The sequence below is a fragment of the Nelumbo lutea genome, chromosome 8 (assembly GCF_056320005.1).
Source record: "Nelumbo lutea isolate HS-2025 chromosome 8, American lotus-T2T, whole genome shotgun sequence".
In the NCBI taxonomy this organism is placed as follows: Eukaryota; Viridiplantae; Streptophyta; class Magnoliopsida; order Proteales; family Nelumbonaceae; genus Nelumbo; species Nelumbo lutea.
In genome coordinates, this window is record NC_142691.1 from 53,266,385 (window position 1) to 53,554,742 (window position 288,358).

General features: G+C 38.9%; 5 protein-coding genes, 1 long non-coding RNA gene and 1 pseudogene across 20 annotated transcripts; 2 read left to right on the forward strand and 5 right to left on the reverse strand.

The window, feature by feature from the left end:
• Positions 1-23,332: 23,332 nt before the first annotated feature.
• On the reverse strand, positions 23,333-139,651 carry GALAK (galacturonic acid kinase). Of its 13 annotated transcripts, none has more exons than XM_088958758.1 (16): positions 139,553-139,651; positions 139,274-139,404; positions 138,706-138,819; positions 136,338-136,409; positions 125,374-125,417; positions 103,714-103,864; positions 94,458-94,559; positions 85,592-85,657; positions 58,176-58,255; positions 37,069-37,168; positions 30,632-30,807; positions 29,414-29,454; positions 29,296-29,324; positions 28,302-28,371; positions 28,008-28,097; positions 23,333-23,885 (listed from the first exon to the last, which is right to left on the reverse strand). In XM_088958758.1, the coding sequence occupies exons 2-16, from the start codon at positions 139,304-139,306 to the stop codon at positions 23,641-23,643; spliced, it is 1,413 nt and encodes a 470-aa protein (XP_088814884.1). In that variant the 5' UTR covers positions 139,307-139,404; positions 139,553-139,651; the 3' UTR covers positions 23,333-23,640. The 13 variants fall into 13 exon arrangements, with proteins under 13 accessions (XP_088814884.1, XP_088814882.1, XP_088814895.1 ...); XM_088958756.1 differs by having other exon boundaries at positions 58,176-58,270; XM_088958769.1 differs by lacking the exon at positions 94,458-94,559 and adding an exon at positions 138,188-138,558 and having other exon boundaries at positions 139,553-139,641.
• Positions 139,652-146,955: 7,304 nt separating this feature from the next.
• On the reverse strand, positions 146,956-148,663 carry LOC148844207 (uncharacterized). The gene is made up of 2 exons (XM_088958877.1): positions 148,444-148,663; positions 146,956-147,626 (listed from the first exon to the last, which is right to left on the reverse strand). Exons 1-2 carry the CDS (start codon positions 148,612-148,614, stop codon positions 147,078-147,080), a joined length of 720 nt encoding a protein of 239 aa, XP_088815003.1. The 5' UTR covers positions 148,615-148,663; the 3' UTR covers positions 146,956-147,077.
• A 34,432-nt stretch (positions 148,664-183,095) lies between these two features.
• On the reverse strand, positions 183,096-185,255 carry LOC148844208 (uncharacterized). The gene is made up of 2 exons (XM_088959639.1): positions 185,058-185,255; positions 183,096-183,697 (listed from the first exon to the last, which is right to left on the reverse strand). The coding sequence occupies exons 1-2, from the start codon at positions 185,223-185,225 to the stop codon at positions 183,152-183,154; spliced, it is 714 nt and encodes a 237-aa protein (XP_088815765.1). The 5' UTR covers positions 185,226-185,255; the 3' UTR covers positions 183,096-183,151.
• Positions 185,256-246,835: 61,580 nt separating this feature from the next.
• Positions 246,836-256,786, reverse strand: LOC148844209 (uncharacterized). 2 transcript variants are annotated; one of them, XM_088957914.1, is made up of 3 exons: positions 256,488-256,786; positions 255,956-256,256; positions 246,836-247,658 (listed from the first exon to the last, which is right to left on the reverse strand). In XM_088957914.1, exons 2-3 carry the CDS (start codon positions 256,121-256,123, stop codon positions 247,113-247,115), a joined length of 714 nt encoding a protein of 237 aa, XP_088814040.1. In that variant the 5' UTR covers positions 256,124-256,256; positions 256,488-256,786; the 3' UTR covers positions 246,836-247,112. The 2 variants fall into 2 exon arrangements, with proteins under 2 accessions (XP_088814040.1, XP_088814039.1); XM_088957913.1 differs by lacking the exons at positions 255,956-256,256; positions 256,488-256,786 and adding an exon at positions 248,896-249,104.
• A 21,154-nt stretch (positions 256,787-277,940) lies between these two features.
• LOC148844210 (uncharacterized) lies at positions 277,941-278,604 on the forward strand. Its single transcript, XM_088956728.1, has one exon. It carries the CDS (start codon positions 277,981-277,983, stop codon positions 278,503-278,505), a length of 525 nt encoding a protein of 174 aa, XP_088812854.1. The 5' UTR covers positions 277,941-277,980; the 3' UTR covers positions 278,506-278,604.
• A 722-nt stretch (positions 278,605-279,326) lies between these two features.
• LOC148844211 (uncharacterized) lies at positions 279,327-281,045 on the reverse strand. 2 transcript variants are annotated; one of them, XR_016102876.1, is made up of 2 exons: positions 280,208-281,045; positions 279,327-279,596 (listed from the first exon to the last, which is right to left on the reverse strand). It is a non-coding gene; the product is annotated as an uncharacterized LOC148844211 (long non-coding RNA). The 2 variants fall into 2 exon arrangements; XR_016102877.1 differs by having other exon boundaries at positions 280,146-281,045.
• A 1,448-nt stretch (positions 281,046-282,493) lies between these two features.
• Positions 282,494-283,780, forward strand: LOC148844212 (putative receptor-like protein kinase At1g11050 pseudogene; annotated as a pseudogene).
• The last annotated feature ends 4,578 nt before the right edge of the window (positions 283,781-288,358 follow it).

The following is a 288,358-nucleotide window of genomic DNA, read 5'->3' on the forward strand; positions in this document are numbered from 1 at the left end:
CACTAGAGTTTGATTTACATAGGTCTCATACAAGATAAGATTAGATCAATAAGAGTCCTAGATAGAATACAACCAAGAGAGATCATGTTGATCCTAGTTTACAATAGATAGCTAACTCTTAGTATCCTTATCTATTCTAGTATCCAAGTTAGATCTGGAACTGATATGGTTATCTCCAATATACATTTAGCAGGACTTAAATCAGCTTAGTCATTCATTTAAAATTGTTAATCTTCATTTATAATGGTTTATAATGATTAAGGTTTTCCCATTTGAACCTAATTTGACTTAAAAAGACATGGAAAGTATTTGGAAAAGCTGAAAATTCGAAAAACCTGGAAATTTGCAATTAAATATTAGGGGATATCCCCATATAGCGAGTTGAGGACAGAGTAACAGGAGACATCCCTAAATCCTCTGAAGTCATCCCTTGGGCGACCTGGACAAGTAAATGTTTTTAGGCTATTTCTGAACCATTTCGATCACAGCTATTTCTTTCAAATTTGATTGGTTACCCAGACAAAGGATTAAAACATTCTTACATTCTCTCTTGGCTTTCCAAATGTGGTTTTATCTGGGCTTTTTCAAAATAAACTTGAAAAGCAATATTCTTTGTTTTTTTTTTGGAAAGTTCTTGGCCGTTGCATTCAAGAAAAAGGGTTTTATATTTGAAAAAGTTTATTTAAGGAAAACAAGAAAAATAAGACAATAAAAAGGAGCTTAGAAACATTCTTTGAAGTTTAAACGAGAAGGAAGAACCATGTAGAAAAAAGTTTTTGAGATCCATTGGTTAATCATTTTCCTTACTGAGATTTATTAGAAAAGAGTTTTCTTTTTACTAATCATCATTTGGTACATTCGTCCTTTTGGAAGAAAATTCATGAGAAAGTCTTCTCTTGAGCTTTAATTTGCAATTTTATTTGTAAAGTTTCCATTCTTTTCTCTATAAGCTCATGTGCTTTTTATTTGGTTATTCCTTGAAAAAGGTTTCAGACATTGAGAAAGTTTTTGAGCTTTATTCTAAGATTAATTTAGAAAGCTTTCATTTTGTTTATCTCCAAAGGCTTGCGCTTACATGGCCGATTTCCTTAAAAAATGTTTATGGTATTTGAGAAATCCATTGTGCTTTAACTTGAGTGATCTTTGAAAAAATTTCAAAGAAATTATTGGTTATGGTTTGAGAAAGCTTTCAACAGTATTATCATCTTTATTGTGTAAATCCTTTGAAAATTTTTTAAGCCTAATTTGGGTATTCCTTTAGAAACTTGTTGAACTTTTCATTGAAAACATTTGAAAAGTTTTCTGGAACTTAAGAAAAAGGGTTTTATGCTTTCACTTATGTTTTGCTTGTAAAACCCCAAGTATTGTTTGCAGGAAAGATTTCTGACTTGACATTTTCTTTGTACTCCAAGGTTAAAAAGTAAAAGAACAAGAACTGTTTTATACCTGCCATCTATTTGATCACTTTTTCTTATAAAAGGATTATATTAGTTTGAGAATATTGCATTGTTTTGTGACATTGGCACCATATGGTGTAGCTAGCACCGTATCAACCAGCTATGATGTGGCTAGCTTCTATTAAATCTAGTTGAGTGTGACTAGCTTTCATTAAATCTAGTAAAGTGTGGTACATGGGTTCAGACCAGGTTAGAGTGGTTAATGGCCAAGGTTTGCAAATTAAACATACTGGTTCTTCATCTCTGCTCTTTAATCAGCATGTGTTTACATTAAATGATATATGCCATGTTCTTGAAATCTATAAAAATTTATTATCAGTGAGCAAGTTTACAAAAGATAATAATATATTTTTTGATTTTCACCGAGACGGTTGCTTTGTGAAGGATTATACGGGGAACATCCTGCTTCAAGGAGTCAGTAGAGGAGGGTTATACTGCTTCCCATTAACGGCCACCATTTCACAAGGATCGACAACTACACCATTTGCTCTTGTGGGTGAACGAACATCTCTTCAGGGTTGGCACCAGTGTCTTGGTCATACAACACTTCGTATTGTTCAACAAGTTATTTCTCAGTTTGGTTTACCTCAATCCAGTCAAAATTCTAATTCATTAGTCTGTGAGTCATGTCAAATGGGCAAAAGTCGTAGATTGTCTTTACTGTCTTCTTCACATAAGTCTTAAAGTCCTTTAGAGTTAATTTTTTCTGATGTGTGGGGACCTTCCCCGATTAAGTCTAATAAAGGTTTCTCGTATTATGTGTTATTTCTTGATGATTTCTTGAAATTTTCTTGGGTCTATCCCTTAGCATGAAAATCTGATGTTTTTGATACTTTCTTGAAATTTAATAGACATGTTGAGTTGTTATTTAATGCCAAAATTTGTTCTTTTGAATCTGATTGGGGAGGAGAGTATCATAAGCTCTCTTCTTATCTTGACTCACAAGGGATTTCTCATCATTTGTCTTGTCCACACATGCATGAGCAGAGTTGTATGGTTGAAAGAAAAGCACTTGCAAGGTTCTTCTCCTTTTGGGCTGATGCAGCTGAGATGGATGTTTACTTGATCAATCAGCTTCCTTCTTCTACCTTGCAAGGCTCTTCTCCCTTTCAGAAGCTATTCCGCAGGGACCTGAATTATTCTATGTTAAGATGTTTCGATTGTGCCTGTTATCCCTTGTTACGACCATACAATGTGCACAAGTTCTAGTTCCGTTCCTTACAATGCATTTTTCTTGGCTATAGTCACTCTCATAAAGGGTACAAATGCTTACATATATCATCAGCGCGTGAGTTCATTGCATGACATGTGGTTTTTGATGAAAGATTGCTTCCCGACATTCCTAGCCCGCCTCCTGCTTCATCACATGTTGAGCCCAGTTTTTATCTAAATGTTCATTCAATTGTTCATGCTCCTCCTTCTACAATACAGACTCTGGAAGAAACCTCTCAGAGTTCGGTTGTACAATCCTATAACTCTTTGGCATTAGCTCCAGTACACTGATAGCCTCGTTTTTGTACTATGGAAGACTTGTTGACCAACACAGCGGTAGTGCCTCCCCCCACCCAGCAGCGCTCCATGACTACACGATCTATGGACGGTACTCTTCTTGTTTGTTCACATCTCATCACTCGATATCCCATACTCGCTGCATTACTCGGTTCTCTCTCCTTAGAGACTAAGCCTAGAACTTATATTGAAGCTACAAAATCTCCTTAGTGGAGCTCGACAATGCAGTTGGAATTCGATGCTCTGCTAACTAATGGCACATGGGATCTAGTTCCCTACCATCCATCCATGAATGTTGTGGGTACTAAGTGGATGTACAAGATTAAAAGAAAATCGGATGGTTCTTTGGAGTGATACAAAGCCAGGCTTGTCGCTCAAGGCTTTCACCAGGTTCCCAAATTGGATTTTTCTGATATTTTTAGTTCAGTAGTGAAGCCAATCATAGTCTGTACTTTTCTTTCTCTTGCAATTGCTCATCGGTGACCTATTTGGTAACTGGACATCAATAATGCCTTCCTTCATGGTCTCATCTCTAAGGACATTTATGTTCGCTAATCCAAGGGGTTAGAACATCTTGACTACCCAGATCATGTCTGCAAAATATGAAAGGCTCTCTGTGGACTTTGACAAGCCCCAAGTTCTTGGTATTCTCAATTGACTTCATCTCTTATTGATTTGAGTTTTCGAAACTCTATGGCTGATCCCTCATTATTTATCTACAAGAATAACTCCACCTTGTTATACATATTGGTCTATGTCAGTAACATCATCATTACTGGGAACTCCCCTTTTGCAATTACCTCTTTGCTTCATAAGCTCTCAACAGTTTTCCCTATGAAAGATCTTGGTCCTTTACACTATTTTCTTGGTATTGAAGCTTATTTTAATTCTGATGGTCTTCATCTGTCTTAGAAATGGTGCATCCTGGATTTATTACAATGCACCAAGTTAGATGGAGCTAAACCTTGCACCGCTCCTATGGCGGCCTCAGCAAGATTAAGTCGAACATCTGGTATATCTCTATCAGATCCATTTGAATATTGGAGTGTTTTTGGTGCCTTGCAATACGTCACTCTTGCTAGACCTGATATTTCCTTTTCGGTTAACAAGGTCTGTCAATTCCTATAATCGCCAACCAATGAACACTGGTCTACAATCAAACGTATCTTGTGTTATCTGAAGCAAGGTTTTTAAGCCCTAACCAAACAATGAACTAGTTAGTGTCCAGTTCCCGGGTCGAATGGTCCGACCGTTCGAACTGAATGGATGGCCCATTCTAACAAAAATAAAAAAAATAAAAAAAAAAAGAAAAACCGTTGAACAGTTTGAACATTTCAACCACTCGGTTCAGCAATTTGCTAACCAAATCAACGTTTTTGGGCAAAAATCCGGTTTTGGGGAAAAACGGAACTAGTCACCTGACCGATTCTCAGTTTTTCTAGTCCAACCATCTGGTCCGGTCTGGTTTTGAAAATCATGATCTGAAGGGTACACTCGATCATGGTTTGTACTTTTCTTCTTCCTCTACTTCTTTGCATTTGAATGCTTTCACAGATGTTGACTGGCTAGCTGTCCAGACAACCGTCGATCTATAGGAGGCTTTGCAAATTACTTAGGTTGTCACCTCATCAGTTGGAGCTCAAAAAAGCAGCACACTGTTGCTCGCTCCCAGTACTGAATCTGAATTCGGATCTCTTGCTAACACTGTAACCAAATTTTTATGGATCTAATCCCTTTTGGCTGATTTAGGTTTCCCTGTCTCAAGGTCAGCAGTATGGTTTGACAACCTAGGTGCCACATATCTTACTGCGCATCTAGTGTTTCATGCTCCCACCAAGCATGTTGAAGTTGACTTCCACTTCCTCTACAATCTCTACTTGATCGACAAACTATCTATTAGGTACATTTGTTTTGAAGATCAAGTTACTGATGTCTTCATGAAGCCTTGGCTACACCACGTTTTGGTCTCCTTCGGTCCAAGCTTCACGTAATGCCGTTCAGCTTGAGGGGGCATATTGAAGATAATTAACCATATCAATTCCAGATGTAACTTGGATACTAGGATAGATAAGGATACTAAGAGTTAGCTATCTATTGTAAAAGGATCAACATGATTTCTCTTGGTTGAATTCTATTAGGACTTTTACTGATCTAATCCTATCTTGTACGAGACCTATGTAAATCAAACTCTAGTAAATTTTATAAATACATAGAACTTCAGTGAATCAAATCACTGAAGTCGATCATTCCTTCTCATTCTTCTTGTTGTTATTTTCGACAATCTTGCTGTTCAAACTATGTAAATTGATTGTTTACATACAGGTATCCAAAATAATGCCATTTTGTCTTCGATTTACACAGCCTTCTTGCTTGATTTATTATTCTGATGAGCGTCGTGGTATGGAAAAATTTATTGTTTCTATGACCAAGTATGACTCTTGCTTTTTGTCCCAAAATATTTCCTCTCTAGCCAAAATTTTATTTAATTTTTTTTGAAGAGCAGTTTCTTTTTGGATTATCTCTCTCTTAACTCTTAAGTCTTACCCAAGTTTTGAGGGATACACTCATGTGTTTCCTTTAGCACTTTTTAATATTTTATTTTTCTTTTCTATGATATTTCCAAATGTATTTTTATTCCATTATTTCATTTGGGTCACTGTTAAATCCCTCTTCATTATGAATTGTTTTCCTTTTGTTCTCATGCATGGTGTCGTCCATGCATTTTGGACTATCTCCCTTAATCTTGGGTCCTCCGCCGACATGTTTTGGACCAAAATCCACTTTCTTATCAGTATCAATGCATAGAGGGGTGTGATTGGAGCTTAAAAAAGGGAGGACCTCTATGGATAGATATTTCACCATTGTTCATTACCTAACACTAGGTCTAACTTGTCCATATATAACAGAATGGTTTCTCCACGTAAATTTGGACCCCTTTGATTAATTCTAACTCCATGAGGTTGCAACTTTCAATCAAGTTATTAAACATTCTTGTTTGCGATGGTTGAACTCTCCTTCCACCTATTGTGAGGTTAGTTGCGATGTTTGTAATGCATTGCCATGTTTGACCTTGTTGGTTTTTGTTATTCATATACACACGTAATGCACCAGTCACAGCCTTTCTCATTATGCGTAATTAATGAATGGATTAATCTTTCAATTTCGTAAATAATATCCAAAAAGCAAGTACTTTCATTCCATATCAGCCATATACCCCGGCGTAGCCACTTGGGTTTACCAAAAACCACCGATCCATCCCAAGACTAGAAGTAATGGTTTGCTTTTGCACTGGACCCATGCCTTCTAGCAAGGTTTTTAAATCTGAACTGGATAATGAATCGGTCAGGGGTGTGGTTTTCAGGTCAAATGGTTTGATTGTTGAACCGAATGGATGGCCCATTTTAATAAAAAAAAATATTAAAAATAGAAAACTGTTAAACCATTAAACAGTTCAAACGGTTCAATCGCCTAAGTCAACGGTTTACTAACCAAATCAATAATTTTTGGCAAAATAACGGTTTTGGGTAAAATGGAACCGGATCACCTGACCGATTCCCATTTTTCCAATCCAACCGTCCGGTCCAGTCCGGTTTTGAAAACCATGCCTTCTAGAATCTGGTCGTTGATCTAGTCCTTGAGTCTATGGTCAACCAGAGGAGCTCTTGGTGCTATCCTGACATCAGCAACCTCCTTGTCTTGCTCTTCATTCTGTTTAGACCATTCATGGTCCATTTCTTTGCCTCTTCTCCATCCTCTTCGACATAATCATCATCATCTTCCCCCCCCCCCTTCTTCATGCTCTATTGCAGTATTATCTGTGAAGTATTGGTTGCACTGTTGGATAGTACCACCATCCAAATTGACACTAGTGATGCCAAGAAGTTCTTCCAATTAATGAGGAGAACTCATGACCACCTTGTGCATGAACATGGGGTATACCTATAACATTAATTAGGGGTTCAAGGGTTGTGTATCCTGACCTAATCATTTTTATTTGGGTCAAGGCTTTAGCCTTCCCAATTTCATCACTTCTTCTGTTAGTGGCTGCTGGTCTATTAGGTTTCCTCAACCCTTCCCTTGTTCCTAGATTCTTAGTATTTCTTGGTTTCCTTGTGGCAAATCTCTTCCCTAGGTTGGTCGGACAATTATACACTTTATGCCCTGTAAATACGCAGCCCACACATAAATCATGGATGTTCTCATACATGATATTGATGATGTTGTGGTATCTACCACCCATGGTAACTGGTATTTTAAGCATGGTTTTTAAAACCGACCTGGAGACCGAATTGGTTAGGGGTCCAATTACCAGGTTGAAAGGTCTGACCGTTTGAATCAAACGGCCGGCCCGTTATGACAAAAAAATAATAAAAAAAATAAAAAAAAAAAAAAAATGGTCAAAATCATTCAAACGGTTCAAACGATTAACCACTTGGGTCAGTGGTTTGCTGACCAAAATCAACAGTTTTTGGAGAAAATCTAGTTTTAGGGAAAAATGGAACTGGTCAGACTGGTTCCTAGTTTTCCCAGTCTGACCATCTGGCCTGTTCCGGTTTTGAAAAACATGATTTCAAGGACTAGGGGTCTGCTAAGTTCCTATACCTCTGTTGGGTGTGGGTCCAGCCCATATGAGGGCCCACCCCACCTTACTTGATCCCAAAAAGGAGGCATATAGTGGAAGCCTTTTGGCTTCCACCTTTTCTGATTTGTGCTTATGTTCTTAGTAACTAATGAAGTGAGAAGAGAGAGTAGAAAACAAAGAAGAAAGAACCACGGGTTTTTTGGGTTTTGAGTTTTGTGAAGAAGAGAAGGAAAAGCTGGTTCATATTCCATTCAAGACCAAGTCCGGAGGTGTCTTTCAAGCCCGTTCTTGATGAGATTAAGTGCTAGAGTTAAGAATCCCACTCCAGTTCAAATTTCTTGATTCTTCCTTCTTCTACTTCTCAAATCAGATTTACAACTTGGTGAGATCTAAACCTCTGTTTTTTATTGTATCCACCTTGCATTTGGTGATGTTAATGTTGTACTTGTGAGCCAAGGATTATTTTCTTGATGTTTGTAAGCCTCTAGTTGTAACTAGGGAAAACTACTGTACCCATTAATTTCCGAGTTAGTGGAAGACATTTATGGACCATAGGTCTCATGGTTTTTTCCTGATTTTGGGGTTTTCCATATAAAAAATTCTAGAGTGCTATTGTGTGGTGACTGTTATCTATTTTTTTTTTGTTACTTGGCTGAACTATTTATTTGTTATCATTGTTGTTGGCATACCCATTTCACACACACAAACTCAAGGTAAAAGTTCTTGCTGTGTTGGGATTGGTTTTACACTCATTTCTGCTACTGTAGTGTATCTTCCCCAACAATGGTATCAGAGCAGGGTTGGCTGAAATTAATTGTTTGTGTTGATACAAATGGAGGAACCCTCGGGTGTTATGATAAAATTGACTTCATCGAATTATGCCATTTGGAAACCTAGAATGGTGGACATTCTTTATTGCAAAGATTCGTTCATACCCATAAGAGGTGATGAAGCAAAGCCAAGTGACAAGTCAAGTGATGAATGGGGAATTATGCATAGGAAAACTGTAGGCCAAATCCGACAATGGATCGACCATAGTATTTTTCACCATGTTGCACAAGAAACTAGGGCTGATGTTTTATGAAAAAAACTAGAGTCTATGTATGAAAGGAAAATAGGTTTAAACAAGGCTGCCTTAATTAGAAAACTTGCATATTTAAGATATAAAGATGGGACTAATATGTCTGAACATATGAGTGATTTTTAAGCTTTGATAAATCAATTGACTACTATGAAACTTAATCTAGATGATGAAGTGTAGGCCTTGTTGTTACTTAGTTTCTTGCTTGACAGTTGGGAAACCTTGGTGGTTTCAGTCAGTAATTCAGCCCCTAACGACATAGTAACCATTGACATAGTCAAAGATAACTTGTTGAATGAAGGGCCTAGGAGGAAGGAACAAGGAACTTAGAATCTCAAGCTCTTGTGATAGAAAAGAAAGAAAGACAGGGAAGAAGTAGGAGTAGAGGTCCCCGTAACAAATATGATAAGTCCAGAGGAAGGTCTGGGTCCAAGAAAAATATTATTTGTCATTGTTGTAATAAACCAGGACATTACAAGAATGAATGCAGGATCTGGAAAAGAGAACAAGCCAAAGGAAAAGGTGAAGGCAAGAAAAAAGAAAAAGATACTACATCAGTTGCAGCTGAGGGTGATGTTATTATTGTTTGCGATGATAACTATGTCAACTTTGCATGCCTAGATAGTGATTGGGTCATAGATTCGGGTGCTTCTTTTCATGTTACTCCCCATGGTGATTTTTTCACAACTTACACTACATGTGATTTTGGACATGTTCGTATGGAGAATGCTAGTGCATCCAAAATTATTGGCATGGGATACATTTGTCTAGATAGCAATACCGGTTGTAAATTTATTTTGAAGAATGTTAGACATGTTCCTGATATCTGCCTAAATCTTATTTCCACTAGCAGGTTAGACGGTGAAGGTTATGCAAACACCTTCAGTGATGGAAAATGGAAGCTCAATCGGAGTCCACTCATTGTGGCAAAGGGAAAGAAGCACAATACCCTTTTTGTGATGCAAGCAAGGTTGAGCAAAGGAGAGGTGAATGCAGTTCATGATTCATCCATTGAGCTTTGGCACCGGAGGCTTCAACATTTGGTGAAAAAAGGGCTTCAGATACTTTCTAGAGAAAATCTTCTTTCTAATGTGAAAGGTATGCCTCTTGAAACATGTGTGCATTGCTTAGCTCGCAAACAGAGTAGAATTGCATTTCATAAATTTCCTCCATCTAGAAAGCTTCATGTTTTAGATTTAGTTCACACAAACATTTGTTACATGAAATATAGATCTCTTGGTGGTGCATTATATTTTGTGACATTTATTAATGGCCACTCCAGAAAAGTGTGGACATTTTCCTTGAAATCTAAGGATCAAGTGTTGGATGTTTTCAAGTAATTTCATGCCAAGGTTGAGAGAGAAACATGGAATAAGTTGAAGTGCATCCGAGTTGATAATGGTAGTGAGTATAGGGGTCCTTTTGAAGAATATTGTAGGATCCATGGTATCAGGCTTGAAACAAGTGTTCCCAAGAGTCCTCATCACAATGGAGTAGCAGAGAAAATGAATAGAACAATCACTGACAGAATAAGATGCATGCTCTCTCATACTAAATTACCTAAATCATTTTGGGGTGAGGCTATGAGAACTACAGTTGACTTCATCAACCTTTCTCCTTTAGATTTTTTGAAGGAAAATACTCCAGAGAGAGTTTGGACAAGAAAATCCATTTCATACAGTCATTTGAAAGTATTTGATTGCGGGGCAATTGTTCATATTCCTAGAGATTAAAGATCCAAGATTGATGACAAGGGTAAATAGTGCATCTTCTTAGGCTATGGGCATGAAGAGTTTGGGTATAGGTTATGGGATCCAATGGACAAGAAAGTGATCAGAAGTAGAGATGTTGTATTTCTTAAGGATCAAACAATTGAAGATATAGAGAAAGTTGAGAAACCAAAAGCCTCTGTTGATGTTCCAATCAACTTGGATCTGGTTTCCCCACCTACAATTGATGGTGATTATGGGGGAGTTGTACAAAATGAACAGGATGATGCAATTAGTGATAAAACTCTTACAAATGAAAATAAAGAGGAAGATAGAATGAATAAGTACCTCCAGTTCCTTTACCACAAGTTTAGTCTAGAAGATCAAATAGAGAGAAAAGACCTTTCACTAGGTATCCTCCACATGAGTATGTGATATTGACAGATGGGGGAGAGCTAGAGACTTATCAAGAGGCTATGTCACATGATAATAAAGATGAGTGGCTGAAAGCAATGCATGAGGAATTAAAATCCTTGCATGAGAATCACACCTAGGAGTTAGTGAAATTACCAAAGGGCAAAAGGGCATTCAAAAACAAATGGGTTTACAAACTGAAATCTGATGAGAGTGGCTCACAACTAAAATACAAGGCAAGGCTAGTTGTGAAGGGTTTCAGTCAGAAAAAGGGTGTCAACTTTGAAGAAATATTCTCTCTTGTGATGAAAATGTCTTTTATTTGTATTGTACTTGGACTAGTTGCAAGTCTAAGTTTGGAAGTTGAATAGCTTGATGTGAAGACTGTCTTCCTTCATGGTGATTTGGAAGAAGAAATTTATATGGAGCAACCAGAAGGATTTAAAGAAAAAGGAAAAGAACATTTGATGTGTAGGTTAAAGAAAAAGCTTGTATGGGTTGAAACAAGCACCAAGGCAGTGGTACAATAAATTTGATTCCTTCATGGTTGATCATGGGTACAACATGACCACTTCAGATCATTGTGTATTTTTAAAGAAATTTTCTGATGGTGATTTCATTATTCTCTTGCTTTATGTTGATGACATATTGATAGTTGGCCATGATTCTAGCAAGATTGATAGGTTAAAAACTGAGCTTAACAAGCCTTTTGCAATGAAGGACTTGGGACCAACTAAACAGATTCTTGGTATGAAGATCTCTCAAGATAGACAAAGTGAGAAGTTATGGTTATCTCAACAAAAATATGTTAAGAAGGTTCATGAGGAGTTCAATATGAGCAATGCAAAATCAGCGACTACTCCACTTGTAGGTCATTTCAAGCTCAACACTAAACAATGTCCTACAAGTGAGAAAGAGAAAGCAGAAATGAATAAAGTGCCTTGTGCTTCACAGTTGGTAGTTTAATATATGTTATGGTGTGCACAAGGCCAGATATTGCTCATGTTGTTATTATAGTTAGTCAATTTCTCTCTAACCTCGACAAAGAACATTAGACAACAATAAAATGGATATTCAGGTATTTCAAAGGTACTTCTTAGATATGTTTATGCTTCGGGAATGGTAAATTCATGTTGGATGGGTATACAGATATAGACATGGTTGGTGATGTTGACTCCCAAAAGTCCACTTCGGGATACTTAATGACTTTTGCAGGGAGAGCAATTTCATAGCAATCCAAACTTCAAAAGTGTGTTGCATTGTCTACCACAGAATCTTGTAAGGAGATCCTATGGTTGAAAAAGTTCTTACAAGAATTGGGGATGAAGCAAGAAAGATATGTTCTCTATTCTGATAGTTAGAGTACTATCCATCTCTCTAAAAATCCAACGTTCCACTCAAGATCCAAACACATTAATATAAGGTACCATTGGATTTGAGATGTATTGGATATGAAGTTGTTGAATATTGAGAAGATTCATACTGATGAGAATGATGCAAACGTGTTAACAAAGTCCTTGCCTAGAGATAAATTTGAATTTTACAAAGAAGTTGTGGGCTTGGTGAAGCCCCCCATATGAGTTAGAGGGGGATAATTGTTGGGTGTGGGTCTAGTCCATATGAAGGGCCCATCCCACCTTTTGGCTTCCACCTTTTCTAATTTCGGCTTATGTTTTTCCTAACTAACGAAGTGAGAAGAGAGAGTAGAAAACAGAGAAGAAAGAATTGGGAATTTTCTGGGTATTGAGTTTTGTGAAGAAGATAAGGAAAAGTTGGTTCCTATTGCATTCAAGACCAAGTTCGGATGTGTCTTTCAAGCCCGTTCTTGATGAGGTTAAGTGCTGGAGTTAAGAATCCCACTCCAGTTCAGATTTCTTGATTCTTCCTTCTTCTCCTTCTCAGTTCAAATTTGCAACAACTTGGTGAGATCTAAACCTTTGTTTTTTGTTGTATCCACCTTGCATTTTGTGATTTTAATGTTGTACTTATAAACCAATGATTATTTCCTTGGTGTTTGTAAACCTCTAGTTGCAACTAGAGAAGATTGTTGTACCCATTAAATTTTGAGTTAGTGGAAGACTTTTATGGACCATAGGTCCCGTGGTTTTTCTCTGATTTTGGGGTTTTCCACATAAAAAATTCTGGGGTGCTATTGTGTGGTGATTGTTATCTGTTTTTCTATTATTTGGCTTAACTGTTTATTTGTTATCATTGTTGCTGGCATACCCATTTCACACACACAAACTTAGGGGAAAAATTCTTGCTGTCCTGTGATTGGTTTTACACTAATTTCTGCTATTGTTGTGTATCTTCCCTAGCAGTTCTCTGTAATGCACACCCTTGGGAATAAGGTTCTATACCTCTTCTCCATATTAATTTTCATCTAATTTGACCACATGCCCAACTTGTCTAAGGACTGTTCGAAGGTGGGTCAAGGTCCAGAACTCAAGGGGTAAACCAGGAAGTTTGACCCAAATGTCAACTTCTTCCGCAGTCACGGTGAGAGAGTTAAACCCCATTAACCTGATAATGCCCATTGATGGTCCATGGTCCTTTTTTTGGACATATTTTTAGTCATTTTTGTCTTCAAAGGAGAAGAGAAAGAAAGCATTACCAATATTTTGTATGTCTACCTTTCATTTTTCGATGACTGGGTTATGAGATACATCTTTTATTGAAAATTTAAAAACATGGAATCATCAATAATAAAATATAAAATTATGGAATCAAAATCACCGATGGTAACTTATCATTAGCGTAAGGGGTTGAGAGTTAAGACAAATGGATTAACTATATGTGGTGGAATTACAATGCATATTAAAGGGTGACCATGGGTCAGTTCGGTTTGGTTCTAAAGAAAGACCTAGAACCTACCCTATTGGAGACAGTTCTAGGTTTTTAGAACTAGGACCTAACCTATCAAGTTTGGTTATGGGGCCAATTCTAGCCTTGGTGGTTCCAAGGCCTACCCTTGGAATCTATTCTTTCTTTACGCGCTCAAAAAAGGATACTATTCTTTAAAAACTTGATTTTCAATAATAATAATAATAATAATAATAATAATAATAATAATACATAGTTCAAAACTTATTTTACCTTTATTGATTCAACTAAGTAATTTAATCTAAAGATTATCATAATATATTAATATATAGGTTAAACTTATCATTATAATTTAAATTTTATAGATATTACCCTTTACATTCTTAATACCCACATTCAAATACTAAATTGAAGAAAAATGATCACATCAGTTAAGTGACTCAATGGTCAAGTGAGACTACAGTTTTTGTAACCATATAGTCATATTCACACCCTCAAAGTATTTTTGGGATTCATTTCTAGGAATGAAACATGAGAAGCTTGTTCACATGGGCAAAATCTTGTTACGTTTCTCATCTCAAACAAATTTCCCATTCAACTAAAACAATCCCAAACCCTAAACCTCTATTTTTATTTTTGTTTTATTCTTTTGCCTTTTACACCACTATTCCTTGGAGTTTGGAAGTTGGTAACCAGTGAGCAAGAGCACAATGAAATTGTCAATTCAATCTTTTCGTAGCGTTAGATCTCGTGGCAGTTACTGGATACCATTCAAATTGTTCTCTTCAGTTTAATCTAAGATGTTTCTCTATTTACATTTTTCCTTTTTTCCTTAAGGCTATGTTTGGGTTGAAGGAAAATGTAGGGAAAGGAAGGGAAAGGTCGGAAAACCTTTACAAACCCTATATTGGTTTCCCTGTCTTTCCCTTCTTTTCCTTACCTTTTCCTTCAAACCAAACATGGCCTAAAGGAATTTAGCATGACTAAAATATCCACGTGATAAGGCCAATATGAGGAGTATTGTATTGGTATTGTGAAAGGGATATGTAGTATGCTACAATTTGTCACATAAACAAAAACTTCAACCAATACACATGGATATGCACTTGCATTAGAAGATACAAACGAAAACTTCAGTTGTCTTATTTGATTTTCAATGGGGATTTTGTTGGTATGTAAATGGGTTTGTCCCACAAGAGATGTGGATTTGGGTCTTGCTACTGCTCCCATTGACTTTGGAGAAGAGTTTTTTTTTTAGATTGGAGAAGAGTATTTAGATTGTTGTGAAAAGAAAAAAAAAAAGTATTGTCCTACATATGTGTTTGGTTCCGTTTATGTTTATTGAATAAATGTTTGTACTTTATTTGCTGGTAAAACTGAGAAATGCAATAATTACAACTGTTTATGACAACTAGGCGCCACTAGGTGTCAATAGACCTAGAGTAGAACACAAAATTTTGGGATGAAGAATGGATACTCTGACCCTACCCCAATGGTCCTTTATATAGAAAGTGAGAGTTATAGAAATTACAAAGAAGCCCTTCTAGGGCAACACAATTTAGAGAATTTACAATGAGGCCCTTGTAGGGCTGAAATGAAGATAATAATAAATAAGAAAACAATATAATAAGGACTATAATAAAATGGTACATCAAGGAGTTGACGAGGTGCAAAGACAACTGCATGTGAGATGTCAGGACGAGCCTCGGTCAGATAGATGAACGATCTAACACGTTGCCGATAGAGGGAAGCATCAAGAAGCAGGGAGCCTTCTGATTTGGACAATTTGATAATTTGACATTCAACTCCAAGGAAGTATCAACCTGTTTATAATAACTAAGGTTGGCCAACTTAACATGATCAGAGGTATATTTGTGTTGGTAGACAAAATGACCTCGGGAGCTCCGTTGCACTTCAAGTCCCAAGAAATAATTAAGAGGGCTGAGATCCTTCATGTGGAAGGAACTATGGAGAAGATACTTGAGGTCCTGGGTTCCTTCTATATCATCTCCAGTCAGTAGTATGTCATCCACATATAGTAAGAGAATGGTAAGGCCTTGGGGTCTTTTCCGAACAAAGAGAGAGTAGTCTGATGCACTTTGGCTATATCCGGCTTGTACAACATCATCTCTAAATTTTTCAAACCAAGCTCGAGGGGCTTGTTTCAGCCCATAGAGGGACTTCTTTAGTCGACAAACGAAGGAGGGATCTCTGCAATACCCTGGAGGAGGTTTCATATATGCTATTTCCTTTAGAGGCCCATGTAAAAAGGCATTTTTCATATCTAGTTGAAAGATTAGCCAAGAGTGAGCAGCAGAGAGAGCTAAAAGAACATTGACTATAGTAATTTTGGCTACTGGAACAAAAGTCTCTTCATAGTCAATGCCATACTCCTGCTTATATCCTTGTGCTACAAGTCTGGCTTTATAATGGTCCAAAGACCCATTAGATTTTATCTTGATAGAATAGACCCATTTGCTCCCAATAATAGAGCCATCTAAAGGTGTTGGGACAAGGTCCTAGGTGTCATCCTCATGCAAAGCTTGAATCTCTGCATCCATGGCTTCTTGCCACTGAGGGTTGCTATTAGCTTGTTGGTAAGAGCGGGGAATATCTGTAAAGGTCAAAACAATAGAGAAGGAACTATGGTTTGAAGGAAACCCATAGCGGTCAGGTGGTTTGGAGATACGATCAGAATGACATAAAGGACCAGGAGGAATAATTGAGGAATCTAAAGTTGGAGCATCACTTACAGGGTTGTTTGTGATGGGAAAGGGATCCAGACTAGGAGGAAGAGGGTTGTAGGCGTAGAAGCTGGGCTATGAACTCACTTGTGAGAGAAGATGAGAAGTTCCCTCAGTAGTGGATGATGGAGAATCCTATTGTTCAAAATCATGCAAAATTGAAATAGAGGGTGCAGATAACTTCACAATTCTTGAAAAAAGGAGATATGTTCAAGAAAAATCACATTTCGAGAGATACGAATTCGATGTGCTGAGGGATCATAACAAATGAATCCCTTGTGGTTTGGGCTATACCCTACAAAAACACACATGACAGATTAAGCTGAAAGCTTTGAACATTCACGAGGAGGAAGATGAACAAAGCATAGGCACCCAAAGACATGAAGATGGGAAAGATCTAGGGGGGATCCAAACATCTTTTGATGAGGAGAAATGTTAGCAAGCACAGATGATGGGATGCAATTAATCAGATATACTACAGTGCTAGCGGCCTCAACCTAGAATGTGGGAGGTGCATGTGATTTTGTAGGAGAGACCTTAAAACACTGAGAATGTGACCATTCTTTTTCTTCGCCACACCATTCTCCTGAGTGTCTGGGAAACATTGTTGGATTTGTATGCCATGATGTTTCAGGTAAGACAAAAAAACTCTATCACTATATTTTCCCCTTGAGTCTGAGTGTAAGATTTGCACATTCACTTGGAAATGAACTCAAACAATGTTATGAAACATCCTAAAGGTTGGAAACACTTCTGGTTTATGTTTGAGAAAGTAGATCCAAGTGTACCTCGTACAATCATCAATAAATAACACAAAGTACTTGTATCCCATCCGAGAGACAACAAAAGAAGTCCAAACATCACTATGAATAATTTCAAAAGGTGAAGTGGCATGTTCATCTTGGTGAGTGAACGGTAAAATATGACTCTTGCTTAAACAATAAGAGACACAAGATGTATCAAAGGATTTCATACAAGGAATTTTAGTTTTAATAAAACCAGACTCAAAAATGTATTTAAGTTTATCAAAAATTGGGTGGACCAAGCATTTATGCCATAGATCCAAAACATAGTTTCTTTGACTCAAAATAGGACTCAATGTAGAAGAGCTCAAAAAAGTAGAGGATGATGTTGATGGAGATTTTTCAAACTCCAATGCAAACAAATAGCCATCCTACACCCCTTCCCTTTCACGTTCCCAGTGCACTGGTCTTGAATTAAACAACCATCAGAAGAAAAAGGTTAGAATATGACCTTCATCAACTAATTGACCAACTAAAATAAGGTTTGCAGTAAGATTAGGAATAAGGAAGGTTTTAGCAAGGGACAAGGAATTTGAGCGAAAAGTTTGATACACAAGCCATCACTCCCAATGATGTCAAGTTTCTCACCATTAGTAGTGACAATGTATCTATGGTTGGTTTCAGACAATCTGTTTGATGGTTCAGGATAGGCCCCAGTCATATGATTTGTAGCACCAAGATCAGTTATCCAAATGGGAGAAGAGCAATAATTGGAGAACTCACCAGATAGGCCGATAGCAGAAAAGGCAGATGAAATGGAAGAAGATACCAGTTGTTGTATCTCTTCTTTATTCATGCAAGCAGAGAATTCTCCCTTGGTAATGGGGGTATTGGACACTCGTCCCTTTGACACTTGATAAGCGCGTGGTTGATTCTTCTTCACGGGTACCTTGGGTGGACGAATTGGGCAATCTGGAATTATATGTCCATGTTGTTTGCAATATGTGTAGACATTCTTCTTTTTGCAGTGAGAGGCTATATGTCCATATCCTCTACATTCATAGCATTGAGTTTTAGAAGGGTCATTTCCACCAGATTTCTTATTTCCTCGTGTAAGAAAAACAGTATCCATCCTTGAATCAGGATGTTTCCCTTTTATGTTTGCAGCAATTAGGACTCTAGTTTCTTCTCTCAATAATTCTCCCATCACAGAGTAAGTCTGGAAAAGTTCCTCTACTTAAAATATTTGACCTGATTATTTCATACTCAGTTCTCAGCCTCATGAGATATTGGTCAACTTTCCTATTTTCAAAATGTTTCTACAAATACTTGACACATTCAATGGGATCAGAGGGTTCAGTATGAACAAGTTCATATTCAGCCCAAAGATCAATAAAGCTTGAATAGTATTCTTGAATCTTTTTGTCCCCTTGGCAATATGCAAAGATTTTAGATTCAATCTGGTATTCCTGTGACATATTGGATTGACGATACACCTTTTTCAAGTAGGCATACATCTCATAGGCAATCCTTAGTCTTCTTATTTGAACACTAATGTGGGGTGCAATGGAGCTCAAAATCCATGAGACTAACTTTCCGTTGTCAATCTTCTATTGTGTGTAGGCTTTACTATTAGCTCCTTCCTCATCAAGTTTACTTATAGTCTCATTCAAGTAACTTTCAAGTCCCTTTCCCTCAACATAGAAATCAAAATGGAACTTCCACATATTGTAGTTAGTCCCATCAAATTTTACAGGGAGAAAATCTACTTTGTCAACCATCAAGAAGAAAAAGGCAACCCAAAAAAGTAGTAGTACTAAAATTCGAAGTTTAGGACTATTAACCACTTCGCTTAATTCAATAGCAATTTTAGTCAATAGTTTAATCAAGGTTGCAGCAAGCAGTTCAAACAAACAACAACAAATTTGGTCTAGAAGAGAAATATAGTCAAATATCTTCAATACAGATTTGCCACCTTGTAGAGGAATCAAAATCCTCTAAGAAGTTTATCCAGAACAACTTCAACTAGTTGTGTTGACAGTCCAACCTGATGGTTCTAGGACTTTCGAACTAAGGGGAAGATTGAATGCCCTCAGTACTGAACACAACTCCTACCAAGTAACCCTTGGATAGCACAAAGAAAACTAGGGTTGCAAGAGAGATTTACCAACCTATCATGTGCAGTTCAAATCAGCCATCAATAGGATTCAGATAAGCAACTTGAAAGGGAGTGAAGAGGTTTGTTGAAACCCTTCAATCTGAAGCACCCGTACTCAAGAACTAAATGCTCGAAGTTTGGAGAAGGCCTGAGAATACACCAGTCCAAGGGAAAACTATTGCTGCCCTTGAGAGGAGACCACAAGAAGAAGAAAACTACTACCGCCCTTGAGAGAAGATCAGAACCCCTCCAAAGCTTAACCAATCTCAAAGAATAGACCATGCGACACAATCAATCAGGTTTCTTTGCAAATAGTGACGTTCCAAGAGAGATCTAGGAAGACCTCTCTTTGCAGAAATCTTAGAACAGAGATCAATGATTAGGGTTGATCAAAACAGCCCTATCTTCAGACAATGCACCCAGAAGCCAGCAGCCTTTGAGATATCAAAGAGATAACATAAAGCAAGAGCTGACTACAGAGTAGCCTGCTTTGATACCATGTCAATAGACCCAGAGTAGAACACAAAATTCTAGGATGAAGAATGGATACTTCGACCCTACTCCAAGGGTCCTTTATATAGAAAGTGAGAGTTATAGATATTACAAAGAGGCTCTTCTAGGGCAATACAATTTAGAGAATTTACAAGGAGGCCCTTACAAGGTTGAAGTGAAAATACTAATACATAAGAAAACAATACAATATGGACAACAAAAAAATGGTACATCAGGGAGTTTCTTCACACTAGGCGCCACTAGGCTCCACATCAGCGTAACAGTGAAAAAACGCATAGCCATTTGTGGAAGCCTTAAAATATAACTTCCACAACCGGTTGGCATACACATAAACCAAAATTCACTTTTTTCATTTTCGATGCATGCGAAAGAGCAAGAGAGAGAAAATGCTGAAGTAGCACCTATTTAGCACCCTCAATAAACGTTTACTTTATAAACGTAAATGGAACCAAACACCCTCTATGTCCAAGAAAAATGAACCCATATGTTCTATAGACCCAATGATAAATTACCACCTGCTCTTTGCACAAGTGGTGTTCTTCTCATGTGTGGTTTATAGTAATATTAATTTACTTTTTGTTATTTATCTTTTAATTTGTATAGCCCAAAATTTTAGAATTGTAGGTTTTTTTTTTCTTCTTTCCATCCTATTTTGACCCTTCGTCTCTTTCTCATCCTCTCTTCCTTCCGGCAAAACCTAATCTACTGGTTTTCTTTAGTATAAACTCAAGCAAAATGACTATATATAACACTAATTAAATTAATCCAATCCCATAAATTCCAAATAAAGTCAAAGATCCAAAATGATTAACGATTGAGATATTTTTACTTCTAATTGGGTTTCTAATCTTTGTCTGATTAGATTTGTAGGCTGTTGTATAATATTGTTTGGAACGTAATATGAAGATAGACAGCTGTCATACATTGATTCACCGCATGAAGAATGTAGATATCTATGTTGGGTAAGTTTTCATTGGATTCATTGGATTTCTGGGCTGTTGTATAGATTGATTCAACCAAAGCAACCATAACACTTAAAATAATGATATCTGCATTGTAAGTGTTCATTCTACTTTGAATACTAGCTCGTTTCAATAATATAAGTTAAATGGATTATTTGAATATAATTTTCCCCTCTTTTGGTCGTTGTTGTTTCTGACAAATAATTATTATATGAGTTTATTAAGACAAATAATTATTGTATTATTGTGTTAAGATTCCTCAATCTGTTACGTGACTAGGACAAACTTAATAGAGATAACCTATATAATCACAGATTCACAGCCATACTCACAAGGGGGGACACAAATATCAATATCTATATATTCTAAGTGTTCTGGTTGGTTTGGTTGAATTCATACAGAAGAAAACTAGTAGATTGGGTTTTGGCGGGGGGGGGGGGTGGGGAGGGGGAGGAAGAGAGGATGAGGAAGAAATGAAGAGTGAAAATACGATGGGAAGAAAAAAAAACGTACAATTTTGGGATTCTTGGACAATAAAAATTAAAAGATAAATAACAAAATTGTTGGCCTAACGATGGGCTCTGTTAAGTCAACAAGTAACAACACATGAGAAGACCACCACCTGTTCTTTTTACAGGTGGCGATCAATCATTGGGTCTATAGCAGAGTCATTAGCTGTAGGTCTATTACAGATCCGGGTTCAAGAAAAATGAATTATGGCCCCTATGGGGGCACAAGAAGTGTGATTTAATACAAAAAAAAAAAAAAAGGATTTTGTTTGAAATAGGAACATAATGGGATTTTAAACATGGGAACAGGCGTCTCACATTGGAGGATAAGTGGCAGCCAGACTTGTGGTAGCAGATCCTGATGGGATTGGGAGTGAGATAAGTTAGGGCTGGTATTATTTGTTAACCATGAGCCTGATGTGTCTGGTAAGCAAAAACTCCACTCATAAGCATCCAGCTACACATTGGATATATAAATTCATCACTTGATCAGCTATACATATTTTTCCCACACCTCTACCCACAGAGAACTAATGCCATGTATCGGGAACATCTCATGAATAACAAGGGAAATGTTTCCAATGCACAGCTGTAATATTCCATGGGTTGGGATGTGAGAACAACTCATGGGCAGCAGACGTGAGCCCTAAATTCATGGAGAAGTGTTCCTAATATGCGGCTGGATTCTCACACTTTCACAATATGTAAAGAGTTTTTGCTTGCAAGGAATCCCATCACATTAACCATCTGGACCCCCTTTGAATCTTTTAAAATAGTGCATGCTAGAAGGTGAAGTCACTAGCTGGTTGCAAGGTTTAAAGTATTGGAAACACAAAGTGTATTGGAAAGGTAATTTTAAGAAACGTATTGAGATACGCTTTGGAAAATGTATAGATATGGATGAAAAATCAAGATACGCTTGAATACATTAGAAAATCCAAAAAAAATCCTTAAAAATATGAACAATAATAAAAATGAGTTTTATGTGAGTATAACTAATTTATTTAAACATAAAAATTATTCTTTAATGATTTATATAAAGTATCGGTATATAATTAGTAACCATTGAAAAATAATAGAACTAAAATGCTGTATATATATACTAATATTTATTAGTTAATATTTTTTGAAATCATTTATTAGTTAATATTTATTATATATGGATTTAAATAATATTTATTATGTATACAAGTTAATATATACCTTAATTTTTAATAAATAAATATAACTTGTATTCATCTTATTATTATATAAATATTAATAATCAAATTTATAGCATTTGTTGGGAAACATCCACCAAGGCAAGAAAGATTACTTTAAGAATTAAAAAAACATGTCATTTTAATAAGTAATTAAGGTTGGCATAACAGTTAATTAATTATTGTTATAAGCAAATGACTTAGGTTCGAAACTTGTTACCTTTGGTTTGTGATTTTTAACAAGTTATTTCACTTAAATAACATTTAATGACATATTAAATGCTGTAATCAAAGGTAACTTAAATGAGCATTTAATTAAATTATATTAGCATTCAGTGACGTTTCAAACTTAAAGATTTAATTAAAATTGATATTGATGAAAGAGAGAGAAGAGATAATTTAAATTTAAAAAGAAGAGAGAAATTGATATGTATCAATGTGTTTCGAAAACAGTCCAACATAAAGCAGATATGGACGAAAAAATACAAAACCATGGAATTATACATGTTCCATGCATCGGAACTCTTCCAAAACGATATAGGCCGATACATTATGAAATTTAAAACCTTGGCTGGTTGTACTAGATGCCTGGGATCAAGTCCCGCCTTCACCCGGGATGGGGCGTCTTAGGGGTTTGGGGGAGGGTTATCTCTGATCGTGTAACCCATTGCCCGAAAATGTATGGTATGGACGACACACATTGTGATCATGATAAATAATGCCTACCCCAGCTTTGGAGGGAATGGCAGCATAAGTAGGGTCCAAATGGAGGCAAGGTTCAAACTTCAAAGTATTGATATAATATGTTCCATACAGGGCAATATTGTTTTGGTATCCAAGGGGACCGATCAACTGAAAAGCTATAATCACGTATTTCTTCCTACCATATTATTAGATCTTTTGTACTGCCAAATAGAATCTTCAGTGCGTTTTTTCTATGATGTAGAAATTTAATGCCTTCCAATTCTCCAATCTGTTTTTTTGACAAGTTTCAATTCTCCAATCATTGATTGGAAGAAAATAATAATATCCATTTTAGTATACAAGAAAACAGTTATGATAGCTTTTCTACAAGTACGAGTCTATGAGATAATTGAAATTATTTTCCGTTGTCAATAAAAAATACATGGATGGCCAGTGAGTATAAAGACATCTGATCAGACTACATCTCTTGGTTGAGCTGTTTCACAAATAAAACTTGGCTGATTGGTTGAAGCTTGAACTGCCTGACGACTGATCAAATAACATGGGCACAATCCCCGGCCTCACATATCAGCACGGCTGTGTCTTGGTTGAGCTGGCTAGCCAACACAGGTTGGAGCTTATGATACTCGTTCTTCACAAATGAAGCAGCTTCTATGGCTCTATCACCCTCTACAAATGCAAGACAACATCCTCTAAATCCAGCACCACTGAATCTTGCTCCAAGGATTCCAGGTGTTCTCAGAAGGATCTCATACAGTTGAATCAGTGGTTCACATCCTGTAAGCGCCATGGTATATACATACACATAAAATTAAAGAAACAAAATGGCAGGTAACCAGTTAAGAATATACCTATACAAATTTTTATGGAACAGAAGTCTTCATGCTAGTTAAAAGAGAGCAAAGAGAAAAAGAGGAAAGATAGAGAAGGTTCTGAATTTGCATAAAACATGACATTGGATACCTCATACATGAATCCAATGCACCAATTTTTGTCAAGTTACAAAGCGAAATTGTAATCTATAGATAATTTAAGTGTTGGGAAGAATGACACAGCCATTGAGGATTGGAAAATCATGTTTGGCATTAGTTGAAACCGTACTCTTTCTGTAAGCAATAGAACAGATAGGCCTACTCTTCATTGGAATGGTAGTTATCGTATTCTATTTGTGGCAGGCTAGACTAGTTCATTTGTTCTTTCTATCTTTGAAAGTCTTGTTTCTTGAGTTGTTTGAAGAAGTATGAATGTAAGCCTTTTATGTGAAGTTTGTCAAATGTCAAAGCATTGCAAAGGAAATTATCCAAAACCTATGAATGGAATTTCTGCTCCTTTCAGCTTGGTTCATTTTGATTTGTGGGGCCCTTCACCCATTGTTTCTATGGATAGTTATTGCTATTTTATTAGTTTTATTGATTATTACTCTTGATGCATGTGGGTCTATTTAATGAAAGGAATGAGGTTCCAAGAATTATTATAGTTTTGTTTTTTTTTCTTTTTTCCGTAAAATGGTGGAGACATACTTTGGGAAGAAAATTAAGCAGTTTCATTCAGATAATGTAATACTTTGAAGGCTCTCTAAATATCTTCTTTGAAGATAAAGGGATTTTACATCAGTCCTCTTGTACTTGTACTCCACAACAGAATGATGTTTCTGAGAGGAATAATCATCATGGATACAACATTGGCTTTAGTAATATTCCACTACAAGGGAATCTGTGCAATTTATAACAATTCTCCTTGTTTTTTTTGATAAGTATAACAATTAACAATTCTCCTTGTTGTGCCTTGACTTTTGCAGTACTTACATCCAATAGCATCTTTATCATTTTTTTTTCCGAACTACCATTCTTAGGATGCGCTTTATTAGATGTGAAGGTCATCTGGTCACTAGCATGCATCATTATAGATCTTCTACTTGCTTCACTATATGCCATAGAATAGGCCTCTTCAACAAAAGGAGTCTCCTTTCCACTCAGAGTTTGCATCTTGATATAAGAAAGTTAAAACATTATGTAAAACTTAGGATTGAGACCCACTAAAATTTCAAATCTATGATTTTTATCTATATGTGATCTATATTCTATACATTGCACTATCATGCTAATTTCTCTAAGAAAAAGTAAGGTAATGATCTTACTACATTTAATGGAGAAGTGTACAGAAAGACTCTACTCTCCTATCTAAAAGAAGATATGTCTTGCTTCAATTGATAAGTCTTTGTAATATTCTCATGTTGAGTATGAATGCCTAGCTCTTCCTCATATTTGGGATGCACTCTTAAGAAACAATTGAGGGATGATTGATAAGTAGCAGCATAGAGTTGGATATCCGGCCTATAACTGCATGGTTCTCTTGATCCCATTATCTTGGTATACTCCTCTTTCTATAAGCCTTTTTATTGCTCCAGTCAAATACCCTAGCTTCTGTTTTCCACCAAGTTGGTTCCAACAAGCCAAATGATGGTGTTAAGAAGGTTGGATCCTTCAATGTCACTTCCTCCAACCATGGACCCATGCTAGAGCACTTCAAGTGAGGAAAAGGTAGACTATGTAAAGCAACCGGTAGCAAATAAACTTCACAAACCAGCAAACACAATCCCAACAATGAACACATTAAATATTAAGACTGGTAGGTCATTACAAACATCATCTTGGCAATCCAGAGAACAGATACAGTAATTGGCAATCAAAAATACCAAGGCACATAACTGCAAAACATATACCAATGATCCAAGACATTTAAATATCAGCCAATCAAGTGAATCCACTTCTGCTAACAAGAAAAAAATCAGACATGTATTCAAGAACGAATGGTAGAGGTGCTCAACAAAAACCGAAAAACTGAACCAAACCAATCAGTTTGGTGTTTTTCAAAAACCGATGGTACCGGTTAGGTTTTGGTTAACCTAAAAGAATAACTGGCAGTTAACTGAGCCGACCAGTATATATATAATATCATATTTATAATTATCTATTTATAATATATAATATACTTATAATACATTATATATTATATATATTTGTAGTAATTATAATATAAAATACATATTTGCAATATATTATATATTATTTATAATATATGATATTATATATATTTATAGTATGTAAATTATATTTATCTATTTATTTATAATATATATTGTAAATATCGAAAACCAAGAAACCAAAGGAACCGAACTGATCAACTGGTTAACTGGTCGGTTCATGGTTTTTCAAAACTGGTGGTACTCATTTGGTTAACCAAACTGTGAGCACCCCTATCAAATGGTGCCAAATATAACCCTAATAAATATCAGAAAATATTTTTGACACACCAGAAAATTCTGAGACGAAATCTACCACAATCCAAATTATATTGCTCACCAGCCAATGCAAAAGTACATCCAAAAAACATCAGATTGAGGAAACTGATCTGTAAGTTAGAAAATGATTTTTCAGCATTTTTTTTTCACAAAAACAATCTTAAAAGAATAGCTCCTATGCTCTGATCATCGTGAGCCCTAAATGAGAAACTTTCCACATCCCTCCGCCTAGGTTAATCACGTCCATAGACTCCATACAGTTACTGACATCATCTGTAATTCTGTATGGACTATGATGTTAGTAATCTACCTTGTTCCCTATGTTTTGAAATGAACCCAGTTTGTATCTGTATCTGCTCTGATACAAAGTAGAAAAATAGGGTAGTTATGGTAGACAATAGAAGAGAGAAGAGAGATAGAAGAAAAGAGTAGAGGCCATTATAGGCCATTACCAATGTTGGTTCCAGCTATCTGGGGTCTTGGGAGGGGTGGATTGGATATAGTCCCAAACTTTGATGTTCTTTATGGACAAAGTGGCCACTCTCAGACTTAGACCTGCTCTCTCATGCTTGACATCCTGATGCCCACTGGAATCATCCACTTGATGAATTAATTTTAGGATATAGGACTTTCCTATTATAACAGATTGTTCAAAAGGATCTCCCATTCTTCCATCAAATATTCTGCTTTTTCCCAGATACTCAGGTTCAAATACCCATGGATTTGCTGTTTGCTTACTGGCTTCATATGATTCAGAAAACACTAGTTTTCTTGAAGCCTCTTGTTCATATCTCTCATCAAAAGGTGCTATTCGATAATGTCTGTCTAGCAGATCCCCCGCTAACCCAAGTGAGCATTCAAATATCTGTCCTACATTCATTCGTGAAGGTACTCCTAATGGGTTGAAAACCATATCAACAGGTGTTCCGTCTTGCAAATAAGGCATATCTTGTCTAGGCAAAATTTTTGAAATGATACCTTTATTCCCATGTCTTCCAGCTACTTTATCACCCACTCTGGTTTCACGTTTATGTGAAATATATACATGAATTGTTTCTGGATTATATAACTGAAACCCCCCTTTTTCTGGATCCATCTCACATCAATAACTCGACCCCTTCCACCTATAGGTAGTTTTAGACAAGTTTCTTTTGAAGTGGAAACTTGAATGCCAAGTATGGCTCGTAATAATCTATCTTCCGGGGCATTTTACCATTATACAAGTAATGTCCCCCACTTATTTATATGAGAGTAGCAATATGATGTAAAAGAGACAAGCCTTCCCTTCATTACATTGGTTACACATCACCACTGAGAAAAAGGATGCTATTTTAGGTATGTTGTGGCCACTCCATGCACTCATTCATTCTATTTTAGGATGCCCACTAATAATATTGGATTTTTATTGAATAAACTATAATCAAATAAGCAATCTTAATCAGGAAAAGAGAAAAAGTGACCCCTTCTATTTGATAGTTTGAAGAGAATAGACTTTTCTAGTACCCTTTTCACGTTTCAATAAAGTACAAAAGAGAAGGTAATTCTTCTCTTTAAGATGGGAAAGGAGAAATGAGGTAAAATAGTAACTCAGATATTACCACACTCATAGTTCTGAATGGAGCTTAAACCAGAAGCAGAGATGAGTTTTCCAAAATCGTCCAAATTACCAGAAGCCCATGCCTCAAGTCCTGAGATTTTTAAATCATTACAAATCAGTTCCATTACAAATCATTACAAATCAGTTCCATTACACATAAATGACTAGACAATAATTCATAAGCTAATTAAGATCTCAGAGAAACTTCATTAGATTTTTATAATGCACAGGTTTGTAGATAGGATTTATTCTAACCTCATAAACAATTAATAATAGGGTGCTGAAACTTTGGTACCTTTAGCCACCCGCATATTTTCTGAGAAATAATGCTCTGCTCTTCTAAGAAGATTAGATTCTAGTGTACACTGTAAAATGAAAAAGAAGAAAGTGGATAAGTAAAAATTAATTCTAAAGCTGCGTGAGGCTCATGATTGAAATCAATTTTATTGGCATTAAAAATTTTGTGTTAGAAAGCTGTTTATCAGACTCCCAATTGACATATAAATTGATATGCTTCATACTTCATCATATGAAGAAAGCTAACTCGATATAATAAACTGCTGTTGAAGCATTACAGTAAATTCTAGGGCCTACAGGTTTATATTAAGGAGGCTGTGATTAGTAATAGCACATAACCTTGTCCAACATAATCATGTGAAACACACTATGGTTGATTGATTGGCATTTCATAAAGGAGAAGTTGAGGGTTGGTCAAATATTCTATGTGGAAAACAATAAATATTTATAAACTACACCTCTCTTCTATTTCCTCACTTTTGGCTCTCCACTTTTTCTCTTCTCTTCTCCTCTCTTCCCCCTCTCTTCTATTTCCTGCTGTTTCTAGGTGGAAAACAATCACCCAATCTTTGTACTATATTAATAAAAGTACAATTGCTAGAATACACCTAGAAGGGGCTAAATAGAAAGTGAAAGTTGCAATAAATATTTATAAACTACATGATAAACATCAAAATAATACATCAATCTTTTCTCAGAAAACATTTTCATATATGTTATCATACTAGGGGATGGACATGGCTAGACAAGGTGTCAGATATGGACCACATTAAAATTGAAGTATCCAACATGGTAAACAATACATTGTACAATCATTTTGGGACTTGTTAAATAAGATAGAATGAAAGCAAAGCAAAGAAAAACATACTTAGAACATTGGACTGGACTTCAAATGTTATGAATCCACTTAAATCTAATGAAATTTCAACAAATTGTCTTGGATAAAAGAAGGCAAACTCTTTAAAAAACATTAGAATGATAAGTAGGAATACCTTGTGAGCTTCAAAAGCTGCTGGTTCAACTGTTTTGACAAAGACAATGTAAATAAATCAATATATGAAAACTATTCTAGTTCAAATATGTAAAAGAGTTTTAGATCAAAACATTGACCATAGCAAAGAAGGGGCTCCAGGTCTCCATTTCCAGAAGCACTGCAAACATGGAAGAAGAAGCAAATTAGAAATTGACATTAAACAAGTTCAGGTATTTTTTTTATTATTATGTATAATGATAGGTAGGCTTTTGAGAAGTTGAAACGAGTTTTTTCTAATCGACAGCCAATAAACTTGCCTTTTATGGACTGTTACCTGTTCAGATCATTTTTGGCTGTGTTTTCTGATTGGAAATTGATCTCTGTGGCGCTGGTTTGTCTCTTTAATGGGGCGATTACCTTTTTTCTCTCGTTTTATTATGAAGATATCACTTTTTTTGGCTTTTACTTGGTGTTATATTGCTGAAATGGTTATCAAGAAAAGAGATATTCTGCTTGTAAAATTTGATGGGACCAACGTGCTTTTCGGAAGTTCCACTTCCAGTTCTTTATTGAGGGATTGTCGCTATGTTGATGGAACAACTAACCAACCAGATGAATCAGATTTGAAGGGGCTGAAGCAATGGAAGAGTGATAAATGCCAAGGTTGTCTCTTGGCTTCTGGGTTCAATTGACAATGCCAAGGTTGTCTCTTGGCTTCTGGGTTCAATTGAAAATGCCAAGGTTGCCACTTGGCTTCTGGGTTCAATTGACAATGCCAAGGTTGTCTCTTTGGGGCTATGTTCTGGTGTGTCACTTCCATGGAACACTCTAGCATACCCTTGCCCATTTTTCACCACACCTGGGTTTAGCTGTAACATGTTGTTTTTGAGCAATGCCCTAGCATTAGCACAAAATGACAACCCATGTTATAAAAGAGTCCACAGATATAATCGCTAACACTTGTAAAAGGAATTGATCTGTTGCAAGTTGAAGGGGCTTAAAGGGATAGGGGTAGATGAAAAAGGATATGGGTCAAAGTAGTTAGAAATGATTTATGTGCCCATAATTTAACGATGGATGTCATTAAACAGAACAGAATAGATAAACAGAATTTATGTTGTCAACCCCATATAGTTGGTATAATGTTTGATGATGATGATGATGAGGATCTATTATCTCCTCAATAGAAAATAATAAATTAATGGATGGGAGTATCCAAGAAATTAGAGTAGGTAGATATCCAGAATTCTAATTGTTTTACAACATTTCTTCTAATCAGAAACCAGCATGAAACTAAATCAGACTGCCACTGAAAATATTGTTTACATGCACAATGACAAGGGAAAAAATCTTACTCTAAAAGAATCCTAGCGGCTTCTTGGCACTCTGCAACTCGCCGATTATATCCAGGGTTATTTGGCAAAGCATGTTTCAAACCTGAAAATGCCAATAATATTTTGTATGCTTTCTGCCCTTTGGATTCTGGACTTCCATGCAACTTTGGTGAGTGTATAAGCTTGTGTTCCTTAGTCTTTACATGCCAAACCATATTTTTCAACACAATTCTTCAGATTAGTATGGGAAAACACTAGAGAAAAGCTCAACAAATTTTATAACAATTCAAGAATTATATTACAGACTAAACCAACTTTGGAAAGACATATATGAAAAATTAGACCAAATCACATTAAATTGAAGTTCATGACAAAGTGACTAGTGAATCTTTTAATAAGATAGAAAGCATAAATGCATGACAAAACACAGCACAACACCAGACATGTGCATTCATTTAGATGTAGTGTGTTGCTATTAAGGGGTGTTAGACTGTAGGAAACAATGAAATAAAGGTTACACCAATAAAACCAATTTCTTCTAGGTCTTTATCCTCTAAGATTGTATTCTATGGCCAATTGTTTGGAAGAAACCTGACAGCAACTGATTTATTAGGAAAATGATGAAAAAACTGGATTAACTAGGATGATATTTGCACGAGGAATATATTATCAATTTGATATACTAGGATCTGAGTTTGGTCATTAATATTGGATTCAAATTTGATCTTATCTATCTCATATTGGGGTTTGATCAGATTAGGGTATGTTATTTCAGTAGAAGTCGAACTTGGTAGCCTAAACTCTACCAGTTGACCATAATATGGATTGGGGGTTCTAATTAGTGTACAATGACTAAACTGCCCCCACTTAAGTATGGGATAGGAAGTCTACATAAGTAATATTAGAACTGCCACATAAGCATATAACTTAAACAGAATGAAAAGACTAATCTACCCTTATTCGGCTAACTCTAACACTCCCCCTCAAGTTGGAGAATATATGTCATATAATCCCAACTTGTTACATATATAGTTCACTCTCCCTGAGCTCAAACCTTTGTAATCAAATCTGCCCACTGATCACCTGAGCCCACATGTTCTATGCTTATCTCTCCAATAAGGACTTTCTCCCTCAGAAAGTGGCAATCAATCTCTATGTGCTTTGTTCTCTCATGAAAAACATGATTATATGAGATGTGAATTGCAGCTTGATTATCACAGTACAATCTCATAGGTCTGTCCATTGAGAATCCAATTTCTTGTAGGAGGTTTCTCAGCCATACTAATTCACATATAGTGTGTGCCATGGCTCTGTATTCGGCTTAAGCACTACTCCTTCACAACAGTCTGCTTCTTACCCTTCCATGTCATCAGATTTCCTCCAAGAAATGTGCAGTAACATGTAGTAGATCTTCTATCTAACACTGAGCCTGCCCAATCTGCATCTGTATACCCAACTACCTCAAGTCTTCCTCCTAGTTTGTACAATAATCCACAGCTTGGAGCTCCCTTCAGGTACCTTACAATCCTAAGAACTGCATCCCAGTGAGGTATCTGGGGATTTTGCATAAATTGGCTCACCACACTGACAAAAAGGAGATGTTTGGTCTTGTGATAGTCAGATAGTTCAGCTTCCCCACTAACCGTCTATATATTCCAGGATCATCAAATATTTCACCTGTATCAATACTCAACTTAACATTTGGTTCCATGAGAGTTTCAGCCGGTTTCACACCTAACAGTCCTATTTTATCCAACAGATCAAGGACATATTTTCTTTGGCACAAGTTTACACCTTGTTTTGACCTGGCAACTTCTATAGCCAAGAAATACTTCAACTTCCCAAGGTCTTTTGTTTGAAAATGGTCTTGTAGAAAGGCCTTTAGTTTATCAATCCCCAATCTGCCACTACCAGTTATGACAATATCATCCACAAAGACTACTAATAAAATCTTTCCGGCTTTAGAATCATAGCTGAACACTGAGTGGTCAACCTGACATTGTTTCATTCCAAAATTCTTCACCACTTCACTAAACTTCCCAAACCAAGCACGAGGAGATTGTTTCAACCCATAAATTGCCTTTTTCAGTCTATACACCTTACCATCGTCCCCCTGAGCAACAAACCTAGGTGGTTGCTTCATATATACATCCTCCATACATCCTCCATTAGGTCACCATGGAGGAAGGTGTTTTTAATGTCAAGTTGAAACAAGGGCCAATCATACATAATTGCTAGGGAAATTAAGACATGGACTAAGCCCAATCTTTGCCACTAGAGAGAAGGTCTCCATATAGTCCACCCCATACAATTGAGAGTTACCTTTAGCAACAAGTTAGGCCTTCAAACGCTCCACACTGCCATCCGACAACTATTTAACAGTATACACCCATTTACAACCCACAACATGCTTACCTGGAGGAAGAGTAGTGAGCTCCCATGTGTGAGTATGTTGAAGAGCATAGAGTTCCTCCTCCATTGCTTGATGCCACCTAGGTGAAGTAAGAGCCTCCTGGACATCCTTAGGTATAGATATAGATGACAATAGAGAAACAAACTGGCGATGTGAAGCAAAAAGGTGAGAGATCGAAACAAAATTGGAAATGGGATATAGGGTACAACTACGTCTACCTTTCCGTAAAGCAATGGGAAGATCAAGCTCTGAAGGTTTTGGGATAGGAGCAACAACAGGATCCGCAGACAAGGTAGAAGCCGAAGGAGGTGTCGATGTTTGTTGATGAGTATACACGTACCGGATTGGTGGTCGTTTAGTAGGAATCTGCACTTGAGGTGAAGGTTCAGCCCCAACTAGAACAACCGGAACGGGGTCACAGACTGGAAGAGGGAGAGGAAGCAAAGGTGGAGATGGCTATACTTCAGGTCCCGAGAAGAACAAGATGGACTAAGAAAAAGTGACATCAAGACAGACATAGAACTTCCGAGTAATGGGATTGTAACACTTATACCCTTTCTGGGTCCGAGAGTAATCAAGAAAGATACACTTAATATAGCGTGCATCCAGCTTGTCTAAACCAGGACTTTGATTGTGAACAAAGCATACACAACCAAAGACCCAGGGTGTTAATGGAAAGGGAGGCAAGGTGGGGAACAAAATAGAAAAGGGAGACCGACCATGAAGGACGAAGGAGGGTATCTGATTAATAAGGAAACAAGCGGTAAGTACAACATCACTCCAAAATCATTTAGGAACACTCATATGATGAAGAATAGACTAAGCAGTTTTAAGAAGATGACGGTTCTTTCATTCAGCCACACCATTTTGTTGAGGGGTTGATGCACATGAAGTTTGCTGAATGATGCCATGCTATTCTAAATACTGTTGAAAGGAAGTAAGAAAGTATTCATGACCATTATCTGAACGAAGAACTTTGATTGGAACACCAAATATTTTGATTTAGTTCACTCAGTCATATGTTGAGTCCTTTTGATTTAGTTCACTCAGATGTGTGGGGTCCAATTAGAATTGAGTCTTATAATGGTTACAAATATTTTGTTATCTTTGTTGACGACTGTTCAAGAATGACATGGCTTTATTTAATGAAAGAAAGAAGTGAATTATTTTCCATTTTCCAAAAGTTTCATGCTGAAGTGCGTGCACAATTTGATGTTTCACTTAAAATTCTTCCTTCTGACAATGGCAGAGAGTATTTTCTTTCTTCATTCTAGCAATACTTGGAACAATGTGGTATTATTCATCAGACATCTTGTGCTCACACCCCTCAACAAAATGGGGTGGCTTAGAGGAAGAACTGACATCTACTTGAAACAACTCGGTCTCTCCTTCATCATATGAATGTTCCTAAACGTTTTTGGAGTGATGCAGTCCTGACTGCTTGTTTTCTCATTAATTGCATGCTCTCGTTTATTTTGAATGGTCGTTCTTTGTTCTCTATCTTATTTCTCACTTTGTTTCCATATCCTCTGACTCCCAGGATCTTTAGGTGTGTGTGTGCTTTGTTCAGAACCTTGGTCCTGGACTAGACAAGTTGGATGCTCGTTCCATTAAATGTATCTTCCTTGGCTACTCTAGGACCCAGAAAGGGTACTGATGCTACAACCCTGTTACTTGAAAATCCTTTGTGTGTCCTGATGTTACATTTTTTGAATCGGTGCCATACTTCTCTCCTTCTGATATCCCTTCTCTTCCTACAGAGGTTCCTCTTCCTCTTCCGGTTGATAATTCCATCCTGGTGGTTCCCATTATGCCTGAGTCTACACCTTCCCCAATGCAGGAGCATAGTGAAAGACCACTAATTCGTCAAGTGTATACTCATTAACAGAGGCCAGGACCTCCACCACCATCTACTCTGGTGGCTGATCTAGCTCTTTCCACAACTGAATTGCCTTCTGACCTTGACTTTCCTATTGCAGAGCAGAAAGGTATACGTAGTTGCACACCACATCCTATATCCAATTAGGTTTTTATATCTCACCTTTTTGCATCCCATCGTGAGTGTATTACCTTGTTATCCTTTGTATCCATACCTAAGGATGTTCAGGAGGCTCTTACTTCACCAGGCTGGCGAAAAGCTATGGAAGAAGAACTCCCTGCTCTTCATCCCAATCATACATGGGAACTCATCAATCTTCCCCCAAGTAAACATGTTGTTGGTTGTAAGTGGGTGTATGCTATTAAGTATTTACCAGATGGGAGAGTGGAACGGCTGAAATCCCGTTTAGTTGCAAAAGGATACTATCAACTTTATGGTGTAGACTATGTCGAAACCTTTTCTCTAGTTGCAAAGATTGGCTCAGTCCATGTGTTGATTTCCATAGCTGCACTGCATGATTAGCCTCTCTTTCAGCTTGATATTAAAAATGCCTTTCTCCATGATGATCTTCTAGAGGAAGTGTACATGGAGCAACCACCAGGGTTTGTGGCTCATGGGGAGGATGGTAAGGTGTGTAAGCGCAAGAAGGCAATCTATGGGCTCAAACAGTCTCCCCGTGCTTGGTTTGGAAAATTCAGTGAAGTGGTGAAGGAGTTTGGAATGAGGAAATGCCAAGTTGACCATTTAGTATTTAGCTGACTCTGTGGCTGGGAAGATCTAGCTGGTAGTGTATGTGGATGACATAGTCATAACTGACAGTGATAGAGTTGGGATTGATAGATTGAAGTCATTCCTACAAAATCACTTTTAGACAAAAGATCTTGGGAAGTTGAAGTATTTTCTTGGTATAGAAGTTACTAGATCAAAGGAAGGCATCAATCTTTGTCAGCGGAAATATGTTCTTGCCCTGTTGGAAGAAACAGGGCTGCTAGGTGCTAAACCAGCTGAAACTCCCATGGAGCTGAATGTGAAGTTGGGAAGTGACACAGGTGAATTGTTTGATAATCCTGGAAGGTATAGAAGGCTAGAGGGAAAACTGAACTATCTAACTATCACTAGGCCTGACATCTCTTTTGCCATCAGTATAGTAAGCCAGTTCATGCAGAATCCTCGGGCTTAGAATTGTGCGGTATTTGAAGGGGGCCCTAGGTCATGGGTTACTATACAAGCCAGGAGGTGATCTTGAAGTAGTTGGATACACTGACACAGACTGGGCTAGCTCTGTATCAGATAGGAGATCCACTACAGGTTATTGAACCTTTTTGGGAGGAAATCTAGTAACTTGGAAGAGCAAGAAGTAGGCTGTTGTAGCAAGGAGTAGTGCAGAAGAAAAATACAGGGCCATGGCACATATTATATGTGATCTAGTATGGTTGAAAAATCTATTACAGGAAATCAGGTTTTCAATAAGCAAACCCATGAATCTATACTGTGACAACCAGGCTGCAATTCACATCTCATCCAACCCAGTTTTTCATGAGATAAGTAAACACATAGAGGTAGATTGTCACTTTGTAAGGGAAAAGGTCATCAGTGGTGAGATAAGTATTGAGCATGTGAGAATAGTTGATCAATGGGCAGATCTGTTCACAGAAAGGTTGAGTTCAGGAAGAGTGAGCTATATATGTAACAAGCTGGGATTATATGATATATACTCTCTAGCTTGAGGGGGAGTGTTAGAGTTGACTAAAGAGGGGTATTTTGGTATTCTTCTTCTTCTTCTTCTTCTCTCTTCAACATCTCTAAACCTTACAACTAACATCAATTCTATTGGACAACATTTCAACAAGATAATAGTTTGAGAATAAAAAATAGTAGGGAAACCAAAGCCGAAAAGAAGAGAAATGAGGAATCATTCAAACAACTTAGGTCAAAGCAGTTGAGCAAGTATTCCATCACTAAGGGGTATTAAACTCTTCTAAGAACTCCATCAACAACCCAAACAGCAATGTTTCCAAAAACGTTAAGTTTCAGGACTCTACAACAAGAAAAGGGATCAAGAACCCTTCAAAACTGATCTGAAATCCAGTCATATTTATGATAAATGGATAACATAAAAATTCCAACTTATAAGTGGATATGCTAGTTACAGGTTCCTTGCCTTACCTTGCAGTTCATACAAGTTAGACAACCATAACTGGAAAGCAATATAGCTGACTGATCCAAAATACCATTTCTCAAACCCAAGTATTCATTTTCAATTACCCTGCAGCAAAAGGATAGGAAAATATAAAACTAAAAGACTGAATGTGTTAAATAGAAAGTTAAGAACACATGGGAAAATAAGAGAGCAATTCCATCTTCGCTAGGTTCTCAACCACATCTTAAAACACCTCATAGAAAGACATTGTAGCCAAAGAAGACCACATCTTATGACACCTCAGAAAGATATTGTGATAAATTTGGACCTAGGGCTTTGTGACCATCAATCAGTTTTTATCAGTAAAAGGCCATCCTCAAAACTTTCTTGAAATTGGTCAAAACGGGTATATACATGACAGGAACAGTGAAGAAGAGAGAAAAGTAATCTGTTTGGGTGTGTCTAAAGCCAAACAATGCCTTAAAATATAAATTGCATATTGCTGTGAGAAAGGAATGAGAAATCACTATTATGTCCTACAAAATCAAAGCAGAGGCTGCAGAATTATGATATAGCATATATACGATATGGTACAGAAGTGCACCCAGACCATATACAACAAAAAGTTCAACATAAATACAAATCAAGACTTAGGCTTTCTACTCTGCCCTTCAAATGGATGCCATGGTACAAGCATCAATTTTTCGTTCAGAAAACTGTGTCTAGTATGTAACATAGCTATAGTAAAAATGTTTGCCTTAAAGAAACCGGTCTTTGATGAAGTTGCAATCAACCTCTATATGCTTGGCATGCTTATAGAATATTTGCATAGAGGCAATTTTAATTGCACTCATACTGTTTGCAAATAGAGGGACAGGAGAAAAGATGTCAATGCATAAATCATGTAGTAAAGCCTGGAGCTACACAATCTCATTGTAGATAGATGAAGAGAGGATGAAGAAGAACAGCCTGTGAGAGAGAGAGAGAGAGAGAGAGAGAGAGAGAGCATGAACATACAAAACGAATCAAAACAATTAAAGAATGTTGACACTTGACAAGGCTGTCCAGGAGAAGAAACAAATTGGATACCACTAGGATAACATAGGATATATCTAACCTTGTTATTGTAAGATAGATGAGAAAGCCCACGGGCTATCAGTATAAAGTAGCATTTGTTAGACAGTGTGTGCCCTTAGGATCCAATATATTGTGTAAACTACTTTTGTTTTATGAATAAAAGTTAAGTTTCTAGTACAGTTGCATGTGTCATTGGGTAATTTACGTTATAGTCCTGTTTTTGATAAATGAAATATTAATGTGTTGAAGGTTCTCAATCACTTGCCGCCATTGTGAGAGATTTGGAATCTTTGGCATGAACTACCACAGTAGATCACTGCGCTTGTGAATTTCCCTTCAAGTTTAAGGTATGTTTTAGTTGTGTTTATGTCTGATTTTACATAGTCCAAATACCTTGTTCAATCCCATAGAGAAAAAAAAAATTGACTTGGCTGAAATAGATGGTAATAAGGCCTAGTTTTAATAAGAAATCAGCAAATCAGCAAAAGAAAGAAGAGAAAAAGGGAAAGAGAACAGAGAAGAAGAAAAGAAACAAAGAGAATGAGAGAAAAAGGAATTTATGGTCCTGTCATCCCAATTACTGCTATTTATATTAAAACAAATAAAAGGAGATAAAAAGACAAGAATACCCCTGCGACTATATGAAAGAAAGAAATAATAATAAATAACAGCAATAAATAGTACAAGCTTAATTAGCTGCATCTCCACACTCCCCCTCAAGTTGGGAATAGATATTTGTCATGCCCCACTTGCATGGATCTGTCTCCAGATTGACATTGATAATTGCTTTGGTAAGAAATCAACAAGCTGCATACCAGAGGCAACATAAGGAAGACAAAATTCTTGAGAGGCAACTCACTTTGATGAAACGTCGGTCCACATCAATATGTTTAGTTCTATCATGCTGTATTGGGTTATAAGCAATATTATCGGTAGGTTGGTTACCACAATATACTCAATGCCCAATTCTTTAAGTAGATATCTCAACCATAACACCTCAGCCACACTATTATCCATAGACATGTACTCTACTCAACATTGGAGTGGGAAGCAACATTTTGTTTCTTACTCCATGAAACAAGATTTCTTCCAACAAAGACATAATATCCTTAAGTGGATCTCCTGTCATCAAAACACCTGGGTCAATCTGCATTAGTGTACACTTCTCTCTTCATATGACCATTATTCTTGAAAAGCATACCTCGGTCTGGACGCCTCTTCAATAGGCAAAGATCCTTTCAATAGCAAGAAGATGAGTTGTCCTAGGAGAGTGTATATACTAACAACACTGACAACAGAAGAAATGTTAGGATGTGTTAGGCAAAGACAGAGAAGCTTCTTATTTAGCCGTTGATACACTGCTTTTTCTTCAAGGGACTCACCCCCTTTTGCATTTATCTTATGATTCAACTCAATAGGTGTGTCTGCAGGTTTAAGTTCCCAATTTTCCAGTTTCCTCAAATTGATCAAGGACATATTTCCTCTAGGGGATAAAAATACCTATAGAAATGATGGGCTGAATGGGCCTCAGTGTCTTATTTTCTTATTGGGTTTATTAGTTCCTTCTATTTATTAGCTAATGGGCCTTAGTTGTGGGCCTATCTTCTTTGTTTGTTTATTATTATTAGTACAGCCACTCTACCAGGGGCACCCTTGTAATTGTACATTAAATTAGAATAAGTTCTAAAAAAATATGGTTAAGGGACTAGAGAGAGAAATGATCAAGCTCTCTTTCTCTTCCCTTTTCTTCCTGATTCTTCATCTTTCTTTTGAACTTCTTCTCTAATTTTAGAATTGTTGCTGGTCTATATTTAATCTTGGAATTAGAGAAAGTCGCCACTTCCTGCTTTCTTTTTCTTAAGTCCATATATAGTGTCTATGGAGAATTAAGTTGCTGATTGGTGGGAGGTTGATGCCCCCTAGTTGGGGGAGTTTTCAGGAGAAGATTACACATTCAGATCGAGGCCCGAGACAAGTTCTTGGTGATTATTCCTGAAAACACTACCTGACCAGAGAAATCAGCTTAAGGGGTCTAGAGATAGTTTGAAGCTGGTGCTTGGGGCTTAAAGGAAGTTTGTTGACCAATTTGGAGATAAAATCAGTTAGAAAAGTTTTTGGAGTCTCTAGTAGGAGTAGCTATAACTTCTTTCTTCCTCTTGGGATGTCGGGTACTATGAAACCCTAGTTTGTGGCTATAAAAGAGTAGCTTTGACTTCAGGTTAGTGTTATTTGATTAGTAGTAACTTATTTTTATTTTTTCTTGTTTCCATTTAATCAATAGAGCAAACTGGAATTGAGAGAAAACAACTTACAGACTCTAGATTTATCTGGGGGTCTGTGGAGACTCTATTGGGGGTAGTGACTACTATGAAGTTAGATAGAACCAACTATTTGACATGGTTGCATTCAATAAAAATCTATGTTTATAGTAGAGGAAAATGGGGGTACATCACTAGGAGTAAGGCAAAACCTAATGAGGACGATCCTACCTATGAGAGGTGGATGCATGAAAATTACATAGTTGTAGGCTGGTTGGTTAATTCAATGGAACCTCATATCAGTTAATACTACTTGTGGGTGGATACTGCTAAGGAGGTATGGGATAGTGTCAAGGAGACCTACTCATAGAAGTTGAATGTTGCTAGGGCTTATAAATTAAGAAAATAATGTGAATAATCTAAGACAAGGGGAGAAGCCCTTAGCTGTGTACTTCTCAATGCTGAAGTATCTATAGAAGGAAATTGATTTGATGGAAATGGTTGAATAGAGGTGCACAAAAGATGTTGAAACTCATAGGAAATTGATGGAGAGGAATCAAGTCTTTGAGTGTCTTACAGGACTCAACCCTGAATATGATATAGTTAGGTAGAATGTTTGAGCAAAAGATGAAGTGATCCTTTCTTAGGCATTTTTATGGAGGTTATAAGGAATCACCCAAAAGAAATAAGAAGGAACCCATGACCAACACAAACTCCTAAGCCCAAAAAAAGAACATAGCTTTAATTTTAACCCTCAAAAAATAACCCCCACTTGCTTCTAAAGCATGGAACCCTCAACAGAAAGCGGAACAAAAGAACCCAACCAACAGAGAAAAACTTTAAAAATATGCATAAAACTAACAACACTCTAAGTTAGGATTTTTCAACAACCATCGGGTACTGAAGCTCTAATTCCTGAAACACTTTTCTAGTTTAGTCTTCCCATCTTAGAACCAATAAGCCCAATTTTCTGCTGACTTGGAGACTAGTTTCAACGACCTTTTCCATATCCACTTTTTTCTCAACTTTTTAAACTTATCAAACTCTACTCTTTCTTCCTCTTCAGCTTCATCAATTTCCTCTTATGAGCTATCCTCTTCCCCCAACAAACCCCTTCTTTTGCCTGGGACTTTTTAGTAAAATCTTCTGGCTTAACTCCTTTCTTAGGCTTGTGCTATGGTCAGTAATGAAGAAAGTAGAAGACAAGTTCAGATTGTGGAAGTACTAGTAGATCATTTTGCTAAGGATGGGATGAAACATGAGGTGATTACTGAGAAGGATGTTGTGTGTGAATATTGCATGAAGTCAGAGCACACGAAGGATACCTGTTGGAAGCTGCATCCAGATCTCCTACTTGCTAGGTATAAGAATACCAATAATGACAGAAAGAGTCAGAATGGGAAATGTGGTAGTACTAATGTAGCCACCTCCTTTGAGGGTGCAAAGGGGCCATAGAATGAGAAATCTATAGGGAACAGCTTACAGCCACCAGGGTTGAATATGCGGACTATGGTCATATTATTAGTCATTTAGAACCTACCTCTTCAGCTTCCAGTCCACTAGGCAATGGCTCCACTTTTGCTTATGCTCACTCAGGTATTCGTGTTACTACGAACCATGCTTCTACCTCAGGTAATCGTAGGGTCCCTTGGATAATAGATTCTAGTACTTTCGAGTTCTAAACATATAACCTGTGTTTCCACTTTATTCAATACTTACCAACCTTTATCTAGATGTGACAAAACATCCCTTGTTGATGGCTCTCTTTTCCCCATCTAAGGAGACATTTGAACGTCAGACTCCCTTACCTTGACCTCTATACTTCGTGTACCATAACTTAACACTAATATGCTTTCAGTTAATAATTTGACTAAATATTTAAACTGCAATGTAAACTTTTTTCCTTCTTACTGTGCTCTTTAGGACATGAAATCCTAGAAGGTGATTGGCAATGGCCATGAGGTGAATGAGATATATCTATTAAAATTTATTGAATAGAGCCAAGTGCAGCCTCAGAAATCAGCCTTTAGATTTACAGTGTCATAGTCAGTTAGTCGTATCATGTTATGTCACTATTGTTTCGGTCATCTTTCTTTCTCTTTATTGAAGCTTTTGTTTTAAGGGAATAAATTTATTGAGTCTACATTGTGAGTCTTTGTTTTCAAAGCTTTGTAGAAACTCTTATCCTGCAAGTAATAAAAGATCTACTTTTCCTTCTAACATTGCTCACTCTGATTTGTGGGGGCTTTACTATATACCTTGAATGGGTGGCAATATTTTATTTTGTTTATTAATGACTTCTCCCATTGTACATGGCTTTACCTTGTGCATTATCGTGCTAAAGTACCCAAACTTGTTTAACATTTTCATGAATTTTTGCTCACCCAGTTTGACACCCGCATTAAAATATTCCAGTTAGATAATGCTAAGGAACATTTTGAGAAGGATCTTACCTCTTATTTTGAGAAGTTTGGGGATGTTACTAAAGCTCTTATGCTCACACTCTAGAGAAAAATAGGGTAGCAAGATCTTACCTCTTCATTGTTTTTTTTTTTACAAACATTGATGTTTTTTTCCCATCCTCTTACGTATCTTTGGATGTACTTGCTATGTCCACATTCCTAGTTCCCAAAGACAAAAGTTTGAAACCAAAGTTAGGAAGTGCATTTTCCTTGGGTATGACTCCACATAGACGGGTTACTATTGCTTTGATCCCAGTAGTGACACCTTGTTTGTTTCTAAGGATGTAAATTTTGTAGTGTCAGCTCCTTTTTTTGGCCATTTTCTGAGTGGGAGCCCTCTATTGAGTTGTTTGCTACACCCCTTCCCTTGCCAGTTCCAATTGAATCTTGTGTTAGCCCTTCTTAAACTCTTTCAGTCTCTTTCTTTAAGTTGTCCTCATCTCTTGGCTCCCCCGTTCCTACTCCTCCACGTCTTCCTAGTCCTCTTGTGTTCCCTACACATTTTGTTCTTTAGAGGTGGTACCAATGTCAAAGGCAAAGGCATGCACAACTTGTTCCCCCCTCTCCATGTGAGGCTTTGACAGTCCCAGTCACTAAAGGGAGGATGGGTCCTATACCACCATCACCAGCACCTCCCTTTTCTGATCTTGACTTACCCATTGCAATGAGAAAAGGTAAGAGGAAATGTATCACTCATTGCATTTCCAAACACCTATCTCACAATCTGTTATCCCTTTCCTACTATTTCTTCCTAGCCTCTATTTCAACCTAACCTATTCCTAAGAATGTATTAGAAGCCTTGTCTAAGCCAGAATGGAGGAATGCTATGAGGATTGAGATAGAAGCACTTCGTAAGAACAATAGTTGGGATGTTGTAAACTTAACTATTGGAAAGGAGCCTGTTGGTAGTAAACAGGTTTACACTATAAAGTATCATGTTGATGGTTGGATTGAGAGGTATAAGACCTATCTTATTGCCAAGGGCTGTACTCAGGTGCATGGGATTGATTATATGAAGACCTTCTCTCTGGTGGCTAAGATAACATTTGTAAGAGTTTTGTTGTCTTTGGAAGTGAGCTATGACTAGCCCCTTTATCAGTTTGTTGTTAAGAATGCCTTCTTCAATGGTGATTTGACTAAAGAGGTGTATATGTCGCTTTCCCTAGAATGTATGGTAAGAAGAGGCAAAGGTATGTAAATTGAAGAGGTCCCTTTATGGACTTAAGCAGTGCCCACATGCTTGGTTTGATAGATTTTGGGCTGCTCTTATTCAATTTGGTTATACTCAAACTCAATTGGACCATACTTTGTTTGTGAAGAGAAAAGCTTCTTGGGTCACCTTTTTCATTGTTTATGTGGATGACATTGTTGTTACAGGCAATGATATATTTTCATTTCCTAGCAAAAGTTTGTTCTAGACTTTCTTACTAAGTATGGAAGCTTGGTGCCAAACCTACCTCCACCCCTATTGATAGGAATTATTTGCTCTCAACTATTGGTGGTGATCTTTCGGCTGACAAGGGAGTATTTTAGAGACATTTGGGAAAGCATCAATGCTTTGTATGACATGGCCTTGTAGAGAGGCTAGGCCAAATGGGCCCTAGTATCTATCCTTTTACTCTTTGTAATGTGTTATCTATTTGTTTTGTTAATGGGCCTGTCTTTGTGGGCCTGTTACTTCTTTTTGTAAGCTTCTTTAAATTCTTGCTTAGCTGGCCGCCCACTTAAGGGCATACTTGTAATTAACCTAGTTAATGAAGATTAGCAAAAGGATTAGAGAGGAGAGAGGAGATTATCAACTCCTCTTCTTCTTCCTCTTCTTTTTCTCCATCTTCCGTTGTACTGCTGTCTTCTACATTTCTTCTACTTTTCTCTCTATTTTTAACCAAGTTTATATCAGTTTTAGAGGACTGATTTACTTCTTGGTATCAGAGCAGGTTTCTCCTTTCTCTTTCTTTCCTTTTTTTCTCTAATACACCCTTCGATTAGGAGAGTGTATGGAGAGATAAGTCCCCTATAGTTCAGAGGATCTTTTGCCTAGTTGGTAGAGGGTTTGGAGAGTTGAAGTCTGGCTGAAAACTGCAAAGAAGTGATGCTGTATTTTTTCTGCTCAAAACCCTAGCCGATTAGAGAGTTTCGAAGTTATAGGTAAAGGAGAAGTTTTTGGTGTGGCACTTAGTGCTTGGGAGGTGTGTTTTGATTTCTATAAGGGTGCAGTTAAGTCCTGAAAGAAGTTGGAAAGTTCTGGTAGGTGCAGCTGCATCTTCTCTCTTTCTCTCCGACAACTGAGTGCAGTGAAACCCTAGCTATCAAGTACCTGGGCACCGTTTTGACTTCAAGTAAGTTTATAAAGCATAAAAAATTTGTTTTTTAATTTTTGTTTTATCAATGGAGCTATACGGAAGTGAGTTCAAGCAGATGCCGGTATCCGGGCTTGGCTCAGTAGATTCCGTTTTGATTGGTGTGACCACAATTAAGTTGGATGAAACCAATTACCTAGCTTGGGCATAGTCTATACGGATTTACATCTGTAGTAGAGGTAAATTAGGATATCTCATAGGAAGTAAAGTGAAACCCAAAGAGACAAACCCTGCATTTGAGAAATGGATGCAGAAGAATTATACAGTAATCGTATGGTTGATCAACTCTATGCAGACTCATATAAGTTAGCATTACCTTTGGATGTCTTCAGCCAAGGAGATTTGGGATAGTGTTACAGAGACCTATTCGTAGAAGTTTAATGTGGCAAGAGCCTATAAACTGAAAAGTGATGTGAAGAATCTAAGGCAGGGGAGAAATGTGTGCCAATTTACTATTCTGCTGAAATCTCTATGGTAAGAAATTGATGTCATGGAGATAGTTGTATGGGAGAGTACAAAGGATGCAGAGACCTTTAGGAAATTGGTCAAAAGAAATAGGGCGTTTGAGTTTCTTACGGGACTCAACCTTGAGCTTGACATTATTAGGTAGAATATTCTAGGCAAGGATGGGGTCACCCTGGCCCAGGCATATGCTATGGTAAGTAGTGAAGAGAGTAGGCGGTGTTAGATAGTATATGCCCTTAGCTCCAATTAGATGGATGTACATTTACATTTATTGTAAATGAATAAAAGTACATAATTGATTCATGTTATATTTGGTGTTTCTCTGTAATTACCCTTAAACTGGACACTTATGAGACTCGTGTTACTTTAGAAAGTTCTCAGTCGTTGGATAGACTTGGGGAAGTTTATCCTGTCAAGGCTGACACTAATGTGCCGCCAAGTAGGTTGGGGTAGCTTGTCTCAGCTGCCAGGGTTAGACCCTGTTATAATTCGGCCTGCCTTTGAGTTCTGTTAGTTTGATAACAGCCAAGAAGAAAGAGGAAGAAAGAAGGAAGAAAGAGAGAGAGAGAGGAGGAGAAAAGGAGAGAAGAAAAATCTGGTTCGAATTAGGGAAAAGTTTTTCTCCCATTCGGCCAGGCATGTTTTTATATTATTAATATAATGGAAAAGACACATGTGCCCTTATTTAAGTGAGGGACACTAGTTCTAATATAATATTACAGATCAGCAACCTCAACATAAGTATAAAGACAGAAATACCCCTACACTAACACTACCCCTCAAGCTGGTGAGTATATATCATATAATCCCACCTTGTTACATATGTAGTCCACTCTTCCCCGACTCAACCGTTTTGTAAATAAGTCTACCCACTGGTTTCCTGTATTAACGTATGCAGTGTCTATCACTCCATTCAGCACCTTCTCTCTCACAAAGTGACAGTCAACCTCTATGTGCTTGGTTCTTTCATGAAACACTGGATTAGAAGAAATATGAACTACAACCTGATTGTCACAATAGAGCTTCATTGGAGTATTAATGTTGTATCCTATCTCCTGTAGAAGGTTCCTTAGCCACACTAATTCACAAGCAGTATGTGCCATAACTCTTTGATGACATTGTGGTCATGGGTAATGACACCCAAGAGGTTTGTAAACTCAAAAGGTTTCTTAGCTCTGAATTTGAGATCAAGGACTTAGGAGATCTCAGGTACTTCTTGGGAATTGAAGTTGCTAGATCTAAGGATGGAATTTTCATTTCTCAGTGCAAGTATGTTCTTGACCTCTTTGCAGAGATTGGTAAGCTTGGTGCTAAACCGGTCTCCACCTATAGATCCCAATCATAAACTTTCTGCTACTGATGGTGAACCTTTGTCTGATAGGGGAGTGTTTCAGAGACTGCTTGGGAAGTTGTTATATCTCTGCATGACTTAACCAAATATTTCCTATGCAGTGAGTGTTGTTAATCAGTTTATGCATTCTCCTAGAGATACACATTTAGCTACGGCAGAAAGAGTTGTGTTACTTGAAAGGTACTCTAGGGAAAGTTATTTTATTTGCTAAGCATGAACACATGAAGCTAGAACTGGAAGCATACACTGGTGCTGATTGGGTTGGATGTGTTGATGATAGGAGGTCCACCTCAGGATATTGTGCTTTGGTGGCAAGGAACATTGTCTCATGGAGGAGTATGAAACAGTTTGTAGTTGCTAGATCCTTCGCTGAAGTTGAGTACAAGGCAATGGCACATGGTGTGTCAGAATTTCTGTGGCTGCAATCACTTTTAGAAGAATTGGGAGTTGACTATGAAAAGCCAATGATGCTCTACTGTGACAAATAGCCAGCTATCAACATTGCTCACAATCCTGTTCAACACGATAGAACTAAGCACATTGAGGTTGATAGACATTTTATACGGGAAAGAGTTGCTTCAGGGGAATTTTGCTTGCCATTTATTGCTTGAGAAGAGCAGTTGGCTGATGTGTTGACCAAGGAAGTTCCAAGAGGGAAGTTGACACACTATATAAGCAAGTTGGGGAGTGTAGAGAAACTAGGCCAAATGGGCCCTAATATCGATCCTTTTATTCTTTGTAATGTGTTATCTATTTGTTTTGTTAATGGGCTTGTCTTTGTGGGCCTGTTACTACTCTTTGTAAGCTTCTTAGTTCTTGCTTAGCTGGCTGCCCACTTAAGTGCATACTTGTATGTAACCTAGTTAATGAAGATTAACAAAATGATTAGAGAGAGAGGAGATTATCGAACTCTTCTTCTTCTTCCTCTTCTTTTATTCATCTTCTTCCATTGTACTGCTGTCTTCTACCTTCTACTTTTCTCTCTATTTTTAACCAAGTATGTATCAGTTTTGGAGGACTTATTTACATCTGTCCTTATATCTCATATGTGACGAGTGTAATCAATCATTTTATGCATGCCCTTAAAGACACGCTTAGGGTTGCTGCAGCAAGGGTTTTATGTTATCTGAAAGGAACACCTAGGAAGGGTATTCTCTTTATCAAACATGGACAAATGAAGTTAGAAGCTTATAAGATGTTGACAGGGCAGGTAGTATTGGTGACAAGAGATCCACATTAGGTTACTATGCTCTGGTTGTTGGGAATGTTGTTTCTTGGAGAAGTAAAAGTTAGTTTGTGGAAGTTAGATCCTTAGTTGAGGCATAGTACAAGGCCATGGTCCATAGGGTTTTAGAGTTGTTATGGCTCAAGTCTATTCTAGAGGAAATGAGTATTACTTATGACAAACCCCTTATGCTATATTGTGATAATCAAGCCGCCATTAGCATTGCTCATAACCCAATTCAACATAATAGAACGAAGCATATTGAGGTGGACAAACATTTCATACAAGAAAGAGTAGCTACAAGGGAAGTTTGCCTCCCTTTCATGGCTTTAGAGGTGCAGTTAGTAGATGTTATAAGTTCTAACTAAGGGTGTTCCTAAGGTATAGTTGCAACACTATGTAAACAAGCTGGGCATGATTGACATCTATGCTAAGCTTGATGAGAATAGAGATGATGAGCTAATTGGACCTTAGTTTCTTATTATTGGGTTTATTAGTTCTTTTTATTTATTAGTTAATTGGCCTTAGTTGTGTACCTAATTTCGTTGTTTCTTTATTATTATCACTTCAACCACCCTATCAAGGGCCCCTGTGTAATTGTACATTAAATTAGAATCAGTTTTAATAAAACATGGTTAAGGGACTGGAGAGAGACATGATCAAGCTCTCTTCCTCATTCTTCATCTTTCTCCTAATCTTCTTTCTTCTTCTTTCTCTTATTTCTTCTCTAATTTAAGAATTATTGCTCGTCTATATTTCATCTATACCATGTTTGGAACAAGCCACTTCAATTCCCAAGAAATACTGCAAATCACCTAGATCCTACACTTCAAACTCCTTGCTAAGAAACTACTTAAATTAATCTCATCAATATCACTGCTTGTCACCATAGTGTCATTAACATAAACGACTAGGAGAATCAAGGCAAAACCTGCTTTCTTGATAAAAAGAGTGATCAAATAGGGCTTGCACATAGCCAAATTTCTCCAAGGCAAGTCTAAATCTGTAAAACCATGTTCTTGGAGATTGCTTCACACCTCTTCTTGTTTTCTTTTTTGAAGATAAATAAAAAATAAACTTTATAAGTGAAACAAGAAAGGGAGGGTATAGAAGGGTGATAAGAAATCACCCAGTAAAAACAGACCTAGAATTCAACAGGCCTGTCTAACAAACAGCCCCTTAAACAGAAAAAAACAACCATATAAACAAAACAAAACACCTTAAAAAATAAACCCAAATCAAATTACAAATATCACAAAGGACCGTTCAACCAACCCTTAGAACAACTAAAACAAACATTAGATTGTATATCCAAGATCCTCCAAATCCTGCCAAAAAAATACATAAGAAAAACAACTTGAACCCAAACAACCAACTGATGAAATGCTCAACTCAAGTTTTATCATTTTCTCATCGTGTCCACTGTCTTATATAGAAATCTCTTCTCTCATCTGATCTAATTTCTTTAATTTTCTCCCTTTCTTTAATCCCACTCCAAATAGTCCTAGCTTCAACCTGGCAAAAACATTTGAAACTTGCCTCTTTTGATTGACTTTCTGTCTTCTAAATCTTCTTACTACATTTGGGTATTTATCCACCCTCGTAGAAACCTCCCTTGGAGCATCAATTCTTTCTAATTCAAATATTGCATTCTTCTCAAACAATTGATCAGCACTAAGGTCATCTCTAAACTTCCCCTCCTCTATGTCTCCTACTATCTTTAGACTTCCATTCTCCTTAGTTGTCCCTGAACAAGAATCAGTCACCCCCTTAATCTTCTCTTTTGTCTGGAATCTAGAATCTTCTTACACCTCCCTGAAAGCTTCCTTTGCAAAATCCTTCCCTCCAAGAAGAATAATCCCAACATTTTATTGATCCTCACCTCTATGTTCAGCACCCTTTCCATATCTGCATTTTTCTCAACTTTGTGAGTCTCATAAATGACTATGTCTTCCTCCCCTGTATCTGTTTCTCCACCCTCTTGCAAACCGCCATTAAGAAAAGCATTTTTAACATCCATATGAAACAATGGTCATGAGAAATTTGTAGTAAGGGGCAACAATATTCTAATGGTGTTCGTCTTGGCAACCAGTGCAAAGTCTGTGTGTACCCCTTAGCAACCAGTCGGGCTTTATACCTTTCAACTGAACCATCTGCATCATAAACCTACCACGTCTCCCATGGATCTTAAATCAGATGATAACAGAAAAAAGAGAAGGCTAGGGCAATATAATCTTCAAAGTTTTATAAATAATTGATCAACACTTGCAAGATTAATGACAGAGAAAAAACAGTACCTTAATTTCTAGAAAAAAGGAGAAAACATGGGCTGATTGAAACAATGCCTGTACTAGTTCAGAATACTCCTAATAGATGAACATTAGGTATCCTCTTAAAAACCTTGAATAATAATTATTACCAGAAGTTGTCATTCTTCATTTGAAGACAAAACAAGATGACCTGCTCTGATACGATGTCATTGTTAGGAGCAATTTGTAGAAGAGAGAAAAGTAATCTATTTAGGTATGTCTAAAGTATGACCATGCCTAGAAATATAACTTATATATTGATGTGAAAAGAGAATAATAAAGGACTATTCATTCCTCTTACAAAAGCAAAACGAAAGCTAAAGTGTATGCAAGATATGATACAACAGTGCTATCAATCCACAAATAACAAAATATACATCATAAATACATAATCAGACCTTAGGCTCTCTATGATGAAAGACCTTAGAACAGAGGAGTCAATTTTTTATCAATAAGCATAAATTTGTTAATCAATTATTAAGAATGATGTACAGTGAATATACAAGCAGATGTGCCAAACATATAGTCTAGCCATTTCTACTTCAAGGTACAACCCTTTCCCCTTGGAAAGTTTGCCTCCAAGACAGTTAGGTTCTATTTACTCCTTGTCTATCCAAAGAATCAGCCATAATATTATTTGATGAGTGCCCATTTAAATGTATCTATCTTGTGAGTTTTGTTATTTCTCTCATTGCTTGTCTATGGATCGAAGGGCCTATATTACTGTGCATGAGGCATCCCATCATAATCTTAGACCACATTCTAACTCAATATTCCTGAAATTTAGAGGTTTTCCTAGATTAAGTCCATGTATCACAGCCAACAATTCCACCTTTATGGAGTCTCTATAGCCAATTAGACCGAAGAATAATGATATTGCATTCCCATTACAATCTTTAAACACCAATCCTTGAATCTAGTGGATGTTTTTGAAAATAAAGGCTCCTGGGTTGCCCAAACAACACCTTTTGGTATTTAATCTGACGATGTTACCTTGTGGAGGTATCCATATACTATTGCTGACTGTTGCCTATATTGTGGCATTACTCTTTACTATTTAATAGGATGATCAAGGATTTTTTTTTCCACTAGAAGAGGTCTCTGACAAGGAGACCTACTTCTGTCCTTTTCTCTTCACTGTTATAGTAGTGCCGTTAGCCACTTAATAACAATGGTTGATAGGTTTACGCTGATTCATTGTTGGAGAGTTGGGAGGGATCAGGTCATCATTATTAACATTCGATTTGCAGATAATTTAAGCATTGTTGGTGTGGATAGAGAGGAAAAGGAAGCTAGGAACTTAAGCATTGTTGATGATCAAATGGTTTTGTTTGCCGAACTGAACCTGTTGAGAGAGCTGAGAAGAAGAAGAAGAGGAAGAAGAAGAGAGAAGAGTCTGATGTGTTCGATGGGCCCTGTTCACTAATATAAGAGCAATACAAAATTTACATGAAAGGACCAGGATGCCCCTGATTAGTGATGGAACACCCAGTCTAATAAAACACAAGACACAATTAGGCCGAGTTTCTAAGGCCCATTAACTAGAGACTCTAATGCCCAGCCCAGACAAGAGAATAACAACATATCAGCCAAACCAACACTCCCCCTCAAGCTAAGCATGGATGTCAATCATGTTTAGCTTGCCCAGTAAGTCCAAAAATTTCACTGTGGTTAGCCCTTTAGTTAAAACATCTGCAATTTGCATCTCTGAGGGAGTGTAAGGAATGCAGAGTTCTCCTTTGACTATTCTTTCTCTAACAAAATGGTGGTCTATCTCAATATGTTTTGTTCTATCATGTTGCATTGGGTTACTTGCAATGTTGATAGAAGCCTTGTTGTCGCAGTACAACTTGAGAGGACACTCAGTCTTCACTCCCAGTTTACCAAGAAGAATTTTAAGCCACAACAGTTCCACAACACCATGAGCCATAGCTCGATATTCTGCCTTTGCACTAGACCTTGCAACAACATTCTGTGTTTTACTTCTCCATGTAACTAGATTTCCCCCAAAAAAAAGTGCAGTAACTTGAAGTTGACTTTCTGTCACCCACAGAATCAACCTAATCTGTATCAGTATATCCTTCAACTTCAATTCTATTGTTTTTTCTGAACAGAATCCCTTTCCTAGGGCAAGACTTCAAATATCCAAGAATTCTTGCTACAACCTTCATGTGAGGAATTTTGGGATTGTGCATAAACTGGCTGACAACATGAACGGCATAAGCAATGTCGGGACGAGTGAGGGACAAGTAAATTAACTTCTCCACTAACTTCTGGTATCTCTCCTTATCAGGGTAGTCCTCTCCCACCGACTCCTGTAGACCATGATTCAGTTCTATTGGAGTATCTGCTGGCCTGCACCCCAACATGCCTGTTTCTTGTAGAAGGTCAAGGATGTATTTCCGTTAACATATATAGATGCCCTCTTTGGATCTAGCAACTTCAATCCCTAGGAAGTACTTCAGTTGACCCAGGTCTTCGATTTCAAATTCAGCAGCTAGGACCTCCTTCAGTCTGTTGATCTCCTCCTTATCATCCCCAGTAATTACCATATCATCTACATAGACGATAAGAGCAGTAAGTTTCCCATTCCTCTTCTTTATAAATAGAATATGATCTGCCCCGCTTTGAGTATAACCACCTTACTTCATGGCTCCACATAGTTTCTCAAACCAGGCACGAGGGGACTGTTTAAGGCCATATAGTGCCTTTCTCAATCTACACACTTTTCTGCCAAATTCATAACCTGGTGGAGGATCCATGAATACCTCCTCATGTAGATCACCATTTAAAAAAGCATTCTTCACATCCAGTTGATGAAGCTCCCACGAGAAGTTTGCAGCTAATGAGAGTAGGACTCTGATAGTGTTGAGTTTTGCTACGAGAGCAAATGTTTCTTTGTAGTCAACTCCTTCCTTTTGAGTAAACCCCTTTGCCACGAGTCTAGCCTTGTATCTTTCAATGGACCCATCCTCCCTATGCTTCACGGTGAACACCCACTTGCATCCAACAGTACCTTTCCCTTCTGGTAGATCTACTAGTTCCCAAGTCTCTGCTTTCATCAAGGCCTTCATTTCTTCATTCATGGCCTCTTTCCACCTTGGGTCAGACACAGCCTCAGAGTACCTAGTAGGAACATGCACAGAAGAGAGAGCAAACACAAAAGAACAATAACTAGGGGAAAAGTATGAGTAAGACACAAAATCCGCAATAGGGTATCTGATAGTACAAGAATGAGTAGATTTACGAAGTGCAATTGGAAGATCCAAGTCAGAGGAATTGATAGGATTACCTTGAGTTGCTGAGACAGGTTGATCCGAGTCCAATTGGTTGTTGTCATGAGTTGGAGGGCTCTTCTTCCTTCTATTGTAGGTAACTCTGATATCTTTCCGCTGCCTGTTGAAGCCTTTAGTAACATTTTCCACATCACTAGTAGTAGCTGGGCCAATGGGAGCCTCACTAGATTCACCTGGGATACCAAAACTAGGAGGATCAAGAGGAGAAGATGGAAGATCCGAGGCAGAGAGGGGCACAAAGAAATGGGGAATAGAAGAATCAACCGGAGGGTCCTCTTCCATCCTACTAGTCTCCCCCTGAAGAGGATCCAAGGAAGATTGAAAGTAGGATTGAGACTCAAACAACACCACATCTTTTGTGACATATCTTTTCTTGGTGACTAGATCATAACACTTGTATCCCTCTGAGTAGGAGAATAACCCAAGAAGATTCCCTTTGTAGCTCGAGGATCCAATTTTGTCTTCTTTAGATCCTTGACATGTATGAAACATACACACCCAAAGACCCTCGGTGGAAGAGAAAAAACAACGAGATGAGGGCAAAGAACCGAAAATGGAGTCTTCATTTCCAAGACCTTAGATGGCATTTGGTTTATCAGATATGATGCAGTGAGGATTGCCTGAGACCAATAGCCTTTTGGAAACTTGTGCTGAAATAATAAAGCTCGTGCAGTCTCCAATAAGTGTCTATTCTTGCGCTCAGCAACCCCATTCTGTTGGGGGGTACTAGCACAAGATGACTAGTGAATCATTCCCGCATCCTCCATAAACAAGTTTAAGGATCTTTCAAAATATTCAGCAGCATTATCTGACCTGAATTGCTTGATTTTCTTTCCGAATTGTGTTTCAATCATTTTGCAAAATGCCATGGTTACCCGCGGCACTTCATCTCGTGTCTTTAATAAGTAGATCCATGTGTATCGAGAATAGTGGTCAATAAAATTGATAAAGTATCAATAGCCATCCACAGAAACAATGGGAGAAGGACCCCAAACATCAGAATGCACTAAGTCAAAAGGTGCTTGAATTTCATTACTAGAAGTTGAGTACACAGTTCTACACTGTTTTGATAATTGATAGACTTCACAGACTAACTTTTGACTTGACACACCTTGAAACAATTCCAGAAACAACATTTCCAATGACAAGAATTGTAAATGACCTAATCTAGCATGCCACAGGTGCAACTTAGATAATGACTCCACATTAGATTGACCACTAGTAGTAGATGTTTGAAGGGTTGAACTGATGTCTGCATCTAGGTAGTAGAGGCCTCCTCGCTCATGACCGCTCCCAATCGTTCTCTTCATCAAACTGTCTTGAAAAACACAATGGGTAGGAATAGAGGTTATGCTACAATTCAAGTTCTTGGTAAGTTTTGAAACAGATAAAAGATTTGAAGAGAGATGGGGAACATGTAAGACAGATTTGAGGGAGATGTCCTTGCTTAGGTCATCCACTCCTTTCCCAGGTCTGGTAGAGAGGGAATCATCAACAACCTTCATCTTGTCTTGACCAGACATTAAGTGATAGGAAGAAAATAAGGAAGACATGTGAGTCATGTGGTCAGTTGCACCGGAATCAATAATGCAGGAGGCTGGATCAATGGAACTAGTTGCACTAAAGGCTAAAACAATACCTGATCTGGCAAGGGAGGTGGAAGCAAGAGAATTTGTCCTTGGACGGGCGAGTGCCTGGCTAAGTACCTCTACTTCATCAGCTGTGAAATCCATAGGCCCATGTCCTTGGGAACTGGTAGTCTGTCCCGTTGGGGTGCAGGCCAGTAGATACTCCAATAGAACCGAATCATGGTCTATTGGAGTCAGTGGGAGAGGACTACCCTGATAAGGAGAGATACTAGAAGTTAGTGGGGAAGTTAATTTACTTGTCCCTCACTCGTCCCGATATTGCTTATGTTGTTCATGTTGTCAGCCAGTTTATGCACAATCCTAAAATTCCTCACATGAAGGTTGTAGAAAGAATTCTCAGATATTTGAAGTCTTGCCTTGGGAAAGGGATTTTGTTCAGAAAAAACAATAGAATTGAAGTTGAAGGATATACTGATGCAGATTGGGCTGGTTCTGTGGGTGACAGAAAGTCGACTTCAGGTTACTGCACTTTTGTTGGGGGAAATCTAGTTACATGGAGATGTAAAAAACAGAATGTTGTTGCAAGGTCTAGTGCAGAGGTAGAATATCGAGCTATGGCTCATGGTGTTGCGGAACTATTGTGGCTTAAAATTCTTCTTGGTGAACTGGAGTGAAGACTGAGTGTCCTCTCAAGTTGTACTGCTCCACTCACTGTTGCCGCAAGTTGCCACTTACAGTTGAAGTGCCGAGCCAAAAAAAAACTCTGTTGTGTTTGGCCACTGTTGCTGTAACCATGACCTAGTTGTTGTGGCTTCTACCACACACCAATCACTGCTATCGCAGGTTAACCTTCACCCACGAACTGCTCTAGGACTGCTAAAATCAGTCATCTCTTCTAGATCTGTTTTACATAGATCTCACTTAGTCGAATGGCTACACCTTGCTCTATGTATCTCTTAGGGCATCAGCTACTGGGACTAAGTCCCCTTGGGCCCTACAACCAAGGGAAACCCTAGGTATAGGTTCTGCTGTGTTCTACGACCAGACCTAGGGTTTCTTTGCAGTACCAAGATAGAGAGAGAAGTGCGAGACAGCTGTTGTAACCAGGCGAGAGAGGTGTTCTACGACCAAACCTAGAGCTCTGATACCATGTTTGCCGAACTGAACCTGTTGAGAGAGCTGAGAAGAAGAAGAGGAAGAAGAAGAGAGAAGAGTCTGATGTGTTCCAATGGGCCCTGTTCATCAGCTGGCACTGTTCACTAATATAAGAGCAATACATAATTTACATGAAAGGACCAGGATGCCCCTGATTAGTGATGGAACACCCAGTCTAATAAAACACAAGATACAATTAGGCCCAATTACTTTTAAGCATTTAGAATCATAGATATGTCAGCCACCACAACACAATCAACACCACACCACTGCTGTCGTGGACATCAGCAGTCTACTACTCTTCTTTCAGCACACATGCGAGCAAGAAAACACAAAAAAAAAAAAATGACTGATATGTGTATCAGTTTCACCCAGCACCACAACAACTAACTTTTGAAGCACACAAAAAAAAATCAGCATCCACAGTCCATTTCTGAGCACACGACAGCAGTGTCCATACCTGTATACGTCCAGCCCTCTTCGTACACTGAATAGAGGGTCTAGTATACCACTTCAACGACCACCACAACACTGGCTAGAGGCATTCTCACCTCCAGGCCCTCAAAACGGCAACTCCTTTTCAGCCCTTTATCGAGTCTTCAATCGGGTCAGTTGTAGGACAATGAAACCTATTGTGAAGCTGGCGGCGAACCTAGGAAGAAGACAGCAGCAAGAAAAAAAACACGAGATCTTAACGCTCTGATACCATGTGAATAAACCCTAGTTGATTCTAGGTCAAAGTAGAGAAGAAGAAAGAAGAAAGAAAAGAGAAAGAAGAAGAAGGAGAGGAGAAGATTGTTCGGCCAGACTAGAAGAGAGGATGTTCAAAAGTCACTCTCCTAGCCGACCCACTTGACTTTTATTCATAAAACTTGAGTTACAAGAAAGACAATTTTGTCCCTCATAGAAGATGGGACACATAACTTAAACTCAGATACAATAGACATTTCACTTTCAATAAGATACACCAGAATGACCAAAATACCCCTGACTCGAGAATTCTAACAATGATGATGATGAGATTAAGCCCATTCCAGATAACTAGGCTTCCCTTTCCTAATTCTCTAAAACTTGATGTGCTCTTCATAAAAATGAGCCAATAAAAGTCTGAGTTCCACAACAGATTTGAGGAAGGGGTGCACATTCAACACAATTTTTAATATAACTGGTATTTCTTAATTTTTGGGAAAAAGCATCTAGGTTCAATCTCTAGGCAGTAAACATTGATCAGCTATTTCAATTCTCATACACTCCACCTACCCCAGAGATGTATGGTTTTCAACCTAAAGATAAAGCTCCAAGCTAGACTCATATAGAATAACAAAATAATGGAAATATGCATACTGTCCAACTGCAGGAAAATAATGAGAAAGGAGAAATAAAATATTGCCATAGAGGCTGATCTGCATTGCAATTCAACCTGGTCAAATAATCAAGCTTCATATCAAAATTTAGTTCTGCATATCCTAAATATGGTGTTAGTGACTAAGAATTTGAGCAGAGATATCCAAGCATCAGCAGCGCTATTGACTTAACAAGAATATATCTGCAGCTATGAAAATTCTATAAATTGCTTGAAGGATTACCGATCCAATTCAATATTTTCTGTTGGGGGTACAGTCAAATTATTTGCATTTTCTAGAGCCAAAAGGTAGGCAACCCCAACCTGTAGATAAAAAAACTAGAACGAATAAAATATAAGAAAAGATAAATATTATGCAAGAAAAGGAAATTCTTCTGAATGCTGAAAGCAAAATATTCTCAAACTACTTGTTAAGAAAGCAAACAAAGATACAGAATACAGTTGTTGACAATCAAAAAACAAATCATTGATTGCATCATAAAGATAATTAATTTTTTCAGCAGTATAATTTTTATAATCTAAAAGTATAGTGAAATATTGCTGAGATCATGTTTAAGCCAAAAGACGGCACCATATGTCCTCAGAATCACAAGGTGTGTTTCTAAGCTCCACTGTAGCCAATGTAGGGCATCCAAATGGGACTCAAGGTAGGTCTGGACCTGTTTAGGAAGGTGGAGAGTAGTTCTCTACAGATGATACGGTGATGGTGCTTCTATGCATCCAGAGGGAATGGCTTTAAATGAGGTGAACCATTGGAGGACATAGTTGCCAAGGTGTCACCTAGGTGCCCTTGCCTTGATGCCTCACCTAAATGCCTTGACATATAGGCTATAGCAACAAGGTGCCTGCCTAGGCGACAAAAATGACAAAGTATGCACCTTATTATGTGTATCAATACCTTCTACTATATACTGTCATCATCATCTACAATGTGTGCCATACATCTTACTAATATGTGTGTCAATACCTTCATGAATCCTGTTTCACCATTCTGTTCTCTTTCGTGCCATATGCATTGTTAAATTATTAGCGCTTAAATCATTTCTTACTACTTTGACCCATGTCCTTTTTGGTTTACCCCTACCCCTTCCAGCCCCTTCAACTTGCAATAGATTACTATAATGTATACAATATATTCTATTGTGTATGTGTGTTTATATCATTAATATATTGTTTTTAAATTTTTACTATTGAAATTTAAATGATCAAGGGGTTTTGACAGGGGAAAAAGAAAGGAAGAATAGAAGTACAAAGAGGTTTCTTTTTTTTTCTTTGTATTTACTTCTCTCTTACACTAAATAAAATATCAGCTCCACCCTTATCCTTTCTCTTTTTACTTTCTATTTAAATGTTATTATAACCTTATTTAGTTGCTAATTGACATGAAATTGCTTTATTAAATACTTATTATATCAGTATTGTTTTTGAAAAAATTGAAATTAAAATATTTAGAATACTTTTTTCTTTAGATATGATGATTTGTCATTTTTTAAGAGGAAATTTAATGTTCTTAATGAAGAGAATAGATATTCTTTCAATTAACATGCATTCTTAATAGTATAAAACTAGAGACCTATCCAAAATTTAGTTCTTTATTATATAAAATTCTTATCACCTAGTTGACTAGGCGACTGTTGCTCAAAATCGCCAAGATGCCTTGACAACTATTTGGTATATAGAGAATGAGAAAATAATTAACTTTCCTAGTGGTGAAGCATAGAAGTGAATGAGAAGGTTTCGGAAGGCAGGAAGGTCTCAAGGAGGGAGTGCTCAAGAAATGGGAGAATGGAATTGGATAAAGGCTCGAGGCAAGCCCAAACAAGAACATATTAGGGTCTTAAATTTATTATTATTCATCAAAAAATTGGATAAAGGCTAGGTTTAAATAGAAGAGGCATGCTCTCTAGGGAAGTCATTACCTATTGGTTAAGTGCTGCAGCAAAAGGTGCTAGTGTCTAAATACTAATTCTAGGCCTTCTTTTCTTAGGAGTAGATGCCCATTCTGAAGAGCCATTTAAGAGACTGGAGGCAAGGAAGAGGCAAACCATGAGCAGCATTTAGAACCTAAATCACAGTAGAAGATAAAGAAGGCAAAAGATGTTCATGGGATGATTGAAAACCTCATTTGATGGGACATGACGGAGATAAGGCGGCTTTTCTGCCATATATCAGAAACAAGAGGAAAGGAGAAGAGAGATAGTAGAGAAAAGAAGAGAGAAAACAGGAGAAGAAAATTTGGGGGGGGGAGTTAGGGCCGACTGCCCACTCTATTGACATTTATAGAGAGAATCTCAGTGGGTCTTCTGGTACCCCCATTCTTATATTATTAGGGCTACAGAAAAAAAAAAGACAAGTTTTCCCCTGAACTAATAACAAGACACATTACAAATACTCTACCTCAAGTTGGATCATAAATGTCATTCATCCCCAATTTGTTGCAGAATTCATATGGTGCAGGACATTTATGCCATTTGTAAAAATGTTTGCTAATAGCTCTTTAACGCTTACATATGGTGTACATGCTGCCCTCCCCCCCCCCCAAAAGAGGGCAGCCTAGTGAACGAGGCTCCCGCTAATGCAGGGTCTGAGAAGGGACAAATGTATGCAGCCTTACCCCTGTACATACAGAGGCTGTTTTCAAGATTTGAAACCTGGTCAGCCAGGTTGCAATGGAGCAATCCAACCATTGCATCAAGGCTCACCTTCGTATACACACCTCACTCCTTTCAAGTTTTTCCCCAATGAAATGCCTATCAACTTTAATATGTTATGTTTGGTCATGTAACAATGAATTAGGAGCAATGTTAATGGCAAACTTATTGCCACAACAAAGTGAAAAGGGCTATCAATAGCGAATCCCATCTCTCCCATAAGGTTCTTAATCCACTAAACTTTTCCTACACCATGAGCCATAGCTTAGTACTCCACCTCTGCACTTGATCTATCAAACAACCACTTGTTGTTTCTTACTTCTCCTAGTCACAAGTTACTACCCACAAATATGTAATAACCAGTAGTACATCTTCTATCGTTAAAAGATCCTGCCCAACCAGCAGCAATGTACAACTCCACTTCCATATAACAACAAAATATCCATCTTGGATGCTTTTCCAAATATCTATGTTTCTTCATCTACAAGATGGGATGTTTTTAGGGAATGAACATTCTCAAGGAACTCTTCAGCCTAAAAGCTTAAGCAATTAGATGAGGTCCCTGAATAGGTTTTATTCTCTAACACACCCCTAAAAAATGCCCATCAGGCTTGGAGTGTGGACAAGCACAGGCCCACCCATACCTTGTGCTGAAATTTAATTAAAAGATAATGGGGGTGACTAGGAGTGAACACTAGACCATTTGGTCACATAGGCTCGGATACCATCTCAAGGAACCCTTTAAACTAAAAGCTTCAACTATTAGGTAAGGTCCCTGAATAGGTTTTTATTATGGCTCAGTTTGGAGGGAGTACAAATACAAATATGTGAGTGCAAAACCTTGTATTTTGTATTATTTTGTATGTATTTGCACTGTACATATTTGTATTTGTACCCTTGCCAAACTAAGCCTATCTAACATGTAGAGAGACTGAGCCAAGTGGGCCCTAGAGCATCATTGTGCTACATTTTGTTTTTAATTGTTATGTCTGTTAAAGGGCTTTGTCTTTATGGGCCTGTTAACTTTTTTTGTTTTATTTTATGTATGACTATGAGCTAGCTGCGCCTTGAAGGGCAGATTTGTAATTGTTCTTATTAAGTTTAATAAATATTAGAGGAAAAGAGGAGAAAGGCATCAGACCATCTTCTTTCTTTGTTTTTTCTTGATCAATAACGGAATTTCATTAAGACTAATGCAGAACAGTTTAATAAATATTAGCAATTACAATTGAGCCCAAAACAAATGACTCCTTCCCTCCCCTTACTTTACTAGTACATCGGCAATCCCATTTGCAGATCATTTTTCCAAATTAAACTTCACTTCCATACTGTGTCAACCACTTAAACCTTTTCTTTTCATTATTAAAGATCCAAAACCCTTGACCTTCCTTCTGAAGCAAAGAAGTATGCCTTCCTTATGTTGCCTCTGATATGCAGTTTGCTGATTTCTAAATCTAAGCAGTTACCAACGTCAAGCTGGAGGCAGACCTATGCGAGTTGGGAATGACTAATATCTATTCCCAACTTGAGGGGGAGTGTAGGGATACTAATTATTAGGCTTGTGGTCACACTATTTAATGTTGTTTTATTATTGCTTACTGTTATTTATTATTGTTTCTTTCTTTCATATAGGCAGCAGGGGTATTCTTGTCTTTGTATCTCCTTTTATTTATTTTAACATAAATAACAATCAATGGGGAACCAGGGCCATAAGGTTCTGCACCCCTTTTTCTCTCATTCTCTCCATTTATCTTGTTTTACTCTCTTCTGTTCTCTTCTTCATCTTCTCTCTTTTCCCTTTTTCTCTTCTTTCTTTTTCTGATTTCTTATCAAAACCAGGTCAGATTACCATCTATTTCAGCCAAGTAGATTTAAGAAGCATGATCACATGAAGGTAGAGGTATACACTAATGCCATTTGGGCTGGTTCTATGGATAAAAGAAAATCTACCAGTAGGTGTTGAACAAGAGAAGAGAGGAGGAAGAGAGGAAGAGAAGAGAAGAGAGGAGAGGCGAGAGGACTGAATGCCTCAAAAGAATGCTTCAGGCGAGTGAAGCAGTTGTTATTTATACTATACTGGTCGTACAACATAAAGAATGGAATAAAATTACAAAAATACCCCTGCGGTACTAAACCAATGTACAACAACATCTGTCAACACTCCCCCTCAAGTTGGGGCATAGATATCAATCATGCCCAACTTGTTACAGAGATCATGATGTCTGGAATAGTTTAGCCCTTTTGAAAAGATGTCTGCCAGTTGGTCTTCAGAGCTGACATAGGGAGTACATACTTTGCCTGTGATGACTTTCTCTCTGATAAAATGTTTGTCAATGTTTTGGAGCAGCTACAGTAGTCCGAACCAGTGAAGAAGGAAGAAGAAAATGAGGAAGAAGACAAGAGAAAGAGAGAACAGGAGGGTTTAGTCGAACTGATTAATCTTCCATTCAGTCGACCCCCTTGTGTTTATTAGGTTCTAATTACACTTACAAAGACTAAACTGCCCTCACTTAAGTGTGGGGCAGAGTACTCTAATAAAACAGCCACATAAGCAAAGTACTTAACTAACATAAGATTACTAAATTACCCTTATTCGGCTCACTCTAACACTCCCCCTCAAGCTGGAGAATATATGTCATATAATCCCAGCTTGTTACATAGATGATTCACTTTCTCTGAGTTTAGAGCTTTTGTAAACAAATCTGCCAATTGATCATTCGAGCCCACATGTTCTGTGTTTATCTCTCCAGCAAGGACCTTCTCCCTCACAAAGTGGCAATCAACCTCTATGTGCTTTGTTCTCTCATGAAATACAGGATTGGATGAGATATGGAGTGCAGCTTGGTTGTCACAATACAGTCTCATAGGTTTATCCATGTGAAACCCAATTTCTTGTAGAAGATTCCTCAACCACACTAACTCACAGGTAGTATGTGCCATGGCCCTATACTCAGCTTCAGCACTACTTCTGGCCACAACCGTCTACTTTTTACTCTTCCACGTCACAAGATTCCCTCCAAGAAATGTGCAATAGCCCGTAGTAGATCTTCTATCATTCACTGAGCCTGCCCAGTCTGCATCTGTATACCCCACTACTTCAAGTTTTCCTCCTGGTTTATACAATAGTCCACGGCCTGGAGCTCCTTTCAGATACCTCACAATTCTAAGAATTGCATCCCAGTGAGGTATACGAGGGTCCTGCATGAATTGGCTCACCACACTGACTGCAAAGGATATGTCGGGTCTCGTGATAGTTAGATAGTTCAGCTTCCCCACTAGTCGTCTATACCTTCCAGGATCTTCAAATACTTCTCCTGTATCACTGCTCAACTTAACATTTGGTTCCATAGGGGTCTCAGCCGGTTTTGCACCTAACAGTCCTGTTTCTTCCAATAGATCAGGAACATATTTTCTTTGGCACAGATTTACACCTTGTTTTGACCTGGCAACCTCTATTCCCAAGAAATATTTCAATGTTCCAAGATCTTTTGTTTGGAAATGGTTTTGCAAAAATACCTTTAATTTGCCAATCCCCAATTTATCACTACCAGTAATGACAATATCATCCACATAGACCACTAATAGAATCTTCTCAGCTTCTGAGTCATAGCTGAACACTGAGTGATCTACCTGGCACTGCTTCATTCCAAAACTCTTCACCACTTCACTGAACTTCCCAAACCAAGCACGCGGCGATTGTTTCAACCCATAAATTGCCTTTTTCAATCTGCATACCTTACCATCCTCCCCCTGAGCAACAAACCCAGGTGGTTGCTCCATATATACCTCCTCCACAAGATCACCATGGAGAAAGGCATTCTTGATATCAAGCTGAAACAGAGGCCAATCATACATAACTGCCAGGGAAATTAGTACACGAACAGAACCAATCTTAACCACCGGAGAGAATGTCTCCATGTAGTCTACTCCATACAACTGGGAGTAACCTTTAGCAACAAGTCTGGCCTTCAGATGCTCTACACTACCATCTGGCAAGTATTTCACAGTATACACCCATTTACATCCCACAGCATGCTTACCAGGTGGGAGAGTAGTAAGTTCCCACGTTTGAGTATGTTGAAGAGCAGAAAGTTCCTCCTCCATTGCCTGCCGCCAATCAGGTGAACTGAGAGCTTCTTGGACATTGTTAGGTATGGAAATAGAGGATAAAAGGGAAACAAACTGGCGATGTGATGTAGAAAGACGAGATAATGAAATGAAATTGGAAATGGGATGGAGGGTAGAACTGCGTTTACCTTTCCGTAAGGCAATGGGTAGATCAAGGTTTGAGGGTTCAACAATAGGAGCCATGAGAGGATCCGCAGATGAGGTAGAAGCTGGAGGAGGGGCTGGTGCCGTTCGACATACACTTGCCGGATTGGTGGACGTTCGGTGGTGATCTGCATGGGATGAGGTGATGAGTCTACTCCAACAACAACATATGGAACTGGATCACTGACAGGGAGAGGAAGAGGAAGTGCGGGTGGAGACGAGGGTGCTTCAGGACTTGAGAAGAAGGGGACTGACTCAAAAAAGGTGACATCAGGACAGACATAGCACTTCCGGGTAATGGGATTATAACACTTGTACCCTTTCTGAGTCCGTGAGTAGCCAAGGAAGACACATTTAATTGAGCGTGCATCTAGCTTGTCTATTCCAGGGCTCAGATTGTGGACAAAGCACACACAACCAAAGACACGAGGAATTAATGGGAATGGAGATAAAGTGGGAAACAAGATAGAGAAGGGGGACCGACCATGAAGAATGAAGGAGGGCATCCGATTAATGAGAAAACATGCAGTGAGTACAGCATCACTCCAAAAACGTTTAGGAACATTCATGTGGTGAAGAATAGACCGAGCAGTTTCAAGAAGCTGACGGTTCTTCTGTTCAGCTACCCCATTTTGTTGAGGGGTGTATGCACATGATGTCTGATGAATAATGCCATGCTGTTCTAAATACTGTTGAAATGAAGTAAGAAAGTATTCACGACCATTATCTGAACGGAGAATTTTGATTGGAACACCAAATTGTGTGCGTATTTCAGAATGGAATTTTTGAAAAATAGAAAACAATTCACTTCTTTCTTTCATTAAGTAAATCCATGTCATTCTTGAACAATCATCAATAAAGGAGACAAAATACTTGTACCCATTATAAGACTCTATTTTGATTGGACCCCAAACATCTGAATGAACCAAAGAAAAAGGACTCAACATACGACTCTCAACTCTTGGACTGAAGGACACACGACGATGTTTCCCAAACTGACATGACTCACATTGCAAAACTGACAAATGACTCAATGACGGGACCAAAATCTTGAGAGCCTTGAGAGATGGATGTCCCAGTCGGCAATGCCCTTGTAGAGGAGTAAGCGAAGTCTGAAGAGCAATTGAAGATCCACCACCGTCAAGATAGTACAGTCCACCAGCTTCATGCCCCCCACCAATCTTCTTCCCCGTCTTGAGATCCTGAAAAACACAGGTGGAAGGAAAGAAGGTAATGGAACAATTAAGAGCTTTGGTTATTTTACTAACAGACATAAGATTGAATGGAAACTTAGGGCCATATAAAACAGATGATAAGGGCACAGGAGCCATGTCAATATTACCGACACCACATATGGGAGATGAGGACCCATTGGCAAGTGTAACAGTTTGTAATGTGGAGGTTTCAGAGAGAGAAGAGAACACACCTGGAGTCCCGGTCATATGATCTGAGGCTCCAGAGTCAATAATCCAGGGAGAGGTTTTAGATGACATGCAAGCAATACCTGATTGGGCAAGTGTGGCAGTGGTATGCTGTGAAGTAGTTTGAAGGAACCGTTCATACTCATCACGCGGTACGCTCACCATTTCCCTCCCAGAGGTAGATGTAGATGTGGGATGAGTTCGGTCTGCCGGTTTACTGTCACTGATATCAACCTCACCCGCTACAGCATGATTAGCCCATTTAGAGGGAGGGCCATGTAGATCATAACAGAAATTCACTGTGTGTCCCTCTCTACCACAATGAGTGCATTTCCTTGTAGAGTTATTCTTCCCTCTGCCACGACCTCCCCCTGAGTCACGACCACCCCGACTAATCATGGAACTGCCACGGCCTCCTCGGGGAGCATGACCTCCCCCTCTTGTACTATATCCAACCCCTCGAGCTGTCACAAGTGCTGATCTATCAGACTGTGTGGAGTTCTCTGTCTGTCCCAAAGAGATTCTACGAAGCCTTGAGAATACTTCCTCAAGTGTAGGAAGAGTAGAGCCCCCCAATATTTGGGCTCTAACTGGTTCATATTCCGACTTCAGCCCCACTAAAAATCTTGTAACATCTAGTTGCTCCCTTTGCTGTTGCTGAACTTTAATATCTGGAGTAAGGGGGTGATAGACATTGAGTTCATTCCTTATATTCTTCATGTTGGCATAGTACTCTTCTAGTGTTTTGGTTCCTGGTTGTAAATCAAAATACTCCTGATAAAGCTGATACACTCTTGTTGTGTTATCTTGTCCAGAATATAGCTTCTTAGCATGCTCCCATATATCCTTAGCCGTATCAAGAAACATGAAGTTGGCACTAATTTTAGGTTCCATACTATTCCGCAGCCAAGTCATGATTTGAGCATCTTCTTGCTCCCAATCATCAAACCCTGGAGAGTCCTCCGATGGCTTTTCATCTCTTACATGCTTTACTTTCTTCTTTGCCTTGAGAAACACTTCCACTGATTTGGCCCATGGAACATAGTTCTCCCCATTCAGCTTAATTGAGGTCATTTGTACCCCTAGGTAGTCAGAGGAAATTACCACATTAGGTTTCTGATCATTGTAGCCATCTCCTATTGCTGCCATTGTACTCTTTCACAGTTGCCTCTAACCTTACTTCTCAGCTACAAGCTGATTGATGTTGTTCACAGTTTGATACTTCAGCACCTATTGCAGCCCCTAAATACAACAGTGGGAGCACACACTTGTTCTTCTTTACACTACTGCTGACTTCACACACCTACGACCCACATAAGCATCACAAGCACCACAACACAACAGTAGGCCCTCTTACAACCACTTAATAAAAAAAAATTGCGCATCACAAGCACCACAACACAGTCAAACTGCTACACCCAGTTCAGATTTGTTTAACACACTTAAGAGGGCATTACACGACCACAAGGAGCTTGGCAAGGTCACTGCTTTCCACCTTACACCACTCGGCCACCTACAGCAGCCCTAACACCACTCAACAACTCACAGCAGCCCTACACCATTCGGCTACTGCACACACAGCCCTTTTTAGGGCAACAATGAACCTAGTTCTCTAGGTTCTAATCAGTACTAACTGATTCTTGAAGGGTTCCTACCCAGAAATACCAGCAACACAAGAGGACTAAATAACCAACCTTCCTTTGAGAGTATCAGCCAACCATTCACTGCTGAAATCACCTTCCTTGATGAAGAAAACTGTGCGCAGCAGAGAGCAACGAACTGTGATGCCTCAGACCTAGGGCGAACCAGCTCTCTCCATTAACCAACTAGAAACGAAGAGGAGGGTGTCACGAACACAGCTGAGATGCTTTGCAAGCGGAAGCAGGTCAGAAACCTTGCTTTGATACCATGTTTTGGAGCAGCTACAGTAGTCCGAACCAGTGAAGAAGGAAGAAGAAGATGAGGAAGAAGACAAGAGAAAGAGAGAACAGGAGGGTTTAGTCGAACTGATTAATCTTCCATTCAGTCGACCCCCTTGTGTTTATTAGGTTCTAATTACACTTACAAAGACTAAACTGCCCTCACTTAAGTGTGGGGCAGAGTACTCTAATAAAACAGCCACATAAGCAAAGTACTTAACTGACATAAGATTACTAAATTACCCTTATTCGGCTCACTCTAACAGTCAACTTCGATGTGCTTTGTTCTATCATGTAGCATTAGGTTAGCAGCAATACTTATAGCTGCTTTGTTATCACAGAATAGAGTTATGGGTTTGTCCACTGGGAAACCCAACTCACTCAACAGATTCTTTATCCACATACCTTCAGCTACTCCGTGGGCCATTGCATGGTATTCAGCTTCAGCACTGGATCTAACCACCACGGTTTGCTTTTTACTCCTCCAAGTAACGAGGTTCCCTCCTACAAAGGTGCAATAACCATTAGTACACTTTCTGTCACTTTGAGATCCAGCCCAATCCGCATCTATATAAACTTCAACTCTCAAATGCCCGTGCCTTTGAAATAACAAGCCAGCACCAGGAAACTTCTTAAGATATCGTAGTATCCTCTCTACTGCTTCAAGATGAGTGGACCTAGGTGCATGCATGAACTGACTAAGTACACCAACAGCATATGCAATGTCAGGACGGGTCATAGAGAGATATAACAATCTCCCTACAAGCCTCTGAAATTGTTTCACATCTTTAAGAGGTTCACCTTGGCTATCACTTAATTTATGGTTGGGGTCAATGCGAGAGTCAGCTGGCTTAACCCCCATCTTTCCAGTGTCCTGAAGCAAATCTAGGACATATTTCCTTTGGGAGATAAAGATACCCTTTTTTGGTCGAGCAACTTCAATTCCAAGGAAGTATTTGGCAGGTCCTAGATCCTTCACTTCAAACTGAGTGGCAAGAAAAACCTTCAACCTTTGAATTTCATCCTTCCAGTCACCAGTAACAATTATGTCATCACATATACTATTAAGGCAGCCATTTTACCGTCTCCCCTTTTCACAAACAGTGTGTGATCTGATTGACATTGCTTGCATCCCTTTTGCTGAACCGCAACATGGAATCTATTGAACCAAGCTCTTGGTGATTGCTTCAACCCATATAAAGACTTCTTTAACTTGCACACTTTCTGTTCATTGCCTTGAGCCAGAAAACCGGGGGGTTGAACCACATAAACTTCCTCTTCAAGGTCACCATTCAAGAAAGCATTCTTGATGTCAAGCTGATGTAGATCCCAATTCAGATTAGCAGCAAGAGAGAAAAGAACTCTAATAGAGTTCATCTTGGCAACAGGGGCAAAAGTTTCTGCATAATCAAGTCCATATACTTGAGTAAACCCCTTTGCCACTAAACGAGCTTTATACCTCTCCACGGTTCCATTAGCCCCATGTTTGACCGTGAACACCCATTTACATCCAACTGGATCCTTTCCCTTAGGAAGATCAACAAGTTCCCATGTGCCATTTTTATGAAGGGCATTTAATTTCTTCCTTCATGGCATTTGTCCATTCTGGTACTGAAAGAGCTTCTGCCACATTCTTGGGAAAAGGGACACTGTCAATGGAGGTAAGGAAGGCACAAAATGAGGGTGAAGTGTTCTCATAGGAAACAAAGTTGGAAATGGGATGTTTAGTTGTGCACAACCTAACACCTTTCCTGTGGGCAATAGGAAGGTCAAGATCATTAGCAACAGAGGAGTCAGGAACATCATTGGGAGTCAAGTTACCTGAGTGGGTATGATCTTCCCCCGAGGAGTTTGATGGCACTTGAGGTATAGCTTCTGGATTCTCCACAGCTCTTGAATTTGGTTGGCCTTTGCAATGACGAGAAAAGGCACAGAAAGATGGAGGATCGGGAAGAGAAGGAGGTTGAACCAATGGCGAAAGATTAGGAAGAGAAGGAAGCTGAACCAATTTCTCCTCATGCCTACACTCCCCCTGAGAAGAAACAGGAAAAAAAGGCTCATCTTCAAAGAAAGTAACATCCATGGAGACATGAATTTCTGAGAAATAAGACCAAAGCAACGATACCCCTTTTGAGTGAAAGAGTAACCAAGAAATATGCATGGGATAGCACGAGAATCCAATTTCCCACTGGTGGGAGACAGATTTTGGACAAAGCACCGACAACCAAATACACGATGAGGGATAGAAAGAAGAGGGACCTTAGGGAAGAGAAGCTGATGTGGGGCTTTGTACTCAAACCAACGAGAGGGCATTCGGTTAATGAGGTATGTAGAACAAAGGACAGCCTCAAATCAAAATCGTTTGGGGACATTCATATGAAGTAGTAAACCCCGAGCCACTTTAAGGAGGTGTCGGTTCTTCCGTTCAGCCACACCATTTTGTTGTGGTGTGCGGGCACAAGAGCTACGATGAAGTGAGCCATGTGAAGCAAAGAACTCCCTGAGATCACTATGAAAAAACTCTTTTGCATTGTCTGACTGAAAAATTTGTATCTCAGTATGAAATTGAGTGAAGACCATCCGCTGAAAGTCTTGGATAACTTTTGGTACTTCCTCCTGGGTTCGCATTGGATATACACAAGTATTTCTAGAATAATCATCAATGAAGGTAATGAAGTACTTGTAGCCACTCTCAAAAGGTAAAGTAATAGGGCCCCTGTTATAGACGCCTTCCTCGGGAAGACGTACCATTGCCGCCGGTAGCAACAGGCACTTGACCCACCGCCAGCAGCAGCAGTGATTCAGTGATGCTCATCCTACCCAGTTCGGCAACAACAACCTTATCTAGATTAGATTAGCTCATTTTGCTTGTTCTTATCTCTCATCTTATCTTGTTAGTAGCTTATCAGATTAGGATTAGTTTATCTTATCCTTAACAAGATAGAACTGGAAGTCTCCCTATTCAGCAAGGAGACTCCCTTTGATTAGGACTCTTGTAATCTCCTATTTAAGGAGACCCCATTATTGAATGAGATATTGAATATTCAGTTGAAGAAGTGAGTTAGGAGAGTTGGTGATCTCTTGAACAAATCACCAGAGGCGCCAAGATAGGTTCATCAAGAGCAGGAAGGAACAAGGGAAAATAGGAGGTTTTCCTCGTGGACTGACCCGTGATGAGATCCTATTCTCGGGCCCTCAACAACTTGGTATCAGAGCAAGGCGTCATGGGTGATCTGGAGCAGCTACCATCCAGGGTCCACGACCTTGAGCACCAACTCGTGGAGACCAGCTCCGAAGTCCGTGAGATCAAAGACGAAGTGAGAGCTGCGACGTCTGATGGAGCTATTCCTTTCTAGCAGGGAAGGGAACTCTGAAGGAGGGACAGCCGCCAATGGCCGCCGACCAGATCTGCCAGAGTCTTCTAGCTAGAAAAAGTCCGTTAGCCAAAGAACCGCAGTCGTCCCCAAGTACAGTAGGCTGGAATTCCCGTCATACAATGGCAACGGAGACCCCTTAGGCTGGCTGTATTGCTGCGAGCAATTTTTTCGGAACCAACGGACAAATGACCGGGATAAGGTAAGTCTAGCCACCTTTCACTTAACAGAGGAAGCACAACTTTGGTTTGATCGGTTAGAGCAAGAAGAACCCAGGCTCAGTTGGCCCTAGTTTAAGTCTGTAGAGAAGATGGGCCGAATGGCCCATAGACTGTCATTTCATGTTATGTTATGTTTCTCTCTGTTGTGGGCCTTATTCTGGGCCCATACTCTGTAATATTTTGTTTTTTTGTATTTTCCTGCTCACTCAAGGGCCTCTCTGTAATTTGTCAAAGATTAACTTATTAATAAGATGTTTAGAGTGTTAGAGAGTGGTTATGTTCGAACTTCTTACTCTCTAACACTCATTGCCACCAGCTCTCTCTTCTCTTCTTCTCCTGTTTGTTCATTTTCTGGTTTGCATCTAATCTCAAACAGTTCCATACATCAAGTGGGCTGTTTTTCAACTTGGTATCAGAGCGGGCCATTGCTTGGCGTGTCCCTCATGTGGTTCTAGTTCAGCCAATTACATGAGGAGGTTCTAGGGCTGAAAGTTTACAGTCATCCGCCTGGTTCTTGGAGGTCATTGGAGGGTGCCCAAGTTTCTATACACTTGGAGAAGGGTTCGGTGACCAGGAAGAATCAGAGAGCAAGTTGTTTGGCCTGATTTGAAATCAGAGAAAAGGACTTTCGAAGTTATCTTAGAGAACAAGTGTTCGGCCTGGTTTATAGTTCAAACCAGAGACTCTCTTGCTGTAAGTCTTTTCTCAGTTCTTTGCTGAGTTATTTATTGTTATTTGGGAGGACTGTTAAAGCATTCAAAACACCTCCATTCGGCGCACTGTTGCTGGACTGATTTCTGGGTTATTCTGGAAGTGTGGTTCGGCTGTTATTGGGCTTCCAAACTGCCAAAAAAAACTGATCTAAATTGAGTGGTACAAGCCTCTACTTTAGTTCAGCTGCTTCTTGGACTTAGACAAAGTGTTCTTGAAGTGATTTCTGCTTGTTAACAGTGAAGTGTTGACTGTTGCATACATAGTGTTTGTAAAAAGTCCTCTTAGGTACTGTGGACTGTTTTCTTTGTTCTCCTTGGGAAATTATTGTTGGGAACCAAGAATACATATTGTTTGGAGGCCTACTGATTGTTCCTTGAAGGCTGAATCAGAGTTTCTCCTCTTTGAAAGTGCTGCCACCGAACTTGGTTCTCACGGCTGTCAGTTCTGAACTGAGTTTGTGTGTTGTTGTGTTTGCTATTGTTTCAACTCAATCTGAGTTCTTTGAAATCAGATCACTTTTAAAGGCCTGTCGAAACCCTAATTGAAGTTGTTACATAATGGACTTCTCAGAAATTGAGAACAAGAGCACTGCTGAATATGGACATAATTTGGGAACTACAACTGATTCCTTGTTGGCTGTAACTACAGTTAAATTGGATGGAACCAATTATTTGGCCTGGTCACAATCCGTAAAAATTCATATTTGCAGTAGAGGAAAGTGGGGGTTTATCTCTGGGAGCAAGAAAGCTCCCCCAGAGGAGGATCCCTCTTATGAGAAATGGGTGCAGGAGAATTACACAGTGATTGGGTGGCTTGTGAACTCAATGCAGCCACAGATTAGCCAACATTACTTGTGGATGAACTCGGCTAAAGAAATCTGGGATAGTGTTGCAGAAACTTACTCCCAGAAGTTGAATGTTGCCAGAGCTTACAAACTGAAAAGTGATGTGAAGAATCTAAGACAGGGGGAGAAGTCACTTGCAGCATACTTCTCAGCCCTAAAATCTATATGGCAAGAGATTGATTTGATAGAGGCCATGACATGGGATACCCCTAAGGATGCTGAAACATATAGGAAATTGGTTGAAAGGAATAGGGTCTTTGAGTTCTTGACAGGGCTGAATTCTGAATATGACATTACAAAGCAAAACATCTTGTCCAAGGAAGATGTTTCATTGTCTCAAGCATATGCTTTGGTCAGCAGTGAAGAAAGCAGGAGGCAAGTGCAGGTTCAAGGGGTCAGTATCAATGATCATTTTGCAAATATGGGAATCAAACCCAAAGGGGTTACAGGAGCCCCCAGTGGCACAGGAAAGAAGGAGGTGGTGTGTGAATATTGCAAGAAGCCGAAACACACTAAGGACAAGTGCTGGAAATTGCATCCCAGTCTTGTCCCTATCCGATTCCAGAAGAAGAATGACAGTAGAAAGACAGGAAGTGCACATACAGCCACCAGTACAGATACAGAGTTTGAGTCTGCGAGTGCACAATTGGAAGCCATGAAAGCTGATTATGAGAAGTTTGGAAGGATGATCAGCCAGCTTGAAGGTGTAACTTCATCATCCAACCCTTCTGGAAGTCCAGCCACCTCTGCATTTGCTCACTCAGGTATAAGGGCTTCTGCTAACCATGCATTTACCTCAGGTAATCCCAAGACCCCTTGGATCATTGACTCAGGTGCTTCTGATCACATGACCAACCTTTCCACTTTGTTTGTGTCATATGATTTGCTTCCTGGTCGTGACAAAATCACCTTAGCTGATGGTTCTCTTGCCCCCATTTCTGGCAAGGGAACTGTCAAGCCTACAGGCTCTTTACTTTTATCTTCCACTCTTCATGTACCTAAGTTAAATACCAACTTGTTATCTGTAAGTAGCTTGACCAAGTCATTGAATTGTTGTGTAACCTTTTTCCCTTCTCACTGTGTGTTTCAGGACCTGAAGTCTCGGAAGGTGATTGGGAGTGGCCATGAAGCGAATGGAATATACTTGCTCGACACCCCTGGCCAATGCTTTGATCATCCCAAGAATGCTGCTTTTGGTTCTACTTCTTCAGAGTCAGTCAGTCAAATTATGTTGTCATTGTCGGTTGGGTCATTTACCTTTTTCTGCTTTAAGTCATTTGCTTCCCAAACTGTTTAAGGGAGTCAGTGTGTCCAGTCTCAATTGTGAGTCATGTCAGTTGTCAAAGCATTGTAGAAAAAATTACCCTGTGAGCAATAAAAGATCCTCTTTTCTTTTTCATATTGTACACTCTGATGTGTGGGGGCCTTACCACTTATCCTCTATGGGGGGCTACAAATACTTTATCCTGTTCATTGATGACTTTTCTAGATTCACTTGGATATACTTAATGAAATCCCGAGACGAAGTCCCGAGACTTGTGAGGCAATTTCATGAGCTTGTTTTGACTCAATTTGGTACCAGAATTAAGGTTTTCAGATCTGACAATGCAAAAGAGTATTTTGAGAAGAGCTTATCCTTGTATCTCTCTGACATGGGGGTTATTCACCAAAGCTCCTGTGTTAGAACCCCTGAACAAAATGGAGTTGCTGAGAGAAAAAATAGACATATTGTTGAAGTTGCAAGGAGCCTTTTATTTGCCTCACATGTTCCCACAAGATTTTGGGGTGATGCTGTACTTATTGCTACCTATCTCATAAACCGTATGCCATCTAGGGTTTTAGGGTTTAAATCCCCCTTCAGTCTTCTTCATCCCAATTCCTCTTCGTGTGTTTGGTTGTACCTGTTATGTTCACATTCCAAGTGTGCAGAGACACAAGTTTGAACCAAAAGCCCACAAATGCATCTTCCTCGGTTACTCCCCCACACAAAAGGGTTATTGTTGTTTTGATCCAAAGACTGGCACCAGACATGTCTCTATGGATGTTACCTTTGATGAACTTTCTCCTTTTTATGGTTCCTCTCAGGAAGGACATTGTCAACAGGGGGAGAGTCTGTCACAAGTTTTTGCTCTTCCCCTTCCTGTCCCAGTTCAGTGTCTTGACAAATCTGTATCCTCACAAAATGAATCAAAGGAGGATCAACCACTTCATTCCTCTTGTCCTAGTGCTCCTATTTCTTTACCTCCTCGTCCTACCCATAATCCCAAAGTGTATCAAAGGCAGAGATCCAGGAATGAGCAAGTGGTTTCCCTTACAACAGATGAGGCTCATACCCTCCCAATCACAGATGAGATAACAGGTATTGCTTCAGCTCCCTTGGAATCCCCCTTCCCAGATCTTGATGTCCCCATTGCTGTTAGGAAAGGAAAGCGGAAGTGTACTGCACACTGCATTTCCAAACACCTTTCTTATGACCTACTTTCCCCTTCATATTGTGCCTACCTCTCTTCAGTTGCTTCTAACCCCATTCCTAGGTCTGTATCAGAAGTTCTTGGGATTCCAAAATGGAGAGATGCCATGCAGGCTAAAATGGATGCTCTACATGAAAATGGTACTTGGGAGGTGGTGGATTTGCCTGAAGGGAAGGATCCAGTTGGATGCAAGTGGGTTTTTACCATTAAATACAGGGCAGATGGGACTATTGAGAGGTACAAGGCCAGACTTGTTGCAAAGGGCTATACACAGACATATGGGATTGACTATCTGGAGACTTTTGCCCCTGTTGCTAAGATGACATCTGTGAGGGTTCTTTTATCTCTGGCAGCTCACTTTGATTGGCCTCTCTATCAGTTAGATGTAAAGAATGCATTTCTGAATGGTGACTTACATGAGGAGGTCTACATGTGTCTTCCTCCAGGAATGTATGGGAAAGATATGCAAGGAAAGGTATGTAAACTGAATAAATCTCTTTATGGCCTCAAACAATCTCCTAGAGCCTGGTTTGAGAGATTTAGAGCTGCACTTGTTAAATTCGGCTATGTTCAGACACAGTCAGATCATACTCTTTTTGTGAAGAAAAGTGGGTCTCTAACAGTGTATCTCATTGTGTATGTTGATGACATTATAGTGACTGGTGATGATGCCTCTGGCATTCTGGGCCTTAAGTCTTTCCTCCGTACAGAATTTGAGATTAAGGATCTGGGGGAGTTGAGATATTTCCTTGGCATAGAAGTTGCCAGATCCAGGGATGGGATTCTTATTTCCCAGAGGAAATATGTCCTTGATTTGTTGTCTGAAACTGGAAAATTGGGTGCAAGACCAGCTGCAACTCCTATTGATATGAGTCACAAACTTTCAGCTTCGGATGGAACTTTGTTGGAAGACAAAGGGGTCTTTCAGAGACTTCTTGGGAAGCTTTTGTACCTGTGCATGACTAGGCCAGATATCGCGTATGCTGTCAGTTGCATTAGCCAGTTCATGCATGCTCCTAGAGATACCCATATGGTAGCAGCAGAACGGATTTTGTGCTATCTGAAAGGCTCTCCAGGAAAAGGAATTCTATTTGCCAAACATGGTCATCTGAAACTTGAAGCCTATACTGATGCTGATTGGGCTGGAAATATTGATGATAGAAGATCTACTTCAGGGTATTGCAGTCTGGTGGCTGGTAATGTTGTCTCTTGGAGGAGTAAGAAACAAACAGTTGTGGCTCGATTCTCCGCAGAAGCAGAATATAGAGCCATGGCACATGGAGTCTCGGAATTATTGTGGCTAAGGTCCTTAATGGAAGAACTTGGGGTAGATCATGACAAACCCATGATGTTGTACTGTGATAATCAGGCTGCCATCAACATTGCTCACAACCCGGTACAACATGATAGAACCAAACATATTGAGGTTGATAGACACTTTATTCGTGAAAGAGTCTCCTCCGGTGAAGTGTGTCTTCCATTCATTACTTCTGAAGGACAACTGGTAGATTTTCTCACCAAGGGCATTTCCAAGGCAAGGCTTCAACATGACACTGGCAAGCTGGGCATGATTAATATCTATGCTCAGCTTGAGGGGGAGTGTAGAGAAGATGGGCCGAATGGCCCATAGACTGTCATTTCATGTTATGTTATGTTTCTCTCTGTTGTGGGCCTTATTCTGGGCCCATACTCTGTAATATTCTGTTTTTTTGTATTTTCCTGCTCACTCAAGGGCCTCTCTGTAATTTGTCAAAGATTAACTTATTAATAAGATGTTTAGAGTGTTAGAGAGTGGTTATGTTCGAACTTCTTACTCTCTAACACTCATTGCCGCCAGCTCTCTCTTCTCTTCTTCTCCTGTTTGTTCATTTTTTGGTTTGCATCTAATCTCAAACAGTTCCATACATCAAGTGGGCTGTTTTTCAACTAAGTCCTATTGCCTTCTTAGGTTCGGACCCCCATTGACCAGCAACCCACTGGGTGAGCTGATTAACCTTAAACAGACCGGCACAGTGGTTGGCAGTTCCAAACCCTCCTCGCGAGGGCATCCTCCATGCGACCCGACCAGCAAGTGGATATGTTCACGGCAGGGCTATTAGAACCCCTGTGGGTGGATGTCAAGATGCTGAATCCCCCAAATTTGGTCACAGCCATGAACTTAGCCCGCGTGTTTGAGCGCAAACTGCAGCTCAGCCGCGAAATTTTTAATGTGGGTCGGCCACCAAACTCATGGGTACCCCCAAGATCAGCAGCAACGACCCCCTCTTCTGCTACCAGCTGAGAACTGAAATCTCCCACCACCACCGCCTCTAGACCAATGACAAGTACAAGTAGCAACATGGCCGCTCCACCCATTAAGCATCTAACCAGGGCAGAAATGGCAAAACAACGAGCAAGAGGTCAATGTTTCAACTGTGATGACCTCTACTCGGCAGGACATAGATGCAAGAGGCTTTTTTTCCTCCTCATCGATGAACAAGAGGAGGAGGAAGAAGAACCAGTCATATTCGAGCCAGAGATCTCTCTCTATGCGATCACCGGCATTAAAACTTCTCAGACCATGCAGTTACAGGCACAGATAGCAGGTCAACCGGTGCACATTCTCATCGATTCAGGGAGTACACACAACTTCATAAGTGAACATGCCGCCCTTCAGTTAAAACTGCCAATGGAGCTTCGACCGCGACTACAAGTAGCCGCGCAAATGTGAGAGAGTTCACAGTCCAGGAATTTGTAAGGACGTGCCGGTACAGGTCAATTCTGAACTGTTTCTTGCTGATTTATTTGTACTTTCATTGGATGGGTTCGATATTGTTCTAGGGGTCAAGTGGTTAATTACCCTAGTCCCGATTTTGTGGGACTTCAGCGCACTCACCATGACCTTCCACCTAAATGGAAAGCAAGTTTCATGGCACGGTTGAAGGGTTAAAGAAAGGACACTACAGGTCCATGCACTTCAGACAGAACCAGCAGCCATGAAAAAACTTCTCGCCGAGTTTTCAGATCTGTTCCAGGAACCCAAGAGCCTCCCCCCTCCCCGAGCTTGCGACCATCGTATTCCTTTGGTGGCAGGTTCAGCACCAGTCGTTGTCCGGCCTTATCGCTACCCTCACTTACAGAAGGACGAGATAGAGAAACAATGTACAGAGATGCTGAACCAAGGAATCATACGCAAAAGTCACTCCCCCTTCTCTTCACCGGTTCTGTTGGTGGCGAAGCAGGATGGAACGTGGAGGTTCTGTGTTGACTATAGAGAACTCAATGACCGGACGATCAAAGATAAGTTCCCTATTCCCGTTGTGGATGAACTGTTGGACCAGTTGCATGGTGCCCAGTATTTCTCTAAGTTGGACCTCAGGTCCAGATACTTCCAAGTTTGCATGGCTCCCGGTGACGTGAAGAAGACTGCTTTTCGCGCCCACCATGGCCACTTTGAATTTTTAGTCATGCCATTCGGACTCTCCAACGCCCCATCTACATTTCAGTCACTAATGAACGAGGTATTCCAGCCCCATCTATGCAAATTTGTTTTAGTTTTCTTTGATGATATCCTCGTTTACAACAATTCATGGGTAGAGCATGTCCACCATTAGAGGACAGTTTTCGAGCTCCTACGCCAACACAAATTATTCCTGAAATGGTCCAAGTGCTCCTTCGGGAGCGACAGGTTCTTTATCTCGGCCACGTCATCCATGGGTAGGGTGTGACAGTTGATAGTTCCAAGATTCAGGCTATAAAAGAATGGCCCAAACCTCAATCAGCCAAGGCCTTACGTGGGTTCCTCGGTTTAACGGGTTACTACCGCAAATTTGTACAGAACTATGGAGTGTTGGCAGCCCCGTTAACCATCCTGTTGAAGAAAAATTCCTTCCGGTGGGACGACGTAGCAGATGAAGCTTTCCTGACAATGAGAAATGCCCTGTCTTCCACCCCTGTCTTGCAATTACCTAATTTCGCCCTCGAATTTATAGTCAAGTGCGATGCTTCCGGAGTGGGTATCGGGGCCGTACTACAGCAGCAAGGGTACCAGATTGCTTTCTTAAGCCGCAGACTGGCCGACCGGCACCTAAATCTTCCAGCCTATGAGCGCGAACTAATTGGCCTAGCCCGAGCCGTCCAACACTAGAGGCCATATTTGTGGGGGCGGTCGTTCGTCGTCAAAACTGATCATTACAGCCTCAAATACCTGTTAGAGCAGCGTCTCACTACTTCCTATCAGCAGCATTGGGTTAGCAAACTGCTTGGGTTTGACTTCCGGGTGGAATATAAAGCAGGATCCTCAAATCGCATAGCTGATGCCTTGTCTAGGCGAGATGAAGACGCGATGGTTCTGTGTAGCATTTCCCAACCTCGGATCTCTCTGCTTGACGACATTAAGAAGGCAGCACCACAGTCCCCGGAATGGTCGCTCTTGCTACAGAAGATCTAGTCCGGCACTACCCACCCTAATTGGTCACTTCAAGACGGGTTGGTACTGTATAAGGGACGAGTCCATCTTCCACCAGACTGCCCGTTGATCCCCACCATCATCACCAGCATCCATAACTCTACCCACGAGGGCATTCAAAAAACACTACACCACGTCCGGGCTGATTTCCATTGGCGAGGTATGAAGACTTCTATTCGAGATTTTGTCCAGAATTGCTCCACATGCCAACAGCACAAATGGGAAAACCTGCACCCGGCAGGCCTCCTTCAGCCCCTTTTCGTCCCGACACAGATCTGGGCCGATATCTCCATGGACTTCATTGAGGGACTACCCAAGGTAGGTGGCAAATCAGTCCTCTTCGTGGTAGTCGACCGCTTCTCTAACTACCATCGTTGCCGGCAGCAACAGGCACCTGACCCACCGCCAGCAGCAGCAATGATTCAGTGATGCTCATCCTACCTGGTTCGGCAATAGCAGCCTTATCTAGATTAGATTAGCTCATTTTGCTTGTTCTTATCTTGTTGTTCTTATCTCTTATCTTATCTTGTTAGTAGCTTATCAGATTAGGATTAGCTTATCTTATCCTTAGCAAGATAGAACTGGAAGTCTCCCTATTCAGCAAGGAGACTCCCTTTGATTAGGACTCTTGTAATCTCCTATTTAAGGAGACCCCATTATTGAATGAGATATCGAATATTCAGTTGAAGAAGTGAGTTAGGAGAGTTGGTGATCTCTTGAACAAATCACCAGAGGCGCCAAGATAGGTTCATCAAGAGTAGGAAGGAACAAGGGAAAACAGGAGGTTTTCCGCGTGGACCGACCCATGACGAGATCCTATTCCCCGGCCCTCAACAGCCCAATACATCAGAATGAACAATGTGAAAAGGAAACTCAGATTTACTATTTTTCTGAAGAAAATGAGTTCTACAATGCTTGCTTAACTGACACATTTGACAAGAGAAATCAGAAGCGGACATTGACTTACACAGTTCTGGGAATACAACTTTGAAGGACTCAAAAGACAAATGACCAAGACGACAATGCCATAAGTACACTTTACTCTTTCTGAATTGACTCATAGACTCTGTAACATGAAGACCAACCGTATTCTCCAGCATGTAGAGTCCATCAACCATACGTCCCCTACCAATCGTCCTCCCCGAGGCCAGATCCTGAATCACACTATAAGAAGGGAAAAAGGTTACGGAACAGTTTAAGGAATTAGTAACACTACTAACTGAGAAGAAATTCATGGGAAATTTGGAACATGAAGAACATCAGGAAGTGTAAGACCAAAAGGAAGAGAGAGAGTTCCTTGACCAGCTATGGAAGTTTATGATCCATCAGCTAGTCTCACTTTGTCTTTTCAAGAAAGAGGGTGATAGGTTTGAAAATAAGAGGACATACCAGTCATGTGTTTTGACGCTCCAGAATCAATGATCCATGGAGAGTCAAAGTTGTGAGAAGCAACATGGAAAACTGTGGTAGGGCTACCTGACGTGGATGCAAATGAGGTTGTGGGAGGAACATCCATCTGACGAATTGCTCTACCATAGAGCTCTAGATGGTCACAGAAGGAGTTTACAATATCCTCCCTTGGGTCAGATCCAGAGAGATGTGTTTGAGTCAGTAGGAATGGGGGGCTGATTCTCCCGAGTAACCATGTTGGCCATGTGGTGTTTCTTTGTACCTTGCTGCTCGGACCTTTTATTCACATCTAAGCCTTGCTTCTTAGTCAGATCTTGAGCCCATTTTGGTTTCCCATGGAGATCCCAACAGGTATCTTTGGTGTGTCGGGGTTTCTGACAATTAGTGCACAACAATTTTTCCTTATCTTCTGTTTTTTTCTGGAGACCCCCTCTCTTGGAAGGAGATCCCACACTAGTAAAGACACCCCCTTTTGCTGCCAACAGAATTGCATCCCCACCAGTGTTGTTCATCAAGTTCCTTCTACTCTCTTCAGATTGAACAAGAGCATAGACTTCCTGAATTGATGGAAGATCCTTAGAACTAAGAATTTGTATTCTAATGGACTCATACATAGGATTTAGACCATGCAAGAAGGCAAATACTCTTTGTTGTGAGACAAGTTTCTTGTACAGTTTGGCATCCTCATCACACTTCCAATCAACATTCTGGTAATGGTCCAATTCCTTCCAGACAGAGGTCAAGTCAGAGTAATATACTGATAAACTTCTCTCTCCCTGTCGACAAGTAGATGATGTTGCTTGCAGTTGATAGATCATGGCATAGTGTCATAGTTCTGAATATGTGGATTTTGCTTGTTCCCAGATCTCATTTGCAGTTTCAGCCCACATGAAGTTCTTTCTTATTTGTGGTTGCATGGAGACCAAGAGCCAAGACATTACCATACTGTTCTCCTGATCCCACCTATCATATTCAGCATTCCCATAGGGTGGTTCTTTGATTCTTCCATTAATATAGGCTATTTTCCCCTTTGCAGTGATGTATAACTTGATCCCTCTTGACCATTCTAGATAATTTAATCCATCAAGAGGAACAACAGCCATAGGGAAGGATAGGTTGCCACCCCCACTCATTCCATTCAGCATTGTGGAGATTCCAGATGTGGCTAAATCTTCACTATTCATGATTTCAGGTTTAAGAACACACAACACCCAAGGCACACTGCCTCACAGAGCTGCTACAGAAAAGGGATCTTATGCCCTTCAGTCCACAAAAGAAGAAACACTTGCTATTTCAGCATACAACTAGGTACTTCTGACCTACAGTTTCACAGAGAGCCAAGAATAAACACTATTGCTGCAGCACTTGGACTAGTCTGTATGACCTACAAACATACAAACACTGCAATTGCAGTACATAACCAGGTCTATATGACCTATGGTTTTACAGTTTTCATACAACTCCTTAGTAGAAAGAAAGATACAAGGTGATAGTTCACCACATACCTAATCGGCTGACACCAACTTCAGGGTAGCAGAATAGTCACTAAGATCAACAATGTATCCGAACAGCAAGAACAGTCAATGGGAGAAAAAAAAAAAAACTTCAGTCCATCAACAATGTAGCCAAATAGTAGTAACACACAAGAGGAGAACACCACATTCGGATTTTTTAGGGCACCAACAGTCCATCAAAGGGTGCAAGAAGAAAACAACAAAAAACAACCTCAGTTGAACACCGGGGCACCCGAACAGTAGATGAACAGTACCTTCTTAAACGCCAGCCTCTCTGCAAACCAGAACATCCTCTTCGTACATCAGGTGACAGCCTCTCTACAGCCGAGCAATCAAGGAAAACAGCATCTGGGCTGGAAGATGAAAAGACTCTGTACCAGAACTCTTTTCTGCGCTAGGAAGTTGAACAGTCAGGCCAGCACCTTCTTCCTTCTTGAAGTCGAACATCAGGGATACAGCTTCTAGGAGATGAAGAGGCAACCTACTCGGCATTGGAGAATGACCTCAACTAATTTGTTTTCAGGCCTGGATGAACCTGCTCTGATACCATGTTGAACAAGAGAAGAGAGGAGGAAGAGAGGAAGAGAAGAGAGGAGAGGCGAGAGGACTGGATGCCTCAAAAGAATGCTTCAGGCGAGTGAAGCAGTTGTTATTTATACTATACTGGTCATACAACATAAAGAATGGAAAAAAATTACAGAAATACCCCTGCGGTACAAAACCAGTGTACAACAACATCTGTCAACAGTAGGTATTGTACCTTTGTGGGTGGAAATTGGGTCACTTGGAGAAGCAAAAAAACAAAGTGTGTTGTAAGGTCTAGTACTGAAGCTGAATATAGATCCATGACTGATGGAGTTGGAGTTGGATAAAAATTTTGTTAGGAGAATTAGGCTTTGATGAAGGTCGTATGTGCGGAGAGTATTGATGTATTCTAATATTATAGCCCCTGCTGTATTGTATTTCTTATTACTTAATTTTTCTCTTTCAGTCCTATAAGTGCTTTCTTGTAATCCCATTGGCCTATAAGGGCTTTCTTGTAAATTATTTTAAGCTCATACGGGCTTAGTTGTAAATATTCATAATATAATAAAGGGTCTTTAGGGCTGGGGGTCAAATTTATTCATTGACACCCCTGAAACCTGGTGTTAGACTCTCTACTGTCATCTTATTGACACTATGACATTATTGTGACAATAAATTAACCATAAATTTAGCTGCAAACAATTTTGCATGATAGAGACTAAGTGCATTGAAGTGGACAAACATTTCATCAGGGAGAAACTTGACAGGGGTGAAGTATGTACAACTTATGTCAGCTCCAATGAGCAACTAGCTAATGTTCTCACTAAAGAACTTCATTATCTGTGACAAAATGAGTTATGTGACAAGTTGGACATGAGTTATGGGACTGGAAAAACCCCCACTCTTTATTAGGGTGACATAAACATAGATAAGAAGACAAGTTTGCCCCTCTTCTAATAACAAGGCACATCATTACAACTATCTCAAGGGGCAATTGGACACATATTATGCTGAACATCATTCTTTTTTGTTTACAAATTAAAAAACTTTGGAACAGTTATCAATAAGAAAATCATTGCATATTTTCCTTGTGTAAGGATTCACTTTTTTGGGATATTGGGGTGCATCAGATTCATTTTATTGGTTGAATCTTCAGGTTTATGGGTCTTTAGGGCTGGGGGTCAAATTTATTCATTGACACCCCTGAAACCTGGTGCTAGACTCTCTACTGTCATCTTATTGACACTATGACATTATTGTGACAATAAATTAACCATAAATTTAGCTGCAAACAATTTTGCATGATAGAGACTAAGTGCATTGAAGTGGACAAACATTTCATCAGGGAGAAACTTGACAGGGGTGAAGTATGTACAACTTATGTCAGCTCCAATGAGCAACTAGCTAATGTTCTCACTAAAGAACTTCATTATCTGTGACAAAATGAGTTATGTGACAAGTTGGACATGAGTTATGGGACTGGAAAAACCCCCACTCTTTATTAGGGTGACATAAACATAGATAAGAAGACAAGTTTGCCCCTCTTCTAATAACAAGGCACATCATTACAACTATCTCAAGGGGCAATTGGACACATATTATGCTGAACATCATTCTTTTTTGTTTACAAATTAAAAAACTTTGGAACAGTTATCAATAAGAAAATCATTGCATATTTTCCTTGTGTAAGGATTCACTTTTTTGGGACATTGGGGTGCATCAGATTCATTTTATTGGTTGAATCTTCAGGTTTATCATAAACATCAAAAATATTACTAGGCATTATAATTTGGTTTTCTATCAAATTCATGCAGGATAAAATTGAAATCAGATAGGTAAAGAAGAAATAAACTTACAGCAGCTGAAGAGCTAAGGCCTGAACTATCAAGTCCCTTGGAACCACAAATGAATCCTATTATACCCTACAACAGTAACAGTAATTAAACCAGCAAATATAAATGCAAAATATAATCAAAGTTTTCAAATATAAATTTTAAAGAAATTACATCAATATCATGTTCTTTCGGGGGTTAAGCAAAAAGATGTATTAAAATATTCTTTTGATTGGTAATAAAACAAAATTTTCTTATTTTTATTAGTTTTCCTTACAAGCAAAAGTGAAAGAAGAAATGGAAAAATGTAAAAATACCTCATCCCAGTCTCCATCTATATCTTCTTGTCTAACGTCAGTTACTTTGAAACCAAATCCCAACTTAGAAATGTAAGAGAAGTTTAAGACTTTCAAATCTTTAGAAATTTTGTCATATAGGAATGGGGAAGTTTCACCAAGAGGTTTGAAAATTTAGGGTAGGATAGGGTAAATATTAGGAAAAAACAGAATCTACCAATAAAACTTCAGGGAATGCTGAAAGAAATTCAATTACATGTTTAACGAAAACGACTCAAAATGACCATAATGAAAAGCTGCCTATAAGAATTAAGATCATTGTAAGGCTCTTTTTGTTTCAGCATAGAAGGTGCAGAAGTTTTTTCAATAAATAAAATCTCATTTATAATTTTTGGATGTTTTAGAGGGTCATTACTTGGTGTAAAAGTAATGTTGTTAGGACTGATCATTCTAGTTATTTCTTACATCTTTTTAAGAACCCAAGTACATAAGTCAGTCTGGATGCCACCACTGACACTTGGAAAATATTCTTTCTTCTTTCTCTTCTGTCTCTTCTTCTCCCTTCCCCTCTTTACTTCTAGATGGTATCAGAGCAGGATTGACAGAAGTTGAAGCTTGTGTCAGCCTTTCTTTCTTTTCTCCCTCGCCGATTTTCTCTAGAATCAACTGGAACTTCCAAATCTGAAAAGGATCTGATTGAGTAGGTGATTTCTGCTATTCTTTTCTTCCTTTTGGTTGTAGAACCAAATGTACAACCAAAAGGGATATTGTTTTTGGTGTTTACTCTCTTTGTATGATGAGGTTTTGAGTTCGTGGAGGAGTTTCCTCAGTGTTCTGTTTTTGAGGTCTGAGATCCATTTGGCTTTGTGTTGTGCCTTGTTTTATAGATTTCGCACCAAGTTTCGGAACTGGCAATTAGTGTAGTGGTGTGTTTGGTGCTTGAGGAGTGTTGTTTCCCCCTGAACATCAGTTGTTTAGTAGCACACAGACAGAGGATCAGCTGAAAGATTTTTCTCTATCCTTTTTTGGGCTGGTGGTGATTGAAGTTGTTTTTACTGCTGGTTCTGTGTCTTCCATCTGGTAATAGGTGTTGTTAACAGATAAACAAGTCTGGGTTTGTTACTATTGGTGCTGTTTTCTCTTTTCTGGTACAAGTTCCAAGTGTGGTTGCCATTTTTTTGGGTATATGTCCAATGATGTTCCTCAACCTGAGGCTGGTACAGATAAAATTTTCATTCCTTTTTTTCGGGCTGGTAGTGGTTGAAGTTCTTTTTACTGTTGGTTCTGTGTCTTTGAGCCAGTAGTAGGTGTTGTTAACAAAAAAACAGCTTTGGTTTGAATGGGCCGAATGGGCCTTAGTGGCCTTATTTCTTTTAAGTAATGTTCTTTAGTTATGGACCTTAGTTATAGGCCACTTTTTTCTTTGTTTTATTAGTTATTTAGTGCTTTTAAGGGTATCTAAGGAATTGTATTTTTTTTATTTAGAAATAGAGACATCTTGAGAGGATTAGACAAGGGACCAAATATCTTCTCTTCTCTCTTCCTTTCTCTTCTTCTAGCACAAGCTGTAGCTGAAACTTTTCCTTCTTCCTTTCTTATCTTTTTCTATATTTTTCTGATTTACTGGAGGTGTGATTCACAACTTGGTATCAGAGCAGGTTCTTTCCTTCAACATTTTTCTCCTTTCTTAGCCCATATACAGTGTATATGGAAAACTGATCGGCTGATCAATTAGTAGCTTATGTAGCCCAGTTAGGAGGGCTTTTGGAGAGATTTTGTCGAGACTTTCATCCTTAATTGAAGCCCAAGGCAGATTTTGGGAGTTTTTTTCCCGAAAACCCTAGATAATTGGAGAAATCTTGTTACAGGTCCTAGAGACACATTGAAGCTGGTGCTTGGGGATCAAAGGGGGGCTCTTGGATTTCTATTAAGTGTGGTTTATGTTGGACAGAGTTCTGAAACCTCTAGTAGGAGCAGTTGAACTTTCTCTCCTCCTATCCTGTCGGGTCTTGTGAAACACTAGTTTTGGGTGATTGAAGAGTAGTTTTTTTCTTAAAATAGCAAATCTAGCCTAGTAAAACCTTAATTTGATTTTCATTTGCATCCACTCACTCAATTGGGAAAACTAGAGGAGAAACCAAATATCCCACAAATTCTGAGTTTGGACATGGGGCCCTATGGAGACTCTGCTAGGGGCAATGACCATTGTGATGTTGGATGGAACCAATTATTTAGCTTGGTCTTAGTCAATTAAAATACATATGCGTAGTAGAGGGAAATAGGGGTAGATTACTGGGAGCAAGAAGAAACTGGAAGAGGAAGACCCTACCTATGAAAGGTGGATGCAAGAAAACTATAGAATAGTGGGTTGGCTAGTGAACTCTAGGCAGCCACATATTAATCAACACTACCTATGGATGGTGTTTGCTGAAATAGGGCTGTCGAATGAGAGTAGAAGAGGAAGAAGAAGAGGAACGGAAATGAAATGGGCGGCAGTAAAATCACTTCGGCCAGCCCTAATCTATTATATATAAAGGCATTACATAATGTTACATGAATGGACAAGACTGCCCCTGATTAGTGATGGGACACCTAGTCAAAATAAACATTAAGTAAGATTAGGCCCAGTAACAAGGCCCACTAACTAATGACTTAAGACCCAACAAAAGGTAAACATACAAACTAAGACAGCCGAACCAACACTCCCCCTCAAGCTAAGCATGGATGTCAATCATGTTTAGCTTGCCAAGTAATTCCACGAATTTCACTGTAGCTAGCCTTTTAGTCAGAACATCTGCAATCTGCATCTCGGAGGGAGTATAAGGAATGCAGAGTTCTCCTGAGACAATTCTTTCTCTAACAAAGTGACGGTCTATCTCAATATGTTTTGTTCTATCATGTTGCACTGGGTTATTTGCAATGTTGATGGCTGCCTTGTTGTCACAGTACAACTTGAGAGGGCACTCAATCTTTATTCCAAGTTCACCAAGCAGGATCTTCAGCCATAAGAGTTCAGCAACACCATGAGCCATAGCTCGGTACTCAGCCTCTGCATTAGATCTCGCAACCACATTCTGTTTTTTACTCCTCCATGTAACTAAATTTCCTCCAACAAAGGTACAGTACCCAGAGGTAGACTTCCTGTCCCCAACAGAGCCAGCCCAATCTGCATCAGTATATCCTTCAACTTCAATTTTACTGTTTTTTCTGAATAGAATTCCTTTCCCCGGGCAAGACTTCAAATATCTGAGGATCCTTTCCACAACTTTCATGTGAGGGATCTTAGGAGTGTGCATGAACTGACTGACAACATGTACAGCATAAGCAATGTCAGGGCGAGTAAGGGACAGGTAAATCAACTTCCCCACCAGCTTTTGGTATCTTTCCTTATCAGGGTAGTCCTCTCCTACTAACACCTGTAGACCATGATTTTGTTCTATTGGAGTATCGGCTGGCCTACACCCCATCATGCCTGTCTCTTGAAGAAGATCAAGGATGTATTTCCGCTGACATATATAGATGCCCTCTTTGGATCTTGCAACTTCAATCCCAAGAAAGTACCTCAGTTGGCCCAAATCTTTGATCTCAAACTCAGCAACCAAAAACTCCTTTAGTCTTTTAATCTCTTCCTGATCATTCCCTGTAATTACCATATCATCCACATAGACAATAAGTGCCGTAAGTTTGCCATTTCTCTTCCTTATGAATAGGGTATGATCTGCTCCACTTTGAGTGTAACCTCCTTTCTTCATGACTCCACATCGCTTCTCAAACCAAGCTCGAGGGGACTGCTTAAGGCCGTAAAGGGCCTTTCTCAATCTACATACCTTCTTGCCAAAGACATAACCTGGTGGTGGATCCATGAACACCTCTTCATGCAGGTCGCCATTCAAGAAAGCATTCTTCACGTCCAACTGATGTAGCTCCCATGAGAAATTTGCAGCTAAAGATAATAGAACTCGGATTGTGTTGAGTTTTGCCACTGGAGCAAAAGTTTCTTTGTAGTCAATCCCTTCTTTTTGAGTAAACCCTTTTGCTACCAGTCTAGCCTTGTACCTCTCAATGGACCCATCCTCCCTGTGCTTCATAGTGAACACCCACTTGCATCCAACAGTGCCTTTCCCTTCTGGTAGATCACTAATTCCCAAGTCCTTGCTTTCATTAAGGCTTTCATTTCTTCATCCATAGCCTCTTTCCATTTTGGGTCAGATACTGCCTCAGTATACCTGGTAGGAACATGCACAGAAGATAGAGCAGACACAAAAGAACAATAACGAGGAGACAACTGTGAGTAAGACACAAGATCAGCAATGGGGTATTTGATAGTACAAGAACGAGTAGACTTACGAAGGGCAATAGGAAGATCTAAGTCAGAGGAACTGATAGGATTACCTAGAGTTTCTGAGACAGGTTGATCCAAGTCCAATTGGTCGCTGTCATGAGTTAGAGGACCCTTCTTCCTTCTGTTGTAGGTGATTCTGATATCTCTTTGCAGCTTGCCGGAGTCTTCAGTAATATTTGCAACATCACTAGTAGTAGCTGGTACAATGGGAGCCTCACTAGATTTACCCGGGATACCACAACTAGGTGGATCAGGAGGAGAAGATGGAAGACCTGAGGTCAAGAGAGGTACAAAGAATGGGGAAATAAAAGAATCCTCTTCCATCCCACTAGTCTCCCCCTGAAGAGGATTCTGGGAAGATTGAAAATAGGATTGAGACTCAAAAAATACCACATCCTTTGTGACATATTTTTTCTTGTTGACTGGATCATAACACTTGTATCCCTTTTGAGTAGGGGAGTACCCCAAAAAGATTCCCTTTATAGCCCTAGGATCCAATTTGTTCTTCTTCGGATCATTGACATGTACAAAGCATACACAACCAAAGACTCTCGGTGGAAGAGAAAAGTCAGGAAGATGGGGGCAAAGAACAGAGAAAGGAGTTTTCATCCCCAATACCTTGGATGGCATTCGATTTATCAGATATGATGCAGTAAGGATTGCTTGAGACCAATAGCTTTTAGGAACTTTGTGCTGAAATAGTAAGGCTCGAGCAGTCTCCAATAGGTGCCTATACTTGCGCTCAGCAACCCCATTCTGTTGGGGGGTACTAGCACAAGATGACTGATGAATCATTCCAGCATCCTCCATAAACAGATTCAAGGACCTTTCAAAATATTCTGCAGCATTATCTGACCTGAATTGTTTAACCTTCGTACCAAATTGTGTTTCAATCATTTTGCAAAATGTCATGGTTACCTGCGGCACTTCCTCTCGTGCCTTTAATAAGTATATCCATGTGCATCGAGAATAGTGATCAATAAAGCTGATAAAATATCGAAAGCCATCAACAGAAATAATGGGAGGACCCCAAACATCAGCGTGGACTAAGTCAAAAGAAGCTCGAATTTCATTACTTGAAGTTGGATAAACAGTTCTACATTGCTTTGATAGTTGATAGACTTCACAAACTAACTCTTGACTTGAAACACTTTTGAATAGTTCTGGAAACAACACTTCCAAGGATGAAAAAGGTAAATGACCTAGCCTAGCATGCCATAGATGTAACCTAGCTATTGACTCCACATTGGACTGACTACACGTAGCAGATGTTTGCAAGGCCGAACTGATGTTTGCATTAAGGTAGTAGAGACCTCCACACTCATGACCGCTCTCAATCGTTCTCTTCGTCAAACTGTCATGAAAGACACTGTGAGTAGGAAAAAAGGTTATGCTACAATTCAAATTTTTGGTAAGCTTGGAAACAGATAAGAGATTTGAAGAAAGATTGGGAACATGCAAGATAGATTTTAGTGAGAGGTCCTTGCTTAGGTCAACCAGTCCCTTCCCAGAGATGGTAGAGAGAGAACCATCAGCAGCCCTCATTTTATCTTGGCCAGACATTAAATGATAGGAAGAAAATAGAGAAGACATGTGTGTCATGTGGTCAGTTGCACCAGAATCAATAATCCAAGAGGCAGGATCAATAGAACTAGTAGCACTAAAGGCAGAGACAATACCTGATCTAGCAAGGAAGGAGGATGGAAGAGAATTGGTCCTTAAACGGGCTAGGACCCGGCTAAGTACCTCTACCTCATCAGCAGTAAAACCCAAGGACTCGGTTCGAGGGGAATTAGAAGTCTGTCCCAAGGAAGAGAAAGTAACTGTAGATGTGTGTTTTGAACCATCATCACTTTGACCCATAGCCAAATTCACACTTGCAGATTGACCCTTCTGATGCTTCTTATCTTTCCTCAATGCAGCTGGCTTCAGATGCGGATGGAGAACCCAACAGGTCTCTTTCACATGCCTTTCCCCTCCACAGTGGGTGCACTTTAGATGTCACTTGTCAGAATACCTGTTTCCCCTTTGATTTGTAGAGATTAGGGCTGAATGCTCTACAGGCTGTTCAGCTAGTTTTGTTTGAGTATCAACCTACATCTCTTTTCTTCTCACCTCTTCATTCCTCACAAGGTAGTAGACATGATGTAAGTCTGGCATTTCATCCCTTCCCAGAATTTGGGATCTTATGCTCTCATATATAGGATCTAGGCCAGCAAGAAACTTAAATGCTCTACCCTCTTCAATTTGTTTGTCATGCTTCTCTTTGTCTCCAGCACTCTCCCAGTCAATGATAAGGTGGTGATCTAACTCTTCCCATAGTCCTTCTAGTGTAGTAAAATATGTTGCAACACTCATATCTCCTTGCCTCAAGGCAGCAATATCTTGATTCAATCTGTAAACTCTGGCATTATTCTTCTTCTGCCCATAGGTTTTAGAAATCTTTTCCCAAATCTTGGCAGCCGTGGAAAAATGTTGAACAGTCCTGAGAACTAGACACAAAGCTGAAACACTGCACACTGTGCCAAAATTACTGTTGTCACCGAGTACTACACTGCAACTTGCTGTGTTGGCTTCTACTGCATGCTAAACACTGCTGCCGCAGGTTATAACTTCACCCACGAACAGTTCTAGGACTGCTAAAATAGTCCTTCCGCCTAGATCTGTTCTACACAGATCTATCTTAGCCGAATGGCTACAGTCTGCTGTATTGTGTCTATTAGGGCATCAGCCTCTGGGTCTAACTCCCCTTGGGCCCTACAACCAAGGGAAACCCTAGATGTAGGTCTAGCTGTGTTCTACGACTAACCCTAGGGTTTCTTTGCAGCAACCAACAAGAAGAATGGGAGAGTTACCTGCGAGTAGAAGAAGATGCGGCTGCTGTAACTAGTTGTAAGATCAATGCTCTGATACCATGTTTGCTGAAATAGGGCTGTCAAATGAGAGTAGAAGAGGAAGAAGAAGAGGAACAGAAATGAAATGGGTGGCAGTAAAATCACTTCGGCCAGCCCTAATCTATTATATATAAAGGCATTACCTAATGTTAATGAATGGACAAGACTGCCCCTGATTAGTGATGGGACACCTAGTCGAAATAAACATTAAGCAAGATTAGGCCTAGTAACAAGGCCCACTAACTAATGACTTAAGACCCAACAAAAGGTAAACATACAAACTAAGACAGCCGAACCAACAGATGGAAACTGCAAAGGAAGTGTGGGATAGTGTCATTGTTAAAGCGATGCCAAGGCAACAAGGCGCCCTTATTTTGAAATTATAATTATAAAATAGACATTATTAAACTAGAATATTCATTTTATGTGTTTATATACTAATTTCCTTTTATTATTTTCTTATTCGTTAGGGTTCAATCAACACGAACATTGCTAACTGTTGTATTGAACCCATGGTTCAAAGTATCGATACACCTCTATGTATCGACAGAGGTGTCTTGGTACTTATAAAGATACTCCCCCTATTTTTTTATTTCTTTGGTTTTTAATTTCATTTTTAAATATATATGTATATATTATTTACAAAAAAGGGTCCCTGAAAACACCTGTAAATAGGTGTATCAAGACCCCAAAGGTACAATACAATACACTTAATACAGAGTGTGTCATATCAAAATTTTGATCCTTGATTAAACCCTCAAAGATTTCTAAGCCTGAACCAATAAGCAAGGGAAGAACTTAAAATTTTGTCTAATCAACCCATTTTCTTCTTCCATATCTTCTTCTTCTTCCACCTTTTCTTTTCTTCTTTTCCTATAACAAAAATAAGGGTTCAACCCCTATATTTTTTGAATTTTCTTTCCTTTGTTCATTTTCTTCTCATAAAATGTTGATTTTCTAGACTTAAACAAGAAATTTATGTTAGTTCGTGAGAAGGTGAAAGAGCAAGAGATGAGACAAAGGTTCAAATCTATTAGAGTGGATCAATCAGATCGAACCAACCCAGAAAATAAGTATTTATATTAATCTTAGGTAAATAGACAAGATTGTCCTTACAAAGAGAATAAAAGAGTTGTACACTAAAAGCACACGCCTATTACAATACAAGAAAGAAATATAAAATATAGTAGAATTACAAAACTACCCTTCATTTCTACTACAGTCCCCTTCATACTTATGAGGGGTTATAAGCATCAATTTGTCAACAAGAAAATTATGTCAGGTGGACGAGAAATACAAGATGACCAACACAAAGGAATAGATGAAGGTAAATCCTCAGGAGAAGAATCTGCACTTACAGTAATGGTGGATGGAGAGGAATGACCAGACATTATTGCTTGAGATGGAGGAGGCATAGGTAATGGGCGAATTGGATGCTTCCTGAAGTACGTCTGAAGAGGCTGAAGAGAAGGAGAATCACCTATAGATCCAAAGTCATGTAGAACAGAAATGGATGGTGCAGGTAATTTACAAGGAGATTAAAACAAATAAGCAGACTTACCAGCTAGCCCAAAAGCAGAAAAAACAGAAGAAATAGCTAAAGACATGAGCTCACGAATCTTTTCTTTAGTCAAATTTCCCTGAGCATCTGGCCTGTGAGCTGATGATGAGGTGGTAGTATCAATAGAGACAAATTCAGCTGAGGCTTGATAAGCCTTATGTTGTCCTTTCTTGGGAGGCCTAATCAGACATTCCACTATAATGTGTCCTTGCTGTTTGCAGTAGGTACAAAAGTTTTTCTTCTTGTAGTGGGATACCATGTGACCATATTCTTTGCATTCATAACACTGCATCTTCGAGAAGTCTTTCTTACCCTTCTGTTTGGTAGCCAAAAACATTGTTTCAATCCCATGTTCCTTCTTCTGATCTAGTGCGGACAAGGTAAGAAGACAAGTTTCCTCCCTTAACAACTCTCCAAGAATTGCATCAAGTTCAGGCACCGGTTCTCTACTGAGAATACTGTTTTCATAATCAGGCCTGAGCTACATCAAAAAGTGCATGGTCTTTCACTTACTGAGATGTTTCTTCATAGTCTTTGTAGAGAAGATGGGCCGAATGGCCCATAGGTTGTAGGTTGTTTATTCTTTCTTGTTATTTATGTTTCTTTTCTATAATGGGCCTTATTCTGGGCCCATCCTGTCAATACTAAGTTCTTTGTAAATTCTTGCCTAACTAAGGGCCTCCTTGTAATTATTCAAATATATCTAATAAAACAGTGTTAGGGGGATGAGAGAGCATGAGTTTGAAACCCTCATTGCTGAACCCTAAACTCTCTTCTCTTCAGTTTTCTTCATGGTATCAGAGCATACCTGAAACTCAATATCCTAGGGCTGGAAGCTTGACTCATGTTGCCTGATTCTTGGAGGTCATTGGAAGTGCCCAAGACTCGAATCTCTTGGAGAAGTGGTTCGATGGCCAAGAAGAATCAGAGAAAAGAACAAGGGGAAGAGGAACAGTTCGGTTCTATTGAAGCTCGAAACTGTAAGTTGTACTCAGATTTCTGGGTTCAGTTTTCTTCTGGTTCGAAACTGTAAGTTGCACTCAGATTTCTGGGTTCAGATTTCTTCTGGTTGTTCTGTATTGCTTTCGAATATGTTTGGACTGTTGAATTGTCTGAAAAACTTTGGTTGTTCTATACTACCTTCGGCTGCCATAGAATCCGGTTTAACCCAGAAATTTTTGGGCTGTTTTTCACTCCTTATTGGACTGTCAAACTGCCGAAACATCCCTGTAACAAGGCTGTGGATTGTTGCTTATATCTGGCTGTTTTGAGGGGCTATACAAACTGTTCCTGAGGCCTTTTCTCTTTTGACAGTGGGGTTGTCTCTATTGCCCACACTGTGTTTGTGAGAAGGGTGCTTCGGCTGAGTGCCAAGTGGTATTTACTTTGAAGTCCAGATTTGAAAAGGGTACTTCGGCTGACTGCCTAGAAGTTTCTGTTTACTTCTTGAAGGCTGAACTCAGTGTATTGCCTTCTTGTGGTCGGCTGAACTCTGTTATTGCTTGTCCTTATTCAGTGTACTTGTAGAAGTCATCTGAAATCATATTTGGAATGTTTACATGATGTACTCCTCAGAGATTGAAAACAAAAGTGGTGCTGAATATGGACTGGTTCAGGGGACTCCAAGTGATTCCTTATTGACTGTGACCACAGTTAAACTAGATGGAACTAAATATCTAGCATGGTCACAATCAGTAAAGATTCATGTATGTAGTAGAGGAAAGTGGGGGTTCATTTCCAAGAGTAAGAAGGCGCCCCCAGAAGATGATCCATCCTACGAGAAGTGGATGCAAGAAAATTACACTGTCATTGGGTGGCTTGTGAACTCAATGCAGCCACAAAGCAGTCAACACTACCTATGGATGAATTCAGAAAAAGAAATTTGGGACAGTGTTGCAGAAACCTACTCCCAAAAACTCAATGTGGCCCGGGCATATAAATTGAGAAGTGATGTAAAGAATTTAAGCCAATGAGAGAAACCTCTTGCTGTAGATTTCTCAACCCTGAAGTCCCTATGGCAAGAGATTGACCTAATAGAAGTTGTAACTTGGGACACCACCAATGATGCAGAGACCTACAGAAAATTGGTTGAAAGGAACAGGGTTTTTGAGTTCTTAACTGGACTAAACCCAGAATATGATATTACAAAACAGAATATTCTTTCCAAGGAGTGTGTCTCTTTGTCACAAGCTTATGCATTGGTGAGTAGTGAAGAGAGCAGGAGGGTTGTCCAGGTTCAAGGGGCTGATATTAATTATCACTTTGCCAATATGGGGATTAAATCTAAAGGGAATGCTGGAACTTCTAGTGGCATAGGAAAGAAAGAAGTTATATGTGAGTACTGCAAGAAGCCGAAGCACACCAAAGACAAGTGCTGGAAGTTACATCCTAATCTTGTTCCCATTCGGTTTCAGAAAAAACATGATAGTAAAAGATCAAGAAGTGCAAATATAGCTGCTGGCCAGATAGTGAAGAGATGTCTGCTTCTGCACAGTTGGTAGCCATGAGAGCAGAATATGAAAAGTTTGGGAAGATGATCAGTCAGCTGAGTGATGTGACCTCTCCTTCCAACCCTTCAGGAAATTCTACTGCTTCAGCATTTGCTCTTTTAGGTATAAGGGCTTCTGCCAATCATGCTACCTCTTCAGGTAATCTCAAGATCCCTTGGATTATTGATTCAGGTGCTTCTGACCATATGACCAATCTATCTACCTTGTTTGTTTCATATGACTTACTTCCTAGACGTGATAAAATCACTTTAGCTGATGGTTCACTTGCCCCTATCTTTGGTAAGGGAACCATCAAGGCTATGGATTCCTTGTACCTACCTTCTGCCCTTCATGTACCTAAACTAAATACAAATCTGTTGTCTGTGAGTAGTTTAACCAAGTCACTAAACTGTTGTGTAACCTTTTTTCCTTCCTACTGTGTTTTTCAGGATCTAGAGTCTCAGAAGGTGAATGGGAGTGGCCATGAGGCGAACGAAATATACCTGCTCGATACTCCGGGACAATGCTTGATCATCTTGTGAATGTTGCTCTCGGATCTGTCTCTTCAGAATATGTTAGTCGGATTATGTTGTGTCATTGTCGTTTTGGTCATCTGTCTTTTTCTGCCTTGAGTCATCTATTCCCTGAACTGTTTAAGGGAATTAGTTTGTCCAGTTTTCATTGTGAGTCTTATGAATTGTCAAAGCATTGTAGAAACAATTATCCTTTGAGCAATAAAAGATCCTCTGTTCCTTTTAATATTGTGCATTCTGATGTATGGGGACCTTACCACTTACCCTCCATGGGTGGCTACAAATATTTTATCCTATTTATTGATGATTTTTCATGGTTCACTTGGATATTCCTGATAAAATCCCATGATGAAGTTCCAAGACTTGTAAAACAATTCCATGAATTTGTTCTAACCCAATTTGATACCAGGATTAAAATCTTCAGATCGGACAATGCAAAAGAATTCTTTGAGAAAAACCTATCCTGCTATCTTTCTGACATGGGGGTTATTCATCAAAGCTCATGTGCTAGAACCCCAGAAAAGAATGGGGTTGCTGAGAGGAAAAACAGGCATATTGTTGAGGTTGCAAGAAGTATCTTATTTGCCTCACATGTTCCTACCAGGTTTTGGGGTGATGCTATTCTTACTGCTACCTACTTTATAAACCGCATGCCATCCAGGGTTTTGGGGTATAGGTCTCCCTTCACTCTTCTTCATCCGGACAAGGACCTTTTTCCTATTCCTATTCGTGTCTTTGGTTGCACCTATTACGTACATGTTCCAAGTTTCCAAAGGCATAAATTTGAAACCAAAGCTCAAAAGTGTATCTTCCTTGGTTATTCCCCGACACAGAAGGGTTATTGTTGTTTTGATCCAAAGTCTAGCAATTGGTATGTCTCAATGGATGTCACCTTTGATGAGCTTTCCCCCTTTTATGGTTCCTCTCCAAAAGGACATTGTCCACAGGGGGAGGATTTGACATAGGTGTTTGCTCTTCCTCTTACTGTCCCTGTTAAGTCTCTTGATGTGTCTGCCTCTCCTTCAAATGTATCAAGGGTGGATCAGTCATTCCATTCTCCTTGCCCCAGTACTCTACCTCCTCGTCCTATCCTCAATCCCAAGGTGTATCAAAGGCAAAGATCCAGAAATGTGCAGGTTGTTTCTCCTACAACACATGAGCCTCATACACTTCCAGTCACAGAAGAGACAACAGGTACTGTTTTAGCACCTTTGGATTCATCCTTCCCTGACCTTGATATTCCCATTGTTGTTAGAAAAGGAAAACGGAAGTGCACTGCACACCACATTTCCAAGCACCTTTCTTACAATTTGCTTTCACCTTCATACTTTGCCTATCTCTCCTTTGTTGCTTCTCATCCTATTCCCAGGTCTGTGTCAGAAGCTCTTAAGATTCCAGAATGGAGGGATGCTATGAGATCTGAAACCGATGCCCTACACAAGAATGACACATGGGAAGTGGTGGATTTGCTTGAAGGAAAGGATCCTGTTGGTTGCAAGTGGGTCTTTACAATCAAGTACAGAGCTGATGGAACCATTGAAAGGTACAAGGCCAGGCTGGTTGCAAAAGGCTATACACAGACATATGGGATTGATTATTTAGAGACTTTTGCACCTGTTGCCAAGATGACATATGTGAGGGTTCTTCTATCTTTAGTTGTTCATTTTGATTGGCCCCTCTATCAATTGGATGTGAAGAATGCATTTCTGAATGGTGAATTACATGAGGAGGTTTACATGTCTCTTCCTCTAGGGATGTATGGAACTGATATGAAAGGGAAGGTATGCAGGCTGAAGAAACCTCTTTATGGACTAAAACAGTCTCCTAGAGCATGCTTTGAGAGATTTAGAACAACACTTGTTAACTTTGGTTATGTGCAGACACAGTCCGATCATACTCTTTTTGTGAAGAGGAGTGGACCTCTGGTAGTATACCTCATTGTGTATGTAGATGATATTGTAGTGACTGGTAATGATGCCTCAGGAATTCATGATCTAAAATTTTTTCTCCATACAGAGTTTGAGATTAATGATTTGGGGGAATTGAGATACTTTCTTGGCATAGAAGTGGCTCGATCCAAGGATGGGATTCTTATCTCCCAAAGGAAGTATGTTCTTGACTTGCTCTCTGAAATTGGAAAGATGGGTGCTAGACCAGTTGCTACTCCTATTGATATGAGTAATAAACTCTCAGTCTCAGAAGGGACATTGTTAGAAGACAAAGGAATCTTTCAGAGACTTCTTGGGAAACTTTTGTACCAATGCATGACTCTGCTAGATATTGCATATGCAGTCAATTGCATTAGCCAATTCATGCATGCTCCCCAAGACACTCATATGGCAGCTGCAGAGAGAATCCTATGTTATTTGAAGGGCTCCCCAGGAAAGGGTATTCTGTTTGCCAAGCATGGTCATATGAAACTTGAAGCCTACACCGATGCTGACTGGGCCGGGAACATTGATGACAGAAGATCTACCTCTGGGTATTGCAGCTTGGTAGCTGGTAATGTTGTTTCTTGGAGAAGCAAGAAACAATCGGTTGTTGCTCGGTCTTCTGCTGAAGCAGAATACAGGGCCATGGCACATGGGGTTTCTGAATTATTATGGCTAAAATCTTTGATGGAAGAACTTGGAGTTGAATATGACAAGCCAATGATGTTGTACTGTGATAATCAGGATGCCATCAACATTGCTCACAACCCAGTGCAACATGATAGAACCAAGCATATTGAAGTTGATCGACACTTCATTAGAGAAAGGGTCTCTTCAGGTGAAGTGTGTCTTCCTTTCATCACATCTGAAGGACAGTTGGCAGATTTTCTCACCAAGGGCATTCCCAAGGCAAAACTTCAACATGATACTAGCAAGCTTGGCATGATTGGCATCTATGCTCAGCTTGAGGGGGAGTGTAGAGAAGTTGGGCCGAATGGCCCATAGGTTGTAGGTTGTTTATTCTTTCTTGTTATTTATGTTTCTTTTTTGTAATGGGCCTTATTCTGGGCCCATCCTGTCAATACTAAGTTCTTTGTAAATTCTTGCCCAACTAAGGGCCTCCTTGTAATTATTCAAATATATCTAATAAAACAGTGTTAGGGGGCTGAGAGAGCATGAGTTCGAAACCCTCTTCTCAGACCCTCATTGCCGAACCCTAAACTCTCTTCTCTTCAGTTTTCTTCAATCTTCACACAACAATCTATAGATAGATCCCCAAAGTGAGTCAATTCGTATTCAGTCCAGAGATTTACATATCCTACATAGTATTCCTGAATCCGCTTCTCCCCTTGAACATAGGAGAAGATATCAATTTCAATATGATATTTCCTAGACATATTCAATTGTTGATATACCTTTTTAAGGTATTCGAACATGTCATGGGCTGATTTGAGACCTCTCATCGGAATATTGACATCCATTGAGATAGACCCAAGTATCCATGAAGTAACTTGAGCATTCTCAGTTCTCCACTGTTTCAGCCCTTTGACATCATTGGCATCAAGCAAGGAAGTGGAATCATCAATATAACCCCACATGCCTTTCCCTTTAACAAAATATTGAAAATGAAACTTGTATAGAACATAGTTGCTCCCATCGAACTTGATAGAAATAAATTCATTCTTTTCCAGAGCCATAATGAAAGGGAGACAAAGTAAAGACTGATCAAATCAAGCAATAAAGTAGTAATCAAACTAAGAGAGTCAAAGAAACTAATAATAGAAACCTCTTACGATCACCAAAAATTGTCCAAGTTCCAGCAATTGGAGAAAACTGGATACACAGTGCAGAAAAGGAAAGTCTGGATGTAGCCGCCCAGAAGAGATGTATAGATCTCTCTCAAAACTTCTCGGATCTTGATGAAAAAGTCAGAATATGATGAGAGGACCTAGGCGACACTTCCTTTCAATTCTTACTACAAACCAATGCCATATGAGAGAGATCTAATGAAATCTCTCTTACTAGATGCGCAAAACACATAGAAAAGGTCTCTAGAGAGATCGAAACAGTCCAGAGTCAATCGGCAATGATTATAGTTCTCAAACTGATCAAAAAAGAAGAGATAAGGATCAGAGAGCAACTTGCTCTGATACCATGTCAGTTCATGAGAAGGCAAAATAGCAAGAGATGAGACAAAGGTTCAAATCTGTTAGAGTTGATCAATCAGATCGAATCAACCCAGAAAAGAAGTATTTATATTAATCTTAGGTAAATGAACAAGATTTCCCATACAAAGAGAATAAAAGAGCTGTACACTAAAGTACACGCCCATTACAGTACAAGAAAGAATAATAAAATACAGTAGAATTACAAAACTACCCTTCATCTCTTCTACAATTTATACTTCTCTTATGAAAATTATGGATAATTATTAAGGAAAGATAATTATAGAACCTAGGGAACTACACTAGCATATATGGTTTTACTTAAAAAGAAAAATCCATCACCTAGGCAACTAAGCGACAAGGCGCCCTCTGTCACCTAGCCTCGTCTTGGCACCTTGAAAACTATGGATAGTGTCATAGAGCCTACAAATTGAAGAATGATGTAAATAATCTATGACAAGAGGAGAAGCCCTTAGTCGTTTACTTCTCCATGCTGAAATCTCTTTGAACTCTATTACTCCCATCTCACATGTCCCCGTTTCAAGTATTTAGTTAAATTATTCTCTTCAAAGACAATTGATATTAAGTTTAGGCATACGAAGAACAAATGATAAGCTTAGGGCATGTGATGTCTTGATGTCTTCCTTTCCTGTGATAGGGGCAAGAGAGCCGTCAACAAGGAATGTTTTGTCTCAGTTAGAAAGGAGTTGGTAAGAGGTGAACAAGTATGAAACACTAGTCATGTGGTCAGAGGCACTAGAATCAATTATCCAAGGGATTTTATGAGTACTTGAGATAGAAGCATGATTTGCAGTAACACGAATACTTGAGTGTGCATATGCAAAAGAAGGAATTGTCTCAGATGAAGTAGATGTTATAGCAGTAGATGCCCTCTTGCCCCTATCACAAGAAAGGTAGGCATCAAGACATTACGTGCCTTGACCTTGTCATCTGTTCTTCATGTGCCTAAACTTAATAACAATTTGCTTTCAGTTAGTAATTTAACTTAATCCTGAATTGTAGTTAAATTACTAACTGAAATCTCTTTGGCCTCCACCACTCCTACCTCATGAAGGACTCTTCAAGTTGCTAGAAAAACACAACATGCTGAAAGTGAAAGTTTCAAGTGTGGTTGCCATTTTTTTTTTTGTGTGCAAGGACAATGTCTACTGAAGATTCAATTATCTCAGAAGTCACTGAAAGTCAAAATATGATCAGTTCAGGTGATAAAAGTTGGGGTTTCCCTGTGGTATTACTATCCTAGATGGACTGAATTTTTTTGGGTAGTCAAAAAGTGTAAACAGCATAAATTTATCCTATCTACAGTCTCCCACAAACTAAGGCTGTGAAAACAGCATCAATTTATCAACTAGATAATCATGGAGTGTGTAAGTCATAGCTTTAGTGATATGATTTGCTAAGTACTGGTCTCAAATAAAGTAACAATCAACCTCATTGTGTTGGTTCATTCATGAAAAACTGCATTAGATGCTATCCTTGTAGCACTAGTGTTGTTAGCATGCAATGCTGAGGATGCTGAAGGAGTAGTCAGATAAATAGATAAGTCCTAGAAGAGACCTCTATGCCATATGAGTTTGTTGCATATTGAGGTCATTGAACCATACTCAGCTTCATCAATCGATTTAGAAACAACATCTTGCTTCTTGGATTTCCAAGATTTGAGAGGATCAACAAATATTTGGGCATCCAGCCCAGTAAGCATCTGCATAAGCACATAGCTGAGTAGGGGACGAAGATGAGAAGAATATTCCTCTAGATGGTGCTTCTAAGATATCTAATGATACAATTCACAGCTGTCATACAAGTGCAGTAAGAGCAAATACAAATTGACTAACAACCAGAACAACATAGAAGATGCTTGATTTAAATAAAATGGTTTATTTAAATAAAAAAATAGAAAGATCTTCTTAATACCTGGGTAAGATGGTTTTCTTTCTGCAAAGCATACAAAGCTCCTCTAGCATAAGTTCCCCAATCACATTCCTCGTAGGTTTTGGATGAATCATTTTCATGTACCTTGTTGTTTTCACTAGCAGAAGACCCTGGGTGTTGAACCTCATCAACTCTATAAGGCCCAAAATTTACAATACAGCAATGTAAATTTAGTCAAAGGCTATGGACTATAGTTCATGAATAAGAGATGATAGAATGGGAAGCATGAATGCAAGTTATACTATTCTATGGGCATTTTCGCAATTATCTAAAGCATCTAAATAAGGGAGAACTGCAAAGTTGGAAACCATTATAAATGATATAAGGAAAATTTACATTCAGCAACTTCTTTTTTAGTAAGTGGAAAAGAAATTTACTAATGAAATAAGAGTACAAGAAAGAAGATGATGAAGAGTCAGCATAAAAAAGGGTCTTAGAAATATAATACAAAATAAATCCCTTTGTGTCATCTATTACAACATCTAATAAAGACCAATAATCTTATCCAAAGATAAAGATGAACAATCATAAATAACTCCAGCAGCAGCAGCAACCAATTCAAGATGAGGGAACCAATGTCAGCAACCAATCTTCTATTATCATACTACTTTCCTTCAAATATTCTATTCTTCCCTTCTTTCAAAATCCACCAAAGATCACAAAAGGCATGTTAATGATCATCATCATCATCATCCTCTAAGCCATTATTAAAAAAGTGTGTACAACATGCCTAGCATCATATTGATTAGGCTGGAAACCATTATTAAATTGCTTTATTTTCTAAAACATCAGCTAGATCATTGACCATTCTTGGTACCTATATGAACTCAGTCTCTAGCTCCCTTGATAATGGTTTTATTTTCATCATAGGTCAGATAACTAAATATTATCTGTTAAAGCCTTAAATTTTGTTGGATATTGTTACAACCTGAGAAAAAAAGGGAAAAAAGAAGAGAAAAAATAAGAGATAAAGGTAGAGAAAGCTGTCTTGTACAGTAGAGAACAAGAAGAAAGTGAAATGAGATAGAAAAAGAGTCTAAAGGAAGAGGATACAAACTGTCCTCTTCTCCTTGTCAACCTGCACCATGTCAAGAGACTAAGATGCCCCTTAGAGGCATACATTTCAACACTCTTCAATCTAAAGCATAGGTATCATAGAGCTCCAGCTTGTTTCAAATATAATCCATCCTGGTACAGCACAAGCTCTTGGAAAACAAATCTACCAGCCGATTTCTGAAAGGACATAAGGAGTAACAACATCACCATTTGTCACCTTTCCTCTTACAAACTGACAATCAACTTCTATATGCTTGATCCTCTCATGGAAGACCGGATTGAAAGCAATATAAATAGCAGCTTGATTATCACAAAACAATTTGATAGACTTTCCTATAAGAATACCTTTCTCTTGAATTAGATGTTTCAGCCATATCAACTCACAAGTGGGTGGCCCATTATTCTATACTCAGCTTCAGCACTGCTCCTAGAAACTACACTTTGCCTCTTACATTTCCAAGTAATGAGATTGCCACACAAAAAGGTGCAGTACCCTGTAGTATACCTCTTGTCTATTGACGACCCTGTCCAATCTACATTGGAATATCCCTCTAAGGTTAATTCTCCCTCTTTTCTTGTATAGTAATCCCTAGCCTAGAACATATTTAGATATTTCAAGACTCTTACAACACCTTCCCAATGAATGACTACGGGATTCTGCATGAACTGACTCAAACCTTACACTGAAGGAGATATCTAGATGGGTGATGGTGAGATAAATCAATTTTTCAACTAATATCCTATGCCTTTCGGGATCACAGAATGGATCCCCCTGACTATTAGTCATTTTCACATTAGGATCCATAGGGGTCTCAACTGGTTTGACCCCTAGATGGCTTGCCTAATCCATCAAATCTAAGACAGACTGGCATTGTGACATGGAGATTCCCTACTTCGAGAGGGCTACTTCAATACCCAAGAAATATTTTAAGGATTCTAAATCCTTGGTTTGAAAGAGTTGTTGCAAAACTTGTTTTAAACCATTAATTCCACCAACATCATTGCTAGTAATGACTCTGTCATCTGTAGTGAGAATGGGCAAAATGGGCCTTAGTGACTTTATTTCTTTTAAGTTATGTTTAAGTTTATGTTCTTTTAGTTATGGGCTGTAATCATACGAAGAAGAGGAATAACAGAGAAGAGAGAGAGAGAGAGAGAAGAGAGGAGAGGAGAAGAAGAAGAAGAGAAAAAGATATGAAGGGTCGAAAATAATTGGAGCTGGCGACACCCAGCTTCCCTTATATGTAAGAGTTTTATAACAATTCTAAGAAATTGCAAATAGGCCCCTGGCACCCTGGCAGCACACCCTAAACAAAACAAAAGAACATGCTGCCAGCAATCTAAGCTAACAGCATTGTAATAACATGAATAAGGAAAAACAATTTAAAACTAACAACATGGGCCTTTTCCTTGTTTGTTGTATTAATTCTTCTGTACTGTCTGCTCTGTTAAGGGCATCTAAGGAATTGTACTTTTTTTAGGGTTTAGAAATAAAAAGACATCTTGAGGGGACTATAGAAGGGAGTGATCTTCCACAACCTTTTGCTGAAATCGTTCCTTCTTCTTCCTTTCTTTTCTTTTCTATGCTTTTCTGAACTATTGCAGGTGTATTTCACAATTTAGTATCAGAGTGGGTTCTCAACTTCAACATCTTTCTCCTTTCTTAGCCCATACACAATGTGTATGGAGAACTGATCGGCTTATCAATTAGCAGCTTATGTAGCCTAGTTAGGAGGGGTTTTGGAGAGGTTTTGTGGAGATTTAATCATTAGTTGAAGCCCAAGGCAAGTTCTTGGAGTTTTTTTTTCCCGAAAACCATAGATAGCTAGAGAAATCTTGCTACAGGTCCTAGAGACACTTTGAAGCTGGCGGTTGGGGATCAAAAGGAAACTCCCGGAAAGCTTTTGCTTTAGAACTTGATAGTTTGAAAATTGTTTGGTTAAGTCGCGTCTTTCCATGCGAAAACGAGCTGATAAAAACTAAACAACTCCATTTAAAACTTCTCAAAAATAATTCAAAATAGGCTTTGTACATCTTTTTGGCATAATGTCTTTTGACGGTTAAATCTTCTCTGAACCAAATAGAAAAAGACAAAATTGTAGAATTCCAAACTTCTTAAAAACCGATAGTTCATATAAAAGGATATGCCAAACGGGGCCATAATATTGATGGCATTTGTGGTGAATGGAGTCTTTTTCATGTATATAGTGGTGTATGATGACCATTGATATCATAATAGTGATAGTCAATTTAGATAATCAAATTTAAATAATCCACCAACGCTTATCGGTTTCTCTTTTGCCCATGCTTAGTATGGACCTATAGACCTTTCCACTAGTATCTTGTTAGACGTAGGATACACTTGTGAAACATGAATGAATGAAAAATAAGATGTATTTATATAATCGGTTGAGATCTGAATTATAACTACAGCCAATATGAGTAGATGAACGGTAGTACCGAAGATCCTACAGTCTCCCCTACTTGCACTGCTTGCAACCCTCAGAGGCAGAGCTCGATCTTCATGACACTCATGAAGGGCTATGCGGTGCATACTTAGGGGGTAGGGCTCTTGCTCAGAAAGTACTATGGCAGGGGTATTACTGGTCCACAATGAAGGTAGATGCACTCGAGCTCATCAAGAAATGCGATACATGCTAGAGACATACCAACAACCATCATCAACCTGCTACCAACCTGAAGTACCTCACTAGCCCATGGTCCTTCACACATTGGGGAATCGACATTCTTAGACCATTCCTACCAGTGACAACGCAGAGGAAATTTCTGGTAATAGCGGTGGATTGCTTCACAAAGTGGGTGGAGGCAGAACCCCTGGCAACAATCATAGCCCGAAGTGTAAAAAACTTCTTTTGAAAAAGTATAGTATGTCGCTTCAGCCTACCCAGAGTCCTCATCTCCGACAACGGTAAGCAGTTTGAAGATATCAAATTTCAAGACTGGTGTGCCGAGATAGGGATGCAGCAGAACTTCACTTCAGTAGCGCACCCCAAAGCAAATGGGTAGGTGGAAGTCACGAATAGAGCTATACTTTGAGGACTAAAAGCTCGCTTAGCCCAAGCTAAGGGTCTATGCGTAGAAGAGCTGCCTAGTGTGCTACGGGCCTATCGAACTACTGTCAAGACTGCCACTGGTGAAACCCCCTTTAACCTCACCTACGTCATGGAAGCAGTATTTCCAGCCAAAATCGAAGTACCTACATTATGCTTAGAGGTGTACGACGGAGAAGCAAGCAATGATGAGCTTCGTACCAACTTCGCCCTGGTAGAAGAAGTATGGGACCTCGCGTATATTCGAGCTACAACTTACCAGTAAAGGGTAGCTTGGTACTATAACACCCAGGTAAAAAAGAGACACTTTCATGTCGGAGACCTAGTCCTTCGGATAGTTATGGTACCTGAGCCTGGTGTAGGTAAGCTCGGACCAAACTGGGAATGTCCCTACCGAGTGAAGCAGGCACTCGGGGAAGGTACGTACAAGCTTGAAAAGTTAGAGAGAAAATAGGTACCTTGGGTTTGGAACATCATCAATTTAACGGGCCTAACTACAGGATCAGGGTTGGCTACCCAGCTCGGGTATTGGACTTCTCTTATAAAGTCCGCTGCGAGGAGCTTCTCGACTTCCTCGTCGACATCTCTCCACCGTTCTAGGGCTAGGTTGCGTTTCTTCTGTCTAACAAGCCTAACTACAGGATCAGTGTTCAGCCTATGAGTTATGAGTCCAAGGTTTATACCGGGCATTTCTACCGCGGACTTCCTCGTCGATTGCTTTCCACCGTTCCTAGCTGGCGCTCGAGTGGCTCCTGGACGGAAGCGCCGATGTGGAGCATTCAAGTTGGGTCTGCTGTCGAGGTCGGGACTACGACCGTTTCTTCGGTGGGCGCGGCTCGCTCTTCGCCTTGCTCCGTGGGTCGTTCCAGTTCGAGGTCATCGACCACTTTGGTTTTCCCTTTTAGGGTGGCAATGTAACACTTACGGGATTCAAGCTGGTCGCCCCGCGCTACTCCCACACCGAAATCCGTTGGGACTTCATAGCCAGGTGGTATGTGGAGACCACCGCCCGTAGGACATGGGTGATCGGTCGACCTATTATGGCATTGTAGGGAGAGGGGGTCGCCACCACCAGGAAGTTGTGTTCGAGTCTGACAACACAAGGCCATGTGCCGATCTCTACAGGTACTGATATTTTCCCAAGGGGGCGGACTTCCTCTCCGTTGAAGCCCACTAAAGGGGTGTCTGTAGGCTTCAGATCGCTTCTCTGCAACTGAAGCTGGTGAAACGCAGCCTTGAAGAGGATGTCGGATGAGCTGCCTGAGTCCACGAGTACTCGCCTGACCTCGAAATCGTTGATCCTCAGCTTTATCACGAGTGCGTCATCATGGGGGTAGTGAACTCCTCGCACGTCGTCTTCCGTGAAGAAAATAGGATCTCCCGTCTTTAGCCGCTTTGGGGGGTTCTGCTCTTCTCAGGCGGCCTGACGTCCGAGCTTCTGTTGAGGTGCAACCCGCAACGACCGAACCTCCCACTATCATGTGGATGGTCCCCCGAACTGGCCTCTCCTCCGGAGGCTGCCTCTGCGGTTGTTCGGCCGGCCTGCTACTAGACTCTGGAGCGTCTCTGCCATGCTCCCCTTGCCGACCTGTTCTATTACCATTATTATTATTATTATAATTATTCTGTACAAATTTTCTCAAATATCCGCAACGAATAAGCTCTTCTATCTCGTCGCGGAGGTTTTTACAGTTCTCGGTGCTGCGACCGTGGTCTTTGTGAAAACTACAATACAAACTCTTATTTCTTTCATTGGGATTCCCCTTCAGACGGGGTGGCCACTTCACGTATGAGGCGTCCTTGATTGCCATCAAGATTTCAGCCCGCTTCGCGTTCAGTGGGGTATAATCAGCTCGGTCCGGTGCAGGAGCTTGGAACAATTGACCGGGCTTCGGACCCCGAGTTGTTTCCTTTTTTCTTCGGGTGTCCCCTTGACTGGAAGGCCCTTCTCTTTTTCTTTTTTCAGGTGCACCCTCACCCTTCTGGTTGACCTCCTCTTCAATGGCTATGAACTTATCTGCAAGTTTTAGAAACCCAGTTATGGTCGCGGGTTGGTTAATGATCATATGCCACTTGAACTCTTTGTGATTTACGCCCTTCTTGGCCACTGCAAGGCGCACGACGGGATCCAGGCGCGATATCTGCATACAAGCGTCATTGAACCGCTTGATATAACTCCTGATGGACTCTCCTTCCCTTTGCGCTATGTTGAAGATGCTTTCTTCAGTTCGTGGGCAGCGTTTGCTGGTGACGAAGTGGGATGTGAAAGCTTGCGCGAACTGCGCCCAACTTTTTATTGATCCGGGCGCCAAGTTCCGGTACCACGTGCGGGCTGCTCCTCTAAAAGTAGTGGAGAAGGCCACACACATGCACGACTTGCTAGCTCGCGCTAGGTGCATCTGTGACTGAAAGGCGTCTACATGATCATTCAAGTCGAACGACCCGTCATACTTATCAAGAGGGGGGAGCTTGAAATCCTTGGGCATCGGGACCGCCAGAAGTTCGGAAGATAGGGGGGACAAAACTGAGAGAAGGGGAGCTTTAGCTTCGGCCGAGCTTACCTCTTGTTTGCCCAAGAGCTCGGACAAATTGCGGGTGGTAGATCGGCGAGCTCGGCGTCGACGCCTCTGCTTCTTGATGGGCTCGGCGTTTGTGCTGCTCACTTCCACGCTATCCAAAATAGTTTGCGCCGGGGGTAGCTCGGTCCGCTGGTGACGGCTACAGACAGAAGGATCCTGCTTGGAATCTGTTGCCAGGATCTCGAACCGGTTTTCGAGGATCGGGGTTCCGAACTTCGACAGTTGGGGCGACGCAGATCTGCCGAGCCGGGGCCCTCTTGACCTATCCGCCCGCGGCGAGATCGGGGTAGCCGGCCTCTCCTGTCTGCCGTGGGGGGAGGTTTGGTTTTTTGGGAGATTTTGGGGGAACTCTCCTCGGCCGGAGCGCTCGTTCTGATGGCGAGACTTGGCTTGTTGCGAGGCTCTGTGCTAAGGCTAGAGCTAAGGCTGTTGGAGCTGAGGTTGGGGCAGCTGAGGGAACTGCTGCTGATACTGGTACTGGGAGACCTGGTGCAATACGTGCTGTTGATAGAGCTGGAGCTGTTGGAACTGTTGCATTTGGGCCTGCATGGCCTTCATGCACTGCAATAGGTCTTCCAGTTGGTTCGGGCTGGCCGCCAGGGGCACAACCGAGGGTTCGGTGAACATTGCCTCGACTGTAGCTGGAAGTGGGGCAACGACAGGTGCCATTGTGAGAGGCACGCTTAAACTGGGGATTCCGTCCGCTAAGAAGGGGACGATAAATTGTCTGATACAGATAGTAGGGAGCTGAGATTGTTCCCTAGAGTTATCCATCTCTGTGCTTCGTCCGACATTGCTAGAGGAAGCCATAAGAAGAAGGAACCAAAAAAGTTTAGGGAGAAAGGCTTCTTTGAAGCGGTTCCCACAGACGACACCAAATGATGTAGCACAATCCGGTCACTCCTAGCTGGCGCTCGAGTGGCTCCTGAGGGGTACCTGAAACTGAATGAGAGATGAAGAACTCCCAGGGGTTTCCCGGCGGGAACGCTCCGATGCTTAAGTTAGTATTGTGTGTAGGAAGCTGAAAGAAAGTGAAAGGGCAGGTAAATCCAGATACCTTGTTCCTCGAGGCTGAGCTCCTTATAGCAGAATTCCGTTGCTCCCAGCCCTCTGTCTTCTGATAGGGCAGGTATAACCGCCACTGTCAGTCTGACGCAGCCACTACAGGCAAGGCTGAGGTGGAACGTGCGGGGCCGTTGCGTAGGGTACGTGTCTGCCAGGTGTGGGACGCCTTCCTAAAGGTGGTAGGTGCGCCGAGGGGACATGCTTGCAATTCGTAGGCTTGTCAAGTACGGCGGTCAGGCAAGAAGCCAACCTACGGCATGCCGAGCTGCCCTCCTGTGGATTGCCCTGAGCTGGGCTATCCCTTAAGTGATGGGCCGCCTGCTGCCGGTTGTGTCAAGCTAGCCGACCCGAGGTCTTTGTGCCTCGGGGCGTTCGAAGAGGAATCGGTGCATTCCGGCTTGGGGGTGACCCGAAGTCCATTGGGAGGAGCTCGGATCTCGGAAGGGGTCAGGGCGCCCCGGAGCTCGAGACCCCCGAACTCCCTTGACCTCGGGGAGGAAGTGCGGGCGAGGCGGATTCCGGCGAGTAGTTTACTTGTCGAGCTGCCACGCCGAATTCCCCACCGAGTTGTGCTCTTGTCCATTTTGCTGAGTCACCGTTTGAGCTAGGTCACGTCTACGTGTACCTAAACTACGAGGTCGGGCCAAATCACCCTCCATCAATTACCTTTTAATCCCCAGAATTTACGTGTATAAAATTATAACCTACATTAATTGAATTTTGTTAATTGTGTGTGTATCTTGCAATGGATAAGGAAAGGTAATAAGTTAGTGGTCTTTAATGGATCAGGTTGGTTTTAACTTTTAATGGACTAAGGCTGCATTGTGCGCTGAAACAAGTAAATCAAGGTCATGACCCCACCATCAATGCTCATTGGGTCGCTGCCGAAGGCCACGATTTTCTTCTTCTATTTTAGCCTGAGCAATGAGCTTAGTAAAAGTGAAGTCAAAGCTTGTGTTTTACCTAACGTCATTAACCAGGTCCAGCAACAACAACGAAATCAAAGCCTCGATGAAGTGACGTCGTTAAAGGGCATCAGTCATCAGCTATACCTCATATCTCATCGGGTGCCGGTTATCCCATATTTACATATTTACATTACATTACATACCAATGGTCGATGACGCCAAAGAAAAGTCTAAATAAAAAACTGTATGATGCCATTTACGAAAACAACCATCACATGCAAGTATTAAAGTATTTTATTTGGACAATTTCAACAATTCTCTCATCTCTCTTTTCTCCCTTATTCTTTTCTATTCGTTCACGTGACAATCCTCGGTAAACCATTTGAAAACCAGCACGAGTGGTGCATGTGCCTTGCACATGTATGAGAGATCGAGACTTGAGGGATTGAGACTGGGACAAGTGGTGTATGTGCGTTGACTACATCAGTTTTAATAGTTTATTCAAAGGACAACTTCCCATTCCCTATGATAGACCGCCTATTAGATACAACCTTGGGGTTCGAGCTGTTGAGCTTTATGGATGCTTATTCCGGTTACAATCAAATTGAGATGGTTCAAAGGGTTCAACCGACTAGGTCAACAATGGGTTAAAAACATTGGTATCAGTTTGGATCGATTTAATTTTGGTTAGTTTAGCCAAAACAAAACTTACCTAACACAGTACGGTTGGGAAATTGCTGAACCAAACTTGAATGGAAATCTGAATGGAAATACTAGAAAGTTACCTAGCACGGTGGGGTCCAGGTCACTGGTCGACACACGAGAGATTTCATTGTCCTTATTAGTGACTGTGGTTTGATTGATATGGGATTTCATGGACTAGCTTACACCTGGACCAATAAGCGTTCAGCTCACATATTAATTCGGGAGCACTTGTTCAGTGCAATTGCACCAAACTTGTGAAAATGGGTTCAATCTCGACGTTGTTAAGGGCAAGGGGAAGAAGAGAGATTGGGGGAGAGAGAGAGAGGAGGGGGAATGTGAAGTTGTGGAAGATGAACAGTAATTTTCTAGTCAGAATAGTTATTACAAGGTTAGTATGAGGATTAAAAAATATTATAGGCCGCAAGGCTAACGAAAGGGGGTCTTTGTCTCATGATCATAATACAAGGAGGTCTTTATCGCAAAACAAAGTACATGGGGGTCCTTATCACAGACCCCATAATACTGGGGTTCTTCGCAATTTACCCTAAATTTTATTAACAATACAAATAAGTCGTATAAGGGATTGGGGGATGTAAAAGCCTTACTTTTCTAGAAAATCTATTTAGACCGAGGTCATCCAAACTATAAAACATATACAAATAAAAAGGATAAAGATGATCTAAAAAATAAATAAACATTTAAGTAACTCATAATAAAAAGGGAATCCTAGAGCCATCATTCTTCAAAAGCCTTTGGGCTTTAGTGGGTAATTGATGAAATGAGTTATAAAATTTTATGTTGATTGTTCCCTACTTTTTGAAAGCCCATCAGCCACTTGATTAGCCTCTTTCTCTCTATGAAAGTTCCATGTACAACAAAAAGTGGCTATCAAATAACTGTATTAAGAGTTATTTATTATGTTCAATTCATGCCACAAGATTTGCAGATATTCATATGCCAATGTCATCATCCTTGTTAAATTCTACAAACAAGATGATTTTTGTTTTTCTTATTAATCTCAAACTTTAGGTGGAATGACCACATTAAAATTACTCATGTCCGTAGCTTTTTTTTTTTTCATTTCCTTTCTCACTTTCCATCCTTCTTCCAATTGGTTCTTTACTTGGTTTGGTCTTCCATCTTTGATCCAACTGTTTCATGTTTAACTGATTTTGGTGAATCTGCTCTACTCAATTCATCTTTAATTGATTTTGATGAATCAGTTCTAGTCAGGACAAATCGTGAAAGAAAAGAAAAGAAAAAAAATAAAAATTAAAGCAAATCAACTTCAATTTCATTATTGTGAAAATGGCCTAGCCCTCGAGCTTCTAGCATATTACTCAGAATAGTCATACGTGACCTCACAAGACGTGTTCCAGCACTACGATGTATCTAAATCAGAAAAACAAAATAAAAGACGTAAAAAGTCAAGAACCAATTAGAAGGGATGGAAGGAAGAAAGGAAATATTGAAGCAGTCAATGGGATCTTTGATTCTCCCTCTAAGATGACTGGGTATTCCCTGAAGTTAATAGCAACATGGATAGCTTTCCATACGGCCCAAGTTTCAGCGAGGTTGATGGATGAAAAACCGATACTGTGGGCAGTGACATCAAGAATTGACCTGAGGTGATCTCATGCAATGCAAGCAATATTGGAGCAGCTGCCCTCTGTGTGGTGTTATTGAATTGTTTTTCATTTCTGTTTTTTTCAGATGAACCAAAGGAATATTACCAATATTTCTCTAACAAGTTGGTCTTTTTGAGGATCAACTAAATTACTGATACGGTTCCACCAATCTCTAAAGGACATATCATCTTCACAAATTTGAAAAGGTATTTGGATATGATTGGGACTCCCAAATATTTGTTACTTTTCAGATCAAGAGGAAGAGAAATTTTTAGGATACTATCATTATTTTCTGGAGCCTACTGGGATTTTTTGTTGAAAACTTGATCATGGATTTGGAAAAATTAATTTGGTGCTTGGCCTGAGGCTACAATAAACATGTTCAAAATATCCTTAATTTTAAGCCAATTATTTATTAAGGTTTTTGCAAAAATAATACAATCATCCACCAATTAGAGGATGGAGATTTTGAATCCCCTTTGAGATTGTACAACCAATTAATTTCTACTCAGTGACAGATTCTTTCTCTAACTTCCCAGTCAGGGACCTTATGATGGACTAATGATGGGTTGTGCAACAAAATTTTGACTGTGGCTTTTTCCAGTAATTTTGAGCAATCTATGATGAAAACTAGCAGTCCAGTTTCAAATCTTGGACCAATTACTGACTTGATGACACCATTGTCACTATATGCGCCTCTTGTCCGCCTCTTAGTTGGGTGGCTGAGTGGTTTTACATATGCAAATGGCTCCTATTCAAGATTAGGCCTCATATTTTCTTTCTTTCTGAAATAAATTGTAATAAAGATAAGTTGGTGTGTTCAGCTGCGGTTATCACATTCATGAGATCGGGCTGAGGAGCCCGGTCTTCTTGATGTCTGTTGTTTTTCTTGGTCAGGCCATGCCTTCTCCTTGCCCAACCAACACTTTCTGTGTCGAGGCAAGAGGAGGGACGACTTGAGGAGGTTGCGCTGCAGAGCCCAGCGTTTGCATCATCACCAAGATCTGGTTGACCTTCTATTGCATCGCCTGAAATTGGACTTGGTCAACCATGGCTTGTGAATGAAGTTGTTGTTGAGGTTCACATTGTGGATTGCGGTGAGAGCGGGATCCCCAAGATGGGGATCGGCCTGTAGAGCAGCCGGATATGTTTCTTCGCATCTTTCTTGATTGCACAAAAAGAGAGTTTGGAATGAATTTTTGTGCGATTCCCAAAAGCGGCGCCAATCTAATGCTGCTCGATCCAAAGTATTTTTTAAACCGATGTCACAGTCAGATAATCCTACCAACTAGATGAGGCTGAGGTGGAAAGATGAAGCTATGCTCCAAGATCTAAAACCAAGAAAGTGGTCAAAGGCCCAAGGAGTTATTCCCTGGGTAGGTACTACGGCTTTCAAGTTAGTCAAGAACGATGGGTGGTTGTGCTGAGCAATTGAGAGAACAGTGCTAGTCCGAGCAAAGTAACAATATGGAGGCCGAAGAGTCAAAAAGTCCCTTACCTCGAGTGGGGATTACCTACTTATAGCCGAAGATCCATGTCCGATTCGAATGAGGTTTCTAGGGTTGATGGGATGAGGTTGTCCATCGAGGTCTTCAGGATAAGACTTAATCCCCGATGGAGCTATCTTCCTTATCCGTACGACGATCTCCTATTCTGGTCATACTTATCTGATGATGTGGTGATGATGTGGTTGAGGTGATAAGGCAGCCACAGAGGTGACATGTGGCATTCGAGGCCAGTTCAACCATAACCTAAACAGTTAGTATCATTTTTGTGTTTATAGATGTTACAACTCTTTTGTCCCAGCTATCCTATGGGATCAAATTTACCACCATAGCTCTACCGCAATGGAAGGTCATCAACCCATTTATTTAGGCTGTGCTTGGCTGCAGTGCTAATTTATTTGTACTAGTATAAAAGCATGGGGGTACAAATGTAAAAAATGCAAATTCTTGTTTAATTTTATTTTGGATTTTACTTTATTTTGTTTCGTGTCTTAATTTACTTCACTTATATCGTAATCAAACAAAATAAACTAAAATTTAAAACAAAAATAGAATAGAATTTACACTCAAATCATTTGCACTGCCATAGTTTTGCATCAGTGCAGATTTATTTGCATTGCAACCAAACACAGCCTTATGAAAGACTGGATGTGGTATTAGTAATAGGTTCATGGATTTCTTTGTTCCCCAGTGCTCATGTTAGACACTTGGTGGCTGCTAGCATGTTTTCCGCTCTTATCCCCAAAAGTTGAATAACCTCTTTAGCAACGTCATTGGTGGGGGTGTAACACAAAAGAAAGGTAGCTATATCTAACTTGAGGGTCATAATTTGTTAAGCTAAGGCCATATTTGGTTTGAAGGAAAAAAGGTAGGAAAGGAAAAATAGAAAAATCTATATAAGGTTTATAAAGGTTTTCCTCCTTGTCCTTTCTTTCCTCTACATCTTCCTTCAAACCAAACATAGCAGAAAGGTAGTGGAGGACTAGGCTTTCATGGAGAAAAGAGGAGCTATAATGGATGTTTAGACTTAAATTATGAAATTGGGTTGGCAGATACTCTACCAGATATTTTGTCTTGAAAATTGTTGAGAGAGCTAAATACATACAAATAGAAGATTTTGGACTTCACATCGATTATGATGAGCTTGTCACTACGGCTTGCTCTGCTTAAAGGTTAATGTTGGTCCATATGGAAGAGTACTGTGAGGAACAATTAGGACAAGATGAATTTGATCGATGAACAGAATGAGCATAATTTAGAGCAAGAGTTTTCAAACCTGCAAGGGGAGGAGGACTATATGGGTCCGGAATAGCAACCTTATATTTTTAGTCACCTGTCACTTGGGTGGTGCATGCTGATTTCATCACCTGCATCGTCTGAGCTCGTTGATATCCATCGACAACCCCAATCATCTTTTTCTTTGATAGGAATGAAAATTGCTTTAATCTTCGACCAAATGTGATTGGGGACGATATTTCACATACACTTGTCTTGCTCCCAATACATCTGAATCTCCCTCTCTCTCTCTATAATTCACACACCTGTGTACTCTCTTTCTTGGTCAAGATACAAGATTACTTCTTGTGCAAAAGACAAAGTAGTATTTATATGAGATGCACCAGAACTGGGTTTTACCACACAAAACTAAAAATGGAACAAGTTTTGCAAATCTTGTAGTATCAACCGTTGATGCGAATTCAATGTCCTGTGGTTCTAGGACCAAGGTGTCCCAGCTGCAATTCTAGGCTAACTACTAGTCTAATTGACATATGAGTCCAGATGATTGGTTGGAAGAGTGCAGCATGAGCAATACTCTGAACTGGAATTCTAATTCCATAGGTCCACATCAAGGTATTGTGCTATGGTAGCTGGGAATATTGTTTCCCGGAGGAGTAAAAAGCGGTCAATGGTTGCTAGATCTACAACTGAAGCAGAATATAAGGCTATGGCCCATGAAGTTTCTGAGTTGTTATGGCTTAGATCTCTCCTTGATAAGTTGGGTGTCTCATGTGACAAGCCACTGATGTTATATAGTGATAACCAAGCTGCTATTAACATTGCTCACAACCCAATTCAGCATGATAGAACTAAGCACATTAAGGTAGTCAAACACTTTATATAGGAGAGAGTGGCTTTAGGAGAGGTGTGCCTTCCCTTCATTGCATCAGAAGAGCAGCTAATAGATTTCCTGACTAAGGGAATTCCAAAGGCAAAGAACCCCACACACTCCTTGAGCCATTGATCTGAATTCAGCCTCAGCACTACTTCTAGCAACTACACTTTGCTTCTTGCTTCTCCAAGTAATTGCCCCAAAGAAATGTGCAGTACCCCGAAGTTGACCTTCTATCAGTAATCGAACCTACCCAATCCGCATCTGTATACACCTCAACCCCTCTTCTCATTTTTCTTGAAGAAGAGTCATTTTCCTGGTGTGCCTTTTAGATACTTAAGTATTCGATACACAGCTTCAAGATGTTCTTAGTACGGGGAGTGCATGAATTGACTCACCATGCTCACAGCGAAGGCAATATCAGGACATGTATGTGACAAGTAAATCAATCTTCCAACCAGCCTTTGGTATCTACTCGTATCTATTGGAACCCCATCTTTAACTTCTCCAAGCTTAGCATTAACTTCTATCAGAGTGTCTAAAGGTTTGCAACCACTCATTCCAGTTTCTTTCAAGAGATCTAGAATATACTTTCGTTGCAAAACCACAATGCCCTTCTTTGATCTTGCCACTTCCATTCCAAGAAAGTACCTTAGTTGGCCTAAGTCTTTAATCTCGAATTCCTTCGCTAAGCTCTGCTTCAGTCTGCTCATCTCTTCAATATCATCTCCAGTCAAGATTATGTCATCAACGTAGACAATCAAAACCGAAACCTTTTCTTTGGTGGATCTCTTTGTGAAAAGAGTATGATCAGATTGTCCTTGACTATATCCTTGACTTTTAACGAACCTTGTGAAGCTTTCAAACTAGGCTCTGGGAGACTATTTAAGTCCATATAGAGACTTTTTTAGCTTGCATACCTTAGTTCCAAACTTCTCTGTGAAACCAAGTGGAGGCTCCATATATACTTATTCCTCCAAGTCTCCATTCAAAAAGGCATTCTTCACATCCAGCCAATTCAGTGGCCAATCAAGATTAGCTGCAACAGATAAGAGTACTCGAACTGTATTTAGCTTTTTTGTGCTAGATATTCCCTTGAATATACAAGCCCTTTATACTGTTTCACACGCATCTCTATTGTTTCAGCTTTTTCATTTTGAGATGGCACTACCAAAGGTTGTTCATTGGTAGACTCAACATTTTCAATATTTAATTCATTTTTTCCACTAATTTTGTATTTTCTGCTTCACTTTCTTTCGGTGACCGGTTGTGAGGAACATCATTATGGACAAATTCAAACATTAAATCAGAACTATCTAAAAAACTATCTTTACTAGTGTTGCTCTCCCCCTAAAGATGGGAGTTGCTATAGTATGAGGTTCCTTCAAAGAAGGTGACATCCATAGACACAAACATCTTTTTCAAAACTGGATCAAAGCATTTGTAACCTCTCTGATTAGTGGGGTAGCCTACAAAAATACAATTATGTGCTTTTGGATCAAGTTTTGAATGTTTGGGATCATGGTTATGAACAAAGGCCACACTTCCAAAAATTTTTAAGGGAATGTTTGTCACTAGCCAAGAGTTTGGAAAACAGTCAGTGAAAACCTGTATGAGTGTTTTAAAATCCAAAATTCATGTAGGAAGTCTGTTAATCAAATAAGTGGTTGTTAAAACGGCTTCTCCCCAAAGATACTTAGGAACCTTAGTTTTAAAACTTAGAGCTCTAACAACTTCAAGGAGATGTTTGTTTTTCCTTTCAGCCACCCCATTTTGTTGAGGTGTATTATTACACCAACTTTGGTGTATAATTCCTTTCTCAGCAAAAAAATTCCCTAACACATTATTAAAAAATTCCTTTCCATTATCACTTCGAAATATTTCAATCTGAGTCTGAAATTGTGTTTGAACCATGTTGTAGAAATTTTTAAACACAGTTTCAGCATCAGATTTCTCTTTTAAAAGGAAAACCCAAGTGACCCTAGTGTGATCATCAATAAAAGTAATGAACCAATGTTTTCCAAAAAAGAGTTGTCACTCTAGAAGGACCCCAAACATCACTGTGAATCATGGTAAATGGTTTTGATTTTTTATATGGTTGAGACGGAAAAACAGCATGATGATGTTTTGCTAATTCACAAGATTCACACTGAAAAACTGAATGATTTTTATTCATAAATAACTTGGGAAATAGATGCTTTAAATATTGAAAGCTAGGATGTACTAATCGATAATGCCATAACAAAATTTCACTGTCACTAGAAACAGAGATAGAACTGAAACAAGTGTGTCGGTCTTGCCTTCCAAAGGTTGGTCCTTTATTAAAGAAATAGAGGCCACCATCCTATTTAGCACCCCCAATCATCTCCCCCGAGGTTAACTCGACAATTATGATCAAGGGTTAGTTTACTGATAGACAAGAGATTGTATGATAGGTTAGGAACATGCAGAACATCTTTAAGGTTTAGAGAAAGAGAAATGGACATTGTTCCTTTCCCAGCAACAGTAGCAAAGGAACCATCTACAATTTTAACCATTTGATTCCCTGCACAGGGTGTATATGAGTAAAAGAATTGCGAAGTGCCGGTCATATGATCAGTGGCACCTGAATCTAATATCCAAGAGCCATTAGATTTGGAACAAGCAATGGCTGTAGTGAAAAAATTACCTGACTGAGCTAGAGAACAAGATGGGTTAGAATTTCCTAAAGATTGAGATTGAAACATTTTATATAAGTGCTCTATTTGTAGCTTTTTTGAAAGGAAGAGACTCTGAGGGTGATTGCTGCCCTGGATCCGAATTGCTTACTTGAAACGCACGGACATCTCCCCCTAACTTGTTGTCACTGCTTGATTTTTTCTTCCAACCCGCCTGTTCCCCATGCAGCTTCCAGCAGGTTTCCCAAGTATGCCATGGCTTTCTACAATGATCACACCAAGGCCTCTGCTTTCCTCCTCGTTTGTCTCCTTCTAAGTCTGCACCTCGGGCCACAAGAACGGACCCTTCATTCTCTGTTTTTGTTTCACTAACATTCTTCAATATCACTTGCCACCGTGCTTCTTCTCTATGCACTTCTGAAAAAACTTCTCTTATAGTCGGCAAGGGCTTTCTCCCTAAGATACGTCCCCGAACCTCATCGAGTTCTTTATTCAAACCAGCCAAGAAAACAAATAACCGGCCTCTTTCTATCTTCTTTTTGTACCGAGCACTGTCACTCAGACTTTCCCATTCTTCTTCTTCAAATAAATCCAACTCATGCCAAACAGCCATCATCTCATTATAATAAGTTGTTACTTCACGTTCACCTTGCTGCATCTTCCAAATTCAGGTATTCAGTTCGAACAGTTGTGAGTGACTGTCCAAATCCGAATAGGTTTCCCTAACAGCTTCCCACACATCGCGAGTGGTCGGCAGGAACATGAATGGTTTTCCAACCACCGGATCCATGGAGTTGATCAACCAGGCGGTAACCATCAAATTTTCAAAACGCCACTGCCTGTACTTTGGATCATCAGTGGCTGGTGGTTTCACTTCACTGTTCAAATAGCCAAGTTTCCCTTTGTCGTCGATCACCAACCGCACGAACTAAGACCACTCAAGATAATTTTTTCCACTCAATTTGTGAATGGTAATTTGAAGAGAATTCTCAGAAAGAGAAATAGCCGCTGACTGAATACCTCCGTTTGAAGACGTCACACCGCTGGTAGCATCCGAAGAGGCTGAACCAGAGCCAACCATGGCGGCCTTAAAATTCATGACCAAACCCTAAAGCTCTGATACCATGTGGCAAAATATAGAGGGAGAGAGAAAAGAGAATTTTCTTTATTGATAATAAAAACATGTTGAGCATACAACTTAAATAAGAAAAGATAGGAAAGGCAGACCCCTAGAATCTCTCGCAATTAGGGATTGACTAAATCTTTCCCTTAATCCTAGGATATGACTTTCCTAAAATTATTCAAATCTAATCCTTCCTAAATTTATTCAAATCTCTTAATCAATCAAATCCTATCTTTCTTACTTTACCGACAATGAGAAATAATAACTCATATAGATGACAACTTATCCACCAGGGAAAAAGTCTAAGTAATCAACACTATAAGTTTTTGCATAGCCTTTTGCCACCAACTAGGTTTTAAGCCTTTCAATACTACCATCTTGTCTGTGTTTAATCATACAACCAACTGCCTGTTTGTCAATGGGTAAGAGGGTAACGTCCCATGTGTGATTAGACTAGAGAGCCTAAAATTCATCATCGATTGCTTTCTTCTAATTAGGTGAAGCAAGGGCTTCTTGAATAGACCTAGTGTTGGAAGGGTTAGGATCCATCATATGGATGGCTGAACCATGCTAGATGGCTGGGCAAATTTTCAAAAATTTCCTAATCCTTCTAGGAATTGAATTCCCTATGTTATGAGAAACTGCATTTTTCAGGATTGGTCTTGCACTGAACCGGACCATATTTGAAACCAAACAAAGAGGGAGATTTATACTTGATACAGATAACACAAACGTAGATCCCAAGGTGGAATTTCACGCTCAACTCAGTCCTAAAACCAGCCTCCATTGAAGATGGTGCAGTGTATAGGTGAAGCTGATTCAGAAAAACTGCAACCCACTTCTTTTCCCTCCTTAAACCATGCTAAGTGGGGTGAACTATGGCACTCTAAAAAGGGAGGGCGGGGAGTCTCCCTTCTCTATATAAACTCCTCTCCTTGTAGGAGAGAGGGTTAATGCTATTCTATTTATAGAATTTCCAGCAACAAGATGCAAACAAGAGAAGAATATTGTGGTGTGAAGAAGAAGAAGAAGAAGAAGAAGAAGAAGAGAGAGAGAGAGAGAGAGACGACATGTCTCAGACCCCTAGACATCAAAATGAAAAAGTTCAAAGGGACTTGAGAATCTATTATTTTCTCTTGGAACAAATGACACATTGTAACGTTTACTAAATTGACAAGACTCACATTGTAAATCTATAACTGACTCTAAATGAGGAACTAACTACTTCAAGGCAAAAAGAAACAGTTGATCCAACTGACAATGCCACTAATGAGGAGTGTGGAATGAAATGCCTTCTAAGAACCACTATCATCTAGATAGTACAATCCTCCAACTTCACACCCATCACCAATTGCCCTCCTTGTCTTGAGATCCTAAAAAACACAATAGGATGGAAAGAATGAAACAAAGTAATTAATGGTCTTTGTTAATTTACTCATGGCATAATACTAAATGGGAATTGGAGAACATACAAAGCTAATGGAGAAAAGGCATGAGTTAAGTGGAAAAGTAAGGCATGGGTTAATGGGAATTTGAGAACATACAAAAAGCAGCTTCAACAAGCCAGCTAAGCCCAGAACCCAAAACGTAGCGCACCCACAAACCTCCAAGCCTCACCCTCTCAACTGCATCACAACCCACCTCATCCTTTACTCTTCATCAATGAATTCTGACTCCTTTCCTTCACCCTCCTCCCAATTCTCACCCGCTTTCCCAACTGCACTTCTCTTATTCATTTCCTGCCTTCTATTTTTCTCAAATTGATCGGTTGCCTTCCTCACCACCACTTCTCCCCCTAAAAGGAAAAGACCAAGAGATTTCCTAACTGCCACTTGTCTATGTACTAGCTTCTCAATATTGATTTTTCCTTTATTAGTGCTAACATTCTCAAAATTAGCTTTATTTCCTCCTATCTCCTTCTCCCCCTCTCTGATTTCCTCTCCAATCAATTCCTGGTCACTTCCGTTTCTCTCACCCTTCCCCCCACTTTCAAAAGGTTTCTCTTTCAAAACCTCCATCCCTTCCTCTCTCTCTTCCTTCTTCCTTTTCCAATAGATATTTAAGGCTTTCAGAGTATTTTGCTTGAAATCTTTTCCTGTTTTGCCCTTAAAAACATAGCTGAATCCTTCCTTATCATTCTTCCTCCTTGATCAACCACCTGCAAGCAGAAAACCTCCCTGATCTCCCACGTTTCAGTCAGGCATCATGACCAGCCTTCGAAGGAGACGAGAATAGACCATTCTTGCCATTACAGGACATGACGCAAAAATAGGTATGTGCTCTATAGACTTGTCATTTTTATTATAAACTTCTTTTGAACCGCCTGACCCCTTTTGGCCCCGACCCGACAACCTGAGAGACCAGACCCGCCTCTCCCATTCACTCGCAGCACCGCCTCTTCAACTACCTTATATTGAATCTGACATACCTTGCTCAGAGATTTCCAAAGATAAGAGACAATTCCCCTCCCCTGTTCTCAAAACTCTCCCCCTCTCTCTCCTCCTCTTCCACTTGGTAACACGCATGCCAGGTCATCATCTTCCTCAAACGGAATGGCAGTTCCCCTCCCGTGTTCTTGAAACTTTCCCCCTCTCTCTCTCCTTCTCTTCAACTTATCTTTTCAAGTGAAAAACAATCCATAGGATTTTGCTAGTGAAACTTTCCCCCTCCAAAATAGACACCTGTTGTTTTAATTAATGAATGAAATCCTTTGCATTGTTGTTGATAAAAAACGGTGTAGAAACTATATGCCCTTGAAATCACTGTGGGTTAAAAACCTGGAAACTCAAGATCCAAAAAGTGTTTGTCTACATCCATTGACAACAAACTCTTAAAAGAAAGATGGGACCTACAATGTGCTATACTTTTGCTGATGGAAATTTTACCTGACATAACATGAAAATTATGAATCCAGTGTTGGATTTTGTGTATTGTCAAAACTCAATACTACCAATTGGGAATTTATTTTTAACTCAGAAAGCAATTTTGATGTACATCTAACCATTTATTGTCATCTTCCAGTATGCTATGTAACCACTTTCCAATTATCTAGTTATATCCTACTTCTATTATTCCCAAGCATTGTGTTTTTCCTAGTCATAAACTTCTAGTATGAACCAAACAAACCATTAGAGAATAAAATAACAAATATGGAAAACACTTTATGCAATACTAAGGTGCATCATTAAAAAAGTACAAAAGTACCACATTATCAACAAGGAACTTTTTCTCGTACCTAAATCTCACAATTCCTTCAAATTGTCCTGAACGCAACAAAACCTACATTAAAAGCTCCATTGCTATCAGATGGAAAATAATATTATTATAAGCACATGCAATTGTATTTCTTTTACTTTCTACAGATAGCATGAGTCATTAACAACTGAATAAAATAACAAAAATACAGAGACAAAAAACAAAAACAAAGAACACCCAAAAAAAAACAGATGCAAAGATGGAATAATAAACTAATGATCCCTTTATAATAAATACAATGTAGAGATAAAAAGAGTTAGACAAGAAGGCTATTTTTGTAACTTTATTCTTTCTTGTACTTTAGTTTCCCTCTTTCTTTCTTTTTTTTTTTTTTTGAGAAAAGGTTAACTTTATTCGAAATAAGAAAGGTACACGAGGAGATGTACACAGAAATCAGACACTCAAAGAGTTACATAGGCAGAAAACTATCACTGAATAAGTAATCCCTGTAAGCGCCAGATTTAGCTAGATTGTCAGCTTCAGAGTTTAGCTCCCTCGGAACCCAGCCCACATGAGCATTCAAGGAGGAGAGGATGTCTCTCACTTCAGCCAAGTAGTGAGCTAAGGCCCAAGGCCCACTGTCAGGATTAGTGAGCAAATTAATGGTATTAGCTGAATCTCCTTTAATGGTAAGATTTAAAAAACCCAGGTCTCTTGCAATCCTGATGCCAATTAATGCTGCCATGGCTTCAGCCTTTGTTGAGGAATCAATCCCAATCGGCCCACTAAAAGCCCAACTGATAGTACCATCTCTTCTTCGAATTACGCCTCCAATACCCGCTATACCTGGGTTTCCAAAAGCACTCCCATCAAAGTACAAAGTTGTTTCCCCTTCCTCGGCAAATCTAAAACTGCGGGATGTGTTGAGGTGTATGTGATTAGAGTGAAGAAACTTTAGGGAATTTCTTTGGAGGTCAGCAAATGTGACACATCTGAAATAATTTGAGCTGGCACAGGAAGCATCTGTAACAGATTAGAGAAATAAGCTCCTCACAGTTTTTTGTTCTGTTGGTAAACACCCGATTATTTCTCTCTTCCCAAATGCTCCAAAAAATAGCATGTGCAGCAGATTGCCATAAAGTTTTCCCTCATTTGATTAAACCTCTTCCTGACCATTGTCCTAAGCATTCAACCACATGTTCTGGGAACATAAGGTTGGCATGGTCCCAAATCTCCTTGGCCGTTTCTAGAAGCATAAGGTTTACACTAATGTGATTCTCCATACTATTCCAAAGTGATGTCATAATTTGGGCATTCTCTTGTACCCTTTCATTGTACCCTTCTGATTCACTTTTCAATGGACCCTCCTTGATGTACTTCAACTTGCCTCTTGCAATGAGAGATATCTCAATCGACTTGGCCCATGGAATATAATTAGTACCATTGAGTTTCACCATAATTAATTGAGAAGTCATGAAATCTGATTGCACAACTACTTTAGGTTTAGTGCTACCATTTGGTGAAGCTATGAGTGAAAGGAGATCACTGATTTGTCACCTGAGCAAACTATCAAACAGCTGGTATGCAACTATTGTAACACACCTTTCTCTTTAGGAAAAACACCAAGAATCATCAGCCCTCTACTTTAGAAACACTTAGGAAAGATTGCATACTTACCACAACATGTCACCACACAAACCACTACAAAATCACCACACATTGAGGAGCACCTACCTCACAACTCGAAACATCACAAAGCTGCCATCTTCGAACTGCTGAATAGAGGGCCTTTAGAAAAACACCACCAACTCACATAACACTGCAATTTGAGGCATTAAAGCCTCTTTTCCAAGTGGGCGATCACTCCTCTTAAGTCCATTTCCTTTCCAACAAAGAATAGAGAATATTCTCTATTCCTAGGGCACAAAAAGTTGGGACGTGAACAGTGCCACGAACAGTACAATCGACCTCAAGGCTTTGATACCATGTTCCAACTTCAATAATGTAAGGAAAAAGTGAAGAAAAGGATAGAAGAAAGAAAGAGAAGAAGATAGGAAGAGAAAGGGAAGGGAAAGATAAGAAAAGGAAAAGAAAAGAGGGAAGACTAGAAAGGAGAAATCTGTTCACCTCTCCTTACTGTCAAGCCAGGTTGTATTAACAGCCTTCTCCCCGGCCAAAAGGTGAATGACAGCCCGATGGTTTGACAGGTTGCTTACCTGGGTTGGATTTGGGTAACCGGTAAGTACTAGTAACACTTGGGTCCGAAAAAAGAAGCTCTGAAGAGAGCTTTGAAGCATGGGCCATGGTTTCATTCGAAATTTGAATACCTTTTCCTTTATGGCTCTTAGAAAAAGAACTTCTCCCCTCTTCCTTTACAGTTACCTGACAGGGAAAGGTTTTGCTTCTTCCTTGCTTTACATGCCTCTGCAATAACCGCCAACTTTTTGTCATCCTTGGCACGAAAACTTCCTGCCCCGGCCACGGGCTAATCCAAGGCTACAAGGGCACCACGAGTTCGAGAGTCGTTGCTCCGAGTCGGCTCGATGGATGGGGAAGATGACTCAGCTTTCTTCCCTACTATGATCATGGTGAAAAACCAAACATTTCTGTCTAGGATTGGTATCAATTGAGTGATGGAGTGAACTCCTCGGTTGTTCACCTTCAGACGAGCAAAGTTCAGCTCTGACCAGTCTTTGGTTTTGGGGTCAATCTCTTCCAGCCCTCCACATATGCTTCTTATAAAGGAAATACCTCCTCCGACCATAGATGGAACACGGGAGGCCGTGGACTAAGACCCAGACGTCAAACATCAATTCAGAAGGGACTGCATTAACAATTAGCCACCACTGATCGATCTTCACCCATTTGCCATAGACATGAATCTTCTCCAACCTCACCCAAACAGAGACTAGGTCTTCGAATGAGGCAAAACCCACTGCTCTGTTTCGGGAGAAAGGGTGGAGACATGAGTTTTGGGGAATGAAGGTTAGTTGAAATTCCTAGCTCAATTTCATTCCAAGTTAGGTCGTCGGTTTTGGAGCAAACAAAAACATTTTCCATTTGTCGAAGGGTCTCGCTTGATTGGCTATGGATATATGAGCTGAACCGCCAACCTCAACAACTCAGCTCGTTGTTGCCAATAAGGATGGAAAGGCCCCTGGTAAGGGAGCTCTGGAGGTTGGCAATCCAGGACTTGGGAGAAATAAGTTTAACACTTCAGCAAAAGTTTTCCAACCTGTTTTCCCTGCTTCTTCGGGAATGCAAATGGTTCCAAGTTTTTGAGCAAGCTCCCAGCAGCTTAAACGGATGAACCTTCCCCATCTGTATTCGTTTAGTTGAATAAGAAGCACCTTCCCTTTGCAGGCGTGCTTTCCTTCCTTTACCAACCTCTTTTGAACAAGAAGCACCTCTACCTCTCTGTCAATGCCAGAATGTCATCGTCTTTAGGGAGTGATGATTCAAACTCAAAAGTTTTTGATCCAATTGCTACTAAACGATGCAACATTTTACCAACTCTCCGTGTTCACCATCAAAGCTTAGAATGATGTACACTACTATTTGTATACTAAGGACAGATTGGTCCTTTTACATTTTAATATAAATATCATTTCCTAGGGTGTTGACCTATACTTTTGACACACCCACAAATCTGCTAGGGTGTTCACCAACTCTCTCTCTCTCTCTCTCTCTCTCTCTCTCTCTCTCTCTCTCTCTCTCTCTCTCTCTCTTTCTCTCTCTCTGTTTTACAATTTCAGGTCTGACTCTGACATGGTATCAGAGCAGGTCACGATCTGATCTGCTGAGTTTACACTTTTTGTTCCTTGATTCTATTGGCATCTCTCTCTCTCTCTCTCTCTCTCTGTTTTACAATTTCAGATCTGACTCTGAAATGGTATCAGAGCAGGCCACGATCTGATCTGCTGAGTTTACACTTTTTGTTCCTTGATTCTGTTGGCATTTAGGGGTCTTCCTAAGGATGTTTCGATCAGCCCTTGACTGACCTAAAACTTGGAAGTTTGCGCCACCAGGTTCACTCTTTTTCTTAGATCTTTACTTGGAGACATCAGATCAACTTGAAACTCCAGGTCTGGTGTCACCTAGAAGAGCTCTTGTGATCTATTCCAGCCTGGTTGGAATCGGATTGGTTTAAGAAGGGTGTTGATCCCTCTCTTGATTCAATCTACTACTACAGTTTCCTTTTTTGGACACTCAAATGAAAGGTACTTCCTTTTCTTCATTTCTGATTTGAATCCTGATATTTTATTTGAAAATCAACACTGTTGCTTCGCTGTTAATGGCTTCGGAAAGAATGGATGTCCTTCCCATCAAGTTTAATGGATCAAACTATGCCTTGTGGAAGTTCAACTTTCAGTTTCATGTTGAGGCAAAGGGATTTCAGGGGTATTTAGATGGGAATACACCAAAACCCAATGGCTCAGACATTAAGGCCTTAACCCTAAAGCAGTGGAAGATTGACAATCAAAAATTGCATCATGGATTCTCAGGTCTATTGAAGTTGATATTGCCATCTCTATGAGAGGGTACTGAACTGCTTATGAGATGTATCAGTACCTTGAGAAGGTATATCAACAATCAAATCTTTCTAGACAATATCAAATAGAAGCTAACTTATTTTCATACTATCAAGGAGAGAGGAAAGTTCAGGAATACTATGCTGGGTTCAGTAGAAGAACTACTGAAGGGTAGTTTTGTAATTCTACTGTACTGTACTTTTTTTTCTTTCTTGTACTATAATAGGCATGTACTTTAGTGTACAGCTCCTTTTCTATTCTCTTTGTAAGGACAATCTTGTCCATTCACATAAGATTAATATAAATACATCTTTTCTGGGTTGGTTCGATCAGATTGATCAACCCTAACAGATCTGGACTTCTGTCTTTCTCATTGCTCTCTCACTTTTTCTGGAGCTGACATGGTATCAGAGCAGGCTGCTCTCAGATCCTTTTCTCCTCTTTTTTGATCAGTGTGACATTTGTTGTCACTATCGATTGAATCTGGATTGTTTTGATCTATCCAAAGATCTGTTCTCTGTGTTTTGCACATCCAAGGAGAGGGATTTTATTAGATCTCTCTCGTACGACTTCAGTTTGCAATGAGATTTGAAAGGAAGTGTCGCCTAGGCCCTCTCATCATATTCTGAATTGAGATCTGAGAAGATTTGAGAGAGATCTATACACCTCTTCAAGGCGGCTGCACCCAGACTTTCCTTTTCTGGACTGTGTTTCAAGTTTTCTTCTACTGAATCTTGGACGATTTCTGGTGACTATAAGAGGCTTCTATTATCAGTTTCTTTAATTCTCACAGATTTATTACTTCCTTACTGCTCTACTATATCAGTCTTTACTTATTTCCTATTCATTATGGCTTTGGAAAAGAGTGAATTTATTTCCGTCAAGTTTGATGGGAGCAACTATGCTCTCTGGAAATTTCATTTTCAGTACTTTGAAGGGAAAGGCATGTGGGGTTACATTGACAGTTCCACTCAATGGATGTCAGTATCCCGATGAAAGGTCTCATATCTGCCCATGACATGTTCGAATACCTAGAAAAAATATATCAGTAATTGAATATGTCTAGGCAATATCAGATCGAAATCAATATCTTCTCCTATGTTCAAGGGGAGAAGCGGATTTAGGAATACTATGCAGGATTTATAAATCTTTGGACTGAATATGAATTGGCTCACTTTGGGGATCTTTCTACAGATTGTTGTCTGAAGACTATGAAGAAGCATCTCACTAAGAAAAAGACCATGCATCTCTTGATGCATCTCAGGCCTGACTATGAAACTCTACGCTCCAGCATTCTCAGTAGAGAACCAGTCCCTGAACTAGATGCAATCCTTGGAGAATTGTTACGGGAGGAAATGTCTTCTTACTTTATCTGCTCTTGATTAGAAGAAGGAACATGGGATTAATACTGTGTTCTTAACCACCAAACAGAAGGGTAAGAAAGACTCCTCGAAGTTGCAGAGTATTTGAAGTCTTGGCTGTCTAAATTCTGAATGTGATATTGTAAGACAGCAACTATTGACAAGAGAAAGTGTGACTCTATCTCAAGCCTATTCCCTAGTGCATAGTGAAGAGACTAGGAGAAAGGTCATGTTACAGCAGCAGCCTTTCGAATCTGCCCTAGTAGCAGTTAAACCCAAAACAGGGGGAGATAAGGAAAGGGATATGAAAAAAGAGGCTAAAAATGACATAGTTTGTGAACATTGCAAGAAACCTAAACACCCGAAATACACCTGTTGGAAGTTGCATCCACATCTTGTTCCAGCAAAACTCAAAAACAAAAAGGGCAATGCCAATATGGCTGTCAACACTGATAGTGCAGCCTCAACAGCTTCAAGAGGTACCCCTCTTGATACCCTAGCTGCTATCCGAGCTGCTCTGACAGAATTAGAAAGTGAAGTCAGTAATTCAGTATCATTTTCTCAGCCATCATCAGCTCCTTCAACCTCATCTTTTGCTCAATTAGGTAATCGGGCCTCAGCTTATCATGCTTCAACTCCAGGTAATACAGAACATTCTTGGATAATAGATTCAGGAGCATCTGATCATATGACTAGCTTGCCTTCACTATTCTCTACCTATCATTTATCTTCTAGTAAAGACAAAGTGTCCATTGCTGATGGATCTCTTGTTCCTATTTCTAGCAAAGGAGGCATCAAGTTGTCTGATGCAATTTCCCTATCCTCTGTCCTACATGTTCCTAAGCTTAATACTAACTTGCTCTCAGTTAGTAGCATTACAAAAGGGTAGAATTGTTCAATAACCTTTTTTCCTGATCGATGTGTTTTTAAGGATCTGGAAACAAGGAAGGTGATTGGGACTGGCCGTGAGACAAATGGAATCTACCTACTTAGAGGAAGTGCTCATCAGGAAGATAGTGAAACTAAGAAATCCTTTGGTTCTCAGTCTGTTGATCGGTGATGCTTTGGCATAATAGATTGGGCCATTTATCCTTTCAGGCTTTGAAAAGTTTGTTTCCAAATATATTTGAATCTATCTAGATGATTAGTTTGAAATGTGAAAGTTGTGAGCTTGCAAAACATTGCAAGACTACCTATTCATTAAGTAATAACAGAAGCAATATTCCTTTTGAACTTGTGCATACTGATGTTTGGGGACCCTATCATACCACTGTCATGGGGGGGGTACAGATATTTCCTATTATTTGTTGATGATTACACTCGATTTTCTTGGGTTTACCTTATGCGTTCTCGAGATGAGTTCCAGCATTAACCCGGATCTTTCATCAAATGATTTTAACCCAATTTGGGGTCAAAATTAAAATTTTTAAATCAGATAATGCAAAAGAATATTTTGCAAACACATTAGCCTCCTACATGCTTGATCATGGGATTATCCATCAGAGTACCTACCCACATACACCACAGCAGAACGGGGTTGCTGAAAGAAAGAATAGACACATATTAGAGGTAGCTAGAGGCATTATGTTTACCTCAAATGTGCCTATACATTTCTGGGGGGATCCTGTTCATACAGCTGTTTATCTCATCAATCGGATTCCCTCACGAGTTTCTTAACATGAAAACTCCATTTACCCTTTTATACCCTGATAAAGAATTATTTACCATTCCCCTCAAAACCTTTGGGTGCACTTGTTTCATTCAAATCCTAGGCCCTCATCGTTCCAAATTTGATCCCAAGGCTCCAAATGTATTTTCCTTGGTTATGCCCAAAATCAAAAGGGATATTATTGTTATGAACCAACTTCTGGAAAAAGATTGTCTCAATGGATGTCACCTTCTTTGAGGATAAACCCTATTATCCAAGGGTTTCTCCTCAGGGGGAGAATAGTGAAGCCGGGAGTAGCTCATCGGAAGTTCCTTTTCCAATCCCATTAAGTGAAGAAGGATGTAATGGGGAAGGATGTCAAAGGTGCAAGAATGTGAGAGTCTATCACAGACAATGGAGATAGGTCGATTTTGGACATCAGCAGTACAGGCTAGTCCCAGTCCCCACTACAGATCCAGATCCCGGTACCACAATAGTCACAATTCCTTCTACAGATCCAGATCCAGGTACCACAGATACTACAGATGAGAGACATTCAACCATGGAGCCTTACCTTCATTCAGTGACCTTGATCTCCCCATAGCAGTCTGTAAAGGCAAAAGCCGTTGCACCACAGCTCACCGCATTTCTCAGTTCCTATCCTATGATCATTTGTCTCCCTTCTACAAGTCTTTTCTCGCATCCATTGCTGATATTCCCATTCCTAGAACAATACAGGAAGCATTGGAAGTACCATAATGGAAAGATGCAATAAAAGTAGAAATGGATGCCCTCATCAGAAACAATACCTGGGAGATAGTTGATCAACCTCAAGGAAAGAAACCGGTTGGATGTAGATGGGTATTCACTGTGAAACATAATATTGATGGTTCTGTTGAAAGGTACAAGGCCCGATTAGTTGCAAAAGCATTTACTCAAACATACGGTATTGACTACTTAGAAACTTTTACACCAGTAGCAAAGATGACCACTATCAGAGTACTATTATCTCTTGCAGCTAGTTACTCTTGGTCGCTGTATCAGATGGATGTTAAAAATGCCTTTCTCATTGGAGACTTGCAGGAAGAAGTTTACATGCAGTTGCCTCCAGGATTTTATGGTACGGAGACAAGAAAGGTTTGTCAGTTGAACAAAACTCTATATGGACTAAAATAGTCCCCCAGAGCATGGTTTGACAGATTCAGATGAGCCCTTGATAGGTTCGGATATGTGCAAGCTCAATCAGACCACACCTTGTTTATTAAGAGAGTGGGTTCCTCCATAACCTTGCTTGTCGTGTATGTGGACAATATTGTAGTAACCAGGAGTGATACTAGTGAAATTGAGTTTCTTAAGCAACTCCCTCATCAAGAGTTTGAGGTAAAAGATCTGGGGGAACTACGATACCTCTTGGGCAATGAGGTAGCTAAATCCAAGCATGGGATTTTTGTCTCTCAACGAAAGTATGCTCTTGATCTGCTAGAAGAAACAGGAAAGTTGGGAGTTAAGCCTGCCGACACACCTATTGAACAGAACCACAGGATTAGTGCAGAGGGTGGAGAGCCTATTGAAGATAAAGCTATGTTTCAATGGTTAGTTGGAAAGCTTCTCTATCTTTGCCTCACAAGACCTGACATCAGTTATGCAGTCAGTGTAGTTAGTCAGTATATGCACTCTCCTAAAACTACTCACCTCCTTGCGGTTGAAAGGATATTAGCATATTTGAAGAGGTCCCCAGGTAGAGGCATTTTGTTCACGAAAAATGACCACATGAAGATAGAAGTCTATACAGATGCTGATTGGGCTAGGTGTGTTGATGACCGAAGATCTACCTCTATATATTGTGCCTTTATTGGAGGTAATCTGGTCTCCTGGAAGAGTAAGAAACAAAGTGTTTTTCTCGTTCAAGTGCTGAAGCTGAATATAGGTCCATGGCAAATGGTGTGGCTGAGATTCTATGGTTGAGGTCATTACTAGAAGAATTGGGTATTGTTTATGAAAAACCCCTAATGTTGTACTGTGATAATCAGGCTGCCATCAGTATAGCCCATAATCCAGTACAACACGACAGAACTAAGCATATCGAAGTGGACCGGCATTTTATCAAAGAAAGGGTTACATCTCAAGAAGTATGCCTTCCTTACATCACCTCCGACATGCAGCTTGAAGACCTTCTCACCAAGGCTGTTTCAAGAAAGAAGTTAGAAGAAGATCTATGCAAGTTGGGAATGACAAATATCTACTACCCAACTTGAGGGGGAGTGTAGGAAACTGTGGAACCCACATTGAGAGTATCCGTGTGACATCCTGAGATGTACTTAGATTTAATTGATTAGGATCAGCTTTCCTAGTGGGATAAGGATAAATTTTATTCTATCTTATCTAGGATTAGTTATTCTATCTTATCTAGGATTAGTTTAATTTTAATCTTATCTTTTATTGCCATGTAAGCATTAAAGTTCTTTTACAATTAGGAAACCATGTATATAAATTAAGGAGTGGGGTGGCTGTTTTAAGCACTCCAACTATTCTCTTCTTTCAAAGCTTCTCCCACGAGTGCTGCTTCTCTATCTCTCTTCTTCTCTTCTTCTTCTTTTCTCGTTCTCTTTTATTTTCTGTTCAAAACCTAAAGAGTCTTTGTAGTCTTGTACAACTACTGTCCTTTAATGATATGTTGTGAAATTGGGAAGTCGTAGAGAGGAGTTCCGTGGCTAAGTTAAGGCCCTTAGTAGTTTGGACCCCTCCTGATGTAGGCTTTATCAAGCTCAAATTTGATGGCAGAAGCCTTGGCAATACAGGACCTTCAGGAATAGGGTGTCTTTTCAGAAATGCTGAAGGTCACATAGTTGCTCTTTATTCGGGCCTGGTAGGTATGGGGGACTCTGTCCATGTGGAGTTCCAGGCAGTTTTACATGGAGTTCAGATTGCTAGAGAGCTGAATTTTGGTAGGCTCTTAATTGATGGGGATTCCAAGTTGATAATTGGATGGATAAAGGATCCAGACTCTATAATCTGGTCTTATAAGGATTCAATGAAAAGATTTGAATGGTTGACCACCAAATTGCCTCTAAGAATTCATTGGGAAAGGAGACCAGCCAATGGGAAAGTGGCTTACTTAGCTAAGTGAGGAGTGCACAGGGACCATCTTCTTTGGGCTCAAATGCAATACCTCCCTGTTTTTGTTTGAGGCTGCTGCTTGTGACTCTTATTGGGAAGCTTCATTGTATATTATTATTCCACTATTGATTAATTAATAAATTTTCTAATTACTCATAAAAAAAAAAAAAACTAATTGTTCTGGCACTTTAATCTCCATTTCGTATTATTCTTTCTTCATTCTGTCAACCAATAAGGTGTAAACAAAATCTTGAAGGGAAAGAGACAAAGAAAATGAAAATGCACATAATTACCTGATAAATGTTTTGCATCACTATTTGAATGAAAAAAAAAATAGCTTTTTTACCTGGGTGTTGCCGGAAGGAATAAATCCCAGGAGTATACCCTTATTAATTGTCATTGCTGAAACAGTACCACCCTGTAAACATCAAACAAGAAAAGAAGAAATTTAGTTTTAATTTCAAAATATGAAAGGGAAACAACAGGCACTACTCCAATATATGTATTTCATATAAATGAAAAGCAGCAAACAACACAAAAAATGAAGACTAGAAACCCACAATTATGTGATTCGGTAATCACCATCATGAAAAAGAAAGTTAAATCTGCAGGAGTATTTGCCACTCCATTTGTTGTTTTCTTGTTTATTTTCTGTTTTATATCATTTCTATCATTTGTTGTATGGTCCCTGTAAATTCATATATTTGCCCTTTGGTCCCTCATAAGGGATAAATTTTTATTCTGTATATTTAGCCCTATATAATATTGACCTAGTTGGGCGGAGCTAATTCATTGAGACAACATACATATTTGTTTTGCTCTCATTCTCTTACATGTTATGTAGTGAATATACCTAAGGCAGATTGATTCTATCCAGGTTTACATGGTATCAGAGCCCGATTGACTCAATCATAGTCAACTCTTGCCGAGAATCTTCTGGTTTGATTTGAAAGCACTCTGAGGTCAAGTTTTTGAAATATCCCTCTCTAATAGCCATCAGGATCTACTTGGGGACTGATTACTGGCCATGTCTGAGGTAAGGACAAATCCACCATTCAATAGCACATATTTCTATCGGTTATTGTGGAGACTCTGTGACTTTATGTATCTTATTGGTATAGTTCCTATTGTATGTTAAATTACTTGTATTCTTTATTCTTTTTTCTCTTTCAGCCCTATATGGGCATTCTTGTAATTGTACATATCTTTTAATATATAAAAGACTCTTTGAGGTGGGGGTCGATTATTCTAGACACCTCTAAGATTATTCTTCTTCTCTTCTCTATTCGGCCAAGAGTGTTGAAATGGTATCAAAACAGGTTGCTCTCTGATCTATTTTCTCTTCTCTTGATCCTCATTCAAAGCAGTAATTCTATCGTCCTATTAGGATTTACTGCCCTCTCTGTTCTTTGAAAGAGATGGGGCCGTTTTGATCAACCCTAATTGCTGTCCAGTCTACTTTGTGCAACCAGCAGAAGGGATTTTATTATCCTCCAAATCCATTCATTCCACATCCTAATGTATTTTGCACAATTTCCAATACAGCCTAGAAGAATCTTCCAAAGAAGCACATACAACCCCTTAAAATTATTTTTATCCCAAAATGCAATAGGGAACTACCCCATTTTGTAGCCCCATGAAGCCAAAAAAAAGTGCCAGTTATCTATTAAACTACAATCAACGGTTCTCCAAAATTGTGCAAGACTTGAGTAACTCATCAAAGAAGAAACTACCAATAATCTCAAATCAAAAATCATTTGGCAACAAATGGTACAAATACAACCAGGATAAAACTCAACATCCAAAAGATAATTGTAGAAGTTCCAGATGATATTAATCAAATCCAGAAACCACAAATCAATTGACACTTTAAAAGAAATTGTGTATTTCAGTGCTTCCAATTCTATATGCAACAGATCTATCAAATATCAAAGTAAATAATAGTTATTTATTATCTACATGTGAAACTAGAGAGAGGCAGTTATTATATATCTCAGAATATATTGTAGTTTTATTAAAGGGGAAATTTCCTTTATGTACTATAAATTTAATCCTACCTTTTCTTTGTTGTTTTCCTTTAGTGCAAGCTACATCAGCAAAAGATGCATGGTGTATTAAGAGATAATGCCATGCTTGCATTCAACAAAACACTAAACTCCTTGTAACTAATAGATGATATAATGATTCAATACCTACCAAATGGAATATTTGAAAGAAAGGGTCATCTAAAGATTGCCAAGTAACAATAATATCCAAGCTCCAGTCAAATATTGAATCAAAAGCTTTGTTTTCTCATTTTGGTTATGATTAGTTGAGAAAGCAACAAGTAAGGGCCCGTTTGGTGCATCTTTTTGGGAAGATCTTCTGGTAGCTCTGACAGTCAAAAAGACACATTGAGCTTTTGCATGAAGATCTGAGCAGCCCGAAGCTAGTTTGGCAGATATACGTCTTTTCGTGTGTCTTTCCGTGCAAGAATAAAATGTGAGACGTGAAAAACTTCATTTGGAACTTCCCGAAATGGGCTTCTCGCATCTTTTTGGCGCTCCGTCTTTTGCAGGCTAGATCTTCTGCAAACCAAACGGGAATAGACTGAATATCGGTCTGCCCAGCTTGTAAATAGCCGAAAGACCAAGCGGAAAGACGCACCAAAGGGGCCCTAAATTGTTAAGCTCATAGCCATGTATACAAAGTAAATTGTTGAGAAACATGCTGACCTGATGATCAATGTGAGCTCCCAATGGACATATCCTGTAAGGAGAGACAACAACCCTTACCTCCTCAACACCTCTCCCACTCATTTCAGCAACCATCTTCTTTACCCCATCCAACTGCAAGAAAACCCGAAGCATTATTTTAGACAACATTAGTTACCGTCGCAAACCAGCTACTACCATTTTCAAAGTAGAAATCGCGACATTAGGAAGCCACAAACAACCTCCATCCTCCCAACCCGAATTATCGAAGTAACAATTTCTAAGCGTTCAAGACAAATGGATAAAAATTATATATACAGAGTACAGTCCATTACAGTACCACCGACCAGCATCCAAACCACCATTCCAAAGGCTAAATGCCATGTTAATCCGACAATGCACCATACTCAAAATCATCCATCAACAGTGGCAATTATACTCGTATAAAAATCAAAACCGAAAAAGGAAAGGTAACCCATAAAATTTCAGCACAGATCATGCCTATCCCAAGGCAGAAGAAGTCACCATTAACAAGAAGTCAGAAACCCATGAAGCAGAGCCTCATGTATAGCGAAGAACCAAAGATTACCTCGGTTTCAGACGGCCAAGACGAAGCTCCCATTTTCAGATTCGACCGAGAATCACCAATCTAGCAGTTTCTTTCAACTGAGTGTGCACATCCAAGTAAACTCAGAAAAGAATCCTGATTGTATACGTTTTCTGGAGAGGGAGAGACCAGTAGACTTAAAACATGGATAATATGGCAGTTAGTAAATCAGGAGATTCGGTTAAAATGTCAAATAATTTGTTTTAAATCTTTAATGAACAAGGGAAACATTTGCCGTAATCATCATAAATCCTACCAAACCTTGCTTGCATTTTCATCTTGTGTCGTGATGGCTTACTCCTTGGGAGGACAGCTCTGATTATCCTTCCAATACTTCTACTGTTCGATTGGAATATTTCTGCTATAATGGCCATTATTGGTGCTTAGTAGGATACATTGGATTTCCATGCCTTAGGGTTGTACGTGTGCCAAGGTCAATGACTGAATGTAGATCAAGCCGGCCTAAGCCGGATCAGGTTATAACAAACCGAACTCGACCGGAGGGCCCGGGCCAAGCGAGATCAACCAATCTTGCTTTTGGTTGGTACGAGAAAATAGAAATACTGAAAATATATATGATATCTGAAAAACCTTACATCATTAAGGTGCCGACAATTAGGGTTTTTCTGTCTTTTGAAGATGATCAATGGATGGTATTTTAATAATTACAAAACCACTATTTGACCAAAAAGTTTATTTTTCAATTTTTCTCTTCATATCAATTGCTAATCTAAATCCTTCCAATCTCTTTTTTAAAATTGATTTATTTGCCTAATTTGCCCTTCATGTCACTTGTTCAAAGGTAAAGTTACAACTAAAACTCTCTATTCAATTTTTTTTTTTTGGTTCATTAAGTTTGTATAAAGCCAACCTCAATTGTAATCGCATAAGTGTTCAGGACATTTTTGCGCCTATTCTTAGAGGATGCTAACATAGGGGTCTACTTGCAACTATGTAAAAAAAAAATCAGGGGAAATGATTGCAATTACAAAATTTTAGAGGAGGTTTCAGAAAGGGTTAGAAACTTCAAGCGGAGTTTTAGTAATTTACCCACTGAAAATATGATGTTGATTGTATGAATAACAATCTTTTAGGTTAGTATAAAGCAAAAAAACAGCTGTCAAAGTTATCTATATCTATGTATTAAAAGGGAGTGTGCCAATTGGCATTTTCTTGCTTTACTAAAATCTATCATATAGTTATCATTTTCCTAAAACACCACTTATAATTTGCAATGGACTTAATCAATTTTCCATTAGATGACAGTGGAAAATGAAGTGTTGACCCTAATGTTCATTTAAATCAAAACAAAATAAAAATGAAAATACAATTTTTGCCAGCAACCACTCTATTGGCTATATTTAGTCAATTTTGTTTTTTTATACAAACAAGTGTTAAGGGTAGATTTGGAAAAAAAAAAATCATGGGCCTAATGGCAAAATAAACACTTCTTAATGAAAGGTTGATTAAGTAAATAAGTTGTAAAATATATGGGATGTTTTAGTAAAACGAAAACTATAAGGTATGTTTAAGTAAACATATAAAACTATAAGGTGTGTAGGAATGGCAATGGGGCAAGGATCATATTCCCCTTCCCCGACCCCAATTCTGAAATTAACCCCATCCTCGATCCCTGACGGGGATGGGTTCCTCATAGGGACCCGAATCCCCAAAATGTTTTTAGATAATAGTATTTTTTTAAATAATTTTATTTAAAATAAATAAAAATTATAAATTATAAATAATGTTTTAAATATGTTTTGATATATATATATATATATATATATTATATTATAAATAACATTTAATATATATATATATATATAATCGGGTTAGGTGCGAGGAGCTCAATCCCCATCCCCAACCCGACCCCGATCTCGAGTAGGGATTCCTATTAATCCCCATCCCCGCCCCCGCTCGGCCAAAACAATTCCCATCCCTAGCCCCATCGGGTTAGGAAAGTCGAGTCCCCATCGGGGATGGAGAAAATTGCCATCCCTAAAAGTGGGTTCTAATAAATGACCCTAATAGAAACACATAGGAGTATACAATTGTTTTATATTTTCAACTTTTTAAATAATTAATAAATATTCATATTTTATATACTACTTTTAATAAATTTTTTATAATACAAAATAATAATAATTAATTTTAGTTAGGTATATTTATCAAATTGATGAAACTGACAAACCAGATTAACTCGACCTGAGTTGGTCGGTTTTCTAGTATTTTAGGTTGGCTTTGATTAAAAAATTTCTCAATTCAACCGAGTTGGATTAGTTTCACTTTGGCCATTTGTAGACCGACCAAAATCAAACGATCTAACCATGGATATATAGTAATATTTTATACTTTAAATATAATTTTTAATATGAAAAAATGGGAATTTTCCCATATTTCTTAGTTTAAAATATTTTACATCATAAATCTATTTTTTTAATAATTGCACTGTAATTTTTAAAATTAAATTAAATTTTTAAGATTAAATCTTTTGAACAGGCTAACCAAACCAAAAAATCGACCCAAACCAAGACAACTTGAGTGAGTTAATTTTCACAAAAGGTTAGTTGGTTTCAGCTGACCAACTCCATAACCTGACCAGGTCAATTTGGTTGGCCAAATAGCCTATGATTGAACCAAAACAACTCATGAACACTCATAATTTCATCAAAATTAGTAGTTGTATCTCTGATAAATAACAATAGTTTAATCTCCAATAATTATCAAAAATTTATAGCAAAAATACATAATTATTGAAAATATATTGATAATGAAAAATATAATAATTACAGAAATTACAAAAATACAATAAGTACAAAAACATATTAGCTTAGTCAATAAATAGTATAATCTCAAATAATAGTATAAACCTTAATAAATATTAATCATTAACTAATAACAAAAATACAATAAATACAATAAGTATAATAGCTTAAATTTAAAATTTTCAATAGTAGTAATTTAATCTCCAATAATTATTGAAAAATTTATATTAAATAACAAAGCAACATAAATTTATACATAATCATTGAAAATACATTTATCACAAAAGACAATAAATATTAATTTTAGCATATATAATTATATAATTCAGATTTTAAAATTATTATTAATAAATATTAATTTTTTTGAAAGTTATTTTCTCGAATTGTTACTTGATATAAGTGAAATTAATTATTTACAATATTATGTAAAAATATTAGATTATTATTAATTTCAATATTATGTTATAATTATTTTTTTACTTTTTAGATTTTTTTTAAATTTATTACATAATTTCTTTATTTTAACTACTCAAAATCTAGTTATTTAAATATTTTATTATTTAAAATATTTAGTTACTTAAATACTTAAATAATTTGTAAAATATTTAAATTTTAAAATGTTAATTATTTATTGAATATAATTAACCATAAAATCATAATTTATACTATTATTACATAATTTCAATATTAAATTTTTAATATATTAAATCATTATTAATTTCAATATCACGTTATAATTATTTTTCTACTTTGAAGAAATTTTTTAAATTTATTACATAATTTCGTTATTTTAACTATTTAAAATCTAGTTATGATAGATATTTATTTATTTAAATTGATAATTTGAAAAACATTTAAATTATTTAAATTGATAATCCAAAAAAATATAATTTAAATTGTTAGTACATAATTTTGTGATATATTTTGTAAAAATACAAAGTTATTTTTTGTGTTTTTAATAAATATTTTAAATTTATTATATAATTTTGTTAGAATATTTAAATTATTCTCAAATTTTTTAATCCAAAATTCTTCAGATAGATATAGATAAAAAGTAGGGGAGAGGATAAATAGGAATCAGAAATAATTTAGAAGATAAATAGAAATTAGAGATAATTTTGGAGAAAGCGGGGGAGGTAGTTTAAGGGTAATTTTAGGAGAAAAGATTATTTACGTTATTGGGAAAGTGCATCTCATTGGATGTTTCAAAAATGACATGGAATAAAAAATAAATAAAAAATTCAAGGGCTTGTGCGATGCATGGGGTGTAACCTCTTATTTGTCTATCTATCTATCTATTTATCTATTTATCTATCTGTCTATATACTAGCAAGGGCCTGTGCAATGCATGGGTGGGGCACCCCTCCTTGTCCCTAGCCCCCATAAGTCAAGACACTCTACTCACCCCAACCCCAATGGAAAGGTAGCTTTAAGGCAAGGCACCCCTTCCCCGTTGGGGATGAGGAATCCCTAAATTTTCCCCACCTTGAGGCAACCAACTAAAAAAAATTAATTTGGGGCCTTGGGGGTGTTTTAGGAATTGGATTGTGATAATTTGGGGGCATTTTATAAATGAAATTATGGGATCCTAGGATTATAAGAATATGAGGAAAACTTAGATATATTTTAAAAATCAATATTAAATCTTGGATATTTTACTAATTTACCGTTAGGTTGGGGAATTATATGTAAACCCCATCCCTAATTTGGGGTAGAAATATTTTTCCTATCCCCACCCCTTCTCTACCCCCATCATTGTTTAAGATTTGAGAAAACTTGCCCCGTTCGGGGCAAGGTAGGGCCCCAATTTTATAGGAAAATTTGTCATCCCTGCAATTCTAATAATTTTCTATAATTAATTAACTATAAGTAAATTAAATAACAACAAATTATAATATTTTATGACCATTTTCAAAAAATCCTTGAAATTTCTATTGATTAGTAGTAATGTAATTTTTTATTTTTAATCATAAATTGTTTACTATTAATCAAAGTAATAGTAAATTAATGTAATTATGGTAAATTATGTTATTTTTAGTTTAAAGTAAAGCATTTGTTGTTAATTAATGTAAAACCAAGTATGGTCAAAGTCAACTAAGTGGTCTAGATTGGTGTGGATAGACTTAATAAGTTTTCTAAATTATTTAAAATTTATTTATTGAAATAACAATAGTAATAATGGAACTTTATTTAAATAATTATGAAACAATTTTGATAGATTACTTTCCTAATTTACCTTTTCTGAATTTTTTTAATAATTATTTAGTTCAATAATGATAGTGGATTATTACATAAATAGTTTTGGAGAATATTTTTTCGTATAATAATTTCTTAATTTTTTAATTACTTGTTTAAAAATAATTATGGATTATTAGTTAAAAAGTTTCCCTAAATTATTTGATAACTATTAACTATAATTATTGATTTTATAGATATTAGTAAATTACAGTAATTAGCAATATCTTTTAACAATAAATTATTATTGTAAAAATTTGATGAAAATTCATTAAGGTACAATGATTAATATAAATTATGCTAAAATGTTGAAATTTTGAACATTTATTAATAACCGAAAATTATTAAATAATGGATTTGTTTATTAATTTTTGGTAGATTATTAAGTTATTTAATATTTGTTAAATAATGGATTATTTCTGAAAAAATTATTTCATAATCATTGGTAGAATATTTTCTAGAAATTTTTAGTAATTTTCATAACTATTGGATTAAATAACAATAATGGAGGATGCCATGAATATATAGCAAACATCAAATTCCCCTTATTCCCATCTTTTTTAATTTGCTTGAAATCACATCTATATATAGATATAAATATTGTTTGATTTGGAAAACCAAATTTTAATAAATTATGTTACTATTTTTAGGGGAAAGTGGACATGATAGAGGGGAATTAGAGATAGAAGTGAAAGAGAGAGTAAAACATATATTGAGCTAATTAAGTAGAGAAGTTAGGTTGTTATAGAAAGTGAGAGACATGAAATGTTGGGGGAGAGAGAACCTAATGGGAAGGGAGAGGAATGAAGAGAGAGGGTGTTGAGATGGAAAATTGGAAGTGGTGGGAAGGGGGAGAGGAGAGAGAGAGAGAGAGAGTTAAGGAAAATGCAATGTTAGGGTAATGAAGTAAGGAGAATCAAGGTGACATGGACCGTCTTGCTATATCTATCTATCTATCTATCTATCTCTCTATCTATCATATATATAGATAGATAGATAGATAGATAGATAGATAGACACATACAAGGTGAAATCTTGATAACTCGTTCTTATTTGCTCGTGCTTCACATATGGGTTAATCAAACGATCGAATTGGTTGAATAATCAAACCGGTAAAAATGCCAAGGAGTTCTCTGATTCATTTCAAGATATGTGAGAGCATGGGCTTGAGCCATTATGTGCCTCATCAGGAGGAGATCCCAACTCTCTTCAGTGGTAAGGGCATTTGATAACCCCGAAATAGAAATGACATTCTCGAAAAGATAGTTCAATGCAATGTTTCTCTTTGAGAGAAGAGATATGGGAGATTTAATTAACGTTTGAGTTTAATTAGGTGAAATAAAGGTTTGTGCTTTGTAGCATCTTAACCTTGATTGTTATACTTTTCAATAAACGTTTTTTCTTCAACCATGGTGTGGAGGATGAGAAAAGATTAATGGATTGAGAGGAGAATTGAGACTAGCCAATTCATGCAGGGCCCTAGTTTTTTGGATTGGACACGAGACGGTCTAGATCAAGATCAAGTTAACTTTAGGAACTGAAATTGACTCCGGGCCTAACACTGACCCAATGAACCCTCCGGTTGGAGAGCTCAACCGGTGGGAATGTGCTGTGGGACGTTGTGGGAAACTATCTTGTGGGGGGCTGATTTCAACTCCCGGTTGGACATGCCATAATTTAGGATGGGACAGGTTGGCTTGAGACCAGTCGATCCAAGTTTTGTCCAATGACCAATTGAATAGTTCTGAACTTCTGATTGACGACCTTTGATGGTGACCAACTTATCTTAATCATCCAAACGTATAAAACATAAGAAGGCTTTTAAGCAAGATATAAACAAAACACTGAATTAATGAACATCTTAACAAAAGTTCAGTCATAAGCTGTACTTCATCATCAAAAGAACATTCACTTTAGTTAGGGGTTCTAAGGTTAAGCCAGCCAGAGCAAGCGAAACTGGTGGTGCTCTATCACTTAACGGGAACTTCTTAGAAGGAATGCACTTAATTAAAAGCGTCCAATTGGTGTATTCTTTTCTTTCTCTGGTGACATAAGCACCACTATCATCATCAGTTGGTGTAATTTGTTTGGCCACAGAGGACAAATTTGATGCTTTCTTTTATCTTTTCTGAGAGTCAGAATCTCAGGGATGGGGTTAGGAAAGAGACCCACCTGCTGATATGGAGTTGGTGAAAGAGTGCAACCAGTTGAGCACCACTTTAATGGCTAAGAATTAATAATGCTAATTAATGACCAACCAAGAGCACTTGTCTTAAAAGAATACATTGCTTATTAGAGTGTTGGCATGCACATAGGATTCAAGTTTAAAGATAAACACTTGGAAAATATTCTGGTTGTTAAACAATAAAATATACAGTTGGGCTTCTGAGTCTAGAATTTTTGTGATTACAAGATAATTTTGAACTGGGTAAGCCTGTTTCTCTCTTATTTTTTTTTCTCTTATTTTTGTAGTTATGCACGTTATGTGGAAGTTAGGTCGTCTACTCTCCCACTCCTTTAGCACTCAACAATCTCTCCACTTAAAGATCACTGCTCTTTTTTCTTAATTTATTGAAAATCAGTCTTTCCTTTCACTTTCATTTCAACCATTAAATAAGCTCATTAAAAGCACATGCAACCATATTGAAAATGATCAAACATAAGAATTAAACCAACTTCTATATGGAAAACAAGATGTTTTCACATTCAGTAAGTTGCAGAACCCTTGAGTGCATATACCAGAGGACTCAACTAATACAATATAGAGCTCTTTAATAATTGTTCATTCACACTTTTTCAAAGTCCTTGTCCATCTCGCTGACCTTTCCCTTGACACCACTCTTCCCGGTCCCAAAAACAAAATCTAGATTGTATAGTATTGGAATCATGGTCACTAAACACAAGAAGACAAGTACTGGACCAAAGATCCAAAGAAGAAGAGGTAGGGCTGAGTAGAAGAGTCTGTTCCCAGCAGTGTTGAGGGTGAAACCTTTCTCTAGTAGATCAGAGATATATTCCGGTGTCACTATGCTAGCAGCAGGGTCCTGCGGGGAGTTGATGAGGAAGTTCACCTGGTTCACAAACCTAATAGACAGAGAATAACATAGAAATGCAAAGAGAAAGATAAAGAGGAGAGTGACATATTTCAAGGCCACCATAAATTCACCATGCGCCCCATAGACAGTGTCATTAAGTGGTTTCTTAACACTATATGTGCTACTGATGACTGCAGCTAAGCCGGAGCAAAGCAGGATCGATGTGGTGGCCATCAGGGTCGAACCCATAATTGCATTTCGAATGGTCTGAATGGCCAATATATTCTTCTTGTCATTATCCTGAGAGAAATGCCACAAACAACACAATCAAGAAACTTTGTTATCATAAAGTGATTGTTTGGTACAAAGGCAAGGCTGATGACAAGCATGAGAATTTAACAAAGTGTATTGGAGTCTGAGTGAGAGAGTCCACTTTGTTCAGAATATGCCAAAGTTTAGGTTGGTATTCAATCACCCCTCTCCCAAGACACCCAGCCCCACAACGTCCCACCCCACAATGTCCCACAGCATATTATCACCGTGCATTGAGAAGATCTTCCGATGATGACATCATCGATTCTGATACTATCATTGGGGGGAGATGTGAACTCATATATTACTGGGTATTGTGCTACCGAGTGTCTCTGTAGAACACCCTTTTGATTGCTCTGTAGAACACAGTCAATAATGCTCTACCACAGAGAAATTTGTACTGGAGTGCTAAAGAGAAAAAGTACAAATTCTGTATCATACAAATCATAAATACAAACAAATGAAAACAAAACTGATCAACTGGGTACAAATTAAGTGAAAGGAGCAAAATATTCTGGGGTCATGGTCATTGCCGTCAACATATAATGATGATGCATTCCCATGTGGACAGTGTGCCATGAGCCACATAATGTTCAATTAGTCATAAACAAAGGCTTTTTTTCTTTTTTGCATACTTGCATGGTTTTGAAGGTTAAAAGTTCAGAGCTGACAATAATACAAACAACTGCAAGACACATCAAACAACCACCCCTATACGTAACGTAACCATATTGTGTATAAGTGGGCAATTCGTGTCATTGGGATGTGAGTAGATGGAAGGGAAAGTTTGTTTCCTTAATATTACCTTCATCATGGCTGCAACCCATAAACGTCGGCCGGCGGAATTGGTTCCGATGATGGTGCTGAAGGGTTGGGTTCGGACTTTATGCCACAACCAAATATGATAAACCATGATGGCAAGAAACCCCAGTGGCACTAAGACCAAATCCAGATAGCACTTCCTCCACATCATCATCTCTCTCTCTCGTATGATGGAGTGGAGAGCTTATTAATTCTCTTGGTTTCCTCTGTAACATCTCGGTTCTCTTTATATAGAGATATAACATAATGCACTCGCAGTTGATTTGGGGCAATGACCCATATAGTAGATTTTACATTTTAGCTAGAAGACAAGCATTTATTCTAGAAAAAGGTTGGGATTTAGTCATTTACCCAACTTTTGGTCATTGACCTCATTGAAAGACATTCTATATTCCCAAAAATAACCAAGTGCCACTCCAAATATTGTTCCAGCATAATATTATAAGATTCCACCATAGTCACCGGAAAATGAGCTCTACTTCCAATGTGTTATTTTTGGGAGGCATGCGATTTCAAAAGCCTTATGATTATTTCGTTTTTTTAGGTATATATTTGGCATCCGTGCTGCGATTGTGCTGCTGATGTGTGGGTTGGAAGAATCGTTTTTTGAAAAATTGGTGTTTTTTTTTTTTTTTTCCCAATTGTTGCTGTTAGGAAGGACGTTTTCTGTAACAACAATAACTTTTTTTGTTTGGCACCAATGCTCCAGGAAACATTTTCTGCATTGATACCTATTATCCAGTGCTACATCATCATCACCTCACATCCCTATTGGCAGCAACGAATTATAGCTCTAAGAAATGCCAAATTTGGCATTGCTCCAAGCTATGCCTTCCCGATTTCCAAGGCGTGACTTAGAGAACTATCTTTTATGAAAAAATGATTCTAAACAAATGCCTATTTCTTAGAGCACCGTTTTTACTACTATAACATTGATGTAGCGCCATTTTCTAGAGCAATGGCAATGATGTCAAATAGACACTAATATTATTGTATTTCATAAAATAAAATTGCTTTTCTGAAAGCCATCAGAAAGACGTTTTTTCTCTGGTATATCCACATGGGAAGAATAAGGATTCTATCATCTCAGGTAGCAAGAAAGAATCTACTAATTCTATGCCAACCTTGGATATATCTTGCCGCCTTCCTCTTATATACCTTCCAACAGAAAATGAATATATCCTATATTCTCATCCCATTATTAATCGATTGTTTTAAGAATATTTAAAAGACTGACCACTTTAAAAGGGAGGATTAGAATGCCAATTGAATTGCAGCAGGAAGAGCAAACCGTTCTTTTGGCCTAAGATTCTGTTTATTTGCAGCGAAAATCTGAATCAGATACCATGATTTGGATTAATTTTTAGTTAACACATACTTAATTTGTCTTATTTGCACTTGCTGGGACTGCAAATTTTGTATCTCAAAAACTGATATCAATGTAAAATTTACACCACCTTCTTCCGCCCATTTTTATTTATCTTTATTTATCTCTCATATAAAGGGGGAATTACATCTTGCATCCTACCTCACTCCCAAACAATTAACCTTCATCTTTATTACCTCCATTCTCTTTTCTTTAGGTGGAACCTACTTCACTTTACTTCCTATTTTATTTCTCATAAATAAATTAGATAAAGTCAAACCTGAACCAAAGTAAACCAGAATTTATGGCCCTATTTTGTTTTATACTTTTAAAATTATAAAAGTACGAAAAATACAATATAGTGTTTGTATTATATATATTTTTTATATTTTTTGCTACTTTAAAGGTATGAAAAATACAAAATCATAAAATCGACTTTTTATACTTGATGCTTTTGGCGAAATAGTATTTTTTATGCGGAAAGGTAGTCATGCTTTGATAAAACTTCCACTATTAGAGTCAGACCATCATTTCTTGTCTTACACCCCAAAACCACCGGAAACCATCACTGAAAGCACAAATGGACGAATTTTTGCCAAATAGAAATTGATAATTCTGAACCGGAAAAATTGGGTTGACCGGTTCAGTTTTTCCCTAAAATTGTTCTTTTTTTTCAAAACCGTTGATTTTCATTAACAAACCGTTGAATCAATCGATTAATCATTCGAATAATTTTGATCATTTTTCAATTTGTTTGTTAGAATGGGCGGATCGTTCTGTTTTTCAGAAGATAATGGGTCAAATTAAAGGGGGCATTGGCCAAAACTCACTCGAGCCGGCTTTTTAGCCTCTTGTTGACGCGTGAAACAGTTATTTGGCTAAATGGCATCCACATGTGAATATCATGCAGTATTAAGAAATCTATAAATTGGTTTCTTGTGAATAAAGTCTACTCTATTATAAATTACAGTCCTACTACATCTTTCTATGTAACATCCCAACAATAGCCTGTAAGAAAAAAAGGTACCAACTAGCTCAGTTGATAAGGTCTAGTCACATCTCCGCCCCACAATGCCTCACAGTACCTCCTGCCGTTTATTGGGAACATCTTCCATAAGTGAGGTGTTCATTTGTGAGATGTTCCCAATGTATAATGAATGTATCTGTGAGGCGCCCATTTGTGAAGAATAGATTCAGTCACAGAAAAAAAGAGAATAAAACTAACGAAGGTGATCAAGTAAACTGAGAAAACCTGAAAGCCTGGCTCAGTAGGTAAAGGTATTGGCTGGTTGTACAAGACTTATGGAAATACCGGAAGTTTTGTTTGGTAAAAATCTAGAAAGTCCATCGCGAATGCCCAAAATGTGACCGAGGAACATGGGTGCTCAACCACCACAGCATAATCACTTCACCTTACCCCAAACGGGCCCCAACTTTTTTCAAAAAAGAAGGGCGGCCTTATCACCCATCATAATAATTTCTTTAGGGGTGGGGTGAGAGTCAATGAATGGACTTCGGGGATGGGCTACTCCTCATCCTCTCTAGCCCCATAAAGTAGATTTAAGGCAATGGACTTCGAGAATGAACTGGATCTGGTGTGAATGCAAATGTGCAAAGTAAATCCGACAACGTGATCAATCATGAGGGAACATATTAATGTTACATATATATGTGGATTTTGCTGTCCATCAATTGATCAAAAATACCACCAGATTGGTTGTCATTTGATTCCGGTTTATTGGTAATAAATTTTACCAGTATCCCAAATATATCAATTGTTGTGTTTCAAGATAAACAGTCGGTTCTAGCAATTTGCATTGATCAATATCTTAATTTAGACACTAAATGAAGAGGTTGCATAGACTCAGAACCATCCCGATTATTAATTAAGATAATTGGGTCAATCTGATTAGACCCGATTATTTTAACAAATATATGTATGTATGTATGTATAGCAATTTAAAATTTTAATTGTTGATGATATAATTTTAATATAAATGATAGATAGTAAATTATTTATATATTAATAAATTAAATGATTTTAACTAGAATTATCTTATATATTGTCTACCAAATTTATCTTTTCAGATATATAATATAATAAAAATCTTACAAAATTAAATAAATTTTATATATTATTACTAATCGATTTGGGTCTATTTGAAATAAACAAAATAAAAAAAAAGAAGTGATCCAATTATTAATCAGACAAAATCAGATAATCAAAACTGATATAATCGGTTTAGTTCAGTTTGGTTGATGAGGTAGAACCAACCCATTGACAGCCCTACAGGAAACGTTTGGTTGATCAACCATCTAGAAAAGGATGGCCGGCTGAAACTCCGACCATCCGACAGTTAAATGTTTTGGTTCTTTTGGGTGTTGCAGTTTAATAGTTTATATCCAATTCATCAAATTGATAATACCTAACTTTTAGGTCATCGGTATCTTTCATTATCTAACTGAGCTTGCAATGCTAGTGGAATGCGCACAATGGCCTGATAAGGTTCCTTATCTAACACCATTTATTTATTATACACCATTGACGCAAACGCCTGTTGTTTCTTACCACCTTTCAGTGGCTAAAATGGTGCCGGACCTGGTGGCCACGAATTCTGAGCAAACGAGCAGCCGACAAGAATTATAGGGTGTGTTGTCCATCAAATGTTGGAAAGGATTTGGATTCACAAGAGGGCTCTCGCACATTGTGTAAGTGTGTAACTTCTCATTAATCTAAGATTGGAATTATGAATTGGCAGTCATTCCTATCTACCTACTAGTCCACTGGTTAATGCTCCTGTCCGACCGGCAGTGAGGGGAGACCTTTATTGTATTATGGCTGAATTTGAAAACCCATTTGAAATCCAAGTCTTCCAAAAGGATTGGATTGGATTGATGGCTGGTGGTTACCATACATTAAACCAACCAGAAATTTTATACATTTATGCGAATATGATTTTCAAAACCGGACTGGACCGGATGGTCGAATAAAAAAAACCATCTGACTGGTTTCGTTTTACCCCAAAATTGTTATTTTACCAAAAATCCTTGATTTAGTCAGTAAACGATTGACCCAAGCAGTCAAACCATTCAATGGTTTGACGAATTTTTATTTATTTTTTGTCAGGATGGGCCATTTGTTCGATTTGAACAATCGAACCATTTGGCCCAAGAACCAGACCCCTAACTAGTTCATTGCCCGATTCGATTTTAAAAACTTTGTTGTGAATCAAAAAGGTAACTGAAAAAGAAACAAATAAATTTAGGGTTTGGTTATTTGTCAGAGCTTTAATTATAAAAGTTTGTCATAAAACCTGATGATAATACAGTAAAATTACATAGTTACAGTCGTGTCCAAGCTGAATTATGGCCCCCCTTAATCCCCAGTCAAAAGTTAGGCCTATAGGTGCAGATTCTCTTAGGGGCCTTATATAGGATCAAATATACTCAACCCAATGCAGAATTCTGAATGACAGCTCCTATAGTCTATTAATAGCCCCTCCCCCTATAAACCGCATTCTGCCAGTGAATTTGGCATCATTTCACGATCAGGATTCATCCCCTGTACAGTGGGACTAAAAAATATGACTTGAACTGATCAGTCATTCTCCCCCTTATATATTAATAGTTTGTTCTGTATTCTTAAAAGAGTCTGGTGATCTCCTTCGAGCAAAACACACCTTCCAACACCCTACAATTTCATTTGACACTAAGCATCTCATACATGGCAGGTCCCTAAATAGGTAAGGTATAATTTATTATTAGAAATTAGGAAAAAAACAGCATACAAGAAGTATAGAAAGAAAAGAAAAGAGGCTGAATTTTAAACTACCCTTGCATAGAAGAAGGGAAACCAACAAAACGCCCAAGCCTAAAAAGACCAAAACCAATCCAATGGGACCAAAAACCTCAAGGCAAAGGCACCACAAAACAAAAAACCATCCCATGAGCTAAGATAAAAAGGCCAAAAATAAGAAAAAAACTATAAAAAACACGCAATCTCTTCCCCTCCTTCCTCTTTTGCCCTTCCACGTGTGCTATGTGACCCCCTAACAGAGGGTTTGACCACTACATCTCCATAGAGATCCGCAACTGCCTTAGACCTTCTGCTAATAGTGAAGCAACCCAGACTGTCAACGGAGCTGTTAGAGAAATCACTATCAGTCTCTAATTCACTCCCTGTGCTAAGGCCCAAAGAAGATGTCTAGGTCTTAAATGCTGAGTTTTCCTTAGCACGGGCTTGAAATTCTTGACCTTTAGCAAAAAACACACGGAGAAAACTTTCAAAAGCCAACAAATGATCCATATGCTGCTCCAAATTGCTAGATTACGAAAGAGGGGAACACATTTAAGAACAAAACAATAGATACACATATCAAACGCTATTAAGTTTAAGAAATTGTCTACTCAAGGGCTTGTCTAGAGTACAAATAAATATTCCAAGAGGATGGTTTCATCAATTATGATGGGAGAATGCCTTATTGTTGATCATCACTTTTCTTACATATACAATATACTTATTCTCAAGTATTGGTTGTGATGCTGTTCAAGCGGATGTGGACGATCAATAGATGAGTTGTTCCAATGAAATATAGATGCTGTGCGAAATTGACAACCTACACACGCAAAGAGTCAAAGGCCCTAAGGAAGAGTACTTTGATGCTTAAATTAGTAAGGTAAACCTAAAAGAGCAAGTTTGGTATCAAGGGTGCAAAGAGTGTCTCACCTTGGGCTCCTTGTTCATGGGACATGTGTTACCGTCCTAGGTAAGATACCATTCGAGTCATTAAGAACATGTGGCATACATTCTACTAAAAGTGGAATGAGGAGCTTGAGGACATTAGTGCCAACCTTGGCAGTTAATGGGTCTTGAGTAGTGTTAGCCACGTGTCCCTATCTTCTTCAGAACTCGCAACATGCATTAATTATAGCATACAAGTTGTATAGGGGTGTGCCACATCATTTCTTCTTGGTTCGTTTGAGCTCTAGTTAGGACTTATGTAATAGTCTTTGGCTCAGCTAGATGTCCTCTTCTTAGGGGTTTGGATATAGTGGGCACGTTAGGTAAGCACAATGAGTGAATATGTAATAGCTGTGTGACACGTGTCCCAGTTGATAAGGAGGATAAGCTCTTCCTTATATTGGTTGAGGGAGTACCTAATCATCATTGAACCAAGTTGTCTAGTTGGACCTGCTTTTTGGTTTTGGCTTAGACATAAATTTCCAATGATTGACACACATGTAGGAACAATGTTTAGAGAACCGAATTGGACTGACCAGTCAGACTATAACTCGGGACCATGGCTGGTTCAGTCTTACCCCAATAACCGCTTTTGCTAAAAAACCAATGAACGGCTGGCCAGCTGGTTTAACCGAAAAATCAGTGAATCAGTCTCGGTTTCACGAAACCGTTCACAGGTCTTTAACCATTTTAAATTAAAATTTTAAAATGTATTTGGCAAGATTTGAACACATGATTTATTATTTTTAGATATTGCTTAATTACTATTAAGAACTTGCCATCCATACACCATATTTAAGTGAGTTTGGATCTGCTCGCATACCTCACAGGGACCTCATGGCAAGAAAAACATGGAGAGGTTGCCAATGTCTTTGGCCTTGGGAGAGAGCTATTCACAAAGGACTATTTAGTTTGGGTAAGGCTCAGGGAAATAAACCCCTAAGCACGTGGGTCATGAGGATGTATCTTTATACAGTGGTTAAGTGCATGACCATCAAGTCGAATGTGACAGTTAAGTCTTTGTCTTCGTGTTTACTTTTTGTTCATCAAATGCATGTTATGGTTCTAACATCAGTTGTCTTTGCAAAGCACTTGCGCGGCCACATTCTTAGTGAATCAAATCACGAGGATGTCCAAGTACATTGAACCAATAAAGAGGAGACCAAGAAGCCTCAATCTTGGATAAGTGACTTGATGAAGTAGTTGGTGGTACCTAAGAAATCGGTTAAGGAAGCTATTGTGATCAAGTTCTAGGCTACCAAGTAGGCGAGGAAAGCAACTAAAGACTTGCCAATTCGAGCTTTCCTCTAGCTTTCTCAAGCGTTAAGGGTTAGCTCAGTTTGTATCATGATGAGCTAGGTTTTGAGACAAGGTCTTATGGACTTGGCCCTAGTTTTCCCCTAGTAAGTGTTTGGGCTTAGTTCGGTTTTCCCAATTTGCAAGTACTCGAGGTTCAGTTGCATAACTTGGAGGTGGGCCATTAGTGTTTGGTTGATCCGACTAGCCCTTTGAGCTTGTTGTGTCAAGCATGATGCTTGGTGTTGTTACTGCTCAACATGGCTTTGTCAACGTTGACACTTGGCATTGATTAGCCATGAATTCTATTAGTGCTAGGCATGCATTAGTGTTGAGTGGTGTTAGTGCTTGGCATCACATAAATCCACATCAAACACAACTGAATGGAGAAAAGGAACTTTGTTGCATTTTGTATAATAAAGGGTAAATTTTTTAAACTAGTTTTATGGTTTAGCTAATTGACTAACTGTATTCTTACTGTTTGAAAATTGATTAACCCTATTCCTATTGTTTATAACAATTGACTAACTCTACCCTTATCATTAAATTTCATTTATATTCTGTCAAAACTCATTCGTATTTCATATATATACTTTTTAAAAACCCAATTTTACCCTCACCTCTCTCCCCCTCTTTCTCTCTCCTCTTCTTTTTCTTGTTGGGAGAAATTTACCCTAATTAAAATTAAAACTGTCTTTTCGTGATCTCCCGTCCAAGTGTCCATCCTCTCCATCTTCCTTTTCTTTCTTACATAAAAGAAACGCCACCCAAAGGCCGAAGGTAGTCAAAAAGTAGTAAACAGGAGAGATATCCAGAAGATAGGAGAGAGGAGAAAAGGGCACGCATTTCTTCGTGACGCCTCTTTTGTAGATCTTGAGAACCAATCTGTGAGTAGAAAACAACCCTAAACTTTTGTCTGCTTTTTTCTTTGAAGAAGCTTTCTTATTCGTTCAGGGAGAGCTGCGACATCGATAAAGGGATTAGAGTTGCTAGATCCCTTCTTGATGGCTTGAACGATGATTTAGCTCATTTTCTGAGCTGGTTTTGAGCTTGTGATGGTGATTAAGCCCTACAGTTTCTTGTTCAATGAAAGGAAAATATAGAACTAGCTTCGGCACCAAGTGATGGTGCTGCAACCTCGGTTGTAGGGATTGGCTTGAGCTCCGGGTTTGCAATTGTAGTAAGATGCATCGCACCGAGAGTAGGGTACAATGTTGCGCTGCAGGGCTCCATAGCTGATGTACTGGCCGGTTGCTAGATTGCGGCAGTTGATCTTGAAATCCATTTCGATCTCATTGCCGCTGGCCATGCACTCCTCCGTGGAGCCTCGGTTGGTTGATCTCGTCAACAGCCAACCCAATTGGTACCCCCGTTGGCATCAACGGTGGTAGAAGATGAGACGAGTAGAGCCGTGGTGAAGACGACAATCATCACGAAAAACCCATAAGAAGTCGTTGTTGTCCTGTTCGGTTCCAAGCTCTTTCCTCTTCTCTCTCTGATTAGACTGCCTCGGACAGCCTTTGAAAATTTGAAAAAAAATAAAGGGTAAAATAATCTTTTTCGTCTTTTTGTTAACTGGCACTAACAGTAAGGGAAGTATTAGTCAATTGTCAAAAATAATAGGGATAGCATTAGTTAATTTTCAAACAGTAAATATACAGTTAGTCAATTAGTTAAACCATAAGGGTAATTTAGGAAATTTACCCTATAATAAATACATCTCAAAAATATTAGTGCTTGGAATCTCTTATTAATAGTACATTCTCAAGTCAAGGAATTCTAAGTATGAGATGAAAGTTTTCCTTCAAGATATTCAAGATAATAGGAGTTCAGCCTCAACATTGTAACAACCCGATACAAGCCCTCCTACTTTGGTGCCAACTTGCTAGAGCCTACCTTAGGATTATGGTCCTTCTCAACAAGAGATCTCCTAGCTTGAATTGTCTTCTTTGGACCTAAGCATCATGGTACTTGGCTACCCTCTACTAGTAGGTAGTCGTTCCAATCTGTCCTTAGTCTTTGGTCTCTTCTAACAAGTCAAGATTGGTATCGAGCCCTTCATCATTTGTAACTTTTTTGAAGTGTTCGGTCCAAGATATATACAAGCCAACTGGCTAGCTAGGACAAGATGTTGGCTCATATGTTCTCCAACTGAGGAATCTACTAAAGGGTGAACAATTTTAGGTTGGTGATGAGCTCCCAAAATTTTTGCACATTATTGGCTATAGTGGGCTCTTAGGCCTTAAAATCACTATTTATTCCATTCATGACAAGATCAACAGAAGGCTTCAATATGCTTGGTGCCAATCTCCTTGGCAAGCATGATTCAAAAAATGAGGGCCTTATACTTTGCTTCATTATTGAATGTAAGTGCATGCTCTTGGAGGTTGTTTTTATTATGAAGAAGAGCAGACCGACACCAATTTCCTATTGGGTAGATGAGTTATCCATGTGAAGTGTCTAGGCAGGTGAAAGCTTTTCAAATGGCTAAGGAAGTGTAAGTACATGTATTTCCCCAATGCCATGATCATGATTAAGGAACCAAAACAAAACAACACATGCACTCATAGCAACATGGAGGACCACCTAAAACTTGCAATGAGCTCAGAAGGCTATCCCAAGCTGCAATGAGCTCAGAAAGTCATCCCAAGTCTACAATAAGCCCAAGAAGATATCCCAAGTATGCAATGAGCTCAAAGAGCTGTCTCGATCTTGCGATGAGCTTTAAGACCTACCTTGGACCTGTGATGAGAACATAAGGTCACTTAATACTCGCAATAGCTATGGTGAAGCGTCTTGAAGATGATAAGGCGAATACTAAATGTAGTAGTCAAACCTGGGCCCTACCCATGACACGTGACCTCAAGGAACCTATGACAGGATGTAGCATACACGTGCTAAGAGAGAATCCTTGGACAAAAGGAAACTTTGTCCTTGGAAGATCTTGTTAGACACGTGGATGAAAGGAAACTTTTCCTAGTGGGAATCAAGTCCCTTTTGGACCCTTTCCTTAGGGTATCAGGATCCTCCTTATAAAAGGAAAAATAAAGTACAACCACGATACTCACTACTTCCATTACTACCCTACTTTGCTAAAGCATACTCATTATCGCCCTTTGCAACCCTAATCCCAATTGTTCTTTGTCCTTCAAGGAAACCGTCCTGCCTAACTCCACAAGCATACTTACATTAAAATCTTTGCTTCCTGCCTTGATCACGAAGAATGGCTGCCTGTAGAATCAACCTCTCACCCATCCCTGAGGAGTAACACGATGACCTCGAGAACATAGACATAGGACCTAAGGATTAGGCCCCTAAACGAGCCATCGACCAACTGGATATTGAAATTCTATCCTTACGGCTTCAAAACCCACTTTGATCAGCTATGCAATCCGAGATGAGAAGCACTTTGTAGTTGTTGCTACAGAAGGTAGCTACACCCGAACACTCCCCATTCACCCCCCGCTGGCCCTTCTCCATCAATACCTCCTAGACGCCCCAGGGTCTCAACTTTTGGAACACCTGAGCAACACCCATTGGAAGTTAATCACCCCACTGTACCCAACACGGTTCGAAGGACCCAACGCTCTGTCACTAAGCAAGCCCATACAGGAGCGTAGAGTAACACGATAGTCGAAGCACTTGTTAGCCAGATAGAGATCAGGGGATACATACAAGGCTCGATAGAAGAGAGCTAGAATAGGATCCAACCCACGCTTACATTCCAATGGCCATATTCCAACCATATCCTATACAAACCCTACCCTACTGGCTATGCACCACTACAAAAGTGGCCCCTGTATGATGGCCAGAAGGGAAGCCCATAGGAACACGCCAACAAATTCGAAGATGCCCTAGGGGTGTTCACCTTGGATGGTGATCTAAAGGTCTAGGAGTTTTCCAAATCATTGACTGGCCCAACCTACTTCTGGTTTATCAACCTGATGGCCAGAAGTATAGACTCTTGGCTAGAATTCACAAAGAAATTCTTGTCCAAATGGTTCACCCTTGAGTGGAGACTAACATAGCCGATCTTCAAAACACAAAGAACAATGTATTGGAGAAGATCTTTTGATTGATGACATGTGCTTCCATAATCTAACTTTGTTTTTGAAGAACATTCAACAAAGAAAAGTTTCATGGAGCAGTGTATATAAGGGATGCATCCGACTTATAGGATTGGCATTGAAAACATTGAGATAGATACTTTCAGCTAGCTCTATAAGTGCGCCGAGAGGACGATGCAAACTATTACCACTCTTGGGGCATAGACTGCCTCACTAGGATTGTCATATGATAGGTTGGAAGCATACATTGTTGATTGCAAACCTCGTAGCACCAAAGCACCCAGCCAAGGACCATACTATCATAGTAGTGGCCCAAAATTGATAGAATAATTCCTCATTGCCACCATCCACGTTGACATTAGCCTATAGTAAAATTGAAATAATTATGATCATGAACAAGTTAGTAGAGGATCATGTCATCTACCTGCCTCCATCTTCTATTGGGATTGACCCTAAGAACGACAAGCACGGACCATGGTGGTGCAATTACCACTAATCCCCAAACCATGACCTGATGGACTGTTTCACCTTACGATGACTTTTCGCCCAAAAAGTTAAATTGGATGATTACATCAAGAGGAAGCCAGCCCAAGTAGAGACTAAACCCCTCCCGCACATCCACAAGGAAGGAGTATTAATGTTGTAGGCACATCAATCTATGACAGTACCAACGTGGATAAGCTAGTCCAGCATTTTGAGCAAAGCGTTAATCTCTAGCACTTTTTCAGCAAACAAGGAGCAAGTAGCACAATCCAAAGACTCACCATCAAAGCATTGGTAGAAGCCTTTAGAAAGTTGTTGGAACCACACCGCATGGACAAGCTGAACGTTGAGTTTACAATGGAAGACATGCTTGCCATCGACCCCCAGCACAATCGGCCTCTATAAATAATAACCAAACTAGGGGGCTACGAGATACAAACACTCGTTGATCAATTAGGGTATCTCCGCAAACCTCATCTCAGTACACACACTAAAACTAATGAATGTAAAAGAGAATGTGGTCAAAGGCCTACCCATGGAGTTCACGGACTTCAATGGTAATTCATCGGTCATTGAAGGCTCCCTCATGCTTCCGATTTCCGTCGGGACTTTCTTCACCGAACAAGAGTTTCAAGTGATTTTGGGGAAAACCACCTGCCACAATCTCCTCAGATGGCCATTATACACTATTTGGGGCTGGTCTTGTCCACTTAAGATACGCCATTTAATCTTATATTGATAATTAAACTTTTCCAATATAAGTTTTTTAAAATCTAATGAATTGTTAGGGAAACATTAGATTTTTAAAGGAGTTCAGTTATAAGACAAGGAAAAAAAATAAAAAACTTGAATACAATAACTTGTCAAGAAAGCATATGTGATTAGGAGTGTGGGAGGAGAAACTTGAAAAGGTCGCCTAGCCTACAAAATATAAGGATAATTTTGGTAGAAAATATGGATAGGTATATGGATTAGGAGATTTGTATCGACAATGGTTATCTTTGATATTTATCTATAAAAGTTGTCTTCCTCAACCCATATAAAGACACATGTGACTTCTTCAGCTATTGTGCCCTAAAAGAAAGATATACTAGATATGGTAGTATTATATTTTGGATATCCTCTTATAGTGGCATTGCATGTCCTAACTGCTAACTTGGGTTTTGGCTAAGTTCAGTAGAGAAAACATGGGCATCCTCATTTTGATAATATGATTAATGGTAATTAACTAAAGGGAAGTGACATAATAGTGTTGGTTATTGTGTGTAAACCATCTCTTTAATGGCAATTTAGCAATATAGAGCCATATATACCAACTTGGTAAAAACTTATCAGAATGGGATTAAGATGTTAATTTCAAATTTAAGAACATGCAAAAAGTATTACAAGTGTGTAATAATGTGTGAAAATGAATGAAACAATAATTAACAAATAAAAACCATCACACAAAAACCATAGTTACACTTTTGGTTACCCTCCTATGGTGACATTATTGCCTTAACAACTAGCCTGGTATAGATTTACCAATCTGGGTCTACAGTATTGACTTAGTTCATTACCAAGGGCATGACCGCTCTCATTTAGATAGCATGCATCATAGAGATAATCTCATCGAAAAGTGTCTTGTGTAGTCTACCATTAATTTAGGCTGGAACATCATTGTCATGTGCCTTCACTGTTTAATTCAACTTATCAATACTATTTTTGTAATTTTTACCAATATGGCAGTTAGGGCATGTAAGACCAAAACTCAAGGGGTGAGTGCACAATAACTAACACTAATAAGAAGTTGTTATTTATTTCCCAATCAGTGCAACCAACATCTCATGGTACACTTTTCTATTGGTAGTTACAACAAATAACACCAACATTTGGAAAGGCTAAGTGCATGATATTTGGTAATACTATAATATATATCACTGTTTATGAAGTCAACATTATGCTTCAGAAAGGGCAATAAAAAGCTCATGTTCTTGTTGATCAATTTAACCAACCCTATTACGTGGTATAAATTAAGTCTTAATGGTGTAATATGAATTCTTATTAAGAATGGTAATGTCCTTGTCAATGAACTAAGCCAATGCCGTGATCCCATCTTGATAGATGTTTACCTAACTGGAAATTAGAACATTCAAGGCATATATGAGTATGACCAAAGTGAAACTAACACTGTTATATATAGTTTATGTTTGATTATTATTGTAAAACAACATTGAACATCCATGGCAGTTGCCATGTGTCCTCACTCATAAAATCAACCCATTAATCCTATCTTACTAAATTGTTACAAAGATGGCAATTGGGCATGTAAAATCAATATGAAAGGGTGAGTACCCAATATGTGAAATACCTATGATGGTTTCCATATATCGTTGCTCTTAAGATAAGTCCTTTACTGTTATATTAGTAATTAAACTTTTACCAAGATGGAAATTAGGACATATAAGGCCAAACTAGGAAAGGTGAACATGCAATTACTAACATTATTATACCACATCCATTAAATATTAATGGTGATACATTTATGAGAATTACCATATAACCTTGCTCTTAAAATTAGCCCTTCAATTCTAGCTTGGTAAATTTAAACAAAGTTGGCAATTAACACATACAAGTCCAAAGGGTAATCAAAATTTAATCAGACACATCATGTTTTGATTTATTAAGTCATCATCATGCAACATGAAAGCCAAATGAGTGGTAATGTTTTGACTGAATTTAATCAATATTTAATACCCATCCTCATAAATTAATTTACAATGTTGGTAATTAGAGCATCCAAGTCTAAGGGTGCGTTTGGTTTGCAGACAGGATCGGAATCAGAATCCATAGGAATCGGAATCAGAATCACCTATTCCTGTCATTTGTTTGGTTCAAATAGGAATCGGAATCGGATTCCGATTCCTGTTGTTTGGTTCAACTAGAAGTTGGAATTGGAATCAGCTAAAGTTTCCAATTCTGCCCTAGTTAAAAGAACCTCTAAAACATCCACTAATTATATATTTTCAACATATACAGACATTGACAACCTGCTACCAAGTGCATATATGGAGAAAATATGAAATAAAGAAAAGAAAAACACATAAACAAACAAAAATCACAAAAAATATCATTCTCCATAAAAAATGAGAAGAAAAATACATCTTCTATCTGGGATATGAGTCTCAAGTTCACAAATACATTTCTTCTCTCTGGAGAAGCAATATACTAAAAGAATAAAGTGAGTGGAAAAATGTGTTAGCTTAGATTAAGAATATTTGTATTTACACAAACTGCTCAACCAATATAACATGGGTTGATTTCAACCAGAAAATTCATACTTCTTTTTTGTTTATTTTAGGAGGGGTTGATGACCATTCATTCTTCCTACTTTAAAATAATATTGATGATGCAAATGAACATGTCAGTATTGTTGAAACATAAAAACAATTTTCCAAAATGATATGATAAAAACATTGCTCGGTTAAATGGTAAAAACTGAGGTTGACAAGTATGAGAGCTTGGGTTCAAGTCTGAGAAAAACCACTTTGTGCAAGAAAATGTTGGAGGTAGGTTCGTATCCTCTCCACCCCTCCTGAGACCCCAAATAACCAGGATCAGCATTTGGTAATGATCCTAGAGGGAGACAAAAGCATCTTAACATTTCATACAACAAAGCTTTTTACTTCATTACTTGCGATAAAATGAACTTTTAGTCAATTTCGTATTTCCATAAGAAATTGATATAGTCTTATATGGAAAAAAATGAGACTCACCAAAGTGTACAACAGAACTCGAATTTGAACTTCTCGTAAACTTGTTTCCAGCACTATCTGTGCAGAAATCTTTATCCATTACCACTATCACTCGTCCATACTACACACTGGATGATAACCCCACAAGAAGAGAATATTTGAGGTAAGGCTGAACAATCCTCTGGGTGGATGGTATAATTTGCCCAGCACCAAAAACAAGCAGCTGTATATAAAGAAGAGGGTATCTGTTAGAGTTGTTTAAATGTTGTTGTCAAACTAAAGCAAAAAATCGATTGTTAAAAGCTACTAAAAAATGGTTGTTATTTGTAATTTGCAAATATTGTTACTTCCATATACACCCATTAAAAATTATTATTGACTGCAAAAGCATCTTCCCTTCTTTGACTGGTGGCATCCAAAGCAGATGCCTTCTCTTATTATAGGGAAAGGGAACAGATGGATCTTCCAAAACAATGAAGCATCTTTTAAAACTCGAGTGCAAGTTTTCTTTCTCCTTAGTGCTTTGGTTACTTGCCAAATCGCATGGAGATCTTTCGATCCTCTTCTGGTGGGCCTACTTGACATGCAGCCTTTCCCCCTCCTATCCATGGTGAGTCTTCTCAGATTTGATGTGGGTTCTCAGTCACTTAGAGGACCGACTGGCAATGTGTAGAGGGAGGGCTATATAATGCCAATTGGAGTATGTATTGAGCTCACAGTGGAGCCATGGGAGAAAAAGGCATAACTAAAGTGAAGTGACAATTCTTCTTATGGGACCATATATTGCCAAGTACCCACAAATAAAATAAAAACTTGTTATAGAGCTCATAATGCAGTTTTTATAGATGGGCTAGCTGTTGAATGGGATCAAGAAATTCTACAAGGCATGAATATTCAAACTAGGTGGATCTTCGCTCTAGTTAATTGAACTTGGCTTCTTGATTGCAGATAGTTGGCCAAATAAAGCTTTTGTATAGTGGAAACTCTTTGCCCAAGTAGTTTTTAGCTAATTTGCTTGTTTTTACATCCTCTTAGGTAGACATCTTTTTGCCATACAGTATAATATTTCCCTTAAGAAAAATTATATGGAAAAAGAAGTTGCTATAAAAAAAAACCATAAATTTGATTAAGAGGTATATCCTAACGAAAATAAAAGTAAAACACGAGTGATTAGAAGCATGGTTTAAAGTATCGATATAATACGCCTCATATCGGGCGTATTATATCGTATCTTTTGAAAAAGGTATGCTCTGAAACGACTGTTTCTAGGTGTTTTGAAACCTCAACTTTTTTTAATAATAAAATATATGTTTTTATCTTTTCAAAAAAAACAAAATTTGAAAAAATATTAAAAATAAAGTGTTTCAGTCGTTTCTAATTACTGATACGATACTGTCAATATGTGTATTGTATCGTTACTTTGAACCTTGATTAGAAGCTTATAAATTTATTCGGCCACCTACTCACATTGCAGGTGTTCACAGATGAGCACCCAAAACCACTGCCACCAGTGTAGGGTCCACTAAAAGAAATATCTATGGACACATTTAGTGCATTTGTAAAAGATTTTGAAGCAGAACATATGCGGTAGGCGGGATTTTATCTGTAGGAATAAAATATAACTAAAATTAGCAACCTATTCAACAAAAGATAAATCTAATTAAAACTGCAAAAGGTATACCATTAGGCCTCATTCAATGTTCTATTATGTCCTTCATACCCTTTAAACAATCATGCCTTCTTTTATCTTTTTGTCAATTCACCAAGTTAAAATGAAACTTAAAGGTGAGTGGAAGTTTATTCTGAGACTTGAATGCCACTTCGCAGAATATTTGACCCATTTACAAAACCTAAATTTTTCAGTAGAAAATATAAACAAGACTCAGAAAAGGATAAAGGATAGTTTCTTAACCAACAGTCCAGTTATAGCTAGCACAATCGACTCCTTGAGATCCGTTGATGCAAACCTCAAATGTGTGGTTCCCATCATGCAAGCCCATATAAGAAACCTTCCTGGTTTTGCAATCAGAAGAGATTTGGCCATCTAGCTACATAGCATGATCATCATATTAAGTGAACATGGAAACCAAAAGAAGGAAACTCAATCAACTTGTTATTATAATGTATTCAAGCCAGAATCTTCATGCCATGGGGTAGCAAAAATAATCGAACATAGGGGCAGTCTGCAAAAATAGATCATATTGTAGTGAATAACTCATTAATGGCAGTAGTAAAAAACAGATCAATCCCAAATTAGAGTAGGGGCGGATCTACAAAAAATAAAAATCTTATTGTAGTGAGTTAAAAGAAAAAGGAAGAAGGAAGAAGGAGAGGAAGAGGAAGAAGGGAAGAAGAAGATCCTGGATCAGAGAAGATTCCAGATCTCGAATCAAAGAATGTGCGGTTGATTTTGAAGGAGGGGAAGAACCGAAGAAGAATGGGTCGGTGGCAATCTTACCTTGTTAGAGGGTGGTTCGACAACGACGAGTATACTAATTTGGAAGGAGGAGGGGAAGAACTGAAGAAGAATGGGCACTTATTCCTCTCTTCCTCTGGTCGATTAAGGTTGGAAACAATGGGGGTATTTTTGTCAAAATCAGATAATAAAAAACATAAACCGGAATGGGAATGGCATTCCCTGGGGTGGGGTTGGGAATAGGCATTCCCCCATATGGGGGAGTCCCATTCCGTCTAGAATGAGAATGGGATTCCCATTCCGTTTAACCAAACATCCAGAATGGGAATGAACCATTCTGATTCCGATTCCAAACTCTTATTGCCTCGAACCAAACTGGCCCTAAACTTATTTTTCATTTTTGTAAAAAATCATAGTGAAAAGTAGGAAGAGAGAAAGTATTCAAATAGATACATCCAAATATACCTGACTTAGGTTTCACTAAAAGATTATTACAAAGATAAAACAATGAAATTCTAAAAATAAGAAATTTGAATACTATTAGCCAGAGGATTATTACAAAAATTGATATGTTATTATAATTAATTGCTTGAAGCTATTTATACTAACCATTACCAAGTTGAGAGGTTTACACAAAAAATTAAACATAAATCCCCTTATAAACAAGTACATAGATAGACATTGTTCAAAGTATCCTAATATTCTTTTTACAACTTCCAAATATTATACCACTACCTAGAGAAAATACAATCATTATCAAAGTATATGAATAATTTTTTGCACAACATGCAATATGTTACACCACTACTTACAGAAACTATAGACATTACCAAAGTGTCAGAATATTTTTTGCACAACTTGCAAAATATTACAACACTACTTACAGAAAATATAGTCATTACCAAAGTATTTGAATTTTTTGCCCAATTTGAAAAATATTACACCATTACTTACAGAAAATACAACCATTACTCAAAAAAATTCAAAAGTATAAGATATGGAAACCTTGATAGGTGTACCGATAATGACCATTTTCTCCACATTGACTACAATGCACTTCCATTTTTTCAATTAGTTGTGATTCAATTCTTTTAGTCATAAGTTGATTAGGTTGATATTTTTGCTTAGGTGGCAACATGTTTACAGCATTATGATAACACTATTGCTCATAGAAGAAAATAACTCATTACTGAAATCAGGCATATCTAATTACGCATTGCATGTATGTGCTCTAAGTAAATTGTCTGTTAAGTTTCTTTCAAATAAAACTCTCCAACAAAATTATAAATGCTTAGGCTTAATAAACCAATGGCACATCATGCATGCACAAATGATAGTCCAACCATTTGCCATGCCTTACATGAACACTTCTAGAAGTCAAATGCACCATTTTCGATTTTCACTTAGTGAATTTCAAATTCATTAACCCCACATTGTGTGTACCCCAAATTTATGGATTCTGATATGTTAAACTTAAGAAAATCCTCTATATTATGGCCTATTATTTATATCCCTTACCTTCACATTGCCTCCTAAATATCAATTCTATCATTTTCAAGTGAAATGTATTAACCAAGGACATGATAGGTTGTTTTTGTGCCTCTAACACCCATGCACTAAATAACTGCAAGATTAGATGTAAATGTGTCATACCAACTAATCTTGAATAAAGAATTTTCGTAGTGTGATGGATCACTACTTATCCAATCATAGATATCTATATTCTAATTATGTATTTTATTGAGATAAAGATCAAACTTCATAGTATCCATTGCATAAATTAATTGATTCACATACTCCTCGATTACATCTTTTCAGCCATTGATAAGTGTAGACAGTGCATGTTTCCCTTAAGGTTATCCATCACAAAAAGCATGATATTTAAGGTAAAAAACAATCTTTAATGCTAGTATTATGGTCAAAAACAATTGATAGCTTCCTATCATCATTCAATGCAATTTTAAATTTCTCTAAAAACCAAGTCCAATATAGAATTGACTTAGTAAAACAACTACAAAATCAACTGAAAACATTTGATTATGGGCATCATATGCATTGAGAACTAATAATTATCCTTATTAATTACCATTTAAATGGACTGCATCAATGAATAGCATTGGACAACAACTAACTTGAAAGCCATGTAAGAAAGAGTGGGAAGCAACAAATAATTGATTAAATCTTCCAAAATCATCAATGGTAAAAGTAACAACTATTCATACTTACTTTCAATCAACTTTTTACACAACTAATGAATAAGCTTATATGAATCATTTATAGAGCTATTAAACAACTCTTTAGCTCTCACTTTCCCTCGCCATGCTTGTTTATAAGTGAGTGGAATGATATAATCACAACTAAAATCCTTTATTATATCTAATGGAAGATACTTGGGGTATTACGATGCTTTTCAAATATCACAATACTTATGAATTTATTTGATCTACGATGTTGATAACTTGATTCATCACCAACTGAATGTATATGTATGGGATGATTTTTATACACCCTGCATGTTGATCCACCACTAATTGCACTTGCTCGGATTTTCCATTCATAGGTTTCAACAACACATTTAAATTGTATGTATTCTCTATCGTTCTTTAAAAGCTTATATGCAAATTTTACTTAAATCCAACTATCTTATGCTCCCAAAGAGATGACAAATTAGCATAATTGCTATTAAGCTTAATTGTTGGTCGTTTAGAAGATGCTAAATCATTGCCACAATTTTGTACATTGTGTGAATGACGGCTTGGATAAGTTTTAACATTCATTTTCTCTATGTTCTTCCAAAATACATGCACGTTTGCACTATCTTTATTAAACTCTAACATATTTGAAAGGTCACGTGGCCCATTTAATGAAAATAAGCATGTTTTGTTGAGATATATTGTATAATGTAAGTTCACGCTATTATGATCAACCTTCAAACCACCACACACTTCATCAATAAGTTCATCAAAATCTATTTGACTGTTAACACAAACCCCAATTATTGTATCCTCAAAAGTGTAGTAATATAGTACTACCTTGTATTGCCATTTCTACACAATAAACAATTTGAAAAGCTTGTCATAAGATAGAAGAAAGACATGAATATGTAAATTTAAATGAAGAGGGTATATGATCTTGTAAATATTACGAATCATAGATCTAATTTTATCATTATGAATTATTCAATCCATATTGATCTTATATCCCACCATTTTTTCCTCTATACATGATCAATTTTTTTCCTTTATCCTTTTTTCTCACATGAGCAAATTCCTTGAATATTCTAATCACCATTATCACTTATATTTTAGGTTGTAGTATTAAGATTTTGATTTATATTATAGAATAGTGTAGGTTATTACATGATCCGTTATCTCAGTTTAGTTATTGTTTCACTTTGATTCTGTAGGACAGAATACTGAAAGGTGGGGTACCGAAGCGTTATGGGATTGCGAGACGAAAAAGAGGATAAGAGAAATTGGATTGCGTTTATTTTTGGTAGAATAGTGATTTTTGATTTTTTTTGAATTTATTTTTTTTCTAGATCTGTTTTTTTAAGTATTATTTTGCTTCCATTTTTTTGCTTTATTAGGTTTGTGTTTTTCTTTTATTTCAGATTAAAAAAACAAAAAAAAATAATATTTTATTTTATTTATTTCTTGTAGCAAATTTTTCTTTTGTTTGTTTTATTTAATTTTATTTTCTGTTTAAATTTTAGATTCATTTTTTTATTTTATTTCAGATAAAAAACAATAAAAAATTTTCGTTTATTTTATTTTATTCATTTTTGCAGCATATTTTTCTTTCGCTAATTTTATTTTTGTTTTTCTTTTATTAAAAAATGAAAAAAATATAAATAAATATAATTTTTCAGCATATTTTTTTCTTTTGTTTATTTTATTTTTGATTTAATTTTTTGTTAGATTTTTATTTTTTTCTTTTATTTTATCTATTTCTTGCCTAATTTTCTTTTTGATCATTTTATTTTCAGTTTAATTTTTTGATTAGCAATTAATTTGTTAGGATTTATTTTTGGTAGTTATTAATTCTGTTTAGCACAATTAATTATTGTTTTATTTTCTATTTGCAATTATTATTTGTTGTTTTATTTAATTTCTTTTCTCTTAATTGTTTAATTGAATAATTAATTGCTAAATAGGAAATTTTTGAAATTTTTGAATTTGAGTTTAAATTTCAAATCTGAATTTAAATTTAAATTTAAATTTGAATCAGAAATTGAATTTCAAATTTTGAAATTTAAATTTAGAATTTCAAAAAAATGAAAAAAATAATAAAAAAATTAATCTTTGCATTCCAACTTTTAGGGTTTGATATTTTAGAGCATGCATCACATAGGTTTCTTATTAATTTAATTGCTTTTCTTGATTAGTTTATTTTATTCTTTTATGTTATATTGCTGAATTGCATTTTAGAAATAATTGTTCATGCATTGTAATTAGTTGCATTCATTTTGTTTGATTGTTTTTGTTTCGTTAATCTTTTTAAGGGCACCCAACTTTAATAAGATAAGGTGGGGATTTCATCACCCTTCCTTGGCCCAAAAATCACCACCATTCACCTGTGGTTCACCCTAACCCTAATTTAAAATTTGGATAGAAAGATCCTTTAGGGAAGATTCACATTTGGTTCAAAGGAGTGTTGAATTTTAAGAGAGCTTGAAATTATTTTCCATAACCAGCGATCGATGTCTAAGGAAAGAGGTTAAATGGCTAAACCTAAGCGGGTTTTGTGGTTACTTAATTAGGTCCATGCGAGAGCAAGGGGAGCCTCCCACATTCCCACCTCTTACCTGGCTAACCAAAGGAAGTGGTGTAATTCCAAGTGAACCTAAAAGGATTCACATTGGTTGAACCACTAGTTTAGGAAACCCTAGGTCAGCCCCTAGGCCGTGTAGTTGATTTGTTTGCCTTTAAAAAATATTAAAAAATAAAAAAAAAGAAAAAAAAGAGAAAATAAATAAAAAATTCAAATTCAAATTTGAATTTAAACTTTAGGAATTTAAATTTCAAAATCTGAATTTGAACTTAAATTTCAAAAATTTAAATTTTGAATTAAAAAAATTAAAAAATCAAATTTGAGTTTAAATTTCAGAATTTAAATTTCAAGATCTAAATTTGAAATTATAATTCAAAATTTAAATTTCAAATTCCAAAAAAAAAAGAAGAAAAAGGGGGTTAAAATAAAGTGAACTCAATGACCGGAGTTTATGGAATGAGAAATTACTTCAAACTTGAGCCACAAATAGACTGAAACCATGTGTCTAGACAACTAGACAAAATTAATGGTATGGCCCAAAGACTTGACGAAGTCAATGCACGTCGTCAACAAAGTGGCCCATACCCAACCTTGTCATCATATCCATCTTGTTTCATCTGTGCAAGCCCGACCCATCATGTCAGCCAGTGCCCTGCGACGGGCCCATGTCAACCAGTCATTCCAAACTAAGTTCATGTGGCCAATAGATTTTTCCATCCCAATGCTAACCCATTCTCTAGTCCATATAACCCTGGGTGGGAAAATCAATCCAACTTCACTTATAAGGCCCAAAACCAAGAAACCCCTCCTGCCAGAGAGGCACTTCCAATGGTCTGAAGCCCAGACCCACTGGGAGTACAATGATTACCCTAGGACTCAATCGACGCAACCATGTCAAACCTATAACTCCATGGCCCAATAATTTTAGAGGCCACAAATACATATTTTATTCCAGCAGGTGTACCCTAGGAATCAACCGGTCCAACTGTATCAGGCTTACCCCCAACCTCCTCAGACCCATATAGTAGATGATCAATTCATGAAACTTCAGCAACTAATCCTAAATCAGCAGTAGTCCATCGATAAATTAGAAAGCCAAATAGGATAGCTAGCCGAAGCCAAGGTGAGGAGAGAACTAGGGCAAATACCGAGTCAATTGGTTGCGACTCATAGAAATCATCTACCTGGTTTTCCTCTACAACAAATTCAACCACCTCCTAAGAACCCTCAACTTGAAAATGCCAAAACTGTTACAACCTTAAAGAGTGGAAGGATGTTAGAGGACCCGTGTGAGAAAAAGAGAGTTAATGAAGAAGAAAAGGAGCAGGAAGACCCTATGTTGGGGGGAGAAGAAGAAGGAAATGAAACATTAGAAGAAGAGCCCATAGTGAACCAACCTATAGTCACTTTTCCAACTGCACTCACAGTTGGGCCAGTGCAAAAGAAGAAAGAGACCCGTAGTGAGAAGAGCAAGGAAGTCCATATTAACTTCCCTCTCCTCGATGCGATCCAAACCTAAGGGAAGATAAGTGCAAGGTGGATATAGTGGATGTTCTTTTAGATGGCTTGCCTACCCCATGGTTAGCCCAATCTGAACCCTGTCTGTCGGAAGATGAAAGTGAGTCGGGGAGTATAGATGGGAGCAGAGCCTGAGTGTATCCGACTGAAGACGTTAAACTTAGCGCTGGTTGGAGGCAACCCAACGTAGTTTTTAGTTGATTTTTGTCTATAGTGTTAGAATTGTTGTTTATTTTCTTAATTCGAGATCAGGTGGCAAATCTTGAACCCCTCAAGAAAACCCTATTCATTGATCCCTTTGGCCCAAATCTTCTTTACATCATTTTAGTCATGCCATTAGGGACAATGGCATTTAAGTTGGGAGGCAAGGAAAGAGAGAGAGAGAAAAAAGTGAAAAAAAATTGATGATTGAGGAGCTAAGCCTTTAGAAATGTAGAATTAAAATTTCACTAAAAATTTTTAATTTTTTTTCCATTAAAAGAGATTTCCAAACAGAAAAGTTGAGGAAACTGATAAAAGAATATTGAATTTTGTAAAAAATTGGTAGCAAGTGATAGGAGTCAAAGTTGGTCTCATTTGAATATTGTCGAAACCGTTTAGAAATTGAAAAATACTCTCAAGTTTGCCCCTGCCAAGATAAGAAGAGAAAGATTGGGAAATTAGATAAAAAATTTTCAAATTGTTAGAAACAGTGGATTGCCCTGAATAGTGTTGCAAAAAAAAAAAAAAAGAATAAAAGGTCAATGGACACCCTAGACTTAATTATCGAGTCTCTTCACCTAAGTCAAGTGTCAAGATTCACGTTAAATGGAAAAGGGAATGCCAAAGACACTTACCTAACACTTAGTAATCGGGTCTCTTCACCTAAGGTAAGTGTCGAGATTTGTGTAAAATGGTGGAAGGTAGCAATAAAAATAACTGTGCATATCAAGTTCAGGGGTAGAAATCCATTGTTAGAAAAGATAAGAAGAATACCCGTCTGATTTTCAAAATTCAATATCAACTTATCAAGACAGTTTGCAAATGGAAGGGTATATAAGATTTTTAAGCCAAGTTTTTATAATATTTAAAGTAGAACAGTTTTACCCCTAAAGCCCAATACTGATCTATACAGAGTTTAAGAATGCTGGAAGCAAGATGCTTGACTCATTTTGTTAGAGATGATCTTGAGATGGGAAGGATCTCTATGCTCAATATAATTTTAAGGCTGCATTGTTAAGGGACTAGTAGTGGTTAAGTTGGGGGGTCTGATAACTTTGTATTTTGATTACTTAAGGGCATCGTTTCAGGGGTATTTTCGGCCTTAGAATAGTCAAAGTATGCCATTTTCCTAGTTAAATTCAATGTTTTGACCTTTGAGGTTCTCTATGCAAATTCTAGGGAAAATTAGGAAGTTTTCATGGCTGAAATGTAGATTTTGGAAAGCTGGTGTGAAGTCTAGATAAAAGGGTGTTTTTGTGAAAAACTGAAAGCAGGAGGGCGCCTCCTAACTGCTAAACCCAGTTTGGCGCCCTCCTATTGTATTAGCATGCTCCCCATGCCTTAGCAAATCCTAGGGCGCATTTTAACCCATTCTTTTCACTCTTAACAAACCCTAGTCGCCCCTAACTAATAAATCCTCACCTTTCATCCCTTCTAATCTCCACCATCCATTCTAGGGCACTCTCTTTTTAGCATTCTAACCTTAGGAGCCACCTAACTTCTAATCTTCACCATTTAGCCTTTAGTCATTAAATTTCAGCCTTACATAATATTGGGTGCCTTCTCATTTTCTTCTCAGCCTTGGGATCACCCTAGAACCATCCTAGCCCTTCATTCTAAACCCTAAGGCACCCATATTTTTGCTAAAACCCAGTTGTCGGCCCCCTCTTTCTCTCTAATTCTAGTTATATCCATCATTCTCTATAAAAAGGACACCAGGGGCCCTGGAGAAGGGGTTGATCAATTCACCCAGTTACAAGGCTAAGGTTTCTTCAGGAGTTCAAGGGTTGTAGAAGGGGAGGATGCTTAGTTCTTGTCAAGAGGGGTTCCTGTAAGTTGTTCAACCATTCTATAACTACCGCTATTGGATTTGATCAACCATTCTTTTCTTTTCTTTATTTTCTTTTCTGTTATTTTTATTTCTGCAGTCTTTTAGATTTAATTCTTGTTCGTTTTTCTGTTTTGTAGATCTGAATTCGTTCGGTTCAAGGCTAAGGTGTCTCGAGGGGTTCGAGGGTTGTAGAAATGACGGATGCCTAGTTCTTGTCAGGAGGGGTTTCTACAAGCTGTCTAGCCAACCTGCAACTACTGCCATCGGATCCGGATTCAGGATCATTTTTTTTTTATTTCCTTTGTTGATTCCCATACTTTATTAAATTCTGATTTTTTATTTATTATCTTGTTTAAATTTGAAACATTTAATTTCAAAAATAATAGATTTTATTTTCATATTTTCTACCATTCCCGATTGCATTCTCTTGTCCGGATCTAAGTATATAATAATTTTTCACTTGCTTTCCTATGGATACGACCCATTGTCACCCATTTACTACGTTAATAGTTGTTTGAGAATTGGAAAAATTTTATAAACCAAATAAACGACATGCTTCTGCCAACACCACCTAGCTCCCAATATCTATTCTAACTTGAAAGGTATATTCAAGACATATCTAAGAGCCCATTGAATTCATACGTTCTCTTGTTCACATTTCAAGAACTATAGTCATATGAAGATGCCACATTTCACAGTACACTATAAAATGTATTAATTATGATGCTCTAACATCTATTGGACAATGTAATGATGGTCATAGGGATGTGCATTATTAATCTTTACAATATATATGCTTGAACCATTATTTAGTCATAAAGAAAAATGTTCACATAAAAAGAACAAAAGAAAATATCCTTATAAAGAAAAAAGATCACGCTATTCTACATTTCAGCTTTCGCATTCTCTTTAAATAAGATTTCTATGATAGATACATTTAGAAATTGGAAAAGGAAAAACCTTTCATCCTCCCCTTCATTTCTTTAGGATATAAGTTGGTTTAAATGTCTACTTGTATTTGATTATTTAAATCAAAACAAACGAATTTAATGTTATCTCAAAGAACATTACCTTAAAATAAATCTAACGAAATAATCGTATTGCAACAATTGATTTGTTGTTACCCTGTTCAAGTCTTTAGTGCACTCACTTTTCTTTGTTGACAGAGATTTTGCACCCACTTGGTTTGAGAATGAGAGAGAAATGAAAGAGAAACGAAGTGAACATGAGAGAACACCTGAATCAAGAGATGTGTGTACCTCTGAATATATGGAATGCAAAGAGAGGGAAAAAGATGTGTAGCTCATGATACATGGACCCTTTTTTTCCTTAAGTAGAGAGGAGGTAGGGAGGGAGGGAGAAGAGAAAAATTAACTTAAATGGGGTAGAATATGACATTGAATCCACATTGGATTGCCACCTCATAGACATATTAAAAATGTTTAATTGGGATGGGAATTTGTCCCAAGTTTTCAAAAAATTATCTTAGATGCCTTTCTAGAATCTACATCAGTTGGGCTAGAATCAGAAATCTAAAGTGGGTTTATCTATACTTTTCCCAAGAATGGGTGCCCATACAATAAATAGCATTATTATGTGACATTAATCAAATCTTGATGCTGCAACATTAAATCCGAGTGAAAGATATTTATATCCTAACCAATGAAATGCCTCGCACTCATCTTGGTAAAGTTTATCAGGTTTAGTTAAGGCATTTAAGGACAATGTGAGAGTTATAATTGAGGTATAATGACACCATCATATATAATTACTATTCTATCGCTCAACCCTCTCTCAAGATTCTTCCCAACTACAACTACTAGAGACCCCTAAACCCTTCTCTCTCTCTCTCACTAATTTATAGCTTCTCCCACATATGAGCCGTTACTATACTCATGTCAGCTCCGCCGACCCCTAAACCCTAACATCAAGGAAAGTTAGAGAGAAACAGAAGAGGGGGGACAGATGAATATGTTCTTGTCATCAGAGATGATGGATTCAAGTAGTTGGCACTGCTTTGCACCCAAGTTGTTCATCAGCTTTGCACCGCTAGACATAAGGCAGAGCGCTCATGGTACTAAAAGCGGCTCTCAACCCAGAAAATAGGTTTCTTTCCTCTCAGACTAGTGATAATGACCCGTGCAATGGTCCTCTAAAATTGGAAACATGGTAGTCTTCAAGATTAGTACTTGGAAATGAAAATTTGTCTCTTTTACTGAAGCAAGAGATTTTCGCCCCATCTATTGTTTCCTCCTAAAATCGGAAGCATGGCTACTTTGCAAGCAAGAGATTGTCTCGAATATGACTGAGCTATCCTTCTATTTTTTGTTTCCTTTTTCAGATACTCCATCTATATTTTTTTTTCATTTTTTCTTCTCCAACAAAGCGTATTGAATCTTCTCCAGGTGGTGGCGAAGTTTACTCCTAGTATTTACTCAAATTTGACTGAGCTCTCTCCTGCCCCCATCTTCTCCAGTTGGGGCATATTTTAGAGTTTTGTTTTTAACGAGTTTTAAGAAAAAATAAATAATATAAAAAAAATTCTTATTTCATTTTGACAAAGGGTAATATTGGATTTTAAAAAATTATATGTCACATGGTGTCATGTGTACGCGGGTTTTAATGGAATATTAACAGATGCTAATGAAAAGGGTAGAGATAGTCAATTGTCAGAGATAGTAGGGGTGGTTTAAGACAATAGTTAAATAGTAAGGGTACAACTTGTCAATTAGCTAAACAGTAGGAGTAGTTTAAGAAATTTGCCCTTATAAGTATCACTATGCAACATGAATGGTGTCATGTCATTTTCAACCAATTTAACCAATAATTTAGACTGATTTTGATAAACTTTTACTAAGATAGTAGTTAAGACATATAAAGCTAATACAATGATAGGTGAGCATACAATTACTAACACTACTATGTGGCATAAATCAAATAGTGATATTGCATCATCAAATCCAAGTGAGGATGGTTATGTTCTCATCAATGAACTTAATCAATGACTCACACCCATTTTGGTGAAAGTTTATCAATGGGGAAGTTAGGACATTTAAGGACAATGTGAGAACATAACCAAAGTGTAATTGACATCATTATGTGTAGTCCACATTTGATTCATTATAAAGCAATATTGAACATTGATGATGGTTGGCATGTGTCCTCTCTCTTAAAATTAATTGACACCATTATATTGTTGTTCAAGTGACCATCACCATGCAATATGAAAGCTAGATAAAGGTGTAATTTCTTGCCAATATATGCAAACAACTTAAACCTATCTTTGTACATTTCTATAAGGTTGGCAATCATGGCAAGTACTTCCATGATTGCAATGCTGAGCACAAATAACTAATAAGTAATAAGCATATAATATATGAATCATTTATAGATCCTGTAAGTTATTCTTTAGTTGTCTTTTTTCCTTACCATTCTTATTTCTAAGTCAATGAAATGGCATAATCATGCTAGAAGTCTTTTATTATATTTCAAGGGAGATATTTGAGGGTGTTGTGTTGTGCAATTTTTTCAATCACAAATGGGATGACATTTTAAATCAATCCCTTAATCCCATCTTATTAAAATTTTACCAATTTAGCAACTAGACCATTGAAGGTCAATGTGGGAGGGTGATCAAAATGCAGATAATACATTTGTTGTGATCTCATCTAATTCATTGGGAAACAATGCTATGCTAAATGTTTATAAAGATAGAATTTAATAAGTTTTATTGATTTAACAACTAGGTAAATGTTCACAAAGATGGCATTTAAGGTATGAAAAACCATATGTAAAGGTCATCAAGGTGCAAATGACTTTTACATGTCTCAACCTTAACTAAGCCCCTCAAACCCATTTAGATAATTTTTTATTAAATACATGATTCTCAAGTAAACTCATCCTCAAAATCAGCCCGACGCCCTAAGAAATATTTAGCAAAATAGCAGATGGTGCATTCAAGGCCAATGTGATTATACAATAACCATCATTATATATGATAAAAAATAAATTTTTATATTATAAAAAGAAATTAAAATGATAGTGAAAATTACTAATACCAATGGATTTGGCCAATATCTCATATCAATCTTTGTAAATAATAGTAATTAAGCACATGCATTGCACGTGATACGTTTTTTTCATATTAATTACTTGAAATTTAGATATGTCATAGTTAAGATAGAAGTAAAAAATTAACAAAAGTAACAATATGATTAAAATTAACTTAAATGCTTGTAGTAAATGTGCATGAGCATTGTACGCCGTAATTTTAAATTACAATAACAAATATTATTATTACTATTAATATTATTATTAGCTTTTTATTCCATTTCTGTCATAAATAAAAATAATTTTTTAGCAATTATTTTAATTTAATATGATGAATATATAACATTAGAAGTGTTCCCAAGTGTTTTAGACAAAATTCTGTACTTTTTCATTTTTTGTGTTGTACTATTTTAATATTTCTTATTCAATTATGAAATCATGAGTTTCTTTGAAAAGTTGGATCATTGACCCATCATGTAGATAAGAAAATAGCTTTGCTTTCGAATCATTTTTAAATAATATTTCATCTATATTTTATAAATAATTTTTACTTATTAGACTTAATTTTTGTTTTCCATGGTTAATGTATAATTTTGTATATATTTCTTTGATATAATGAATGTATAATATTAGACATGTACCGGTGTACCCAATATTTTATTCTTTTATAAATATATAACATTAGATATATGCACAAATTTTTCTCTATATATATATTTTTTAATTTTTGCGACTCATTGTCTTTTTTATTTTCAAAAATTTTATTATTTGATTATATCATCCTTTCATTTCTAAGTTGATTTTAAAATTGGCATTCCATTTTGATCATTAATAAAAATACTTCTTACATTTCATATTTATTTTTGTTTATTATAACGAATATACAATATCAGAGACATGTCCAATTCTTTTTATCTTTTTTTTGTATTATATATTTTATTTATTTTCATTTTTATCATTTAATTATGGCATCATTTATTAACCCATTTAACCCCAATTGAATGAATTGCTTATCCACCAACCAGGAGGGAAGAAAATGGTTTTGTTTTCAAAATAATTTTGAAAATATTTATTTTTATACTTTAAAATTGATGTTCTTGGTTTATTTAGTAGAATTTAATGATAAAAAATGTATCTTAAATATAGGATTTAATGAGAGAATATACCTTATATATGATATTTATTGAGAGAAAATTAGAAAATAATTTTATTTCTAATTGGTTTTGAATGTTATAAGATTCCATTTCCATAATTGATAAAAGCATTTCTTAGTTATCATATTTATTAGTGTTTAATATGTCAAATATATGATGTTAAAAATGTTTCCAATTTTTTAATTTCTATAGTTTTTGCATTTTATCTATTTTTGAATTTTATTATTTAATTTTAGCAACATTGATCGGCTCATTTGACCTAAAATGGTTTAATTTCTTACCACCACCTAGATGAAAACACTAATTTTTTCAAGTATATTTTAAAAGTATGTTTTTATGTTATTAGAATTATTACTTATTATGCATGGATTTAATTAACAGAATTTAGTTATCAGAATAAACAAAAAAATGCCTTAAATATATTATTCAATGAAGGTAAATGCAAGTTAATAGCTTAAATGTTAGATTTAATGAGAGAAAATTGAATATCATCAAGTTATTTGTTTTCAACTCATTTAATATCAATAAATGGTTACTTTATTTAACCTCATTTTTATGAATAAATTTAAATAAAGATGGGTAAATTTTGTCCTTAAAAAATTCTAAAAATATTATTGAGGCTATTACGTGTAGTTCGAGGTGGCCACAAGTCGAGCTCTTCACGAGCTACTCTAGCTCGACTCGAAGCTCAGTTAACCAAGCTTTGGGTTGAGCTCATTTATTAATCGAGCTGAGATCAAGCCTAATAAAGCTTGGCTCGTAAGGCTCGTGAGTCAGATCGAATAGCTTCACAATAATAATAATAATAAAATTATAGAAAATAATATATATATGAGAAATATTATATATATAACATTTTATTTTTATATACAATAATAACTAATTATTATAATTCTTAATTTTTTAAATATAAAATAGAAAATATTTTTTATATATAATTTTTTTTAATTTTTCTAAAACATTTTTTCTCAAGTCGAGCTTGAGCTCAAAGTTCTAGCCCAAACTGAGCTCGAGTTCAGGGTTCTAGCTCAAGCCTTGTACTTCCTATTCGGTTCGGCTTGACTCGAATCGACCCCTATGTGTAGTTCACCATTGATTTATGGTGGAACACCATTGGTTTTTCTAACCCCTAGTTAGTAAACGAGTAAATCTCTTCTACTTCACTAAACTAGTAAAGGCATAAAAAGATAGGTTAGTTCAAATTAGTGCCATGTGTCCTCACTCATACCTAACTTATCAAAAATTTGTATATAAAAGCAACAGCCCATTTAGTACGATAGACATGCAAGGAGAACCAAAGAACAAATTTATTTGAATGGACTTCTTGGTCAACTAAAACAAAATGACCTATCGTATAAAGAAGTTGTCAAATACATGTTAGTCACACTGGTGTTCATTTGACCATAGTGTAGAGTTATTTTCGCTGAGCACAACCTCAAAGTTACAGGAGAGGGAGGGAGGGAGGGAAGAAAGTTGCAATTGCAGGAAGAGTGTTGAGAGTGGGAGGACAACGAAAGAGAAGAGAGAAGAGGGAGAGCGAGAGACATGACAATGGGCCCTTCTTTCAAGTAGGGTCATGTCAGTCTTCACAAGTCAAGGGTAATTTCGAAATTAAAAGAAAATAAGGAAAATTGTGGGGTTCGACTATGATATAGAAAAGATATGATATCTGAAAAACTTCTAACTAGTCAATTAGAATCATAAGCGTGGTAGCCAATCAGATGTTATTTATCAAAATTCATGGATGGGTTCTGATTGATCAAAACTCTTCACATATCATATCTTTTCCGCGTCATAGATTTTCCCAAAATTGTCACATGAAATCCACTTTAGATTGCCACCTCATAGTTAAATTAGAATAAAGATAAGAATTCTTTCTTATGAAATCCTTTAAATTGCCACCTCACATGAAATCCTTTCCGTGCATTTTCCATAAAAATAAGTTTGGGGAGGTTGAGGTTGGTAAAGGGAATCAGGGTGGTCAGTTATCGGTTGGGCTATTCGGATATGGACCGGTTGTACTTTTTCCTTTTTGCAGCCTTTTTTCTGCCTTGAATCAGGCTACTGCATGGTGCATGCACATGTATCTTCTTTTCTTTCTTGTCTTTTTAAATAATTTTTTATTATATTTAATGGCTTGTTTGGTTTGAAGGGTAAGAAAAGGAAGGGAAAGCTAGTAAAACCCTATACACGGTTTGTAAAAGTTTTCTATCTTTCCCTTCCTTTTCCTACTTTTTCCTTCAAACCAAACGCAGCCTAAAAGAAAAGATATGAACAAAAGTTGAATTAATGAACATCTTGACATTCATTAGTTTTTTGCTTAAAAAATGCTAACAGAGCAATCAGGGGTTCTCAGGTTAAGCCAACCGGGTCAAGCCAAAGTGGTAGTGTTCCATCAATTAAATCAACTGGAACTTCGCAGTAGGAATGCTACAAAGCATTCAATTGATGTATTTCTCTTTATCCGGTGGCATAAATACCCCAATACATCAATTGATGTAATCTGTTTGGCCATAGAGGACAAATTTGACACCCTTTTCTTCTCTTTTTGAGAGTTAGAATCTCAGAGATGGGGTTAGAAAAAGCAGCCAACCAGCTGATATGGGTTAGGCAAGAGTCCAACCAGACCAGCTAGGCACCACTTTGATGGCTAAAATTAACTTATACTAATTAAAGGCAATAAAGAGCACTTGTCTTAAAACCCTTTAAGTTGTAACATATTCTGGTTGTTGAACAATAAAATATATAGTATGGGCTTCTGAATAATCTAAAAGTTTGGCGATTACAAGATAATCAATATGCTGAGACACCCCTCTTTCACTGATCTTTTCCTTGGAGAAAACAATCAGAGATCAACCAAGAACATGATTGCCCTTAGGTAACTTAACTAGAAAAAAAAAAAAAAAGAGTGGAGAGAACATGATTGCACCAACTTTTGTAACAAAGATGGAAAGCAACATGTCTTCACATTCAGTCAGTTGTAGAGCCTTTGAGTGCATATATACCAAAGGAACCCATCTGATACAATCAATCTGATAGAGCACTTTGATAATTGTCTCATTCACAGTGATACAAAATCATTGTCTATCTCGCCCACCTTTCCCTTGACCCCACTCTTCCCAGTCCCAAAAACAAAATCTAGATTGTATAGTATTGAAATCATGGCTATTGAACTCAAGAAGACAGGTGCTGGACCAAAGATCCAGAGAGGAAGAGGTAAGGCTGAATAGAAAAGCCTGTTGCCAACAGTGTTGAGGGTGAAACTTTTCTCCAGTAGTTCAGAGATATATTCTGGAGTCACTATGCCCAAAGGGTCCTGCGGGGAGTTGATGAGGAAGTTCACCTGATTCACAAACCTAATAGACAGAGAATAACATATAAATGCAAAGAGAAAGATAAAGAGGAGAGTGCCATATTTCAAGGCCACCATAAATTCGCCATGCGCCCCATAGACAGTGTCGTTAAGTGGTTTCTTAACACTATATGTGCTACTGATGACTGCAGCTAAGCCGGAACAAAGCAGGATCGATGTGGTGGCCATCAGGGTCAAACCCATAATTGCATTTCGAATGGTCTGAACGGCCAATATATTCTTCTTATCATTATCCTGATGAGATAAATGCACAAAAAACACAGTCAGAAAACATTGTTATAAGAAAATATTGGACTGACAAACATGCAAATGAATGGAGGCTGAATGAGAGCTGCCACTTAATTTTTTCAAGAAATGGCAGAGGTTTTCTTCTTTTTCCTTGTATTTGGTGATACACACCACATTAATTACTCTTTTCTCAAAGTTGGTGGTTGTGAGAATCAAATCACCAATTGAGTCACCTCTCAGCTAAGTCATCCGTGCAAAATAGATCGAATCTAATAGGCACAAGCACTTAATAAATATTCTGACAATGGTCAAAAATTATTTTTTAATTTTTTTCCAGGATAGGTTGGGATATTTTAAAGGACAGGTGTCATTGGTACTTACAATGCTGTACCTACTCCCAAAACACTCAGTATAGCAAGGACCGACAATACTGGTTAATGGTAGCCCTTTTGATTGCTGATCAGAAGCACACAAGCAATAATGCTCTACCATATATGACTCCTATGGCTTCAGAGGGACACAACAATTGTGTTGCTGAAAAGTCCATAGGCTCAGTTTGAAAGGAATACAAATGGAAATATGTAGAGTGTAAAACCTTATATTTTATATTATTTTGTATGTATTTGTACTGTATATATTTACATTTGTACTCTTTCTAAACTGGGCCATAATGAATACAATTAAATAGGTTTCTTCAAAACAAATGTTACTCGAATATTTGGCACTTTGTTCTATTAATCCAGTCTTAGACTGCAAATGATACATATATAACAAAAAGCAAAAGCACCTTCAAATTTGTAAACATTTTCAAAAAGCACTTGTCATTTAATTATTGCATGCATATGACATATACAGAGTATATTCTCAACTATACCCATATATAAATGCAACAAGCCGAAAGATGGAGAATATTCTACAGTCATGGTCATTGCCATCAAAATCTATTGATGAAGCATTCCTATTTGGTAGCTTTTTTACTGCGGGATGATATGTAAACAAGAAAATGAGCTCAGTTATATATCCACAGTGCGCCATTAAACACAGCATGTTCAATTGGTCATAAACAAAAGAAAAAAGGCTTAATCTTTCTTGCATGCTTTGGTTTCAAAAGGTTTAAGTTTGAAAAGCTCTAACCATAAGAGTGATACATCAAACAACCACCCCTAAAATGCTGTGTTTGGTTTGATAAAAAATAAAAAAGAGAAACAGAAAGTCGAGGGAAAACCTTGAGAACTTTCCCTCAACTTCCTGTTTTTCTTTTATTTCCTATCCAACCAAACACAAGGGAACCATATTTTGTAAAAGTGGGAAATTTGTGTCATTATGTGAGTAGATAGAAGGGAACGTTGGTTTCCCCTTACATTACCTTCATCATCGTCACAACCCATAAACGTCGACCAGCGGAATTGGTTCCAATGGTGGTGGTGAAGGGTTGGGTTCGAACTCTATGCCATAACCAAATATGATAAACAAAGGTTGCCAGAAACCCTAATGGCACCAAGACCAAATCCAGATAGCACTTCCTCCACACCATCTCTCTCTCTCTCGTGCGCTCTTGTATGAGAACTTATTCTCTTGGTTTGCTCTGCAAAGACACAGTTTCCCTTTATATAGAGTGATAACTAAATGGACTTGGACTTGATTTGGGGAATGACCATAGCAGAGAAAAAATCCTTTTTTTACTTATTAACTAAAGCACAAGCCTTGCTCCTAAGGGTTGGAGTTTACCCAACTTTTGGTCATTTACCTTAATGAATGCCATTCCATGTTCTCAATAATAACTCAAGTGCCACTACTCCAAGAATATATACAAGGATACCGTTGCAAAATTTTACAATAGAAGCCAGTGGAGGTGAGATGGGCCGGGTCAGTTTGGTTTTCAAAGGCAAAACTTGGAATCTATCGTGGTTGGTTTCAAGTTTTTAGAACTGAAACCTATTCCATCAAGATCTAAGGTATACCAGTGGAACCTATTCTCTCTTTGTCCCCTCCCTCAAAAAATGGGACTTGCTATTTAGAAACTTTATTTTGAATAACAATAATGATGATGATGATAATGATGACGATAACATATAGTTTAAAATTTATATTACCTCTATTTTTTCTTGTAAATTATCATAATATATTGGTATATAGTTCAAAATATAACATTATAATTTAAATTTTGTAAATATTACCTTTTGTTTTAATTATTATATACAAATATTAAATTGTAGAAAATTGATCAAATCACTTAAATGATTCAATGGTCAAATGAGACCATATTGTTTATAACCATGAATGTTTAGGTTCAAATTTTTACATCTTCAAAGTATTTTGGGATTCTTTTGAAGGCAAGATGGTTCCAAGGCCAACCAATGCTGGTTCTTCGGGTTAGATCATGTAGGGTAAATCCCTAATCTTTGGAAATGGCCTGGATGGGGTTTGGTTCCAAGAATTTGGAACTGACCCTACCTATACCTAATAACAAATTGCATAGGGACAGTTCAATGCCTTTGATGATAGCTATGCATTGTCAATATCACCACCATCTAAAACAGACTCGCTTACAATTGTGATAGAGAACGAAAAAAAAAAAAAAAATTCTTGAAATTTTAAAATGACCTTATTCTTTTTCATCTTTTCTCAATAATTGAAATATACAGCTTCATGCATGTTAGGTGATGATTGAATCCTCATCCCACATTGTTCTCGTGCAGGTTATTTATGACACTAAACAGAACAGAAAGATTGAACAGGATTCATGTAGGCAATCCCATATAGTTGGAACAGGACTTAGATGATGAGTTTATACTCTAAAATATAATGAAAAGCTACAACAATATGGGTTTTAAAAGCCCCCACAGAAATAGATCAGATCTACAAATGGATGAAAATAAATAGGGTATAGATATATCCAAATTCTCGATTTATTTATATTAATTTGAATTTGAACCAAATAATGATTAAAATGTTATGTACTATTAATAAAATGAATTAAAAATTACTTGTATGAAACTTAAATCTATGATTATTTTGAGAAAGCACACCAATGAAATCAACTTGATATCTTATAAATTTTATAAATGAGTCAAGCACACCATGAAAACTGACTCAATTTAGAAGTCAAATTTTATTTGACCTCCTATTATTTTATTTGAATGGAAGCAATTGTAAAAAAAAAAAAAAAAAAATTAAATTTCTTCGTATACATATAAAACATTTTTAAATATCAGTGAGGGCAATTACCCACACCGGCTTCTACTTATATCTGTCATTGCTCTCTTTCTCTCTATCTCTCTTCTTTAGTTGAAGTTGAAGCTATTTTATTAATTTCTTTACAAAATTCTTTGCTTATTCTGTAGTCTTCATGCTCAATATTAAACTCCACCAATGTGAGCATCTCTTATACTGCTGGTTTTAAGCCTAAATACATGAGTAAGGTCACATCAGGTTGGGAATTGACACAAAAACTTTTGCTAAACTCTCATGATCATTATGGTCATATTGATATTTAATATTTGTAAAGTTCATGGTATACAATACAAGAAATCAAGTGGCATTACAGTAACCCTAATGCTCTGCATGATATGATATTAAAACATTACAAAAGAAACAACTTGCTTTAATTTATTTATTTCTTTATTTCCCCTCCACTTTTAAGTAGATTAGTTTTATTTTCATCCAACTTTTTCTTTGTTTATTGGCCGAGGGTACTTACCTTACCCAACTAATTATAAAATTAAAATTACGTAGTTAATTTGTTTTGTACAAATGTTCTAACGAGTTTTTGTTGTGATACGCAGGAGTGGTAGATGGATGGGTTTGGTTGGGTTGGATGAGGGGAAAAGCCAATCCATCCACCAACCAACCACATCCATTAGGAACCCATTTTTCTAAATTAAAATGTGCATATATACGTTGCCATGTTCCAACCTAATCTATCCATCTTGATCCATTTGAATATTTAAACGTATGTATCCTTAAATCATCACTTCCTTGTCAACTCATTTCGATATTTAAATCTATCCATATCGACCCATTTGAGAAGATATTTAACTTAACCAACTTTTTCATGTAGTCAAGTACATGAAGAGAAAGAAAACAAACTTTCTTCTTGCACTGACCCAAATTAAGAATACAGACTGATTGAAAATATTTAAACCTTGCATATTCTTCTGTTTTCTCTCTTTTAATAAAATTTTCATTACTCTCGAACAAACAAATGTCTTGACTGAAAATGGATAACCATAACCCAACCTAACCCTAATGCTATGCATTTTGATTGTCTCAGATACATCAAGCGGGTTGGGTCAGAAATTTTCAGTCCTAAATTTATGATGTCTCAATTAAAACATTTGATTATATAGTTGTTACTTCTTTTATGATACCGGATCATTATGAGATTTTTTTTGGGTATCATAATTGAAAGTATCCCTAAGAAGATCATCAATAATTGTAGGGGCGGAGCTAAGGGGACCCAGGGGAACCATGGCCCCCTTAGGGTTCAGAAAATCCTCACTGTAATACAGTTTTCCATGTAAAGTTTTCCCTCTTCCCACTCTCTATCTCAATGGTTGGCCCCCCTATGAACCCTTCAATATTCATTTATGTTTTTGTCCCATTATAATAATTTCCATACTCCACCCCTGAATAATTGTATTTCAAAAAGAAATGGCTGGCATTAGCCATTTTCATGGAGGTTTCTTTTTATTAACCATAAAAAAATGTCTTAATTCAGGCACTGAATGAAGGTTGGATCAACCATCTAGGACAAGTTTGGCCGGCTGAAAGTCCGACCATCCGGTTTATCCAAGTTTATTTATTTATTTGTGTTTTGGGTATTGCAATTTAATAATTTATTCAAGTCAATTCGCCAACTTTTAGGGCGTTGGTGTCTTTCATTTTCTAACTGAGCATGCAATGCTAGTGGGATGCGCACAATGGCCTAATAAAGTTCCTTATCTAACACAACATTTGTTTAAGGAAAAATTCTTGATCAGACCCTGTACTTTGGCACGATTGACAATTTGGCCCCTGAATTTTAAAATACAATAATTCCGTATTCAAACTTTTAAAATATGACAATCTATTATTCGAATTTTCAAAATATGATAATCTAGTATTTACCATTAATCAGTCCGTTAATCAACCATTAAGTGACATTTGAAAAGTCAAAAGTGTCAAAAAAATGTCACATAATTCTCTTTATCAATCATCCAAACATTGATAATAAAATAAATAGTCCCAAATTTTAGATTCTTCTAAACAGTCATTAACTTTTTTTGAATAGAAGAGGCTAGGATTTGGGATTGTTCGGTTTTTGTCAATGTTTGGACGGTTGATAAAGAGAATTAGATGGTATTAAAAGGGCATTTTTGACTTTTCAAATGTCACTTAATGACTATCACATTTCAGGGGCCAAATTATCATTTGAGCCAAAATACAAGATCTAATTGGGAATTTTCCCTGTTTACACGTACACCACTAATTGACACAAAAAGCTGATAAATCAAAACGAATATCAAAACGAAGACGGGGCGTTTCTTACCAATTCAGGTGGCTAAAATGGTTGCCGGACCTGGGGTGTCTGGTGAGAGCACGGACTCTGATCAGCAAACCAGAATTATTGGCTGACTTGTCCATCAAATGTTGAAAAAGGTTTTGATTCACAAACTGCTCTCCCTCACTGGAGCTACTTTTTTTTTATACTGTTATTGAAATTGTAATCGATGCCACATGCCCTACTTTGAGTTGGCCGCAGTCATCGCTCATCAGCTCCCATCCAACATCAGTACTACTACACTGGATAATGCGCCATTGCGCCTGTCCGGCCGGCACTGAGAGGAGGCTTTCATTGAATCATGACCAGATTTGAAAACCCATTTTGAATCTAAGTGCTCCAAAAAGATTGAACTGGATTGGAAGCTGATGTCTTTCCATTTCTTTTAGTCCCTGACAAAAAGATTGGACTGGATTGGACGAGATTTCAGGCAACAGATTGGCATCCTCGTCGGAATGCTACCGTACGAATTGAAGAGCAGCTTACAATGAATCAGGCAGAAACTCTGGTTATCTGTTACCAAACTCACCGCACACATTCGTGGGGAGCACGGAGCACTTAACCCACACAAGGGTATTGTCGTAAAACATAGACATCATCGACCCAATGTACATTAAGTATTAGATTGCTGTCTCCATTGGCAGTGACCAGTGAGGCATATTCTTATTAATCCAACCAAGTATATAGTTTTGGGGGTTGGTTTGATCCCTGAACAGTAATGTCCAATCAATGTGGAAGAATATGCGGGTTTTAGGATTTGAATTGTACAAAGTGTTCGATTTATGAGATTAAAATTCAACGGGTTTGATTGGTCAATTACATGACAAATTGTATGTGCATACTTGATTGAAAATTTAATTTTTCTCTTACAAAACTCAGTTTTGTATTTGTCCCACATTGAAAAATTATAAGCTTTGTTTTTCAGAAATTTACACTCCTTAGAAATAGTAGAAGAGAGTATGAGGGTTTGATATCGCGCAACATGCATGCATGTGTGCACGGCGCAATGAGGCGCTCTAGAGGTGCACTTTGCTCGCATACGCATGGCTCGCAAAGGGTGGCCTTTGTTTTGGTGCAATGCTAACCGTTGATCACCGTTGATGAGATCAACGGTCACGATTTTAGGAGCATGAATCAGACTTCAAAAACACAAATTTTTGAAACCACTTTCTCTCTCTCTCTCTCTCAGTCTGGTCTGCTATAGTCTCACGATTTAAGGAACGGATTTGCCTATAACCCAACAGCAAACTCAGTGAAACTGAATAGGGGCAAATAACGTTCTAAAGACAGTGTCTTCAGACGTGCCTCAGAGCTTCTCCTCCAAAGTTACAGTGACCCCATTTTCCAACACAAGGCAAAGGGAAAACTTGAATCATGGTAGTCGCTTTCGTTTCAGCTATTGATGCAAAGTTGGTCTAATGCTCTCAGCAAGGGAGTTCGGAATTTGCTCCTCACCTCACACCGACCTCAAAGCATGTCATGGCCGCACATGGAGAACATGCCCCATGTCCTGTACTTGTATTTATTATTCATGGGAGATGTTCCTAATTCAGGGTGGGATGTGGCTATGAGGTTAGTGTGAGGTGTGCTCTGTGAGGAGCAAATCCCAATTTTGAGCAACGTTTTAAAAATCAAGCGGGTTCATGAAACCATTTGGTCACTAGTTCTCGGGTCAAATGGTCCAATCATCTAATTTGAATGGATGATCCATTCTGATTTTAAATTTTAAAAATTAAAAAATAATTAAAATAAAATACAGTCAAAAACCATTGTTCAGGTCAACGGTTCAACTACTCGGTTTAATGGGTTTCTAACCAAACCAACGGTTTTTTGCCCAGAAATGGTTTTAAGGTAAAATGAAACCGATTACCTCAAGAGTTCTCAGGTCAACTGGCCCAATTATCCGGTTTTCAAAACCATGGCTCTGAGGCTTAACTCACCTTATGTAAGATGAGAGCAGGATCAGTACTTAACACTAGATTGGCTCCATTAGGCCTGTATGCAGTATTCAAAAATCTGAATTTGAATCCAAGATTCAGTATAATCAAATCGAATTTGGATATACATTGATCTAATCCGATAAATATCTAAACCGATGATATATATATTCTATCATATAATATATATATATATATATATATATATATATAAACGTTAAAAAAAGAAAAAAAGAAAAGAAAATGAGAAATGAGTTCGAAAGTTGACTTCTTTCAATATTTTGAGTCTTTTGTCGAAGTCGAACCTTATCTGTCTGGCTCTGTCTCTCAAGTTTCAAAACCCTAAAACCCTAACCCTCCGTCACTCCCTTCATCGCAGGTAGTCGTCACCCCTCATCATCGTCCGAGTAACCACCAGCCCTTCACCAGATGCCATCATCGCTCATCTAGTCATCTTTCCTCTATCTCTCTTCTCGAAGAGTCTCAGTAAGATAGTGACTCGCCGCCCAAGCAACCACCATCAACGATGATAGCGTCAGTGATGGCGGTCGAGCATTGGTCATCAGCCATAGCTCAAGCTCAATGTTGTCTCCTTTGTTGCTGCTCAAGCTCAAGCTCAACGCCTCAAGCCCTCAACCGTCCAGCATCACCAGCCTTGTGCTGCAACCCACGACTACTGCCGGGAACCCATGCCATCACACACTCACACTTGGCCCACCGTTGGGAACCCATACTTGCCGCCATCAATCCCTTGTCTCTTTTCTCAAGGTAATTTGATTTTCAAAGAATAAATAGATTACAGATTGATTTATTTGTTTATGAGTTAGATTTTTCAGCTCATTTTCTTATGCTAAATTTCTAATGAGATAGAATAGATTACAAATTTCTGATAGTGATTTATATAATGATTTATTGGATTTTTGGTTTCTGGTTATGAGTTAGATTTTTCAGATTAAATGAGATAGAATAGATTATAGATTTAGGAATTGGTTTATTCATTTTCCTAATCTAATGATATAGAATAGATTACGGATTTTTGAATTATGACAATGTTTTAGATAATGATTTATTGATTTATTGGTTTCTGGTTATGACTTATGATCAGCTAGGTTTATGATTGAACTGAACACGGCTGAAATATCTAATGCTACTTTAATGGAAATTTACAAAAATTTCAACTTATCAAGTTATGAGATAAATTAACTTGTGAGATATAAAAATAAATAAAAAAGAAACGTGTGGTAATTCCTATAAGAAATGATGTTGTTCTGATTGTTTTCTGGCATCCTACTCTGTTTGGTTTCAGAAGCTCGTTGCACAAATTCAGGTTTTATAGATTGGCATTGATATTTGTTTTCCTCTTCAAATTTATTTGAAATATATATATTATGCAAGTGAACTGAAATAACCTTTTAAGTGGATATTCGTTTATAAGTTCTCATGCTTTAAGGGCTTAGCTTATTGGAATCCATAGACTAGAAGGTTCAATGTTTTGGTCAGCATTGGTGTCAAAGCAGAGTTATCTTCAATTCATGGGCATTGAGAAAAGTGGCCCTCATTCGAAAAGTAAATATAAAGGCATAAATCATAGATAGTAGAGTTGATAATCAAACAATATTTTTGTATTGGTGTTGATAATGAAACAACATCCGTAACTTGCAGATATAACAAATAAAAAAGAAAGGTGTCGTCAAGTTATGAGATAAATTAACTTGTAGACAAAATGGTTTTTAGGCTGCCAAAGTTTTAGAAATGTTGCTGGGTAATACCTAGTCCAAATACATGTGATAATTCCTATTAGAAATCAGTTTGATTGCAGCCTTAACTATGACAACTCTTCAGCTGTTACAATGATTAAAAAGAAAAAAAAAAAAAACCCAGTTTTTCAATTTAGTGCTTTCTTCAGACTTTATCTTTACCAAGTCTGGTGTTCAAGTCTCTAAAGTCTTAATTTTCTTTTTTGTACAGGACTGCACATCAAGGATGAAGGATCCATATTTTGTTGTTTGGCTATTGGGTTGTTTGTGTTTGCCATGGTACATTCACTTAACTCCTTATTTTCTGACTTTTATTCTATAGTCTGAAGTTGTTTTTGTGGAATGTGATTAGGTATTTAACTAATAAATCTTCTAATATATTACTTTCTACTCAGTTGGATTATAATATTGCTTTTAGAGTGCTTTTATTGGGGTTCAATTGCAATTTATAGTTAAATTTCAAAATTTGTCTATTGTAAAACAATTAATCTAATCGGATTCGAATCTATTTGAATCCATATTCAAAAAGTCAAACGGTTAGATTCAAATCGAATCGAATGTTAGATTTAATAATCGAACTCGAATTTGAATTGATATATTTGATATCTATCGGATATCGAATCGAATTTGGATATTAGTATTTATAATCAATTTTGAATTCAAATCTAACCTAATTCGATTCAAATTCGATCCATTTATAGGCCTAAGTAAAATTAGGCCACGTTTGTTTAAGGTGTAAATGAGAACCGGGGTAAACTTAACACCCCAGTCTGATTTTGCTGATGTTTGGTTGAGGTGTTGTTTTACATCAAAGATTAGTGTAAAACTCTGCTCTAGGCAAGTTTTACAATTCGGTGGAAAGTTACCACCGATGAAATTGATGTAAAACTCATCTTCTCTATCAATGTGAAACTCCCTGCTCGCACCTCCTCTCAATCGCTGCAACAGTCAAATAGCACCGACGTTCCCTCTTGGCAACAATGCAAGTATGATGACTCTTCCAGCATAAAATGGCCTACTCTGCAAGATTTTGGTATTGGATCTAAGTAAGGGATTCCTATTAGTCTCAGATTTGCACCATTGAAGAAACCATTGTGGGGATCTCCTCTTCTTCTATAGAGAAGCCATCAAAAGCAAAAAAAAATAGTCAAATAAGCCCTTGCTACCTTGACTGAACCAGAGAAGAAAGAGGAAGGAGATGTCATTATGCCACTCTACATGAGGAGGTCTCCATCTAGGGGATTTCACTGCTCAAGGATGAGAGGAGCGATGTGATTCATGTGTGAGACAGACAAATTTCCATCATTTTTGTTTTTGGTTTCTCTTCATGATTTTCGTTGATCCATGCTAATCATGTCTTCCTCTCCTTTGGTCATCCCTAATAGAAATGCCTCTACCGGAAAGCATGTTGTAGCACTCAGCCTCGACCATTTTGTTGAGTCTATAGCGAAGTTCAGACACACCACTTGAAGCATTCTCTACCTCTTCCTTCTGTCCTTAAAAACCCTTTTAAGATTGCTGAAGGTGTTCTCAGCTCTATTGCTGGAAACCCAAATCATTTTCTCTGAAGCAAGAATACTTGTTTACTTCAACAAGATCTATGCTTTTCAATGTAGTCGATTGGTTTTGCTTTGTTATTCAATTAGGTTTTACTTTATGTTTGTAGAAATTGATTGTCTCAAAGGTATCAGCACCATATTTCAATGGAGTAAATATGCATTTACACCATTGTTCTTCTTCTCATAGTCCTCTATTTCCAAATGCCTGCAATTTTGCATCCATGCTTTTACGCCATGAGTGCCAAACAGCAATAGAGTAAATCCCAACAAGGCACAAGTGCCATTTTACATCGTTCATTGAACCGGAGCCTCAGTCATCAATGGTGTAAATATGCATTTACACCTCAAACAAATGCAACCTTATTAACATGGTTTGTTGACTTGTAATTATCTAATTTATGCATTATTTTTGTCATAAATTAACATTAAAATCACATAGTTATGGTCATGTCTAAGCTGGCCTATGGCCCTTACATATGGTTTTGTTTATTCTTTGTGTTATGAGCATATTCATTGAATTTCCAAATAAATCTCTTTTGTTTTCCTCTCATGTGGAGGTGGGACCCACTCATGTGTTGAGGCCACTTGCTTGACAAGTAATTTGAGAGAGTTAAAAAGAAACACAAAACAAAGTCAAGACTCTTTGTATTCTCTCATTAGTGAGAAAGAAACAATTTGTCTAGTCTTGGTCTATGTTAGTGGATGGTGGGACCCATTCTACTATCCATTGTTTTTCTCTACAAGCCTCATTTTGTCTTGATGTATTGAGTCACTTGGCATTCTAGATATTTATGTTGGTATCCTCTTTTGAAAAAAAAGAAAAGAAAAAGAGAGTGGAAAATGCAATTCCTTTTTTACAAAAGCAGATCAAGAGATTTAAGCTTTTTGCTATGTCAACAAGAGCACTTCAATCAACTGTTTTGCTTGTTGTTTCACACTTATTCCATCAAGATTTTGGTGGGTTTTCTCGACTCTTCAATAATGGTTTTGGAGAGGGATTTGCCAACTTTATTTGGTAAGGTATTTCTCATATTTTATTAATTGAAATGCATCTTGTTTGATGACTATTTTTATGCATCCATGAGAGGTTCTTGTCTCTTTAAGTTGCTATTTTCAAGTTGGAACTAGAGAAGTTGTAATTCTACTATGTTGTTTCTCTTGTGGTGTTTAATTATTTTTCTCATCGGACATTAATTATTATTTCTCATTTACCATTTACATTGTTGATTTATACATTGTTAACAAGGGATTTTAATCTCAACAAAGTGGTATCAAATCCTTGGTTGAAGTAATTTGGGTGTGTAAATTAATCATGGATGTTGGTACAATTCATATGGTTGTGCTGAATGGGAAAAATTAGACCATTTTGGAAAGCGAAAATGGAATATTTGTTATATTGTAGGGACTCGTATGGACCAATTAAAGGGGAAGAAGCCAAGCTGAAAGCGATGTTCATTGAGGAATAGAAGAAAATTAATAAAAAAGCTTTAGGCATCATTAGACAATGGATTAAAGATAGTGTTTCCCATCATGTTTTTACAGAAACTTTAGCACACTCTTTGAAAAAAGTTTAGAAAGTTTATATGGAAGAAAAATAATGGGAAACAAAGCCTTCTTACTTAGAAATCTTGTAAACTTGAAGTTCAAAAAAAGTACATCAATTGCAGAACTTTTGAATGAAAAGCAAAGCATTATGAATCAACTCTCCTCTTGACAATGGTGTTAGATGATTACAAGACTTGTTTTAGCTTAGTTCTTTTTCAGATAATTGGGAGACATTTGTAGTGTTTCTAAGTAACTCCGCACCCAATCGGGTTCTCACAATGAGTCAAATTACAATAAGTTTGTTGAATAAAGAAACTAGAAAAAAGACATCCAGTTTATCCCAATGTGAAGCACTTGTAACAAAAAATTGGGGGAGAAGCAAGAATATATATCCACAACACTATGACAAATCCAATGGAGGGTCTAAATACTACAAAATGACAGGACATGTGAAGAAGGATTGCAAAAAACCAATGCAATTGTTTCTGAAGGAGAATTAATCATTTTCTTGAATCGTGAAGAATCTTGCATTAGTCTCATGTCATGATACAGATTGAGTAATTGATACTAGTGCCTCCTACCATGCTACCCCAAGAAAGGATTTCTATACTTCATACAAATCCGGTGATTTTGGTGTGGTAAAGATTGGAAATTGTGGTACATCAAAAATTGTGGAGATAAGTGATGTAAATATGAAGATAATTTTTGGTTGCAAATTGATTCTCAAGAAGGTAAGACATGTTTAAGATCTTCGACTTAACCTGAATTTAGTGGAAAGACTAGAAGAAGGGTATTTTAGTCACTTTGGTAATAGGTGTTGGAAACGTACCAAAGGCTTTCTTGTAGTGGTAGAAGGAAGAATATGTTGTACTCTTTACAAGACCCAAACACATGTTTACAATAGTGAGTTAAACATGATTGAGGGGGTGTCAATATATTTATGGCACACACGACTAGACCTCATGAATGAAAATGCCTACAAATTCTCACAAAAAACAACTCCTCCCCAATATGATAGATATCTCTTTAATTTATTGTATTCATTGTTCAGTTAGTAAACAACATAAAGTTTAATTTTAGAAAAATTTTCCAAAAGAAAACATGACATGTTAAATTTAATTCATTCCAATGTGTGTGGTCTTATGAAAGTCAAAATTGTTTGGTGGTGTTTCTTATTTTGTCACTTTCGTAGATGATGCATCTAGAAATGTGTGGGCATATGCAATGAAATATAAGGAAGGATGATGTCTAGGAGATATTGAAACAATTTCATGCTAAGATTGAAAGGGAGATGAGAAAGTTTCAAATGTATTCATACAGATAATTGTGATAAATATATTGGTCTATTTGAGGACTATTGCAAAAATCATGGCATTAGGCATGAGTGGTTCATTCCTAAAAGACCACAACAAAATGGTGAGGATGAAATGATGAACCATACTCTTATGGAAAGAATTAGATGCATACTGTTACATGCAAAATTACTTAAAGCTTTTCAATGACAAGCAAAGCATACTACATGTTATTGGATTAACCTATCTCCATCAGTCCTTTTGAATGGAGATGTGTCTGAAAGGGTGTGGACAAGAAAACATGTTTCCTATAAACACTAAAGAGTGTTTGGATGTAGGGCATTTGTTCATGTTCCAAAATAAGATAGATCAGTCCAAGTTTGATAACAAATCCAAGCAATGCATTTTCTTGGGAAATACAGATGAGAAGTTTGGTTACAGGTTATGGGATCCTATTAAAGATAAAGTTAGAAACTGAGATGTGGTATTTCTTGAAGATCAAACCATTGAAAACATTGATAAAGTTAATCAATCACAACCTTATACAAATGATCTAATTGAATGGATCTAATTCCTCCTTAAGTCATGCATATCAATGCAAAAGAAGGAAATGAAAAACAAGAAAATGAAAGTGATAGTGATAGTGATCACATACACAATTATGAGTAGGGGGACTAACCCCCTCAAGAACCACCAAACATGCCACTAATAAGAAAGTCCACTAGAGAAAGACAATCATCAAGAAGGTACCCACCTAAAGAATTTGTTATACTTATCGATGAAGGAGAACCAAAAAGCTATAAAGAGGTGTTGTCCAGTAAATACAAAGGTAAGTGGTTGAAAGCCATACAAGAAGAGATGAAGAGGTGTTGTCTAGTAAGCACAGATTTTTTTTTTATTTCTATTGTGAAAATGTCATCAATACAAGTTGTATGGGACTAAACAACATTTCTCTATTGTTAGTTGGCGGAAGAGATTTGCACAGAGCAACTAGAACGATTTATAGTAAAAGGGAAAGAGTGCATGGTATGCAAGCTCAAAAAAAGTTTGCATGGGCCAAAACAAGTTCCAAGAAAATGATACAAGAAGTTTGGTTCTTTTGTGATGGATCATAGGTACACAGGAACAACATCAAACCATTGTGTGTTTGTTAAGAAATTTTCAGATGGTGATTTATTATCCTTTTACTTTATGTTGATGATATGGTGCTTGTTGGCCATGATGCTAACAAAATTTATATGTTGAAACTAGAACTAAGCAAGTCTTTTGCTATGAAAGACTTAGGACCAATAAAGCAAAATCTTAGGCATGGAGATTTCTCATAACAAAAAAGCCAAACAGTTGTGGTTGTCACAATAAAAGATATATTGAAAATGTGCTTGAAAGGTTCAACATGGATAAGGAAAAACCGGCTGGGTCTCCTCTTGTTGGTCATTTTAAATTAAGCTCAAAGCAAAATCCTACAAATGAAAAGGAAAAAAAGAAATGAAGAAAGTTCCTTATGCTTCAGCAGTTAGTACCTTAATTTATACTTTGGTTTGTATAAGACCAAACATAGCACATGTTGTTGGTGTTGTTAGTAGGTTCATTGCCAATCCTAACAAAGAGCATTAGGTAGTAGTGAAATGGATTTTCAGGTATCTCCGAGGTTTCTCCAAAGTGTGCTTGAGTTTTGGAAATGGTAAGCCTATATTAAAAGGCTTTATAAATGTAGATATGCTAGAAGATATTAATTGTAGAAACTCCAAATTAGGTTGTTTATTTACCTTTGTAGGGGAATAATTTCATGGAAACCTAAATTGCAAAAATGTATTGCATTATTGACCACAGAAGTTGAATACATTGTGGGGACTGAAACTTGCAAGGAAATGTTGTGGATGAAGTTCTTGCAAGAACTTAATTTGAAACAAGATAGATATGTTGTTTATTATGATAGCCAAAGTTCCATTCACTTAAACAAGAATTCCAACTTTCATTTTAAATCCAAACACATTGATGTGAGATTTCATTGGGTTAAACATGTGTTGGAGAAAAAGCTTTTGCAACTATAAAAGATCCATACCAACAATAATAGTTTAGATATGATGACTAAAGCATTATCAAGGGAAAAACATGAGCTTCGTAGAAGCATTGCAAATTTGAGAGTTGAATACTCCTTATGAGTCGAGAGCAAGAGATTTGTTGAGTTTCCCTCCTAATATGGAAGAGGGACCCACTCACGTGTTGGGGTCTCTTGTCCAACACATAACTCTTGGTATTTTTTTCATTAGTGAGAAAGAGACAAATTGTCCTGTCTTGGTCTATGTTAGTTGATGATGGGACTTGGGACCCACTTTCTATTACCATTTGTTTTTCTCTACAAGCCTCATTTTGTCTTGATTTATAGTCTCTTGGCATTATAGATATTTATGTTGGTATCTTCTTTTGAAATAAAAAATAAAAAAGAGAAGAAGAGAGTTGAGAAGGGAATTCCTCTTTTACAAGAGAAGATGAAGAGATTCAACCTTTTTGCTATGTGAACAAAGCATTTCAATCAACTGTTTTAGTTGTTTCACACTTATTCCATCAAGATTTGGGTGAATTTCCTTGGATCTTCAATAGTGATTTTGGAGAGGGCTTTGCCAACTTTATTTGGTAAGATTTTTTTCATGTTTTATTGATTGAAATACATTTTGTTTGATGACTATTTTTATGCATCCAAGAGAGGTTCTTGTCTCTTAAAGTTGTTATCCTCAAGTTGGAACTAGAGAAATTGTAATACTTATTATTTTGTTGACAGTGAAAAATTTCTCGGTTAGTACTCCGTAGTTTTTCCTCTTTACATTGGAGAGGTTTTCCATGTTAAAAATTCTAGTGTGTTATTTTTCTTGTGGTATTCGATTATTTTTCTCATTGAACATTAATTATTATTTCTCCTTTGCTAATTACATAGATAATTTGCACACTATTGACATGGGATTTTAGTCCCAAGCCTCAAGGTCAGGCCCACATCTTCATCCAAGACAATAAGATCTAGCCACAAGTTAAAATGGTTGGGATCTACTCAAGGGGTTTTGAATTTCAAACAATATTATTCTTAAGCCTAAGCGGTCAACTAAAACAATTCTTGCACTATGAGTCTCAAACTAGGTAGGTTCAAGTCAAGTGGTGAAACTTTGCGTGTATATCGGATTGTTCACTAAAAGCACCTAAACTAAGCATGGAATTGAGAAAAAAAGGCTGTCATGGGGCAAGTTAAGACCCTGCTACAGTTCGGCCTACAGGTACAACCGAGGTCATGGTGCTGGTGATGATAACTGATTATAACTGTTGTTGCTGGGGGAGGGGATGAGGTCGGTGTCAACATACTGCTTTAGATATCCACAACGAATGAGGGACTTTATCTCGTCTCGTTAGTTGCGACGAGGTGATGAGGTCGGTGTCAAGTTTCTCTCACCTCGCCTCAAACCCTTAGTGTATACGTTCTCATCTCGACTGAGCGACCTCCCACAGCATACAACCTTCACCAAGGTTACACGCTCGAATTGGACCTCAGTCCAAGGCACGAAACCCTTTGAGGTCATACGCCTAGTCGCCAGGTCCCTCACATCGGTTGACCAGCTGGCCATGACATACAACATTTGCCTAGGTTACACGCCCGGATTGGATGTCAACCCAAGGAAAATGACCCTCCATCGGCCACATGCCCTCGGATGATCGGCTAACCACGGCATACAACCTTCACCAAGGTTACACGCCCGAATTGGACGTCGGCTCCAAGGCATACAACGCGCTGGAAGTCACATGCTTGCTCATCCCATTTGATAGGGGATCTAATGGACCTCAGCCGCAGCTAATGGGGTGGCCCATGATTTTGGCTTCGGCCTCAGAGAGACCCTCCAAGCAAGCAAGTTCTCATCCAGGCTCGAGAGCTGGCATTGGCCTTCTTCTTGGCACAATTTATGGCAGAGAAAACATGCTAAAGGGAACAACTCCACCTTGTGGAGACTAGGGCGGTCCATGGCGTCGATCGGGCTTCATGTAGGCTCGGCTGCACATGGGTTTACACATCCTGTCCCCCATGGGAAGGGTAGCTAGGAGAGCTATGGTGTGCGCCTCCTTTTCCTTCTCTCTAAGGAAGAGGGCCCCATATTTTTGGCGGCAAAAATCAGCCTCGACCTTGCCCACCTATGTGCATGGGCAGATGGGTTACTAAGTGATGGAATTTTTTGAACTTGTGACTTCTTGGAAGGGGGCACTAACACCCACACAGGAGAAACGCGACCGCAACAAAGGCACAAGATATGCAAAAATTCCATGCTAGGAAACTCAAAATAAACTTCGGACCTCGTCAGTCTCCTTGGCTGCCGTAGACTCCTCTCTGGCAAACAAGCCCCTCGTCAGCCCCCTCCGGAAGCCCGCGCGCCCCTCCTTTTCGATGGCCTCTCCTCCTCAGCTCGGAGCACCGTTACCTCAGACAACAACTGCACCTTGACAATCCCCTCCAAGCATCTGTGCCCCTCCATTCCAGTGACCTCGCCTCCTCAGCTCAAAGCATCGTCACCTCAGATGCCACTTGCATCTCGACAGCCCCTCATCACCGGTGACATCGCCCCTACTTGGAACATCCTCACCACAAATGCATGTCGCACCTTGCCTCAAAGCATCATCACCCTAGGCGATAACCCCACCTCGGTGGCTTTCTTTCTGCCCGCCTCTCAACGGGCACGCACCACTCAACTTGAGGCAGCGTCTCCCTGGATGCCTACAACTTTATGTTTGCCGCCCTCCTCGCATAGAAGCTACAAGCCGACTACATGACAAGCAACCCATAGTAGCCGGGGCACCCTCCTAGCTAAGGTACCCTCCTGGCCGAGGCACCCTCCTAGTCGAGATGCCCTCTTGGCCGAGGCACCCTCCTAGCCAAGATGCCCTCTCTAGCAACTTGGCCTACTCAAGCGGCATGCCCCTAGCATTCAATGGCATCCCTAAGTAAGCATGAGCTAGCTGATGTGTCGAGCCGAAGAAAGGAATTCTCCTACCTAGGCAAGCGACGTCAAGGCCAACCAGCGCCAAAGCTTCCTCCACCACTAGGGGCTCAACTTGGCTCCCCCCTAAATTTGACCTGAACAACCAGCCCTCTGCACCAAATGCAAAGGAATAATACCACTGTCTCGCGTATGGTCACGACCCGATTCCCACTTTGGGCATAGTCCAGACTTCCAACGTCGAGATCCGTCAAGCGCGCGGATAAAACCAGATGCTAGAACTCGTCTCGCACCCGGACACGACACACCTACTCATCGTGTATACCTCACACGGTGGTGACTGGTGAGAAGCTGATGCCTAACCCACGCATGGACACATCAGCTCATCTCGTACCCGTAGGAAACACAGTGGGCACACACATCTCGTACTCGTAGGAAACACGGTACCGAACTCTTTGGAGCAGAGGCCAATGACCATGTGCTCTTTGACCCTCCATAACCTCCTCAAGTAGCGGAATCAGCACAACAACTAACGAAAGCCCCTCAAACCCAAGGATGACGTCTGCACGCTCATGGGCTGGACTACCACCGAGGAGGCCTCAATCGTAGTTGACGTCTCCGCGCTCCTAGGACGGGCTATCCTTGGTAGCTACGATGTTGGCACTAGCACCACCACACCCAAGGACCACTCTCTCCAGCCTGGCTACAGTCAAGGTCCTTGTTGTAAAAGGCCACTCAACGCCTCCCAACAAGAATGACACTCTCTTCGACTGAAGCCGAGGTCCTTAGCTAAGACCTCCACCACGGCCTCAAGAGTGGGAGACAAATGATGTAGATGCTTTTGGCAGGCCACCAGCAAGTCGGCAAGTGGCCGAGGGAAGTGCCAACTAGCGTGTCCGCAGGGCGGAGGTTGGAACCCAGTGTGAGACCAATGGCGCGACCACATGCGGCGAGCTCGGATGGCCGTCCGCATAGGGCCATGCTGCATCCTGATCGTCCGCGTGGTCCACTGTCAGATGACCTCAAGTATAAATAGGGCACTCCTCCTTCTAGGTAAAGGATCTGGGACCTGATCCCCAACTTGATCCTAGAATCTCCTCTCCGAGCTATCTCTCTGGTTTATTGGTGACCTCGCCCGAGCTCCTTGGACCTCGTCTGCCCTCTTCGCTATACCCTCACTAACTTGACCATCGGAGTCCCCTCCTTGGGTTATCACCCAGGGCCTCTAATGTCCCCTTCATTGCAAGTACTCGACCTTGCCATCGGCCAACCTCTATCGACCTCGGGCAACTTTTCTAGCCTTCGACCACAACGCACCTCAGGCTCCTCTGACCCTCGGCCTCAACAGCCCTAGGATCCTTCATCCACTAACCAACCCATCTAGGGTGCAAAGCAAATTTACTGTGTTGTTCTCGGCAATCCAAACATCAACAGGAAAGTATTTTATTGTTGAAAATCACCTCAATAATTTCTTACATATACAAAATGCTCCATCCTAATTAGTATTTGTTTTAACTGCTTAAACGATCACACCTGATTTTAGATTGCTAATATAGAAGGCAACAGTCTAAAAAGATATGATGTGCCTTGATGTTGATCATCACCTAATGATTTCTTATATAAAGCATACTTAATCACTCCAAGTACAGCCCCCCCACAGCTGAAATTTAATTAGTTATAATGAGGGCAATAAGGATCAAACACTAGATCACTTGGTCAAATATTAATAGGCTTTGATACGATATCGAAGAACCATCCATAAGATTAAGCTGTTAGGTAAGTCCCTCAATAGGTACTTATTCTCTAAAAATTGCAAGTATTACTTTACATCTCATAGTTGATGTGACGTCGCATAATAAAATAGAAAATGGAAATCCCTAAAGGAGTTTATCTGTTTCAAGAAATATTTATGGATTTTATATAGAAGAGCTGCACATAATAGGAAAATTGATTAATAAGATAAGAATTTTATTCATTTGTTCAAGAGAATCTTAAAAAGAACAATCCATTGAAGTTTTGTCTCACTTTGGCAGCTACTATGTTATATTTTCATTAAAGTCCTTTCTAGTTGGACTAGACTGCGGAGAATTATTACAACATTATGTATAAACCAGTTTTATGTTGATATATTGAAGTACCCCAATAATTAGAGATGGCAATGGGGTGGGTTCAGGGAGGGTTTTGTAAATTCTAAACCCTTTTCGTCTCCCCAAACCTCTCAATTCAGCTCATACCCTTGCCAAAACCTATAGTGGATTGGATTTTTCGAATACAAACCCTCCCCACACATGAAAATGCAAATCCCTCCTCGATACTTTGGACTTCAAACCCTTCCCAAACCTAAGTTTATGATAAAAAAACCTAGAAACAAATGTTTAAAAATATGACTAAAATAGAATATATGATATGTAATTTTATTAATAATAGGAGTGAAAATGAAGATGCACTTATTGGAGATTGAGAGATAACACAATGTGACCTTTATAGGTACCTTGGTTTGATAATTAATAACAAGGGAGAGATTGAGGAAGATGTCACCTACAAAATTAAAGCAGGATGGGAAAAATGGAGGGGTGCATCTAGAGCCTTATGTGATAGATGAATACTATGCAAATTGAAAGGAAATTTTCAAAAGATAGTTGTAAGATTAAGTATATTGAATGGAGAAAATGCAAAATGTCAAAAAAGAAAAAAAAAATAACATGTCCAAAACATGAGTGTGGCAAAAATGCATATGATGAGATGGATGAATGAAAAAAAAAAAAAAACTAGAAAAGATAGGATTAAAACTAAAGTCATTTGAAAGAACTTATGAATAGCTCCAATAGATGATAAAATGAGAAAAAAATAGGGTAAGATGGTTTGGTCATGTGCATAAATGATCACCAACAACACCCATAAGAAGCGACCTCATGTAAGTTGAAGGGGCTAACAAGGCTAGAGGTAGATCAAAAAGGACATGGGTCAATGTGTTAAGTAATTATTTAAGTGCCCATAATTTAATAATGGATATGACATTATACAAAACGACTGGAAAAACAAGATTCATGTTGCTAACCACATGGCATAAGGCTTGGATGATGATGATGATAATTAGGATGGTTTTATTCAATTTTGCTTTGTCACTTCTGCTCAACCCGTTGACATCCCTAGCTACCACCTCTATATTTTGTTTGAGACCCACTATCCACATGGTAAATTTAGGTTAAATGTTTATGATTTGATTTAAGGGATCAAATTAGCTTTGATTTGTGATTAACAATCTTCTTTATCTAAAAGAAAGGGAGCAAAAACCAATTTGATCTGTATAACGTTTTTATGTTGGGCTTTTATCAGGGTCAAGAAGCTAAAAGAAATGGGATAACAATTTAATCTAAGTTAAAGTTAATTTGTATATATTTTCTGAATATGAACCTAGCCATGTATTTGAAGGAGAAGACCTCTTCTATAAGTGTTTTTAATGTATACAATTTCATACAGTGCCCCTAATGCTTTTGGATCGGACAAGATTGTCTAGATCAAGACCAATTTAAATTTGCGTACTGAAATTGTGTCCAGGCCCAACAATGGCCCAATAAGCCGTCCGGTTGGACAGGCCATAATTTAGGTTGGGACACAAACACGATGGTTTGGCACCAGTCGATGTCTAAGTTGGGGTGTCAATGGACCAGTTTTGGGTTGGTCTCAGTCCAAATCAAAATCCATTTGAACAGATTGGATGGACCAATAAGACATTGAATTTGGACGGATTGGACGAACCAATATGGCATATTGGATTGGACTTGGTCCGTCCATAATGAATTTATATTGGATTAAGCCAATATCTGGTCCATTGATAGAAGATAAGAATATAGGTGTCAATGGACCAGATTTGTGTCGAAACCAATCTAAACTAACAGGAATTTGAACAGATTGGACAGTCTCTGGACCAATCCAAAATGGTCCAAAATATTCATTAGACTGGATTGGACTAGGTCTATTTGTAATAGACTCACATTGGACTGGACCGAATTGGACCAAATCCAGTCCAATTGAAACCACTATTCTAACCAAGTTGCAGCCTATGACCAATTCTATTCAGATTGGTCTTTGATAGGATAAACATTTCTTTACCATCCAAAATTATATAACTTACAAAGGCCAAGCAAGATATAAAGAAAATACTGACTTAATAAACATCTTAACATTCTGAAGGCTGCACTTGGCATTCCTTATTTTAAGGATTTAACCTTTTTACAGTTAAAATTTACCTACGAATACTGAATTTTAAATTGCAAAAAGGAAATTAGTCAAAGGAATGCCAAATACAGCCTCAATAGTAGTGAATAAAAGGTTGAAGAAAATGAAGAGAAAAGAAAAGAAAAGAATAGGAATGTGAAGGAAAAAAAAATACAAGAAAAGAGAAGAAAAGAAATAAGAGTTTAGCGCAGCCAAGTGAGACACACAAACACACACAACCTTCATTAACTTTGCGAGTGTTAGGGGAAATGTTTTAAAAAACTACCCAGAACTGGAACTGTTCTGGCCTCCAGTTTCTGGGTCGATGGTTCAAATGGATGGCCTATTTTGGCAATAAAAATTAAAAAAAATAAAAACAATAAAAACGGCCAAAACCATTGAATAGGTCGAACAGATCAACGGTTCGACTGCTTGGGTTAACGGGTCATTGACTGATGGCCAGGGACCAAGTTTGGTGTAAAACAGAACCGGCCAAAACCTCCTCCCTACAGCCGCCGCCTATAGCAGTTCGATCTCCATTGCTTGGGAGAAATCAAGATTGGATCTTGATTCCAATCAAGATCCAATCTTTTGCAGAAAAGATTGGTAGGAGTTGTATTCACAAGCCGTCCAGGTGATTCTTAGGAAGAATCAAGTTCTTAGGAAGGACATTGCTGATTCTGCTCCACCCTACACTGCGCCATCTTCAGTGGGAGTAGTTTTTGGTTTCTACCTTGGGCGTGAACACCTCCATTGGGAGATATTATTTCTCTGTATCAGGTATTATCTCTCTCTCCTCCTTTTGGTTCAGATCTGATTCAGTTTATGGTTCAAGAATGATCCTTGAAAATATGATTTTCTAAATAGGGAATTCGATTCCCAGTTGAAGGGAAAGAAAAATTTTTGAAATTCGCCCCCTTTATTCCGCAATCTTGGGCGTCCATATGATGGATTTCCTATCCCTTCAGTGGTATCAGAGCCATGGTTCAAATCTTGAATCATTCTGTTTCAGATCTGAACCTGCGCAAATAGGGAGAAGGCGTTCTACCCAATTTGCATAGATATGGGTTTTGGGAAATTTGTTCCCAAAACAGATGGGCAAATAATCTGAAATTAATTTTAAATAAATCTGATTATTATTTAGAATAGTTCTTTATAATTTTCTTGATTTATGGGTTGTTCGTACAAGAGGAGATCGAAATCTTGGTTTGCGTAGGGAGAACTGCAAGATTTGCAGTTTATTGAATTTATTTATTACATTTGGTCTGTAAATATTTTTTTTTTAGACTCAATGTATAGGCATTCAATCTGATGTAATAATTAATAGAAATAAGATTTCTATTTATTTTAATTTTGGATCGAAGATGGCGGCACAGAGAAGGAGATTTCACAGATGGGAGATTCGTTATCTGCGATTTGTAGTTTGAGAAACTGCAATCTGTGATCAAACCTCTGTTTTGTAGGATGGAGTGTGCGAACAACCCTGATTAACTGATTTTTGTTTTTCTTTTATCAGTTATTTAATTTCAGATTATCTTCTTAAATTAAGGATTTAATTAAAAATCAAACCCTAGACCCATTCGAACCAAGATTGGTTCAAACTGTTTGGACCAATTCAGGGTTTAATCAAGGCTAAAAGTCAGCCCTAATTTTCCCACTAATGGGCATGACGATTGATGTTTAATTAAATGGTTAATTCGACCCAACCTGTAAAGGCCCAGTTTTAAATAGTTAAAACTGCAAAAGGCCCATTTTAAAGGATAAAGTTATATGGGCCGAACTGGGTAACCCTAATTCAGCCCATATACCTAGATAATATTAATGGTTAATATTATGGATTTTTTAACAGGCTTCCAACGGGCCTTACAAATAATTAATTGATTGGATCAATTTATCCCTGCATGAGATGTATGGATGTGTGATGTGCTGCGTGCATGGGCCATAAGTACTTGGCCCGTGCTCATTCGACAGTGGCTCTTGCACACACCATGGCTAAATGCACATCATTGCCATGGTGTCCCTTTTTGTCATTGGATGACCTCCCTCAGTGGTGGGTCCCACACCTCATCGAGAGGTTACGTGTGGAACCCTAGCTGATTTAGGCCCACCGAAATCTGACTTTATGAAAGTCAGTGGGAGCCACTTTTGGTTTGACCTAAATCAAACTAGGGCATAATTATTTGTTCCCTACAGCTAATATGAGTGAATGTGATAGGGAGATTCATATGATGAACTCTCTAAAGGCCTTCCATCATTAGCATGAGGATGGGTCCTTTAGTAATGAGGAGACGCACTAGAAAATGGGCTATCCATTTGCTGTTGGGTTTGTCTGAGTGTTTCATAAGATGATAGGGGCGTCATAGACCGATGTGGGAGGGGCTTCACCAGAAAATGGGAACTCTCTCACAGTACCTTGGCGTTCACGAATATGATGGGTAAGCACTCACTGGACAAAAAGGTTTACCTGAAAACGGCTCTGAACCTTGTCTGACAGAGGCCAAAGGGAAAACTCATATGATGAGTGGATATGATCCTTCACAGAAAGGTGGTGGGGTTATGCAACTGAAACAGTTGGCTCCATGCACCCTATGTGATTTCCCACATTTCCAGAGACAACCCATAGTCTCCATCACTGAGAAAGGAGGGAAATCTCAGAGATGAATAAATGGAAATGGATCATAGATTAAAATCCATATCTATGAAATGAACATGAATCAAATTAGGTTGTGGACTGATGTTTGCTCTTTTATCAGAAAATGGCAAACGAATCTTTTGCAAAACTACTTGATGACAACAAGTTGAAGGGCCCAAACTATGCTGATTGGTACAGGAACCTTATGCTGGTCCTAGCTTCTGAAAAGCTGGACAAAGTGGCAAAGAATCCTGCCCCGGAGTGTCTGGGTGATAGGGCTTCTGAGGCCCGAAGGAGAGACTATCAAGAATGGGAGGAGAAAAACTCCCTTGCCCGGTGTTACATCATTGCCTCCTTAGACAACCCGATACAAAGGCAGTTCGATCAGATCGAACTTGCCAAAGACATATTGGACAGTCTCAGGACAATGTATGAAGAGCAGAATCGTTCTACTCGACAAAAGGTCTTGAAACAGTTCATGACCGCTCAAATGTCCAAGGGCCAACAAATTCACGACTATTGTCTTCGGATGATGGGTTACATCAACGAACAGGAGGCTCTTGGATCCGGGCTGGACCTTGCAACCCAGATAGACGCTATCCTTAATTCTTTGCCTCCTTCCTTTAATCCGTTCATCATGAACTATAACATTAACACGTTGAATGTCAGCTTGCAAAAAATCAACAATATGTTGCAAAGAGCTAAAGAACTAATTAAAAATGATGAGCCTGTATCTATGCTTGTTGAAGCTAGCAAAACCGGCAAGAGAAAGAGGAAGGCAAAGAAGCCTCAGAAGAAAGCCACCAAGGGCAAAAGGTAGAAGAAAGACAAAGCATTGGATGCTTGTCACTTCTGCAAGAAAACCGGCCACTGGAAATGGAATTGTCCTGCCTACCTGGAATCCAAGAAAGGTAATTTCGAAACATGTGTTATAAAAACCAATTTATTGGTAGCTTCTACGTCCTGGTGTATTGACTCTGGGGCTTCAACTCATGCGTGTAACCCACTGCAGGGGTTCAAGGTAAGCAGAAGGCTGAGTGAAGGAGAAATCACTCTCTACTTGGGGACTACTACAACTGTTGCAGCCGCGGTAATAGGAACCGTGGATTTAATTTTTAGATAAGGAAAAATTGTACTCAAAGATTGGCTTTATGTACAAAACTTAAGAAAAAATTTGATTTCTGTTTCAAAATTGTGTGCAGATGGTTATTCTGTCTTCTTTAATAATACGATTACTATTAAAAGAGATAACAGATTCATCGCATACAGGGAACTGGAGAATGGTCTCAATGTTCTACATCCTTCTCTAGAAACTAACATAACCGAAACTACGTCGGCTAAAATCCCCAAGAAGAGAGCCCGTGATATAGTTAATCCCACATGTCTGTGGCATTACCGACATGGCCACATCGGTGTTGACCGAATCACAAGGTTGGTAAAGGATGGTCCTTTGGATTTTCTAACTGTAGAAGATCTTCCCACCTGTGACCCTTGCCTACAAGGCAAAATGACGAAACGGCCATTTAACGGTAAGCCTGAAAGATGTACAGGCACACTTGACCTAATACATACTGATGTATGTGGTCCTCTGAGTGTTAGGACACGGAATCAACACGTGTATTTCATCACCTTCACAGATGATTTCTCCCGATATGGTTACATGTACCTAATGAGACACAATTCTGGATCCTTTGAAAAGTTCAAAGAGTTTAGAAAAGAGGTCGAGAAACAGTTGGGGAGAGAAATTAAAGCCCTTCGATCTGATCGAGGTGGTGAGTATCTCTCTGACGAGTTCAGGGACTACTTAAAGGACAATGGGATAGTATCACAATTAGCTCCTCCTACTACACCTCAACTTACCGGTGTTTCAGAGAGGAGGAATTGGACCTTATTGGATATGGTCCAATCACTTCTCATACACTCAGAGTTTCTCACATCCTTTTGGGGTTATGCATTAGAGACTGCGATTTACGTGTTGAATCGGGTTCCAACCAAATCGGTTCTGAACACTCCATATGAACTTTGGACCGGAAAGAAACCAAGTGTCAGACACTTGAAGATTTGGCGTTGTCCAGCACACGTTAAAAGAACGAGTGCGGACAAGTTGGAATCCAAGACCAAGCCGTTGCCTATTTGTAGGCTACCCAAAAGGCTCTGTAGGTTACCTTTTCTATGACCCAAGTGAGCATAAAGTGTTTTGTAGTTGAAATGCCCAGTTCTTGGAGACCGATTATATCTTAGACACCCATCGTCCGAAAATTGTTCTTGACGAGGAAAGCTCAGGAGAAGTGGGAGATGTCCCACAAGTTCCAGGTAGTGACCAACCTAGAAGATCCACTCGGGTATCCAGGCCACCAGTCCATTATGGTTATGACCACGATAGTTACCTGGTGGAAACCTTGACTAGTGAGGAGGATCCCATGACTTACACGGAAGCTATGTTGGACATAGATTCCCAGAAGTGGGTGGAGGCCATGAGAGCAGAGATGGACTCAATGGATACAAATGGAGTCTGGACTCTAGTAGATCCGCCCTCCGGGGTAAAAGCAATCGGTTGCAAATGGATTTATAAGAGGAAGAAGGGCCCCGATGGTAGAGTTGAGACCTTCAAAGCTCGTCTAGTGGTGAAAGGGTACACTCAGAAAGAGGGCATCGATTATGAGGAAACCTTTTCGCCTGTGGCCATGCTTAAATCCATTATGATCCTGCTAGCTGTAGCAACATACCATGATTATGAGATTTGGCAAATGGATGTCAAAACTGCATTCCTGAATGGAGATCTTACTGAAGATATCTATATATAGTAGTTGCAAAGCTTCATAGCTGCGGGTCAGGAAAACATGGTATGTAAACTTAATAGATCCATTTATGGACTTAAGCAAGCTTCTAGAATTTGGAACATCCGTTTTGACTCTGCCATCAAATCGTTTGACTTCGAGCAGAATCCAGATGAAACCTGTGTTTACAGGAAGTACAGTAGAGATAAGGTTACCTTCTTGGTTCTGTATGTAGATGACATTCTACTCATTGGGAATGATGTAGGAATGTTGACTACCGTGAAAGTATGTCTTTCACAACAATTCTCCATGAAAGATCTTGGAGAGGCCTCCTATATACTGGGTCTTCGACTCTATAAAGATAGATCAAAGTGAATAATAGGATCATCCAAATCTGCCTACATTGACAAAATAGTCAAAAGATACAGCATGGAAAACTCCAAGAAAAGAAATGTTCCTTTAAGGCACGGAGTCACTCCGGCTAATACCTGATTGGACCTAAGTGCAAGTGGGAGCTGTTAAACAGTTTTGTATGCCCTTAGCTTCAATCAAAATGATGTACTTTATGAATTTATTGTAAATGAATAGAAGTGAATATTTGATTCATGTTCCCTTGGTATGTTTCTATGTAATACCCTTAAATTGGACACTTAATGAGACTCGTGTTAGTTTAGAATGTTCACAGCCAGTGGGTCGGTCTGGGGAGACCTATCCTGACAAGGCTGACACTGTGGTGCCACCAAGTCGGTTGGGGTGGCTTGTCTCAGCTACCAGGGTGAGACCCTAGGCACACACAGTGTGTGATTAATTGAATCTTTGAACTGGACCAGATTTCCAGTATTGCCCTAGACCTTGGAGATTGATGGGAAAAACTGGAAAGTTACACCCGACCCCTAGACTTGATTATGATACTGCACTAGGTATCGGATTGGGCTGTCTTTGATGTACCAATCAGTGAGATCCTTAACGGGGGTCAAAACCTGGGTATGTTAGAACAGTCTGAGAATTCATCTAAGTGGATGATCATAGTGATAGGATTAGCCCCTATGTCGGACAAAGGTAATGATCGGGGATGCACTCTCACTGATGGAAACCAAGACTGCCGTTAGCCGATTTCAATCATTGAGATTTGTTTTGCAAAATATATTTTATATGAGATATAAAAGTATATATATTATGGTTTTGAAATGTTTGCAAAAAGGTTTTAATTCTCGAGATCCATACTTGAGAGAGTGCAACACTGTTCCTTGCAGCCGAGGGAGAGGTCCTCTCTTGTCGGGCAGTGTGTGATCATTATGAGCTGAGAGGTTAAGTGTAAGGCCATTGAGGATAATGGCTGATGGGCTAATCTTGCATCTGCCCACAGTCCCTGGGTGTTACAAGGTGGCTTGGCCCAGGGACCACTTAGGGTAAGTGTTGGGCCCATAGAGCCCATCTGATGGATTTCAGGGGGTGCACTGTCCATAACAGTGTATTCGGCTAGGCCTTGTAACAAAGGCTGGGCTGAACCCATGTGGCTAATGTGCAGATCAATGTTTGGGTACCACGCCATACAAGGAAGCCCAACTGGGCAGTAGTTTGGAAGGCTTAATGAATACATAACCCTAAATGGACCTTAAGCCCATTTCGAACTGGCTAATTTGATTAGTCTTTAAGGGGCGATAGGATTGGGCCCACACCCTATCCACTCAGAGAGTCCAAGATCTAAATGAGATTTAGATTTGAAAACTTCCTAATTAAATTAGGAACTGGCTAATCTAATCTGTAGATAAGATAAGGATTATCCCTTATCTTAAAGGGACTTCTAATCCATATATGATTTGGGTTAGCAACTCCTAATGGGATTAGGAGGTGATCCCTTTAAGTCTATAAAAGGAAGAGGGGGCGGCAGCCTTTAGACACATCATCCAACAGACTCAAATCTTGTCTTCAGAGCTGAGATCACAGAGGAGAGAATTCTGCACCCTAAAAATTCTCTCTAGCCACCTCCTCCCTGTAGCCGCCGCCTATAGCAGTTCGATCTCCATTGCTTGGGAGAAATCAAGATTGGATCTTGATTCCAATCTTTTGCAGAAAAGATTGGTAGGAGTTGTATTCACAAGCCGTCCAGGTGATTCTTAAGAAGAATCAAGTTCTTAGGAAGTACGCTGCTGATTCTGCTCCACCCTGCACTGCACCATCTTCAGTGGGAGCAGTTTTTGGTTTTTACCTTTGGCGTAAACTCCTCCATTTAGAGATATTATTTCTCTGTATCAGGTATTATCTCTCTCTCCTCCTTTTGGTTCAGATCTGGTTCAGTTTATGGTTCAAGAATGATCTTTGAAAATATGATTTTCTATATAGGGAATTTGATTCCCAGTTGAAGAGAAAGAAAAATTTTTGAAATTCGCCCCCTTTATTCCGCAATCTTGGGCGTCCATACGATGGATTTCTTATCCCTTCACTTTGATGGCTACAAGATAATCAAACAGAATCAACCAGAATATTCAGATCAATCAGAATATTCTGAGCTGGCAACTGTTCTTTTCCTTCTCTTGGATAAAATATTCAGATCAACCAGAATCAAGCTTGCCCTGAACACTAGCTAACAAATTTTTGTTCGTTTATGCTTAAAATGTTAAAACAAACAGTCATCTCTTTTGATTTTAAGTAACAAAAGAAATAGTGGAGAAAATTAAGGCTCCATTTGATTTGTAGTAAGAATCGAAATCAGAATCCTTTAGAATTGGAATCGGAAATGATTTATTTTTATAATCCGTTTGGTTCAGATAATAAAAATGGGATTGGAAACAGCAAGAATAGAATTTCATTCCCAAAGGAGAAATAAGGAATAATCATGGAAAATGTCATTCCATTGGGAATAGGAATAAGATTCTGATTCCACCCAACCAAACTGTTCGAAACCGAATGAAAGCATTAAAAGCTCATTACAACTACTTTGTTCTCTTGAATGAATTTATAGAACTTTCCTTCCAAGGCTGGTTTTAACTTTTTAGCCTTCTAACTGTTCAACATTTTGACAGGCATTGAAAATGGCAAACAAATTGAACACCTATCTAGATTTAAAACTATATATTCATTAATTACGTTTTTAGGATCAATAACGTTGTTTTTGGTTTGATGGTAAACAAGAACGAAATAGAAAGTTGAGGGTAAATTCCCAAGGAATTTTACAAAATTTATTGACAACTTTCCATTTTTTAATCTGATTCTCTCTTACATTCTTTCAAACCAAACATAGCATGGTCTTGAACTGGGTAAACCCATGGGTGATCATTTTCCCCATGGTCCTTTTTTAAGATAAAAGTTTTATTAAAAAAGAAAAGAAGAGAAAAAAAGGTACAGATATAAAAGCAACCGAATCTTAACCCTGCCCAAGCCCAATAGAGTTCGTATTGGCTGGAAACTAGGGTGCAAGTCGTGAGGATTGGGCCAGGTTTATGGTCAACTTGGACCCGATCCTAAAATTTGGGCTTAAGGCCCGAGCCTGGACCAAACCCGAGCTCAAGCCTAAATTTCCTAACCCAAGCCCAGCTCGCACTATAATTTGATGCACTTGGGTTGGGTTCAGGCCCGGATCAAGCTCGGGTTGGTCAATGAACCCACTCTAAAATTATACATATATATGCATTTATGCAAATATATATACATATATTTATGTATATATGTATGTTTTCTTTTTTTCGATGTATGTAAGTAGATAAATATGTATAAAATTAACATGAATATACATATGTGTATAGTTAGACTAGGCTCGGGCTAGGCTCGGGCCGCGTTCAGGCTATCTAAGGGCTAGACCCAGGCCCAACCTGAAAAATAAAAACCCAATTTCCTGGGCCCGAACCCAACCCGAGGACTGAAAATCCAAGCCCAGCCCGTGTAAAATTTTAGACTGGACCGGTTCAGGCTCAAGTTGAGTTCACCCAAATTGCACCCCTATTTGAAACAAATCGTGCACAATGGGTTTAGAAACCTATCACAAATCAGTACACCAGTGTTCCATACGCATGTTTTGGGTCTCATGTGTGCTCATGTGTATAGAACACTGGTGTGTATACTCATGATCGGGTTAGGTGCTCAGCCCGATGTACATGATTTTGTCTCCAGTCCATCCAGTTCCAACCCAACAATCACCAACTTCCTCCACCAGCACTACAAGAACTTAGCTCAAAACCAAACCTCTACAACCAAATTGAAAAAAAAAATGATAGCAAAAGCCCAAAAGACCTAAGAACACCCTTGTTAGCTACAATTAAGCTGAAGCCCTACCTCGCTCTCCCTTTCCTCTTAGGGCTGCAAGTCGGGTCGGGTTAGGTCAGGTTAGACCAACCCTAGCTCAACCCTAAGTTCTAAACTCCAACCCGATCAACCCAATCCTAACTAAATTCCTTCAACCCTAACCAAACCCAATCCAACCCAAAATCAATTTCGGGTTGGGTTGGGCTCGGGTTGGGCCCAACCCAACTTTCTTCCCATCCCTTAAAACCTCATAAATTCTCAATGTTAGATCTTAACTCAACCTTCACTACATATATTAATCCTCTCTTTCATTAGTATTTGTTTGTTGACGTCTTTTTTTTTGTTTTTTTGGTATACAATTAAAAAAAAAAACAAGTTTTAGAAATAACTATAGTTTACCATGAGTTATGGCTTACGATAGATCTTTCTTGGGCAGAAAACAATGTAGAGGAGATGAAGAATAAAATTTTCAGAAAAAAAATATTATTATTAAGGTTTTATTCTTTCTGATTAGGATTAAGTGAAGCGATTATCTTAAAAAAAAATACATGATACTATGTAGTGGGGGCTATACTAATATCATGCATCTAAACAAATCAATGTATTTTATATATTACATATAACATGTACTGTAGAGTCAGATTCGGATTGGGCTGGATTGGCTAAGGGGTTAACCCTAACTCAACCCGAAGTAAAATCGGATTCATAAATTTCAGCCCTAACCTAACCAGAATATCAATCCGACCCAACCCAACCCAATCTTTTTGGATTGGATTAGGGTTGAGTTCAGGCCAACCCGGCCCAAGTTGCAGCCTTACTAGTTCCTCTTCTTCCAATTTCAATTGGATTTTCGAAAATCGGCCTTGGCAAAGCAATCCACGTAAAAGCCTACCAACTTGCAGAGTTTTCAGCCTGGCCCAGTTGCCCATATTGAGATGAGGCTATGAATTTTATGTATAGTCTTATCTATTTTATATAATACATTTTGATGTAGCACAATCCGGTCACTCCTAGCTGGCGCTCGCGTGGCTCCTGAGATGTACCTGAAACGAGAGGAAGGAGGAAGAACTCCCGTGGGGTTTCCCGGCGGGAACGCTCCGATTCTTAAGTTAGTATTGCGTACAGGAAGCAAAGAGAGAATGAAGGCTAAGAGTGTAGGTTGCGCTAGTGATTTCTGGTACCTTGTTCCTTGAGGATAAGTTCCTTATAGCTGAATTCCGTTTCTCCCGGCCCTCTAACTTCTGACAGGGCAGGTATAACCGCCACTGTCAATCTTCCATAGCCATTACAGGCAGGGCTGAGGTGGCACGCGCGGGGCCATCATGCAGGGTACGTGTCTGTCAGGTGTGGGACGCCTTCCTAAAGGTGGCAGGCGAGGCGAGGGGACATGCCTGCAATTCACAGGTTTGTCAGGTACGGCGGTCGGGCAGGAAGCCCTCCTATGGTATACTGAGATGTTCTCCTACGAATTGCCCTAAGCTAGGCCATCCCTTAAGTGACGGGCTGCCTGCAGCCGGTTATGCCGAGCTAGCCGACCCGAGGTCTTTGTGCCTCGGGGCATCCAAAGAAGAATCAGTGTGTTCTTGCTTGGGAGTGGCCCGAGGTCCATTGGGAGGAGCTTGGGTCTCAAAAGGGGTCAGGGTGCCCCGAAGTCCCTTAACCCCGAGGAGGAGGTGCGGGCAAGGCGGCTTTTCGGTGAGTAGTTTACTTGCCGAATTGTCGTGCTGAACTCGGTGGGACTTCCCCACCAAGTTGTGCTCTTGTCCGTTGTGCTGTCATGCTGAGTCACTGTTTGAGCTAGGTCAGGCCTACATGTACCTGAGCTACGAGGTTGGGCCAAATCACCCTCCATCAATTGCCCCCCACTCCTTGCGTTGGCGGCGGTGACCCAGCGCGGGGAGGTCTTGACGCGCCAGTGGATTTGACATTAGTGTTTGTGCTGCGTCTGCGTGATCCATCCAACTGTACCGGTCTAGCGCCTGGCTCGACCGAAAAGAGATTCGGGTCGCATTCGGGTTACGCACGGACTTCACGCGATGTGGACTTCGCGGACGTAAAAAATGCACTAAATCATTTTTGCCTCGAAGAACCCGCGGTTGCGGCTATAAATAGGGGGTCCCTTGGCCATTTTCTTCACCACAAAGCCTTCATCGTTAGCGTTTGAGCTTGCGCCAGGGGTTTCTTAGCTCGGGTCCTCCAGTTCGTTCTGTTCTTCCAGTCCGGTTGCGTTTCTTTGGTGAGTCCTCCCGAGCTTCTTTTTCCCTTCTAGTTTGCTTTTTTCTGTTAGTCTGGTATGTCGTCTAGTGTAGATGAACTCATCGATGAGCCTGAGGTAGGTACCTCGGCTCGGGATGTCCCCCACTCTGCTACCCAGCCATCTAAAGTACAGGTGGCTTCGAGTCAACTAGCGTCTACCTCCCACCGAGGTCAGGAACCAGATCAGTTTGGGTCTTCCATAATGACCTCGGAGAGGCTTCAGGACCTCATACAGAGGTTTCGCCTCCCTAGCAAGTACTCATATAGTCTTCCCACTAGCAACTTCCCATGGGAGCACGGTCCCAACAAGATCGTGATCTTCAGGGAGCAGTTGATAGTCAGGCTCAGACTTCCACTTCACCCTTTAATCATTGAGGTGTTGGTACACTTTAACATTACCCTGGACCAACTCCACCCGAACTCCATACGGAATGTGGTGGGGTCCATTTCTCTTTGTTTTGACCGTTCCCTTTCCATAGATTTAGATGTTCTTAGTACGATCTTGGCTATAAAGAAGAGCGCTTCGGGCGCTCTCCCCGGGCATAGGCGGTCTTACTACCCGTCCCCCCACCCGTGTTTTAAACTCATGCACAAGCTCCCGAGCAAAGTCCCAGCTTGGAAGCGAGACTGCTTCGTAGTCCGGAGCAGCATGGGGTGGCCCTTCCCCACCAATTGGAGGATATCCGTTCAAGACCCTGGTGTCATCCTGGACGGGAAGACCAAGAAGGAGCTCTAGTCACTGGCTAAGCTCGGGTTGCATTATAAAGACTTCACCTCTAAGGAGAAGCTTGTTCGAGCGGGCTTGAGTCCGGGTAGGTTTTTCCTACTTCGGCTTTTCTGCTCATATATTTGCTTCAAGTTACTGATGTCATATTTCACTGCAGGTTCCATGGAGGCGGAAAAGATAGACAACCAGAAACTCTTCCACCAGATGAAGAGGAAGAAACGCGTGGTAAAGAAGGTGCGCGTTGGGTCCCCGCCAGCTCCAGCCGAGCCTTGACTTCCGCAGACCTCTGCCTTGGGGCCTGAGGTGACAGCCGTGCCTGTCATAGACTTAGAAGAGGGGGCTATGCCCAAGGGGCCCAAGGTGACGGTGGAACCTGCCGTTAAGCCCGCCGAGCCCGTTGCTAAGCCTACTCGACTTGCCAAGGAAAGCATTACTGAGGCTAATGCCACTACTACCGGGAATCATCCTGTTGAAGATGCGGTCGAGACCTCCAAGAGCTCCACTCTCGATGTGGAGATGACGGCTTCCAGCTCGAAGGGTCAGAGGAGCCAATCCGTTCTGAACCCCAAGTGCAGCCTGAAGAAGAGTATGCTTGCTGCATACCCAGGGGAGGTCAACGAGTGGGCCGAACTCACTCCTGGTCAGCTCGGCACCCGAGCTGATGATGAGTTTCTCTTCTTTTTCTCTTTTCCCTTTTTTTTTGTTGACTAGTTTCCCTTTCGCATGTGAACACCGCCATTCGCGCCTTGACCTTCCAATCAGATCGGCACTTAAGGCGGGCTCTGGAGGCTGAGAAGAAGTCTCGCACAGCCCATACTGAGTTGAGGGCAGCTCGTTGTCAAGTTCACCGCCTGGAGAGTGACGCCTTGGCTCAAAAGAGCTTCATCGAGATGTTAATGGCAGAGAAGGGGAGTTGGCCAAAGACAAGGACAAGTTGAGGGCCGAGGTGAGCGGCCTTAAGGCCGGTCAGGAGGCTTTAGGGCTCGAGGTGAGCAACCTCAAGGCTGAGCGGGATGCCTTGAAGCTCGAGGTGCAAGGCCTCAAGGTGAAAGAATGGTAGGATCCATCTAATGGACGCCATAAAGGTTGCGGAATGGGTGGGCGAATTTCAAAAATTTCCTACCTTCTCTCAACTGGGAATCATATTCCCTAAATTTAGAATACAATATTCAAGGATCCTACTTGAACCATAATCAAACCAGATCTGTACCAAAAGATAAATGGGAGGAATATACCTGATATGGAGAAGCAGTATCTCCCAAAGTTGGTGTTCACGCCCAAAGAATGCTCCAAGATCTGTTCCTGCTGAAGATGACACAGCTGCGAATGGAACAGAACCAGCAGGGTGCGTCCTACACACTGGATCCTTCACAAGAATCCTCTAGAAGTACTAAACACTGAATCCTTTTCAGTCTTTCTTGCAAGACTGATGTCAAGAACAGATTTCTTGACTTTCTTCTCTGCAAAGATCTAATATTGCAAATGGCAGATGGCAGCGGCAGGAGGAGATTTCCAAAACAAAAAGGATGAACTGTTTTTCTGTTTTTTTTTTTTTTTCTTTTGGAGAGTATGAATCAGATCAGATCTAAATTCGCAGGAGGTATCCTATACCTCTTCAAGGTGGTTCGAAATCTCCTCCTTTCTTCTTGATTAAGAAACCTCCTTTTTAGGAGTTATCCCAATCCAAATCAGTATTTGGATAGGGGATAATCTTAATCCTTTTTCAGATAGAGTTAGCTTACTCCTGATCTTATCAGGAGGTTACCAGATTCAAATCTAATTTGAATTTGGTCTCTAAGAGTGGATAAGGCTAAAAGGCCCAATCCTTTTACTAACTTTAATCTCAAATTCGCCCAAGGATGGGTGATCATATCAGCCCACCTCTAAATGGGCTTCTGGCCCATTAAGTGTTAAGTGTCTAATTACTTTCCAATCTGCTGCCCAGTTGGGCTTCTTTGTATGGCGTGGGACCCAAGCATTGATCTACACACCAGCCACATGGGTTTGGCCCAGCCTTTAATACAAGGCCCAGCCGAATTCATTGAAAAACTCAATGAACCCCTTGAGTCCATCATATGGACCCTATGGACCCAACACTTACATTAAGTGGTCCCTGGGCCAAGCCATCTTATAAAAACCCAGGGACTGTGGGCAGGTGCAAGATTAGCCCATCAGGTATTATCCTCAATAGTCTTACACTTAACCTCTCAGCCCTTAATGATCAAGCACTGCCCGACAAGAGAGGACCTCTCCCTCGGCTGTAAGGTACAGTGCCGCACTCTCCTCTCACATGGATCCCGGGAATTAAAACCATTTGCAAACAATTCGAAACCGTACATATATATATAAATATATTAATTTTGCAAAACAAAATTCCAACGATTGAAATCAACTGCCGGCAGTTTGGTTTCCATCAGAGAGAGTGCATTCCCGATCATTACCCTTTGTCCGACAAAGTGGCTGATTCTGTCACTATGATCACCCACTCAGATGAATTCTCAAACTGCCCCAACATACCCAGGTTTTGATCCCCGCTAAGGATCTCACTGATTGGCATATCAAAGGCAGTCTGATCCAACACCTAGTGAAATGTCATAATCGAGTCTAGGGGTCAGGTGTAACTTTCCAGTTTTGCCCATCTATCTCCAAGGTCCAGGGCAATACTGGAAATCTGGTCCGGTTCAAGGATTCAAGTAATCCCATACTACATGTGCCTCGGGTCTTACCCTGATGGCTGAGACAGGCCATCCCAACACTTGGTGGCACACCAGTATCAGCCTTGACAGGATAAATCTCCCCAGACTTATCCAACGGCTGTGAACATTTAAAACTAACATGAGTCTCTATAAATGTCCAGTTTTAGGGTTTTACACAGAATTAAACCAAACAACATGAATCAAACATGCACTTTATTTATTTCCACTAAATAACAAAAGTACATCAAATCAGATTGAAGCTAAGGGCATACAAAACTGTCTAACAGCTCCCACTTGCACTTATGTCCAATCTGGTACAAGCCGGAGTCCCATACTTTCCACGTGTTTCTCAAACACCTTCTGTGTCAGTGGCTTAGTCAATGGGTCTGCCACATTATCCGCTGATGCTACCTCTTACTATCATCCTCCCGTAGGTCCAGTGTTGTCATACAATAATGGAATGGGTGATGTGCTGAATTCCAAATTCATGAATGAACACCTTCATTCATAAGGCAGCATCACTTACGCAATGCGCTCGGCTTAGGTTGTGGACTATTAATTTGCAACTTAGGACCCCTGTTTGCTGACACTCAGGAAACAACACACGATCGTATCGTGAAAACATACCCAGATGTAGACTTTATATCATCTGGATCCGACTGGAAATCGGCATCGGTATACCCTAGAACTTGCAGTGAACTACCATCGAATACCAGACAAAACTCTTTTGTCCTTCGAAGGTATTTGAGTATGTTCTTCACAGCAGTCCAATGCTCCTGCCCTGGGTTTGCCTGGAATCTGCTTACTACACTCATCGCCTGAGCAATGTCAGGGCGAGTGCACAGCATGGCATACATGATGCTCCCTACGGCTGAGGCATAGGGAACGTCTCTCATGCTCTCAATCTCCTCAGAAGTCTTGGGAGACATCTTCTTGGAGAGAGTGACTCCGTGCCTGAAAGGAACGTTTCCTTTCTTGGAGTTCTCCATGCTGTACCTTTTGACAATTTTTGTCAATATAAGCAGCCTGGGATAATCCAATTATCCGCTTCGATCTATCTCTATAGAGTCGAAGACCCAGTATGTATGAAGCTTCTCCAAGATCTTTCATGGAGAACTGCTGTGATAGCCATACCTTGACCGAAGTCAACATTCCTACATCATTCCCAATGAGTAGGATATCGTCCACGTACAACACCAAAAAGGTGATCTTATCCCCACTGGACTTCCTGTAAACACAGGGCTCATCCGGATTCTGCTCAAAGTCAAACGTTTTGACTGCAGAATCAAAACGGATGTTCCAACTCCTAGAAGCCTGCTTAAGTCCATATATGGATCTATTAAGTTTACATACCATGTGTTCCTGACCAGCAGCAATGAAGCCTTGCGGCTGCTGCATGTAGATATCTTCACTAAGATCTCCATTCAGGAACACGGTGTTGACATCCATTTGCCAAATCTCATAGTCATGGTACGCTGCTACAGCTAGCAGGATCCTAATGGATTTAAGCATGGCCACGGGCGAAAAGGTTTCCTCATAGTCGATGCCTTCTTTCTGAGTATACCCTTTCGCCACCAAGCGAGCTTTAAAGGTCTCAATCCTGCCATCGGGGCCCTTCTTCCTCTTGTAGATCCATTTGCAACCAATTGCTTTTACCCCGGGGGGCGGATCCACTAGAGTCCAGACTCCATTGGTCTCCATTGAGTCCATTTCAGCTCTCATGGCCTCCACCCACTTCTGGGAGTCTATGTCTAACATAGCTTCCACGTAAGTCACGGGATCCTCTTCACTAGTCAAGGTTTCCACCAGGTAACTATCCTGGTCATAACCATATCGGACTGGTGGTCTGGATACCCGGGTGGTTCTTCTAGGTTGGTAATTACCTGGAATTTGTGGGACATCTCCCACTGCTCCTGAGCTCTCCTCATCAAGAACTATTTCCTGACGATGGGTGTCCAGGATGTAATCGGATTCTAAGAACTGGGCGTTTCGACTACAGAATACTTTCTGCTCACTCGGGTCATAGAATAAATAACCCACTGAATCCTTTGGGTAGCCTATAAACAGGCAACGACTGGTTTTAGATTCCAACTTGTCCGCACTTGTTCTTTTAACATGTGCAGGACAACCCCAAATCTTCAAGTGTCTTACACTTGGCTTCCTTCCGGTCCAAAGTTCATATGGAGTTTTAGGAACTGATTTGGTTGAAACCCGATTCAGCACGTAGATAGCAGTCTATAATGCGTATCCCCAAAAGGATGTGGGTAATTGTGAGCGTATGAGAAGTGACCGGACCATGTCCAACAAGGTCCTATTCCTCCTCTCTAAAACACCGTTGAGTTGAGGTGTAGCAGGAGGAGCTAATTGTGACACTATCCCATTGGCCTTTAAGTAGTCCCTGAATTCGTCAGAGAGATACTCGCCACCTCGATCTGATCGAAGGGCCTTAATTTCTCTCCCTAACTGCTTCTCGACTTCCTGTCTGAACTCTTTGAACTTTTCAAATGATTCAGACTTATGTCTCATTAGGTACACGTAACCATATCGTGAAAAATCATCTGTAAAGGTGATGAAGTACACGTGTTGATTCCGTGTCCTAACACTCAGGGGACCACATACATCAGTATGTATTAGGTCAAGTGTGCCTTCAGATCTTTCAGGCTTACCGTCAAATGGCCGCTTAGACATCTTACCTTGAAGGCAAGGCTCACAAGTGGGAAGATTTTCTATAGTTAGAAAATCCAAAGGACCATCCTTTACCAACCCTGTGATTCGGTCAATACCGATATGGCCAAGTCGGTAATGCCAGAGGCACGTGGGACTTACTGTATCACGATTCCTTTTCTTGGGATTTTCGACCGACGTAGTTTCGGTTAAGTTAGTTTCCAGAGAAGGATGTAGAACATAGAGACCGTTCTCTTGTTCCCCGCATGCGATGAATTTATTATTCCGTTTAACAGTAATCACATTACTAAAATAAACAGTATATCCATCAGCACACAGTTTTGAAACAGAAATTAAATTTCTTCTCAAGTTCTGTACATAAAGACAATCTTTAAGTACAAGTATTCCTTCTTTAAAAACTAATTCTACAGTTCCTATTGCCGCTGCTGCAACACTTGCAGTTGTTCCCAAGAATAATGTCATTTCACCTTCACTCAACCTTCTGCTAACTTTGAACCCCTGCAGTGAGTTACACGCATGAGTTGAAGCCCCGGAGTCAACACACCAGGACACAGAAGTAACTAACAAGTTAGTTTCTATGACACAAGTTTCGATGTTACCTTTCTTAGATTCCAGGTAGGCAGGACAATTCCTCTTCCAGTGGCTGGTCTGCTTGCAGAAGTGACAGACATCAGGTGCCTTGTTCTTCTTCTGCTTCTTAGGATTGGTAGCCTTCTTCTGAGGCTTCTTTGCCTTTCTCTTTTTCTTGCCCGATTTGTTAGCTTCAGCAAGCATAACCACAGGCTCATCCTTCTTGAGTAGATCCTCGGCTGTCTGCAACATATTGCTGAGTTCCTGGACGCTGACATTCAGCTTATTCATATTGTAGTTCATTGTGAACGCATTGAAGGAAGAGGGCAAAGAATTGAGGATGGCATCCACTTGCGTGCCAAGATCTAGCCCGGATCCAAGAGCTTCAAGTTCATTAATGTAACCCATCATCCGAAGACAATGGTCATGAACTTTCTGCCCTTTGGTCATCTGCGCGGTCATGAACAATTTCAGGACCTTCTGTCGAGTAGAACGGTTCTGCTCTTCATACATTGTTCTTAGACTGTCCAATATGTCCTTGGCTAGTTCGATCTGATCGAACTGCCTCTGTATTGAGTTGTCTAATGAGGCAACGAAAAAGCAGCGGGCTAGGGAGTTCTTATCCTCCCACTAGTGGTAGTCCCTCCTCCGGGCCTCAGAAGCCCTATCACCCGGACGTTCCGGTGCAGGATTTTTCACTACCTTGTCTAACTTTTCGGAAGTTAGGACCAGCATAAGATTTCTGTACCAGTCGGCATAGTTTGGGCCCTTTAGTTTGTTATCATCTAGAAGCTTTGCAAATTGACCGTTTGCCATTTTCTGATAAAATAGCAAAATCATTAGTCCACAACCTTAGTTTGATTCATGTTACCTACATAGATATGGCTTTTAATCTATGTTCCATTCCCATTTGTTCATCTCTGAGATTTCCCTCCTTTCTCAATGACGGAGACGACGAAATGTCTCTGGAAATGTGGGAAATCACATGGGGTGCGTGAAGCCAACTGTTTCAGCTGCATAACCTCACCACCTTTCTGTGACGGATCATATCCACTCATCAAATGAGTTTCCCTTTGGCCTCTGTCAGACAAGGTTCAGAGCCGTTTTCAGGTAAACCTTTCTGTCCAGTGAGTGCTTACCCATCATATTCAGGTTACGCCAAGGTACCGTGAGAGAGTTCCCATTTTCTGGTGAAGCCCCTCCCACATCGGTCTATGACGCCCCTATCATCTTATTAAACACTCTAATAGATCCAACAGCAAATGGATAACCCAATTTTATGGTGCGTTTCCTCATTACTGAAGGACCCATCATTGTGCTAATGACGGAAGGCCTTTAGAGAGTCCATCATATGGGTCTCCCTATCACATGCATTCATATTTGCTGGAGGGAACAAAAAACAACGCCCTAGTTTTAATTTAGGTCAAACCAGAGTGGCTCCCACTGACTTTCATAAAGTCAGATTTCTGGTGGGCCTTAATCGGCTAGGGGTTCCGTACGCATCCCTTTTCAGGGTTGTGGGGGCCCACCAAGCAAAGAGGGGTCATTCAATGACCTTGAAGGACACCATGGCAATGATGTGCATTCAGCCATGGTGTGCGCAAGAGCCACTAACGAGTCTTCATGGGCCAAGTACTTATGGCCCATGGTCGCAGCACATCAAACATCCAAACATCACATGTAAAGGAGGAATTGATCCAATCAATTAACTGCTGTAAAGCCCATTGAACAGCCCATTTAAAAACTAAGTCATTAACAATTAATGACTACTAGGTGTATGGGCTGAATCGCAGATAGTAGTTCGGCCCATACAGCTTATCTCACAGTAATGGGCCTTTTGCAGTTTTAACCCTTTAAAACTGGGCTTTACAGGTGGGCCGAATTAATCCCTGTAATTGAACATCAGATTTGGAACAGCAAGTGTGAGAAATACAGACTGAAAAACAGTCCCTATCGAACCCCAGATTCGGTCCAAACAGTTTTGGTCCAATCTAGTCCGAGAGGATCCAAAACTGATTTTCAATTCAATAATTAATTCATGAAAGATCTGAAATTAATAATTTTGATTTCAAACAATCACAAATCAAACTATGGACTGTTTGCACCACCTGCAAAACAAAGGTTAATCACAAGGGTTGCAGTTTCACAAACTGCAAATCGCAGAAAGCGATTTCTCCAACTGCAAATCTCCAGCGCCGCCTTCTTCTTCCTTCTTCTTTAATCAAGAAAAATAACAGAAATCCTATTTCTATTAATTACATTCTTGATCAAATCCTATACATTCAGTCTAAAATAAAAAAAATTATTTACAAACCGAATATAAATAAAAGGAAAGTAAAAGGGTGCGCAGACTATCTGCACCAAATCTGCACTGTGATCTCCAGGTTCGAACAGTCCATTAAATCAAAATAAATAAAGAACAATTCTAAATAAATTTTGGATTTAATAAAATTAATTTCAGATCAATCGCCCTTAACAAGAAACAGTTTCTTGAAAAAGAAAACAATCTGCGCAAATCCTGAAAGAACACCTTCTATCCATCTGCGCAGGGTCAGATCTGATTTTCTTTTGGTTCAAGATTCGAACATGTGGCTCTGATACCACTGAAAGAATGGTAGGATCCATCTAATGGACGCCATAAAGGTTGCGGAATGGGTGGGCGAATTTCAAAAATTTCCTACCTTTTCTCAACTGGGAATCATATTCCCTAAATTTAGAATACAATATTCAAGGATCCTACTTGAACCATAATCAAACCAGATCTGTACCAAAAGATAAATGGGAGGAATATACCTGATCCGGAGAAGCAGTATCTCCCAAAGTTGGTGTTCACGCCCAAAGAATGCTCCAAGATCCATTCCTACTGAAGATGACACAGCTGTGAATGGAACAGAACCAGCAGGGTGCGTCCTACACACTGGATCCTTCACAAGAATCCTCTGGAAGTACTAAACACTGAATCCTTTTCAGTCTTTCTTGCAAGACTAATGTCAAGAACAGATTTCTTGACTTTCTTCTCTGCAAAGATCTAATATTGCAAATGGCAGATGGCGGCGGCAGGAGGAGATTTCCAAAACAAAAAGGATGAACTATTTTTCTGTTTTTTTTTTTTTTTTTTGGAGAGTATGAATCAGATCAGATCTGAATTCGCAGGAGATTTCCAACGATTGAAATCAACTGCCGGCAGTTTGGTTTCCATCAGAGAGAGTGCATTCCCGATCATTACCCTTTGTCCGACAAAGTGGCTGATTCTGTCACTATGATCACCCACTCAGATGAATTCTCAAACTGCCCCAACATACCCAGGTTTTGATCCCCGCTAAGGATCTCACTGATTGGCATATCAAAGGCAGCCTGATCCAACACCTAGTGAAATGTCATAATCGAGTCTAGGGGTCAGGTGTAACTTTCCAGTTTTGCCCATCTATCTCCAAGGTCCAGGGCAATACTGGAAATCTGGTACGGTTCAAGGATTCAAGTAATCCCATACTACATGTGCCTCGGGTCTTACCCTGATGGCTGAGACAGACCATCCCAACACTTGGTGGCACACCAGTATCAGCCTTGGCAGGATAAATCTCCCCAGACTTATCCAACGGCTGTGAACATTTAAAACTAACATGAGTCTCTATAAATGTCCAGTTTTAGGGTTTTACACAGAATTAAACCAAACAACATGAATCAAACATGCACTTTATTTATTTCCACTAAATAACAAAAGTACATCAAATCAGATTGAAGCTAAGGGCATACAAAACTGTCTATCACAAGGAGGCAAAGGGGAAGCTGGAGCATGAAGTGGGGTACCTCCAGGAGAACATAAGGGAGAAGACTGCAATCTTCAAAGGTGCTCTTGAGGAGGCCAAGACCCAAGCCGTCATTGACTACGTCAATTCTTCAAGATTCGATGGTGTGATGACGGAGGCCTACCGTAATGGCTTCAAACTCAGTCGGTGTCTGATTAGGCACCTCTACCCTGAGCTAGATGAAGGGTTGAGAGATCCATCACATGGACGCCCAAAGATTGCGGAATAAGGGGAGAATTTCAAAAATTTTTCTCTCCCTTCAACTGGGAATCACATTCCCTATTTAGAAAATCATATTTTCAAGGATAAATCTTGAACCTTAAACTGAACCAGATCTGAACCAAAAGGAATGGGAGAGAATGATACCTCATGCGGAGAAGCAATATTTCCCAACAAAGGTGTTCACGCCCAAGGAAGGATCCAAAGACTGCTCCCACTGAAGATGGCGCAGTGCAGGATGGAGCAGAATCAGCAGTGTTCTTCCCCAAGAACTCTGTCCTTCGCAAGAAACAGCAGGATGGAATGTGAGCACAGCTCCATTTTCAATCATTTCTCAAAGAATTGATGTCAAGATCCAATCTTGACTTCTCCCACAGCTGGAGATCGAACTGGCAAATAGGGTGGCAAGAGCAGGGAGGCATCAAGAGAGTATTCGCAGGGTGCAGAATTCTCTCTTCTTGATTTCAGCACTAAAGAGGATCTGAAGTGTTTCTTCGTCTCTCTCAAGGCTGCCGCCCCCTCCTTCCTTTTGTTAACTTGAAAAGATCAGCTCCTAATCCCATTAGGAGGTGCTTATCCAAATCATATTTGGATCAGCCTTCTCTTCTAATGATAAGGATAAACCCTTATCTTATCTGCAGATTAGATTAGCTTTATCCTAATCTTATTAGGAGGTTTCTAGATCTGAATCACATTCAGATCTGGACTCTCTGAGTGGATAGGATTAAGACCCTATCCTAACTGCTAATCCATCTCAGAATTCGCCCCTTTAATTAACTAAATTAATAGCCCAGTTCGAAATGGGCTTTAGGCCCATTAAGCTTATGTGCTAACTTAACCTTCCTAACTACTACCCAGTTGGGCTTCCTTGTATGGCGTGGGACCCAAGCATTGATCTACACATCAGCCACATGGGTTCGACCCAGCCTTTGTTACAAGGCCTGGTCGAATACACTGTTAAAGACATTGCACCCCCTGAAACCCATCAAATGGGCTCCATGGGCCCAACACTTACCCTAAGTGGTCCCTGGGCCAAACCACCTTGTAACACCCAGGGATTGTGGGCAGATGCAAGATTAGCCCATCAGGTATTATCCTCAATGGTCTTACACTTAACCTCTCAGCCCATAATGATCATACACTGCCCGACAAGAGAGGACCTCTCCCTCGGCTGCAAGGAACAGTGTTGCACTCTCCACTTATAAGGATCCCGGGAATTAAAACCCTTTTGCAAACATTTTAGAAACCATAATATATATACTTTTATATCTCATATAAAATATATTTTGCAAAAACAAATTTCAACGGTTAAAATCGGCTGCCGACAGTCTTGGTTTCCAACAGTGAGAGTGCATCCCCGATCATTACCTTTGTCCGACAAAGGGGCTGATCCTGTCACTATGATCACCCACTTAGATGAATTCTCGGATTGTCCCAACATACCCAGGTTTTGACCACCGCTAAGGATCTCACTGATTGGTACATCAAAGACAGCCCGATCCGACACCTAGTGCAGTATCATAATCGAGTCTAGGGGTCGGGTGTAACTTTCCAGTTTTGCCCATCAATCTCCAAGGTCCAGGGCAATACTGGAAATCTGGTCCAGTTCAAAGATTCAATTAATCCCACACTGTATGTGCCTAAGGTCTCACCCGGGTAGCTGAGACAAGCCACCCCAACCGACTTAGTGGCACCACAGTGTCAACCTTGTCAAGATAGGTCTCCCCAGACCGACCCACTGGCTATGAACATTCAAAACTAACACGAGTCTCAATAAGTGTCCAGTTTAAGGGTAATACACAGAAACATACCAAGGGAACATGAATCAAATATGTACTTTTATTCATTTACAATAAACTCATAAAGTACATCAATTTTTTATTGAAGGTAAGGGCATACAAAACTGTCTAACAGCTCCCATTTGCACTTAGGTCCAATCAGGTACTAGCCGGAGTCCCATGCTTTCCACGTGTTTTTCAAACACTTTCTGTGATAGTGGCTTTGTCAATAGGTCTGCTACATTATCCGCTAACGCTACCTTCTGAATCAGGACGTCCCCTCTACCAACAATCTCCCGCAGTACGTGGTATTTCCTCTCGATGTGCTTCGACTTCGAGTGGGCTCGTGGCTCCTTAGCCTGAGCAATAGCTCCATTGTTGTCACACAACAATGGGATGGGTGATGTGTCGGATGGAACTACTCCCAACTCATGAATGAACTTCTTCATCCATACGGCTTCTTTTGCAGCCTCACTTGCGGCAATGTACTCGGCCTCGGTCGTGGAGTCTGCAGTGGACCCCTGTTTGCTACTTTTCTAGCAAACAGCACACGATCCTATCGTGAAAACATATCCAGATGTAGACTTTCTATCATCTGGGTCTGACTGGAAATCGGCATCTGTATACCCTTGGATCTGTAGTGAGCTACCGTCGGATACTAAACAAAACTCTTTTGTCCTTCGAAAGTACTTAAGTATGTTTTTCACAGTAGTCCAATGCTCCTGCACTGGGTTGGCCTGAAATCTGCTTACTACACTCACTGCCTGAGCTATGTCAGGACGAGTGCACAGCATGGCATACACGATGCTCCCTACGGCAGAGGCATAGGGAACGTCTTTCATGCCATCAATCTCCTCAGAAGTCTTGGGAGACATCTTCTTGGAGAGAGTGACTCCGTGCCTGAAAGGAACATTTCCTTTCTTTGAGTTTTCCATGCTGTATCTTTTAACTATTTTGTCAATGTAGGCAGATTGAGATAATCCTATTATCCGCTTCGATCTATCTCTATAGAGTCGAAGACCCAGTATATAGGAGGCTTCTCCAAGATCTTTCATGGAGAATTGCTGTGATAACCATACTTTCACCGTAGTTAACATACCTACATCATTCCCAATGAGTAGAATGTCATCTACATACAGAACCAAGAAGGTAACCTTATCTCCACTGTACTTCCTATAGACACAGGGTTCATCCGGATTCTGCTCGAAGTCAAACGATTTGACGGCAGATTCAAAACGGATGTTCCAACTTCTAGAAGCTTGCTTAAGTACATAAATGGATCTATTAAGTTTACATACCATGTTTTCCTGACCCGCAGCAATGAAGCCTTGCGGCTACTGCATATAGATATCTTCAGTAAGATCTCCATTCAGGAATGCAGTTTTGACATCCATTTGCCAAATCTCATAATCATGGTATGCTGCTACAGTTAGCAGGATCCTAATGGATTTAAGCATGGCCACAGGCGAAAAGGTTTCCTCATAATCGATGCCCTTTTTCTAAATGTACCCTTTCGCCACCAGACGAGCCTTGAAGGTCTCAACCTTACCATCGGGGCCCTTCCTCCTCTTGTAAATCCATTTGCAACCAATTGCTTTTACCCCGGAGGGCGGATCTACTAGAGTCCAGACTCCATTGGTCTCCATTGAGTCCATCTCTGCTCTCATGGCCTCCACCCACTTCTGGGAATCTATGTCCAACATAGCTACCGTGTAAGTCACAGGATCCTCCTCACTAGTCAAGGTTTCCACCAGGTAACTATCCTGGTCATAACCATAACGAACTGGTGGCCTAGATACCCGAGTGGATCTTCTAGGTTGGTCACTACCTGGAATTTGTGGGACATCTCCCACTGCTCCTGAGCTCTCCTCATCAAGAACAACTTCCTAACGATGGGTCTTGGATTCCAACCTGTCTGCACTCGTTCTCTTAACGTGTGCTGGACAACCCCAAATCTTCAAGTGTCTGACACTTGGTTTCTTTCCGGTCCAAAGTTCATATGGAGTATTCGGAACCGACTTGGTTGGAACCCGATTCAGCACATAAATCGTAATCTCTAATGTGTAACCCCAAAAGGATGTGGGTAACTCTGAGTGTATGAGAAGCGACCAGACCATATCCAATAAGGTCCTATTCCTCCTCTCTGAAACACCGTTAAGTTGTGGTGTAGTAGGAGGAGATAATTGTGATACTATCCCATTGTCCTTTAAGTAGTCCCTGAATTCGTCAGAGAGATACTCGCCACCTCGATCTGATCGAAGGGCTTTAATTTCTCTCCCTAACTGTTTCTCGACCTCTTGTCTAAACTCTTTGAACTTTTCAAAGGATTCAGACTTGTGTCTCATTAGGTACACGTAACCGTATCGTGAAAAATCATCTGTGAAGGTGATGAAATACACGTGTTGATTTCATGTCCTAACACTCAGGGGACCACATACATCAGTATGTATTAGGTCAAGTGTGCCCGTAGATCTTTCAGGCTTACCGTTAAATGGTTGTTTCGTCATCTTGCCTTATAGGCAAGGCTCACAAGTGGGAAGATCTTCTACAGTTAGAAAATCCAAAGGACCATCCTTTACCAACCTTGTGATTCGGTCAACACCGATGTGGCCAAGTCGATAATGCCACAGACACGTGGGATTAACTGTATCACGAGCTCTCTTCTTAGGGATTTCAGCCGACGTAGTTTTGGTTATGTTAGTTTCTAGAGAAGGATGTAGAACATAGAGACCATTCTCCAGTTCCCCGTATGCGATGAATCTGTTGTTTCTTTTAACAGTAATCGTATTACTAAAGAAGACAGAATAACCATCTGCACACAGTTTTGAGACAGAAATGAAATTTCTCCTAAAATTTTGTACATAAAGGCAATCTTTCAGTACAATTATTCCTTCTCTAAAAATTAATTCCACGGTTCCTATGGCCGCGGCTGCAACAGTTGCAGTAGTCCCCAAGAAGAGTGTGACTTCTCCTTCACTCAGCCTTCTGCTTACCTTGAACCCCTGCAGTGAGTTACAAGCATGAGTCGAAGCCCCAGAGTCAATACACCAGGAAGCAGAAGCTACCAACAAATTGGTTTCTATAACACAAGTTTCGAAGTTACCTTTCTTTGATTCCAGGTAGGCTGGACATTTCCTTTTCCAGTGGCCGGTCTTCTTGCAGAAGTGACAGGCATCCGATGCTTTGTCTTTCTTCTGCTTCTTGCTCTTAGTGGCTTTCTTTTGAGGCTTCTTTGCCTTCCTCTTTCTCTTGCCTGTCTTGCCAGCTTCAACAAGCATGGTTACAGGCTCATCCTTTCTAATCAGTTCCTCAGCTCTTTGCAACATATTGTTGAGCTCTTGTAAGCTGACATTCAACTTGTTCATGTTATAGTTCATGATGAACGGATTAAAGGAAGGAGGCAAAGAGTTAAGGATAGCATCTATCTGGGTAGCAAGGTCCAGCCCAGATCCAAGAGCCTCTAGTTCGTTGATGTATCCCATCATCCGAAGACAATGGTCGTGAACTTGTTGACTCTTGGACATTTGAGCGGTCATGAACTGTTTCAAGACCTTTTGTCGAGTAGAACGATTCTGCTCTTCATACATTGTCCTGAGACTGTCCAATATGTCTTTGGCAAGTTCGATCTGATCGAACTGCCTTTGTATCGGGTTGTCTAAGGAGGCAATGATGTAACACCGGGCAAGGGAGTTTTTCTCCTCCCATTCTTGATAGTCTCTCCTTCGGGCCTCAGAAGCCCTATCACCCAGACACTCCGGGGCAGGATTCTTTGCCACTTTGTCCAGCTTTTCAGAAGCTAGGACCAGCATAAGGTTCCTGTACCAATCAGCATAGTTTGGGCCCTTCAACTTGTTGTCATCAAGTAGTTTTGCAAAAGATTCGTTTGCCATTTTCTGATAAAAGAGCAAACATCAGTCCACAACCTAATTTGATTCATGTTCATTTCATAGATATGGATTTTAATCTATGATCCATTTCCATTTATTCATCTCTGAGATTTTCCTCCTTTCTCAGTGACGGAGACTACAGGTTGTCTCTGGAAATGTGTGAAATCACATAGGGTGCATGGAGCCAACTGTTTCAGCTGCATAACCCCACCACCTTTCTATGAAGGATCACATCCACTCATCATATGAGTTTTCCCTTTGGCCTATGTCAGACAAGGTTCAGAGCCGTTTTTAGGTAAACCTTTCTGTCCAGTGAGTGCTTACCCATCATATTCGTGAACGCCAAGGTACCGTGAGAGAGTTCCCATTTTCTGGTGAAGCCCCTCCCACATCGGTCAATGACGCCCCTATCATCTTATGAAACACTCAAACAAGCCCAATAGCAAATGGATAGCCCATTTTCTGGTGCGTTTCCTCATTACTGAAGGACCCATCCTCATGCTAATGATGGAAGGCCTTTAGAGAGTTCATCATATGAATCTCCCTATCACACGCACTCATATTAGCTGGAGGGAACAAAATTACGCCCTAGTTTGACTTAGGTCAAACTCTTGATGAGGTGGGCCTTAAATCGGCTAGGGTTCCGCATGCAACCTCTTGATGAGGTGTGGGGCCCACCACTGAGAGAAGTCATCCAATGACCAAAAGGGACACCATGGCAATGATGTGCATTCAGCCATGGTGTGCGCAAGAGCCACTGTCGAATGAGCATGGGCCAAGTACTTATGGCCCATGTACGCAGCACATCACACATCCATACATCACATGCAGGGATAAATTGATCCAATCAATTAATTATCTGTAAGGCCCGTTGGAAGCCCGTTAAAATTCCATAATATTAACCATTAATATTATCTAGGTATATGGGCTGAATTAAGGTTACCCAGTTCGGCCCATATAGCTTTATCCTTTGAAATGGGCTTTTGCAGTTTTAACTATTTAAAACTGGGCCTTTACAGGCTGGGCCAAATTAACCATTTAATTAAATATCAATCCTTAGGCCCATTAGTGGGAAATTAGGGCTGACATTCAGCCTTGATTAAACCCTAGAATTGGTCCAAATAGTTTTGAACCAATCTTGGTTCGAATGGGTCTAGTGTTTGATTTTTAATTAAATCCTTAATTCAAGAAAATAATCAGAAATTAAATACTGATAAAAGGAAAAACAAGAATCAATCAAACAGGGTTGTTCGCACAATCCTTCCTGCAAAACAGAGGTTAGATCATACAATGCAGTTTCAAAAACTGCAAATCGCAGATAGCATTTCTCTTATCTACGAAATCTCCTTCTCTGCGCCGCCATCTTCGATCCAAAATAAAATAAATAGAAATCAAATTTCTATTAATAATTACATCAGATCGAATACCTATACATTGAGTCTAAAAAATAAAAAAAAATTATTTACAGACCCAAAATAAGTCAAGAACTGCAAAATCGCAGATTCCCTGCGCAAACCAAGAATTCGATCTCCTCTTGTACGAACAACCCATAAATCAAGAAAATTATAAAGAACAATTCTAAATAATAATCAGATTTACTTAAATTTAATTTTAGATTATTTGCCTATCTGATTTGGGAACAAATTTCCCAAAAACCAAATCTGTGCAAATTGGGTAGAACGCCTTCTCCCTAATTGCGCATGTTCAGATCTGAAACAGCATGATTCAAGATTTGAACCTGTGGCTCTGATACCACTGAAGGGTTGAGAGATCCATCACATGGATGCCCAAAGATTGCGGAATAATGGGCGAATTTCAAAAATTTTTCTCTCCCTTCAACTGGGAATCACATTCCCTATTTAGAAAATCATATTTTCAAGGATAAATCTTGAACCTTAAAATGAACTAGATCTGAACCAAAAGGAATGGGAGAGAATGATACCTGATACGGAGAAGCAATATCTCCCAACGAAGGTGTTCACGCCCAAGGAAGGATTCGAAGACTGCTCCCACTGAAGATGGTGCAGTGTAGGATGGAGCAGAATCAGCAGTGTTCTTCCCCAAGAACTCTGTCCTTCGCAAGAAACAGTAGGATGGAATGTGAGCACAGCTCCCTTTTCAATCCTTTCTCAAAGAATTGATGTCAAGATCCAATCTTGACTTCTCCCACAGCTGAAGATCGAACTGGCAAACAAGGCGGCAAGAGCAGGGAGGCGGCAAGACAGTATTCGCAGGGTGCAGAATTCTCTCTTCTTGATTTCAGCACTAAAGAGGATCTGAAGTGTTTCTTCGTCTCTCTCAAGACTGTCGCCCCCTCCTTCCTTTTGTTAACTTGAAAAGATCAGCTCCTAATCCCATTAGGAGGTGCTTATCCAAATCATATTTGGATCAGCCTTCTCTTCTAATGATAAGGATAAACCCTTATCTTATCTGCAGATTAGATTAGCTTTATCCTAATCTTATTAGGAGGTTTCTAGATCTGAATCACATTCAGATCTGGACTCTCTGAGTGGATAGGATTAAGACCCTATCCTAACTGCTAATCCATCTCAGAATTCGCCCCTTTAATTAACTAAATAAATAGCCCTGTTCGAAATGGGCTTTAGGCCCATTAAGCTTATGTGCTCACATAACCTTCCTAACTGCTGCCCAGTTGGGCTTCCTTGTATGGCGTGGGACCCAAGCATTGATCTACACATCAGCCACATGGGTTCGGCCCAGCCTTTGTTACAAGGACTGGTCGAATACAATGTTAAAGACAGTGCACCCCCTGAAATCCATCAAATGAGCTCTATGGGCCCAACACTTACCCTAAGTGGTCCCTGGGCCAAGCCACCATGTAACACCCAGGGACTGTGGGCAGATGCAAGATTAGCCCATCAGGTATTATCCTCAATGGTCTTACACTTAACCTCTCAGCCCATAATGATCATACACTGCCCGACAAGAGAGGACCTCTCCCTCGGCTGCAAGGAACAGTGTTGCACTCTCCACTTATATGGATCCCGGGAATTAAAACCCTTTTGCAAACATTTTAGAAACCATAATATATATACGTTTATATCTCATATAAAATATATTTTGCAAAAACAAATTTCAACGGTTGAAATCGGCTGCCGGCAGTCTTGGTTTCCAACAGTGAGAGTGCATCCCCGATCATTACCTTTGTCTGACAAAGGGGCTGATCCTGTCACTATGATCACCCACTCAGATGAATTCTCGGATTGTCCCAACATACCCAGGTTTTGACCCCCGCTAAGGATCTCACTGATTGGTACATCAAAGACAGCCCGATCCAACACCTAGTGCAGTATCATAATCGAGTCTAGGGGTCGGGTGTAACTTTCCAGTTTTGCCCATCAATCTCCAAGGTCCAGGGCAATACTGGAAATCTGGTCCAGTTCAAAGATTCAATTAATCCCACACTGTATGTGCCTAGGGTCTCACCCCGGTAGCTGAGACAAGCCACCCCAACCAACTTGATGGCACCACAGTGTCAGCCTTGTCAGGATAGGTCTCCCCAGACCGACCCACTGGCTGTGAACATTCAAAACTAACACGAGTCTCAATAAGTGTCCAGTTTAAGGGTAATACACAGAAACATACCAAGGGAACATGAATCAAATATGTACTTTTATTCATTTACAATAAACTCATAAAGTACATCAATTTTTTATTGAAGCTAAGGGCATACAAAACTGTCTCACACTAGACACTAGCGCCAACACTACTTCGCAGATTACTGATGACATCGTGCGCCAGTCAAAAGATGACCCCGATTCCGAGGATGAAGGTCCCGAAGATGGAGCAGAGGACGCCGGTCCAGACACTATCCCTGAGGGGGTCCCTGATAGAGGCGGCAAGTCCCCGAAGTAGTTTGCTCTTTATATTTGTAACTTAATCTTTTCCCTTTCTGAACTGTGAATGTACCATCCTGAGCCTTCGAGCTCGGGAAAAAACTCTTGTACTTGAACTTTTTTTTTAATGAAGTGCAAAAATACTTCTAAGTGTGAGCGGACTCCAAGCTAGTCATTTTAATGTATAGGTTACCCGAGCTGTCAAGCCACCGAGTTGGCGGTAAAGGTGACTGAGTGAAGTTGTGTTACTTCAGGTTGCACGGGTTACCCTGGACTATCGGGTTACCGAGCTGAGTAAGAGCGGCAAGGGTATAGACACCGTAGGGTTCATACCCGAGCTGTCTTTCCCTTAAGGGTTAGAGGTAACTAGGTTTTTGTCAGTTTGCTATGCCGAAGTGGCAGCTAGGGTTTTCTTGTGGCCCTTAGGCTTAAGAAGGGACCCGTAGTCTGTTCTTAGGTTTCACCCAGGCCAAAGTGGCGACTGGGGTCTTCTTGTGGCCCTTAGGCTTAGGGAGGGACCCATAGTCCGCTCCTGGATTTCACCTAAGCCAAAGTGACGGCTGGGTCTTATGTGCAGAGGTCATGTTAGCTCGGTATTTTGGCCCTTAGGCCTGGGGAGTGGCTCGTGGCCTACTCGATTCTTATAAATAATATTGTCTTAGGTTGACAATATTCTATGCTTGAGGTATTTGTTTCCCTTCGAGGGTCTCGAGCTCGTATGTTCCTTCCCCGAGCACTCATTTCACTTGGTAAGGACCTTCCCAGTTGGACCTGAGCTTGCCAGCGTCGGGCTCAGGTACCATAACTTTACGAAGGACCAGGTCGCCAATGCAGAGGTTTCACTTCTTGACCTTGGCGTTATAGTACCGAGCTACACTCTGCTGGTAGGCTGCGGTCCTAATGTACGCGAGGCCCCTTACTTCATCGAGTAGATCGAGGTTGGTACGTAGCTCATCTTCGTTTATCTAATCATTGTATTCTTCAAGTTGTAGCGTAGGTACTTCGATCTCTACGAGGATCACTGCTTCGGTGCCATAGGTGAGATTGAAGGGTGTTTCTCCCGTAGCGGTCTTCTCCGTGGTTCGGTAGGCCCACAGGACACTGGGTAGTTCATCTGCCCACAATCCTTTAGCTCGGTCCAGCCGTGCCTTTAGTCCGCGGAGGATGGGTCTATTCGTGACTTCTGTCTGACCATTTGCTTGAGGGTGCGCGACTGAAGTAAAGTTATGTTGGATCCCCATGTCTCGGCACCAATCTTGAAATTTGATGTCCTCGAATTGTTTGCCATTGTCGGAAATCAATACCCGAGGTAGCCCGAAGTGGCATACGATGTTCTTCCAAAAGAAGTTTTGGACATTTCGGGTTGTGATCGTCACGAGGGGCTCGGCTTCTACTCACTTGGTAAAATAGTCCACCGCCACTACTAAGAACTTTCTTCCACCCGTTGTTGGCGGGAATGGCCCGAGTAGATCGATGCCCCACTATGCAAAAGGCCACGGGCTGGTGAGATACTTGAGGTCGGCAGCGGGTTGGTGGTAAATATTGGCATGTCTCTGACATTTGTCACATTTTCTAACGAGTTCAATGGTGTCTGCCTTCATTGTTGGCCAATAATACCCTTGCTGAATCGCTTTCTGGGCAAAGGCCCTGCCCCCCAGGTGTCCGCCGCACAGACCCTCATGAGTGTCGTGGAGTACGAGCTCGGCTTCGGTAGGTCGCAAGCAACGCAGGTAGGGGAGAGTGTAGGATCTCCTGTATAGCCGCTCGTCTATAATAACATATTTAGCTGCATTGCGACCTGCAGAGAGGGTCTCGTGTAACAAGAAGCTCATGAGTGGGTCAATCCAGCTTGGCTCTGCTCGAACGACGGGAGCGACCTCCTCTGCCCCCCCCCTCGAGAATGCTAGGCCGAGACAGGTCCTCTATGTACAGGGTTCTCATGGTGGTGTCGCTAGTGCTGGCTAACTTGGACAGGGCGTCAGCCTCGGCATTCTCTGACCTAGGGATTTGTCTAATAAAGGGTGACTGGAAGTTGAGCAGGGCCTCTCTGACTTTGGCTAAGTAGGCGATCATGGTTGGCTCGCGAGCTTCGTACTCACCGGTGACCTGGTTGACCTCAAACAGGGAGTCATTGCAGATAACGATGTGCTTGACTTTTATTTCTCTGGCTAGAGCTAGTCCAGCTATAAACGCCTCATATTCTGCTTCGTTGTTGGATGTCTCGAACTCGAAGCGTAGTCCGTACTCCAGTTTTATGCTGCTTGGGCCGTGCAGAGCTAGGAGAGGTGCCACACTAGCTACTACTTCATGGGGTTCGGACTCGACCGATCCGGGAGCTTCGGGCTCACCCGAAGTGGGAGCCTCACGCTCAACCAGACTGGGAACTTCAGAGCTGAATGTGCATTCAGCTATGAAATCTGCTAAGGATTGGGCCTTAATGGCAGTTCACGGCTTGTACTACAGGTCGTACTCGTTGAGCTCAATGGCCCACTTCGTCAATCGACCAGAGACCCCGGGCTTAAGCAAGACTTGCCTCAGAGGTTTGTCGGTAAGGACGATAACAGTATGAGCTTGGAAGTACGGGTAGAGCTTCCAAGCTGCAATTATCAATGCGTATGCTAGCTTCTCCATCTCCGAGTATCTCGTTTATTCTCCCTGCAATACTTTACTAACATAATAGATAGGTCATTGGACCCGACCTACTTTCTTTATTAGTACCGAACTGACCACTTCGTCGCTCGCCGAGAGGTACAGTTCTAAAACGTCATCCTCCTCGGGCCGGGTTAAGATCGGTACACTAGCGAGGTAATTCTTGAGCTCGTCAAACACGAGCTGACAGTCTCGAGTCCACTCGAACCCTTTGCTCTTGATTGCCTTAAAGAACGGCAGACAGCGGTCCGCCGATTTGGACATGAAGCGGCTCAGGGCGGCTATGCGGCCATTCAACCTCTGAACCTCCTTTAACTTACGGGGTGATCTCATGTCTAAGATGGCCTTAACCTTATCCGGGTTGGCTCCAATGCCATGCCGGTTAATTATGTATCCCAAGAATTTACCTGAGGTCACACTGAACACACACTTGTTCGGATTTAGTCTCATTTTAAACTTACGCAAAATTTCAAAAACAGAATGCAAGTCTTGTATTAATTCATGTGAGAATTGAGTTTTGATGACCATGTCGTCTACATAGCATTCTACTTTTCTACCAATTAACGACGCAAATAATTTATTTACAAGCCTTTGAAAAGTTGCCCCTGCGTTTTTCAACCTGAAGGGCATAACCTTGTAACAGTATATGTCGAACTCCGTGATGAAGGCAGTCTTTTTTTCGTCCGCCGGGACCATCTTGATCTAGTTATAGCCCGAATAGGCGTCCAAGAAACTTAGCAACTCATGCCTTGAGGTCGCGTCCACCAAACGGTCAATTCTGGAGAGCAGGAAGCAGTCTTTCGAGCAAGCCCGGTTCAGGTTGGTGTAGTCGACGCACATGCGCCACTTGCCGTTGGCCTTCTTTACCAGGACGGGGTTGGCTACCCAACTCGGGTAGTGGACTTCTCTTATGAAGTCCGCTGCGAGGAGCTTCTCGACTTCCTCGTCGACCACTTTTCCACCATTTTAGGGCTAGGTTGCGTTTCTTCTGTCTAACGGGCCTAACTACAGGATCAGTGTTCAGCTTGTGAGTTATGAGTTCGGGGTCTATACTAGGCATTTCTTCTGCAGACCATGCAAAAATATCTAAATTTTTAAGAAAAAAATTACCAGTTTGGATCGTAGGGGCTCCTGGACGGAATCGCTGATCTGAAGCATCCGAGCTGGGTCTGCTGTTGAGGTCGGGACCGCGATTGTTTCTTCCATGGGTGCGGCTCGCTCTTCGCCTTGCTCCATGGGTCGTTCTAGTTCGAGGTCATCGGCCACCTTGGTTTTACCCTTTAGGGTGGCAACGTAGCACTTGCGGGACTCGAGCTGGTCGCCCCGCGCTACTCCCACACCGAAATCTGTTGGGAACTTCATAGCCAAGTGGTAAGTGGAGACCACCACCCGTAGGACATCGGTGATCGGTCGACCTATTATGGCATTGTAGGGAGAGGGGGTCGCTACCACTAGGAAGTTGTGTTCGAATCTGACCACACAAGGCCATGTGCCGATCTCTATAGGTACTATTATCTCCCAAGGGGGCGGACTTCCTCTCCGTTGAAGCCCACTAATGGGGTGTCCGTAGGCCTCAGATTGCTTCTCTGCAACTGAAGCTGGTCAAACGCAGCTTTGAAGAGGATGTCAACTGAGCTGCCTGAGTCCACGAGTACGCGCCTGACCTTAAAGTCGTTGATTCTTAGCTTTATTATGAGTGCATCATCATGGGGGTAGTGGACCCCTTCCGCATCATCTTCTGTGAAGAAAATTGGATCTCCTGTCTTCGGCCGCTTTGGGGGGTTCTGCTCTTCTCGGGTGGCCTCACGAACTGACGTTCGAGCTGCTATTGAGGTGCAACCCACGACGATCGAACCTCCCACTATCATGTGGATGGTCCCCCGAACTAGCCTCTCCTCCGTAGGCTGCCTCTGCGGTTGTTCGACCAGCCTGCTATTGGATTCGGGAGCATCTTTACCGTACTCTCCTTGTCGACTTGTTCTATTGCTATTGTTCTTATTATTATTTTGTACAAAGTTTCTCAAATATCCGCAACGGATGAGCTCCTCTATCTCGTCGCGGAGGTTTTTACAACTCTCGATATTGTGACCGTGGTCTTTGTGATCAGCTCAGTCCGGTGCAGAAGCTCGGAACAATTGACCCGGCTTTGCACCCCGAACTGTTTTGTTTTTTCTTCGAGTGTCCCCTTGACTGGAAGGCTCTCCTTCTCTCTTTCTTTTTTCAGGTGCACCCTTGCCCTTCTGGTTGATCTCCTCTTCAGTGGCTATGAACTTATCTGCAAGCTTTAGAAACTCAGTTATGGTCGCGGGTTGGTTGACGACCATGTGCCACTTGAACTCTTTGTGCATCACGCCCTTCTTGGCTACAACAAGGCGTACGGTGGGGTCCAGGCACGGTATCTGCATACAAGCGTCATTGAACCGGTTGATATAGCTCCGGATAGACTCTCCCTCTCTTTGTGCTACGTTGAAGATGTTTTCTTCAGTTCGCGGGCACCGTTTGCTGGTGAAGAAGTGGGACGTAAAAGCTTGTGCGAACTGCACCCAACTTCTTATTGACCCGGGCACCAAGTTTTGGTACCACATGCGGGCTGCTCCCCTAAAAGTAGTGGAGAAGGCCACGCACATGCACGACTTGCTGGCTCGCGCCAGGTGCATCTGTGACTGAAAGGCATCTACATGATCATTCGGGTCGAACGACCCGTCATACTTATCAAGAGGGGGGAGATTGAAATCCTTGGGCATCGGGACTACTAGGAGTTCGGAAGATAGGGGGGACAGAACTGAGAGGATGGGAGCTTTGACTTTGGCCGAGCCTACCTCTTCTTTGCCCATGAGCTCGGGCAAATCGCAGGTGACAGATCGGCAAGCTCGGCAGCGGCGTCTCTACTTCTTGATGGGCTCGGCGTTCGTGCTGCTCACCTCCGCGCTATCCAGAATGGTTTGCACCGGGAGTAGCACAGTCCGCTGGTGATGGCTACGGACAGAGGGATCCTGCTTGGAATCTATTGCCAGGATCTCGAACCGATTTTCAAGGATTGGGGGTACAAACTTCGACTGTCGAGGCGTCGTAGACCTGCCGAGCCGAGGTCCTCCTGACCTGTCCGCCCGCGGCGAGATCAGGGTAGCCGGTCTCTCACGTCTACCATGGGGGGAGGCCTGGTTTTTGGGAGATTTTGGGGGGCCTCTTCTCGGCCGGAGTGCTCGCTCTTGCAATGAGATTTGGCTTCCTGCGAAGCTAGGCCCTCATGCACTGCACCAGGTCCTCCAGCTGGTTCGGGCTAGCCGCTGGGAGCACGACCGAAGGCTCGGCGAACATCGTTCTGACTGTAGCGGGGAGTGGGGCAATGACAGGTGCCATTGTGAGAGGCACGTTTAAGTTGGGGATTCTGTCCGTTGAGAGGGGGACGGTGAACTGTCCGATACAGACAGTAGGAAGCTGGGATTGTTCCCTGGAGTTATCTATCTCCGTGTTTTGTCCGACGTTGCTAGAGGAAGCCATGAGCGTTGGATTGTTTCAAGGAAAAAGAAGGAACTGAAAAAGTTTAGAGAGAAAGGCTTTTTGAAGCGATTCCCACAAACGGCGCCAAATGATGTAGCACAATCCGATCACTCCTAGCTGGCGCTCGTGTGGCTCCTGAGATGTACTTGAAATGAGAGGAAGGAGGAAGAACTCCCACGGGGTTTCCCGACGGGAACGCTCTGATGCTTAAGTTAGTATTGCGTACAAGAAGCAAAGAGAGAACGAAGTCTAAGAGTGTAGGTTGCACTAGTGATTTCTGATACCTTGTTCCTTGAGGATAAGTTCCTTATAGCTGAATTCCGTTTCTCCCAGCCCTCTGACTTCTGATAGGGCAGGTATAACCACCACTGTCAGTCTGCCATAGCCATTACAAGTAGGGCTGAGGTGGCACGCGCGGGGCCATCGTGCAGGGTACGTGTCTGTCAGGTGTGGGACGCCTTCCTAAAGGTGGCAGGCGCAGCAAGGGGACATGCCTGCAATTCACAGGTTTGTCAGGTATGGCGGTCGGGCAGGAAGCCCTCCTATGGTATACCAAGTTGTTCTCCTACGAATTGCCCTGAGCTGGGTCGTCCCTTAAGTGACGGGCTGCCTGCAGCCTGTTATGCCGAGCTAGCCGACCCGAGGTCTTTGTGCCTCGAGGCGTCCAAAGAAGAATCGGTTAGTTCTTGCTTGGGAGTGGCCCGAGGTCCATTGGGAGGAGCTCGGGTCTCAAAAGAGGTCAGGGTGCCCCGAACTCGGCACCCCCCGAAGTCCCTTGACCCCAAGGAGGAGGTGCGGGCGAGGCGACTTTCGGCGAGTAGTTTACCTGCCGAGTTGCCGTGCTGAACTCGGTGGGACTTCCCCACCGAGTTATGCTCGTCTTTTGTGCTGTCATGCTGAGTCATTGTTTGAGCTAGGTCACACCTACGTGTATCTCAGCTACGAGGTCGGGCCAAATCACCCTCCATCACATATAATATATAATATAAAATATTTTATATTATATAATATATAAAATAAATTTCATATACATATTACATGACATATACTATAAAATATTAAATATATTTAACATTTTATAAATAAACCATAAGCCCAGAATCAGGCCCAGCCCATTATCATTCTTAGGTAAACCTGAGCCTACCCTCTTACCCAATCCTACAACCCAAGTGGCCTCCACTATTGACTTTTGTCATGTTGAGACACAATATTAGCTATGTTGTTTCCTGGGTGTTTATTAGAAAAACACTACTACATTAATACTTAAATTTGTGTCTATGAGTCATTGGACAAACAAGAATTTGAAGTTACCCCCAACTCCCCAATATTAGTTGGAATGAAATGCTTATATGGTATTTTAAGCTGAGGTGGAAAATAACTTTATGGAATGTTACTTGAAAACAATTAAAACAATAAACGTTTAAAGTAAGTTTTCCAAATGAACTTTTAAAGCAATAAACACCCTGTATATGTTTGGCATCTTTGCAGCACCGTATTTTTCAGAAAACAGTGCTGCTGATATGTGGGTTGGAAGCACCATTTTCTGAGAAAACAGTGTTTTTTTCTTGTTTGGAATCGTTGCTGCCAGGTAGGACGTTTCCTGGAGCAACAACTTTTTTTTGTTCGGTACTAATGCTCCAAGAAACGTTTTCTGCACTTCTACCCATTATCCAGTGCCACATCACTGCCCTGTTAGCAGCAACAAGCTGCAATTCCAGGAAACGCCAAATTTGGCGTTGCTCCAAGCCATACCTTCCCGATTTCCAATGCATGGTTTGGAGCACTGTTTTCTATGGAAAAACGGTTCCAAACATATGGTTATTTCCTGAAGCACCATTTTTTCCTATGTGGCACTGATGTGGCTCCATTGCTCCAAAAAATGGCAAAGATGCCAAACAGCCGCTCTATCTATTAATGCCCATGAAACCAAACACATACATTATAACTGGTTTTAGATGTTTATGTTGTGGAAGTTGTGTCTACTCCGTCACTTCGCTTACATTCAGTGATGGTATATAACCTTCTCTCCACTTACAAGATCACTATTCTTTTTCTTTTTTCCATGAAAAAAAAGTATATCCTTTCACTTTTATTACAGCCGACTTCGAGTTAAATAATCACATTACAAATATATACATGCAACCATACTTAAAATGTTATACACATAAGCACCAACTTTTAAAATTAACAAAGATGGAAAAACGAGATGTCTTCACATATTCAATCAGTTATGCAGAACCCATGAATGCATATTATCAAAGGAAGGACCCATCTAATACAATCAATCTGAGGGAGCGCAGCTCTTTGATAATTGTCTCATTCAATTCACACTGATACAAAATCCTTGTTCTTCTCGCCAACCTTCTCCTTGATCCCACTCTTCCCACCCCCAAAAACAAAATCCAGATTGTACAGTATTGGAACCATGGTTATTGAACTCAAGAAGACAAGTACTGGACCAAAGATCCAAAGAAGAAGAGGTAGGGCTGAGTAGAAAAGCCTGTTGCCAACAGTGTTGAGGGTGAAACTTTTCTCCAGTAGTTCAGAGATATATTCGGGAGTCACTATGCCCAAAGGGTCCTGAGTGGAGTTGATGAGGAAGTTCACCTGGTTCACAAACCGAATAGACAGAGAATAACAGAGAAAAGCAAAGAGAAAGATCAAGAGGAGAGTGACATATTTCAACGCCATCATGAATTCACCATGCGCTCCAAAGACATCGTCATTAAGTGGTTTCTTAATACTATAAGTGCTACTGAGGACAGCCGCTAAGCCAGTGCAAAGCAGGATCGATGTAGTGGCCATCAGGGTCGAACCCATAATCGCATTTCGAATGGTCTGAACGGCTAATATATTCTTCTTGTCATTATCCTGAGAACCCAACAAAAAAAAAACTTTAGTTATGAAAGTATAATTGCTTGGTGCAGTGGTAAAATACTAAAATGTTGGGCTGATAAGCATGAGAATGTGTTATGCATTTATGTGTTATTGAGGATTCCCCTCAAATTCAGAGAACAACTTCTGTATTTACATGTTACCATTCATAGGAAGATATGAATTCGTCTGTGAGTCTGGACTGATCAAAGTGACCACTTTGTTAAAAAAGTGCCAAAAACAAAGCTGAAACTCAGTTCAGTCCACCCTTCCCAAGACCCAAGATAGACCTGACAGACAATATTGGGTAATGGCGCTTTTGATTGCTCTGCTGCATTCAGGCAATAATTCTAGCTCTAACATATTAATACAATTAAACAAATCTCTTCATACAGATGTTACTCAGTTAAGATTTGGCAGTTTTTCTTTTTTTTTTTTTTTTTTTTGAAAAGAGATTAATTTATATATTGAGAATAACAAAGCAAATTAATGTACCTATAAATTTAAATTTGTAATAACTTTCATACAGAACTGGGCATTTAATTGTGGCATACATGTCATCACATGACATACATATCAGCAGAGTCGTATATGTGAAAACCTCAATCACCATAAGAAACCATGAAAGGTGGAGAATATTCTACAGTCATGGTCATTGCTTTCTATCAACATCTATTGATGATGATGTATTCCTATATGGCAACATTTCTGCTTTGGTATGATGTAAATAACAAAGAAAATGAACTCAGTCATTATCCAATATTCCAATATACCATCATCAACCACAGCATGTTCAATTAGTACTGAACAAAGCTTTCTGTTTTTTGCATGCATGGTTTCAAAAGTTAAAGTTTGAAAGCGCTAACCATACTAGTGAAAGACACATCAAACAACCACCCCTAATGCTGTGTCTGGTTTGATAGAAGATAATGGAGAAATTAGAAAAAAAAAAGTTGACAGAAATTCTTAAGGAAATTCATAAAAATCCATGATCTGAACTTTCTCTTATTTCCTATCCAACCAAAGATAGTCTAAATGTAAAAATATTTTGTAGAAGTGGGCAATTTCTGTTATTCTGGCTCAGTTTGGAAAGAGTATATATAAATGCAAATATGTACAATGCAAAATAATACAAAATAGAAGATTTTGTACTCTATATATTTACATTTATACTCCTTCCAAACTGAGCTTCTGTGAGTAGATGGAAGGAAAAGTTGGTTTTCCTTTGCATTACCTTCACCATGGTCGCAACCCATAAACGTCGGCCGGCGGAATTGGTTCCAATGATGGTGGTGAAAGGTTGGGTTCGAACTTTATGCCATAACCAAATATGATAAATAAGGGTGGCCAGAAACCCCAATGGCACTAAGACCAAATCCAGATAGCACTTCCTCCACACCATCTCTCTCTCTCTATGTATGTATGAATTCTTATTCTTTTGGTGTGCTCACAGCTCAGTTCCCTTTATATAGAGAGATAACACAATGCATTTGGACTTGATTTGGGGCAAGGGTCATATAGTGAATAGAACCACCTTTAACTTTTTAGGTAAAAGACAAGGCTTATTCCTATAATTAAAGTTGGAGTTTGCCCAACTTTTGGCCATTGACCTTAATGAATGCCACTCTATGCTCCCCAAAATAACTCTAAGTGCCACTCCAAGAATTCTTCAAGGATACTTTTGTAAAATTCCACCATAGAATTCAACACCAATTCCATAACCCCATTTCTCTATTATAGCATTTTGACCCACAATTTCGTCATCATCTATAATATCACTTACAATTGTTACAGACAGAAAAAAAAAAATGAAAATTCTTTAAATTCTGAAACAACATTATTTTTAGATTTTTTAATCCTTTACCAATAATTAATTGAAATATATAAGCTCTATGTTAGACAGTGAATTTTAACATATGTATGACACCCAGCAGAATAGAATGATGGAACAAGATTTATGTAGCCAACACCATAAAGGGTGTTTGGTATCATGATATTGTTGAGGTGTTGCTTTGCACTCGATTTAAGCATTGAAAATCGGGAGAGTGGAGTGTTTTGGCACGATCTACAATGTCTGTATATAATATATGAAGAAGTATTGACAGACCCAATGTAGATTTTTGATTTTCACTGTACAGCTATAAACATTCAAAATGTCAAAAACCCCTATTACACTTCCAAATTAGTACCCACCCCAACTATACTTTAGGCCTAAAAATTCTGACCCTGGGCTGAACCGTCATTCTCTCTATGATATATAAGTGTCATTATTAGACAAGTATCAAAGGCCCAAAGGAATAGAAATTCACTTTCACATAGTCCAAATGCATGTACAGTCAAAAAAACCTATATGTGACGCTTGTGTGGCAATGAAACAGCTCCACACGACCACAATACCAAACACCACCATAATCAAAAACACAACATAACATGGGTTCTAGAAGCCCCAACATATTGAAATGCTTCTTTCCCTAGGTATATACCCATAAAAAGACAACGGGTTCTAAGTTCTAACACCTCAGAATGCAAGAAAGAATTTACTATTTTTTATGTCAACTATTAGGCTGGATATATTCTGGCGGTTTTCCTGTTATACACCTTCCAACAGAAGATGAATATATATTTTATTCTCCTCCCATTAATCAGTTGTTCGTAGAACATATCCAACAGATCACTTAAAAAGGGAGGATTGGAATGTCAAATGAGTTTCAGGAGGAAGAATAATTCGTTCTTTGGGCATAAGGCTGCGTTTGGCATTCCTTATTTTAATGATTTATCGCCATTTTACAATTAAAAATTCAGTGTTTTTTTAGCGTTTATAGGACCATTTTAACAGGGAAAAGAAGATAAATCTTTAAAAATATAGTTTCAAACTTTTTTAAGGGCATTGTGATAGATAGAGGTGCAGATTGTATTGAGAGAGAATCCGACGAGGATTTTCAGGAGAAAATAGGTCAAAAGGTGGCCAATGCTCACGCAATTGACGTGTGAAGCAAAACATGGCATCCACGTGCATGTCAATATCATTAATCTTACACGTGTAAGGAAGGTAGAGCTTGGTTTCCTTGTGAACTATACACTAGGAATGATTAATTCCGTAATAAGGGATCATTAATTAATCTAAATTATTATAATTTCTTAAATTATTTATATTAGACATTTAGGTTAGACCTTTTATATGATTTAAGAAACATATCATGTTATATCTTGAGAATGATTTATATTAAGAAGCAACTACAATATCATTTAATTTGAAATTTACTATTTAACCATAAAAAAAATTAAATTAGAAAAATTAGCATAAGTCTTACATCTTTGTAATCTATTCTGACCTACTTTGTTTGAAAATTACTATTAACTTATTTTGTTTTTAATATGACTTAAGAGGTTAAATGAAACTCACACCATTAGGTTATGCTTCCACAAAATGTTAAATCTAGCTTGCAATTAATAAACTATTTCATCTAAACGAATGAAACTCACACCATTTGTATTAATTGTTTAGTTATTTTTTATGAATTTTATTTGTTTTTATTTTTATTCATTTAATATTTTGAATATTATTTTTAAGTTAAATTATTTGTTCAATTGTTACTTTTGAAATGGTTGTGTTTGAATAAAATTTAGTTACTACCATAACATTTGAAGTGGCCACTTTTTAGGTATTAGGATGCTAAATGTGTGAATTTTATGTGAGTGGATAAACTTTTCTAAGAGTTAGAATTTAACCTCTTATAAGATTTTATCTGGAATGTGAAACGCTCTAGAGTTAAAAAACCTGTAAAGGCAGTCCTGAGATCTAGGCAGCAAATAGCTTGAGTCTAAGAGACGCCATGTCCACGCAAATAATTGTGACAAATGGGACTGAAGCTATATTATTCTATGGGTAGGAAAAGGAGAAGATACAACTAATGACAGTGAGCTCGTCCAAATGCAATTGAAATTTACAGAGAAAAAGAAGAGAGACTCAGACTCCACATAGAGACAATGACAATACAAGTGTTGGCTTTTCTATAAGTTATATTTATCCATGTTTTTTTTATTTTTTAGGAAAATAAAATAATGGCCATTTTAGCCATTAAAATCCCATTATCAAAAGGGGCGTTTTTTGTTCCATCCAATCAGTGTTGGCAATTTTTCCCAGATGAAAAAGTCAATTTATTCACCTAAGAGATGGGTATCACTTATCTCGATAAGTGATACACAAAAAAATAAACTTTCCCTGTTCTCATACAAATAGTAAAAAAAAAACAAAAATAAAAATAAAAGAACATGAGTTTATTAATTTCTCCCCCTCTCAAAATCCCAAAAAGGAATACCCCCTTAGATCTTTTATCACATTTTCTGAACAAAATCTTCTGGTTATTTTATAACTTTATGCTCTATACTAATAAAACTCATGTTGTACAATATGAATTATATTGTAACAAAATAACCCTAATGCTCAACATGTTTTATTTATTTATTATTTATTTGTTTGTGTGCTTTTTCTTTCTGCTTTAGATGTATGACTAGCTTTTCTCTTGATCCTACTTTTTCTTTCTTTCTTTGTCGATTGAGTGGTCTTTAATTACTTTATCCTCTTAAAAATAAAAGTTAAAAAGAGGAAGAATTTTAATTAAAAGCTTATATATTTGTTAGTTCAACGTTTTTGTTTTATACTAATGTTGAAGGTTCAAAATATAGATACGTATTGATGGGACTTAAACCAACCCTCTGAACTAGTTTGAGAAAAGTCTAAAAAAGAATAAAAGATAAAAGCGAAATTCGATGCAGACTGATACATCACAAATCTTGCCAATGTTCAAACGAGTTCTTGTTTGTAGTGCCATGTCTCATGAAGATAAGTAATTGTGTTTCAGTAAGAAACTGTTGGTGCTATAGCAATTATCACCAACGTCCTCAGACACTGAATGGAGGTGGAATCAACAGTCAGCTACCGAAACGTTTGGTCCACCGATCGACCATCAAGTTCTAGGATTTCATTTTTTGGAAAGAACAATCACCAATTGACCATCTAGTTCTAGGATAAGGTTGGCCGGCCGGAAGTCCGGCCATCCAGATGAGTCATGTTTAATAACTTTGATGAATAGTATCCAACTTTTAGGACTTTGGTTGGTATGTTTTATCATCTAACCGAGTATTCAATGCTAGTGGGATGCGCACAATGGCCTAATAAAGTTCCTTATCTAACACATAGCATTTATTTATTTGCACGCTACACCATTGACACAAAAAAAGTTGATAGATCGATGAAAATGAATATGTATTGAGATGAAGACAGGCTGTTTCTTACCAATTCAAGTGGCTAATAAGATGGTGCCGGACCTGGTCGGCACTGAGCAAAGTAAGCAGGGAAACAAGAATTATTGGCTGACTCGTCCGACCAAATGCTGAAAGGGATTTTTACTCACAAAGGTTTTCTTCACACTAGGGGCACCATTTATTTGTGCTAAGACTGGAATGGTAATTGATGGCACACCCTACTATGAATTGGCAGTCACTCCCATCAAGCATCAGTCCACTGGTTAATGCGCCTGACTGGCCGGCAGTGAGGAGAGACCTTACCGACTTACAACCAAATTTGAAAACCCATTTGGAATCCATTGTTCAAAACCAAAAGGAGTGGATTGGATTGCTAGCTGGTCTTTTCTATTGCACAACTGCAAGGGATTATATATTTTTAGTCATGGAGAATTATTCCTAATGGACAACAGGGCTGTGAGGACAGTGTGAGGATGGTGTTCTGAGGATTGATCAAATCCGAATTCTTTTCTAATGGCCTCAGAATAACTTTGAAATTTCAGGCAACAAATGGTCATCCCTCAATATGATATCCTATCATACCTTAGAAGAACGGAGAAGTACGGACAGGCCCAATTCAGATATCTGATTTTCATTGCAGAGCTATAAACATTCAAATGGTCAAAAACGCCCCACTCTATACTCCAATGCCCGCCTGTAAATTGGCATCAATTTCGACCTGACATCCACCCCAACTATACTTTGAGCCTATCAATTCTGACCCTGGCTGATATGGGCAACATTTTCTACAATCTTGTCTCAAGCCATCCCAATAAAATGTGAGTAAACCAGCATTTGAAATCTTAAATGGAAAAAAATTATGATGCTGAAAAGACATGGTACGGGAGAACAGTTTTGATAAATTAATTTTGATAAATTAATTCCACTTGATTGGTTAATACTTTTCTGGTACCAATTGATTGATCACAAATTTTTCATCAGACTTCATGCATTTAGGTATCATGGTAGAGCCCAGCTTAACTGACATGTTTGCATTTTATTGAGGGGTCTTTGGGTTGTCTTGTTACTATTGTGTCAAGAAATACGAGTCACCACAAAATGCATGCCAGTTAATATTAAGGGTGTCAATTGGACTGGACTTGGTCCAATCCGATTCAGTCCAATGTGGGTCCATTATTAATGGATCAGGTCCAATCCAATCTAATAAATATTTTGGATCAATCCAATTCAATGCCCGGACCTTCTAATATGTTCAAATTCGTTTTGATTTAGATCGGTTATTCAAAGTATCGATATGTATTGGCTGATATGTATTATGCCAATGGCTTCTCGATACACCCCTCCAAGGATTGTATTGGATCAGACACTGATTCAGAGGGTAACTGGCCTTAAAGTGACTCTTCTGAACTGGTTTCAAAAAAATAAATAAGAGATTGTATTGGATCGGCCCGTATCAATACTTTAAACCTTGGTTTCAACCTAAGCCGGATCCATTGACACCTCTATTGTTATCTCATATCAATGGACCAAATATTAACTTAATCCAATCCAATACAATATAAATTTATTACAACAGGCTAGGTTCAGTCCAATCCAAAACCGATCCATTGACACCATAATACTAGGAGGAGGCCTAAATAATTTCGTGGGGAGCTAGCACTTGGGTCAGTAGGTCACATAAAGTATTGATCCAACGTACGTCAATAGTGTCTCCACTTGCAGTGGGGCATATTCTTGGCAATCCCATCAAGGTATCCAGTCTGTGGGTGGCAACATCAATCAGTTGAGAATATGTGGATATCCAAGCTACGAATTGTACGAGGCAAAGGGAGCTTTAATTAAGGGAATGAGTGGCTTTCGTTTGAGGATGAGCTTTAATTGGTCTGAGGCTCATCATCAGAGCAGGCAGGATCAGGATCAGGATCAGGACTCACCATTGGTTCCACAATTAAAATGATTTGAAGACTTTTTAATTATCTGATTCATGCATAGCTTTGTTATGGTTTGTGATAAATCTTCCTTTTAATAGTTAGTCACCTGCAATGTAAAGAAGGTCAATAGGAATCTTGTTGATCTTTTTTTACACCATATCAATGGTTGATCAAGGTGTTACTAAAATTTACTTTTGAAAATGGTTAATAAAATAAGTGGATTGATGCAATTCATCTCAGGAATTTGAAATGCAACCCTCTCCTAGTCTATTAGTAGCCTTTATAAACCGCATCCTGTCCATGAATTTAGCATCAATTCACAGGAAGGATTCAGTCCACCATTAAAAATTTTAGCTTCACCATAAGGGTGGATTGAACTATAAAAACCCCTAAAATTTAAGGTGATCGCCCCTCTACTGGAATAAAGTTTGGGATTTATAAAAGAGTGTTAAAAGGTAAATCAAGCAAACTTGTAAATGAAAACAGCACGATTAAATGGAAAACTGCTTCTAAGCATCTAACATATAATGTAGGATGTAAATGGACCGGATTGGATTTAGCAAAGGATATATCCGGTTCGATCTCATAAGAAACTTGATTGCTCCGAATCTGATAAGAATTCGTCAGGGTATGATTTGAATTGGAATTCGAATATCTTCGAATTGCATTCGATTAGAATTGTAATAATATATATTTATAATATTTCATAAACAAAAGGGATCGGATTAAGATATATCTGAATTCGATCCATCAACTAAATTCAAATCGAATCTGATCCAACTTCTTTTCAGCTCTAATCAAAGGGATTAAATATCATCTTAACCCACACACACACAAATTTTCTTTTGTGGTGTGTGGAGCCAAAGATTCACCTTTAACACCACAAGCATATAATAAATTTCTTTATTTCTTTAATTTCGGTTTTTTATTTCTCTACATGTGGAAGATTAATCTATTTGCACTTTAAATAGTCCTATAAATCAACAGAGATCAAACCACCCTTAAACCCACATAACATTCAGTATGAACGAAGGCATGCACATCAGAATCCTAGCTACTATATACAGAGGATGGAACTGGTTAGTTTTTATATAATACCTTCATCATGGCAGAGACCCATGCACGCCGGCAGATTGAATCGACACCGATGACGGTGGTGAGTGGTTTGGTTCGAACTTTATACCATAACAAACCGTTATAGACAATTGTGACCAGCAGCGCTGGAGGCACCATCACCAAATCCAGATAGAACATCCTCCACTCCATCTCAGCTCTCTCTCTCTCTCTCTCTCTCTCTCTCTCTCTCTCTGCTTCTGTTTTCCTCCTCTCCAACTCTTCACAAGTCACAACTCTATATATGTGAAGGCGCTTTAATCACTAGAGTACCCAAGGTCTTCAGCTGTAGAAGTTACCAGAAAAAGGATGAGTCGATGAGTATAGCAACAAGTTCAAAACTTGCACGTAAGACAGAGACAAGCTCCATGATACCCAAGACCACGGACGTCAGTTACTAAAGGTTAGCTCACTCAGGACTCAGGAGATCATCCGTATCAAGAAGGTAATCTGATGGTATCGTCATCATGATCAAATGAAAGCAGAGAGGTTGATAAATCTGAAAGAAGTTACGTACGTTGTTCTTGGGAGGAGGAACCCATCGCTATTGGCTACGTATAGGTAATGTGCCAAACAGAAGTAAATGGCCAAGCGCACGGAATGAACATGCTCGGCTGCAAACGGAAAGCCGTTTCAGGAGTTCCGTGGAGGGATTGCCACACTGTTCATGTTCTATGGCTTGTTTTGTTCTCTTCCTAAGAAAGCTAATTTTCTGTGTTTGGATTACGCAGCCTTAACTGGAAGAAAGAACATCAAGTTAGCAATAATAATAGCTTGACGTGTGAACTTTTGAGAGAACGCCCAGTAAAATGAGCAACCTGTGATTTATTGAGATTTTTGTTTTTAGGGTCCGTTTGGTTCATGAGAAAAAGTGTTTGGAATCAGAATCAAAATAGCTTTTTAGGGTCCATGGGAATAGGGGTTTTAAATTGAAATCGATGGAATCGAAATCTAATTCTCATTTTTAGTGGAATGGTGTTCTCCCATTTGAAATGAGAATGGTCATTCCCTCCTCTTCCCTTGGGAAATGAAAATCTCATGCTAACTGATTTCGGTTCCCGTATGAATCAAATGGGTAAGGAGAATAGAGAATTCCGGTTCTAAGGGATTTTGAATCTGATTCCGACACTAACCAATACACAAAACAAATAATAAGAACAAATACATGGAAGCGTGAGCCATTGACCAAGTCAAACAAATTCATAGTTAAACCAGCTGAGTCACTAAATCATTGACCAGGTCAATGCCTTTATGCAACTAGATGGGTCAAGGTAAAATGAACCTAGCTAAAATGTATCTGTGTGGTGGGTCAAATTGTCTGACCATCTGCTTCAATCATAGGTTAAAAGCATTATAGGCCGGGGTGCGGGAAACTCAACACATCTTGCTTCACATATATATGAGATTTGCAATTCATTCATAATCACACATAAATGGGATCCTAAGTCAGTTGGACTCACAAGTCATCCAGACTTGTAATTAACCTAGAATCATAGGTGGGACTTGCAAATCCCAAAATTGTAGCACTTTGGATTTGTAGCAAAGATTAGATGTTCATGCCGGGTAACCTAGGTCCAATCCTAAGATAGGCTTAAAATATAAGTCCAAGGTCAAGCCTAATCTTCCTAACTTGAGTTCAACCTTTATTTTAATCTGATGCACTTGGATTAGGCTCAGGCCTAAGTCATGCTTGATTTGATCAATGAATCCACTCTAAAATTATGCATATGTATACATTTTATGCAAATATGTATACATATATGTATGTATATATGTAAATATGTATACAAATGTGTGTGTGTGTGTATATATATATATATATATATATATATATATACACACATTTGTATACATATATACATTAATATTATTTATATATGTATGTATGTGTGCATGTTTATAGTCGGATCAGGCTTGGACCGGCTTCAGGCTACCTAAGGGCTAGGCTTGGACTCATCCTAAAAAAAATAAATACCTGAATTCTTGGTTACGAGCCCAGCATGAAGACCGAAAATTCAAGCCCAGGCTGTGTAAAAGTTTGGGCTGGGTTAGCTCCGGCTCAGGTTGAACCCACCCAAGTTGCACCCCTAATAGGAACTTGGCAAGATTTGCAAAGTATGTTACATTCTTAGATTTTTTGAGCCAATTCAGTTTTAAGGCTTCTCATATAAGTACTCTTTCATATATTGCACAAATGTTATCTTATATATTGAGTGTCAAACTAAGAATGATTGTAGTGTGTAATAGCTGCAAGAGAAGGAGCTTCAGCTGTATTTGGGAGCAAGGCTTTGGTGAGTGAGCCGGTGAACACTTTTACTGGAATCTCTACCAACCATTAGTGTATAATGATGTCACATCCTAGCACTTTGATTTAGGGTTTTCATTTTGGCAACCAGTTTAGGACATGATTGTGATTCAATATGGCATCCCTTGGATAGCAGTGCATTTGATCAATAAGAGGACTGAAGGATTTTGAGAGAGGGCAAAAGTAATATAGATTATACATATGGTTAAACATAGTATAGAAGATCTAAAAACTCATAAGAATAGAGATGCAAATTGGATAGAATTTAAATAGTGGTATGTCTAAATTCAATTCCACTCGATTAAATTAACCATTATTTGAGATTTGAATTAGATCAGTTTAACTAAGGCTCAGTTTGCAAAGAGTACAAATGCAAATATGCACAGCGTATATACATACAAAATAATACAAAATATAAGCTTTTGCACTCTATATATTTGCATTTGTGCTCCTTCCAAACTCAGCCTAATGATTTTTTGTTCTAACAAACCTTGAGCTTTGTAAAATTCCCACTTTAGACCTTAAATATTAAAAATGACCTTTTACCCTCAAACTATGATGGAAAGGCCACGTTAAGTCAAAAGAGGGACAACACTAGAGCCATTGCACAAATGGTTATGAGAACCAATTGACAAATCGGTAAGAAGGACCAAAAACCACAAGAACTAAATAACCCTATGTTTTTAGGGTTTTGTTCAATTTGATTCAAATGGTTATGAGTGTTGTTTCAAATGCCGTGAAATTTCGCTAATGTCGCCCAACATATGTTGATGTCGAGGTTCATTGACATGAAAATGGATGGTAATATAAAAATCAATTTATTTTGATCGACAGTTTCTATATTTCAGAAATGTTGACTAAATCGGTCCAAATAACCGAAAAAAATACAGTTTTTCCTATTATGTCGATAGTATGTCGACTAATGTACATTAATAATATAATATATTAGTATATTATATTAATATAATACAATGCATTATTATAAATCATTCCACTAATAATTTCTATATAATATTTTCAAATAAAATATTTATAAAAAATTAATTACAAAAAATAAAAACAAAAGAATAAATTAATTACTTTATAATATAAAACATAAAATATTTTTCAAGTAATAAAATATTAACTAGTTAGTATTTTTAAAATATTTATTAAAATCAGAAAATTCTTATTAAATTTTATAGTAAATCATATTCTAAATTTAATATAAAAATGAGAATAAGTTTATTAAATTTTATACTAAATCATAATTTATTATAAATTTAGTATTAAAAATCATAATATATTCATTAAGTTTTATAAGAAATCAGAATTTATCACAATCTTAATACTACAAAAAGGAGAATCAATTTATTAAATTTATAGTAAAACATAATGTATTATAACTTTAATATTTAAAAAAATCAAAGTAAATGTATTTCTATTTACTACTGTGAAATAAATTTATTAGAATTTATAATAAATCATAATTAAAAATAAGAAAAGAAAATATCGGTTAACCTTGTAAAAACATCAAAATGCCTAATTAATCAGTAAATCGCCATTTACTAATTTGTTAATGATCTTAGTTTCTTAGCTTTATATAATGGTTGGGAATAAGATAATAGTTTAGAAATATGTATTAATGCTTCTTTTATCATTTTACAAAATATCATTGCATATTTCCACAATGTCTCTAATTTTTACAATATTTCCCCTTGACATTTCCAACATATGTCCTATATTTTGGTAAGCAACATTTCCATCGACATTGACATTTTAAACCTTGGTTATGAGGAAGGGTTAGAGAGTACTGTAAAACTTAATTTGAGCATAACTTTTGTAAAATTTCCCCTAAAGCTTAGTTTAGAAGGAGTACAAATACAAATTTATAGAGTACAAAATCTTGTATTTTGTATTATTCTGTATATATTTGTACTGTACATATTTGTATTTATACTTTTTCCAACCTAAGCATTATATTCTTTTGTATGGGTCTGTACTGTATATATTTGTATTTTCACTCCTTCTAAATTGAGCCTAAAGGCTCAGTATGGAAAGAGTGCAAATATAAATATGTAGTAGTATGTAAAACCTTGTATATGGTATTACAGTACTGCACATATTTGTATTTATACTCTTCGCAAACTAAACCAAAAGTCGCATATGTCTTATCTTCAGTTACTAACTAATCTATGAATATATTTTTATACATATATTGCCAAATTAATGCATGAAACAACCTTACAAATCCCTACTGAGCATGGGGTGTTTAGTGGATACAGACACCAACTTGAGGAGGAATCTTAGGATGGATTTGATGCATGTTAACATGAAGTGTATCATATCACTCACATCACTAACCTCATTTCTTTTTAATTTATCTTTTCTTGTATTTTATCACTTATTTTTCCAAGCTTACCTCTTTAGTTATCTTTGTACACTAGGACTCTTCATACTTGTAATTTGTGCATAAATACTATGATCGCATATAATATGAATACAAGAATTTATTCTTTATATAAACCATTTAACTAAATTGTTTTTTCAACATTTTTATTTATTAAATAATGCATATAGGGGCCCTACTGATGTAACTCCAAAAATAATTCACAAAACAAAACTCTGAAACTTTCTATTCTTTCTAAGTTTTCAGAATTATGGCCTCAGCATTATGGCCTTGCTTTTTCCTTATATTTTTTCTGCATTTCCTTCTTTTGATTAATATTCTTTATTAATTTCCCTTTTCTAATTGGAAACTTCTACATGTATATCTGTAGAAAAGTTAGAAGTTGTATTGCATCAATAAGCGTGTCAATGGACCGGTTTTGGATTGGACGTCGTCCAGTTCAAAATCAATTTGGATGGATTGAATGTATCAACAAGATATATTGGATTGGATTAACCCGGTCCAAAATATTTATTAGATTGGATTGAACCCGGTTTGTTCATAATAAATTTATATTGGATTGGGTTAGAATAAGCCAATATCTAGTCCATTGATATAAGAGAAGAATATAGGTGTCAATAGACCGGGTTTAAGTTGAAGCTAATCTAAATCAAAATGAATTTGAACCTGGTCCATTTAGAAAGGGCTCACATTGGACTGGATCGGATTTGACCAAATCCAGTCCAATTGACACCCCTATGCATCAAATGACTCCCCTCTCTTGCTGTCTTCCTCACACTTTTGTGAGAATCACAATATTTTACTATTCTGTAGTTCTTACTCGATACCCATATTGTAATAAAAGGTCAGGAAAAATAGCCTTACAAGCACCTAAAGAAACTCATATATCAATTCAAGATTTCTTATCCTTACCATTATTGAAAGTATGAAACTTGATATTATATTTGAATAGAAAAAAAAAAAAAAACAATATTATTATGCATTCATGAACCCCACCAAACCCAAAGAACTTTCAAGAGCTTCTATGGTCACATTGTAATTTCTGGTAGATATTCTCTAGGCTGATGAAAAACCAGTAAAGGGTTTCGGCCTCCACCAGGCAGTTGTCTTGAAAAAGTAGTACATAATACAGAATAGATTGACAAAGAATTTAACACTAGGAAATGATAGAAAAAGATTGTTTTCTTTACTTTCTTTATCACCAACATTTCACTTCATCAGTACTGGCTTTTAGTTTTCTTTTTTTCTCTCAATGGTCTAGGTTGTTCCCTTAAAATCTTTTTCTCTTTGTAAATTGAAAGAATTAAGATGCATGGAGAAGAGATTAGGGTTAACGTTAATTAATGTCTTATAGTCATGTGGCCGGTTAATATAATGCATAATACTTGCCTTATTATGTCTTGAAAAAAGAAATGTTTTGTATTAATATCAACCCTACAAATCAGACAACCGGTCAACAAGATTAATCGCGCTATGACTATATGTCTCACCACCCCCTCTCCAACCAACCAAACCATAATAATCTCAGCTAAAAGGGAGAAAACTGAAATAAGAATCTCAGCTAAAAGGGAGAAAACTGAAATAAGCCTTGTCCCGACCATCCAGCTGCAGGTAAAAAAAAACAAACATTGCTGTTTATTAATGTATATCTGGGTCTAAAGTCAATCAAACTGGGCTCTGGTAGTATATGATATCTTAGGGTTTGTTATTTATTTTTTGAATTTTGAGAGGGGGAAGTTGGTCAATGAGATATTGGTTTTTATTGACCAAGATGCATATTTTCTCTTTTCCAATTTGTGTAGGATATACAAAAAATTTATTACTTACCACTTGGGGAAAAGTTGTCAATACTTAGATGGGATAAAATTGTCTCTTTTATTAAAGTGTTTTTTTATGGCTAAAACAATTATTTTCTTATTTACATGGAAAATAAAAAAAAAAACATAGCTAAATGAACTTTCTAAAAAGCGAGCGAGGCCTTAATTACCCATTAATTTCATATATTATCACTAAATGAACCATGCAAAATACCGGTCAATGGGATGTGCAGAATTGACCTAATAAAATTAATTAGAAAGCATTACTTGCTAATATATATATATATATATATATATGCACTCTTAACAAAGAAGTTGGTGAATATTAAAATGCAAGCTTACAAACAAAAAAGGATTACAAAGCATAATCGGCAATCATATAAAGCAGATTATAATTTATAAGGTTTTGCTGTATATTTTATCTTTAGTAGGCCTGATTGGAAGACCCACTTCTTCAACAAGAAGACTCTCGATCCTTTCATAACAGAGGAAACAGCCCAATTCACAGTGAATATTAAAGCCACTTCATTGGTGGCAATATCTTACTATTGCCACACGATAAAGCACTCTGCATGAGATGACTGACTCCTCACTTAAAAAGTAACAAATTATAATTGTTGGTGATATAGTGGTGGAAAAATCCTATACCGGTGTTGCTAGTAGCACTCCAGTTCAATTCCCCCAACGTCACAGGCCATGACCCCTTTGACAAATGTGTTAACACCCATTTGGGTATTTCATTTTAATTAATGCATTACGTAATGGGAACCCCCTCTCTATTAAGAAGCCACTTATATATCAATCCCCATCTAAAGTCTAAACCCTTTTTTAATGGCATGAGGCTCAATTTTATTACTAAATAACCCTAATTCAGACCCACCATTAATTGAGATTCATATCTCCACTTTATCACAAAGAAGTTTTTTTTGTTGGAGTTTTATTTCTTTTATTTTTGGCTTAATGGGCATTTTTTATTCACTTTATGTATGTATTAGCTTTGTTTAATATAGTTTTATATTATTTTTTAAAACTTATAGCCCTTGTATTTATCAGCAATGTTCTACTGATAATTAAACAAACAAAAACGATTAATTACATGCATGGGAATACATCATTTATTAATGAAATCAACTCTAACATGTATGATTATTGGTTGGAACTTGGAGGGATTGCTAGGGGAGATATCCCTAAAGAGTTGGCTCTTAAATGTTGGAAACTTTGAATAATTGAAGAAATACAGTACTGTTTTTGTGTATGATCAGTATATATTCTATGACACATTATTCATATTCATTCATGGTTGTAACTCGAGGAAGCATATGTTCATTGGTGGAAATTGAATTTTGATCAATGTTAGACTTTGTATTAATTCAAAGTATTTTACAACTTTTTTTTTAGGCCATAAGGCAGGCTTCATTGAATTAAGTGTTCAAATTACAGTGGTTTTCAAGAGATACAACTAGGAATGGAGCAATAAACCATGTACTAATACGTAATATATATGGACAAAGCGAAGAAAGTATTCCTAAGGAGACTGACAATATATTCTAACAGTACGTATTAGAGGGAGAGGGAGGATGAAGAAGCAGTCAACCATTTGTTTGGTTTTATTGTTGTTCGGTTGTTCCTGTAGTTTTCGGGGTGACTGAGTTTTCTGTTTGGATGTCGGTACCCCTATTTGGGAAGAAGCAGTCCACCCTTTGTTTGGTTTCTATTGTGAACTGGAGTTGTGTTTTAGCCCAATATTGCCATTGTAGTTGCTACTAAATTGCTGTTTGTGGGGTTGTGGTTTTGTTTGGAAAAAAAAAAAAAAAGAAAAAGAAAAGGAAAACTATCACATCAGCAAAAACAATATAATTTTTCTGTTGTTGCATTTGTTTTTGCTTTTAAAAACAAAACCATACAAATTGCCAAACCCCCCTAAATTGTAGGCCTTTGGGCTTATGTGGACCTTGTTGTAGGGCTAGCCTTGACATTTTAGGCCCTTTTTTTATATTTTCCTTTCTCAATAATAAATTTTTCTTTTAGTATTAAAAAATTTGAAACAAAATTTTATCTGCTTCTATTAACAGAAAGTAATTGTAGATACTCATTTAATAGAGGGAGTATTCAAATCATTCAGCTATTGGTGTGCCCTATGGAGCTGAAAATAAAGCAAGTTTGATGAACTCAACTTTCTTGCCTATAAGATCATGCCTCATCTAAGCTCATTTAATCAAATGAGCCTAACAAAGCTTGAGTGGGCTCAACTAGTGTACTGCTGTCTCGTTGGATCTCTCAAAATTTGGAAGTCATAATCCTTTTCAATTTCATTTGATTTTAGGCTTTGTGCAACTCATCATGATGGAACTACGGGTGCAACTTGAGCGGGTCCAGCCCAAAATTTTATACATGCTGGGCTTGATTTTTGGTCTTTGGGTTGGGTTTGGGCCCAAGAAGTCGGTCCTTGTTATTTTTGAGGTCAGACCTGGACCTAGCCCTTAGGTAGCATGTACATAGCTCGAGCCTGGCCTAAGTATATACATTCATACATTCATATGTATATATATATAAAATATATATATATTTAATTTTGCATATATATTTACATATATACATAAATATATGTATATATTTTCATACAACCCGTTCCCGATCCTAAAATTTGGGCTTGAGGCCCAAGCCTAGACTGGGCTCAGGTTTAGAGTGGGTTCAATGACCAACCTAAGCCCAGTCCAGGCTTGTGCCTCAAGCCCAAATTTTAGGGTCGGGCCGAGTTGACCATAAACCCAGCCAACCTGCCCGACTTGCACCCCTAGATGGAACTTGTCACGGGAGAATTCTTTCTTTTGTTAAGTCATCCTGTGGCACTAAGCGTCTGTCTTGGTCAACCAAACAACAAAAGATGAATACAAAAGAATACAATGCATATAAGAGGTTATCAAAGGGTTGCCACTCCAATACTTTATTACTAGACAATTAGGGGAAGTGTTCATGTCCAACGATGCCCCAACATCTTAGGCAAGCCCTATAAATAGGACAAAATTACATTGCCATGGTACCTCGTACAATACCTATACAAATGCCCAGCAATGGGGCATATACAAAGCAGCAATACAACAAATCCCCAAAAGCCATCTGGCCCAAGCCTATGGCCAGAGTTGTACACACCAAAATATCATTAGGACTGAGCTAACGGTTCATCACCACTCAACGTCTCTATCCGGACAGCAACTATTAGCCTGTGCGTGTGATGTTTGTGCGTCCTAGATGCTCGTGTCCAATTGTGTGCTTGTCCGACTCCCATCTCACTCACGGCCATACCGAATGCGTGTCTGACTCCCACTCATCAATGTCCTTGGCCAAACGCCTCCGGCCTATCCGCATGCACATTCATCCAATTGTGTAATCTAGTCTATTACTAGTGCTACCCATAGGAGAGTTCATAGTACTCTGTCAGAAGGAAACATCAGGATGGCCAAAAAATCATATTGTCGATGTCATCATTCATCATCGGTACATAGGCCACGCCTAAGGCACAAGTCCCTACCTTCGGCATGCTCATCAACATCAAGTGCACAATAACATGCCTAAATCCTCTAAGTTGGGTGCAAAGCCTAGCCATCTGTGCATTCTCAACATCATGTCTATGGCCCTAATGCCAAACTTGTCAACGCCATTTACCTATACAATATTGGCTATATGCCTAAAGGACTAACAAACCACCCCCACCAGAAAAACCTAGCATCCTCATCGGAACTAACTGCAGGTACTCCTTGATCTACTTTCCAAACTTCCACAAGGTCACATCTCGTTCCCAGATAGCCTCCTCCACTAGAGGTTAGAACCGTATTTGCATGCACACTCGTCCAACTGTGTAAGTATCTAAGTTTGCTTCGCCACTTAGGTGTGTTCATCCAATACATTGGTCGCCCGCATGCCAACATCACCGCCACTACTAGGGGTAAGCAAAAAACTGAAAAACCAAACCGACCGAAAAAACTAACCAAAACCAAATCAAAATATTGGTTAACCAAACCACCTATATATATACAATAATATATATTTATATAATATTATATATATATTATTTTTATTTTTGAAAATCGAATGAAAAAGTTTGATAGTCTCTCAATCTCTTCAAAAATCGAACCTTTCAACCTTTCTCCGTTTGTCTCTTCAAAACCTAAACCTAACACTTTCTCTCAGTTCTCTATTTCTCAATCTCTTAATTTCTCTTAGTCTTCGTATTCCCCTAGACTACCAGACCCCAATCCCAAGTGGCCAGTTCGGCAGCTAACGCCGCAGTTCCCTTGCTTTCCTCCGGCACTAGTCATCGTTCGACCGATAGCCTCTCTGACTCTCCCCTAGTGTCTCTATCTCTGTCTCTCTATTCTCTGTGAGTGTCTAAGTGAGTATCTCTCTCTTCTTGCCTGTCATCTTCGTTGCACGGCCCACGCTAACCACCAGCACCAAGTGGCAACGCCGGTCGCCGCCTCGTCGGCAAGCAAGCACCAACACCATCTCTGTATGTCTCTTCACTCTCTCTCTCTCTCATCTCTCCTCTCTGCAGCTCCGCCAGGCGCCACCTCCAAGCTTTCACTTCAAGCGACAACCAACAGCAACCACCAGCACCAACCAATCCGACACCGGCAAATTGTCACCGACAGCAACCACTGATAGTTTTAGGTATTTTTTTATTTTAAGTGCATAAAAAATCGAAAAACCGAACCACGATTAGCTAGTTGTATCAATTCGGTTTTGATTTGGATATTTAAAAAAATGATCAGGTAGGTTAACCGAACCGTGAGCACCCCTAGCCACTACTCGCCCCACTCAACCTTGAGGCATGGGCACCTAGCCTACCATTGGTACTACCCATGGGAGAGCCCACCCCTCCCCCCCCCTAAAGAGTATGTTAAGCTTTTGGCACTCTACCAAAAGGAAACATCAGGGTGGCTAAAAAACCATACTATCAATGTCGTCACCCATCATCAGCACTTTATCCACACATAGGCCACGCCTAAGGCACAAGTCCCTACCTTCGGCATGCTCATCGGCATCAAGTTAGCATCACGTTTGTCCACCTGTGCGCCCGCAGCACACCTATTCACCTACATGTTTGCAACCAATGTGTGCTGCTACACGCCTGAGTCCTCCAAGTTTGAAGTAAAGCCTAGCCTTCTGTGCATTAATGTCAACATTAGTCCACCATCACCTAGTGTCTACCTATCCACAGCCCTAGTGTCAGACTTGTCAGAGCCATGCACCTACACAATCTTGGCTAAATGCCTAAAGGGCTACCAATCCACCCCCACCGAAAGAATTCGACGTCTTCATCAAAACTAACTGCATGTACTCCTGGATTTGCTTTTCAAACTGCCACAAAGACACATCCCGTTCCCAGGTAGCCTCCTCCACTAGAAGTCCCTTCCAATTCACCAAGTATTGTGTCCTCCTGTTCTTCTTACTCTACCCGAGAATTTTGTGGTCAAGTATTTTTTCTACTTCATTCTCTAACTGCTTCTTGATCACCAAAGGAGCCCGCTTTTGTGTCTACCTTGACTAATCTAGCTAGGGTGAAACTTCTCCATGAAACTAACATGGAATGTAGGATGGATCTTCAACCTTTCCGGAAGCTTTAGTCTGTAAGACACCGCACCTACACACTACATAACCTCAAATGGTCCATCATACCTAGGTATCAAACCTCCAATTCCCTTGATTGGTTGCCACAAAATGGCGTAGATACTCCAACAAGGCATTCACCCATTTAGTCTAGCAATCTGTTTGCAAATGATTGCTTGTAGAGAACTTTAGTTCAATCCCAAGCAATCCGAATAATGTTGTCCAAAATTGCCCAATTAATTGAGCATCCCGATCACTGATTGTGTCTTTAGGCACTTCCTAATATTCCACAATGTGTTTGAAAAAAGTTAGGTTCTTTTATCTATTACGCTGACATGTGGATTCGGGATGAATGTGGCATACTTGGAGAAGCGGTCTACGACAACCATCACAGATTTAAAGTCTTGGACCTTGGGAAAGGTTGTGATGAAATCCATAAACAGGCTTTGCTAGGGTCGACCAAGATGGGTAATAGCTCCAATAGGCCTGGAGTCTTCTTTATCTTTGTCTTGTCCTTCTAACATACCTAGCGTGTCTCCACATACAGTTCCACATCCACCTCCATCTTTGGCCAATAAAAGAATTTGGTCAACAAGGACAACGTTTTCTCCTAACCTGGATGTCTACCCCACAAAGTGTCATGAGTTTCTTTCATCAATTCACGCAACCCACCAATACTTGGTACATATACATAGCCTCCTTTATCATATGGTACCCCATCATCCACCTAGAATCCCCACATTGTGCCTTCTTGGATCTACTACAACAACTTTTGTGTGATAGGGTCATGTTGGGCTTCCACCATGATCTAGGGAAGGAAATCAATCTCCACTGCACTGATTGTCACCACCATCTCACCTATAATCTTCCTGTTAAGGGTGTCTCCATACCCATAAGCAGTGGATGACTGCAAGGTGTTCTTCATGGGTTGAATACCTTACTCTATTGTATTCAGCTTCCTACACTCATAAGAAATAAGGTGTCCATGCACTAAAACGCCACCAATGGCATGGTCATATCCATCGGTATGTACCTAAAAAGGTATAATGAAGTTCAATAAATTTAGAACAAGTTTTGATGTGACTACCTCCTTCAGTCAATCAAAGGCACGTTGGCATTCTATAAACCAATGTCACGACCTATTCTTCTTGAGCAAATTCATAATCATGGCTATTTTCTTTAAGTAATCTCTAATAAACTATCAGTAATAGTTGGCAAGTCCTAGAAAGGGTTGCAACTCAGTCATCTAAATAAGGGCTTGCCATTCCACAAGAGCCTATATTTTGTGCTCATCCATGTGCACCTGACCCTTAGTAACTCAATGCCTGAACAACATAACTTCCTTTTGAGTAAACTCAGATTTTCTATTTTTACATATAACTGGTGACCCTCAATTTACTTAGCACCTTCCCAGATGGACTAAATGGTCTTCTAGGATTGTGCTAAACACAACAATGTCATTAAGATAAACCACCACAAATGAGTGAAGATATTCATAAAACACATCATTCATTAAGTTATAGAAAGTAGTCAAGGCATTAGTAAGCCCAAGCGGCATAACAAGGAACTCATATGACCCATAGTGGGTGACCATAGTTGTTTTTTGCTTTTCCCCTACATCCAAAACACAGGTTGATTTTAGTGAAGTAGACAGTCTGGATTATCCGGTCAAAGAGGTCCTGCACCAATGGAGCACGATAATTGTTCTTCACAATAACCTTGTTCAACGCACAATAGTCTATACACATCCTCATCGACCTGCCCTTCTTCTTTTGGAAGAGCATCAGTGCACCATAAGGGGCTTTGGAGGGCTAGATGTAGCCAGCTATCAGCAACTCATCCAATTGATGTCGAAGTTCCTCTAGCTCTAAAGGGACCAAGTGGTATGAAGCACGAGTTGGCAACAACTCAATAGCATGGTCATCTCCTATTGTGGTGGTAGTTCCTTTGGAAGTTTCGCTGGCATCACATCAGCAAATTCTTTCAACAACTCGGCCATCAAGTCATCAATCTCCATAGCCACATCTAGTTTCACTTGCACCAAGGCCATTAGGTAAGTTTCATGTCCCTTTCACAACCCATTGTTACCTACACAACAGACATAAATTTCAGGCCTCTTCTCCTACTTTTGTGAGCATTAGGCACAATAAGAGCAACAAAACAGGGTTGGGTCTCATCATCCATCAATATCCCACTCAAATGTGGCATCACCACCACTCTTGACATTACTAAAAAATCATTTTCAAGAATAACATCAAAGTTATCCAGGGGCACTGCCAAGAAGCAACACTTGCCCCTCCAAGGTCCAATTTATAAGTCCACACTCACAATCGTGTCCATGATAGGCTTGGCCACTAAGTTCACAACTTCCCCACATGAGTTTTAACAATGAAATTAATGGTCACCCCTATGTCCACCATAGTCAAAATAGGGTGATCATTGACATAAGCAATTACATACATTAATGTACATCTTGTTGAATTGCAGTTACTAGTTGCAAGGGGTTCACTCAGGTAGAAGGTTCAATGTCTGAATTACTATCAACCTCCATAACCAATGCACTCAGTTTCACCTTCTTGGGTAACTTTTTCCAAGTAGTCGTCCAAGTCGATAGCCCAGCCTATCTTTGAACCACCATGTATTGCGCTTTGCAACAACCCTTCATCTAACTGTTCATAACCATTCAACGCCTCTATCTGGACAGCAATTACTAGCAACCACATGGTTCATGTCTCGATAACCCATGCCTATGATTTCTGTGTGCCCTGGACACACGGGCTAGTCTATATACTTTTCTAACTCCCAGCTCACCCGTGGCCATACCAAAGGCATGTCCAGCTCCTGCTCGTTGATGCCCTTGGTCAAATGCCTACAATCTATCCACATGTGTTGTCATCCAATTGTGTAAGCATTCAAGTCTGCTTTGTCATTTAGGTGCACGCGTGCAACACCCCTGGTCACCTGTAGGTCCACATCACAGCCGCAACTCACCCCACCCAGCCTTGGGGCATGGGCACCCAGCCTGTCGTTGGTGCTACCGATGGGAGAGTCCACCCCCGCCCCCCAAACCCAAAAAATCAAGGTAACTGAAAAATCATACCGTCGATGTCGCCTCACACCATTAGCACTTCATCTACACATAGCCCACGCCTAATCCATAAATCCCTACCTTTGATACGCTCATCAGCGCCAATCTAGCATCACGTCTGTCTATTTGTGCACCCACGGCATGTCTGTTCGCCTGTGTGCACGCGATTAATGTGCGTCATGGCATGCCTGAGCCCTCTGAATCAGGCGTAAAGCCTATCTATTTATTCACTAATCTCAACATCAGTCCACCATTGCCTGGTGCCTACTTGTCTACGGCCCTAGCACCATGCACCTACACAGCCTTGCCTAGACGCCTAAGGGGCTGACAAAATCATTCAACGCATGACCTAGTTTCCAAAATGGTTCTTTGTCCTATCTAAGTCTCAATACTATATAGTATTCACCAATCACCAATATGACCAAATGTCAATCATCATCATCATTCAAACTTTATCCTAGATTTGGAAACTTGAATCCAATTTCATCATTCTGTTTGTTTAATGCCATATACATTGTTAAATTACGGGCATTTAAATAATTTCTAACTACTTTAACCCATGTCCTTTTTGATCCATCCCTGACGTTAGCCCCTTCAACTTGCAATACATTAATTCTTTCTTATGGGTGTTGTTGGTGGTGTTTTATGCATATAACCAGATAATCTTAGTCTATCTTTTTTCATTTTATCACCTATTGGAGCTATTCAACTCAACTCAACTGATAATCATTGCCTTAATAACATACAAATTTGCAAATGGGAGAGAATAAAATTTTTGATATATAAAAATTTGTTAAAACATATGATTTGATTGAGTTATAATTCATATGAAGGAAATGTAAGGAAGTAAGTTTGCTTTAAGCAAACATATATAATATGGGATGTTTGAGCTTATTTTTGTAAAGAAAGAAAAGTTTCAGCAATAAAGCTTAGTAGTTAATTTCCCTTAAAAGTTATTTATAAAGATAAATCTATTAGGGTCAGTTTGGGAATGGTGCAAATGAAAATATGCACTGTGTAAATACAACTATACAAGGTTTGCACTGAACACATTTTGGGCGAAATTTTGTTTATGAATCAAGAGAACGACACAGGAGTACTAAGGCTCTTCTTGAAATCCAAACTAACTTGCCAACTAGGAGATCCCTAGATTATTTAGGGAAGCTCACTAGCTCACTAAACAAGTGAGGAAGCAAATTCGCTCCCTTTTATGATTGCCCATGTGTCTGCATGTGTTCAATAACAAACAACTCTGAATGGAATCATACCCACTCAACTCCAATCATTCAATTCATTTCATCCTTTTTTTCCACCGAAACATATTCCAATAACTACATCCCATCTACCCCCATTAAGAACTACACCATCTACATCCAAAAGTAACATTTTTATATAACAAAATTAATTATTTTGCAAGACCATTTGATAAAATTCAACCTTTTGTCTTCCAAGCATCAATGGAAATGGAAGTGGAGTGCCTCTTCTGGCTTACCTATTACTAATTTTCCGTTGATTCTTCAAAGAGCTTATTCCACTCACTGCACACGCTCCATGGATGGTGCAGTTTGGGAGATAAAGTTAAAGCAATAAGATGAAAGTAAATTTGACTCCAAGGAAGAGAAAAGATGTTGTCACTTCCTCAGTTTGTGATGAATTAAGAGCATACCCACATGCAGATAAGTCGTATTTATCTTCATCCTGTGATGAAAACTTGAAATGTATACAAGAGTAGTAAAGTTTCAAGATAAAACATTTCCTGTGACTGTTGCACACAACAGAGTTTGAGAAATAAAATCAGTTGATGTGATACCTTGAATTTATTGCAAACGTTTATTTGCATTTTATTAAGAGATCTCCAGATTGTCCTCCGATGGGGTAACCAAGTCGCAGGAAATGCGAGCCCCATCTAGAGATGATATGACTAATCACAAAGAAGCCAGGCCATTTGGTTCAAACCATATATTGTCTTCACTTATCCTTTTCTTTTTTTATATATAAATTTAGAGGAAAGGCTTAATAATGATTCAAACAGATATATATATACCTACATGCATTTACCATACCATATATAAATAACTGAATTTTTTTTTCATATTTTCCATTCTTAGAACGAAATTGTGTACAAAAGTTTTTCTATATCATACTTTGACTATATATACATATATTTTTCTGACCATGCTTCAATAATGCAACTCGTTAATTTCATCCTTCACCCACCGGAACCCTTGTATTTTTTTTTTTTCCTTCTGTTCAACTTGCAGTCTTCTACTCTATGCCTTCAACAAACTAGGCATCCTTCTGTCGGTCCAATCTTTCACATACTTTATGCCTAAAATTTCCAGCTAGCTAAGTCACCACATGGACCAGTACTGAACCATGACCTTCAACCTCATCAGAATCAACCTCACTGTTTGATATTTAGATTTTAGAATTGTTATATTTGATTTCTTAATTCTAACGACCCATCACCATCATCGCTGCCGTCATCATATCTCATCTTCATCCGACCCACATGAAAATAAAATATAAAATCAACTATCTAGCTTCGGCTAAGAAATGGGTTTGTTCGTTTTTAGGTCTCAGAGAGATTCTTCTCTTAATCTCATTAATTAGTGGAAGTTACAGTTGAGTGACCTCTTCTAGCTTATGATTTGCTTTTGAATATTCAAACAGTTTCTTTTTTCTGAAAAAACAAATATGAGTATTCATAAAGTTGACTCCATTCAATCACTTCCTTGGTCCCAAAGAATCCTCCCTTTCAAAAACCACGAGAAAATTGACACAGTAGTTCTTAATTCTTATTCAAGCCTAAAAACAATTAAGAATTAAGATTGCTGCTCTTCTGGTTCATAATGCATGCATGTTGCATACTTGCATAAATCTCTCTCGAGTTGTTCTGTTAATAAATCATGTTGATCAGGCGGCCAGGATAACCCAATTTGTGAGGACATGCAATGTGATCCTTCCACGTGGACTCTTTCTATTGGATGACCTAGAATTTCATGGCCATCGAAGTTGTAAACGCAGATCAAATTATATGCATGATTGGTAGTGGTCCATCACTCTGATTAATTAATGAAAAAAAAATATAGATAAGTAGATAGATAGATTGATAATAATGAGAGTTTGACAAAAGCATATGTATTGGCTGCCAACCTAACACAACTCGATCTTCTTTTATGTGGGCTTGGGACTGGCGATAAAAGACAAACTCACACCAGTAGAGTTATAGATAGATAGATAGATCTTGTAGCAGATTTTGGCTTACGTTTTGATAAATTTTCCTTGGTCTCCCAGACATGATCACGATAGAAACTAGAAAATATATGACTATAACCTGGCTTTTTTATGGTGATAACCCATAAGCAGAATTCACACTATTGGCTATAGATTCGACCAAAAATTTAGATTAAGTTATTTCACAGAGATCCAAAGCAGGAAAAGTCATTCTTAATATCAAATTGAAAATAATTCACTATTTGAAAACAAGTAAACAACAGGTGTCAGTGATAAGGGAACTGCAACTTGGCAGCTAGCCATTGTAAGTTGCAGCAAATTGATTTTGATCCAAACAAATAAATAAAAGTTTTGCTCAATTATAAGTGCTATCAACTATCAAACTTGCACCCATTTATAAAACCATCACTACGATGGCTCACCAAGTGAATGGTCTAAATTGGTAAGGCGGTATGATATCTTATGATCTCATCGTTTGATCTTTGATGAGAGTAAGTTCTTTAATTACCCACACAGTTTAGAAGTTGGGCTGTCATGTTCTTAAGCTCCTAGTGGGCTTGGGCTCCAAGAAATTTGCCCCTATAATACTACATCTTTCTATAAAATAATGAGTTTTCTTTTCTCCCCTCTTTTAAGCCACATGCTGGGGAAAGGGGTGGGACCAGTGGGATCAGGATGGCAGGCAAGTGAATCAGTGATTCACTGCCGAATTGTATAGGATGTGCTATGGCTGTTGTATTAAGTTCTTTGGACTGAACTGAATTGGCCCTCAATCCAACGAATCCTGCTTTTGTTAGCTCTACATACATCACACACAAGCGTGCCTATACACAATATCAGCTATTTAAGTATGCAAGTATTAATCTAGTTGGTATTTGCTTTGATTCATCAACGTGAAAGTTTTCAAGTTTCGGTAGGGGCGCCTAATGGGCTTGATTGGGCCAACCACAATTACTACTTAATGGCACTATAGTCAATCACACGTCCGTATTATTATACTAGTGGAGGTCTATCCTGCTTGGGCTTCAGGCTAATAGTTCCAATGTTGACCCAGCAATGGAAAATCACTTGGCTGTAGCCCAGCCCAGCCTCAACAAGTCAAAATGAAAGTGACAGTTTTGGATTTTGACTGACACCAAATAGAAACTATCTTTCTTGAGTTCATGACAGAGTTAAATAGACGTCAAATATAAACAAGAAGCTTGGATTAAACCTATTGTCAACCCTTGTATGAGAGAGTGTGACGAGACCAAATTCATATAATGTATCCCGTTTTACAATGTTTCAGCTTCTGTGAGAGAGAGAGAGAGAATCTTCTTTAATTCTTTTTTTGGTCTCTGAACTTCAACAGTTTTAGTGTCATAATGTCATGTGAGCAAACGGAGAAGTGAATGGTGTCATGTGACACAGAAGAAGTGAATAAGTCTGGTAAACGCTTTCTAAAACCATAAATAAAACTTGCTTCCCTCTGTCCTTACCCAACGCTGAGGACATCACATGACTTTTGCAATCATCAAACCGTCCAAAATTAATAACAGATCAGTCCCTTCTCTCTGCATCTGATAATGAATAATTTAATCTGAAACTTAACCTCAGTTTAGGAAACTTTATATCAAAATTGTACGAATGTCTTTACTACTTGACCCTTGACCAAGTATTGAGTTCACATTATTGCTTATTCTTTAATGCAAGTTGGCCAAGTGATTCACATTTTATTTCTTCATTTGATAAATCTCTGTTTTCTATTCAAACATTTCCACCCAAGGTTTTCAAGGAAGCACTGAAAAATTGCTGAAAATGACCAAAGTTTTTGTTTCCTTGGCACATTTAGCAATCTCTGGGGATTAAATATATTCATGGGGATGAAGGTAATGATTTGAGTAATTGTTGTTCTTTCAATTCAAAGAACTTGATCCCACTGAGCTTCCATCATTTTCTCTTATGTTCAGAACTGTTAGAGAATAATTAAGGTCTAAGTACTATCAGATTTTAGCTAGCCCACGTTATTTGACCCCCAGTTTTGCCAAAGAAAAATTAAATTTGTAAAAACAATAAATATTAATTCAATAACCCATCTTTTCAAGGATTTTCCTTTTTTTTATCTCTTGCATCCTAATAATTACTGTTGCAATGCACTGAACCTTGACTGAAACTCTGAAGAGTCATTGACGTATCATATTTCAATGTTATTTTCAATATCTCAATGCAGTAGAGCATTAATTGTGCTCTAATTGCAGTTAAGCTACCATCAATCATCACATAATGATCTGAACTGAGTCAAATCTCCTTATTTTTATTAGTTTAATATATTAATCAGCAGCATTATTAAGTTATAATTATAATTTAAAGGCAAATATGTAAAAGAAGTGAAGTTACAAAGTAACAAATGCTCTGCTCTTTTTCCCTTTACCTTTATGGAACCAGAAAACGTTTTATTATTTTGTTTTTTTTTTTTTTGAGTTTTTCTTATTGAGAGCCAATTTACATTTTTTTAATAATTTCCCTTCTTCAGTAAATGCTCCCAAAATGTAAATTTTGTATCTGTCAATGACTCAATACTAGAAAAAGTAAGCAAGATGGAGAGCAAATAAAAAGAAAATGGATATGTAACCTGATTATTAATTTGTTAAATAAAAACAAACAAAATCCTAATAAAGAGTACTAAAAACCAAGAAACCATGAAAACATAGAAATAGAGAGAATGAATGGAAACAAAGGATTAATTAAAACAAAAGGGCATTTAAGTGATTTAGTGTACGGAAATGGGAATGTGTAATTTCTATAACCCAATACAATGGGCATTTCACATGGAAACCTATTGGTTGCCCACCTTCCACGATCTTCTAAGCACCCAAAATTCAATAACAGACAGAATCACAGAATACTCAAAAGGGTGATTAAAAAAACAAGGCAATTAATAACATTATATAGCAATCAAACTGCAGATACCAAGACAAAGCTGAGAACTAAATTATTCAGAGAACCAGATCCCCTATGGACTTTGACTGTTGAGACAGTTGGATCGGAAACCAAAGCAATGAATAAGACAAGGTGAATAGGTTAGCTTAGAGACACAAAAATGAAGATACAAAGATGGTAACAGAAAAAGTGGCCCAAACCCTTGAAAAGATTTTATGAAATATCACTACTGCTAGTCACCTATAATTTAATTGCGCCAACCCTTGACAAGATTTGAGCATTGAAGTAGTTAGGGAATCCCAGCATATAGGCAAATGGAAAGGGCTTACCGAGAGAGATTAAGGTAGTAACAGAAAGACAGAAACCGAGAGTGGCCCAACTTCAAAAGATAAATCTGGAAACTACTCATCTAGGGAATAGAGACAAAAAAAAATGAAAACTCATCATGGGTTTTGATTCTTAAGGCAGTTAAAAAAGCAACCGACGTAAATATATTAAACGGCATATAATTACAGAAATATAATATAGCAATCAAAGTTCAGAACCTCAAGCATCCCAACTTCTATAAATCTCCAAACCACCTACTACAACTAGCCATCGAACAAGGGAAAAACTAAAAGCTAACACACTCAGTCTTCCAAATTTTCCATGGATTCCAAGAAGTCCAACAAGATCAGTGATATAGTTAGGCTTCAACAGCTCCTCAAGAAGTGGAAGAAGCTAGCAAATGCACCAAAGAATAGCAGCAAGAGCAACAGCTGCAACACCACATCCAGCACCAGCGGCAGTGGCAGCAAGAGCATCAAATTTCTGAAGAAGACGCTCTCTTTCTCCGAGAGCTCACTCTCAACACTCTCAGGTGACACCGTTCCAAAAGGATTCCTTGCTGTTTGCGTAGGAGAGGAGATGAAGAGATTCATAATCCCAACAGAATATTTGAGTCATAGAGCTTTTGGGATCTTACTGAGAGAAGCAGAAGAGGAATTTGGATTCCAACAGGAAGGAGTATTGAGGATTCCCTGCGAAGTCTCTGTCTTTGAGAAGATCTTGAAGGTGGTGCAGGATAAGAAGGAAGTTTTCTTCATTAATGAACATGGATTTGGAGGAGAGAGTTGCTCATCAGAGGCCGATCTAGCTCAATCTCACCATCCTCAGAAACCAATGTGTAGATAACTTTTCATTTTTCTTTTCTTTTTTCCCTTAAAACTTCTTTTTTTTCTTGAGGCAATGTAAGAGAAGAGAAGAATCTTAAATGAATAATGTAGCTTCTGGTAGCAGAGTCAGAGTTGCTACTTGGAAATTAATCAAGGATCCAAAAGTTCTTCTGTCCTCTATTTCTAATCGTAACTTTTGGAAGATTTATAACATCACATCAAATGATATCTTATGCCAACTTTTTCCAACTCATAATTTGCTTGTATCAATGATTGATCTTTCCTTTCTTCTAATACTTTTGGCTGAATTTTTGGGTAGTTGAGATCCCTTGTTTGTTCAAGCCTAGTTGTCTGTGTACCGGGCAAGTGAAAACATATGCATGTCTAAATCAATGTAGCTTCTCTTTTCTTCTCCTTTAAGTCTGTTGGTGGTACAAGTCTCAATGGCAAAGCTAGACTAAGAGCTAAAGTCTGCAATTCTTATGTCAAGATCAGTTTAAGAGCTTCAAGAGTACCCTATACCTATTTATGGAGGTCAACTTCCATCCCAGAAGATTAAACCGTCCTCTTCTCAAACCCAAATACTCTCCAAAACAATTTGGTTAGATATTGGAGTTGAAGGGGTCATCTAACTCTGAACATATGATGCATATATATCGAGAATAATTAGTAAGATAATACAAGTGCTAGTGTTGTTTAATCCAATCTCTTCAACAGTACCATCCAATGTCCTCCCATAAAGAAATTGAAGTATGTTTATCATAGTTTAATATGAGATTATTAATATAATTAATGCAGTCTTTCGTGTTAAGCTAAAGGAATCATTCTAATAATGCAGCATTAAACTAAAGAGGCTAACATTATTGTAGATTAATATATTTATCCTTCACATCACATGTAAACTCCATGTTTGAACATTAAACAATACAATTAAAACATTTATATTTTGATTAACCCATCCAATTCTAATAACTTGCATATAGAAAAAGTCACCCATATGTTTCCATGCAGCGTCCAATGTGTAAACAGTTCATCAATCATCCACGTGGCGTCCCATTTGTAATTTCTAGTTGTTTGCCAAGTGTGAACACCAAATTCCTCTTGCCATTCCTAGACCCAAATTAAAAACATAATTAATATAGTTTGTATAAAGAGTCCAGCTAAAGAAACCATAGTATTACAGAGACAGGATGAACAAAGTTTACATATCTATTGAATGAGCTAATGCACAATTTAGTCTTATCTGATTTTGATTTCTTGATCAATTGCTAGACCTGGTCTTTCAGCACACAGACCAGACTGCCTGGGTGAATGAACCAAGACCCAAGAGGCCAAGACCCATTCCCCTTAACAATTCTATCTGTTCTGACCTAAGAACCACTGCCAAAAAAACGACCTAAGAACCACTGGACCAATTGGTTGAGCCATTGAAACATCAGCACTGCCAAAAGCTTCCTCTTTGATTTCTTTTGTTGCACCAAGGCAACTTCATTCAATCCAAGGTAATGATAAGTCATCTGGCTGTGTTTGGTTTCAAAGAGGGAGAACCCTTCGAGTGGAAGTCAACTAACCTAAATTACAACCATCCAAAATTATAGGTCAGTTAATCAGATGGTTGATTTTCATTTGGGAGATATCCTAATTCAGAGTTTCGAATACCTTTCATTGGGAACAGTTACATGACATCTGAATTATCTTACATCAAATCCGTAGATCACTACCTCCTTTACTTCTTGTTCTTCATCTTTTCTTGCCTCTCGAAGCACCTGAGCAGAATCTTCTCAAAATCCTCTTCTTCGCAGGGAATTTTAAGTGAGCCTTGTTGTTCAAACCCAAATTCCTCGGCGACTTTCTCCATCAGAACCCTAAAATCAGGCATAGACAGATAACTCGCCGGAATCACAAACCTCCGATTCTCCGGGCCCACATAAATCGCCAGAAAACCTCTTGGAACCGTCGGGGAATCGCTCTGATATCTGCGCAGCACTGACTCCCCCAAACTCTCGTCGGATTCCAGAGAGTTGCCAATTCTTTCATACCTCATAGGACGTAATAACCTACTAATATCTTTCGGAGACCGGATCATCTCCCCGATATCCATCCTCATTCTTCTGCTATGCATGTGTAGCTGTTAGGCTTCTAAGAATGATTCGAGAAAGATGAAAAGAAACTTTCATGGATCAGAAAATATTTTAAAATTCAAGTCGAAATTGGAATAACATTATTCAAGTAATGCTGTAAACTCAACGAAATCAATCTTCTAAATAAAAAATGCAAATCAGAAAGGAAAAAAAAAAAGAAAAAGAAAGAAAATATTCAATTGAAGAGAAAGAAGTTTCAGAGGAAAATTTCTCTCCCGTTCTCTGCGAGAGAGGGAGGAAAAGCGGAAACGGAAACCATAGTTTCTCTCTGACACCACCCTCTCCCTGCGGCCTCTTCTTAACAATTCTAACGTGCACTGATGGTATTCGTGCGTACGTTAGGATTTTCCGTTGCTGCCAAATTTAGAATGGAACTCGGAAGCAGGAAGCTCCACCATGGCACCAATTCTACCGTTCTAACGAGTACTAGCTAACAACGTTCGACTAAATTTGGCGGCATTTCTGGCCAAAGAGGGTAAATTCAATGTGCTTTTCAGGGAACATGGAAGTTTCATGCTCCTTCATTAAACCATGTAGATTTTCAGCGATAAGGAATCCATGATGGACAGACATTTCATGATATCGCATGGTGGTCCACCTATTGGATGGAAGTGTTTACACCGTGGACCGTGGATCTGTGTCACGTCGGGAATAGATGTTTGAGAAAATCCATGGATTCAAACTGAAGGAGCCAAATTTTTTCGCGGAAAATACAGCGAGGCTCCAAGGAGCAGAATTTATGAGGGGGATAAAAGGTAATAAGTATGGTAAATGTTTGGTTCAGTTCTCATTTTTATCGAAAATGAAATTTTAAGGGTCAATTATCCAAAATGAAATTTTAAGACTATGTGTGATTTGAAGAAAAAGTTAGGAAAATGAAGGAAAAGACAGGAAAACCAATACAAGGGTTTTAAAGGTTTTCGTATCTTTCCCTTTCTTTTCCTACATTTTCCTTCAAACCAAACATAGTCTAAGGGTAAATTATACATAAATACTTTGAACTTTGGGGGTAGTGATAGATAGGTACCTTGAACTTTTAATTGCAACACTTGAGTATTCTGAACTTTCAAAAATAGACAGAGGTTCATCCGTTAATATTACATAATGCCAAAAATACCCTTATCATGTATTTTTGAAATACATATTGACGACGGCATTCTCTAGTGATGATTTCAGAAATGCATGATAAGGACATTTTTGGTATTATATAATGTAAACATAATTTTACTCAAAAATACATGATTTCAAAAACACATGAGAAATACATTATTTTATTCAAAAATATCCAATAACATTACTCCCTATGATGATTTTCCCACATGGATAGCAAATAATATATTCAAATTTTCTGACAACGGCATTCTCTGGTGATGATTTTATTCCATGAAATGATCTCAATAATATACAAGAAGGGTATTGTTGGCATTATGCAATGTTTAACTGACGGAATATTAATGGATGAACTCAATTGTATTTTTCAGAGTTCAAGGTACTCATGTGTTGCAATTGAAAGTTTAGGCTACCTATCTGTCACTACCCCCAAAGTACAAGGTACATATTTATAATTCACCCAAATTAATTATATGAATCAAATGCTTTTTTCCTATAAATGAATTCTTTTTACCCTACCGTGTTAATTATCATTTTTCAAAAGAATTTTGTCCATAATGAGGGTAAATTTTCTGACAATTGTCATTGCGGTTAAGTGCTAACGAAAGAAAACCAAATGTCAAATTTGCCAACTTCTTCCTCTTCAATGGAGCAGGTCTGTTTCATTTCCACCGTGACCGGTGCCGATATCGGCAGCAGCAACGGCAACGGCATTCACAAAAATCAGGTGTTCACAGAAATTACAGAGAGAGAGAGATGGGATTTGAACTGTTGCTTCTAACAATGGTGCTTCTGTCCTCTGCAGCTAATTACAGTGTAGTCTTAGCCGCCAGCAACACCTCCACATACCCCATGGACATGGGCTATGTGGAAAGAGTCCCATGGGACTCCTCATCGTGCTCGAGCTTCCCAAGGAACAACACCAACTGCTGCCAGACTCTGCTCAGCCTCTTCAGCATTGCTTTGGCTGTACGCCTCAAGGAGACCTCCCTCTTCCAGCTCCCCGACATCCCCACTTCCTCTGCCTGCATATCCGACTTCCAGTCCAAGTTGGATTCTGTCTCTCCCTTCTGATCTCACCTCAGTCTGCTTCAGCCCAAGCCAGTTCGTTGCAAGCCACCAACTCTGTGCCGGTATTAATACTAAACAAGACTGGCTCGACAAGCTTGGGCCCTCCACTGCACTTGACACAGCGTGCCAATCTGATCTCAGCATCGGCACCACCTACGATGCCTACGTCGCTACTTTGTTCAAGGTTCAGAACAGACTAGTTTCCATCGATGGCAATAAAACCCACTCCGTTGATTGCTTCTATTTCATAGTTCTCTATGCTGCTACTTTTGTGAATGAGTATGGACCCGAGAGCATGCGAGCTGCCTGTATATTAAAAATTTTCTTTCTATTCTGTTTCAGCAAACAATTGCAGAGAATATATACAAAGTCTGAGTTCGCTCCTTCTTGCGAGGATCTCGGCTAACCAATAGGTACAAACTCCTAAAAGAATAATGAAAACAAAGACCAAAACCAACTAAAAGATAAGAGATAAGACTCATACAGAAGATAAGGTTTACAAAAGGCTTAATACCCTCCCCCCCCCCTCAAGTTGGAACATGTAAATGGGAAATGCCCAACTTGGCAAGAAGATGTTCGAATTGTTCAGCAAGTTGCTCGGAAGTTCAGACGTAGGAAGGCCATATATTCTCATTCTGGATTTCACCGTGGATAAAGTGACAGTCTACTTCAATGTGTTTAGTCCTCTCATGGAAGACCGGATTCGTAGCGATATGCAAGGCTACTCGATTATCATAGTATAATCGCATAGAGTCAGGATGACCAACCCCTAATGAATGCAACAACCCTTTTAACCATTTCAATTCACATGCAGCGGTTGCCATAGACATGTATTCCGCCTCAGCTGATGATCTGGACATTGTAAGTTGCTTCTTTGTCTTCCACGAGATAGGTGTTTGGCCCAATAAAACAAAGTATCTGGTGAGAGAGCATTGTGTTAGTGGACACCCAGCCCAGTCAGAATCACAGTAAGCATACAAGTGAAGATCACTGTCAGTTAGAAGGAAAGTTCCCTGTCTCAGGTTACCTTTCAAATATCGCACCACACGTAAAGCCGCCTCCCAGTGTTCTTCACGGGGGTTCTATATAAATTGAGCGAGCACATGCACACAATAGGACAATTCAGGACGAGTAATGGTCAAGTAAATTAAACGACCCACTAGCCTCCCATAACTCTCTGGTTTTATCATCAGAGAACCATCTACCAGAGCTAGTTTATGATTTTGTTCTAGGGGAAGTCCAGCTGGCTTAGCTCCTAACAATCAAGTTTCTGATATGATATCCAAAGCATACTTTCGTTGACAAAGAAAAATACCTTTCTGACTTCTAGCGACCTCCACTCCTAAAAAATATTTCAAAGTTCCCAAGTCCTTCATGTGGAAGCATTGGCTCAGATACTTCTTAAATCTCCAAATAGCATTGCCATTATTTCCAAAGATGACAAGATCGTCCACGTAAACCAAAATATTCAATTGTTCCTACTTCCGTCGAAGCATAAACAAAGAGTAATCAGATTGTGACTGGGTAAAGCCATACTGTCTCAAGGCTATCGTGAGTTTAGAAAACCAATAACGAAGGGCCTGCTTCAAACCATAAAGCGACTTATGCAGCTTGCACACCTTTCCAAGTAGTCTTGAAGCAAATCCAAGAAGCATCTTCATATACACTTCTTCTTGCAGATCTCCATGAAGAAACGCATTCTGTACATCCATCTGATGTAGTTCCCAGTTTTTAGCTGCAGCAACTGCAAGGACTGCCCGAACTGTAACCATCTTTGCCACAGGCGCAAACGTTTCATTGTAGTCTATCCCTTCAACCTATTTGTTTCTGAATATCATCAAACGTGCCTTGTACCGCTCTATTGTGCCATCTAAGTTGTACTTTATTTTGTAGACCCATTTACTTTCGAGAGCCTTCTTCCCTGGCGGCAAGTCCTCCACTATCCATGTTCTATTATTCTCTAAAGCTTCAATTTCCTTTCTCATTGCCTCTCTCCAACGAAAGTCCTTGACAGCCTCTGAATAACTCTAGGGCTCATGACTAGCTGTGACAGCTGCTAAGAAAGAGCAGTGTCGCAAAGAAAATTTATCACAATTCACATAATGTGTTATAGGATAGGGAGTACTTGAGGAGTGAGATTGGCGAAATGAATTGGCAGAATGGCTCAAACTGTGGTTGGAACACCATGTGGTGTGTATGACGTAGTCCTTGAGACAAGTGGAAGGATGCTTCACTCTATGGCCTTGTCCAAGCTACTCATTCCCTACATTCGTTACTTCCATAGAACCCCCCCTTACATCATGCTCCCCTTCATTATTTTCACACCTGTCGCTTTGCTCTGCCTCACTTATGACCTCACAAGTACTGTCTCTTTTACTTTCACTATCTTCCTCGTCATTTACTTCAGTCGCCACCTGGTTATAATCAAGATTACCATCATTGTGTCCGCGTTCGACTTGTTTTTCTTCAGTAGCATAAGGAAACTCAGTTTCTGAAAACACCACATCCCTAGAGACAAAATATTCATTGTTTTCTAAGTCATAAACTCTCCACTCCTTGCCAAAGGAGTATCCTACAAAGACACAATGTCTGGCTCTACTAGCAAACTTATCCCTAGTACGATTTAGGCTTAGCGCATAACACAAACACCCAAACGTTCGTATATGTTTGTAGCTTGGTTTCTGCCCATACAGCATCTCATACAGTGATTTTCCCAAAAGGAGAGTGGAGGGGGTCCCATTGATCATATAACCAGTTGTCATAACACACTCTCCCCAAAACTCAATAGGGAGATTAGCCTGAAATGTAAGGGCTCTAGCAACATTTAGTATATGTCTATGCTTTCTCTCGACACGTCCATTCTGTTGCGGTGTTTCAACACATGAGGTCTGATGTATTATACCTTGCTCAGAAAAATATTCCTTCAAGCAAGTAAATTCAGTACCATTATCGCTTCTAACTATCTTCACCAATTTATCATATTGGCGTTAAACCAGAGTGAAGAAGTTCCGCAGCATTTTGCCCACTTCACTTTTGTCATTAAGTAGAAAAATCCAAACGGCTCGCGAGAAATCATCAACAATAGTCAAAAAATACGAGGCACCACAAGACGCCCGTACAGAGTATGGACCCCATAAATCACAATGAATAAAATCGAAAGTCCCTTTAGCATTATTTTCACTAGAATCAAATATACCTCTTGTCTGTTTGGCTTTTGAACAAACACCACAAATCCTATTACTACTACTACATCTAATGTTCAAATCAGGAAGAAGTTTAATTACTTTCTCAAAGGGATGACTCATTCTCTTGTGCCATAACTCGTATGAAGCTTCGACCTCTACTTTGTGAACCTTGCTTGAGTACGCACCTTTGAAGCAGTAGAGCCCTCCACGTAGTTCACCCGCACCAATCACCATCCTCAAAGTGAGGTCCGGTATAACACAAAACCTATTAGTGAATTGGATATTACAATTTGACTCCTCTAATAATTGCGACACAGATATCAGGTTACAATTCAAACGAGGAACATAAAGCACATTAGTAAGTTACATGTGTTTATTTAAAATGGCGGTCCCTTTCTTTATTGCCATGACATGCTTTCCATCGGGCAATCCAGCCTGCCAACTAGTCACGGTCTCGGTATCATGCAAGTGACTCAAGTTCCTGGTCATATGGTGTGAAGCTCCTGTATCAATTATCCAATTCATACTTGTCAACTTCTCATTTGTGTTGGATTTGCAAGAATTCAAGAGATTAAGAAAAGTGGACTACTATTCATTAGTCAATCCACCGAGTGTTGTACGATCTCCCTCTGTCGCGTGAATTGGTTCAGAGGTTTTCCCTACCACTTGTGCAGCATTTGCTCTCTATACGCCTCCACGTCCATGACCAATTTTGCCTTGTGTTCCTCGACCTCGAGCTTTCCCACTTCCAGTAGATCTCGGCCGGTCACCCCACCAGTCCGGGTAGCCAATGAGTTGAAAGCAACTCTCAGCCTCATGTCCTATTCGTCTGCAGTTTGTGCACACTCCAGACTTCTCTTTTGTGTCGTGTCCCGTTCTTTTTGTGCCACCTTCTGCTTGCGCAGCAAAGCTCATCGCCTCTCTTTTTTCTTCTTTTCCTCAGGTCACGGTTCTCAACTACTCCTCTTGTATCACCATGGCATAGGCTTTGTTCAAGTTTGGTAGCGGATCGGTGCCCAGAATATTGGAACGCACTGTTCCATATACTGTGTCATCCAAGCCCATCAGAAACTGATGGACTCTTTCTTCTTCCCGTCTCTTCTCCAGCTTTGCAGCAATGTTGCAGTTGCAGCCCGCACAGACGCATGTCGGAATTTGCTCGTAATTAGCAAGTTCTTCCCAAATTTGTTTCAGTTTGCCATAATATGTCACGATTGGGAGACCGGCCTATTTGTTGTTCGCAGGATCTGCCTTGAGTTGCTGAATTCTTGACCCATTGCCTACTGAAAACCGTTCTTTGATGTCATCCCATAGATCATTCACGGCCTCCATATACGTGATCGTAGAACGCAGGCTCGGTTCTATCGTGTTGAGGATCCATGAAACCAGCATCGAGTTTATAGTCCACCAGTCTTCCAATTCCGGTGAATCATTTGTGGGCTGAGATATAGTCCCATCAAGAAATCCGATCTTCTTCTTGGCTCGGAGCGCCATCCGCATTGCTCGAGCCCATTCTTCGTAGTTATCTCCTTTCAATTGAACTTGGGTAATTATATTACCCGGGTTGTCATTGGCAGTCAAGTAGTATGGTGAGACTACCTTTCTTCTTCCGCCCTCACCTTCATTCCGCTTCTCTCTTCCATCCGCCATGATCGATCAGTCAAAGCAAGGTTTCTTCTTGGTTTCAACGAAGAACAGATACCAGCTTCGACAAATGGAAGTAAATAGAGTTCTGCACAATCCTCAGAGATCTGCTCCACGAACAGGGATCAGGAATGATCGAATATCGCAGATACCAGCTTTGGAAGTAAAGAGGGCTCTGCAAAAATCCTCAGAGATCTGCTCCACGAACAGAGATCAGGAATGATCGAAATTTGCAAACTCAGAAGGTTGTGCGACAGTCGAATGTTCCTTGCTCTGATACCATGAGAAACTTCAGGTTGAAGGAAAAGATTTTCTTTCTATTCTGTTTCAGCAAACGATTGCAGAGAATATATACAAAGTCTGAGTTCGCTCCCTCTTGCGAGGATCTCGGCTAACCAATAGGTACAAACTCCTAAAAGAATAATGAAAACAAAGACCAAAACCAACTAAAACATAAGAGATAAGACTCATACAGAAGATAAGGCTACGCTAAGATAAGGCTTACAGAAGGCTTAATAGCTGCCATTGGCCATATCTACAGATAGCAAGAAGCACTCGGCTCTTGTTTTCGCCTTGACTGGTGCTGGAACTACTGCTTTCCTTAGGTCTTGCTTTCTGGGTTTGTATCTTTAGTTCAAGCTGTGGAGGAGGAACGCGACTAATTTGGAGGAGACCAGCTCCAAGCGTCGGCTGCGACCTAACATTGTGTCAATCTGGTTCA

Coding starts and splice junctions, on each gene's coding strand:
- GALAK (XM_088958756.1), bottom strand. CDS start 139,306: ATGGGAGCTTCGTCTTGGCCGTCTGAAACCGAG. Junction 125,418..136,337: donor TTCCTTCCGGCAACACCCAG/GTAAAAAAGCTA, acceptor CTTTTAATGTAG/GTTTTGTTGCGTTCAGGACA. Junction 37,169..58,175: donor GAAAATATTGAATTGGATCG/GTAATCCTTCAA, acceptor CTTTTGCTGCAG/GGTAATTGAAAATGAATACT.
- LOC148844207 (XM_088958877.1), bottom strand. CDS start 148,614: ATGATGATGTGGAGGAAGTGCTATCTGGATTTGGTCTTAGTGCCACTG. Junction 147,627..148,443: donor GGGTTGCAGCCATGATGAAG/GTAATATTAAGG, acceptor CATTTCTCTCAG/GATAATGACAAGAAGAATAT.
- LOC148844208 (XM_088959639.1), bottom strand. CDS start 185,225: ATGGTGTGGAGGAAGTGCTATCTGGATTTGGTCTTGGTGCCATTAGGG. Junction 183,698..185,057: donor GGGTTGTGACGATGATGAAG/GTAATGTAAGGG, acceptor TTATCTCATCAG/GATAATGATAAGAAGAATAT.
- LOC148844209 (XM_088957914.1), bottom strand. CDS start 256,123: ATGGAGTGGAGGATGTTCTATCTGGATTTGGTGATGGTGCCTCCAGCG. Junction 247,659..255,955: donor GGGTCTCTGCCATGATGAAG/GTATTATATAAA, acceptor TTGGGTTCTCAG/GATAATGACAAGAAGAATAT.
- LOC148844210 (XM_088956728.1), top strand. CDS start 277,981: ATGGATTCCAAGAAGTCCAACAAGATCAGTGATATAGTTAGGCTTCAA.